Source organism: Lygodium microphyllum, chromosome 12 (genome assembly GCF_053477565.2).
Source record: "Lygodium microphyllum isolate KBCC chromosome 12, Lygodium_microphyllum_v1.1.10, whole genome shotgun sequence".
In the NCBI taxonomy this organism is placed as follows: domain Eukaryota; kingdom Viridiplantae; phylum Streptophyta; class Polypodiopsida; order Schizaeales; family Lygodiaceae; genus Lygodium; species Lygodium microphyllum.
The window spans coordinates 99,317,103-99,603,590 of NC_141146.1; the positions used below are offsets into that span (position 1 = coordinate 99,317,103).

The 286,488-nt window shown below is 41.0% G+C and overlaps 2 protein-coding genes, 1 long non-coding RNA gene and 2 pseudogenes across 7 annotated transcripts; 3 read left to right on the forward strand and 2 right to left on the reverse strand.

Annotated features, from left to right (window-relative positions):
* Nucleotides 1-98,254: 98,254 nt before the first annotated feature.
* On the reverse strand, nt 98,255-213,783 carry LOC148028087 (U-box domain-containing protein 35-like). Of its 5 annotated transcripts, XM_087689776.1 has the most exons (10): nt 213,368-213,781; nt 183,732-183,856; nt 183,362-183,483; nt 183,063-183,172; nt 166,705-167,070; nt 166,433-166,563; nt 166,244-166,339; nt 146,461-146,889; nt 145,539-146,312; nt 98,258-99,039 (listed from the first exon to the last, which is right to left on the reverse strand). In XM_087689776.1, the coding sequence occupies exons 1-10, from the start codon at nt 213,519-213,521 to the stop codon at nt 98,863-98,865; spliced, it is 2,484 nt and encodes an 827-aa protein (XP_087545902.1). In that variant the 5' UTR covers nt 213,522-213,781; the 3' UTR covers nt 98,258-98,862. The 5 variants fall into 5 exon arrangements, with proteins under 5 accessions (XP_087545899.1, XP_087545901.1, XP_087545902.1 ...); XM_087689773.1 differs by having other exon boundaries at nt 98,255-99,039; nt 166,433-167,070; nt 213,368-213,783; XM_087689774.1 differs by having other exon boundaries at nt 166,433-167,070; nt 183,732-183,853.
* On the reverse strand, nt 99,070-103,466 carry LOC148028088 (uncharacterized). Its single transcript, XR_015692681.1, has 3 exons — nt 100,241-103,466; nt 100,006-100,100; nt 99,070-99,850 (listed from the first exon to the last, which is right to left on the reverse strand). It is a non-coding gene; the product is annotated as an uncharacterized LOC148028088 (long non-coding RNA).
* LOC148028089 (uncharacterized) lies at nt 141,549-142,040 on the forward strand (annotated as a pseudogene).
* Nucleotides 155,631-156,560, forward strand: LOC148028090 (uncharacterized; annotated as a pseudogene).
* On the forward strand, nt 156,702-157,265 carry LOC148028091 (uncharacterized). Its single transcript, XM_087689025.1, has one exon. The coding sequence runs from the start codon at nt 156,702-156,704 to the stop codon at nt 157,263-157,265; it is 564 nt and encodes a 187-aa protein (XP_087545151.1).
* Nucleotides 213,784-286,488: the final 72,705 nt, after the last annotated feature.

Below are 286,488 nucleotides of genomic sequence, written 5' to 3' on the forward strand. Positions count from 1 at the left end.
ACTGAGCATTTTTCCTTTTTGCCTACCCTTGTTCTGGTGTACGGTTTTTGAGTTATTAATTTTTGAAGTATTTTACGCAAATTAGTCGGTTTTCCATGTGAACGCACTTTTCTTGCTTTGGAACCATTATCTGACGTCATAGCCCTGATAACCACTTTTCCCTTGACATTTTTCCTTTTTACTCCGATTCATTCGGATGCACGGTTTGTCCAATATTAATTTTTTGGTTTTTTTACGACTTTCTTGGGTGTCTTTTTGACATTTTTCCATGTGAACCTGCCCTGTTTGCATCGAAATTCCAGTTTGATTTGACAGCCGTGTCCTCCATGCCTTCCTCCACCTTTTTCATTTTTCCTCCACCCTCTTTCGCCTTCTGGATTTATTATTATTAATTTTTAAATGTGTTTTCGGGCGTATTTTTGGTGTTTTTGCATGTGAACCCCTCCTACTTCCATCAGAACCGCGGTTTAACATGACAATCCTGTGCCACCCCTTCCTGCAGACATTTTTCCTTCTTACTCCATGTCATTCCGGTGACCGGTTCATCCAATATTAATTTCCGATCCCATTTTCGCATTTGTTTTTTGGGTTTTTCCCATGTGAATGCGTCTTATCTTAGTCGAAACTATGTTTTGACGTGATAGGATTGTTGGGCACGTCTTTGTGCACATTTTTCCTTTTTCCTACACTGAATCCGATGCACGGAACTTCCAATATTAATTTTTAATGGCATTTGTTATTCGTTTTTTTTGTGTTTTTTGCACGTGACCGCCCTTTACCCCCCCGGAACCCCCGTTGCATATTTTCCCTGTCTTCCCCCTGCCGTCCTGTCCACTTTTTGTTTTTACGCCCTTTCGTTTTGACGTCCGGATTGGGAGATATTAATTTTTCTTTATTTTTATGTGTTTTCGCGCGCCCCGTCTTGCGCGTGAACACGCCCGTTTTCGATTTTAAGCGTCTTAACGTGCCCCAGTTGCATCCGCGTGCCTCGTCCCAGCATCCGGACGCCCAATCCCGTCACTGTAAATTTTTTTACCCCCGCCCCGCGCACGCACGCGGGACGGGGGGGTACGCCTCCTTTTTGGGTCCACTAACCCTAATTCCCTTTTCCTTGGTGTTCCTCTTGGGGCTCCAATAAATCTTGCTCTAACTTCAGCTTATAACCCTGAAGGAAATGGAAAAAGTGAAAGAGTTCATCCACCTATTGTGAAGGCATTTGCAAAAGCATGTGAAGAGAAAGTAAAAGAGTGGCCATGATTGCTCCCTTATGCTTTGTGGGCTGACAAAACAACTCATAGTGACGTTAGAGGATATATTCTTGCTGAATTGATGTATGGTCAAAAACCTATCATGCTCGATAGAAGAGATGACACTCACATGGAGTGTGCTACTTTGGGAAGAGGAGTTGAATCGAGAGGAGTAGTTGGCCTTGTGTATTAGAAAGTTCAAAAGATAGTCAAAAGACAGAGAGGTAGCAGTTGCAAGATTAAGAGCAGCAAGGATACAAAACAATAAATGGTTTGACAAAAAACATAGATTGAGACCAAGAACCATATAAGATGGGAATTGGGTATTAATTTATGATAGTAGTTTAGAAGTGCCATGTGTAAAGTTTCCAAAAGATGGTTTGGACCCTATGTGGTAAGATAAATATTTGATAATGCTACTTATGCATTAAATGAGCTGGATGGGATAGCCATAAAACTTCTGTTAGCACATAAAAGAATCAAATTATTCAAGAGGCAGGATTCTACTACCTATGAGTTGCTGGAATTGGAAGAAAATAGTGGCCATGATACAAGAGCTAGCCAGGAAGATATGGAAGATGAAGAAGCAAAGGATATGGTTGTAGAGGATGAGAACTTAGAATCTAGTGACAACTAGGATTTTGGCACATACCAGAGGATGTACAAATTCAAAGGGGCTAGATGTCGTGACACTAGGCGGGCATAGCGTGAAAAACTCTGGAGTGCATCATCATCTGACTTTCTTATTGATCAAGAGAGTTAATGTGATCTGACTCATTAGTGCTAGTGTCCTAGCATAGATGGTCCAAAAATACTAGCTTTTTGGATCATTTTAGCCTATTTTTTACATTATTTATTGTAAAAATCCCAAAAAGTTAGGAAAGCTTCTAGATTAGGATGGCATGCAAAAAGTAAGTTGCTTTTTCAGTCAGTTTTGGGATTTTTCATGAAAAAGAAAGAGGGGAAAAATCGTGCATGTCGCGATCACAATTGACAGGCTGAAAAAAACACTTTGAACTAGAAGAAGAAAAAGGGGAGTGAACTGGGAGATTCTAGAGTAGGTGTCGTGAGGTTTTACCCCCTTTTTGAAGCCAATGAAGCCATTATATTTGGATTCCGAGCAATAGAGTGGAAGCTGTTGTTTTGTGCACGTTTTTGGTCTACAATGCAGCTCCAAGAGATCTAATGCTTGGAGATTGCTTCTAAGTAGTGCTAGACAAGGGGTTCCACGTTTTGTCAATACATATTGATTTGATTCATTGTGCTTTTTCTTTATCGTGTTTACCTCTTGTCTATTCTTTTTCTTCTCTTCCATCTCCTATCTGTACTTCCTTCTATCTCTAATCCCCGATGGATATGACCTTTCAACAAAAACCCCTCTAACTGTGGAAGCATACCACTCCGATGGTGAGAGGTCTCCTAGCAAGGATCATATTAAGTAGAAGGTGGTTAAGGTGCTAGGGGGGCTCTAGCTAGTAAATCCTTTACTCGCTAAGGAACTACTTGGTACCCTATATGGCTCAAGTTCTACTTGGGACACCTAGTAAACCTATAAATAATAAAATAGTTGAGATATGCATGCACATATAGACTTGCACAGATAGAGATTGAGAAGGCAAAGTAATAGGGATCAAGATTATATAATTACAAAGGGCTTTTCAAGGTAAAGATAAACATTCAAAGGATTTACAAAGGAAGAAAAATGATTTTGTCATGGATGTAAGTCTTTACATGGTAAGCCTAGTACCAATCACTCAGGTTGTATGCTCCTAGACATGCTAAGCCCAATGCCAACTGTTTAGAAAGATGTATGCGTCTATACATGTAAACAATGGAAGACACATCAAAAACTATGAATACAATTGATGTGAAGCAAGCAAAGATGTATGTGACTTGCCTCAAGTACTTTTCCCAACAAACTCATGCACACTACATTACTAGTGAGTTCCAAGTCAAGAACTATGCTGAAGTCAATATGTTCAAGCCAACAACCCTTGAAGATGCAATTTCCTTGGCTCATGACACTAAAGACAAGATTCGCGGAAGAGACAAGCGTCCACAACAATTTCAAGGTAATGGTAACTATGGTTCCAAGCAATTCAATTCAAATTTTAGAATATTCAATCAAAGTCCTTTTCTTCCATCTTCTTTCCGTAAGTCTTGGACACGACCACCTGCTTTGCCATCAAATACCAATCCAAACCCTAAGCCATCCTTACAGCCAAATCCTAATATTCCTAAACTTCTTGCCATTACCAAGAATGTATCTAAAGCCAAACCCATAGTTTGTTACAAATGCCATCAACCTGGACATCTAGCAGTCAATTGTCAATCGAAAAAGCCACCTGTCCATATCAATTATCTTGGAGCAATGGAATAAGAAGAACGTGAGGAAATGCCTGATTTTACGGAAGATGATGACAACATTGGTACTACTTCGGATACTTTTCCAGGTATGCCAACTCCACATTCTTTGTTGACAATGAAATGTTTAGTGCATGGCAAAGAAAAGATTATTTTACATGATGATGGTAGCACACATGATTTTATTTCCACAAAGTTAGTGAAAGAATTGAATTTACAAACTGTTTCTACACATTATCACATTAAAGCAGCATTCCTAGGCACGAGATATAATGGAACACAAGAAGTGCATAACTTAGAAATTAAAATTGGTGAATACACTAAATGTACGAATTTCCTAGTTGTACCTTTGTAGTCTAGTGATATTATCTTAGGAATGCCTTGGCGTCATCAGTATAATCCTGACATAGATTAGTCCATGCATTCAATTAAAATTTATTTTCAAGGAAAACAAATCACATTGCATGGTATGCATGCTTCTAATAATTTTCCACTGCTTACTTATACTCAAGCTAAACGTGCATTACGTAAAAGTAGCAAATCTTATTTAATATGGGTGAATGAACTTCAAGCTAAAGAAAAGCATATGTATCTTAGGCATACACAATTTCTTGCTCAATTTAAATATTGTTTTGATGATGATTTACCACCTGGACTACCAGCTTCACGACCTGAAGATCACAAAATAGATTTAATTCATGGTACACAACCACCATGTAAAGCACATGTAGGCATAACCAAATTGAACAGAAAGAAATACAAAATCAAATAGAGAAATTTCTTAACCGAGGATTAATTAGACCTAGTAGTTCTCCATTTGGTGCACCTGTTTTATTAGTAAAGAAGAATAATAATACTTATCGCATATGCATTGATTATCGTGCCCTGAATAAAATTATTGTTAAGAATAGACATCCAATTCCTAGGGTAGATTATCTTATGGATAAATTACAAGGTTCTGTCATATTCAGTAAGATAGATCTTAAATCTGGTTATCATCAAGTAAGATTGGATAAATCTGATATATTCAAAATTGCATTTAGAACACAATTTGGACATTATGAATTTCTAGTGATGCCTTTTGGTCTAACTAATGCACCATCTACATTTAGTCGAATGATGAATCGAATATTTTTGAAATATCAGCATTGTGTTATAGTATTCTTTGATGATATATTGGTATTCAGTAAAAATGAGAATGAGCATTATAAACATCTGTCTTTAGTTTTCAAGTTGTTAAAATATAATCAATTGTATGCTAATCCAGAAAAGAGTGAATTCTTTCAAACAGAAATTGAATATCTAGGTCATATTGTTTCATCAGAAGGTATTAAGGTTGACCCTAAAAAGATAGAAGCAATTTTAAATTGGCCCATACCCAAAAATTTGCATGAGTTACGATCTTTTCTAGGTCTTGCTAGTTTTTACAAAAAGTTTGTGCAAAATTTCTCATTACTTGCATTACCTTTGACTAAACTTTTAAAGAATGGTATTGTGTATAAGTGGACTGATAATCAACAAAAATCTTTTGATTTATTGAAACATGCATTAACCCATGCTCCCGTATTACAACTACCTAATTTCAATAGACCATTCTTTTTAGTAGTTATTGATGCTAGTGGATCTAGAATAGGAGCTCTCCTTATACAAGATAATCATCCCATAGCCTACTGTAGTTGTAAACTGAAACCATTTGAACTTAAATAATCTACCTACAATAAAGAATTGCTAGTTGTAGTATAAGCCTTACGTCAATGGAAACATTATTTAGTGGGTTCCGAATTTATGATTAAAACTAACCAACAAAGCATTAGACATCTCCTTAGTCAACCCCAAATATTTGACCGACATATTAAATGGGCACCTTTCATTCAAAGTTTTCATCCCCTTATACAATATCAACCAGGAAAAGAGAATGTTGTAGCCGACACTTTAAGTAGAAGACAGATAGTTCATAATATTTCTGTGATATCATTTGATTCTCTTATCCCTATGAAACATACTTATCATCAGGATATTACTTTTCAATTTGATTGGAATAAATTAGTTGCAAATAATTGGATTCCTATTGATTCACTGTCTTACAATAATGGATTCATGTTTTATGAAAAGAGATTATGTGTTACAGTTCCATTTAGATCTTTTGTTTTGAATGAGATTCAGTGTCCTCCATATCAAGGTCATAGAGGTATTATATCTACTTTGCATACATTGACTAAAGATTTTTATTGGCCACATATGGACACTGATGTATCTAACTTTGTATCTGAATGTTTAGTTTGTCAACGAGTTAAAAGGCATCATGGTAAACAGTATGGTTTACTAATGCCATTATCTATTCCATCACGACCATGGGAACAAATTTCAATGGACTTTATTACTGGTTTACCTAACACTAAAGCTAACCATGATATGATTTGGACTGTTGTCGACAGGTTTAGCAAACAAGCATATTTCATTCCATGCAAGAAAACTTTAACTGCATCTCAAGCAGCTCAATTGTTTTTGAAAACTGTGTTTACTAATCATGGTTTACCAAAAGTTATTATTTCTCATCGTGATTCTAGATTTTGTAATAATTTTTGGATTACTTTGTTTGCTAACTTAGGAACAAAGATTGATTTTTCATTTGCATTTCATCCTGAAAGTAATGGTTAAACAGAAGCTACTGACAGTACTATTTTAGATCTTTTGCGTGCTTACACTATTTCAAAACCACACACATGGGATACACATCTACATTTACTTCAGTTTGCATATAATAATACACCACATACAGCTACAAAGAAAGCACCATTTGAAGTTATTTATGGATATAGATTGCCTACACCTGTTGCATCACTATCAAATAAAATTCAAAGTGCTGATGATATTACTAACATGCACGCTACTATTTTTTATGAAGTTAAAGATATGATTGCCAAAGCCCAGCAATCATATACAAAGCAAGCAAATAAGAAAAGACAAGCCATGAATTTTAAAGTTGATGACTATGTTTGGTTACGAATAGAAAAACGTAGATTACAAAGTGTAGATAAACACCCAGTTGTGAAATTAGCACCTAGATTCTATGGACCATTCAAGATCATACACAAAATCAATGGCAATGCATTTAAACTAGAACCACATTGGAAAATTCACAACACCTTCCATATTAGTTTACTACGACCCTTTAGAGGCCAATTACCTGTATACCCTATCTATGAAAACCCACCTTTGTTAGATGAAGAGACTGAAATCCTTAAGCTTGAAACTATTATAGATACTGACTTTATAACCACTAGAACTAGCCGTAGATATTCTAGATATTTGGTCAAGTTTAAAAACCATCCTATTGAAGAGGCCCAATGGATGCACGCTAGAGAGTTAAATGCTTTCCCCACTCTGTTAGCTCCACATTGAGCTAATAGCAATTGAGGACAATTGCTATCTCACCCCGAGGGTATGATGCCAGGAGGCATATTACATGGTGGATTTCGTGCCACGGTGGATTTCGTGAGGTTTTACGGTGGATTCCGTAAACTTTTATTACCGGGGCTCATACACAAAGTGGATTATTTGTGCGAGAAGTCGATGGGGACGCCTATCCTTTTCGGGTGTTTTGTTAATTTAGTGTGTACATGGGTGATTCCATAGCAGGTGATTCCGCAAAATACATATTTAAATTAATAAGCGTTTATGATTTTAGAGTGCACACTCGTGATAAATTAAGGTTAGGATTGATTTCTAACCAATTAATTTATTTATGTAGCTGAAGACTGCTAGGTATTCACTTTTGTCGGTTTAATTGTATTATTTTACTAAGGATTGTGAATGCTTCAATTGATGTGTAGAGATAGTAGCAGTGGCGGTGGAAAGCATTGAAGGATAGCATGTATTCAAACTTATTGTCAATATTTTGATAGGCACATACCTTAGGCATGGCTCCTGTATTTTGTCGCGCCTATTTATCAAGGTGTTTGATATTTATTTATTATTTTTATATGCGCATGGGCACACGATTTAGATATTTGTATTTGGGCATTGTATTTGGATACACCTGACTTCTTGGGAGCTCATTAGCTTTATTCTCTATATGGCACAAAAGCAAACTCAAAAGCTAAAGTGTGCTATTTTGTAATTTGGGCTACTATTTGAGCTTGAAGATGATTAATACATAAAAATACATGCTTTGTGGAGTGCTCACACAAGGCGTGGGGGAAGATTGCACCAAATTGGTCTCTTATTCATGTCATGCAAGTCTTCTACATTGATTTGTGTGCAAAAAGTAGAGTTCTTTTGTTCTTGGGGACCTTCTGACGCTCACTACGCGTGCTTACGGCATCCGATCTGTGCACCAGTGTTAATCATAAAAAAAAGTAAATATTTTTGGGTTTGGATGTGTCGATGAGTAGGCTAAAGAACCATGAACATTGTCTTGTTATTTTTTCTTGTATTAGGAAGGATAGGATCAAAATAGTGTGAGCACATAGTAGGGTTTTTGTTGCTATATAACAGGATGAAACAGGGGAAAGAACAGAAAAAAATGAAATCTTGGGTTAAATGCTGGTAAGAGGAGCAAGATTAAGGTGAATGTAGACCTAGTGGGCAAGGTAATAAGAGGCCAGGAATGGTAAGGGAGACCTCATTTTGCATTTGAGAGATTGAGGAGAGCTTGAGAGAGAGAGAGAGAGAGAGAGAAAGACCTACTGAGCAGAAGAGATTGGGGCACTCAATTTTGGAGCTATTCATGTGATCCAGGTATGCCAAACCCTCCCTTGTATATCATTGTTGCTATTTGGAAAGCCTTGTAGGAGGTTGTGAGAGGTGCTTGAAGAAATAGATAAAAATCATCATGTTACTCCCCATCGCTTCAAACCAGTGTGTCCAGGTCCACCGACTCCCAAAGTCCGTTCAACTAGGAGAGTCAGACCATTCAACTTTGAAAATCGGACCATTCTCCTTGGTCTAATCAAACCAACTGTGCAATCAGACACCCAATTGCTAGACACCCCGCTTGTCCGATCGGACATGCACCCAATCGAACCGGTGCCAATCAGACATAGCAATCGGCATAACAATTCAAACCAGTATAAATCTGACCAAGATGTTAGATCGGACCAATTTTGGGAGTTGGGACCACCACAGTCGGGGACCGTGCGACTCTAAAAGTTGCAGACATTCTGATTCTTGGAATCGGACCAACAAACCAAAGCAAAAAACACTGAGCCATGACCACATCCACAACTCACGGACAATTAGCTTAGATCCCAAATCACCCCTAAAAGCCCACCCTGGCATGCCAAATCCAGAAACTAGTAAAAACTACAATTGAAAAACTTAGAGGCAACCTCTAACAGCCCAGCTCACATAATCGACTAGACTTGTAGCCCAAAGTTGGCCTCTAGACTATAACCCATCCTTGATAGAGCATAGAGGGAGCAACATAGACCTTGGACTTAGGATACTAGGTCGTAGACAAGCCAAGGGGGTAGCCATACCTATATGATTGTTTTGTTTTGTTTGCGTACCCCATAGTGATTTCATTGACACAAGTGCACCAAACAAACGGAAAGCCTGATTTTTCATCGTGCACAACAAAGCCCCCATCACTGAGTGTACATAAGTTGAGGATTGTTTTCAATAACAAGGAATACACTCATACATAATAACTTGAAGGAACCCACCAGTAGGAGAAGACCGCCAAAACATAGTTGGGTGCCCTAGAGCCCCATTGATAGGACCTTTGAAGATGGTGATAGGACCGACAGGACAGCAAGATTGAGGACAAGGCACTACTAGAGCTACTCGGACTGATCAATAACCTTCTGGAGTGAGAAGCAGAGATGATGTCAGGAGCAAACACAAACTTGCTAGACTTGGGCGACTTATGGTAAAGGGTAGTTATCCCTCTTCGTAGCGGCATTAACTTTCTTGTAATTAATGCACACTCGGATTTTTCCGTTCTTCTTCATCACGATCACAATCGGTGATACCCAGTCTGTGTGCTTAATCTCATATATGAATCCTGCCTTCATGAGCTTATCAATCTCCTCTTTTACTGCATGGGCGTGTTTGGGATTCATGGGGTAAGGTCATTGCTTTGTTGGCATTGCATCAGGGACCATTGGGATATTATGAGTCACAACCCTAGGGTCGACCCCTTTAAGTTCTTCCAATGTCCAGGCAAATACATCAATATACTCTTGCAAGACTGCAATAAGTTTGGCCTCCTCATCCTCGATCAAATCGTCTACAATGAATACACATCTTGGCTTTTTGCCCTCCCCAGCCAAGTTGACTTCCTTGACTTTGGCGGGTCCTTTGATCGGTTCACTAGTTTGGCCCTACCTCTTTGCACCTAGCAGAATCACTACTCTGTCACCCTTTTTAAATTTTGTAAACTGTTTGGGTAGATTCTGCGGTTTCTTTTGCCTCTCCGCTTCTGAGTCCTTCGCTCGCATCTTGGCCTCCTCCTTTAATCTCCTACACCTTAGGTGGATTGGCAAGTCCCCTTTTGTACGTTTGACCTTAGAGGATTAGGGTATCTCGAGATCACTCTCAGTGCTTACTTCCGACTCCGAGTTAAACTCGCATCCCTCGCTCGAGGAAGGAGTTTCCCCAGGGGGTCATAGTTCAGTAGGTGCATCCATCTTGAGCACTGGGATTACCCATGGTCGTGCTATTCCGGCTTGCTCGTAATCCACTGCTCCTATGTGTTCTAGCCAGGATCTATCGCACTCCATCCACATGACTCTTTTTTCACTCCAATTCATCTTTTCCTTCCTGTGTCTCGAGTCTACCTTGATTTGTTCTATTGTTCTCCCTTCTGTGTCATACTCTATTGTATCTATCTCTTTCTCACTTTCATCTCCTGTAGAGCGGCAGTCCTCATATTCCTCGTCGTCAGAATCTTGCTCTTCAAACCATTCATCATCGCCTAAGCTTTCCTCTTTAGTAACTAAAGCCCAATTGTATAACAAATTCAGATCGTGGACTTTGGTCCATTTCCATTCTGGCTTAGTCAACAGATCACGTAGAGGCTTTAGGTTGGCAGCCAAGTTGCCCTTCAGTGTGTCTGTCAGATACTCTACGATTTCCTGAAGCTCTAGCTTATTGCTGGGGATATGGAACGAGACAGGTTTCCTTGGGTTGAGTGAGCTTCCTGCCATCATGCAGAGTGGCACAATTGGCTCCTCTATTGGCATGGTTGCAGCTTTAGCAGCCTGCCAATATAGTTCTTCCTCATCTGAGAATGGTAGGTCAATGGTTGCCAAGACGCGCATCCAATCCCACTCATCCTCAGGGTAGGGAATATATTTAGTGAGTGATCCATAGGGTTTGGTCGTTTGAGCATTGCCTTTTAGCATGGCTAAGATGGCATTTAGGTCAACGGGGATCATTTTCCAAGTGTCCATCTCTACCCTTACTGCTTCATTTCTACTCCCTAGGAAGATCAAACCATTCCCCCAATCTTCAGTGACTCGAGCGTTTCTCATCCAAGGTCGGCCTAGCAATATATTGTAGTCCACTCCATGACAATGAAGTTCATGGAAAACTGCACACCTGCAATCTTTACTGGCCAGTTCTTTAAGACTCCGAATGGCCTTACCTTCATTCCATTTGCTAACGTGACATTGAACCTGGCAGTCTCTACACGAGGGTTTCCCTATGCCTCTAAAACTGCATGGCTTAGTACGGAACCAAAATAAAGGGGAGCTACAAGCTCTACCCCGAGACCTACGGATCGCTTATTGATCAAGTGTTTCAAGCCGAGTGGCCATGGCTCCCTCTCACATAACCGACGCGCCATGCCTACCTTACGAGTGTAGTGAGCTTACCTTGATGCTCGATCGAGTACCCTCCTCTCTCTTGCATACCGGTAGCTCCACGATCCTTGTGGCAAGCTCAAGCAACCTCAATCTCTCTCCCATGAGCTCCATCCTCCATAGCCACGCGCGAGACAAGGGAAGAGAAGAGAAGAGAAGAAGATGGAGAGAGGAGATGGAGAGAGGAGATGGAGAGCTTCTTCTCCACGATCCCTCACTCTCACACACTCACTCCCTTACCCTCTCACACTCCCTCACTCCCTTTCTCAAGCACAAGCAAGAAGGCAAGAAACAAGAGAAGAAGAAGAAGAAGCTTTAGCCACACACAAGAATGAGCTTCTCATTCACTTTTGAACTTTATATATATGCCCTCCCTTATTTGGGCGGTCATCCCCTTTTTTTACTTGGCCAGCCATTGGCCTAAGCCCATTTCTCATTTCCCACCATTCTAATTTATCCTATTCCCAACTAATGCATACAATTTGCACAGGAGCGAGCCTGGCACTCTTTTACAAGGATTTGGGAGTGCTTCCACATTTAATGGTGCACTTTTTACTCTTTTGCTTTCTCGGGACGACACTGAGACTTTCTGGGGGTCATGCCCGAACATTTAAATTTTTCAGGGTCTGGTTACCGGTTAAGGTGCATTTTCCTTCTTTTATCCTGTGCCTTTTTTGCTATTTCCTTTTTTCCATTTTTTCGCTCCTCTGTGTAGCGGTAAACACGGTAAACATTCATGATGTTGCTAAGTTTGTAAAGCATTGCAATGAGTGCCAAAGTACTAAAGTTCTTGCATGAAAGGATAAGATGGAGTTGACCCCTATCATTGCATGACAACCCTTTGAAAAGTGGGGAATCAACTTTTTTGGACCCATTAGTCTCGCAGCACAATATTCGTAGGCTAGATACATTAGCATAGAAACTAACTATCTTAGAAATGGACAGAGACACGAGCCACCAGGAAGAACGATGCTAGGGCCACAACAAAGTTCTTATGGGATTAGGTTATCTCATGATTTGGTTGCCCTATCAAATTAGTAAGCAAGCAAGGCACTCACTTCATCAATGAGGTGATTTCCCACTTGCTCTCAACCTTCTTAATCATCCACAGGAAATCCTCACCCTACTACCCTCAAGATAATGGCCAAGAAGAATCCACAAACAAGATCTTAGCCAATGTCCTTACGAAGGTAGTTTCTACGTCGTGAAGAGATTGGGACAACAAACTTATGGTAGCATTATGGGCCTATCAAACAGCCTATAAATGGCTATGGGACATACGCCCTTTAGGCTAACCTATGACTAAGGCCATCTTGCCATTATACTTCTTTGTGCCTAGCTTGCGAATAGTAGTACAAGAGAGATGGGAAGGGGAGGAAGCTTGGACCGACCATCTCATGAAATTGGAACGACTCACTGAGACTTAGCTCCTAGCCACCCATGCCCTAATTTGTGAGAAAGCACAACGGAAGAAGCGGTTTGACAAGCACGTCAAACAACACAACTTTGAGTAGAGAGACCTTGTTTTACTCTACTCGGTAAAGGGCCACGAGCAAAAAATGAAATTCCAAGGATTAGGACATTTTCGAGTGCGCACCATTAGTAGGATGGGCAACATAGAACGTGAAACCCTTGAAGGTGAGGGCATAGGCTTCTTTAATGGCTGTCGCATGACGAAGTACTACCCTTGCACACATCCACTGCATGAGCCCCCTATGCTAGAATCCCATGTCAATGTCCGTATAGCCACCACCACCAAATTAGAGGACGAGGACGAGGAGGTAGTAGCACTAGCATACTTGCACATCACGGCCACCGCCCAATGCACACACACGTTTGATGCCTTGATTGACGAGGGAGCTGACTTCAATGTCTTGACTCATGCTCATTGGACCCTCATTGATCAACCACAGTTCCAACCCACTAACGCTAAACTCAGCCCACATTCTGGGCAAGTCATATGCACTCCTAGGGAGGTGCAAGATTGCAGTCTCTATTGAGTTTGAGAGCCTACCAATCATCTTCTATGTATTGCCAAATATGAAGGATGTAGGTCAAGAATCATTTTTAGGATGCATTTTCAAGAAGAAAGCACACTGCAGTGTAGATTATGATCTGCATCGTATTCACCTTGCCATTGGCAACGTTCGAATCATGACAGCTTTCAACAAGGGCAGCAAGGCTCCACCAAATCCTACTATGCTGTTGATAGAGCTACCTAGGAGGGGGGTCGTGAGTCATCACAATCCACCCAGACTACAAAGCCACCACCAACTAAGGCCATCCCCAAACCCTCAGAGCCCACGCTTACATGGGTGCCAAGGCACCAAAAGTGACCTACTCGTAACAAGCAAACACATCACCGCAAGGCTAATAACTATCATTTGAAACCTAAGAGACCGATCCAACACTATCGATGTAGGCGCACAATCAAGCCGTGATGGATCCCCAAAGATCTGTTGCGAGCCCAAGGATACTACAAAGACAACACATGGATATGTGTGCCCAAGAAGGGAAATCCTAAGAGCATAACCCAACCATGACCATCACTTGCAACCCCATCTCCAGGAAGCCCCATTCTTACATTAAGGCAGTGAGCACCCAGGAAACCTGAGCTACAAAGTTTATAGAACCCACAAGGGTTGCAGTCAAAAAACCCCAACCAATCTTTCGACCAATGCAGCAGCCTGATACCCCGGAATCATCTAAGTCTAGATATCTTGGCACCCCATTGGCTATGCAAGAGGAAGGTAGTGCACCATCTATGCAACTAGAGCCACCCTCAGTACCCCAAAGCAGCACTGGACACACGGATCAGACTATGGAGTTACCCTTAGGTACACCATTGTCTAGTCTGCTACCTCTCAAACCATCACTGTCTAGCTCAATTCAACCCTAACCATCAGCAAGTCTTAGGCCTTCCTACGAGCGATGCTCATTTCTATCGCTCGATAAGGACCTTGTTGAGAATACGGGAGATGACTTGGTGACTTGCATTAAGCTCTTGGATAATACCTTTACCACATTCACTAGGAGCTACGAAAGACTTGGTTGATGAACCCCTTGCCTCTGATGTTCGTTCCTTATCCTGCACTTGGGAATAATACGATTTCATGACTACGAAATTTCCCAAGGTTGCAAAGGAGTTGATAGATAATGGTGAAATCTCAAAAGATCATGCGCTCATTAGATGGCTAATAACATCATACTGCGAGCTCCAAAGGCCTATGTCACCCATTGAGCTTGAGGAACTCACTCGCCTCACTAACTCTAACCCATCATTCTTACAAAAATGGTGTAATCTATGCCTCTGATGGGAGAAACGGGGTTGCCAAGTAATGACTAATGCTAAGTAGCGAAGTATGATTTAAGGCCATCACTCAAAACAAACACCTAGATGACCAGGTCTTGGCCCACCCTTACATTGATTGCATCCTTATGGAAGAGGAGCTACATGTGGCTAGCCACATTAACTCAGATGATTTTCTAACTAATGTCCTAACTTACATTACCCAAGTATGTGTTATCCCTTGTAATCTTGATTGCCATGCCCACTTGCAATACAATCCTAGTTTCTACGATTGGTTTATGCCAAAGTAGATAGCGCCATACTATGCTCAAATGCCCTTGCCTCTCCCATGTCCAATCCTAGGAAGTATTCTCATCATTTCCCCAGAGTGGAGGGGGTAAGGTGATTTAAGAAAACATAGGCAAGAAGGAAACAAAAAGACGTAATCAAAGTTAAAAGCAGGAAAGGATTAAAAAAGGGTTGGAAAGAAAATGTTAAAAGCAAGAAAGAATTAAAAAAGGGTTGGAAAGAAAATGTCAAAAAAAAATTGGAATGTATAGGTTGCTGTTAGAAAATTTCATGTCTCTAATTCAGCTTGTTTATCTCTTCATGGAAGAAAAATCAATTTACTTCCTTTACCAAAAAGACATATGAGGAATACTAATGTTGGACTATGGTAAGTGACAGGTATCCACAATGGCAGACCAAGATAAAGGTGGCAAGCTTCCTTTCACGGAAGAAGAGCAAACTAGGTATGGCATGAGTTTCGAGACAAGGGGCGTTACTCAATTCACCTTCAAGCACACATGAACTTAAACGAAGATATCCTGGAAGAGCCGGCTATAAAGCAACTGGTGGACAAGTGTCCCTCTAGAAGTACTTGGAGAAAGTAGGGCAAGCAGTAGACTACGGCATGTGCATAGTGAGGAGCTTTGATGATGCAAGAAGCTGCAGCACAGTAACAGTGAAGATAGGAGAAGAAGAACGTCAAGTGGAGGTACCCCTAAGTGGTACAATGGTGGAGAAGGCCCTAGGTTTGGCCCCCAAGAAAGAAAAATGCCATCAAAGAGACGTGTATGCAATGTTGGGTGTGAATATGAATGATGTGCACAGGGTGGATGGGATAAGTTTGGCAAACATCCCAAATCCAGAAGTAAGGATGCAAGCAAAGATGGCCCACGCTCTCTTCTTAGGACAGAGGTACAACGCATTGATGAACAGGATTGGTGTGCCACTATTGGAGAGCATAGCCACAGGTCCCCTGAGAGGAAGTAGATTGGAATGGGTTAATCTTGAAAAAAATCAAGAATTCGACCGCCATCCTAGCCACAAGCGCAGCACCAGCAGTTTTAGGAGGGGAGTCCCCAGCCTCAACGACTAGGTTAGCACCCAAGAAGCCTATCTCCAAGGCCTCCACAATCAAATTCAATGGGGTCTTGATAGAAATCATTTAGGAAGGAATGAGGGAGGCAAAAGGAGTTGAGGAAGAAGTGGGAGAGACACCCCATCAGTCACCTTGCCCTGACGTAGAGCAATCAAGCAAGCAAACCATAAGTGACTTGGGAGAGTAGGAGGTCCAAATGACCAAGAAGGAGACCAAGGCACAAGAGAAGAATAAGGCCACAAAAACCCAGCAACAGAGGAGGGAGAAGATGAAGAAAGAAGAATGGGTAGAACTAAAAAGAGTGCAAAAATAATCCAAAAGGGAGGAAGAAGAATAAAGGAGGAAAGAGGAGGAAGAAATGAAGAAGGTGAGAGAGGAATCACAGAAAGTTGAGGAGGAGAGAAAATGGAGAGCAGAAGAAGAGGCTGATGAGCTAAGGAGAAAGGAGGATTAAGACATGGTGGAGGCCATGCACAGGTCTGTCGAGGAGACCCATGGTGCTGGAGATATGAACCCCCTGAACCCATGATAGGAAGGCAAGCCCAATGATGGTGCGGGAGCGGCCCCTATTGTTGCAGGAAGGGGCAAGGCCCCACTACATCCCCTCCCTTATACTTTCACGTCTCAAACCACCACCACTACCACCACCACAACATAGGAGCCAACGCCTTGGATACAACTCAGCTCATGTCCATGATGTAGTTCCTGGTCATGAAAGTACAAGAGATAATTCCAGAGGCAAGAGCCAAAAGGTCGATTGTAGTAGACGCCAATTTAAGCCAAGACCCAAAGAGGCAAAGGTTGGAAGTGTCCACCACCACAGCACCACCTATAGTGCCCCCAACTATGGATTACGACACATACGTAGCTGAACTTCTAGCCTAGCTGGATAAGGCTAAGGAAGAGAAGATGGCAGCAACGGCATAACTAGAGGCCAAAAGAGAAGTTTCTGAGCACTAAGGCTAGAGGTGACACAGCAAGCCACGGAACATTAGAAAGAAATCCGAAACCTGAAGGAGCAACTCAATGCCAAAGAAAAGGAGGCACAAGAGAATGAAGATCGCCTAAGGCAGAGGAGGCTGGAAGATGAGGCACAAGATCTAATGGTCAAGTAGCGAAGGAAGGCTTGAGAGAGAGATGGAATCCGTGGTGCAGGAAAAGGAAGAGGCAATCGAGGAAGCTACCAGGAGCTTGCAAGACAACGTGGAAAATGCTCAGCAGAGAAGTGGAGGCACTGATGGCCACGGCCATGACTGAAAGAAGGTTGCACCAAGTAGAACTGCAAAGCCAAGCGTAAGTCAACGAAGAATTGTTAGAAAGGCTCGTTGAAACCCACATGCAGTTCACCATGGCCAATCAAGGAAGAAGAATAGCTGAAGAGTAGAGCTAGACTGCCAGGACAAAGAGAGGACCCAAATGCTGGAAGTGTGGAATGAGCAGCAGCAGGTGGTAATGATGATGTCTCAGGAGATCGAAAAAGGCAAGAAAGATTTGGAAGAGAAATCACAACAATGGGAGAGGCACAATTTTGAAAGAGTGTGAGGATTGACAGAGCGCCTGGCAATGGTGGAGTGAGAGAGGGTGCTCACAGAATCTAGAGAAAAAGTTGCAGAAGTGTGCTCAAACACTCAAAGGCAAGCTTTTCTTAGCACGATGCTTCATGTCACCCAAGTTGAAGGTGAGGATTCGATAAAGAGAATGAAAAGGAAGCTGGAGTTGATTACCAAAGCCTTGAGGTATGGCTTGCAAGAGTGCACACTCCCAACCAGCACATGCATAAACAAGGAGGAGCAACATAGCTACTTACAAAAATTTGGTCTCTCCACTGATGATCTTAGGGAACTTGGATTCGAAGAATAAGAGCAGCCCCATCCACCCCCAGTCCCCATGATGGAACAAGACACTAAGGAAGGGACGGGCTTTTGAAGGTGGAACAAGCTCCATCAATGGAGTTGTTGAAGTTTAAGTAGAGCCCAATCTTAGTCACATCCTCTCTCTTCGAGCAATCATGTTAATTACATCAGTAACATCTGTCCATGCACTCTTGACTCCTGATTTGGAGGTATCATCTTCTAGGCGATTAGCAAGCTTTTCTTGCAGAATGGGATCTGCAGCCTGAAGGAATAATTCAATCTTCTGACCTTCCATACTTTGTTGGTCTTCAGCATCAAGTTGTCCAAATTTACTTTCAAATTCATGGTATAGAGCTGTTGCCACTAAACCTTTGTTGGGTTTTTCAACCCATTCAATGAAACTTTTCTTCTTCATAAGGCTAGAGTCTTCTAAGAAGAATTCTTCACGTAGGGCTATTTTGAATGCAGCCCAATCTGCATCTTGTTGGAAAAGACCATGGATTCTTTCTTGAAAACCATGCTTCGCTAGTCTGGCAAAATAACGACTCCATGCATGTTGCGGTACACAAAAGAAGAGCATTTTCTCAACATACAAATGAACGAAAACATAGACATTTTGACCATTAAATTGTTTTAATTCACACCCAACTTCTTCTAGGGCCTTGATAGCTGTGGAATCAATCTTTTCTTCTTCTTGCCTTTGTTGTTGTTGTTGTAACATTTGGATTTGTTGTTGTTGAGTCTGCTGCAGCATGTGCACCAATTGTTGTAGAGTATCTCCTCAAGAATCCCCCATCTTGGAGTTCTCTTACACCAACTTTCATTTTGGGTTCACCAATGTCGCAGCGCGTAGGGTTGAAGGTCACCACAGGGGTTTGGCAAGAGAAGAATGTATGGGGGTTCAAGAGCTTAGACTCCAAAGATGGTAGAGATAAGAGAAGGGCTGAAGGTTTCAAGCCAAGTTCTTAACGATAAGTGACAACAAGGTGAAGCTAGATTTAAGGAGAGGAGTAGTTGGAAGAGAAGGGGTTTGAAGAGATTGAAGATGTAGAAGAATACTTCAAAAAAGAATTAGAAAATATAGAAGAATACTAACATAGATGAAGCCTGTCAGTTTCTTTCAGCATTATGAGAAAATATAACTCTAATAGACAAAAACATATACAAAATAATACCTTCCCCTATGCTGCTCAGATTGCCAATCTGACCCTTCCAATGGCTTCAAAAGGGGGGTTAAATACTAGGACACCTGACCAAAATCCTACCAGATGCTGGGAGAGCCAATGGGGCTCCCCTCTTGAAGGAGTTTTGTAGCCTATTCGCTAAGTAAGGCTGTCTGAATGGTTGCAAGTACGGGAGTCTCTTCACTTGCATGAAATGTAGGGTATCATGGCCAAACCTACCGCAATTTTCACAAGGTTGAGACCTCGGGTCCTGGCTAGCAGGTGGTTTTCGCCACAATACACGCATTCAACATGAGGGCGTGTTGGTCATCTCGTCATTGGCTAGCTCCATCTTCATCTTCACTAGCTCCTGGCTTGGGTCAGCACCCTTTCCTTTATCCTGAGTACTTGGGCATGATCTTTCACTTGATGTTGAAGCTCTCTCAAAGTTTCTAGCATTAGTCTCCTCTCAGGTCAAGCTCCTAGAGCTTCTCTGTTTGAGTTGGTCATCCACTCTAATTAACTCATCGAAGTCCCTAGCTAGCACGTCTCCTATAAGCTTGACTTGCCTGCTGCTTTGTATCCATTTGATGAGACTGTGGAGACAGCTCTTTCGGTGGGTCACTCGCCAGTTGTGATTCTCTTGAAGAGACTCCACACGTAGGTGATGTAGTGTCTAATGTCCTCCTTATCTTTTTGCTTGGCATTGATTAGCCACAGTAAAAGGTTATCAGAGTACCCAGGCTCAAAGAATATCTTAATGAAGAGACTCTTGAGGTTGCTGAAGTTAGTTCAGTCTCAATAGCATCTAGACTCGTATACCAGATCCTACCCTTATCGCCTAAGCATAGGCCCAATGCTTGCAAGCACTAAGTAACATTAGTGAGACTGTTGGCCTCGCAGACTTGCTTGAGCTACTCTACGGAGCTGTATGGGTCATCATTTCGAGCGTACTTATCTAATTGCTTAGCCGCCACGACATGGATTCTCATTTGGCTCTTAGAGCCCTGGTTAACTCCTAATCCTACAAGCAACAAGTTTGCCAATGCAACAACGCTCTACTCTACTAGGATGAGTTGTCTAGCAGTTGCTTCGTAAGAAGCTGTCTCAACGTGAGATTGCCTTCTAGCGCTCCTTCCCTCTCTACGTCAGTTCCTGTCCTATTTCTGCTTTCTAGGGCTAGCACTCGCTGAATCTCGCACATTTCTATATTCTAACGTAAGCTCTTGGCTTCTTGCTCTTGATTGTAGGCTGCTATGCTCTGCAAGGCCTTTCATGCTAGCTCCCTCTCCTCTTAAAGGTCAGTTATGATTTCCTTAGATGGCCTACCATGGTGGTCCACCGTCCAGTCTGCAAATCGTATTTGGTGACTAGCTGCTCAATTTCCATTGAAAAATCACCTAGATTAAGCTCTTCACTACATCTCTAATTAGTGCTTAACTCTACCATATCTACAATCTCCTTCTCCACCAAGTTATCAATGAGATTGATCAAGTTGGTTAGATCCACTCCTCCAATGGTGTCGGTCCTTGCTGTATATCTAACTCTTGTGTTGCGCGCTCGCTTGGTCCTATACTTGGGGTTCTTGATCACTCGACTACCTTTCAGGGTCTTCTCCTATTGGTGGGTTTGTTTTGATTGTTAAGTCTGAGTGAGTTCCTTATTATTTACAAACAATCCTCAACTTACACCCACTCGATGTGTGTACATGCTCTCTTTCGTGCACCGTTGGAAATCAGGCTTTCAACTTTTCTTAAGTGCACTTCAAGTGCTGGAAAACAATATGGGTGCGAATACAAAGTGATAATTGTAGTTCTCCCACTCTTGTCTACATACTCGGCCTAATGGGGCTCTAGGCTTGATTCCTAGCCATTCTTGTTAGTGATTAGGGTGTGTGTTGCGTCATTCAGCTCATTCAAGGTCAAACTAGGGTCTATTGGTTAGTCTATGCCTCTAAGCATGTCGAATATGCCGATATGAGTGTCAACACTATTCTTGGCCATTCGATAGTGATTTCTATGGTTAGATTTGCTTGTAAGGCTTTTATGAATTCTCCTATTGCGGGTTGTACTCTCCGTCATCCCAGACACATGCTAAATTTGTGAACTTTGATATGTCAAAATCTGGTATGATTCTACTATAGAGTTTGATTCTCTAGTCTGATTTGAGGAATGGGATGTCCAATTTGACAGGTGTTAGATTTTAGATTTCTGATTTAATATGTCCCGATTTGGAGTGTCGGATTCTGAATGATCCAATTTTTGTGTCCGACTATGGGGTGTCCGATCTACTCTGTCCGATTCTAAATTAGCCTGCTTTTCTTGTTCAATTATGGGATGTGCGTCTTTTGAAATCGGACAATGATCAGATAGGATAGGTTGGTCCGATTTGAGTGTGTTTGATTGTCAAAATCGGACCGGGTGGTCCAAGCATCCAATTTCCAAAATGGACAAGGTCATAGGTTCGAGCGTCCGATCATCAGGATCAAACGCATGGTAGTGGTCCAATTGTTGGCCATCCAATTCTTGGGATCAAACACGGGTGTAGGGTGTCCGAGCATCCAATTCTCAAAATCACACACTAGTAAGGTGGTCTAATTCTATCGTCCTAGGGCCAAAATGACAAAAAATCGGATTGACAACATGATTATGAGCAAGCTAGCAGTCAAGGACTTTTGGAATGCAACTATGAATACAAGGCAAGGGTTGTATATACCTAGAATGCACTAATAATGTGGTGGGAGTCGATCAATCCGTAGGAAACCCTAGCTATCCAATCTCTCTCTCTCTCTCTCTCTCTCTCTCTCTCTCTCTCTCTCTCTCTCTCTCTCTCTCTCTCTCTCTCTCTCTCTCTCTCTCTCTCTCTCTCTCTCTCTCTCTCTCTCTCTCTCTCTCTCTCTCTCTCTCTCTCTCTCTCTCTCTCTCTCTCTCTCTCTCTCTCTCGCTCTCTCTCTCTCTCTCTCTCTCTCATTGTGCCACAAGTGAAAATGAGGTCTCCCTTTGCTTCCTTGGGTCTTAAACCCTTTCCGGACTCAACCTTAATCTTCCCAATCACTCATTGTGTGACTTTATCACCTCTAAGCACTCTTTTTTCCATTTCTTCTTTGTTTGTGCCTTGTTTGGGCTTGTTTCACAACAACAACCCTAAAGCTTTCCGCTTTGATTTCTGGATTCTATGCTACTCTAAATGCAACAAAAATCAAAATAAAAATACTAAAATGGTTTCTCCTATTGGGGATGAAGCCCTTACTTTGTCATTCGATTTGAGGTGCACAAGTGCTCAAGCTTGAATCTGTTAATCCTGGCAAATGAAACAAAAATGTAGAGGCAACCACCAAGACCCATGGACCACTTATTGTTTCAAGAATTTCAAGCAAACACCTATGGCTATCTCTCACCTAGCTGATGCACCTTCGATCCTAGCAGGGTATAGTGAGCTTACTTTGATGCCCGAATGAGTTGCCTCCTCCCTCAAGCATACTAGTAGCTCCACGATTCGAGATGCAAGCTCAAGCATCCTCAAGCCTCCACCTCCAAGCTCCATCCTCCATAGCCACCTTCGAGACAAGAGAAGAGAAGAGAATAGAAGAAGAGAGAAGATGATGAAAAGCTTCACCTCCAAGATCCCTCACACTCACACACTCACTCCCTCTCTCAAGTACACAGAAGCAAGCAAGAAAAATAAGAGAAGAAGAGAAGAAGATAAGTCCACTTTGCCACACACGAAAGAATGAGCTTCTCTATTCACTTTTTGGCTTTTATACATGCCCTAAATCCCTTGGGCACCCACCCCCTTTTTTATATGACCAGTCAATGTGGTAAGGTCCTCTTTTCCCATTCTCTTCTATTTGTCCTATCTATTTACCTATGCACATCTACCTTTTACAATCTGCACAGGAGGGAGCCTGGTGCTCTTTTACAAAAGTTTTAGGGGTGCCTTGCATTTAAAAATGTGCATTTTCCTTTGACTTGATTTTTGAGACCTCCCTTGTGCCTTTGGTTGTTCTCCATCCTACTTCTTCTGTTGCATTTGCATTCTTGACTTATTTTTTCTCTGTCTCGAAATGGGGTTAACAATCATGAGCTAACTTCCAATTTGAGTTTTCGAGGCTATCATAGTGTACCGTACATGCTAGAATGAGATTTCACCCTCTTCTTTTTGTTCAAGTGATAATATTGTCTCAATGGTCTGGAGGCACAATGCATTATAGGATGTGGGAACCAAATGGCGTTCCTCATCTTCCTCTTCACAAATGAGTCTTAAAACATAATTTATGTGGTCACTATATTTCTCATTGAGGTGTTTCTACTCTTTTTATAATAGTGGGTATTCTAAGAATTCTTCAAATTCCTTAGGTAGGATTCTAACATCAACCCAAGTATAAATGCAAGCAATGAATATGATATCATCACTCAATTCCCTAAGGTAGGTAGTCATTGTTCAATTTTCATTTTGGGAAATTTCCATCACGATGTCCTTTAATTTTCTTAGCCTCAAGTTAGGTTTCAATTGAGCTAGAAGCTTTGGTTAGGTTGATCTTAACTTAAGAACTGTTGAGTCACTTGGGCTCACTCGTTTAGCACTAGTATCACTCTTTTTCAAGGCATTAGGAGTGTTCTCCTTAGCAGATTTGATAGGCTTAGTCATAGCTAGAAAGTGTGACTATTGTGTTTCCATATCTTGATAGAAAGTAGTAATTATCAAGCTAGTGGTTTTTATATTGATAGTAGTTAAAGGAAACTATTGTTTCAAATCATTGGTTTGTTTAGAAGGACTCTTGGGCTTAAGGGGTTCATGTGTATCTCTAATCTCTTGTGTGGATATCTTTAAAGATTGTGGTTCTTTCCCTTTAGAGTCTCTTTTAAGGGTTCCTTCAAGAGATATGGACTCATGGCCTAGATGTTTAGGCTTACTGCTCTTTTCTTCTCTATCATTGTGAGGAAAGGTGGTGGATAATTCATTATGTGTTGCATCCATAGATGAAAGGGTGGGTTGTACTAGAGCAAAATCAAGAGATAGATTGTGTTTTGTGTCACTTTGCTATAGATTAAACCACTTTAAAAATTCATATTTGTATTAAAGTGACACATAGCTACCAAGAATTTTTGAGTCTTGGGTAAGACAAAAGACATATACACTAATATCAAATATGATGCTTCCTACTCCTAACCTACTAGCCACATGTAGCTCTTTCTCTACAAGGAGTTCATTAAGCGATGGAGGTTGTTAGACAACAGCAAAAATCTTGACTCCATGGACATCAGTTGATAGTACTTTGAGGGATGTAGCAGGTGCATATATGGAATTATGCATTGAGGTCCAAAGAGCTTTCCTTTGCTCAGTAATTGGGTTGCCAATTTTAGCTACCAAACTATGGTATGAATACCATTTCTACTCAAATGTACTTCGTCATTTCCCTTTCTATTCCATTTCTTCTAGTTTTTATTTGTTCACCTCATGAAGGGTAGTGTAGAATGAGGAAATTAAGTGTAGCTCTCTAGCTATGGCTTTTGGCATGCCTTTCATGAATTTCTCAACAATGGCCATCTAACTAGAGTAGAGGTATTGTTGTTCATCCCACACTAATGGCCTTTCTAAGAACTTTGTGTGCTCTTCTGTCAGTTTTCCAATGTCAATGTAAATGTATACATATGTGAGTGGTATCAGCTTATTATCTAGCTATATTAAACACTTCATTTCTAACTCATTAGTTTATTGTGCTATCTCCCCAATCATCTCCTCTCCATCTCCTCCAAGAGATTTTATCTTGTGCCTAGATTTTAAGTGCTCTAGGGGTTTTGGATGTGACAATGATATTTTCTGAAGTATAACTTTTAAGAGTGGATTGACAATAGCTTATTTCTTATAGTCAATGTATGAAATTTCTATGTCTTTATGCATTATTAAACTCTTCATCTATCATCGCCTCTTTTTTCAACTCGACATTCTTCTCAATAAGGGCCCAAATGTAGAGCATGTTCAAACTATGTACTTTGATCCACCTTAATTGTTGAGCTTCTAAAAGCTCTTCATGCAATTTTAGGTTTGCATTAGGTTTTTCATGCAATTTGCTTCTCAAAAATTCTAGGACCTTAATCAGCTCTATCTTATTTACACAAGTACTTGGTAGGTTATGTTAGGAGCTTTCTCAGCACTTCTTGTCATTATACATATCACGATTGTTGGCAGCTATTTGTTTATGAAGTTCATTGTTTTTCTTTGCTCTTAAATATGGCTAACTATACTAGCTACTTGCCTATAATCATCCTCCTCATCTCAAAAAGTCAATTCAATCATAATATGCATCCAATCTCACTCATCATTAGAATAAGGGATGTATTTCATGGGCGATGCAACCTTGGTATATCCCTTTAGCAATGCATAGATGGCATCCAAGTTGATTAGTGAGGTCTTTGGGGTATTTATCTCAATCCTAGCAACTTCTTTGCAATTCCCAAAAACAATTAATCTGTTGCCCCAATCATCAATTGCACTTGCACTTCTCATCCAAGGTTGTTTGATGAGCCTATGCAGTACTAGTTAATTGGTTGGGGGTAAAAGCCAAAACCAAGCTACGATGCTTAGCTAATCAATTGACCAAGTAGAATGTCATAAATAGTTCACTGGAACATGATGTGTGTGATTTTAGTAGGTCAATCCTTCAATACACCTAATGGTTTAATGTTTATTCCATTGGCCAACATGACATCAAATCATACAATTTTCATAGATGGATTGCCCAAACCTACAAAACTAAATGGATAAGAATACTAATCCTCTCCCTTGTATCCAAAATCCCCTTTCTAGTGGAATCTCCCAATGTAATGATAGGAAGGAGTGCATGCAAATCTATTCCCTCCCAAAAGGCATTTACTTGCAATTTTCCAAATGTGGAGTTTATGGTTAGACTAGGTATGTGTGTATCAAGTGTGTGATCTTGCGAGAGTGGTATCTGGAGCCCCAAGAGGAACAACAAGGAAAAGGGTTTCTAATGCAATAAAATCTATCTTGTAACATCAACAAGCTTTTGTTTCATTCTTTTGATGACCAAAACCAGGAAAATAGCAAATCTTCATGCAGCATCATAGTAGATATCTCCCACGGATTTGATAGACTCAACCATAATCTTCAACATCTTCATAGAATCCATCATAACAAACAAGAACACAAAATAATACACCATTTTTTAATGGAAATCAATCACATAGTATTCATATTCATTGTCTTCATAGTTTTCTCTCTCAATCTCTCATAGTAGATACATTGTTTTTTATAGAATTGGCTATCTCTGGCTCTCTCTCTCTATATATATATATATATATCAATAGTACATCATCTCCTAACTACAATACTCAAGAATGGCACTTAATAATCTTTCTTAGGTCGTGGATGCACCTCCCAAGAGGTATGGGAGGTATGAAAGGGCACCAGAGCCACTACAATGTCTCTTCATAGCTCACTATATCACACTAGTCTTCTCTTCACTCTTCAGCAGCACAGCTGCTTCTTCCATTTGTTTTAGCTCTTTTGAACTTAGATTCATCCTTTCCAAAAGTTAGAAAATTTTCCCAAAGTCACACATACATTCTACAAAATACTTATAGAAAATCTACAAAACAAAACACAACAGAAACAGAGCAGAGACAGAGCCTCTACAGAAGGTCTATAAAGGGTTACAGAAGGTCATCAGAGAACAATAAATCCTCATAACTCATAGTAAAACCATTCCAAACTATCAAAAACTATTCAATAAGCTTTCAAAAGATCTCAACCTTTATCAATCATCAATCCATGCTTCATACAGAAGAAAATCAAAACAAAACAGAAGCTAAACAGAATATATCAAAACCAATCAGAACTTCAACAGAACCTACCAGAATATCACAAAGCTTCATATTTCCACCAAGAATCATCATCAGCTTCCAAAACATAATCAATATCATTCAAAACACTCTCAAACACTTTCAAAAACAACCAATCATCATTCAGGCCTCAAAAACAACAAAAATCAATCAAAAATTCAGTCTTTTTCCACTCCCAACATATCCCACACTTATAAAAGAAGCGTCCTCACGACCTAAGGAAAAGAAGAATATAAGTTCAGTAAAGAGCTCAATTTGATATTCTTTAGTATCTTCAATAATCACCCAAGCACGACCCCAACTTATCACATGTGTCCAAGAAAGAATACTGCAAAAGGAAAACATCGCTATTCATTAACACATCTTATAAATAATAGAAAGTCATAACAAATTCTTAAAGGATATAAGAGGTTCCTCATCTTTGCATCATAGGCTTTTCATCCACCATCACCATTAGTGTCAATAGTCAAAAAGAGAGTTCTCGAACAAATTATTCAACCAGCACAAACTCATCACATACAAATTAATACATCACAAACACAAAACAACCATCTGAATGGCACCTCCAAAAAATATATCATTAAGAAGCATAGAAGATACATTCAAGGGTATCATTGAAGGTGATTCCTCTTGAAAGCTTGATGATTACAGAAGTGATCCATGGATAAAGACTTATCTATAAAAGATTTTGGAGGATTCTGAAAGAATTGAATGCAATACATTTGTTCTAGCAAAATAAGGGGCATGAAAATATAGGACATCCAACTGTTGAGAATCAATGTTCACATTGACATTCATACAAAGCTTTGGAATGGCCTTTTGATCATTATGGGAATGCCTATGCATATATGCTAGGTACCAAGCAAAATAGGCTATCAATCTCACTGAGGGATCTAGAGATTGTGAATATTGTTGGAAAAAATGGAGATAATTTTGGTACACTTGACTAGCAGTTGTCCAGTCCCTTGGAATTAATGGCCAATTAATCTCTGGTCTCATGAGAGAATCAATTGAGCTTTTGACCATAATAAATCCATCCTGGACTGCAATATGTCCACTTTGACTTGAAACAACGGACATCATGTGGCCTGTCTCCTGCCTCTCGAGAACTGCCAAGTCCTACTGAGATATAGAAGGAATCATGGGGACACTGTGACTTGGAGGGGAGACTTGGAGGGATTGACCGTGACTGCGCCAGTTGATCCTTAAACTGTTTAATCTAGAAAGTATGGGATTCCACTATATTATGAGAAGTTTACAAAGCTGACAGTTTTGTATCCAAAAGAGTCTTAAACTCTTGAGCTTCTTTGGACATTTTCTCTTTCTCTTCCAAAACTCTAGTGACCTCTAGCTGAGCTTCTGCTAACTGAGTTTTCAGAGAATATATTTATTCTCTCTGGGTCTCAATCATTTGTGTTTGCTGCTCCATCTGCTTAAACAGATTGGAAAGAGTGTCTTTAGAGTAGAGGCTAACTTTGTGGTTTCCTTATGCATCTGGTCTTTGGATTGCATCAATTCTTCATAGAAAGAAGCATATAACTGTTGAACACAAGCTGTCATCACTGAGAGTTCAATAGAAATCTGTATGTCGTGACAAAGAAAAGGAATGGCATCCCTTGTCACTAAGATGTTCAGTGAAGGAACTGATATATCCAAAGAACCCTCTTGATGTGCCCTGAATAAGTTGTTGCATGTGAGCTAGGCAAGGAGGTCACTTTCAGAGGTAGAAGGAACTGACACCACTGAAGGAATGGCAGGTGGAATTGTCTGTACTACACGCTTCAAGCGCTTCCGCTGAATGACCAACAGAGGAGGGGAGTCAATATCCTCTATGTCAATGGTGTCTGAATCTTCTAAAGGTGGAGGGGGAGGGACTAGATCAGATGGAGGAGCAGGTAAATCACCCTTCTTAAGGCCTGAATATGTCAGAAAAGCATATAAATATGGACCATAAGTTACATTGGTACTCCAGTCATTTTAAAACCATCCAGTTCATAAGAAGGTAAGTACTCCAGTCATTTTAAAACCATCCTGGAGGCTGTGAAGAGCTCCTTGGACAAATAGTGAGATGGTGTCTTGGCAAGCATGAACCTGTCCTGGAGAAATTGGTATACCATCTTCCATAGAGGATCAGTGATCATTGACAAAGACACTCCTAAAGTGTTAATCACCTTCTTGACATCAAGAACCTCTTTAGTCTGCTTCTATAACAGCTTAAGGATCTCTTCATTTGAGAATAGCTGTCTGGATGTGACAAAGGGTTCTCCTTTATAAGGAAGAGACAAAGCCTTCCCTAACCTTCTAGGTGTCAGGACCATGGAAATACCATGAACCAAGCCCAATTTCTTACTATATGATGCGAGAAACTCATCAGAAAGGTTTGGATCACCTGGAATCAGAGGGAGTGGAGTAGCCAGAAAATATGCAAGACCAGCTTTTGCAATAGGCTCAAAAGTCAATAGGGAAGAATAATCCCCACTTATCAATGGGGCATATTGAACAGGGGGAGGAGCATGAGGTGCCATTCAGATGGAATATACACACACACCACACATATAGATAATCACAGTGAATGCCTACAAAACAACAGAATGTCTATAAAAAAGAAATCAATAAGAATAAACACATAGAGACGTGACTAACTGACTAACCACCCCAAACAATCCACATCCTAGAAAAAACTCGCATGACCTCTATGCATATGCGACCGAAAGCTTCATACTATATGCAACAAACATGCACCTAAGACCCCGTACCAAGCAGAAAAGAAAACTACATACTGTACTCGTAATCGTATCACACAATCAAACCATAATACCTTAATAACCCTCTGAGGACATAACTAGAACTTCTATAAGTAATAACAACTTGAAAGACTGCACGTGCCCATCCCACGAAGCCTATTTATTGAAAAGGGAAAAAAGTGCAGTGAGGGGAATGATCTTAGTGAAGGGTTTGTTTTAATAAATTATTAACAATGGTTGAAATTTTATTAGGTTATAGACCTTAATAAGAAAACGGTAGTTCATTTTTAAATTGCTAGTTATAATTTATTAATGTAGAACGATGCTTTTAATGAATCCCAAACTTCGATATCTAGACTCAGGTCTCTAAATGTATATTCATTAATTAAAAATTTGATGTGTTCGAAGTGCTTTTCTTTTTCAGTGTATGTATTTTTGTGACGGCTAGTTCATTTTTATTTAAAATTAAGGTGCCTCTAAAGCACACGTAGCGCGTGCAAAGTGAATGGTGGATTGATTTTAATTTATTAGAAAAAGGTATGTTGGCGCGAGCACGGGTGCCATGGTGGTCTTTAGGATTCATTTTAAGAATTAATTGTGAATTTTGGGTTAGCGAAAAAAAAATAAGAAGGGTAAAAAAAAAGTACTTGGAAGTGGGTATGTGTGTATGCAATGATATGGAATGTGCACGTCTCAATCCCAAGATGCAAGTCGGTATTCCAAAAATGAAAAAAACCACGAACTGAAAATTATATGGCACGTCAAGGCAAGGTTAATAGAAATATATTTGTTTGGTATGTGCGCTTTTTTAAAAAATTGCTTGTGTTGTTAGGTTTTTTTTTCTTTCTTTTTAACAAAATTATTTTAAAGTCTGATGTTTATTTGGTTGCTTTTTTTTAAATTCGATTAAAATGGGATAAATGAGACACATAAATATATTATAAATTTTTATGTTAAGGTTTCAATAGTCCGCCATGAGTGAAAACTAGACCATCAAGTTTCAACAATGTTTCTAGATTTATCTAGTATTTTTTATTTTATTTCTGAAATTAAAATGATTTTTCCATGAATTTAGGTATTGAATTTAGCTGCATGGAAATGGCACAAACAAGTCCGAACGTGCGCCCTTGCACGTGAATGCCTACAACAACCACCCACACCACAATCACGCACAACAACGTGTGATCGACTGCGACAAAGACCCGCAAGCCGCACCACAAACTCAACCGCTGCGCACGAAGATGGGCTTAACAAGGAGTGGGGGAAAGGGGGGCCGAACAGGGGGTTGGAAAAGTGGCATAGTTAGGGGGTTGGGAAAGGGGCTTCGGTAAGGGGGTGGGAAAGGGGGTCTAACAGGGGGCCAAAGGTAGAGGAGGGAGCAAGGTTAGTGGGTGGGGGCCAAATTAGGGGGTGGGGTAAATTTGGGGGAAATGGTCAAATTTAGGGTAGGGTGCCAAAGGTGGTGGTGGGGGGGTTAAATTTGGGGGACGAGGGGTTAAATGTGGCCAGGCGGGATAAATTTGGGGAAGGGGGATTAAATGTGGCCGGCAGGGTCCAGTAGGCGGGCGGGCAGGCGGGGTGGTGGGGGGAATGGGCAACGGGCGGGGTGGGAAAGTAGGGCACCCGCAGGGTTTGGGGTGGAGAGAATGGACAGCGGGTGGGGCACAATGAAGGAGGAGGATGGGGGAGGCGTGAAGACGAGGAGAGGAAAAAGGCGAGATGGAGGCGAGAAGGAGGGAGGTGGACAGGAGAGGAGGGGGAGGCCGCAAAGGAGGCGTGAAGGAGGAGGGAGAAGAGGAGGAAGGCGGAGAGGAGAGGAGGGGGTAGCCGCCGCAGAGGAGGCGTCGGCGAAGGAGAGGGGAGAGGGGAGAGGAGAGGCGGCATGAAGGAGGAGGGAGGCGGAAAGGAGAGGAGGGGGGTGAGTCCACAGGCGGGCAAGCGAGGGCAAGGAGAAACATGCGAGGGTGAGGCCGAGGTCGTGGGCGAGAGGGATGGAGGTCGAGGGGCGAGGCGATGGAGGTCAAGGCAAGAGGGAGGCCGCGGGGAGCGAGAGAGGTCGCGACGGGCGATGGAGGTCGCGAGGGAGATGGAGGAAACAAAAGCAAAGACGGTCGAGGTTCTCTCTCTCTCTCTCTCTCCTTGCGTTTTTTATTTATTCTTTTTTTTCCTTTTTTATGTGTGTTTTTTTATGTTGGTTATTGTTTTTTTGTCTCTTTTTTGTGTTTTTTTAAATTTTCTTTTTTGCTTTGGTTTTGTAATTTTGGTATTTTTTAATTTATTTTTTTGTGTGTTTGTTTTTTTTTGTTGGGTTTTTTTGAATAATTTTATTTTTTCTTTGGTTTTGTAATTTTTTTTTAGTTGTTTTTTTTTGTTTGAATATATATATATATAGTGAATATTATAGGCCTTGATGACATGCACGTGTCATTAATAAAAATTAATCACATTGCCTCATTGAACTAAAACTCATTGTTGTTGAGAAAAGTACATTGGCCCAATTCTCAAGTGATCAATTATAAGCATGTTGATCTAGGCTATGGTTGAGCTCCTATTAATTCCTAAGCTTATATGTGCATGACGTACATGGATGTGAATGTTGTACATGGTCCTACCAACCCACAAGCCTTCCAAATTGGTAAGTTGTGACTTCATACTGCTATCATCACCACCAGCAACCAAGCACTTTACAATTGAGATTTTTTTTATATTCTATTGAAGTGTCCAATTGTATTTTTAAGTCATATGAATAATAATTTGGAAGGCATGCATTGTTTACATGATTGTAGTTCGAACTATAAGATATGGGAAGAGTTTTATATCCCTCATCACTCAACTTCTGCAAACTCATATGCTCAACCATATTAGGATCAAATGGAGTGGGGGCCAAATTAGGGGGTGGGGTAAATTTGGGGGAAAGTGTCAAATTTAGGGTGGGGTGCCAAAGGTGCTTTGGGGGGGGGAATAAATTTGGGGGAAGAGGGGTTAAATGTGGCCAGGCGAGATAAATTTGGGGAAGGGGGGTTAAATGTGGTGTGGGGAGAAATTTGGGGAAAGGGGGTTAAATGTGGCCAGGTGGGGTCCAGTGGGTGGGCGGGTGGGGTGGAAGGGGGGGGGGGGGGAATGGGCAATGAGCAGGGTGGGAAAGTAGGGCACCCGCAGGGTGGGGGGAATGGACAGTGGGTGGGGCACAATGGAGGAGGAGGATGGGGGAGGTGTGAAGACGAGGAGAGGAAAAAGGTGAGGTGGAGCCGAGAAGGAGGAGGGAGGCGGCATGAAGGAGGAGGGAGGTGGAGAGGAGAGGAGGGGGATGCTGCAGAGGAGGCGTGAAGGAGGAGGGAGGCGGCGTGAAGGAGGAGGGAGAAGAGGAGGAAGGCGGAGAGGAGAGGAGGGGGCAGCCACAGAGGAGGCATCAGCGAAGGAGAGGGGAGGCGATGTGAAGGAGGGAGGCGGAGAGGAGAGGAGGGGGGTGACTCCGCAGGCAGGCGGGCGAGGGTGAGGAGAAACAGGAGAGGGCGAGGAGGAAGGCCAAGGTCGCGAGCGAGAGGGATGGAGTTCGAGGGGCGAGGTGATGGAGGTCAAGGCAAAAGGGAGGCCGAGGGGAGCAAGGGAGATCGTGATGGGCAATGGAGGTCGCAAGGGAGATGGAGGAAACAAAAGCGAAGATGGTTGGGGTTTTTTTTCTTTGTTGTTTTCTCTCTTTCTCTCTCTCTCTCTCTCTCTCTCTCTCTCTCTCTCTCTCTCTCTGTTTTTTTGTTGTTTTTTTTCCTTTTTTGTGTGTGTGTGTTTTTTTTGTTGGTTATTGTTTTTTTGTCTCTTTTTTGTGTTTTTTTTTTGTGTTTTTGTTATTATTGTTGTGTTTTTTTTGTTGTTATTTTCTTTTTTGCTTTGGTTTTGTAATTTTGGTTTTTTTAGTTGGCTTTTTTGTTTGAATATATATGTATATATATATCTATATATATATAGAATATTATAGGCCTTGATGACATGCATGTGTGATTAATAAAAATTAATCACATAGCCTCATTGAACTAAAACTCATTGTTGTTGAGAAAAGTACATTGGTCCAATTTTCAAGTGATCAATTATAAGCATGTTGATCTAGGCTATGGTTGAGCTCCTATTAATTCTTAAGCTTGTATGTTCATGATGTACATGGATGTGAATGTTGTACATGGTCCTACCAACCCATAAGCCTTCCAAATTGGTATGTTGTGACTTCATACTGCTAGCACCACCACTAGCAAGCACTTTACAATTGAGATTTGTTTTATATTATATTGAAGCTTCCAATCATATTTTAAAGTCGTGTGAATAATAATCTGGAAGGCATGCATTGTTTACATGATTGTAGTTCAAACTATAAGATATGGGAAGAGTTTTATATCCCTCATCACTCAACTTCTGCAAACTCATACACTCAACCATATTGGGATCAAATGGAGTATTTGCACTTATGTGTGCTTTCCACCCCTTTGAATTATGGTTAAAGAAGTAAGGGCATTCAAAATTGTCTTTAATAGGATCATGTCGAGGAGGATAGAATTGCTTAAACTTCCCACAAAATGCAGTTACCCCAAATGCCCCCAACAGGTTCATTTTGTTAGAAATTAATAGAAAAATATGGGGTCACCAAAATGAAGGGCAGTAAAAAGGAACAATATCCGTAGGAAGTGGATTCACAGGGTTGGCACATCAACAGGCACTGTTGAGGGAACTAGGAGGGGTTTGCAGGTGAAAAATGCAAAAATCGACCCCGAAAAAGCATACGGGAATGGAACGAAGTGAGTGAAGAAGGAAAAATATGCACAAAAGTGTGCCCAAAAATCCTATCACATCATAACATAATTCCCAGCAAAAGAAACCTCGTTCGCATGGAAAAAACCCAAAAAGCATATCCGAAACGGGATTCAAAAATTAATAGCGAATGATCGGTGCACAGAAAGGGACGGTAGGAAAAAGAAAAAATATCAGGACATATAGAACCTTCAGGTCTGTCACATCAAATTTCAGTTCAGATGGGGTTAGAAGGTGTTCACATGGAAAAAGCAATAAAATGGAGCTCGATAACACCAATAAAAATTAATAACCCAAAATCGAGAGGTCAAACAAGGGTAGAGGAAAAAGAAGAATTGTGTTGAAAGGGTGGCAGACAAGGCTATCTAGTCAAACTTAAATTTGGAAGAGAATAGGGCAAGTTCACATGGAAAAATGTAAAAAACATACGCGAAAAAGACATGAAACGATGAAAAATTTATTTACAAACAAACCGTATGTCAGAATAACAAGCAGGTAAAAAGAAAAATGTCCAAGGAAGGCATAAGAGAGGACTAGTATATTAGATCACTGTTCCGAAGTGATAAGAGTGCGTTCGCATGGAAATACATCCAATTGTGTAGGAAAAGCTTCAAAAATTACTAATGCAAAAATGGCAAACCGAAATAGGGGGATGTAAAAAGGAAAAGTGTGTTATTCGAAGGGAAGAACAAGGCTATAAGGTTGGACCAGAAGTTTAGTAAATGTAGGGGATGTGCTCATAGAAAAGGAAGAAAAAATAGTGCAATAAAAGCAATCACAAGGGAAACGGCCTCAACGACAGGGGGTACGAGGGTGGGTGAGTGAGGAAGGGACTCCATCAGGGAAAAACTAGTATGGGGTAGACTCGCATGATTGGGTAATGACATATGCAGGGTGTATGCACATCATGTGCTCAGGGACGTGTCCCCACACTTACGACCTTACCGGTTAGAGTAGGTTGATCGACATGGCCACGGACTAGTCAACCGACTAGACGCTGGCGTCCCCACACTTAAGGCATAACATACACTTGCAATCAGAAAATTAGGGTTAGGAATACTTGGCCCATTTCGTAGATGGTTGAATGGAACCGTCGTTGTTGATGCAAAAAGATTGAAGCCATTCTCAAGCGGCAAGAGGGACCAGGGCGCACCACAGAGCACATCCAACATGGCAACGACCATGCAACAGCACCTAGGGAGGTAGTTTTATCGATACAGTCCGTAGATTCAAGTGTCGATGACAAAGAATAGAACTCTCAGCTCACGGGCACTCAAAAGGATAATAGAATAGTCACTCGCCCCATGATGCACATCACTCAATGAATAAGCATGAAATCCCATAGCTCATGGCCAGTTTAGAATTGAAGAAGGGGAAAGTAGTTGGGAGGGTGTGCACAATTGATGGTGCATGCGCGTGTTCCACCCATCTGGCATAGGTGCAAGGAGGAAGGCCAGGGAGTCTTATAGTGCAATGCACAAAATAGGGTTACATGTCATATGCTGATGGTAGAGACCCATCCGTGTGTGCATAGGGAAACGAAAATGTACCTGACTCCAGTGGTCGTAACGTCCCTCAATCTCACCTCTTGGAATTGATTGAGGAGAAACACTAGTCACACTCAGCCCACCCTCTGTCTCACACTCTGTTGAAAGATACAAGAGGGCAACCAGTTCTTGACACCCATTGATGTAATCCTCACATTCACTTGTGCAAAGATTGTATGCCTTGTGCACATTTGATGGTGTAACAGTGCATCCCGCCCTGTGTTGGCATACATTGCAAGAAGGAAGGCCAAGGAGCCTTATTGTGTAGTGCACAGGAATAGATCGTGCATTGTGCATTGAGAGGCCCAACCCGTGTGTGCAACACTCCATTCACACATCTTGCCTCACAGTTGATTTAAAGGAAAATACTAGTCACTCACCCTCTGTCTCGCACTCTTTTAATAGATAAAGAGGACATCCCATACTCACATCCCCATCCTGTTAGGATGAAATCTTGCATCACTCAAGGGGTTGGTGATGAAGATCGCTTTGTCTATTGTTGTCATCAGGATGTTGAAGACGAGATGTACCCAGGGAGACAGCCAACAAGTCTGGTACTTCAATGATTTGTATGAAAGGTCCTCTATTAAGAAGGGTAGATGGACTGATATTGCAGAGACAGTGCACCAAGGGAGGTAGCTTCAATTTGCTTCTAGAAAGGTTCTGCTGATGAATCAACTATCCTAAACTGCGGGGTGTTACCACCTTTTCCATAGTCAGCTTCCCACCCAAGGGTGTTTCCACCTTTTCTTGGAATGAGGCCTACTATGACAGGAAATTTCTTCCCTTTCTCCCATAACAACTTGTTTTTTTTGTTTTATTTTTTTTCTTTTTATTTTTTTCGTTAATAAAAATAATGGTAGAAATACCATGTGTCAAGACCAACCTCGCCACCGTTGCTGGATCAGACGAGAAGAGAACAATGTAGGGTTGAGAGGTATCTGTGAGGGGCTAGCAAAACAAGACCGCCTGATGAGGAAGATTATAAGGGCTATCAGGATCATGACGTCGCTGCGCATAGGGTTGAAGGTCACCACAGGGGTTTGACAAGAGAAGAATGTATGGGGGTTCAAGAACTTAGACTTCGGAGATGGTAGAGATAAGAGAAGGGTTGAAGGCTTCAAGCCAAGTTCTTGAAGATAAGAGACAATAGAGTGTAGGTAGATTCAAGGAGAGGAGTAGATGAAAGAGAAGGGGTTCGAAGAGATTGAAGATGTAGAAGATCACTACCAAAAAGAATTAGAAAATATAGAAGAATACTAACAGAGATGTAACCTGTCAGTTTCTTTCAGTATCATAAGAAAATATAACTCTAATAGACAAAAACGTGTACAAAATAATACCTTCCTCTATGCTGCTCAGATCACCAATCTGATTCCTCCAATGGCTCTAAAAAGGGGGTTAAATACTAGGACACTTGGCCAAAATCCTGCCAGATCACTCCTTCATCTCCCACTTTTCGAGTGCTATTCACTGCCTGAAAACAACGATCGCACATCGCATGATTTTGCTAATCTCTTTTTTTACATAAAATTCTCTCAAATTGGCTAAAAGCTACATGCTCTCTCTTACATGTCCTCCTAATCTAGAAGTTATTTATAGTTTTATAGATTTTTACAAGAGAGAATATCTAGAATATCAAAAATTGACTAAAAACTTATCCAAAAAAATCTAATATTTTAAACCATGGACACTAATACTAATGCCTAAAGTGGCATTGGCTCTCTAAATCTAAAAGGAAGCCACACTCTAGATTTTTTTACATAATGTGCACGTAGCGGCACGACATCCACCCCCTCCTAACCTACACATCCTCTGGCATGTGCCAAAATCTTATGGATTTGCAATGTCAAAAGAAGTATCTTCTGCCATGTCAATGCCTTCATCTTTTGCCTCTTCTTCTTCCTCTATGTCTTCATGCTCTTGAATTATATTCAAGTCTTCTAGCTCATATATTGAACTTTCTCTTCGTTTGAAGAGCTTGATTCTTTTTCCAGCTATGGGTATCTTCATGCTTGTTCCATCCAATTCGGCCAATGAATATGTGGCATTGTCATGAATGACTTTACCACATATGGGCCAAACCAACGCTTTACCATCTTCCTAGAAGCACTGTATTGATTGTCTAGGTTGTTGTCATAGACAAGCACCCAGTCATTTTCTTGAATTACTCTTGGCCAAAGTCGATGTCGCTTATCAAATCTTCTTTTTTTCTTTAGTCTTACTATCTTTAGCTTCTCAATAGCTGCTTGAACATCTTTAGGCCTTCTTTCTAGCTGTCATATGCACAAAGTCAGCAACTCTTCTCTACTTATGCCTTTTCTCCCAAGGTAGAAGACTCCATGTGAGAATAGATGCTTCAATTGGCATAATTGGTTGTTGTCCATGCATAAGTTTAGCTGGCATATAGCCAGTCACTGAACTGTGAGTAGTCCGGTCAGCCATAATGCAAAAGGTAGCATTTTAGGCCATTCTTTGATCTTTCCTCTACAAGACTTTGCTAGAACTTTGAGAATAGGTTGATGACCTCTCTCACTCTTTCCATTGCCTTCAGGGTTGTAGGATGATGTTAAAGCCAACTTAATAACCAATTGAGTAAAGAAGTTGCATGCCTCATTAGCATCCAACTCTCCTCTATCTACAATTACTCTACCCACACAACCATATTATCCACACAACCATATCTACAAAACACTTCTTCAAGCAAAAAATGACAAACAGCTTGAGTGGATTAGGTTGTTAAGCCTTTGCCTTCAACTTGATTAGTTAGATCCTCTCTTGCAAGCACTAAATACCGCATATTCCATATTCCTATAGGCATGGTTACAATATCAATAACCCATCTATAATGTATAGACAAAGGATAAGTTGGTTGTAACCCATCTCGATGCTTGACCATAGAATACATTTGACACACATAACAGGTTTCAACAAAATGTGCTATGTCCCGATACATGTTTTGCCGCCAATATTTTTCTTTGACTTTACTAAATGTTCCCCATATACCTCTATGGCCATCCCACAGGCTTTCATGAAATTCCTTCATTACCTGTTGTTGCAAACTTTTGTTACCTAAAACTCGGATGGGCGCTCCTTTCTTCTTCTTTGCGTGCTTCCATAGATGTCCTTCTTTAAGAAAAAAGCCATAAGCTTTCCTCTTGATATGCTTGAACTCCTCATCAGTCCAAGTCTCCTTCTTCTCCATTGTGCTCAAATATTGGCCAATCTTTAGCCAATCTTCTTCATAATATTCTTCAAGGAAATGAACTAGAAATTGAGCAATGCAATGAGCATGCTGACTTCTAGTTGACCATTCTATTGTTTTTAGCTTTGGACTAGCATATGCAGTAATTGAAAAGATATTTTCAGCAGCCATGGAATGAAATTCAGTAAGTATAGATTCTTCAGCTTCATCGTCTTCCATCAGCTCTTCTTCATTGTCATATCTTGCACGTGACAGAAACTAGATTTTCATTTCCTGCAATATGCTTTAATTCGGGGTTGAGAGACTTAATATATGCAATCCATGTTAGCATAGCAATGTCGGGTGTACAGTAGTTGGCAATCATGCCCAAGAGTGGAAGACAATCAGTTTCTATCACTACGGAAGCACCTATAAAGTATTCATGATCACACTTTAATGCTGTTACAACTCCCCACAATTCCCTTTTTACTTGTGCATACCTTCTTTGACATTCATTTAGAACTTTTGCTCCAAAACGAATTGCATACATGTTACCTTCAAGATCCTCTTGGCCAACAGCCCATCCTATCCCAATGGGACTTGTATCCAGAGTAAGGATGATGGGTTGACCATTTGAATAGTCAGCCCTTTTGAGAGTGGGGGCTGAAATTGATAGCTTCTTTAATTTACGCATTGTGAGAGTATGCTCTTTATTCCAAGAGAATATTTGGCCTTTTAGACTTAATAATTGATAAAGATTTTTGGCTACATGAGAAAAATGTGGTATACATATGAGATAGAATATACATGCGCCAAGAAATCTTCTCACCTCTAAAATATTTGTGCATTTTTCTTGCTTTCTGTTGATGGCATCTATCTTGATTGGAGAAGGTTTGCGTCCATAGGGGCCACATAAATGACCGACCACTAGAACTTCTTGTACTCCGAAAATCGACTTAGGTCCAGAAAGGGTAAGATGTTCCTCTTCTAGCCTTGTCAAAATATTCTCACAATCATGAATATGGTTAACTACAAATGTCATGCAACCATCTTTGTCAAGCTCCTCATTCTTTTAATTGACTTCACATCCCTTGATAGGTACATCATCAAGAAATGGAAGAGTAAGTTGTGGAATAAAGTCCCTTAAGACTTTGTGCATGGCATTCATCATATGGGCTATGGAGTTTGTTGCACCTTGTGGTAGAATGCACATACAGACTAATCCAAGAGGTGTCTTCATCGTGGTAATGTCTCCGCTTTCTAATGAAAGCTCAAATTGGTCATATCATGAATATAGGTTGCCCATAGAATAAATTGCTCTACTTGCAAAAGCTTCAACAAAATCATCAACAATTGGACTCGAACCAATATTTCGGATTGTGACACGATTGACAGGCTGTAGATCTTGAATGAATCGTAAAGATCCATTTTTCTTAGGCACAATAAACCATCAGTTTGAGTAAGGTGTTGAAGAGAGTTCTGAAATCTTCATTTTGATATTCTCATTTAGAAGTTCCAATCATTTGGGCAGATGCGCCCTTGGAATGGGAATGGGCTTGAGGTTCTAAGGCACATGTGGGACCATAAAAATGACCATAGGAGCCACAATATTTGGATCCACATAGTCTATTTCACTTGGTTGAAATGCGAAAGCTTTTCCTTATTTCATTAGCATTTACATAAAAGAGTATTTTTTAGCCTGCGAAAGGAAAGAATTTTCACCTATTTTGAGCTCTTTTATACTTTCAGATATAACTTGTGACCAATGTTGGAAGGATCACGAAGAATTGGCTAATTTGCTGCCCTATCAGCAAGCCCTTTCAGAAGGCAGCGGGACTGTTTGACTTTCTTATCCACTGTCTTGTATTTTGTCTCCACTTGTGTTTCAGCCTTGTTGAGTAAACCATTGTCTTCATGTTCAACAAATTCTTGAATTGTTCAATAAAAATCCAATGTACATACTTCTATGGACTGATTTTTAGCTTGATTTTTTGCATGAGCAACTGCATATATTTCAGCCAATGTGTCAGTAGTAATCAATCCAAAAAAAATGCTCCAAATATCTTCATTTTCAGCCATCATGTCATACAAATTTGCTAGAGACATAGTTTCTGTAGCATAAGGAGGTTCAATCTTTTAACATGACACACTACTATAGCCTCCCTTTATAGTATTGCAGCCCGAAAACCCTTGAATTCTCAAGCATTAGGAGGCACAAGATAATCACGTAGTCGATCTCTCTTTTGATGATGGTTAATACACATAGTAAGAAATTGGACAGCTCGTTCATTATCCTTGCTTCGGATTCAAGCATAGGAATAACCATCATCAAGAGCTTTTGTTTCCAAGCGGGCTTCAGAAATGTAAGGTTGCCCAAGAATGATAGGGTAACTACAAGAGTCTTGAACAAAAAAGTGAAAATTTTCTTTTATGTCTCCAATATTACCTGCACATTAGGACATGCAGCATATAACTCTCCAAAAGAGTTGTTTGCAGCTCTCATTCGCCAACCTAGATCAACATCTATGGGCCATCCGCCACTTTCATAGAGACTCCTTGCCATGACGTTTATCTCCTAGCCATGGTCTAAGAGTGAAATACATGGTGTTTCGTTTTCTCCAATTTTGACAACTGTTTCCGTTGTTGCTCTTGCCCAATGGGTACAATAGTAGTGACTGCTTGAAATCTACCAAGACTCTTCTTCCTCATCCATGTGATGTAAACGGCCTTCTTTTTGAGAGGTGGGCTGCCCAACTGGTTTGGACCAGTCGACCATTACATTTTCAACTTTCACTTCTTTAATTTTTGCATTCATGTTTTCTTTATCTTCAGCTTCAATTGCTACAATTAATTCTTTAACTGCTTCAAGTTGAATTCCTTGTGAAGTCAGCTTCTCTTCATCCTACACAAAAACTCAAAAAAAGCATGCACTATTTCTTCAGCTTCATCACCAATATATTGTATTTTCCTTTTGATTACATTAATAATTACATCATGGAATTCACGTTTGGCAATTCCAAGAATTTCGCCTAAGGTGAATTCAATTTTGCTTCCTAGAATTTGTTCTTCTAGGACTCATTTGAGATCAATTGAAGATTCTATGTCAGACTGCAATTTGTAGCCTGGCTACTTTCCTTTCTTCTTTCCTTCGGTCTTCTTTGTTTGTGGCACATCTTCCATCTCTTGATCTGGGGTTATATTTTCAGCAAGCTTTGGTTGTTTAGGCATTCTTCTAGTTACCCGTTTCGGAGGGCCGGAAGAGAAAGGCCCTGGTTCATCTTCTATTCTTCTCTTTTATTCAATCAAAACTTCTTTATGATTGACGTTAGCCAAATGTGCAAAGGAAGAAAAAGAATCTATCGATTCTTTCCAACTAGTTATTCCTCGAATATACTGACTTGCGTTAGCCAAATCTTCTTTGGCTGCTTTACCACGTCCATTTGATCTAGTGCTTGCATCCATACTTTAGATTGCACATTATCTTTACATGCTTTCAAACTTGATTTAATTGGCTCAATTTGCAGCCCATAGGTTGCTGCATAGGCATTCTTTACAGCTAAATCTTCCAATCTTTTCTTCATCAATTTGCAGCCCATAGGTAGCTTCATCAATTGCTGCATAGGCATTCTTTACATCTAAATCTTCTAATCTTTTCTTCATTCCACCATTGCCAAAATTTGGCCCCAGTGGAAGACCAGTTTCAGCCGCATGAAATTTTCCCTCTTTCCAAAAGACGAGCTTCTGTGCTTCAACCTCACGGAAGGCAGAACACTCCCTCTTGTCATATTGTTGGCTGTCACACCAAATGCAACACCTCTTAAAGCCTTCTCTCATGGGTCTTTGAGTTGATGCTCGTCCTCACTCTTCGACTTTGACATCCAGCTTCTCTACTTTGGAACTAATTTCTGTAAGATTTAGATGAAGGTCACGCATGCTTTTAATGAGTTCATCCATTACATCATTTTTAGAAGGAATAGGAATGGGATCTGCAGCCTTAAGGAATAATTCAGTCTTCTGACCTTCCATACTTTATTGTTCTTCACTATCAAGTTGTCCAAATTTACTTTCAAACTCATGCTATAGAGCTGTTGCAGCTAAACCTTTGTTGGGTTTTTCAACCCATTCAATGAAACTTTTCTTCGTCATTAGGCCATAGCCTTCTAAGAAGAATTCTTCGCGTAGGGCTTTTTTGAATGCAGCCCAATCCGCATCTTCTTGAAAAAAACCATGGATTCTTTCTTGAAGACCATGCTTGGCTAGTCTGGCAAAATAATGGCTCCATGCATGTTGTGGTACACCAAAGAAGAGCATTTTTTCAACATATAAGTGAATAAAAACATAGACATTTTGACAATTAAATTGTTTTAATTCACGCTCAACTTCCTCTAGGGCCTTGATAGCTGTGGAATCAATCTTCTCTTCATCTTGCCTTTGTTGTTGTTGTTGTAACATTTGAATTTATTGTTGCTGAGTCTGTTGTAGTATGCGTACCAATTGTTGTAGAGTATCTCTTGAAGAATCCCCCATCTTGGAGTTCTCTTATACCGACCTTCACGTCGGGTTCACCAATGTCGCTACGCATAGGGTTGAAGGTCACCACAGGGCTTTGGCAAGAGAAGAATGTATGGGGGTTCAAGAGCTTAGACTTCAGAGATGGTAGAGATAAGAGAAGGGTTGAAGGTTTCAAGCCAAGTTCTTGAAGATAAGAGACAGCAGGGTGTAGGTAGATTCAAGGAGAGGATTAGACGAAAGAGAAGGGGTTCGAAGAGATTGAAGATGTAGAAGAATACTCCCAAAAAGAATTAGAAAATATAGAAGAATACTAACAGAGATGAAGCCTATCAATTTCCTTCAGTATTATAAGAAAATATAACTCTAATAGACAAAAACGTATACAAAATAATACCTTCCTCTATGCTGCTCAGATCAGCAATCTGATGCGTCCAATGGCTCCAAAAGGGGGGTTAAATACCAGAACACCTGGTCAGAATCCTGCCAAATCACTCCTTCTTCATCTCCCACTTTCGGAGTGCTATTCACTGCCTGAAGACACCGATCGCGCATCGCACGATTTCGCTAATCTCTTTTTTTACATAAAATCCTCTCAAATTGACTAAAAGCTACATGGTTTTTTTTACATGTCCTCATAATCTAAAAGTTATCTATAGTTTTATGGATTTTTATAAGAGGTAATATCTAGAATATAAAAAATTGACTAAAAACTTGTCCAAAAAAATCTAATATTTTGAACCATGGACACTAATACTAATGCTTAAAGTGGCATTGGCTCTCTAAATCTAAAAGGAAGCCACACTCTAGATTTTTTTACACAGTGTGCGTATAGCGGCACAACAATGAAGAGAAGGATAGTGTGACGCCCAAATTGGAAAGGGTGAGTCGACTGTGATTGTCAAGTTCCCCAAGGAGGGGATTACTCCTTCCGGCAATAGCCATTAATCAGGAAGGGACCATTAGAGGCATCAACGGTCTGCACCTGAACAAAGCCATTAGGGTTGATAGCAAGTACCTTGTATGGGCCCATCCACTGTTGTTGAAGCTTGGCAAGAAACTTGCAAAATCTCGAATCATACGCCAGAACCAAAACACCTTTTTTGAACTCCTTGTGTTTGATAAAGTTGTCATGGTAAGCCTTACGTCGACTTCAGTGGCTTCCATGTACTGTAGGGCCATCCTACGAGTCTCGTCTAAACTTTCCAAGTGTAGGAGGCGGCCTTGCAGTGACTCATTATCTCCCATGAGTTCTTTTGCTGGCATTCACAAAGAGGGCAATTCCAATTCAACTGTAAAAACAACTTCTATACCATATACTAGTTGGAAAAGAGTTTGTCCTGTAGTAGCATTATGGGAGGTTCTGTATATCTAGAGGGACTTTATAAGTCGATCATCCCAATCACGACGATGTGTGGCAATCGTTCTTGTCAAGATCGAGCAGAGGATGCGGTTGGTGACTTTAACTTGGCCATTTGCTCTAGGGTAATAGGGAGTGGACTTGCGATGGCAGATCTTATACAGTTCCGTCAACTCTTCCATGATCTTGTTAAGGAAATGAGTACCTCTGTCACTTACCAACTTGAGGGAAGTGCTAAAACGGGTGATAATATTCTTGTACATGAACAGGACTACATTGTTACCATCATTCCGCTTCAGAGATTTAGCTTCACACCACTTTGTGACATAATCTGTATATACCAAGATGTATCTGTTCTACTTCCATTTGGTAGGTGGATCAATTGGACCCATGAAATCAATCCCCCACTTCTCGAACAGCTTTAGGGGAAGAATAGGTTGCAGTGGCATGGGTGGGTTTTCCCATTCACTGACAAGCATTGCATCTTTTGCAGTAGTCATATACATCCTTGTGGAGGATCGGCCACCAATATCCTGCGAGAGCAGAGCCTTTCTAGATGTTGCTTCTCCTGCAAAGTGTCCACCACATAGTTCGTCGTGGCATGCTTTCAATATTATGCCAATTTTGTCTCCTCCAACACATCTTCACAATACTTCATCTTTGCCTCTCTTATAGAGTGCACCGCCTAGCAAGGTGTAGAGGGCCGATTCTAATAAAAGCTTCTTCTTATCACGGCTTGAGATGCCAAGAGGATAGTGTTGAGTTCCCAGGAGGTTGGCTATGTCTGCATACCATGGAGTAACTATTTTGACTAGAAACAAGGAAGCATCATGAAGGTCTCAATCTTCATCATGTTCCTCTTCTGCTATTTGAGGGATCGGTGATAGATGATCGGCTAGGACATGGGAATGACCAAGCTTAGTGACCACTTCAAAATCGAACTCTTGAAAAAAGAGCAACCATCTCATCAGTCGTCCTTTGACATCTTCTTTGTTCATCAGGAAGGACAGGGCTTCATGATCCATGTAGAACTTGAAATGCATTGACAATAGATAGTGTCGAAACTTCTCTAATATAAACACCATTACTAAACACTTAAGCTTTGTCATTGTGTAGTTCTGCTCGCGATCGGTCACTTTTCGAATTGTTTAATAGATTGGTTTATCTAATTTAGAGGGGCCCTTTTGACATAGGACAGCACCTAGCCCTTCAACTAATGCATATGTATGCACATGGAACTCCTTCATCTAATCAGGAGGCTTCAAGATAGGTGCTTGGATGAGGCACTGTTTTAGGGTATTAAAGGCTTCTTTGTAGTTGTCAGGCCAAAGGAAATCCGCATCTTTCCTTAGGAGCTTATGTAGAGGGGCTACCTTGGTTGCAAATTGTGCAATAAATCTTCTGTAGTAACCCACATGACCAAGAAATCCTCTTAGTTGCTTGAGGTTTGTTGGTGCTGTCAAGGCGAAAATCTTCTCAATCTTCACTGGGTCTGTTGCAATCCCTTGCGCAAAGACAATATGGCCCAAAAGAACTCCTGATGAGACACCAAAGTTTTCGGGATTGAGAGAAATTCCATACTCTCGACATCTATCAAAACACTGCTCTAGGTGTCCCCAATGCTCACAGATTAAGCTATAGACACAGAAGTTATCGAGATACACCTCAATGAAATCATACATATGATTTTAAAAAGTAGCCATCATTACTCGTTGGAAGGTTGCACAAGCATTACAAAGCCCAAACGGCATCACTCTGTAGGCATAGGTCCCTTATTCTGTGGTGAAGGTTGTTTTGGATTGGTCCTCTTCTACAATTTGGACTTGGTTATATCTGATGAATCCATCCAAGAGGGAATAGAGCTCATGGCCTGCCACTGTGTCCAACAATTGGTTTGTGAAAGGGATAGGAAAATGATCCTTCTTTCTCTTCGAGTTGAGCTCTCAAAAGTCCACAAATATTCAAAGTTTCCCATTCTTCTTGGGTACAACCACAATGGGTGAAACCCATTCACTATTAGCCACAAGATAAATGAACTCGGCTTTAAGAAGCTTAAATAATTGAGCCTTCACCAAAGTAGAATAATTAGGATTCATATGCCTTTGTATTTGCCTTACAGGTTTGGCATCAGGTTCTAGGTCAATGTGATGTTGGCATACTGTGGGAGCAATCCCCTTTAGATCTTTATATGACCAAGCAAACACATCTAAGTTCTCCTTCAATAGATCTCGCAAGACCATTAGTTCTTCTTATGGAAGATTGAGATCCACTTTCAGGTGACGTACAGTACTATCAGTATCTAGGAATGTCACTTGTCTTTCACCTTCCACTTTGCTTATGAATGTCCCACGTATTGCTTCTGGGTAGAGGTCTGGCTCCTTCAAGGGAGTAGTGTCATCGTCTGATGTTCTACTAGAACCAGTGTCCTCCTTCTAAATAGATGACTCATTTGTCTATTGAGATTGCTGGAAGGGTATCAAAGCTTTGTTTATTTCTGTGTGAGTGGTGATTTCATCTGGACTTAGGGATTTATCTTCTAAGGATGCATCTAGGAATGTCACATAGCACGGACCTTCTATAAGCCGTGGCTCTGATGGCTCTGGCTTTTATTAACAAGGGGTATCAGATCTTTGTTTGTTTCTGTGTGAGTGGTGATTTCTTTTGGACTTAGGGATTCATCTTCAGAGGATGCATCTAGGAATGTCACATAGCATGGACCTTTTATAAGATGTGGCTCTGATGGCTTTGGCTTCTGTTAACAAGGGGCATCATCATCATCTTTTCTCCATACTGAATGATCAGGGTGACAAGAGCCACTGGTGAACTTAATTTTTATGTCTTTGATCCATTGGTTATGCAAATTCTGCATACTTTGTGGTCCATTGGTCAACCCAAATGGAACCATGGTCATTCCATCCAACACCCTGAGATCTTCGGCCTTTGAGGTCTTTGTAGGGACATCAATAAGGTCGTCCACTACCAGAGAAACTTCTTCATCTGCACTTTCATAACCTACTTCATTTTCTTCCTCATCACTTTCATCCTCTTCCTCTAGAGGCTCTGTCTCTGCTTTTGTAGAGGCTTTGTAGGAGAACAACAGAATTTCCGCCTCTACATTTACTTTTGCTTCTACTTCTGTCTCTAGCTCTATCTCTACTTCTGGCTCTGCGATTGCCATGTAACAGGGAGAATAGTACATCCATTCTTCTATCTCGCTGTCAGAGGTGATTTCAGAAGTCAATTCTAGTAGAGGCAAGAGGTATTCTCCCATGGACAATGACTTTTCTTCTTTCAGTAGTTGGCTTACAGTGGCCACCATTAGAGACTGTGCCTTTGTTTTCTTGGGAAAGATCTGTTTAACAGCCTCTTTGTCTCCTGATGTACCATCTTTTACTTCATTGGAGGAGTTGGTAGATGTGGATCCATTACCTTTTTGTGATCCATACAATCTCAAACCACTTTATTGGGTCCTCTGCCTAGGTTTAGGGTTCCTTTGAACCAGTCCATCCTGGCTCTTGCTTCAAAAAGCCAAGGGCTTCCCAACAACAGAGGGTATGAGGTCCCATAAGAATTTGGTTTGACCACCAAATATGTCATTCAATAGTCTCTTCTTGCAAGGGTTGTTTTTACGTATGGGAGGATGCCCAAAAGTTTAATTCTACTTTGGTTTGCCAATCTGATAAGCCGCTATGTAGGTTGAATTCCTTGCAAACCTAGATCCTTCATTGTCACATCGGTCATTATGTTTACTAATGAGCCTCCATCAATCAATGCATCTGAAATAAAGCATCCTTCTATCCATACACTAATCTTTGGGGTTTCAGGATCTAGGAAGGCATTAGCCACATCTACTTCCTTTACAAGCTCTGGGCCTTATTAATCGTGGTCGCTATTGAAGAAGCAATTCTTAATCCACGTCTTCGAGTCAAGATGCTTTGAAAATTCTTTTGGCAACTCTGTCCAAATGTTAAGTTTGGTTTAAAGGTGTCTAGGTCTTTGACCAAGTCATACTCTTTGATAGGATCCACATGCATTTCCAATTGACTAGGAAATGGGGCCACGCCTAGTTTGATCTTCCCTTTTTCTTCTGGCAATGGTAGAATCGGCACTTCCTCTATTTTTGGATGTGCTTTTGTACCGTATATCTCCTGGACCTCTGGTTGTGTTTCTGGGAGACTGTCTCTGTGACTCTCTGTGGCACTGCAGTCCTCTGTATTGCACTGTTTTGTCATGTACTGCTCTGTCCCTCTGATGGCATGTCAAACTTCACAGTCTTGGTAATGGAGTTGTTCTCTTTCTAGATAATTGGTTCCTTCTTCTTAGCGTGCATGATAGTGGCAACTTCCAACTCTACCAAATTGGAGGCAAGCTCTTGTGTCTTCTATTAGTTATCAGTGGCATTGGCCTTGACAGGGGCTGAACTTGGACAGTCCTTTGCAGTGTGGCCTTCTCCTTTACATCGGCTGCATAAGGGCTTGTAATCCCCAGATCTTCTAGGCTTTGGACAATTTGGTGAGATATGACCCTTTTCTCCACATCTATAGCATTCCACCTTGGATCTCTGACCACTGCTAGACTGTCGTCCTCTGTAACTTTGAGAGGGAAACCTCCTTGGATCAAAATTAAGACCAAACTCCCTAGGCTTTGGTCCAATGTCATGCATTGTCATTTTAGATTCTAGTAAGTTGAATCTTGTGTTTTCATCTTTATGTCTTCATTCGTGCATCTCTTTCTTTAGAGAGCAAATATCCTTTGTATGGTTCTTCCTCAAATAGTATGAATAGAAGGCTCTAGGAATGGTTGGTTTTCGGGTACATTCAGTGGCTAAATGTCCCGCTTGATGGCACTTTCCGCACCATATATTTGAATGCATCACATCTCTCCTAGCTCCCGCAGGAGTAGATATATTGGTGGTATTCACCTTCAGCGTCTGTAATTGCTCTATAATCACATCCATAAGCTCTTTTTTGATACTTGCGACTGAGTTGGATAAGTAGTCCTTCAGATTTTCACCTCATGAAGTACTTGTAGTAGGGTTTTGGGAAGCTTTTGTAATTACTACATATATAGGTTAGGTTGATCCAGAGGGTCCTCTATTCTCATTCTATTTCAAAGCTCCTGTTGAGACTTGGGGTTGTTGATTCCAGTTGGTAGGGTTCCACTGTTGTTGAGTCACCATTGGAGGAACTGTTTGAGGCCACTGTTGTTATGGTTGAACCATCATTTGAGGCACTATCGTCTGCGGTGACCACTGTGGATGTAACGTGTCCACTAGAATCATCCCGGACACGTCTTAGCAGTCCATCGGGAAGGATGTCTAGAAAGCTCCGCCCGGCACTCCCATGGAATGTTACGGGACTTGCGATCTAGGTCTTCCCGCGTCTGCCACGTAGCGGAAGTATCCTGGCCGTTCCCACTTAGGATCGACCTGAATTTGGGTTTTCCTGTTTGGTCATTAGCTAGCAACAACTAGCGTCAGACCCGAGCGAACTACTCTACGCAGAAACGCCAGGTCCGAAGCGGATTCACGCTGCACTTGGTTCAAGGAGAATGGAAAACGAGAGGGAAGCAAGGCTCGACCTCTCTGCCATAAGGCATAGTCCCATTCCGTTCCCCTAAAACAGCGTGAATCGGGTAATAGTTAATTCTAAGTCATCGTCCTCTTTATTCGCTTTGATGCTGATGATCATCCCGCTGTTTGAGAAAAGTTCCCGGCTAACCGGGACCACCCATCCTTAGGACGGACCCATGGTCCATCCTCCGCACTTTCCTCGATTTGTTTTAGTTATGTAATTACCTACCACATTAGTTTGACATATAACGAACAGCTTCTTTGATTAACCCTGTTAAGCACTGGTTCCTTCACGTAATCTTATCACAGGACATAAAGAAAACAATGTCAAACAACTTCTTTGTTATCATTTTATCCTTTTATCTTTGAAATACAAGGAGTTCCGCCCGTAGGCATATTCATAATCCGCCCGAAGGCTATCCAGTAATCCACCAGGGATCACTAATCCAAGTTTCCGCCCGTAGACTAGTATGCGGGCCTCGAGATCCAATCCCGAGTCACGTTAGCCTCTTGTGTAGGGCCCGGAAGGCGAGGGATTTACGGCCAGAGCCCCCTCTGGCACCCAAGCGTCCTCCTGCTCCAAGTAGAACTCAACGGAGAGACCTCTCACGGCGGGTTCGGTCCACGTTCCCGGCGCGGTTAACAACCCCCTTGGTTAGGGTCAGGCAGGCAGTCGGGGGTAACTGAAGCTGCCTCTCCCTTCAAGCTTCAACCTGAAGCTTTAGATATCTTTTCATCCTTTAGTTCCTTGAGCAAACAATGCAAACAGTGCTTTCTAAACTATTATAAGCACAATCAATTCCAGTGGTCGTTTTATTTGGCCAACTGTTAAAAAGTAAATCATTCTCTCCGAATGCATCCAGCATTCGACCTGGGATCAAATTGCGACTTGGCAAGATTCCCAAGGGTTTGTTTGTTCACCCTTTTATCCTTGGGTTAGGGCCATACCCTGTTAACCCAACTTAATCAATACCTCAGGTTTTATTAATAGTAAATCCTGGCGACCATGTCGCTTCAATTTATTGATTGGTCATTTGCTTTCAGACAAATACCTAACTCTCCTTTTTCTTGGTAATTATTCCCCAAGAAAGGTGAAGTAACAGGATGATTCTCATCCTCCTGTAAGTTAAATTCTTTCAATAACTTGCCAACCTCATTTCGAGAATTGACAAAACTCTCTTGTGGACAAATCTCAAGTCTATACGATGTTGCAACTTTTTGCACATGTGTTGCATCTATTCCACGGGATCATTTCACCCATTGAATGGCGTTTTCTGGTCACGGAATTACCTCCAGCCGAGTAGCAGGGTTTAGGGTGTCTTCTTACCCAACCCACTCCTAATTACACTAGGCCGACCACGGTCCTAGGAATTTCCAACATTAATCCGAGTTTCATCATTTGACGAGTGAGCCTTAGGGTAGAAACCTTAGATCGTTTTATGCATGAGCATCCAATTGATTCGACATTTCGTGAAGGTGTGTAAGATCTTTGAGTTTGCGGGTTTTGACTTGGCAACCAGTGTAAAACTAGGTCAAATTCTTATTGCACTAAACCCTAGTTAGCACTTGGGATACTTGTCATATCGACTGAACCATGCCCATATGAATCTCTTGTGGTTTAGGTGACTTAGACAACTCAATATACTTGTCTTGCGACAGGGATGAACCTTTTCTAAAGGTAATAAACTAGATCAATAGTTACAACTACCCCAATACGCGTAAACATGCGATTTATTGCTTCTACACATCACATGGTTCACAATAACCCTATCTTTCCTTGGCAAAGTAAAAATGCCTGATAATCTGGACACTAACTTTCCTAGGTCCTACTAGGACTTACATCAAATAACCATGCCACTTGCAAGTCCATAGATCATTTTCGTGCCCTTCTATTCCTTTTCGAATAACATCTTATGGGTGTTAACTTTTCCTCATGAATCATTACAAGGAAAAAAATGGGACATGCCATTAATCTTTCCTTGCCTAGTAAAAAGGTGTACCTCAATAATTTCAACCTTGTAATGAGGCAACAGTTGTCCTAGGCTCGTCACTTTTGAATACACAAAAGGAAACTTGCTGATAAGGTCCTACAAATGCATAGACACCTTATACTCTTTTCATTCATTCCTTTGAACGTACCAATGATCAATTTTCATATCATAAGCTATTTCTAATAAATGTTCAAATAGCCAATTGATTTTCCAATTGCATTTAACTTGACTAGTTGCATTTGACATGCATGAGTGCTTCCTAATCCATGAAGTTATCGTGATTAATTCAATACTTCTGTGTGGAATCCAAATAGATAAAACCTGGACTTGTGGACTCCGAGAAATATCCACGTAAATACTAGGAGAAGATCCTTCCGCAGGCGCGTCTTGTGACTTTTTAGGGGCCCTTATGACATAATTACGGACTTCCAGGTTGCCTTTTCCCTTACGCAATCGGTGAATTTGCTCGCCCTGGTACGCAGCCTCAAGATCTTGCTCTTTTCTCCCTGGTACGCGGGAGATCCCTTTCGAAATGTGGATCCTTGGGAATACCAGCTTGCGGAATTTGGCCTTATAGAAGGCCTTTATACTTGATTCCCTCAAAATTCTGGGGTAAAGATTCTTGAAAAAGGACCTTAAAGCAGTCCTCTTCAATGGGCTTATGGGGGAAAATCGAGTGGGAAGGGGCTTAGAGAAAACCCTCTTCTTATTTTTATGACGAACCGGGCCTAGGGCCTTAGTAGCTTCCTTTGCTTCAAAGGCCGGAATGGGCTTATTGAGGATCAAAAGGGAGGGCTTTAAAACCCGCCTAGGGAATGGCTTGTGTGAGATCCAAGGGAAGGGGACTTAGAAATCCCGGGTTAAAATGGCTATGAAGGGACTCCACGGGAAGGGGGCTTTGAGAAGCCCCCTTAGAAGCTTCCTAGAGAAGCTTCTAAGAAGCTTCTAGCAGCACGTGCATGTCGGGGGAGGGGATCGTAATCCAGCGGCGGACTGAAGTGGCCGGGCGGCTTCACGGCGGCTATGGCGGACTGGGCAGACTACACAGCGGCTTTCCTCTGCACGGCGACCCCTTCTCCACGGCCACCTTCCACACGACAGCCTTCTGCCGCCTTCCCTTCCTTCACACGACCACCTCCCTCACACGACAGCACATCCGGCACCCCTCTCCCTTCACGTCCGGCACCTCCCTTCACGTCTGGCCGTCCTCCAGCACGTCCGTCTTCTGCCGCCATCTCTTCCCTTTCTTCCCCCCCCCCAAGAGGGGGTTCTTATAGTCCAAGGGGGGGAGAGGGGACCTCCCCATGTGGCCCGTTGCATGGCTCTCTCCCCCCACCTCCTCATGCTGCCCTTACTAGCCCATCCCTTTCCCCCAGCCACACATCGGCTGGGGAAGATAATAAAAAAATTTGCAATTACCTTATCCTCTTGACCTCTTCCCAAGAGGCTGTTTTCCCGCGGCTATGCGGGTTTGAATCCCCGGCCTTATTTTGCTAAGGTGGAGTGTCTCCATTTCTCGCGCGTGGTTATAGATTAGCTGCTGGCACTAGTGATAATCTTTGTACGAGATTTACACGACGTGCAGGAAGTTAATATTTACGGTACGCAGTACGCGGAAATATTACAGTGGATTAGGTGCACTCTACTGTGGTAGTGTTTGCATTTGGGAATAGGGGTAGGAAACTGTTCCTGGAACTCCATTTGGTGGGTATACCATTCCTGGCATGCGAGGAGGTAAGACTCCTCTTCCTGGAGTCATTGACAACCTTGCCTCAACTTCGTCATACAATCTTGCACCTTCCACTGCAGCTTGCAGATTGGCTGGTCTTCTCAATTCCACAAACTTGCGAACTTCTAATTGTAGGCCTTTGAGGAACACTCCTTTCTGAATACCTTCGTCCAAGTGATGGTTGGTCCATCTCTTCAGGATGGATTCCATTCGTGAGACATAAGCTTCTACTCTTTCTCCAAAGGATTGACTTAGGTTCATGAACTCCTCTCGCATCCGCTCTTCAAAACCTTCACGCTTGAATTTAGTGAGGAAGGCCAACTTCAAGTCGTTCCATGTGCCAAAATTTTTTGTTGCCTATCTCTCATATCATTGAAACACTGTGCCTTTGAAGGTGGCGGGAAAGTTTGCTAATCAATGCTTAGGGCTTCTGGCATTGTTAGCCACACATGCTACCATAAACTCTACTACATGAAGATCAGGGTCTTCATTATACTCTTCGTTAAAAATTGGCAATGGGACTACATTTGCTGGCTTGTCATCAATATTTCCAGGACGAATCTAACTAGGAAGGGAACCTTGAGTCCCCATGGAGACTTCTGTAAAGAGTGCTTTTAGGGCGTCAAAGGAAGTTTCTGTTGCAAGGTCGTTCTCAACCTTGATTCTTGCCTTCTCTCTTCTCATGTAACTTTGGACTCATTCTAATGCTTGCCTCTTGATTGCATCATTCATTAGGGGCTTGGCTCCAACCAGTTGGTTTGTACTCAATAGAATAGAATCAGAGAGGGGCTTCCTGGAGGATTCTCTGGCCAACATCTTGTCTACTTCCTTCTTTTCAACATCTCTGAACTCAGCTTTCAAACCACTACAGAGGAGGAGATATTCTGTTCTAAAGTATCAAAACTCATTCTTCTTAGGATCGTTTTTGTGCCATCATTATAATAATGCCATCTTCTGAGGGTTTCAACAATGTATGTTGTGAAAAACACTCTGTCTACCAACTTCCAATGGGTTGCTAATTGAACAAACAGAAGATTGTCAGAACGCTAAGCATCCCACATATCTTGCTATTGAGCATCTACAAATAGGTCCCAACTTTTTCCCTTCTTATTTTCGTAAACCTCCACTAACCATGACTCCTGAAGCTTCTTCACAATATCCCACTTGATGATGTCAGGAAACTTCTCAATGAATGTCAAATCTTCCATGGATGGTCATTCTCTCTATTTCTACTCTTCAGTTTGTTCCCAAACAATTTTCCACCAAGATGCATGTCTTTGTTGCTTCAACAGGAAGAGGAAATAGTCCACCACATAGAGCTTGCATCATGATGGTAATATGTTTCCGTCATTGTGGGATGAACTTCTTGTAGAAAATGGATTTGGCAATAAGAATCTCCAAATCTTCAGTGGAATAAGGAACTTTGCAAACATCTATTGAATTCTTCTCTTCTTGATAATGCCATTTCTTTCATTTTCAGTCTCTTCTGATGCTTGTTGATGGCAAGTATTCCCCGGTTGCACACCAAAAACATGGAGCCCCAAGAGGAACACCAAGGAAAAGGGGTTTCTACTACAAGAAAATCTATCTTGTAACATCAATAAGCTTTTGTTTCATTATTTTGATGACCAAAACAAGGAAAACAACAAATCTTCACACAGCATCATAGTAGATATCTCCCACAGATTTGATAGAATCAACCATAATCTTCAACATCTTCATAGAATCCATCATAACAAACAAGAACACAAAAGAATACACCATTTTTCAACGGAAATAAATCACATAGTATTCATCTTCATTGTCTTCATAGTTTTCTCTCTCAATCTCTCATACATTGTTTTTTATAGAATTGGCTATCTATGGCTCTCTCTCTCTCTCTCTCTATCAATAGTACATCATCTCCTAACTACAATACTCAAGAATGGCACTTAATAATCCTTCTTAGGTCGTGGATGTACCTCTCAAGAGGTATGGGAGATATGAAAGGGCACCAGAGCCACTACAGTGTCTCTTCATAGCTCACTACTGTCACTGTCACTCTAGTCTTCTCTTCAATCTTCAGTATAGCTGCTTCTTCCATTTGTTTTAGATCTTTTGAACTTAGATTCATCCTTTCCAAAAGTTAGAAAACTTTCCCAAAGTCACACATACATTCTACAGAACACTTACATAAAATCTACAAAACAGAACAGAACAGAAATAGAGCAGAGACAGAGCCTCTACAGAAGGTCTATAGAGGGTTACAGAAGGTCATCAGAGAACAATAGATCCTCATAACTCATACTAAAACCATTCTAAACTATCAAAAACTATTCAATAAGCTTTCAAAATATCTCAATCTTCATCAATCAACAATCCATGCTTCATACAGAAGAGAATTAAAACAAAGCAGAAGCTAAACAGAAGGTATCAGAACCAATCAGAACTTCAATAAAACCTACAAAACATCACAAAGTTTATATTTTCACTAAAAATCATCATGAGTTTCCAAAAAATAATCAATATCATCCAAAACACTCTCAAACACTTCCAAAAACAACTAATCATCATTCAAAATCCATAAAAAATCAACCATTCAGGCCTAAAAAACAACAAAAATCAATCAAAAATTCAGTCTTTTCCACTCTCAACATATCCCCACACTTAGAAAGGAAGCGTCCTCGAGACCTAAGGAAAAGAAGACTTATCACATATGTCCAAGAAATAATACTACTAAAGGAAAACATCGTTATTCATTAACACATCTTATAAATAATAGAAATTCATAACAAATTCGTAAAGGATATAAGAGTTTCCTCATCTTTGCATCATAGGCTTGCCATCCACCATCACCATCAGTGTCAATAGTCAAAAAGAGAGTTCTTGAACAAATTATTCAACCAACACGTCCTCATCACATGCAAATTAATACATCACAAATACAAAACAACCATCTGAATGGCACCTCCAAAAAATATATCATTAAGAAGCATAGAAGATACATTCAGGGGTATCAGTGAAGGTGATCCCTCTTGAAAGCTTGATGATTATAGAAGTGATCCATGGATAAAGACTCATCTACAAAAGATTTTTGGAGGATTCTAAATTAATTGAAGGCAGTACATCAATTCTAGCAAAACAAGGTATCTACTAGGTAAAAAATGGCATGAAAATATAGGACATCCAACTGTTGAGAATCAATGTTCACATTGACATTCATACAAAGCTTTAGAATGGCCTTCTGATCATTATGGGAATACCTATGCATATATGCTAGGTACCAAGAAAAATGGTTTGTCAATCTCAGTGAAAAATCTAGAGATTGTGAATATTGTTGAGAAAAATGGAGATGATTTTGGTACGCTTGACTAGCAATTGTCCAGACCCTTGGAATTAATGGCCAATTAATATGTGGTCCCGTGAGAGAATTAGTTGAGCTCCATCCTCTTCTTCTTGGAATCTGCTAATCAAACCCTTCATACCCACTAACCAAATGAGGCGGTTGAGAAATAGAACTGGTAGGAGATAGAAGAGGAATGAGTAAAAGAGGATGAAGAGATGTATAGGCATAATCATAAAATGAGGATTAAGCTAAAGAAGGATTAGCTAAAAATTTAGGTGAATCAATTAGGAAAGGTGTTAATTGATAAGCAGGAAAAATAGAAGGTATATGGATAGATGGGAAAGGATAAGGCAGAGAAGGGGAAAAGACTCGATCTTCAATGAAAGAACAATAGGTAAAGATTGGAATTTGAGGAAAACTGTGAGGTTGGAAAAGGAGAGGTAAGATGGCTGCTCAGTTGGATTGATAAAGGAAAAAATAAGCATCATAGCGATGGCCATTTGTTGATAATACAATAAGCTAGGAACAGAGGGACCTAAAATAGATCATCAATGGTAGGCATCAAAGAAGGATGAATCAAATGGATGGTTCTTGAAAAGATAAGCTAAAAGATCCACCCTCAGTTGGTTAGTGTTATGCACATATGTAGAGGATGTATTTTGTCATTGGTTCAGGACTACAAAATCAATCATTGAATGCCATAAAGTATCAGGGTAAACAACCACTTTAGAATAATAGCACTAGAACATGTCATCTATCCTCAACTCCAAATGGTTGACATACAAAGCAACTTGTAAGACCACATCCCCTACATACTAAGCCAGATCTACATCATCTGAAATTAACAAATCACCTCGTAGATACATATAAGATAGCAGCATGGTATCCGTCGTCAAAGAATCTTCAAAGACCATATGGACGACTTCTGTCAACAAATTAGAAGACCAAACTCCACTCCAACCATCCTCTAGAAGAGGAAGATCCATCATTGAGAGCTTAATATAGAAGGCCAACTGCTATAGCTGATAGTGGACAAAAAATGAATGGTCGAAAGAAACATACTCCTGAAATTTCTCAAATGTAGACCATAATAAATCCACCCTAGACTGCAATCTTTCCACTTTGTCTTGAAACAATGACATAATATGGCCTGTCTCTGGAGAACTGCCAAGTCCTACTGAGATATAGAAGGAATCATGGGGACACTGGGACTTGGATAGATGGACACTGACTGCACCAATTGGTGCTTCAACTTTTTAATCTGGGAAGCTTGGGATTCCATTGTATTATGAGAAGTTTGTAAAGCTGACAATTTCGTTTCCAGAAGAGTCTTAAACTCTTGAGCTTCTTTGGACATTTTCTCTTTCTCTTTCAAAACTCTAGTGACCTCTACCTAAGCTTCTACTAACTGAGTTTTCAAAGAAGATATTTCTTCTCTCTGGGTCTCAATCATTTGTGTTTGCTGCTCCATCTGCTTAAACATATCAGAAAGAGTGTCTTTAGAGCAAAGGCTAACTCTATGGTTTCCTTATGCATCTGGTCTTTGGATTGAATCAATTCTTCATAAAAAGAAGCATAAATTGTTAAACACAAGCTGTCATTGAGAGTTCAATAGAACTCTGTATGTCGTGACAAAGAAAAGGAATGGCATCCCCTGTAATTAAGCTGTTCAGTGAAGGAACTGATATATCCAAAGAACCCTCTTGATGTGCCCTGAATAAGTTGTTGCATGTGAGGTAGGCAAGGAGGTCACTTCCAAAGGTAGCAGGAGCTGACACTGAAGGAATGACTGGTGGAATTGTCTGTGCTACACGCTTCAAGCGCTTCCACTAAATGACCAACAAAGGAGGGGAGTCAATATCCTCTATGCCAATGGGTTCTGAATTTTCTAAAGGTGGAGGGGAGGGACTAGATCAAATGCAGCAGGAGGTAAAACATCCTTCTTAAGGCCTAAATATGTCAGGAAAGCATATAAATATCAACCATAGGTTACATTGGTAACATTCTCTCTAGTCACCTTGACAAAATGCTGGTCCATCTTCATAAGAAGGTAAGTACTCCAATCAATGGCAACCCCTTTTAAAACCATCCTAGAGGCTGTGAAGAGCTCCTTAGACAAATAGTGAGATGGTGTCTTGGCAGGCATGAACCTGTCCTAGATAAATTGGCATACCATCTTCCAAAGAGGATTAGTGATCATTGAGAAAGACACTCCTAAAGTGTTAATCACCTTCTTGACATCAAGGACCTCTTTAGTCTGCTTCTGTAACAGCTTAAAAATCTCTTCATTTGAGAATAACTGTCTGGATCTGACAAAGTATTCTCCTTTATAAGAAAGAGACAAAGCCTTTCCTAACCTTCTAGGTGTCAGGACCATGGAAGTACCACGAACAAAGCCTGATTTCTTACTATATGACGCAAGAAACTCATCACAAATGGTTGGATCCTCTGGAATCAGAGGGAGTGGAGTAGCCACAAAAGATTCAAGACTAGCTTTCACAATAGGCTCAAAAGTCAATAGGGAATAATAATCCCTACTGATCAATGAGACATACTGAACAGGAGGAGAAGCATGAGACATCATTCAAATGGAATATACACACACACCACACATACAGATAATCACAGTGAATGCTTGCAAAACAATAGAATATCTATAAAAAAAATCGATAAGAATAAACACACATAGATGTGACTAACTGACTAACCACCCTAAACAATCCACATCCTAGGAAAAATTCGGCATGACCCCTACACATATACAACCAAAAGCTTCATGTTATGCAACAAACATGCACCCGAGACCCCGTATCAAGCAGAAAACAAAACTACATACCGCACTCGTAATCCTATCACACTATCAAACCATAATACCTTAATAACCCTCTCAGGACATAAGTAGAACTTTTATAAGCAATAACAACTTGAAAGACTGCACGTGCCCATCCCAAGAAGCGTATTTATTGAAAAGTGAAAAAAGTGCAGGGAATGATTTTAGTGAAGGGTTCTTTTTAATAAATTATTAACAATGGTTGAAATTTTATTAGGTTGTAAACCTTAATAAGAAAACGGCGGTTCATTTTTAAATTGTTAGTTACAGTTTATTAATGTAGAACGGTACTTTTAACGAATCCCGAACTTCGATGCCCAGACTTAGGTATCTATATGCATATTCATTGATTAAAAATTTTGTGTGTCTAAAGTGCTCTTTTTTTTCAGTGCATGTATTTTTGTGACAACTTGTTGATTTTTATTTAAAATTAAGGTGTCTCTGGCACACGTAGCACATGCAAAGTGAATGGTGGGTTGATTTTAATTTATTAAAAAAATGTATGTTTGCCATAAGTGCGTGTACCATGGTGGTGTTTAGGATTCATTTTAAGAATTAATCGTGAATTTTGGATTAGCAAAAAATAAAAAATAGGAAGGAAAAAAAAAGTACTTGAAAGTGGATATGTGTGCATGCAATGATATGAAATGTGCACATCTCAATCCCAAGATGCAAGTCACCAATCCAAAAAGAAAAAAAACTATGAATTGAAAATTATAAGACACGTCAAGGCAAGGTTAGTGAAAATATCTTTGTTTTGTGTGCATGATTTTTTTTTAAATTGATTGTGTTGCTAGGTTGTTTTTTTTTCTTTATTTTTTAAAAAATTATTTTAAAGGTGATATACGATGCTTTTTTGGTTGTTTGTTTTTTTAAATATGATTAAAATGGAATAAATGAGACACATGAATATATTATAAATTTTTATGGTAAGGTCTCAGTAGTCCACCATGAGTGAAAACTAGACCATCAAGTTTCAACAATGTTTCTAGATTTATCTAGTATTTTTCAACTTATTTTCGAAATTAAAAATGATTTAGCATTTTTTCCTTAAAATAAAAGTTAGACCATTTGGCAAGGCATTTTCTGTATGTGAAACATTCTAGAAATATTCAGATGAGTTGGTGGAATTTTTTGAATTTTTTTTGAAATTATATTTGATTTTTATTGATTTTTATATAGATTTTATTCAATTTTCAATGGACCTTGAATGATTTTTAATATTTGTATTTTTTTTGCAATTTATTTTTTGCATTTCAACTAGGAAAATAAACCAAAAAAAATTCAATTTGGTAAAAGATTTTTTTACCTATTTTTGTTTTTTATTGAATTTTTCATCATTTTTTAAGGAATTTTTAGGTTTTTACGTGTTTTTTGGGTTTTTAAATTAAAAATAGGTACACGGGCTGTATGTGAATAGTTGCATGGAAATGGCTGAGCACCCACGACTACACGGACAAGTCCGAACGTGTGTCCTTGCACATGGACGCCCACAACAACAATCGACACCACGACCATGCACAATAGTGTGTGATCGACCGCGACAAAGACCTGCAAGCCACACCACAAACTCAACTGCCGTGCGCGAAGAGGGGCTTAACAAGGGGTGGGGGAAAGGAGGGCCGAACAAGGGGTTGGAAAAGTGGCGTAGTTAGGGGGGTGGGAAAGGGGCTTAGGTAGGGGGTGGGAAAGGGGCTTAGGTAAGGGGGTGGGAAAGCGGGTCTAACAGGGGGCCAAAGGTAGAGGAGGGGGCAAGGTTAGTAGGTGGGGGCCAAATTAGGCGGAGGCTAGGGAGCCTTATGGTGCAGTGTACAGGAACAAATCATGCATTGTGCAATGAGAGGCCCAACCCGTGCGTGCAACACTCCATTCACACATCTCGCATCGCAGTTGATTTAAAGGGAAAGACTGGTCACTCATCCCACCCTCTATCTCACACTCTTTTAATAGATACAGAGGATAGCCCATACTCACGTTCCCATCCTGTTAGGATGAAATCTTGCATCACTCAGGGGGTTGGTAATGAAGATCTCTTTGTCTGTTGTTGTCATTAGGATGTTGAAGATGAGGCATACCTAGAGAGACAGCCAACAAGTTTGGTACTTCAATTATTTGTATGAAAGATCGTCTCTTAAGGAGAGCAGACGGATTGATATTGAAGAGACATCGCACCAAGGGAGGCCGCTTCAAATTGCTTCTGGAAAGGTTGTGTTGATGAATCAGCTATCCTAAACTGTTGAGTGTTACCACCTTTTCCACTGTCAGCTTCCTGCCCAAGGGTGTTTCCACATTTTCTGGGAACGAGGCCTCCTATGATAGGAAATTTCTTCCTTTTCTCCCATAACAGTTTGTTTGTTTTGTTTTTTTTGTTTCTTTGTTTTTTTTTCATTTTTATTTTTTTTCATTGATAAAGAGAATGGTAGAAATACCATGTATCAAGACCAACCTTGCCACCATTGTTGGATCAGACAAGAAGAGAACAAGGTAGGGTTGAGAGGTATCTGTGAAGGGGCTAGGAAAATGAGAATACCTCATGAGAAAAATTTTATAAGAGCTATGAGGAGCAAGAAGAGAACGACAGTGCGATGCCCAAAATGGAAAGGGTGAGTCGATTGTGATTGTCAAGATTTCCCCAGGGAGGGAAGTACTTCTTTAGGCAATAGCCATTAATCAGGAAGGGACCATTAGAGGCATCAACAGTCTACACCTGAACAAAGCCATTAGGGTTGACAGCAAGTACCTTGTACGGGCCCGTCCACCATTATTAAAGCTTGCCAAGAAACTTGCCAAATCTCGAATCATAGGCTAGAACGAGATCACATTCTTTGAACTCCTTGTGCTTGATGAAGCTATCATGGTAAGCCTTATGTCGGCTAGAGTAGTTTCCATGCACTATAGGGCCATCCTACGAGTCTCGTCTAAACATTCCAAGTGCAGGAGGCAGCCTTGCAGTGACTCATCATCTCCCAAGCATTCTTTAACTGCCACTCACAATGAGGGAAATTCTAGTTCAATCGGAAAAACAACTTCTATACCATACACCAATTGGAAAGGAGTTTGTCTTGTAGTAGCCTTATGGGAGATTTTGTATGCCCAAAGAGCCTCTATAAGTCAATCATCCCAAACACGATGATGTGCGGCAAATATTCTTGTCAAGATCTAGCAGAGGATGCGGTTGGTGACTTCAACTTGGCCATTTGCTCTAGGGTAATAGGGAGTGGACTTGCAATGGTGGATCTTATACAGTTCCGTCAACTCTTCCATGATCTTGTTAAGGAAATGAGTACCTCTGTCACTTACCAACTCGAGGGGACTACTAAAATGGGTGATAATATTCTCGTATATGAACAGGGCTATGCTATTACCATCATCCTACTTCAGAGCTTTAGCTTCACACCACTTTGTGACATAATCCATATATACCAAGATATATCTCTTCTACTTTCATTTGGAAGGCAGATCAATACGACCCATGAAATCAATCCCCCACTTCACGAATGACTTTAGGGGAAGAATAGGTTGCAGTGGCATGGCACTTGTTTTGGTGGGTATCCCCATTCACTGACAAGCATCGCATCGCTTGCAGTAGTCATATGCATCCTTGTGGAGAATCGGCAACCAATATCCTGCGAGAGCAGAGCCTTTTTGGCTATTGCTTCTCCTACAAAGTGTCCACCACATGGTTTGTCATGGCATGCTTTCAATACTATGCCAATTTCGTCTCATGCAACACATCTTCCCAATACTTCATCTTTGTCTCACTTATACAGTACACTGCCTAGCAAGGTGTAGGGGGCTGATTCTAATAGAAGCTTCTTCTTCTCACGGCTTGAGATGCCAGGACATGGCTATGTCTGCATACCATGGAGTAAATGCTTCAACTAGAAAGAAGGAACCATCAGAAACGTTTGGATCATCCTGTTCCTCTTCTGCAGTTTGAGGAATCAGTGATAGATGATCAGCTAGGACATGGGAATGGCCAGGCTTAGTGACCACTTCAAAATAAAACTCTTGAAACAAGGGCAACCATCTCATCAGTCATCCTTTGACATTTTCTTTGCTCATCAGGAAGGACAGTACTTCATGATCCATGTAGAACTTGAAATGCATTGACAGTAGATAGTGTCGAAACTTCTCTAGTGCAAACACCATTGCTAAGAACTCAAGCTCTATCACTGTGTAGTTTCGCTTGCGATCGGTTACTTTTTGACTTGAGTAATAGATTGGTTGATCTAATTTAGAGGGGGCCTTTTGACATAGGATATCACCTAGCCCTTCAACTGATGCATCTGTGTGCACATGGAACTCCTTCGTCCAGTCAGGAGGCTGCAAGATAGGTGCTTGGATGAGACATTGTTTTAGGGTATTAAAGGCTTCTTCATAGTCATCAGGCCAAAGGAAATCCGCATCTTTCCTTAGGAGCTTGTGCAAAGGGTCTGCCTTGGTTGCAAAACGTGTAATAAATCTTCTATAGTAGCCCACATGGCCAAGAAATCCTCTCAGTTGCTTGAGGTTTGTTGGTGCTATCAAGGCAGTAATATTCTCAATCTTCACCGGGTCTATTGCAATCCCTTGCACAGAGACAACATGGCCTGAAAGAACTCCTGATGAGACACCAAAGACACATTTGTCAGGGTTGAGAGAAATCCCATACTCTCGACATCTGTCAAAACACTACTCTAAGTGTCCCGAATGCTCACAGATTAAGCTATAGACATAGAAGTCATCGAGATACACCTCGATAAAATCATGCAGATGATTCTGGATAACAGTCATCATTGCTTGTTGGAAGATGGCAGGAGCATTACAGAGTCCAAAGGCATCACTCTATACGCATAGGTCCCCTCATTCTGTGGTGAAGGTTGTTTTGGATTGGTCCTCTTCTACAATTTGGACTTGGTTATATCTATTGAATCCATCCAAGAGGGAATAGAGCTCATGGCCTACCACTGTGTCCAATATTTGGTCTGTGAAAGGGATAGGAAAATGATCCTTCTTTGTCTTTGAGTTGAGCTTTCGAAAGTCCACACATATTCGAAGTTTCCCATTCTTCTTGGGTACAACCCCAATGGGTGAAACCCATTCACTATTAGCAACGGGATAAATGAACTTAGCTTCAAGAAGCTTCAATAATTGAGCATTCACCAGAGCATAATAATTAGGATTCATACGCCTTTGTCTTTGCCTTACAGGTTTGGCATTAGGCTCTAGGTCAATGTGATGTTGGCATATTGTGGGACCAATCCCCTTTAGATCTTTATATGACCAAGAAAACACATCTAAGTTCTCCTTCAATAGATCTCGCAAGACCACTAGTTCTTCTTCTAGAATCTTGAGACCCACTTTCGGGTGACCTTTAGTACCATCAGCATCCAGGAATGTCACTTGTCTTTCACCTTTCACTTTGCTGATAAATGTCCCATGTATTGCTTCTCGGTAGAGGTCTGACTCCTTCAATAGAGGTCCTCCTTCTGAACAGATGACTCATTTGCCTGTTGAGATTGTTGGAAGGGTATCAGAGCTTTGTTTATTTCAGTTTGAGTGGTGATTTTGTCTGGACTTAGGGATTCATCTTCAGAGGATGCGTCTAGGAATGTCACATAGCACAGACCTTCTATGAGCTATGGCTCTGATGACTCTGGCTTCTATTGACAAGGGGTATCAAAGATTTGTTTGTTTCTCTGTGAGTGACGATTTCTTCTGGACTTAGGGATTCATCTTCAAAGGATGCATTTAGGAATGTCACATAGCACGGAGCTTCTATAAGTCGTGGCTCTGATGGATCAAGCTTCTCTTGACAAGGGGCATCATCATCATCTTTTCTCCAGACTGAATGGTCAGGGCGACAAGAGCCACTGGTGAACTTAATTTTTATGTCTTTGATCCATTCCTTATGCAGATTCTACATACTTTGTGGTCCATCAATCATCCCAAATGGAACCATAGTCATTCCATCCAACACCCCAAGATCTTTGACCTCAGAGGTCTTTGTAGGGACATCAATAAGATCGTCCGCTACTACCAGAGAAACTTCTTCATCTGCACTTTCATAACCTGCTTCGTTTTCTTTCTCATCACTGCTTTTGTAGAGGCTCTGTCTCTGCTTTTGTAGAGGCTCTATAGGAGAAGAACAGATCTTTTGCCTCCTCTGCGTCTGCTTCTGCTTCTACTTTTGTCTCTGGCTCTGTCTCTGCTTCTGACTCTACGACTACCATATGACAGGGAGAACAGTACATCCATGCTTCTATCTTGCTATCAGAGGTGATTTCAGAAGTCAATTGTAGTTGAGGCAGGAGGTATTCTCCCACGGACAAAGACTTTGCTTCTTCGGTAGTTGGCTTACAATGCCCACTCTTAGGAACTGTGCCTTTGTTTTCTTGGGAAAGATCTATATAAGAGCCTCTTCATCTCCTAATGTACCATATTTTACTTCATTGGAGGAGTCAGTTATGACTTCAATAGATGTGGATCCATTACCTTTTTCTGATCCATACAATTTCAACACCACTTTATTGGGTTCTCTGCCTAGGGTTAGGGTTCCTTTGAACCAGTGTGTCCTGGCTCTTGCTTCAAAAATCCAAGGTCTTCCCAACAGCAGAGGGTATGAGGTCCCATACGAATTTGGTTTGACCACCAAATATGTCACTCAATAGTCTCTTCCTGCAAGGGTTGTTTTTACGTATGGGAGGATGCCCAACGGTTTAATTCTGCTTTGGTCTGCCAATCTGATAAGCCACTGTGTAGGTTGAATTCCTTGCAAACCTAGATCCTTCATTGTCACACCCATCATTATGTTTACTGATGAGCCTCCATCAATCAATGCATCTGAAATAAAGCACCCTTCTATCCAGACACTTATCTCTTGGGTTCTAGGATCTAGGAAGGCATTAGCCACATCTACTTCCTTTACAGGCTCTGGGGCCTTATTAGTCGTGGTCCCTATTGAAGGAGAAATCCTTAATCCACGTCTTTGAGTCAATATGCTTTCGAATTTCTTTCGGCAGCTCTATCAGAATGTTAAGTTTGGTTTAAAGATGTCTAGGTCTTTGACCACGTCATACTCTTTGATAGGATCCACATGCTTTTCCAATCGATTGGGAAATGGAGCCACACCCACTTCTATCTTCCCTTTTTCTTCTGGCAATGGTAGTATTAGCACTTCCTCTATTTCTGGAGATGCTTCTGTATCGTCTACTCTTGGACCTCTGGTTCTGTTTCTGGGACTGTCTTTGTGACTCTCTGTGGCATTGCAGTGCTCTATACTGCACTGTTCTGTCATGTACTACTCTGTCCCTCTGTTGGCATGTTAAACTTCGCAGTCTTGGTAGGGGATTTTTTCCCTTTCTAGATAACTGGTTCCTTCTTCTCTGGCACGTGTGATAGGGACAACTTCCAACTCTACCAAATTGGAAAAAGACTCTTGTGCCTTCAACTAGTTATCAGTGGCATTGGCCTTGACAAGGGCTGGACTTGGACAATCCTTTGTAGTGTGGCGTTCTCCTTTGCATCGACTGCATAAGGGCTTGTAATCCATAGATCTTCTAGGGTTTGGATAATTTGGTGAGATATGACCCTTTTTTCCACATTTGTAACATTCCACCTCGAATCTCTGACCACCGCCAGACTGTCCTCCTCTGTAACTTTGAGAGGGAAACCTCCTTGGACCAAAATTAGGACCAAACTCCCTAGTCTTTAGTCCAATGTCCTGAGTTGTCATTTTAGATTCTAGTAAGTTGAATATTGTGTTTTCATCTTTATGTCTTCATTCATGCATCTCTTTTAGAGAGCATATATCCTCTGTATGGTTCTTCCTTAAACAGTATAAACAGAAGGCTCTAGGAATGATTGGTTTTCAAGTACATTCAGTGGCTAAATGTCTTGCTTGATGACACTTTCCACACCATGTATTTGAATGCATCACATCTCTCCTAGCTCATACTAGAGTAGATATATTGGCAGTATTCACCTTCAGCATCTATAATTGCTGTGTAATCACATCCATAAGCTCTTTTTTGATACTTGCAACTAAGTTGGATAAGTAGTCCTTCAGATTTTCACCTCTTGAAGTACTTGTACTAGGGTTTTGGGAAGCTTCTGTAATTACTGTATATACAGGTTGGGTTGATCTAGAGGGTCCTCTATTCTAGTTCTAATTCAGAGCTCCTGTTGAGACTTCGGGTTGTTGATTCCAGTTGGTAGGGTTCCACTGTTTTTGAGTCGCCATTGGAGGAACTGTTTGAGGCCACTATTGTTGTGGCTAAGCCATCATTTGAGGCACTGTCGTCTGCCGTGACCACTATGGATTAGGTGCACTGTACTACGACATTCTTTGCATCTAGGAATAGGGATAGGGAATTGTCCTCGGGACTCCATTTGGTGGATATACCATTCCTGGCATGCGAGGAGGTAAGACTCCTCTTCCTGTAGTCATTGACAACCTTGCCTCAACTTTGTCATACAATCTTGTACCTTCCACTGCAGCTTGCAGATTGACTAGTCTTCTCAATTCCACGAACTTGCGAACTTTTGGTTGTAGGCCTCTGAGGAACACTCCTTTCTAGATACCTTCATCCAAATGACGGTTAGTCCATCTCTTCATGATGGATTCCATTCGCAAGACATAAGCTTCTACTCTTTCTCCAAAGGATTGACTTAGGTTCAACAACTCCTCTTGCATCCACTCTTCAAAACCTTCACGCCTAAATTTAGTGAGGAAGGCCAGCTTTAGGTCATCCCATGTGCCAAAATTTCCTGCTGCCTGTCTCTCATATCATTGAAACACTGCGCCTTTGAAGGTGGCGGGAAAGATTGCTAACAATGGGACTACATTTGCTGGCCTATCATCAATATTTCTAGGACAAATCTAACTAGAAAGGGGACCTTGAGTTTCCATGGGGACTTCTATAAAGAGTGCTTTTAAGGCGTCAAAGGAGGTTTTTGTTGCAAGCTCGTTCTTAGCCTTGATTCTTGCCTTCTCTCTTCTCATGTACCTCTGGACTCGTTCTAATGCTTTCCTCTTGATTGCATCATTCATCAGGGGCTTGGCTCCAACCAATTGGTCTGTACTCAACAGAATAGAATCAGAGAGGGGCTTCCTGGAGAATTCTCTGGCCAACATCTCGTCTACTTCCTTCTTTTCAACATCTCTGAACTCGGCTTTCAAACCACTACAGAGGGGGAGATATTCTATTTTGAAAGTATCAAAACTCATTCTTCTTAGGATCGTTGTTGTGCCATCATTATAATAATGCCATCTTCTGAGGGTTTCAATAGTGTATGTTGTGAAAAACACTCTGTCTACCAACTTCAAGTGGGTTGCTAATTGAACAAACAGAAGATTGTCAGAACACTAAGCATCCCACATATCTTGCTATTATTGAGCATCTACAAACAGGTCCCAACTTTTTTCCTTCTTATTTTCGTAAACCTCCACTAGCCATGACTCCTGAAGCTTCTTCACAATCTCCCACTTGATGATCTCTAGAAACTTCTCAAAGAATTCCAAATCTTCCATGGATGGTCATTCTCTCTGTTTCTACTCTTCAGTTTGTTCCCAAACAATTTTCCACCAAGATGCACGTCTTTGTTGCTTCAACAAGAAGAGAAAATAGTCCACCACATAGAGCTTGCATCATGATGGCAATATGTTTCCGTCATTGCGGGATGAACTTCTTGTAGAAAGTGGCTTTGGCAATAAGAATCTCCAACTCTTCAGTGGAAGAAGGAACTTTGGAAACATCCATTGAATTCTTCTCTTCTTGACAATGCCATTTCTTTCATTTCAGCCTCTTCTGATGCTTGTTGATGGCAAGTATTCCTTGACTACGCACCAAAAACATGGAGCCCCAAGAGGAACACCAAGGAAAAGGGGTTTCTACTACAATAAAATCTATCTTGTAACATCAACAAGATTTTGTTTTATTCTTTTGATGACCAAAGCAAGGAAAACAACAAATATTCACGCAACATCATAGTAGATATCTCCCACGAATTTGATAGAATCAACCATAATCTTCAACATCTTCATAGAATCCATCATAACAAACAAGAACACAAAATAATACACCATTTTTGAATGGAAATAAATCACATAGTATTCATCTTCATTGTCTTCATAGTTTTCTCTCTCAAGCTCTCATAGTAGATACATTGTTTTTTATAGAATTGGCTATCTATGGCTCTCTCTCTCTCTATATATATCAATAGTACATCATCTTCTAACTAAAATACTCAATAATGGCACTTAATAATCCTTCTTAGGTCATGGATGCACCTCCCAAGAGGTATGGGAGGTATGAAAGGGCACCAAAGCCACTATAGTGTCTCTTCATAGCTCACTACTGTCACTATCACTCGAGTATTCTCTTCAGTCTTAAGCAGCTGCTTCTTCCATTTGTTTTAGCTCTTTTGAACTTACATTCATCCTTTCCAAAATTTAGAAAATTTTTCCAAAGTCACACATATATTCTACATAACACTTACAGAAAATCTACAAATAGAACAAAACAAAAACAGAGCAAAGACAGAGCCTCTACAAAAGGTCTACAGAGGGTTACAAAAGGTCATCAAAGAACAACAAAACATTATAACTCATACTAAAACCATTCCAAACTATAAAAAACTATTCAATAAGCTTTCAAAATATCTCAAGTTTCATCAATTATCAATTCGTGCTTCATACAGAAGAAAATCAGAACAAAACAAAAGCTAAATAGAAGGTATCAGAACCAATCAGAACTTCATAGAACCTACTAGAACATCACAAAGCTTCATATTTTCACTAAGAATCATCATGAGCTTCCAAAACATAATCAATATCATCCAAAATACTACTCTCAAATACTTCCAAAAACAACCAATCATCATTCAAAATCCATCGAAAATCAACCATTCAGGCCTCAAAAATAACAAAAATCTATCAAAAATTCAGTCTTTTTCCAATCTCAACAATATCTCTCCTTTAATCCACTTTTTCAATATGTTCTAAAGTGAAGGGATCTATTTCAATAACTATCCTAATAGTAGGGAGATCAATGTTGAGGTTAAGGTCACCAACAAGTTAGCATGTGATTTCTCCTGCTTGTATCCATCAATATTCTATTTTCAATTATTGTGCTATGGCTAGCATCTAACTATAACACCACTTGCCTCTCTAGAGGAGATACATTAGGGATATGATTTTTGTCTAGCCCCATATAAGTAAGAGAAGGAAGCGGACTCACTGTCCATAGGTTTTGTAGTTCCTCTTCCACTATGGGTTGTGCAATTCCTCTTCCACTATGGGTTCAGCATCATCGAGATGCACTTGAGCCTCCTTCACCTGGCTTCTTATCTTATCAATTATATCCAACTATTTCTTGGGATCAAGGTATTCTCCAACTTGGCACTTCCCTTTTCGTTGATTTTCGAAGCAAACGTTTCTACTTCCATGTCAAGTAGCTATTTTTTCTTTTGTTAATATTGTGATACTATTGATTTGGAGCATTAGTTTTGCTTTGACTCTTTTCTTGTTGTCTTCTCATTATTTTTACATATAAATGAGATGTCTAAGTTACAAGCATTAAAATACGATCATGTTTTGTTTGGACCCTAGTTATGACATTTAAGAGAATCAATGTGGCATCCTCATTAGGTGTTTCAATGCTAAAGAGTGCAACTGGCACTAATGGTATGATTTTCAAGCTAGTGGAGAGGGTTTCTACCTACAGGGAATTAGTATACGTATATGTGATAACATATTTTGAACATCTCAAATAAGATTTGTCTTTATCTGCTTGTCTTTTTTCTAAACATCTAGATTATATATATTCCAGGTGATATCATGTCCAACAAGCTAGAGGTTCCTATAATGGGTTTCCTCTTATGTCACCTCTCAACCTCAACCTCTACCCAAATCCATGATTGGAACTAGTTGAAAATTCATCAAGATCAAGTATCCCTCTTCATGGTAAGTGATGTAAGGATTCATATCGAGTTCTTCTTTGAGTGCTCTTCCATGAAGTGTATAGGGGCATCACTCAGTGGGGATGGGTGACAATTGACTCGCATGTTCTGGGTATTCATATTGGATTGATAACTATGCTAGGAGCTATAGGTCATTGTTTATTACGCACCAACAAAGTGAGAAGAGCTCCTCTTCCATAGTGAGGAGAGCTATGGGATAGTATGTTTGTGGGTAAGGTTGAGGATATGGCAACCTTCTTGATAATTATTGATGTACAACCTCATGGTCCACTCTTCCATAGTTTCTATAGGTTCTTGATTGTGAATCTATATATTCTACTAAAGGATAGTTGTAGTCATAGTGGACACACTAAATGTGCAATCTTATGGGTCATCACAATGTCTAAATTTTGCAAGATCCAACTTAAGCCCACAGCCCTGTCATTGCTTATGTGATAACTATTTTTTTTCTTGTCCCAAATATCTATGAGAGGTTGATCACTACCAATTGTAGCTCTCTCACTCTATCGATGGTAAGATTGCCCACAAGTTGAATATCTTTTGCATTTCTCTCCAATAGATCGTCCACATGGATCACTTCTTCAAAAACCTTGGCTAGCATGTCCCTTTGTAGGCTTAAATTTCTTGCTAACACTTTATAGAAATCCTCCTTATTGATCCCATTAATGAATACAATGGAGACCACTTTTTGAGTGGGTTGTTGAGATATTGGAATCCTCTTGTAGAGACTCCAAATGTGGAAAATGTAATCATGGATCTCCTTTGCCTTTTCGACTCACATTAATCAATTTGACAATCAAATTATTTGCGTACCCGACTTGAGAGAATCTCTTGATAAAGAGGTCCCTAAGTGTGTCAAAATCACTATGTTCAACATCATTAAGAAGTCTAATGAACCAAGTACATTTCTTTTCTCCCAGGTACAACCTAAAATCTTGAGCCCATTGGCCAATATGTAGGGGGCTATTAGCTTCACAGACCTACTCAAACTACTCTAGGAAGTTGTAAGGGTCATCTTCTACCTTGGACTTTTCGTTTGTTTTATGACTTAAGATTTTGGTTTGGCTCCTAGTGTTAGGTGTTATCCCTAATTTGGCTAGGATTGAGGTAGCTAATGCCACAAAACTTTTCTTTTTGACTAAATTTTCAAGCAATCACTTTGTAAAAATTTCAATCAAAGTGAGATCTGCTTTGAACACTCTTTCTATGTCTACATTGGCTTCTAGTCTAGGACACCTAGTGAATGCCAAGATGCATTGGACCTAGTTAATCTTGGCCTCTTTCTTATGTGTAGTATCGATCGTTTGTTCTAGTATCAACCTAGCAACCTATTATAGTAGGTATTTTCCTAGCCTACTTTGTTCTTCTAATTCGGTTCTAATCTCATGTGCTGGTCTACCCACATACACAACTTGTGCTTTTTTCTCGTTGTCGTGACGCTGCACAATGTATCGGAGCATTTGGGGTTGAAAGTCTACCGCGAGGGTAAGAGACAGCAGGGTGAAGGGAAATTCAAGAAGAGGAGTAGACGAAAGAGAAGGGCCTCAAAGAAATAGAAGCTGTAGAAGAATACTCATAGAAAGAAGTAGAAGATGTAGAAGAATATTCACATAGATGAAGCCTGTCAGTTTATTTCTGCATTATGAGGAGATGAAACTCTTTAGACAAAAACGTGCATAAAATAATGCATTCCTCTATGCTACTCAGATCACCAATCGGATGCCTCCATTGGTTCCAAAAGGGGGGTAAAATGCTAGCACACCTGGCCAGAATTCTGCCAGATCACTCTTTCTTCATCTCCCACTTTTAGAGTGTTGTTCACTACCTGAAAACAACGATCATGCATCGTGCGATTTCATCAATCCCTCTTTTTACATAAAATCTTCTCAAAATTGGTTGAAAGCTACCTACTTTCTTTTACATGTCATCCTAGACTAGAAGTTATCTACAATTCTTGGATTTTTACAAGAGATAATATCTAAAATATCAAAAATTGGCTATACTTGTCCAAAAATCTAATATTTTTGGACCATCCACACTACGGACACTGACACTAATGGTATTGGCTCTCTAGATTAATAAGAAAACTACACTCTAGATTTTTTTATACTGTGTGTGCGTAGCAACATCACATCCACCCCCTCCTAACCTTCATATCCTTTGGCATGTGCCAATTCTTATGGATTTGCAATGTTAGAAGAAGTATCCTCTACCATGTCAATGTCTTCATCTTCTAACTCTTCTTCTTCCATATTCTCATGTTTATGCTAAGTATATAGCTCCTTCAACTCATATGCTCAAGACTCCCTATGTTTAAAGAGCTTGATACGTTTTCCTGTCACTAGAATATTTAGAGCTGTCCCATCCATCTCATTTGATGCATAGGCAGCATTATCAAAAACAAACCTTACCACATCTGGACCAAACCACCGCTTTGTCGTCTTCCAACTGGCACTATGCTGATTTTCCAAGCTGCTGTCATAAACCAACACCTAGTCCCCTTCTTGAATAGCTCTTGATCAAAGTCTATGTCACTTGTCAAACCTCTTCTTGTTCTTGATCCTTGCAATCTTCAAATTTTTCATGGCTATCTCAATGTCTTCAAGCCTTCTTTATAACTATCTAATGCATAGGACCAACGACTCTTCTCTATTCAAACCCTATTCCCATGGTAGAACACTCCAAGTAGCAATTGTCTCCTCAATAGGCATGATTGGTTGTTTTCTATACATTAATTCAACAAGAATATACCCTATACCTGCACTATGAGTGGTCCTATCAGCCCACCCACAAAGCAAAGGGTAACATTCTTGGCCATTCTTTCATCCTGCCCTTGCATGACTTTGCTAATGCCTTAATGATAGGCTGATGACCTCTTTCACTTTTGTCATTTTCTTCAGGATTGTAGGCTGAAGTTAAAGCCAGCTTGATACCCAATCATGAAAAGAAGTCACGAGCCTCATCCACATCCAATTATCCTCTATCAACAACCACTTTACCAACACAACCATACCTGCAAAATACTTCTTCCAATAAGAACCTACAAACTGCTTGAGTAATCTTTGTACTAAGAGCTCGACCTTCCACTTGATTTTTCAAGTCTTCTTGTGCAAGCAGAAGATATCTCATATTCAATAAACTTGTAGGCATGGTAACCAAATCAACTACCCATTTGTAATGCATGGACAATCGATAGGTCAGTTGCAACCCATCTCTATGCTTTACCATGGAATACATTTGAGAGACACTGCATGATTCCACATAATGCTCCATATCTTTATACATGTATTGCCACCAATACTTCTCTTTCATCTTGGAAAATGTGCCTCAATCTCCTCTATGTCCAGTCCATAAGCTTTCATGAAACTCCTGCATCACCTGTTGTTGAGAAGTCGTGTCTCCCAAAACATGTACTAGACCTCCTCTCTTTTTCTTTACATGCTTCCATAAATATCCATCTTTTAAAAAAAACCCATAAGATTTTCTTTTAATCATTTAGAATTCAACTTCACATCATTCAGCCTTCTTTGTGATGAGGCTGAGATATTGGCCTATTTTTAGCCAATCATCCTCATACAACTCTTCCAAAAATTGTGTTCTCAGTGAAGTATAACATTGATTATGCTTTCTCTCTATCGCCCATCTCTTATTCATGGTTGTAAGTTCTTTTCTTACTACTAAAACAATTGTACTTGCAGTAAAATCATATTCATTCCATGTTGTTACAAAGTCGTTTTCAACACCTATCACATCATCCTCTTCATCTTCCATCAGCTCCTCTTCAATTTCAAACCTTACTCGTGAAAGCATGTCAGTCATCTCACGGAGTTTCCTCTATCCGCAATATACTAAAAATCAGGGTTAAGTGACTTTATATATGCAATCCAGCGTAACATGGCAATATTAGGAGTTGAGAAATTTGCTATTATGCCCAATAGAGGTAGACAATCAATCTTTACCACTACATGAGCTCCCATAAAATACTCCCTATCACACTTAGAGGTTGTCGCTACACCCCAAAGCTCTCTTGTGACTTGAGAATACCACTGTTGTTGTTCATTGAGGACCTTTTCTTCAAACCAAATGGCATACCTATTCCCATAAGCATCATCATGACCCATTGCCCACCAATGCCAATTGTGCTTGTATCCACGGTGAGAATAATAGACTGCCCATTCTCATAATTTTCTCTCTTTAGTGTTGGGCCGAAATCAATAAGCTCTTTAACTTCTAAATTGCCCTCGTATATTGTTTTCTCCACCAAAACCTTTTTCCTTTTCTCAAGAGCTGATATAAACTTTCAGCCACATGAGCAAAATGCAGAATCCATATCAAGTAAAAGACACATGCACCCAAAAATATTCTCACCTCAGATACATTAGAACATGTCTCTCGCATCCTCCTTATGGCATCAATCTTTACTTGTGAGGGATTTCTCCCTTATGGTCCACACATGTGCCCAACAATTAATACTTCCTCCACTCCAAAATTTGACTTTTCTCCTGACAGAGTCAAATGCACTTCTTCAAGATGGCTCAAAATCCTACCATTATCAGCAATATGATCAGCCACAAACATTCTACATCCTTGCTCATTCAACTCTTCATTCTTCTCATGGATATCACACCCTTTTATTAGCACATCATCAAGAAAGGGTAAGTTCAACTGAGGAATATACTCCCTCAAAACTTTATGCATAGCATTCATCGTATGTGCCACTAAATTGGTTGCTCCCTCTAGAAGCATACACCTCCTAACCAATCCAAGTGGTGTCTTCATATGGTAGTGATATCCCAGCTTTCCAATGCAAGCCGAAACTAATCATATCCTCAATATAAATCACCCATAGAGTAAATTTCCTTGCTTGCAAATGCTAATACAAATTCATCAACTATCAAGCCGGATCTAACATTCCTTATGGTGACCTTATTAACTGGTTGTAAATCCTATATAAACCTCAAAGAACCATTCTTCTTTGGAGCAGTGAACCACCAATTGGAATGTGGAGCTGAAGAGGGCTCCAAAATTTGTATCCTAATCTTCTTGTTCAAAAGCTCCAACAGCTTAGGCAAATATGTCCGAGGTACTGGAATAGGCTTTAAATTTCATGGCACATGAGGTACTGTAAAGATCACCATAGGTGCAACTATGGTCGGATCAACACATCTAAGTTCACGTGGCTGAAACACAAAGGCTTTCCCATACTTTGCCAACATATGCAAGAAACAAGCTCTTTCTGCAGGATGCAAAAGAAAGCTTGTATCTCTAAGTTTTAGCTTTTGTAAAGTTTCACCTGTAAATTTATGTCCTACTTCATGTGGATCCCGTAAACTAGGCTGTTGAGTCACTTTTTGAGTCAACCCATCACTTTTAGGTGGTAAAGGCAAAGCCACAGACTTAACCTCCTTTGCAATATTTTTGTACTTTATATCCACCCTTGCTTCAATCCTATTTTGTAGCCCATAACTTTCATGATCAGCAAACTCTTGAATGACTTCATACATCTCTAAAGTGTCAATATAAATAACTTCTTTCTTTACCCTATTTTCAGCATTAATTGTTGCAAAAATTTTAGCCACTGTATCAACATCAACCCCTGAAAACAGCCCTAAAATATCTTCATTTGCACTCATCAAACCATATGTCTTCAACTCTTTTTCAGCCCATCCTACATATTCCAGTCCTGCATATGGCTGATTTTTTTTTTTAACTGCCAAGACTACATGCTGACCATTCCTTCAATCTAGACACAAACACAGTTTCCCCCTTTTTTGGTGGCATAATTATCTTCCTAGAGGAACTGCCACAGCCTCCACTTACAGCAATGCTGTCTAGAAACCCTTAAACTCTCGTGCATTAGGTGGCATGGAATTATCCCGTAGCCTATCCTGTTGCACAGATGATTCACACAAACGGTGAGAAATAGTACCGCCTTTGTATTATCTTTACTTCGAACCTGAGCATATGAAGAACCATCATCCAAGGCTTTCGTTTCTAGCCTTGATTCTAAAATATAGGGCTACCCCAAAATCACAAGATAAATGCATGAATTATGCACAAAAAAATGATATTCATCTCTAACATCTCTAATAGTCACGGGTACATTCGAACAAGCCACATAAAGATCCCCTGATGAATTGTTTGTTGCCCACATGCGCCATCCTGGATCTACATCAATCGGCCATTCTCCATTCTCATACAAACTGCGTGCCATAACATTGATTTCGAAACCATGATCCAAGAGAGATATGCAAGTCATCTCTCTTTCTCCCACTTTAACAATTATCCCTGTTGTAGAACGAGCCCAATGCATTCATGAATAATGAATGCTTGGAATAAAATGAGCATCTTCTTCTTCATGTGCTTGTTGATGGACATCCCCATTATACATAGCCTTCTCTCTATGCTTAATGCTACCCATAAGACCAATTTTAGCGACAAGCTTGTTGTCTATACTCCCCTTATTTTCAACATCAGCCTGCTTCAAATCAGCATTACAAGAATCATCATATTCCCTCTGAAGTTGATTCTCTATTTCTTTATCAATTTGCATCGATGCTTGCAAAACTTCACCATCAAACTGTCTTTTTCATTTCAGCATATCAATGATTGCACCATGAAATTCACGCTTCGCGATTCCAAGAACTTCGCCAAGTGTGGATTCCACTCTGCTGCCCAAGTATGCGATCTTCCAATACCTTTTTAATATTTGTGGAAATCTCAAGATTTAATTGTAACCTATAACCGCGTTGCTTGTCCCTTTTCTTCCCTTCTTGTTTCTTCTCTTGAGATGCATCTTCCATAACATGCTCAGGTATGGATTTTTTAGCCTCTTTTTGCTGCTCTATTTTACTTCATGTTATGCATTTAGATGGGCCTGAACAGGAAGGACCAACAGTGTCCTCATCTCTTCTTCTCTTTACTTCCACAAGAGCTTCTTGATTATGAACCTCGGCCAAATAAGCATAGGCTAAAAATGAATCCACCGGTACACTCCATCATGTTCTCCCTTGTATACTCTAACTTGCATCAGCCAATTCAGACTTCGTTGTTTTTCCCTTTTCCATGCAATCTAATGCTTGCATCCAAACACATGATTTTTCTTTAGCCATGCCTCCTTTATGAGCTTCATCAGTCCTTTCAATTCTCAACCCATATGTGGCTGCATCTATGGCAAAAAATGATGTCCTTGCATCCATATCTTCCAACCTCTTCTGCATGCCACCATCTCCAAAGTTTACCTCTATTCAAAGACCAATTTCTGTTGCATGTATTTTGCCATCTTTCCAAAAAAATAACCTTTTTGCTTCTGCTTCATGGTGAGTTGTACAATCTCACTTTTCATGCTAAAAACTGTCACACCAAATACATATTCTCTTGTATTGTTCTCTATATGGTCTTTGGGCTGTTGCCCAACCCTTCTCTTCTACCTTGACATCCAATTTTTCAACCTTTGCATAGATTTATGTCAAATTTAGCCTCAAATCACGCATGCCTTTGATTTATTCATCCACAACATCACCTTTAAGAGTCGGACCAATAGGTATAGCCAGTTGTTTCACCATAGCTACAGGTGTCTTGGCTGCAATTTCAGTCCCCCTTCTAAGCACTGGCAGGTGTGGTGCCTATACCCCATCTTAATTTCATCCCCTCTCTCTTTACCAACATATGCACTGCTTCAATTACATTAGCCCAATCTAATAGGATCTCCAGTCTTTAGAAACAAATCATTTTTTTTACTCTCCAATTATTACTGCTTGTCGGTATCCAACTGCGCATACCAACTTTCAAATTCACGAAGTAAAGCTGTAGCAACCAACCCTTTATTAGACTTTTCAATCCAATCTATAAATGTCTTTTTAGTTACCAATCCTACATCTTCCAAGAAAAACTCTTCTCTCAAAGCTTTCTTGAAAGCTGCCCAATCAGCATCTCTTCTATGAAATTCATCAATCTGATCATGCAATGCATGCATGGCCAAATGGAAGAAATACCAACTCCATGCATACTATGGTACCCCTTGAAACAACATCTTTTCTTCATACAATCGGATAAAGGCCAAAACATTCTGACCATTGAATTGCTTCAATTCTTGCCCCACTGCCTGCAATGCATTCATAGCTAAGGAATCAATTCTTTCTGCTTCTTGTCCAGTTTGCATCTGTTGTTGTAACAACAACTGTTGTTGTTGTTGTAACAACAACTGTTGTTGTTGTTGCAACAAAGAAATCATCTATTATAAAGCATCACCACCACTTGATCCGACAAAATCCCCCATCTTTACACACCTTTATTGTCGACTTTCATGTCGGGATCACCACTGTCAGAGTGTTTGGGGTCGAAAGTCTACTGCGGGAGTACGAGACAACAAGGTGAAGGAAGATTCAAGAAGAGGAGTAGATGGAAGAGAAGGGATTCGCAGAAATATAAGATGTAGAACAATACTCACAGAAAGAAATAGAAGATGTAGAAGAATACTCACAGAGATGAACCTTGTCAGTTTATTTTTGCATTATGAGAAGATGAAACTCTTGTATACAAAAACGTGCATAAAATAATACCTTCCTATATGCTGCTCAGATCGCCAATCTGATACCTCCATTGGCTCTGAAAGGAGGTAAAGTATCAATACACCTGGCTAGAATTCTACCAGATTACTCCTTCTTCATCTCCCACTTCGGAGTGCTATTCATTACTTGAAAACAACGATTGCGTGTTGCGCGATTTCACCAATCCCTCTTTTTATATAAAATCTTCTCAAATTTGGCTGAAAGATACCTACTTTCTTCTACATGTCATCCTAGTCTAGAAGTTATCTATAATTCTTGGATTTTTACAAGAGATAATATCTAAAATATCAAAAATTGGCTATACTTGTCCAAAAATCTAATACTCTAGATTAATAAGAAAGCCGCACTCTAGATTTTTTTATACTGTGTGTGCATAGCAGCACAATAGCGTCCACCATTGCGAAACTGAGGGCAAAGTTTTTTCGCCAAGGATTTGAACACATTGGTCAACATCATTAGAATTTTTTCTCATTGTGTGTATCTTTTTGTGTTTGCACTTGCGATTTTTTGACCAGACTCTGGGTAGATCAAACTAACTACAAATTTGACTTAATGCACAATATTTGCAACTGCATGTGTGTGGAAGTAGCTTTTGACTAAGGGGAGATTGATGATATAAAAGATTATCGTGTAATTATCAGTTTCTCTAATCATAAGGATGTCGTGAGATTCATCACAACCCATTAGTTAGGCATGGAAGTCATGGTGGGCCAACATGTGACTGCTCGACTACTGAAAGTGGAAAAGAGAAATGGGATAGTGAACCTAATGCTTCAACCACAAACTTGTGTGTTCTAAGAAAGCCTCAAGTACAATGCCAAAGAAGGCTAGCAAGAGAAGTATTGTGGGTCTAAAGGTTCAACAAACAACATTTTCTGTCATTGAACTAATCAAGGACGAATATGTGGTTTTTGTCAAGAATCGCGTGGTGGAGGGAATTGCTCAAGATGCTGCGCCGAACACACACAGAATGCACAAGGAGAAGCTCACTCAAGAGACAAGAAGAGAGATGGAGGCCAAAACGTTTTTTTGCTGATTTCTTCTTCTTCTTTTTTTACACACTTCACAATGTACACAAAGTATAGATAAGATACGAGATAAAAGGAAAGTGGCCTACTAAGTCAAACAATGCATAACCGACTACACTAGTCCACTGGCGCTATAACTATGCCAGCTGTAAATAGGTGTAACAACCTGAATATAATAAGTAATGAGTCAGTGGCCATGTGAGAGTCATAATGACCACCGACGTGCTAAGTGTAGACGTGTGGACCCATCTAACCAGGCGGTCCATCATCAATGTCCACATGTGTTGAGCTTGTCATCTCAACACTCCCCCTCAAGCTCAACTGCATCTCTGCAACTCCAAGTAAGCTTCGAAACTTTTGAAGCTTCTCTGTACCCAATGCCTTCGTGAAGATGTCAGCTATCTGATCTTGTGTGCTGACATACACCAAGTCAATCTCACCTGCTAGTACCTTCTCTCTCACAAAGTGGTAGTGTACCTCAATATGTTTTGTCCTGGCATGGAACACAGGGTTCCTAGCCAACTGTATACTGCTCATGTTGTCACAATAAATGACAACTGGACCTTCCACCTGCACATCCAAATCGGCCAATAACTTTTGCAGCCATACTACCTCACATGCTGCAACAGCAGCACCTCTATACTCAGCCTCTGTACTCGACAAAGCAATTGTAGATTGCTTTTTACTGCTCCAAGCAACTGCTGCACTACCAAGAGAGAACATGTATCCGCTGGTAGATCTTCTATCCGACATACTACCAGCCCAATCTGCATCTGTGTATCCAAACACATGTACGTCTGTACCTGCCTCATAGAAAAGTCCATAATGTAATGTGGACTTGACATATCTCAATATGCGTCTCACTGCATCCAAGTGTGGTTTTCTAGGTACTTGCATAAATTGACTCACAAGACCAACAGCGTAGCTCAAGTCTGGCCTTGTAATAGTCATGTAAATCAAACTCCCCACTATCCTCCTGAACATAGTAGGGTCTTCTATCTCATCCCCAACATCAGCACTCAGCTTTACATTCTGCTCCAACGGGACTAAAAGTGGTTTGCATGCTGTGATACCATACTTGGACAACATATCCAAGCCATACTGTCTTTGGGACAACCATATACCATCATCACATCTGATCACCTCAATGCCAAGGAAGTACCTTAGCTCACCTAGATCCTTCATCTCAAACTTCATCTTCAAACAACCCTTGACTTCAGCAATCCCACTATCACTATCACCTGTAATAATCAAGTCATCCACATAGATGACTACGATGACCAAACCTGCATCTCCTTTTCTCACATAAAGTGAGTGATCAGCATCAGAAACATAAAAACCAATATTGACAAGATACTCTCTAATCTTGTCAGACCATGCTCTAGGTGCTTGCTTGAGCCCATACAGTGCCTTCTTCAATCTGCACACATACATGGGATGCTCTAAATCTTCATAACCTGCTGGCTGATCCATATACACTTCTTCCTGCAAATCACCATGCAAGAAGGCATTCTTTACATCCATTTGCTGCAACCTCCAACCTTTGGCTGCTGCCAAAGCAATCACACATTTGACAGTTGCCATCCTAGCAACTGGACTGAAGGTTTCATCATAATCTATGCCATATGTCTGGGCATAGCCTTTTGCAACCAGCCTAGCTTTGTACCTGCTAATAGAACCATCTGCATTGTGCTTAATCTTATAAACCCACTTACATCCAATAGCTTTCTTTCCCTTCGGCAATGATACTAGATCCCAAGTCTTATTAGCCTCTAATGCAGCCATCTCCTCATCCATTGCTACATCCCAATGAGCATGACCAACAGCCTCCTCAAAACATGTAGCTCAACATCCTCAACTAGTTTCACCATATAAGCATAATGGTGAGCTGCATAACCTTCAAAACCAAATCTTTTAACAGGGTATCTCACCCTGCTAGACCTACGTACCACTGGATCACTCAATGGAGTCTTTGCATTAGCCCGTGCTCTCTGCACACTTGGAGTTCTCACTGAAGGAATGCCAAGCTCATCATCTAAGCTCTCTGAGCCACTGGAGTCTCCATCAAGAACTGCATCAATGCCTTCTGACACTTTATTCTTTCCTTTGTCTTTACCTGTAGTGCTACTAGATGCACCTGAAGATGTAGAGATACTCCTTAGTCTCCCAGACCAAGGACTACTAGATGATGTCTCTGGTCCACTAAGAGTCCGTGATTCTTGCTTTTCAGCTTGCACATGAGTGTCATGATCATCATCAACATCCAATGCATCACCACTAGATGCATACCAGCTGCTCATTTCATCAAAGATGACATCCCTGCTCACTCTGAACTTACATGTGACAGGGTTGTAACAGCGATACCCTTTCTGCTCTAAAGAGTATCCAATAAAGACACACTTTTCAGCCTTTGGATCCAGTTTCTTCCACAACTCATCTGGCACATGAACATACGCAATGCAGCCAAATACTTTCAAGTGTGAAACATCAGGCTTCTTACCTGTAAAACATTCTTCGGGGGTCATACCATGAACTGCAACTGTGGGAGTTCTGTTCATAATATAAACAGCAGTATGAACAGCCTCAGACCAAAAATTCTTAGGCATATTCTTTTCAGCCATCAAGGCGCGTGCAACTTCTGCAATATGCCTGTTTTTCCTTTCTGCAACCCCATTTTGTTGTGGGGTATACCTGCATGTGAATTGTCTCTTTATCCCATGAGACTTCAGAAAATCACTGAACTCATTTGAGAGGTACTCTCCCCCTCCATCTGACCTCAGGCACTTTACTTTCAAGCCTGTTTCTCTTTCAACTGCAGCCTTGAAAGTTCTAAAGTGCTCAAACGCTTCACTCTTTTCCTTCATAAAATATACCCACAGCTTTCTAGAACAATCATCAATGAATGTGACAAAGTATGAACTGCCTCCAAGAGATACATTTTGTGTAGGCCCCCAAATGTCTGTATGTACAACATCAAGAATATTTCTGCTTACATCTCTATCATGTGAAAAAGGTTGTCTTGCCTGCTTACCAAACTGACATGCTTCACATACCTTCTGAAATTTTGCAACTCTAAATGTAGGCAAACATGTAACCAACCCTTTGGACTGCATTAGTTTCAGCCTTTGTACATTTGCATGTCCAATGCGTTTGTGCCAAATTTCAATGTCTGCAACAACACCTTTTCCTTTGGCATACATAGCAGCATTCATAGTAGGAATTCCGGCATCTAGAGTGAACATACGTCCAACTCTACTTCCCTTTGCTACCAACCTGCACTTGTCATTGAAGTCTTCTACAAAGCAGCCCTTTGCATTAAATCTGACTTGCAGCCCTTGCTCTACCATTTGACCGACTGACACCAAATTCTTTGTAATAGATGGCACATGTAATACATCTGAAAGACTCTTTGTCTTACCATCATGCAAGGACAAGGGAACTTTTCCAATGTGTGAAATTGGGTGGCATGAGTCATCACCCGTCTGCACATAACCTGCATTCTGCAAATCCTGCATCTCTCCAAACCATTCTACATGGCTGGTCATATGATTGGATGCACCTAAATCGACATACCAAACATCTTCATATGTTCCCTTTCCTGTAACAGCATTCAGCATATGCTGCATAACAAACAAACGTTCATTTTTGTCTTCATTCTGTCGTGATGACGATGCATAGTTTCCTTGCTGCAACTTACCACTTCGAATATCATCTTTCTTGGCATAACATTGGGCTGCAATATGACCTGTTTTGCCACAGTAGTGGCACACAATACCAGAGTTGTTAGAACCTCTGTTCTGCCATCCACCTCTTCCTCTAAAGCTCCCCCTGCCTCTAAAGTTACCACGACCTCCTGAAACCTGCATATCGCCAAATTGCTGATTCAATCTGTTTTGCTGGTTGTCACTACCACGTCCTGTACCACGGCCTCTTGAAGAGAACCTGCCACGTCCCCTTCCTGAACTGGAGTAGAAAGCCTGGACCTGTTCACCACTTCTTTCAGATGTCTCACTCTGCATGTTGATTTCTTCAATGATCATTAGAGAGACCAACTCATCAAAATCTGGAAATGGCTTTCTGACATATACGGAAGTTACAAAAGACTTCCAAGCCTTTTCATTGTTAAGTCCACCCAAGGTAGACGACACCAAATCATCATCATCGGGCATTGCATCAATTGCTGCCAATGCATCTGCAATGCTCCTTACCTTCAATGCATACTCATTGATAGACATCTTCCCTTTCTTCAATGTATTCAACTCTTGCTTGAGTTGAATCTTTCGTGCCTTTGTATTTACAGAAAACATACTTTCAAGTATGGTCCAAGCTACATATGCATTCTCTGCATTTCTAATGTGTCCCAACATATTATTGTCAATTACTGCAGACAACCAATACATGACCTTCTTGTCTTTTGCATTCCATTCCTTTCGTGCCTTTATCTCTTCTGCAGTTGGAGGATCACTCACCTCCGGCTCCTTTTCTTCACCTAAAACGAACTCGTAGAGGCCTTTTCCAATAAGAAAGTTCGTGACACGGAACTTCCATGAAGGGTAGTTGTTCTTGTCAAGCTTCTCAATGATGGGGCTTCCACTGTTCTCTGCCATTATCACAAGAATAATACCAAACAGCAAGCAAAACTTCTGCAATCCTCGACCTGTAGTGCACAGCAATACACTAGACAGCCTTTTTCACTGTCTGCTCAACAATACATGCAATCTGCAACCTGTTTGCAGATAAACCTCGTGTTTACTCACTGGTAAACACCTTTAATCTTACAGATCTGAAATCTGTAACCTGCGCACCCACTGTCGGTCGATACAGCTGAAGTTGCAGCGTACCCTGAAACTGCTGTCCGCAACTTGCGGCTCTAAAACGGGCCTTCAAACGGCCTCAAATTGCAGTGAGATTTGGTGTGCCTCAAATGCCCAAAATAACTGCGGGTAAGCCCTAAAGGGCTTATCTGCAGAATATACAGTGCTCTTCGCGCACACCAAATCTCACTGCAATCTGAGATTTTTGCTCTGCCCTGCTTCCGGTGCCTCCACAGGCACTATCCAAGAGAAAGAGTGGAAGGATGGGAGAGCTTCTTACCCGTGGCTTGCTTGCTCGAACCTTGCTTCTTCCCCTTTGCTTCAACCTTCGAAATCAGCCTCTCTCAGTGGTGCGGCTCTGATACCATGTCAAGAATCGCGTGGTGGAGGGGATTGCTCAAGATGCTGCGCCGAACACACACAGAATGCACAAGGAGAAGCTCACTCAAGAGACAAGAAGAGAGATGGAGGCCAAAACGTTTTTTTGCTGATTTCTTCTTCTTCTTCTTTTACACACTTCACAATGTACACAAAGTATAGATAAGATACGAGATAAAAGGAAAGTGGCCTACTAAGTCAAACAATGCATAACCGACTACACTAGTCCACTGGCGCTATAACTATGCCAGCTGTAAATAGGTGTAACAACTTGAATATAATAAGTAATGAGTCAGTGGCCATGTGAGAGTCATAATGACCACCGACGTGCTAAGTGTAGACGTGTGGACCCATCTAACCAGGCGGTCCATCATCAATGTCCACATGTGTTGAGCTTGTCATCTCAATAGTTTTATCACTGTCAGAGCATGATAATGCAATTGCATTTGCTGCCTCATCTTTCAGAAGCATGAGGATCAGCAACATAGCAATGTAAGCACTAATGTCAATCAGAGACAATATAAAGAGTGTTTTTTCAAAGCTTGGCACCTCAAACAAAAGGAAAAGAATAGTGACGCTTTCATTGCTTTTTTGAAACTTTTTTGAGGTGATAGACAATTATAAAACACAACCAAGAGGTTGCATGTTGGGCATTAGTAAACACAACAGCAAGAACGAGATGAAGTTAAGGTGACGACGAAGCTACAAAAGACGAAGCCATAGGAGAAGAGAAGGAGTGACCTCAAAGCGGTCTCGTCTCCTGGCATCATCCCCTGACCCGATGGGGGAGCAAAGCCTTGCCCTTAACCATCCTCTTTACCATCCCGACGACCCTTCCCATGGCAACAAGCTCCTTCACTAGACCCTAACGGTATGTAGTGCACCTTCCGGTGTCACCAAATGGTGAAGTTTGAGCTTCTCCAAAAGCTTGATATTCAAGAGAGAATAAATTTGGAGATCTCATCTCAAACTAAACCTTTAGAAGATTCACTTTACATGGCTGAAATAGAGAAGCAAGATTTAATGGAGTCTGTCAAGAGGCTAAAGCAAGTGGAAGCAGCATCAAGTGCACGAGAAAAGGTTGTTCAAGATAAGTATATTGTGAGAAATTTCATCTCATGGAATTGATCTTGTTCAACGACATACTAAGATTTCACTGAAACTATATATGTTTTGATATTCTTGTACTCTTGATATATTCAATCCAAAGCATGAGAAGCCTTAGAAGAATCCAAAGCACATAATGCAAACCTGTGTGCCTCCATTGAACTTATTGATTCCTCTTGTGAAAAGATTTTCATGTCTTTCGAATTCTATGTGTTTACCTTGAGTTGAGCACTCTTCTTCATCCTTGCTCCCATCTCAAAGTGTCCTTGTGGCGAGTGACTTCCACGAACCCCCGTGCGTATTATTCCTTGCGACATCTGGTGAACCCGACGCGAAAGTGTCGCTTCTGATCATCAAGATGGGAGACTGTTCGAATAATCCACCCTCTTCATCGACTACTTCTTCCTTTTTGACTGATGAGATGAAAACTTTATTACAAACTCTTTCTTTAGCCATTATGATGCAGAATCAACAAATACAGATATCTATGCAACACCAGCAACAATTGCATTAGCAACAATTGGATCAACAACGAATGTTGCATTAAGAACAAGAGCATACACATGGTGCAACCAAGGCGATTGAGGCTGTGGTTAGTGAGCGCAAATTATTTTATGGCCAAAATGTTTCAGCCTATCTTAAAGCCTCTGAAAGCCAGATGTATTTTTTTTGGAGTTCCTACCAACTAGAGAAACTATTCCCTACGACTTGTCACACCTGCTTTTGCGGGTTAGAGTGACCGATTTGTTTGTGCGAAACTCAAACTAGAATGTTTTCAAGAAAGCGCTCAAATATGAATATTTTCTGGAGGATTATGGTATTGCTACGTGGAAGATATTCAAAGAGTGGGTCTATCAACCCAACAAAGGACTTGTTGCTTTAGTGTTGTTGCGGGAATTCAAAGAGCAATATAACCAGTTGGATGCATTAGAGCAAAGAGCTCTGAACTCGAAGAAAGTGGAGTTATTATTACAAATGGCTAATCCTGCACTTCAAGATGAGTCGGGAGAGCTTCTTGAAGACCATACACAACCTATGGGTCTTCAATGGTTCAAGACGAGGAAATGTTGGATAACACAAGAATTATTATTTGCTAAGTGTCGGAGTAGGGTGATGGTCGTAGAGCTACGGATGGGGAGTCTTCTACAATGCAAAACTCATCCTGGAACATCTACTTGGGCAACAAATGGGCGATGTAAGTTTACTTGATTTTAATCTAACCCCACATAGTGTTAACAATTTTATACTTAGTCTCATTTCTATGATTTTATGCAAGGTGAACACTTAGCAACTTATACAGATGGTTACCTTCTTCTGTTTAGAGTAGAGATTGTTGAAAATATAATCAACTACACTTCTCATTGAAATCTCTCAATACCACCTACGTATGACCCTCCAACTCCATACCCAAAACTCCAACTTAAAATGACATATCCCCATCCCAATGCCATTGACTTATATGGTCTGCACTTGACTGATGATACCGACTATTTGGGCACTTCAGATATAGAGAGGATGTAAAGATTATAACAATGCTAAAATTATTGTATTCAAATAAAAAAATTATCTCTTGTACATAATCCAGAGCTTTTATAATCAAATTGCCATCATTGAAAATGGAATTCAAATAGTTTTTGTATCACTTTTTGTCCTTCTTACAATTTTGCATTTGTATTTTCATTTGTACTATTGGATAGGTTGAGGCAAGAGGAAAACTTATGGGTCTTCAATTGTTCAAGACCACAAAATGTTGGATAACACAAGAATTATTATTTGCAGTGTCAGAGTAGGGTGATGGTCGTAGAGCTACAGATGGGGAGTTTGCTACAATGCAAAACTCATCAATGGAACATCTACTTGGGCAACAAATGGGTGATGTAAATTTACTTGATTTTAATCTAACCCCACATAGTGTTAACAATTTTATACTTCATCTCATTTCTATGATTTTATGCAGGGCAAACACTTATACAGATGGTGGCCTTCTTCTGTTTAGAGTACAGATTGTTGAAAATATAAGCAACTACATTTCTCATTGAAATCTCTCAATACCACCTATGTATGACCCTCCGGCTCCATGCCCTAAACTCCAACTCAGAATGCCATATCCCCATCCCAATGCCATTGACTTAGATGATCTGCACTCAACTAATGATACCAACTATTTGGGAACTTCAGATATAGAGAGGATGGAAAGATTCTAACTATGCTAAAATTATTGTATTCAAATCAAAAATTTCTCTCTTGTACATAATCCATAGCTTTTATAATCAAATTTCCATCATTGAAAATGGAATCTAAATAGTTTTTGTATCACTTTTTTTCCTTCTTACAATATTGCATTTGTATTTTCATTTGTACTATTGGATAGGTTGAGGGAAGGGGAAAACTTATGTAGTGTGAATGTCCTTACATAAAGTATTTCTCTCTTTTCTCTAGGGCACATGCACATAAGGTTCACCATGATTCACATTCTTTACAAACAATAAAAATGTATCTTAGACAATGTATCATGCTTTTGGAATACATATTCTTTTTACCTTCTAACCATTGCACTTAAACAAATAAGTAGCAATGATATTTAGGTCCTCATTCGTTAGGTCTATTCGTACGTGACATAAACAGACATTTTCCCTTATACTGAGCATCGTTAAGAGCTTATCCTCCAACCAAACCTCTATCATCAGTATCATCTTGTAAGTCTTGATCAATTACCACAATCTTTCCATTCACATAATGCCATCTCATGTAATATAAATTCAAAATAAGATTTTGTGATACAATCATTTGCAAACAATAGATTTTCATTCCACTTTGGACTTAATCCCACACACTTCCTTTATATCCCAGCTCTAACCTAGGAAGTCGATACATTTCTCTAATTTGCATATGAACATTGATATTATTTTTTAAAATTCCTCGTCATTTAAAAAATCCACAAAAACATGTAATGGCAGGAAGATTGTGATATTCACCTGTCTGCTAGCTATATTAGGATGTAGATATCTTTGAATATCTACATAAATCTTTTATGTATAAGATTCACATGTTTTCGCTTCTAGGATTGGCCACTCTACACTATCCAAAGTTGGGAGTGGAAGAAGACCGAGAGATCCAAATCCTATTACGCTTAATGGTGCATTGTAAAATTTGTCACTTAAGAAAAACCCATCCTCGACGAATGGCCTATTAGAGGTCGCTTTGTACAACTACTCGCTGATAGAGCCGTGAATGGCATCAAAGATTCCAAGTATGCTTTCCATAGGTTGCATGTCTTCAAGGTTTGATGAATATATATCTACAACCCTAAACAAGCTTCAATAAATTCCTAAAACATAAAAACTCACTTTCAAGTCTCTTGAATTTTTTTAAGCTTATAGTTTAGTCTATGGCATGGCAAGTCAATAGGCTAGTTCTGCAAATGCAATTCTGATTGCATATATGCATGTTGTATAAGCACCTCCTTAATTTTTTCCCCTAATCCTTTAACCTTGAAATCCTTGACTCGCCCCTTCTAAGTGTCTGTGAATTCATTTCGACGTTGTCTTCTCTTCCTTGTCTGCAACATAACCCAACTAACAATAGAGATAGTAGTAGGAATCCACATATTATTATCAAGATCAAAATTGTTGTAGATTGTGCTCTAATAGAAGAGGAGGGATGCTAAGGATGTGAGGCTTCCATTGGCATAGAAGATGAAGCAGATGAAGATATTGAGTGAAAAGAGAGAATAAAATAGAAAATATTGTGCAAAAATGAAGGGATGATATCCACTTTACTGAACTATTTGAGTTTTTTGGAAAAAATGGAGGGATACTACATTGGAGTTAAAACATTTGAACACCCTATTAGGAAATTTGAAAATTTTCATATAGTTTGGAAATTCCTAGTATGGAAAATATTTAGTCTTGTGGATACCTCCATTATCACTTGATTGCTTATAGTATTAGACTGTTGAAGAGGGAGATTGCTTGTACTAGTATAGAGAGTGTTGTAGATGTAAATTATTTGATTTTAGCAATGGCATCAAAACCACTTCTCAATGCTACTACAGAAGAATTCGTATGTAAGAAACCATATTCTGGAGAGAAAGAGAAGAGTACACAAAATTTAAGATAAAACTAGAAGTTTCAAATGGAAGGAAAAAATGCCCAAAAGTGGGCATATACTTGTCCAAAAGAGATAAAAATTTACAAGGACGCAAGTCAAAAAGGTGTCTTTGGGTAAAAAATCATCTTTAAAAATGATGTATACATCAACTTATACCGTTTTCTACTTCCTCCCATTTAAGAAGCGAGAATGAGAATGATTCTAATATATTTTAATATTTGAATGCCGTGACGGTATTAAAGAGTCATATATCAATGATTGGCTCTATTTTTTGAGAAAATAGAATTTTTATTTTTTAAGTTTTGAGGATTTTGAGAAAAAGTGACCTTATCCTATAGTTTGGTGATAAAATAATAGGTGAATTCTATTAAAAATACAAATATGAGATTTTCTTGATTGTAGAATATCTCTTACTATAAATTATTTTGGAGAGGTAGTATATCTTTAGTATATTAAAAATCTATCTTTAGTATATTTATAGTAGTAGATTTTCTTTAGTATGCTAAGGATTGTAGATTTTTAATATACTAAAGATATACTAAACAAGATAGTCCATATTTTTCTTAACGTTTACTAGGTCAATTGTACAGTTTTACGGTCTTATTTTTCTTACTTGGTCTTTCTTGGCTGATCCATATTTCTTTTGATATTCCTTTTTAATTCAATTATGCATTCCTTTTTGAAAAAATATAATATTTTTCACTTGTTGGAAATGCTAATGCATGGTGCACAACTAGCTTTCAATTTCCCACAAGCAATGTAATTCAATGCTACACAATTGTCATCATGACCATGCTACTCAAGCATACTTTTCATTTTAATTCAGGTGCAATGTGCAAACAAGTGTAAAAGTACAAAACAATCCTTATGCACTTGATATTGACTTCAATTGTTTAAACACCTAATCTAGTTGAGTGTTTGAATCCTTTTGCACTCTCTTGGATTCATGTGGTTTAGACCCACAGGTTGGGTGGTCACTCTCTAACTCTTAGCTTGCACATATGCAATTTCCATTGCTCCCACTCTCAAATTTTTTGGGAATCTTCCTTGTTATCCACACTTCATGAAAGTAGGGTTCTCTCGTCGTCATGTGCCTAAGTCACCTTGGGTTGCAAGAGTTTTGCATACTAAGATGACGTAACCACAAGTATGCGTAACATCACCCTTGAATCGCAAACATCAAGATCCATAAGAAGATGAATATGTTTGCAAGAGAGTGATCTCAAATGGTTATGTGGTAGAGGATTGGGAAGCAACAAGGTAGAGAGCATCCACATTTGCATAAGAGAACTCCCTCTTGGTCTTAGGCATAATCAGGACTTGTGATTCATTAATGGTTCATCTATAAGACAAACAAATCACGATTCCACATTCTCCACTCTTAGCATTAGTTTAAGTGAACAAAAAGGTTAAAACTAGGTAAGCTAGCCTATAAGTTCTTGCTGCTTGTGAAATATGCAATAATGTGTCACTCACTTTGAATTCTTCTTGAATTGGATATGGGGCACCCTCTAATAGGATCCGAAGACCACCAAGTAGCACTATACACTTCCTTGATTTCAAAAGCAATTGCAAACGAAACATTTGTTGGAGTTTCAAGTTAGGGGAGTTTCAAGCTAAGAATTTCAAAGATGTATACTAAGGATTATAAGATAAAGGTATTAATTCCAACTAGGTGGCTCAAGTGGTATCCAGGTACAAATGCAAGACATATCGCTCAATTGTACTTCATTATCAAGTCATGGACTGGCTTATGTCTCTTCACTTGGTCTCTTAGACCCGCACCACGCATATATCTATGGACAATTGTCAAGCAATTAGATCCTTTTAGGACGGCCAAAACCTTTTTCTATTCTTTTGTAGCATTTTCCTCCTCATACAGTATTGTATCCGTCTCCTATGTAATACTCTTGACTTTAGGACGTGTGTGTCTTTTTCCTTCTATACGAGGGCACATTTAGAATATTATGACTTTACATCTGTAAGAAGAACACGCTCTAGAATCTCAGAGAATCTATATCTTAGCCTTCATAATAATCATGTCCTTATCCATGAGTATCAATTTGCATGCATGGGTAGCACAAATGTATACATCCTGTAAAAACTCAATTAAGAAGTCCTCTAAAGCCTCCTAGATGCAATTGAGGGCACTCTTTGTCCACCAAAAATTATTGAGACTATACTTATCACATATTTCCCTAATAAGTCTTTGGGATGGCAACTTTGGAATTACATATTAAGAGCCTTCATTGCCTTTCTGATCTCTCTCAGACATCTCACACCATATGAAAATCTTCTCTTATGTTTAATTAGTGGCTTAGATGGCTTGCATGCTTGATGAATCTTTTGAGTAATACACCTATGATTAACTTTCTATTTCCTTGCCATGGCTCTTGTTCTAGCTATATCTAAACTCACCAACTAAAAAAGAAAAAAGTTTCAGTAGTATACTTAATAACACATCATGTTTACATAAATGTATGAAATGTGATAACAAACTTGGAAGAGTACAAAACAAGCCATCACATTTCATATACAATACATGACAAACAAAATGCAAGTCCTATGAAGAAATTCTACGAAACCCAAAATACATGTCAAGAAAGGAACACAAAGACATGCAAATTGCATTTCATATCACAAGTCGTACATATTGCCTACTTTTACATGCGAACTATGAATACAATGCTAGTGAATAATAAATTAGAGTAGATTTTCACGTTTCATGCATCCTGATGGCAATAACTCAATATTTTTGAAAATATTGATGGAAAAGAAAATGTGTAAAAGCATCAAAAAGTGGAGGGGTATTTTGTCCATACGTTGTGTTTACCAAGCTTTAGAGAATTGAGAAGACTTTGTGTGGATGGAGTTGTTCTTGTTGTTGAGAAGCCTGCTTGATTTAAATTTAGCCTCATACGAGAGAAAATGAGCTTTGACTGAAAAGGTTGGAATAAAATAGTAAAGTTTATGGTGATCCGAGGAAAATAACATTGAAATGATTTGTTAAAGTGGCGTTTAATTATGCTTGTGCTCATGCAACCTCCTTTTCATACCTCAAAAACAGTCCCACATGTAAATTGATATCTTGAAAATTTTTAAGAAAGAAGAAGTTTCCTTTTTTAGGTTAATAAATAACATTTTGGACACAAGTTCCAAAAGTGACATCTCTTTTTTTTTTTCCTATTCTTTTTAAAGTAAGATCTTACAATAGCTTTTCATTTTCAAGCCCAATCTTCTTGTATCTCCATCAAACTTCAAGACGGTCCTCCCATGCACCATTGCAACAAAAAGCACAACATGTAGTACCTAGTTCTCCACAACATAAACAAATCAACATGTGTAAGGAGCCATTTTTACTCTATTTCTTATTGGATTGCTTGCAAAACATGAGTTTTTTTCTATCTATACTTCAATTGACTTCATGTTTCATAAGAAATGTAAACAAAGTGGACTTTCTTTTTGTGTGTGTCAAATGAAACATGAGTTTAGTTGTGTGACTTTCTCATTTAGGTGCTATATTTCACATTTTATATGACTAACTACTACAAACTCCATCTCACCATTTTTTTTTAACTTTCCTTTCTCAATTGAGTTTCTTGTTTGTAGTTGCAAGTTACTGGAGGTTTTATGCGACCTTGTTGAAGCCTAATAAGGCCCAAGGCTTATGCTTAAAAGCCAACCTTGCTCGACATGACAACAAAATAGGCTTTGTTGAAGCCTGGCCGTAACCTCATGATATAGACCAATTGGTGTGACATGGTGTATCTATGGCTTCTATGCTAAGTATAACAGAGTGCATGTAAAGAAGTGAGGGAGATAGTGACGGGCCAAATGTAAGAAGCCTCTTCTCTTCCATTCAATTCTTTCTTGATAGCTTAGAGGAAATCAAATCAATTATGAATGGACAAATAGAGCACCAAAGGAGCCACATTCAAATCATCAAGTCATCAAGCTCTCTTTCAATGGCTAGTCTATAGTGAGAAAGGTGAGTTTTGGTGAGTAAACTACAAACTCTAAATCTTATTGTTTCTTTATATTCATAGCATAGACTAGAGAGGCAGAAACAATTCAATGCTAAAGTATGAGCTAGCTATGTGAGAGGTAACCTTAAATTGTATTAGCTCTTGAATGTAAGAGTCTGGTTTAAAGTCCCACCTATTGTGGATAAGCCCAAGTCATTGTAGTTTTCAAAGCTTGGGCCCACCCTTACCATGTTTGCATCCCAAAGGTCACAAAAAATTTCAAAACAATGCTTCAAAGTCATAGACACTCAACTATGAGATGCTCCCCTCAATATCCTCATAACCACAAGTGAATCCCTTAGTTGTGACCTAACACCCCAATTCACTATTATCTATTGTGAAGTATCCCTAAATGCAAACTTCAAGGCCCACAAACATCTTGGACTGAAGCTCGATTTTCATGTGCAATGGCATCCAATTAGTACTATTCGATACTAGTACACTACTAACCAAACAATAAATCATGAATACACATCTAATGCTACATTCAATGCAAAAAAAGTATATATATACTTTTAAGGTTGTTATTTATTGTTGGGACTTAAAAACAGTATATTTCAAATATTTAGTCTTTGCAGATAAAGAGCTTCAAAGTCGTAGACACTCAACTAAGGATTGAAGTATGAGATGCTCCCCTCTATGTCCTCATAACCACAAGTGAATCCCTTAGTTGTGATCTAGCACCCCAATTCACTATTATCTACTAAGAAGTATCCCTAAATACAAACTTCAAGGCCTACAAACATCTAGGGCTGAAGCACAATTTTCATGTCCAATGGCATCCAATTAGTACTATCTGAAACTAGTACACTACTAATAAGACTAAATCTTGGATATACATCCGATGCTGCATTCAATGCTAAAGTTGCTACTTATTGTTGGGACTTAAAAACAATATATTTCGAATTTTTAGAGTCTTCGCAAATAAAGAGCTTCTAAGCTTGAGGATGACGGGGTGGAGCTTGAGTAGAGAGAGGATGGAGAGCTTGAGGATAAAGAGGGTGGAGAGAATGAGGGAGTTAGGGACAAAGATTTTGGTTTGATGATTGATTCCCTTTTCGTTATCTATTGCTTTGTAGGTGTGGCATGGTGTTGGAGCCAAATGTACCCACACATGAAGTAGTAACTCAAGTGCAGCTTAGGATGCACTCTATATGTGATTCCCTATGCTTAGTGATAAAACTTCACGTGTTACATCACGAGGGTGTAGTCCTAAGATGTGCCTACATGTACCTTTCTATTTCATGAATACAAGGATTCCTTATTGATATATCCTATATCCCTTTCTGCTACACCATTTCTATGCCTTTTAATAGGTTTCCACTTAAAATCCCATGAAGGTCCATGATGTGTGTGTTTCTTCTACTCTCTTTTTTTTTTGGCATCACACATATTTCGCAATGGTAAGTCTGCTGACCTCTGTTCCCTTTGATTAGAACCTGACTATAAACTGACGAATACAGAACAGAAACACCTCGAATCCATTGTCTTGGGGAATCCCAACCATAGCGCTCTTAAGAACTCCCAATCCACATTACCATAACCTTCTCAAAGTGGAGTATAATGAGGTTCTCCCCTCCGGATCGGGCCGAGATTGTAATGATCCCATTGTGATATAAACATTGTTAAATCATGTTGTTCAACCTGCAAAGTTTGCTGAAATGTTCGAAATAGTTATCTAGTGGGAGAATCATTGAACATCAGCTTTGAGAATACTTTTAGTTCAGGTACATCATGTATTTATGTATGGTTAAACAGGATATGTCATCCTTATAACGAGAGAATTTGACAGCAGTGTACAGTTTGGTTGTCAGGTACCCTACATCATGTTTTGCTCTAGTCAATGCTGTGCTCACATGGTGTCACTTTGAATAGATGGCAGTCTAGGTACAGATCATATTTCAACTACACTCTTTGATACATGTTTGACATACTTACGGCAATTCCTGCTGCAGCAAAACATAGAGGAACAATATAAATTACTAGCTGCCAGCCAGTTCCGTTAATCATGCATAAAATTTCGTGTATGAGTGTAGAGATACAGCTGATATTGACAACACGAGAGAACCTCACTGCTGATTACAAGACTCCAAACCTCTTGACCTTACAAATGAGAATACAGTAAAAGAATCTCTCAAGTCTCAAGACCAAGAATCTCACCTGATGGTATGACTCTTGCAGTATAAGAACTTGAGCACTATACATGTTTTCTTTGGCAACATGTGGTTGCCAGTTAAGCCAGAAACACCATGATACAAGGAAGAAAATTGTGTACAACACAATGGCCAGAACAGAAAGTTTATGTACAAGCTCACTTCTGCCTCCACTCGAGTATTGATGACCGCAGCGAATGATTGGGAGTCAGATGCTTGTGGCTTAGTTTCAAGTTTGTCATGGGGGACGTATCATTACTTTCAAGCCACTGTTTAATGGCTGCATATTCATATGTAAATCCATCAGCTGCAATATGGGGATCATCCATTACCTCCTGCTCACAAAACAAAAGTTTAAGCCAAGAGCTGACCCATTTGTTTCATTGCAGGTTCAAGAGCAAGTATCATACTTTCCCAATATATTGCAATGTACAAGATCAAGTGTCACACCATGTATATTGAAATGGAAAACAGAAAGTGTCATGCAATTGAAATATATTGGAAATCTAGACTACAAAGAGGCTGTGGCAGCAGGCATCTGTCCATTTCTTAATTATTTGAAATGTACAATATGGAAAGACAGCGGCTAGCATTTATTTTTGAGAGTCATGCAATCAAATTAAATTGGGTACAAAATCAAGTGCCCCAAATTCTAAAATCAAATTGGGCAGGAACAAAAGTGTGTCAAACACTCAAATCATATTAAAATAGGCTCAGTAGATGGAGATCACATTACGCAAAGGTAGCAGCTTTTTCATCTGTATCTTGAATCCATCTCAAAATATTATACTCTATTACAGCTAGGTGATGCGCTCAGAAAGTCCAGTATGGCCTACTATGGTTGAGAAATGGTTAAGCCATAATCACTGATGAAGGATAATGCACTCTGTTGGTGTGCAAGAAGGTGCTTGGAGGGCAGCGATCACCTTGTTATGGAATGATGTTTGCGTGAGTTGGGCCAATCTTGGATCTTGCATATCATAGGCAAAGGTTGGATATCCACTCACTGTTTGAACCACAATAGTTGAGGGCTAAAACCAGAAGGGTAATTAGAACTGTTCTTTAGCAGCTTAACCTATGTTCTGAGCTGATGCATGCTGTGGGTCAATCTGCTTGTGTATCAGCATGCATACACCATGGCACTTCCTGTAATACACCATGCAGTTTACCTTATGCCAAGTTAAGTTACTTTGAATTGCAGGTCAATGTTCTTGCATTGGTTGTCCAGTAGCAAACCTCTCCAACTCAACTTAACTAAGTAAAAACCAGCTCAAAAGCTTTTAGCACTGAAGAGTAAATACCTTAAGAGTTATAGCCCAACAGCCATGATGGTGGTAGAATGGATTCTTCAGGAAAGAAATATCAGCTGCAGTGTCTTTCGATGTAGAATGGACAACTGTGTCAGAGTGCAGTGAATGTGAAACCGTATGACCAGACTGAAAGAAAATGAACACAAGAAAAGAGGGAGAGAAAAGAGATAGTAGAATGCAGAAATCTGCAGAGTAGATGGATGCTGAAATGAAGGCAGATGTGTACATGGGCTGTCGAATGTATCTCCGTGAGCCAATCTCTCTCTCCACCTAAAATGACAAGTGAAGAACGAACCAGGGCAGGCTGCCTACATAGTTGCATTTGTACTACGTATGGATTAGTTCATTCCATACAGTTCGTACCATACCGTACTGTACATATCCATACCAACTCATACCAAAAAACAAGCTATTTTTGGCCTATAAAGACTAGACCACAATATATCTTCCAACTCCTAAGCCTTATGTTTATTATCATAATTTCAAGCCTCTCTCACTCTCTCTCCCTCTCCCAACTTCCAAGATGAATATGCAATTCCAAGCGCATCCCTCTCTCTCTCTCTCTCTCTCTCTCTCTCAAAAGAATGAAGAGCCTCTTTGTCCATCCACCCTACACTTTGCTTTGTTATATGATGTATTACATATACACTCCCATCTGTCTTCTAGTAGCACATTACGGATGTTGTGCATGAGGTTTTACCATGTTACCCTCGTGTATTCATCCTATTAACTCAAGTGACATTGCTATTTTAGCTCTAAACATGTGTTCTATTATCTACAATCCAAAATAACCAAGGTTTTGTTTTTTTTCTCATACGAATATCGTACCGTACATTATAAAATCATAAGGTACCAGTTAGTACCGTATTTTATCGTATCGTACCTTTCATACCTAGCAACCTTGGTTTCCTATAAATAGGCATAAAAAACAACAACAAAATAATCAAGTCAGCCAGTAAAACTAGCTGATTTCTAACATAATAGCAATCGCTGAATAAAATAATGGCTAAAATGCTTTGCAAACTGTGGCTGCAACATGGCAACCTGCACAGCTTGCCAAGGCCGCTCGACTGCTTGGTAAAGCTGGAAATGAAATGTAGACTGCATGGAACTGTCCAACCTGATAAATAGGAAATGTATAACTATGCCCGAGAGTGCTAATTGTAGTACAATAACCTGCCAATGCCTATCCAAGGGATCAATAAATCTCTAACACCACCTCTCACATCTTGGAAGGGGCATAAGGCTCAAGGATTTGGAGTTTTGTTGAAGAACGGTCTAAGAAAGAGCCTTCGTAAACAAATCCGCCAAGTTGTCCTCCATATTGCAATAGACCACATCAATGGTCTTATCCAAGATTTTCTTCCAAATGAAATGATATTGTATCTCGATGTGCTTTGACCTAGCACAGAATACAAGATTCCGTGCCAAAGTAATGCAACTCTCATTGTCGCAGTGCACTGTATATTGGCAAATGGCAACCAGCTCTAGAGGAGAGAAAAGAGAGACAATGAGAGTGTGCTGAAGCAAAAGAGTAGTGTGAAATTAAAACATTGGATACTGCCCATAGAATTGGCAAATTCTAACATCCCCCTACACTGCCAATGTGGTAAAGTACAAGAATAATCAATCACCAAAGAGTAGCAAGTTTAAGGACTTGCAAAAAGCCTCAAACTTCTCACGAGGAAGTGCCTTGGTGAAAATGTATGTAACATTTTTCTATGTAGGAATATACATCAAGCTGATCTCTCCTGCATAGCATCTCTCTCTGACATCATAGTTGTCAGGTACGAAAGGTACGGTATGATAAAATACAGTACTGAATGGTACCTTAAGATTTTATAAGGTATGGTACGATATTAGTACGAAAAAAAACTTGATTATTTTGGACTAAAGGTAATAGAATAGATATTTCAAGTCTAAATAGCAATGCTATTAGAGTATATAAGATGAATACTTGAGGGTAAAATGCCAAAACCTAATGATGCATGCACAACATGTGCTACTGCTACCGACAACTTACAACTACATAGATGACAGAGGAATCATACATGAATGATCATACAAATAAGAAAAGTGCGGGCTTGAGAGAGAGAAGGTTGAGAGAAATTGTTTGAATCTCAAATGACCTAATCTCATGGAAGAATCATATTAATATAAGGAGCATTTAGCTCATCCCAAAGTGCAGTTCGAATGGGAAAAGATGCATTAAGTTGGTACCTTATGGTACTACTACATAAGGTATGTTACCTTAAGTATGGTATAGTATGAAACCTTTCATATGTGGTACTAGTGCAACTATAGTTGTGTGTGTGTGTGAGAGAGAGAGAGAGAGAGAGAGAGGCTTAGGGGAAATAAGAAAGAAAGAAGGAAAAAAAAAGAAATGAGAAAGAAAAAATAAAAGTTGCAGGCTTGAACGAGAGTGGCAAAAAAAGCCAATTTTTTATACTAAATCGTACGGATATGTACCGTACGGATCAATTCGTACTACGTACAAAGACAACCCTGTCTGACATAATGATAATACACCTCAATATGTTTCGTGCCAGTATGAAACATAGGATTTCGTGCCACTACAATAGCACTCTATCGTGAGAAAGAATGGGTGTAGGACACTCCGATGGTAAATGTAGATCAGACAACAATCTACGCAACCATACACATTCTGCTGTTGCTGTAAAGGCTACTCAGCCTCACAAGATGAGATAGCCACTGTAGGCTATTTCTTGCTTAGCCATGAAATGCATGAACGGCCCAGAAAGAAACAGTGTCTACTAGTAGACTGCCTAGTGTTTGCATCACCAACCCAATCTAAATCACCGGAAGCCTATAGTTGCAAGTCTCTCCCCCTGGGAAATAATAATGCATGTGACTGTGTACCTTGCAAGTATCTAAAGATCCACTTAACAACTTGCCAATGATTAGTCCGTGGGCTATGCATATACCTTCTCACCTAAGATACTGCATACTGAATGTCATGGCATGTGTTGCAAAGATAAATAAGACAACTAACAATCTGGTTGTAAATTGCAACATGAGACATCTCGTCACCATCATGCATAGACATCTTTAAGCCTAGCTCCATAGGAGTGCACATAGGTTTGCAATCTTGCATATTAAGCCTATGTAACAACTTATCCACATACTATGACAATGATTTAATTTACCAGGCTGATTTTGGATGAACTGAATCCCCAAATAATAATGTAGACAGCCCATATCTGACATAGCAAATGCATGTTTTAATTTCAACCTTGAAATATACAATTTTTGCTTCTAAAGGTCCAGTAAGCAGCATATCATCTACATTAAGAATGATAATCAACAAGTCCCCCCCTTCATTCTTAAAGTATAGAGTGGGAGTAGTTGGATTGTTTTTTAACCTTTGGCTGACCAAATATGCATCAATTTTAGAGTACCATGTATGAGGAGCCTGGTTGAGACCATGAAGAGCTTTGTTTAGCTTGCATACCATGTTCTCTTTCCCCTTGACCACAAACCCTAGAGGTTGTGACACAAACATTCTCGTGCAAATTCCCATTCAAGAATGTTGTCTTAATATCCGACTGATGTACCTTCCAACCATAATTTGAAACCATAGCAATTACACATCTCACCATACTCATACGAGATGTAGGAGCAAAAGTCTCTTCATAATCTATGCTCTTCTTCTGTGCATAGCCTTTTACTACCAACCGTGCTTTGTTATTAATGCTACCATTAGCCTTCTGTTTGAGTTTAAAAACCCATTTTGTGCCCATGGCCTTCTTGCCAAGTGGTAAATCCACAAGATCCCATGTAGAGTTAGTGGCAATAGAGTCTAACTCATCCTGCATTGCCTACATCCAATGTACATCTTACTGAGCTTCATCCAAGGAAGTAGGCTCATCATCATCCAATAGTGAGCTCATAAATATATCCTCATCACAATCATCTACTTCCATAAAATCAACCAAATGGGCTCCCCTTGTATCATGTGTTGCATGTCTAGCAACTCTTCTAGTGCATTGAGTTAAAGGAGCATCCATTTTACTCTCCTAGAGAGTTTGTAACAGCCATCTCGAGACTATTTTTGTTGCATTTACAGCAGCCCTTTCATGCCATGCTACATCTTTCATTGCATGTGGCAAACCATCACCAATACCCTATTGTTCAAGCACATATGGTGCAACAACAGCTTGCTGTATTATGTCTATCTGGCCATTTACAACAGGCATGGACTCCAAAGAAAGTGGCAAGAGACCCTCAAAGACATCACCAATGTTATGGGTGGCTAGCATTTGAAACCGATCATGTGAAAATGCAGAATTTTCAACAAATATAGCATCCCTACTGACAAAAACTTTCCTTGTGCGTAGGTCATACAAGTGATAGCCCTTGCTTTCTGAACGGTAGCCAATAAATATGCCAAGCTTCAAATGGGGTGATCGTCTTTAGTGCCTTAGTGGGCGCACAATTCAACACATGGTTTCCTTTTGAGCACACAACAAGTCATCTCCATAAGAGTACAATTCTTCCTTTCAGTAATAACATTTCGTTGAGTCATTCTAACAGTGGCTCAATGCATAATGCCATGATCAAGCAAATATATCTCCCCCTCTATCCGTGCGAAGTGTCTCCACTTTCAAGCCAGTTTCAACCTCAAGCTTTACAACGAGATGTTTAAAATGAATAAACAAATTAGGTTGCTTTCAGCCCATACACCCATGGATACCAAGAGTAGTCATCAATAAATGTAACAAGATAAAGATGACCTCCAAGTGCGCGTGTCTTCATGGGACCACAAACATCAGAGTAAATAAGCTGCAATTTCCAAACAGCACGCATTGTACCATCCTTTTTAAAGGAAAATATGTGCATCTTGCCAAAAATACATTCCTCGTATGCATGAGGAGATGAAATCTCCACTATCCACTGGACATAATACATCTACCATATGACACCTATGAAGGGCCATCAAACTTCCAAAACTCATATGTTCATAGTGGGCATGCCATAGCTCTGCATTCCGCATAGCAGGCAATAGCATAGCAACTGCCAGAGCATCATGAGATTGTGCATCATAGATATCCAACAAAAGCAAACCCTTATACAGGGTCCCAGATAGCCTGAGTGCATAATCCATTTCCCTACCTCTGACAATGCATTTGTCATCCTCAAAGATGATCGAAAAGCCATTTGTTAAAAGCAAAGATCATAGTTGTCAGGTACGAAAGGTACGATACGGTACACTACGATAAAATACGGTACTAAATGGTACCTTAAGATTTTATAAGGTACGGTACGATATTAGTATGAAAAAAAATAACTTGATTATTTTGGACTAAAGATAATAAAATAGATATTTCAAGTCTAAATAGCAATGCTATTAGAGTATATAAGATGAGTACTTGAGGGCAACATGCCAAAACCTAATGCTGCGTGCGCAACATGCGCCTAAAGGTGGAGAAGTGGAACCAAGAAGGTCGAGGAAATAATTCCTACACATATTCACAATAGTCTGTGGATCAAGGACCATTTGACTTGCTGCATCCTGGAGTCTAGTCATATTCTCTCGAGCAGGAGAGGCATGGAGAGCTCGAAAGAACTTATGAGTCTGACAAGCACTATCTTGCAAAGTCTCCGTCAAATGTTGCAATTTGGCCTGCTGATAAGATTTCAATTGAAACTCTTTAACAAGGTCAGCCATACGCATTGCCAGTGACAGCAGGAATTCATCATCTAGAGTGTCCACTAGCAGTGAACGAACCAAAGCCAGTAGGTCCTCCGCTGCTTGTCGACGCCCCTGACAAAGAGATGCATGATGGATCCCATACTGCCGAGTAACCCGCTGCACATTAGAAAGCAATCGTTCAAACGAAGCAGTGCCTTGAGAGGAGAAGTCCAATAAGAATCTATCAATCAATTGCTACATATAGCCCAGAAAGATTGCATGCTTCAAATAAGACGAGTTGAAATGCAAAGGGAGTCTCTCTAGAAATTGCTTAAAAGGTGCAATGGGTTGTGCTAGTAGCTCAAGCTGTAGAGGGAAATGGTCTGACAAGGCATATTGCTGCAACACTTTCATTTCGAGTATCTCAGGAAGGAAATCATCATTCTGCATGATGTATATGCGGTCCAACCGCAACCATGTTGTTGCATACTGGGCAGAATGAAAAGTAAACCTTGTAGAAGAAGGGTGTAGCCAAGACCAGAGATCTTGCTTAAGAACAGCAAGAGTCAACTCATGCCACATACAACTTTCCGGCGCGTCCGTTACCGAATGCTCCAATGTGGACTGCGAAGAATCAACACACATATTGAAATCCCCCATCAAAAAACCCCATCTGCCAAGTGACAAGGAAGTCTGCAGAGTATGCCAAAGCTCCTGGTGAGATAAAGGATCATTCGGAGCATAGAGACCAAGTAACCATAAGATCTCTCCTTCAAATAAAATTTCAATCACCACAAAGCGGCCATGTACATCATTTTTAATAAAAACAGACTGATATTTTTCATGTACAATCATGAGCATACCAGAATAATGCATGGCATGTGTCCCTGCATAGAACAAACGAAAGCCATGGCAATCCACAACTTTTCTTGCTTCACCGTGACTCTTGTGCTCAATAGCACACAAGACATCCCACTGATTCTCATGCAATACAGTCCACATGACATGTTGCTTGTGGCGAGAACAAATTCTTCGCACATTCCACGTGGCTATTTTCATGTGTATTCAAAAGAAAATCAGGTACGAGGCACAGCTTGCCTTGATTTGACCTTTTCTGCGAGAATGTCCAAGACTCCCTCATCCAAGAAATCAGCTAACATGGCAAAAGAGTTCTGACGACCAGATTTGGAGCTAGACGGCATATCCGCTGTCTTGGGGATGGAACGGGGATAACGACAATCCCACTAATGACGTTACCTCATGTATCAAAAGCCAGCTTAGCAGGTGAACTCTTTGGACCATCCGAATACACTCTCCTAGTGGGCCGTTGACGGGGGGCAGAGAAAACCATAGCAGGAGCAGAGTGCTCTAAAGAAAACATTTCTTTCCTGCAAATATAAGTACGCATGGAATCTTGCGAGGCAGTAGGTGCAGTATCCACCATGCCAGCAACAGGCCTGTTGCCTTTTTCTGCGCGTACATCGACCCAGTCATTGCCAGGGGAATCCAAACCCGAAACCTGTTGTTTACCTTTATCCAAAACTTTAGGTGGCTGGGTGGCATCTTGCGATGGAGCATCACACACCATATCTTCCATGGGCAGCGCAACACGCTCAGCATCTGAAGTGTGGTGCTTCTCTAGGCATTCGGCCATAAAATGCCCCAATTTTCCACACCAAAAGCAATGTCCTGCAAAGTTGCCCCATTTCAAACGAAAGTGTAGAGGATGCATGCCAGAGCAGTTAAGACGTAACCAAGCAAGCCTTTTCCTAGCAGTGTCCCATAACATACACAAACGGTTACGATTCACGGCCCTTAGGCTTGGGGGGACCAAAACAGTGCCCACAGCGACCATGGCGTCCTTTAACAGTAGCCAATAGACAGCCGGACAGTTTTCCACTTCAACCCACACAAGGCACTCTCGTTGCAACAGGCGCTGAAAATCTGCCATTGGGCGCCATGGCACAACAAAGGCAGTGTAGACAGGAGAGCAGCACGCTGCATCTCCGATTTCAATAGCACCTCAAAAAAGCCTCGGGGCCGAACAAAAATCTCTTCAACACATTCCCCTTGTAGCAGATTGTGTAGCCACTGGCGAATACGGGAAAGCTGTGGGATCCTACCAGTGAAGAAGAGTATCACAGCGCGTTCATAAAACACTGAAAAGGAGCGCAAGACATGTTTCGGGTCCACAGTGGCTTCCAGAACATCTTCAGTTGTTGCAGAGTCAGAAAAGACTTCTTGATTGTGTTGAACATAATCGCCAAGCAGAGTGTTGGCAAACTCCAGCAAATGCTCCCAGTCAACATCCTGAGAGTCCACAGAATCAGAAGCAACCTGAGCATAGGAACGATCCTATTGATCCATTGTCTCTTCCGAAGTATGCTTGGTGCATTTGCCCGCAAGCTGGAAGTCGAGACCAGGGGGCATCTCATCTGTGCATGGAACCATATCCTCTGGTTCCTCGGTATCAGAATCCGGACCAAGAGCTGCCACCGTTTGGTCTATAAAAGCTAGATCCAGGCCAGCCATATTGTATCACTGCGGATGCCGGTCAGAGGCCGAGTGAAGAGCTCACGGGAGGCAGAAACTCATAGGCCTCTCTCTCTCTCTCTCAGGCAAGGCGGGCCCTGTACGGGACTGACGAAGGGGCTGAGGAAGCGCGCACGCAGAAACAGACGGCTGCTGTGCAAAGAGGGCACGTCCACAGGCAGAGAGGGCCTCGTTAAAAGCTAGATCCAGGCCAGCCATATTGTATCACTACGGATGCCGGTCAGAGGCCGAGTGAAGAGCTCAGGGGAGGCAGAAACTCATAGGCCTCTCTCTCTCTCTCTCAGGCAAGGCGGGCCCTGTACGGGACTGACGAAGGGGCTGAGGAAGCGCGCACGCAGAAACAGACGGCTGCTGTGCAGAGAGGGCACGTCCACAGGCAGAGAGGGCCTCATTTCCTTGCGGGCTCACGCTCTCGCGCTCGCTGTGTGGCAACCCGGATTAGGACCAGTCATCACACCCTCGCTCTCAAGCATAGAACTGAGGACGCAAAATAGGATAGGGCGATGCAGATCACCAGGCTGACGTCAGCAGAGGGAAAAGAGGCTAACGGACAGGCAAGACGCGACAGCACAACCAAGGCACAAACCCTGTGCTGGTGACCCATCCGTCGCAGAGCAGGGCGACATAGGCAACACGGTCGCATGGCAAACAAGACAGCACGTCGTTGGCTAGGGTTGGGCGCGATGACACGATCAGAGCAAAACGTTGGTCGAAGGCAGTAGACGAGGGTTGGGCGCAATGACACAAGCAGGGCAAAACGTTGGTCGAAGGCAACAGACGCGTCCGCTAGACGGGGAAACAAATCCGCCATCGCCCACGCACCAGACGCCTCGCCATCGCGATCCTCTCTATCTCTGTAAACTCTCTCTCCCTCCCTCCCTCCCTCCCTCCCTCTCTCTTTTTTTTTTCGTAAAAGGTAATTGTATTAATTACGAAAAGTTTTCATGATTACAAGATACACGATGGCTCTACCCCATCGTGTGTACAAACTGACTGTTTACAAGAACCAGAGGGCCAAATAGTTACAAAATCATGGCAAAGACGCGGAGGAAATTGCCATGTGCCAGGGGCGTAAGTCCTCCCGAGAGAGGATGTCAGAGTGCCGGAGAAGATCTGTTTGCCAATACAAGAAACCTTGAAGCCTAGCAATATGCCGCTGAACATTATAAGCTGAATCAAAAAGGAAAGCATTCCGAATGGTCCAGTTGTGCCAACAGCCCCAATATCGAAGAAAGTGAAACAATATCTTCATATGTGGCTGAGTCGGTATGGGATATTTGGGCTACGCAAAAACCCAATCAAATGGGCGAAGCGAGAAACCAACCACCGCTCGCCAGACAGCTGACAAGAATGACCAGATTTTCTGAGCAAGGGGGCAAGAAATAAAACGATGACGGGCGGATTCCACAATGGTGGTGCAAAAGAAACAGTTGCCATTGGAGATTCGGCGCTTTGAAAGAGCTGAAGCAAGCGGAAGACCACCAATTATCACCCTCCAAAGAAAGACCTTATATTTGAATGGTGTCTTATTTAACCAGCCCTCCATCACAGTTACCTTCCACCATGACCAGGATTTATGCAATCCCCATAGAATATTAGCTTTAGTAACCAGCCATTGATGATCTTTAATCAGAAGATGATACACCTGGTTAGCTGAAGCCTTTTCTAAATGCAGCCGGCCTGCAAAGTCCCAATCCTGCCAGGGACGATCCGTAGCAAGGGCAAGAAAGGGTTGTCTGCTCTGAAGCACCCTCAAAAGTTGTTCCCATAAAAGCCTGTATCCACGAGGGATCCTGAAAATCCTCCAAGCTGTACGAAACGACATGAACATATTGCGACTGGCAAGAGTGGCATCCGCGACCGAAGTTAAGCCCAAACGTGCCATACGGTTGAATTGTGGTCGAAGCTCATGTTTACCGTCCCACGAAATTAACCGCGAGACTCCAACAGTTCCAATTGAAACGAATTAGTGGCTAAACGATCCTCCGCTGGATGCCACTGAGACTTCCGGAGGACCATTTTCCAGGAACACACCAAATGGGCAAGCAGAGATGAGGAAGAACTGGAGAACCGAGAATCTGCATTAAGAACATGCCACCACGAACTGCGGATGTGGGTATTACCATGCAGAAGCCCGTGATCCTCAAGAAAGTAACGGACTATGACGACCCAAGGATGACAATCCGAGCACATGGCGCGAAAAAGAGACCAGCGGAGTGCCAGCATATGAGTGTGGGCATCCAAAACAGCCCCTCCACCCATGCGTTTTGGGGTGCATGCATGAGACCAAGAAATCCAGGAAATACCCGCATGCAAGGAATCCTTCTTCCATAACATGAAACGAATAGACTTCGTAAGATCATTCAGTGTCGTAGTAGTCCAGGGTAGCAATGGCAAGAAATATGTAAGCATTGGCAACATTATTGTTTGGGCTACTTTGAGGCGAACATGGAAGGGCCAGGCTTGAAACTTCCAATACAGAAACTTAGCCGCTAGTTTCTGTGAAATCCACTGTAATAGCTGCTTTGGGGAAACATCAACCCCCAAAGGATACCCAAGATGCCTGGCAATGGAGCCACGGGGGACAACCATGCCCTGCCAGTCCAGTGATTGCAAATCCGACTCCGTGCAGCTAAGAATGGCCGATTTGAAGGCATTTATGCGCAGACCAGAAGCCTGACCAAAAAGAGCCCAAACATCTAATGCTTTGTGAAGATTATCTTTGTCCGCACGCAGAATCATAAAACTGTCATCAGCCAAGAATTGACCAATGAAGTGCTGTCCAGAGGGAAGCAACAATCCAGCCAACTGAGTAGAAGCTGCCATATGAGATAGCATCGAAAGAACCGGATGAGTCGCAAGGGCAAAGAAGAGAGGACTCAAAGGGCACCCCTGTCTGATCGAGCAGGTAAGGACAATTGGCTTGGTAACTCCTCCATTCAACATGACCCGCGAAGATGCTGCAACACTAATAGTATAGATCAGACGAGATATCCGGGCACCAAAGTCCATAGCAGACATAAGTTTTGCAATGAAAGACCAGTCCAGATAATCAAAAGCCTTTTCCAGGTCCAATTGAACCAGTACGACCTCCTGATTTGAATGCCTTGCATAATCAATTGCCAGTTACGCATTTAAGACATTGTGCAAAATGTTTCTGCCCTTAATAAAACCATATTGGAGAGGATGCACAATGGCAAGAAGATACTTATGAAGGCGATTCGCCATAACTTTTGAAAAGATTTTATACATAGAACCCATCAAAGAAATTGGGCGCCACTGTTTCAACATGGATGGCGAAGGAACTTTTGGAAGCAGTTTAATAAGACCGTATTTCCAAGAGGAAGGCATAATCCCTGTTTCCCATACCCGCTGAAACAAAGCCGTCAAAGGTTTCGCGAGCTGGGTGGCAAAAAACTCAAAGAACTCATTGGTAAGCCCATCCCAGCCAGGACTTTTATCCTTAGGCAAGTGTAACAGAGCATCCATGACCTCCGACTCACAAATATCTGCCTCCAAAGTAGATTGCATGTCCTGAGGAACCTGATTGCGGACCAGATCATAAAAAACTGAACGGGCATGAGTAATTTGGCCTGAAGGCGGAGAAGTAGAACCAAGAAGGTCGAGGAAATAATTTCTACACATATTCACAATCATCTGCGGATCAAGAACCATTTGACCTTCTTCATCCTGGAGCCTCGTCATATTCTCTCGAGCAGGAGAGGCATGGAGAGCTCGAAAAAACTTATGGGTCTGACAAGCACTGTCTTGCAGAGTGTCCATCAGATGTTGCAATTTGACCTGCTGATAGGATTTCAACTGAAACTCTTTAATAAGATCAGCCAGATGCATTGCCAGTGATAGCAGAAATGCGTCATCGGGAGTGTCCACCAGCAAAGAACGAACCAAAGCCAGCAGTTCCTCGGCTGCTTGTCGGCGCCGCCCACAAAGAGAGGCATGATGGATCCCATACTGGCGAGCAACCCGCTGCACATTGGAGAGCAATCGTTGAAAGGAAGCAGTGCCCTGGGATGAGAAATCCAATAAGAACCGATCAATCAATTGCTGCATATAGCCCTGGAAGATTGCATGCTTCAAATAAAACGAGTTGAAACGCAACAGGAGTCTATCCAGAAATTGCTTGAAAGGAGCAATTGGTTGTGCAAGGAGCTCAAGCTGCAGAGGGAAATGATCCGACAATGCATATTGTTGTAACACTTTCATTTCGAGCATCTCAGGAAGGAAATCATCATCGTGCATGATTTATATGCGGTCTAACCGCGACCATGTTGTGGCATACTGGGCAGAATGGAAGGTAAACCCTGTATAAGAAGGATACAGCCAAGACCAGAGATCTTGCTTAAGAACGGCAAAATCCAACTGCTGCCACGTACGTCTTTCCGGCGCATCCATAATCGAATGTTCTGATGTGGACTGTAAAGAATCAACACACATATTAAAATCCCCCATCAAAAAACCCCGTCTGCCAAGGGACAAGGAACTCTGCAAGGTATGCCAAAGCTCCCGACGAGATAGAGGATCATTCGGAGCATCTCTTCTTCGAATAAAATTTCAATCACCACAAAGCGGCCATGTACATCATTCTTGATAAGAACCGGCTGATATTTTCATGTACAATCATAAGCACACCAGAATATTGCCTGGCATGTGTCCCTGCATAGAACAAACGAAAACCATGACAATCCACAACTTTACCTGCTTCACTATGACTCTTGTGTTCAACAGCACACAAGACATCCCACTGATTCTCATGCAATATTGTCCACATGGCATGTTGCTTGTGGCGAGAACAAATTCCTCGCACATTCCACGTAGCTATCTTCATGTGGATTCAAAAGAGGATCAGGTACAAGGCACAGCTTGCCTCGATGAGACCTTTTCAGCGAGAATGTCTAGTACACCCTCATCCAAGAAATCAGCTAACACGGCAAATGAGTTCTAACGACCAGATTTGGAAGTGGATGGCATATCCGCTGACTTGGGGATGGAGCGGGGATAACGACGATCCCATGGGGTAATGACATTACCTCGAGTATCAAAAGCCAGCTTAGCGGGTGGACCCTTAGGACCATCTGAAGACACTCTCCTTAGCTGTCAGTTGACAAGGAGCAAAGGAAACCATAGCAGGAGCAGAGTGCTCTGAAGACATCATTTCTTTTCTGCGGATATACGTACGCATGGAATCTGGTGAGGCAACAGGCACAGTATCCATCATGCCAACAGCATGCTTGTTGCCTTTTTTTGCGCGTACATCTACCCAGTCATTGCCACCAGAATCCAAACCCGAGACCTGTTGTTTACCTTTATTCAAAACTTTAGGTGGCTAGGTGGCATCTTGCGATGGCACATCACACATCATATCTTCCATGGGCTCGCAACATGCTCGGCATCTGAAGTGCGGTGCTTCTCTGGGCATTCAGCCATAAAATGCCCCAATTTTCCACATGAAAAGCAATGTCCTGCAAAGTTGCCCCATTTCAAACGAAAATGTGTAGGATGCATGCCAGAGCAGTTAATGCGTAACCAAGCAGGCCTTTTTCGCGCAGTGTCCCATAACATACACAGGCGGTTGCGATTCATGGCCCTTAGGCTTGGGGGGACCAGAACAGTGCCCACAGCAGCCATGGCGTCTTTTAGCAGTGGCCAATAAACAGCCGGACAGTTCTCCACACACAGGGCATTCACGTTGCAGCAGACGCTGAAAATCTGCCATGGGGCTCCATGGCACCACATGGACCAGACGGCGATCAACGAACAATGGCAGTTTAGACAGGAGAGCAGCACGGTGTGTCTATGATTTCAACAGCACCTCAAAAAAACCTCGGAGGCCAACAAAAATCTCTTCAACACATTCCTCTTGTAGCAGACTGTGCAGCCACTGGCGAATACGGGAAAGCAGCGGGATCCTACCAATGAAAAAAAGTATCACAGCACGTTCATAGAACACTGAAAAGGAACGCAAGACATGTTTCGGATCCACAGTGACTTCCAGGACATCTTCCGTTGCAGAGTCCGAAAAGACTTCCTGATTATGTTGAACATAATCGCCCAGCAAAGTGTTAGCAAACTCCAACAGGTGCTTTCAATAAACCTCCTGGGAGTCCACAGAATCAGAAGCAACCTGAGTATAGGAACGATCCTGATGATCCATTATCCCTGCCGAAGTATGCTTGGTGCGTTTGCCCGCTTGCTGGAGGTCAGGAGCAAGGGGCATCTCCTCTGTGCACGGAACCATGTCCTCTGGTCCCTCGGTGTCAGAATCCGGGCCAAGAGCTGCCACCCTTTGGTCTATGAAAGCCAGATCCAGGCCAGCCATATTGTATCAGTACGTATGTCGGACAGAGGCCGAGTGAAAAAGTCGCGGGGGCCAGAGACACGCAGGCTTCTCTCCCTCCCTCCCTCCCTCCCTCCCTCCCTCTCTCTCTCTCTCTCTCTCTCTCTCTCTCTCTCTCTCTCTCTCTCTCTCTCTCTCTCTCTCTCTCTCTCTCTCTCTGCAAAATCCGCAGCCCTGCAAAACCAAGGCACCGCAGGGCTACAGCCACAGGGCCGCAACTGGGTGCCGGTACAGAAGCGGACAGAATCGAGCAAGTGAGTCCCAGATCAGCAGGGCGGGCGAAAACCGTGGGAGTAGGCGCAGGAGGTAGGCGCCTGCGTCAACAGGTCGGGCACGCGCAGGTGGACCCTTGACCAAGGGTGCATGAGAGAGCAGCGGGCGGCCGCAGCGCTGCTCAGGCAGCGAGAATCTGGATGAGATGCTCTATTCGTCTGACACCTGTCACGATTAGGGTTACAGCAGGAGGTCGGCCCTTCTGCAAAAACGAGCGAACGCGAGCAGGGGGGCCAGCGGACAGCAGGACGATCGCGTCAGCGTAGGCTTAAGGGTCTCTTGTACTGGCAGATAGATCTTCTCCGGCACTCTGACATGCTCTCTCGGGAGGACTTACGTCCCTGGCATATGGTAATTTCCTCTACGTCTTTGCCATGACTTTGTAACTCTTAGGTCATCTGGTTCTTGTAAAGAGATAGTGTCCTCTTTACACACGATGGGGTAGACCCATCGTGTATCTTCTAATCATGAAAACTTGTACCTTCTTCGTAATTAATACAATTACCTTATACGAAAGAGAGAGAGAGAGAGAGAGAGAGAGAGAGAGAGGGAGGGAGGGAGGGAGGGAGAGAGAACAATGTTGCGATGGCGAGAGGAGAGCCCGTCCGACCTGCCGCCGCCAATCTGACCTGCGGGACGTGATCGCGACCGTTGCCTGTCGCTGCTGTCGCCTGTCAGACTTGCGGGACCTGTTGCCTGTCACGCCTATCTACTACTGCCCCATCACGATAGGCGGAATCAAAAAGAAAAGCATTCCGAATGGTCCAGTTATGCCAACAGCCCCAATATCGCAGAAAGTGAAACATCATCTTCATATGTGGCTGTGTCGGTATGGGGTATTTGGGTTGCACAAAAACCCAATCAAACGGGCGGTGACGGGCGGATTCCACGCTGGTGGTGCAAAAGAAACAGTTGCCGTTGGAGATTCGGCGCTTGGAAAGGGCTAAAGCAAGCGGAAGACCACCAATCATCACCCTCCAAAGAAAGACCTTATATTTGAAGGGTGTCTTGTTCAACCAGCCGTCCATCATCATTGCCCTCCACCATGACCGGGATTTACACAATCCCCATAGAGTATTAGCTTTAGTAACCAGCCATTGATTATCTTTAATCAGAAGATGATACACCTGGTTAGCTGAAGCCTTTTCTAAATTCAGCCGGCCTGACAAGTCCCAAACCTGCCAGGGACGATCCAAAGCAAGGGCAGGAAAGGGGTGTCTGCTCTGGAGCACCATCGAAAGCTGTTCCCATAAATGCATGTATCCACGAGGGATCCTGAAAAGCCTCCTGGCTGTACGAAAGGATATCAAGACATCGCGACTGGCAAGGGTGACATCCGCGACTGAAGTTAATCCCAAACATGCCATGCGGTTGAATTTTGGTCGAAGCTCATGTTTACCTTCCCACAAAAGCAACCGCGAGACTGCCAATAATTCCAATTGAAAAGAATTAGTAGCCAGGCGATTCTCTGCTGGATGCCACTAAGCCTTCCAGAGGACCAATCTCCTGGAACATACCAAATGGGCAAGCAGAGATTAAGGACTGAAGAACCGAGAATCGGCATTAAGAACATGCCACCAAGAACTCCGGATTTGGGTATTACCATGCAGAAGCTCGTGATCCTCTAGAAAATAACGGGCTATAACGACCCACGGATGATGATCCGAGCACATGGCCCGGAAAAGAGACCAACGGAGTGCCACCATATGAGTTTGGGCATCTAAAATAGCCCCTCCACCCATGCATTTGGGGGTGCACGCATGCGACCAAGAAATCCAGGAAATGCCTGCATGCAAGGAATCCTTCTTCCATAACATGAAACGAATAGACTCAGTAAGAGCATTCAATGTAGTAGCAGTCCAGGGCAGCAATGGCAAGAAATATGTGAGCATTGGCAACATAATTGCCTGGGCTACTTTGAGGCAAACATGGAAGGGCCAGGCCTGAGACTTCCAATACAGAAACTTAGCCGACAATTTCTGTGAAATCCACTGTAGGAGCTGCTTTGGGGGAACATCAACACCCAAAGGGTACCCAATATGCCTGACAATGGAGCCATGGGGAATAACCATACCCTGCCAGTCCAATGGCTGCAAATCCGACTCCATGCAGCTGAGAATGGCTGATTTCAAAGCATTGATGCGAAGACCAGAAGCCTAACCAAAGAGAGCCCAAACATCTAATGCTTTGCGAAGGTTATCCTTGTCCGCACGCAGAATCATAAAGCTGTCATCAGCCAAGGATTGACTAATGAAGTGTTGTCCAGAAGGAAGCGACAATCCAGCCAATTGAGTAGAAGCTGCCATATGAGATAACATCGAAAGAACTAGATGAATCGCAAGGGCAAAGAAGAGAGGACTCAAAGGGCACCCCTGTCTGACAGAGCGGGCAAGGACAAATGGCTCGGTAACACCTCCATTCAGCATGACTTGAGAAGACGCCGCAGCACTAATGGTGTAAATTAGACGAGACATCCGAGCACCAAAGCCCATAATAGACATAAGTTCTGCAATGAAAGACCAGTCCAAATAATCAAAAGCCTTTTCCAGGTCCAATTGAATCAGTACAACCTCCTGATTAGAATGTTTTGCATAATCAATCGCCAGTTGCGCATTTAATACATTGTGCAGAATGTTTCGGCCCTTAATGAAACCATATTGGAGAGGATGCACAATGGCAGGAAGATGCTTATGGAGCCCATTCGCCATTACTTTGGAAAAGATTTTATACATAGAACCCATCAAAGAAATTAGGCGCCAATGTTTCAACATAGACGGCAAAGGAACTTTTGGAAGCGGTTTAATAAGTCGTTCTTTCCAGGAGAAAGGCATGATCCCCGTTTCCCACACATGCTGAAACAGAGCCATCAATGGTTTCACTAGTTGGGTAGCAAAAACCTCAAAGAACTCATTGGTAAGACCATCCCAGCCAGGACTTTTATCCTTGGGCAAGTGTAACAGAACATCCATAACCTCCGCCTCACAAATATCTGTCTCCATAGTAGCTTGTATGTCCTGCGGAACCTAACTGCGGACCAGATCATAAAAAACTGAATGGGCATAAGTAATTTGGCCTGAAGGGGGAGAAGTGGAACCAAGAAGGTCGATGGAATAATTCCTACACATATTTACAATAGTCTGCGGATCAAGGACCATTTGACCTTCTGCATCCTAGAGTCCAGTCATATTCTCTCGTGCAGGTGAGGTATGGAGAGCTCGAAAGAACTTATGAGTCTGACAAGCACTATCTTGCAAAGTCTCTGTCAGATGTTGCAATTTGGCCAGCTGATAAGATTTCGACTGAAACTCTTTAATAAGATCAGCCACACGCATTGCCAGTGACAGCAGAAATTCATCATCTAGAGTGTCCACCAACAGTGAACGAACCAAAGCCAACAGGTCCTCCGCTGCTTGTCAACGTCGGCGACAAAGAGATGCATGATGGATCCCATACCGCCGAGCAACCCGCTGCACATTAGAGAGCAATCGTTCAAACAAAGAAGTGCCCTGAGAGAAGAAGTCCAATAAGAATCTATCAATCGATTGCTACATATAGACCTGAAAGATTGCATGCTTCAAATAAGACGAGTTGAAACGCAAAGGAAGTCTCTCCAGAAATTGCTTATAAGGTGCAATGGGTTGTGCAAGCAGCTCAAGCTGTAGAGGGAAATGGTCCGACAAGGCATATTGCTGCAACACTTTCATTTCGAGCATCTCAGGAAGGAAATCATCATTCTGCATGATGTATATGCGGTCCAACCGCGACCATGTTGTTGCATACTGGGCAGAATCATAAGTAAACCCTGTAGAAGAAGGGTGTAGCCAAGACCAGGGATCTTGCTTAAGAATGGCAAGAGCCAACTCATGCCACATACAACTTTCCGGTGCATCCATTACCGAATGCTCCCATGTGCACTGCGAAGAATCGACACACATATTGAGATCCCACATCAAAAAACCCTATCTGCCAAGTGACAAGGAAGTTTGCAAGGTATGTCAAAGCTCCCAGCAAGATAAAGGATCATTCGAAGCATAGAGCCCAAGTAACCATAAGATCTCTCCTTTGAATAAAATTTCAATCACTACAAAGCGGCCATGTACATCATTTTTAATAAGAGCAGGCTGATATTTTTCATGTACAATCATGAGCACACCAGAATAATGCATGGCATGTGTCCCTGCATAGAACAAACGAAAGCCATGGCAATCCACAACTTTTCTTGCTTCTCCATGACTCTTGTGCTCAACAGCACACAAAACATCCCACTGATTCTCATGCAAGACAGTCCACATGGCATGTTGCTTGTGGCGAGAACAAATTCCTCGCACATTCCACGTGGATATTTTCATGTATATTCAAAAAGAAAATCAGGTACAAGGCACGGCTTGCCTCGATTTGACCTTTTCTGCGAGAATGTCCAGGACTCCCTCATCCAAAAAATCAGCTAACACGGCAAAAGAGTTCAGACGACCAGATTTGGAGGTAGACGGCATATCCGCTATCTTGGGGATGAAACGGGGATAACGATGATCCCATGGGGTAATGACGTTACCTCTAGTATCAAAAGCCATCTTAGTAGGTGGACCCTTTGGACCATCCGAATACTCTCCTTGTGGGCTATTGACAGGGAGCAGCAGAAACCATTGCAGGAGGAGAGTGTTGTGAAGACAACATCTTTTTCTTGCGCATATAAGTACGCATGGAATCTTGTGAGGCAGTCGGCACAGTATCCACTATGCCAGCAATAGGCTTGTTGCATTTTTTCCCGCGTACATCGACCCAGTCATTGGCACGGGAATCCAAACCCGAAAACTGTTTTTTACCTTTATTCAACACTTTAGGTGGCTGGGTGGCATCTTGCGACGGAGCATCACACACCATATCTTCCATGGGCATCGCAACATGCTCAAGTTCTGAAGTGTGGTGCTTCTCTGGGCATTCGGCCATAAAATGCCCCAATTTACCACACGAAAAGCAATGTCCTGCAAAGTTGCCCCATTTTAAACGAAAGTGTAAAGAATGCATGCCGGAGCAATTAAGACGTAACCACGCAGGCCTTTTCCTGGCAGTGTCCCATAACATACACGAACGATTACGATTGACGGCCCTCAGGCTTGGGGGGACCAAAACACTACCCACAGCGGCCATGGCGTCCTTTAACAGTGGGCAATAGACAGCCGGACAGTTTTCCACTTCAACTCAAACAGGGCATTCACGTTGCAGCAGACGCTGAAAATCCGCCATTGGGCACCATGGCACAACATGGACCAAACGGCGATCTAAGAACAGAGGCAGTTTAGACAGGAGAGCAACCTGGTGCGTCTCAGATTTCAACAGCACCTCAAAAAAGCCACGGGGCCCAACAAAAATCTCTTCAACACATTCCCCTTGTAACATACTGTGCAGCCACTGGCGAATACGGGAAAGCTGTGGGATCCTACCAGTGAAGAAGAGAATCACCACGCGTTCATAGAACACTCAAAAGGAGCGCAAGACATTTTTTGGGTCCACAGTGGCATCCAGAATATCTTCAATTGCAGAATCAGAAAAGACTTACTGATTATGTTGAACATAATCGCCAAGCAGAGTGTTGGCAAACTCCAGCAAATGCTCCCAGTCAACCTCCTGAGAGGCCATAGAATCAAAAGGAACCTGAGCATAGGAACGATCCTGATGATCAATTGTCTCTTCCGAAGTATGCTTGGTGCGTTTGCCTACAGGCTAGAAGTCAGGACCAGGGGGCATGTCTTCTGTGCACAGAACCATTTCCTCTGGTTCCTCGGTATCAGAATCCGGACCAAGAGCTGCCACTGTTTGGTCTATAAAAGCCAGATCCAGACCAGCCATATTGTATCACTGCGTGTGCCGGTCAGAGGCCGAGTGAAGAGCTGCAGTCTCTCTCTCTCTCTCTCTCTCTCTCTCTCTCTCTCTCTCTCTCTCTCTCTCTCTCTTTCTTTGTACAGATCAATGGGTACTCTGGCCGAGATGCTCTCTCTCTGACAACTAACGGGCTTAGGGTTTCACAACAGCTGGACGCCTCGGCAGAAAAGGACATGCACAGGCAGGCGAAGCCGCGAACAGCAACATAGACGAAGGCAGCGGGGCGACTGGTGACATGGCAGCGCGATTGGGCAGAGGACAGGACGGGACAGACAGTGGCGCAGACGAGTGGTGAGTGACGGCTACGCCGTCTGTGCTCCGATGAAAGCAGCCGACGGATGGCGAAAGAGGGGCGGCGGCAAGTCGCGACCAGGATGCGCCATAGCTCTCAACCTCGCCATCTCTTCTCTCTCTCTCTCTCTCTCTCTCTCTCTCTCTCTCTCTCTCTCTCTCCCTCTCTCTCTCTCTCCTCCCTCCCTCCCTCCCTCTCTCTCTCTCTCTCTCTCTCTCTCTCTCCCTCTCTCTCTCTCTCCTCCCTCCCTCCCTCCCTCCCTCCCTCCCTCTCTCTCTCTCTCTCTCTCTCTCTCTCTCTCTCTCTCTTTTGAGAAAACTTGTTGAAGCCCTTGAACAGTAAAAATATCCTGCACCATCACGCACGAGTGGTGATTGAAGTTGTGTGAATAATCTCTAACCATGGACCAGTCACATCGTGGATGACAACCCTTGCTGATGTCATTAAAGCTACTTGCCACAATAATAAGCCTCTAATGTGACCAATATGAGCATGAATTTCAGAGATAGAGCTAAAGATAAAAGCATTTCTAGTACGTTAGATGTGCCAAAATCCAGCCCAACACAAGAAATGAAACAAATCAGAATGTTACAGCTTCAATGTGTCATTCTGGGGTAATCTTCCCAAGACCTAAGAGAGTTAGGAATTCTTTGGGATGTCACTGAAATCCAAACCCAGAAAATGAATTTCCAACTGTCTAGCAACCAGGCATGAAACAAAAAGATGAGATGCAATTTCCAGGTGTAGTGCAAAATAGAAAATGGCCACCATGAATCTTGCATCATTATTCCATATCTCCAATAGGGAGGCCTCCTATAAGAACTCTCCAAACAAAGGCCTTGCCCTCATATGGGATCTTTTGACTTCCATAACTGTAGCAATCTGCGCCCTTTTGTGTGCCCATCTCAATATGACCACAACTTATTAGCCTTTTCACTAACCCATATATTGTCCTTTGTCATCTTATGGTGCATTGCATTTTCTAAAACTTGTAGAAAATCATTAGGGTGGGTGAAACTCCACCTTGGTGCGGATCAGAATCCTCAAAATCAGGAAGCGGAATATGCTACCTGCCCAATTTTTTACTCCAACCTAGATCACACCAGCTAATGATTTCTGGGTATGTAGAAGTATTGTTGCATATGACAAAAAGAATAAAGTCTTCAGCCGTGAGGGATAGTTGAATCCCCCAAACTCCTCAAACCTAATCGCGCCGTTACATTCAGCTTTGGACAATGTTTTATTTGTCCAATGCAGTAATCTCCTCAACCAATGCTTTCCCAATATCCACCCAATGTGCTGCTCCAAACAGATGCTCTGTAAGAGAGCTAATCAAAGAGCCACCATGTGTTTCTTGACATCCAGAAGAGCATCTGCACCCATATACTTTACAGCAGTGACATGGTACCAACACACACACACACACTCTCTCTTTTCTTTTCTTTTTTCGTAAAAGGTAATTATATTAATTACGAAAAAAATACAAGATTACTTGATTACAAGATACATGACGACAATCTAAGCCATCATGAGAAGAGGTTCTAAGTACTACAAGTAACAAGGTCAAGGCAACGGCGCGGAGGAAATTGCCATATGCCAGGGACGTAAGTCCTCCCTAGAGAGCAAATCAGAATGCTGGAGAAGATCTAGCTGCCAATACAAGAGGCCCTTAAGCCTCGCAATATGTCGCTGAACATTACAGGCGGAGTCAAAAAGAAAAGCATTCCGAATGGTCCAGTTATGCCAACAGCCCCAATATCGAAGAAAGTGATACATGAGCTTCATATGGGGTTGTGCTGGAGTGGGGTATTTGGGCTGCCCAAAAACCCAATCAAAGGGACGCAGGGGGAAACCAACCACTCCTTGCCAAACAGCCGATAAAAATAACCAGACTTTCTTAGCAATGGGGCAAGAAATAAATCGGTGGCGGGCGGATTCCACAGTTGTGGTGCAAAAGAAACAGTTGCCATTGGAGATTCGTCGCTTGGAAAGAGCTGAAGCAAGCGGAAGACCACCAATCATCACTCTCCAAAGAAAGACTTTATATTTGAAGGGTGTCTTGTTCAACCAGCCCTCCATCACAGTTGCCCTCCACCATGACCGGGATTTACGCAATCCCCATAAAGCATTCGCTTTAGTAACTAGCCATTGATGATCTTTGATCAAAAGATGGTACACTTGGTTAGCAAAAGCTTTGCTTAAATGGAGCCGGCCTTGTAGGTCCCAATCCTGCCAGGGATGATCCAAAGCAAGGGCAGGAAAGGGTTGTCTGCACTGGAGCTCCCTCAAAAGCTGTTCCCATAAAGGCCTATATCCACAAGGGATCCTGAAAAGCCTCCTAGCTGTACGAAATGATATAAGCACATTGCGACTGGCAAGGGTGGCATCCGCAACTGAAGACAAGCCCAAACGTGCCATCCGGTTGAATTGTGGTCTAAGCTCATGTTTACCTTCCCATGAAAGTAAACGCGAGACTGCCTGATCCGAGCACATGGCGCGGAAAAGAGACCAACGGAGTGCCTGCATGTGAGTTTGGGCATCTAAAAGAGCTCCGCCACCCATGCGTTTGGGGATGCACGCATGTGACCAAGAGATCCAAGAAATACCTGTGTGCAATGAATCCTTCTTCCATAGCATGAAACGAATAGACTGAGTAAGAGCATTCAGAGTCGTAGTAGTCCAAGGCAACAATGGCAAGAAATATGTGAGCATTGGCAACATAATTGTCTGGGCTACTTTGAGGCGAACATGGAAGGGCCAGGCCTGAGACTTCCAATACATAAACTTGGCCACCATTTTCTGAGAAATCCACTGCAGAAGCTGCTTTGGGGGAACCTCAACACCCAAAGGGGACCCAAGATGCCTGACAATGGAGCCACGAGGAACAACCAGACCTTGCCAGTCCAAGGACTGCAAATCCAACTCCGTGCAGCTAAGAATGGCTGATTTGAGCGCATTGATACGAATGCCGGACGCCTAACCAAAGACACCCCAAACATCCAATGCTTTTCAAAGGTTATCCTTGTCCGCACGCAAAATCATAAAGCTATCATCCGCTAGGGATTGGCTAATGAAGTGCTGTCCTGTAGGAAGCGACAGTCCGGCCAACTGAGAAGAGGCTGCCATATGAGATAACATGGAAAGAACTGGATGTGTCGCAAGGGCAAAGAGTAGAGGACTCAAAGGGCACCCCTGTCTGACAGAGCGGGCAAGGACAAATGGCTCAGTAACACCTCCGTTCAGCATGACTCGCGAAGATGCCACAGTGCTAATGGTGTAGATTAGACGAGACATCCGAGCACCAAAGCCCATAGCAGACATAAGTTCAGCAACGAAAGACTAGTCCAGATAGTCAAAAGCCTTTTCCAGGTCCAGTTGAATCAGTACTACCTCCTGATGAGAATGCTTTGCATAATCAATTGCCAGTTGAGCATTCAATACATTGTGCAGAATATTGCGGCCCTTAATGAAACCATACTGGAGAGGGTGCACAATGGCAGGGAGATGCTTATGGAGCCGATTCGCCATTACTTTGGAAAAGATTTTGTACATTAAACCCATCAAAGAAATTGGGCGCCACTATGACAACTTAGATGGCGAAGGAACTTTTGGAAGCAGCTTAATAAGTCCCCCTTTCCATGAGGAAGGCATGATCCCCGTTTCCCACACCTGCTGAAACAAAGCCTGCAATGGTTTCGCCAGTTGGGTAGCAAAAGCCTCAAAGAACTCATTAGTGAGACCATCCCAGCCCGGACCTTTATCCTTGGGCAAGTGTAACAAGACATCCATAACCTCTGCCTCACAAATATCTGACTCCATAGTAGCTTGCATGTCCTGCGGAAGCTGATTGCGGACCAGGTCATAAAAAACCGAACGGGCCTGAGTAATTTGGGCTGAAGGTGGAGAAGTAGAACTGAGAAGGTCGCGGAAATAATTCCTGCACATATGCACAATAGTCTGCGGATCCAGGATAAGGTGGCCTTCTGCATCCTCGAGTCTAGTCATATTCTCTCGAGCAGGAGAGGCCTGGAGAGCTCGAAAGAACTTATGGGTCTGACACGCACTATCTTGCAAAGTCTCCGTCAGATGTTGCAGTTTGGCCTGCTGATATGATCTCAACTGGAACTCTTTAATAAGATCAGCCACCCGCATGGCCAGTGCAAGCAGAAATGCATCATCCGGAGTGTCCACCAGCAGCGAACGGACCAAAACCAGCAGGTTCTTGGCGGCCTGTTGACGCCGCCGACAAAGAGATGCATGATAGATCCCATACTGCCGAGCAACCCGCTACACATTAGAGAGAAATCGTTCAAATGACGCAGTGCCCTGAGAGGAGAAGTCCAAGAGGAATCTGTCAATCAATTGCTGCATATAGCCCTGAAAGATGGCATGCTTCAAGTAAGACGAGTTGAAACGCAAAGGGAGTCTCCCCAGAAATTGCTTGAAAGGTATAATGGGTTGGGCAAGCAGCTCAAGCTGCAGAGGGAAATGGTCCGACAAGGCATATTGCTGCAACACTTTTATTTCGAGCATCTCGGGAAGAAAATCATCGTTCTACATGATATATATACGGTCCAACCGCGACCATGTTGTTGCATACTGGGCAGAATGGAAAGTAAACCCTGTAGAAGACGGATGTAGCCAGGACCAGAGATCTTGCTTAAGAACAGCAAGAGCCAACTCATGCCACATACGACTTTCCAGCGCATCCATTACCAAATGCTTCGATGTGGACTGGGAAGAATCAACACACATATTGAAATCCCCCATGAAGAAGCCCCGTCTGCCAAGTGACAAGGAGGTCTGCAAAGTCTGCCAAAGCTCCCGACGAGATGACGAATCATTCGGAGCATAGAGGCCAAGTAACCATAAGATTTCCCCTTCGAATAAAATTTCTATCACCAAAAAGCGGCCATGAACATCATTTTTAACAAGAACAGGCTGATATTTGGCATGTACAATCATGAGCACACCCGAATAATGCATGGCCTGTGTCCCTGCATAGAACAAACGAAAGCCATGGCAATCCACAACTTTGCCGGCTTCACCGTGACTCTTGTGCTCAACAACATACAATACAGTCCACATGGTATGTTGCTTGTGTCGAGAACAAATGCCTCGCACATTCCAGGTGGCTATTTTCATGTGTATTCAAAACAAAATCAGGTACGAGGCACAGCTTGCCGCGATTTGACTTTGTCGGCGAGAATATCCAGGACTCCCTCGTCCAAGAAATCTGCCAATTCCGCAAAAGAGTTCTGAGGACCAAATTTGGAAGTAGATGGCATATCTGCTGGCTTGGGGTTGGAACGAGGATAACGACGGTCCCACGGGGTAATGACGTTGCCTCTGGTATCAAAAGCCAGCTTAGCAGGTGGACCCTTTGGACGATCCGAATACATTTTCCTGGCGGGCTGAGGACGGGGGGCAAAGGCAGCCATAGCAGGAGTAGAGCGCTCGGAAGACAACATTTCCTTCCTGCGCATATATGTACGCATGGAATCTTGTGAAGTAGTAGGCACAGTATTCTCCATGCCCGCAACAACCGTGTTGCCTTTTTTTGCACGTACTTCAACCCAATCAGTGGCACGGGAATCCAGATCCGAAACCTGTTGTTTACCTTTGGCCAGAACTTGAGGCGGATGGAGAGTATCCAGCGACGGAGCATCACACACCATATCATCCATGGGCAGCGCAACATGGCCAACATCTGAAGTGTGTTGCTGCTCCGGGCATTCGGCCATAAAATGCCCCAACTGTCCACAGGAGAAGCAATGTCCCGCAAAATTGCCCCATTTTAAATGAAAGTGTAACGGATGCATGCCAGAGCAATTGACGCGTAACCAAGCAGGCCTTTTCCTTGCAGTATCCCATAACATACACAATCGATTGCGATTCACAGCCCTGAGACTGGGAGGGACCAGAACAGTTCCGACAGCGGCCATAGCATCCTTCAATAGTGGCCAATAAACGGCCGGACAATTTTCCACTTCTACCCACACACGGCATTCACGTTGCAGCAGGCGCTGAAAATCTGCCATTGGGCGCCAGGGAACCACATGAACCAACCGGCGATCAAAAAACAAAGGCAGTTTAGACAGGAGAGCAGCACGGTGCGTCTCAGATTTCAACAGGACCTCAAAAAAACCCCGGGGCCCAACAAAAATCTCTTCAACACATTCCCCTTGTAGCAGACTGTGCAGCCACTGGCGAATACGGGAAAGCTACGGGATTCGGCCAGTGAAGAAGAGTATCACAGCGCGATCATAAAACACCGAAAAGGAGCGTAGGACAGTTTTTGGGTCAACGGTGGCTTCCAAAACATCGTCAGGTGCACAGTCAGAAAAAACTTCCTGATTATGTTGAACATAATCGCCAAGCAGAGTGTTGGCAAATTCCAGCAAATGCTCCCAGTCAACATCCTGAGAGTCCACAGAATCTGAAGCAACCTGAGCATAGGAACGATCCGGCTGAACACCTATCTCTTCCGAAGTATGCTTGGTACGTTTACCCGTAGGCTGGATGTCAGGACCAGGGGGCATCTCTTCAGTGCACGGAACCATATCCTCAGGTTCCTTAGCATCGGAATCCGGGCCAAGTGCTGCCACCGTTTGGTCTATGAAATCCAGATCCAAACCAGCCATCGTGGATCACGATCGAAGGGCGACGGAGGACTGATGCACAGTGGATAGCGGGAACCTCAACCTTATCTTCCGCAGTCGTGACCTGTCCCAAGAGGGCGCGCGGCAGGGCACAACCCTAACAGTGCAGGGGCAGGAGGGTGGAACGCAGGGCGGGCAGGCGATGACAGAGGGGGACAGTCTGAGTCACAAGGCAGGGGCCAGGCGGCAGCCGAAACCCTAACGCGCAGGGCAAAAGGACGAAGTGCAGACGAAATGCAGGCGCAGAGCTTCAGAAACCGGCGACAGTGCAGGCGGCGTGGCAAACGATGGGGCAGGCGCTAGGGCAAGCAAGGTCCACAGGGCCCAGGTCCAACGGCGATGGCAGGAGCCCTAACACACAGGGCGGACAAGCGACGAGCAAGAGCGGAGCCCGCAGATCTGACGGGCGACAGCAGGGCAAGGCACGCACCTGGCGGGCCTCTTAGATGCAGGCGACGGGCCTGCAGGAGAAGGCGACGGGACTGCAGATGACGGCGAGAGGAGGAGGCAACGGGGCTACAGGCAATGGCTCCAGGGCGCAGGCGACGCCTCTCTGTCGCGCTCTCTCTCTCTCACAAGCACGCGCAGATGCAAACAGGCGAGGACGAGCACCTGCGGTCGCAAACGAGCAGAGGCGACGGCGACTGACGCGGCTCTGACAAATGACGGGGGCGACCGGTACGGGCGTGTCAGGCGACGGGGGAGACTGTTGCGTGCGTGTCAAACGAAGGCGGCGACGGACCAGATAGGCGCTGAGAGGACGGGCCGACAGCAAGGGTTCCGTCCCGCTCCTCCATCTCTCTCTCTCTCTCTCTCTCTCTCTCTCTCTCTCTCTCTCTCTCTCTCTCTCTCTCTCTCTCTCTCTCTCTCTCTCTCTCTCTCTCTCTCTCTCTCTCTCTCTCTCTCTCTCTCTCTCTCTCTCTCTCTCTCTCTCTCTCTCTCTCTCTCTCTCTCTCTCTCTCTCTCTCTCTCTCTCTCTCTCTCTCTCTCTCTCACATACATCCTCAAACCAGCTCCAAATCGAGACAAGTAGATATGGCACAAACTCCCTCCCCCCGAAAGACAAGATTTACCAGCTCTGTTAACTCAAGTCAAAGACAAAACACTATCCATGACACGAAGAAAACCTTGGAATTATTAACTACTGAAGGTTATAAGTGAAACTTTCAATTTAGTGAATGGCCAAAAGAGTCCTTAGTACATTTACATGAAATTTTGGCCAAAAGTTCAAATAGGATATTAAATTATAAAGTTTGGGTACCCGATTAAACTAATGTTTCAATAGGCCATACAAAAGTTTGGAAAAGTAAAAATTTCCATTTTCAACTATTTCTTCCTACTATATGTTGCATGCAAACTAGGAAAGCCATTCTATGCTACATGTAGGCTGAGAGTGAGTGCTTATTTTTGGGTACAAAATGTCGCAAGTTCTAATTATACAATAGCAATCTTTGGTATTTGAAATGTAAGAATGCTAGAAAAGGTCTTGACTTTGTAGAGTTCAAGAACAGCATCATGACCTCCAAAATCAGCAATGTGATCATCTAAGCAAGCATCATGAGCAACTAGACAGATTTGTGGCACTTGGAACAGCTATCAACAAGCCCCCTCCACAATAACCGTTACCTCGCTAGTACTAGCAAGCCATGCAAGATACGAGGATTCTTCCACCGAATTCCACTCTAAAGGACCCTAGAAGATTTGCTCGGCCCTCAAACTTCGTTTGCGTCATTATTTAAAGTTTGCAAGCAAAAAGACAGAGTGTGGACAGCAAACACTAATCGAGAAGAGAAACTCAAGAAACACAGAAGAAGAAGATGCTAAAGCATTGAATCATGCTTAGTGAACAAAGCTGATACAGTGGAGTAAAAGCCTTGAAGATGACTACACTGTCCTGTCTGATCAAGTGGCAACACCTGTAGGAACCTTGCACTATAGAGGGAGCAAAATGCAGTCCTCTAGGTAGTACAGTACAAAAGATAATGCTGAAGATGAAGGACGGTTGTCGAGGGAACAAAACGCAATGCTCTAATGTTTTCTGAGAGGAGAAAGATGATCACGAGAATTGCAAAAACGCAAGTATATGAGGTAATAAGTGTCAAAAGATGACATACCAACGAGACAGCAAGGTTTCCAGGGAGGAACACGAAGTGAACTCGGCAAACATGGAGAAGAGAAGAGAAGAGAGAAGAAACTCTCATGAATGGAATGATGAAGACGTGAATCATGGAGTGAATGTGATACAAGGGAACAAGGGTTCCGTAGCACAAGGAAGATGATGAAGACAGCCACAAACCACAAACCTCAATGTCCTCCTGAAGGGGTGTGAGGGTAGTGGAGAGGCTGGAGAGAAGAGGTGATGGACTGAATGAATCAGCCGTAAGGAATGAATGAGAGAGTGGCCGATAAAAAGGCACAGTCAGTCTAGGATGGCGCCCCTTTTTGGGACTACAAACCCTAAATGCAAACCCTAAACGCAAAATGCAGAAACACAAAAACACAAACTGCACGTAAAGGATGAAGGGTTTCTCAACACCCCCTCTCATGCCCAAAAAGGAGAACAAGAGAAGAGTAAGGTGGAGATGCAATGCTACATGCTGAAAAATGCTCATGCAGTAGATGCCACTTGGACAGTGTCCCTCGTGGGGAAATTGTTCACTTGCCCAAGCGCCCTAGTATAAAGATGATGAAAACATGCAATGAATAGGAGGAATGTTAGACTTTCTATGGTGCCAAGAACCATAAGGATATGCCCATACTCGATCTCGGGAGGTTGCTGTCATGAGGACGTGAAAATTTGATGCTTTGCTTATGTTTAATTGACATTTGATTAAAGGATTAATCAAATGTGCAATTAAAAGATGCACATGTGTTGCATACGTGAGGTGCAAGCTACTTTTTCACAGTTGAAGGCCAAAGGACCCTGTGAAGAAGATGGGTGTCAAAGGTAAAAGTTGTAACAAGTTACATTTGTTAGATTCTAAGTGAATTTTGGTGTTAGTTTGCCCCTAGGACCATTAATTGGCCATTAAGTGTCAGTGGTGACACTAGGGACTAGGCATTAATTAATGGATTAATACTTGTCCAAGGGTCAATTAATGCATGGGACTACTTTGGGTTGCAAATGGCCTAGCCAATTAATTTTTGGATGGGCAAGGTCAATTTTCTAGGCATGGATTAAGGGTTGAACTGAAAATTAATTAAATAGCTGGAAATCGCTGAAAATGGATTAAGAAAGCTGCCACTTGGCAAAACTTTCCAATGCAAGTGGAGGAAAGGCTAAATAGGGCTGAAGGGAGAGAAAATCTCGTTTTTTCATTTTGGAGCTGTTGGGAAGAGGTGTTGGACTATTGCTGCCAACTTTTCGGGCCATTTCCCAGCCATTGGAGACCATTTTGGTGATGGAGATTGCATATTCTTGGCCTCGGGAAGCTGGCAATTGCTGCTGATGCACTTTCTCCTGAAGATCACAGTCTCTAATGCTCCTATTGTTGTTGGTGCATCCGTTTAGGGCTGGTACAGAAAGGCAACTGCTGTTTTTGATCAGTTCTTCGCAACAAATGTCAGAATTTTCTCTCTCTACAGCATTCACTCATCTCCTTCAACCTATGCTCAGCCATCCTCAGCAATTTTCAGCCATTTGGAGGAGATTTCCGCCTATTTGGTGGGCTGATCTATAATTTCTGCAGTAAACCCTAATTTACAGCAGAAATTAGGGTTTAGCAACCACCTTGGGATCTGTGCCAGAGATTGAAGGCTCAAGGAACTGAAATCAGCAGCCGATAATTAAAGATTATCAAGGGATTTTAGAAGCCAGCCCATCCGGAATTGATTTGGGGCAGTATTTGGCCAGCCAAGGGTCAAATTGGAGAAGAAGTTCTGGGTGAATCAAGGGGCAAATTACCCAACAGGCTTGCTAGTCATTTATGACACCAAGAGCAATTGGTTACCAGGAGGAGATTGAAGAATCTCAAGTTGTACTCCTTCCAATTGAATGAAGCTAAAGAAATACCGCAAGGGACGCCAGTTTTGGGGCCAACAGGGAGTCTACTATCCAAGAATATTATAGTAAAGTGTGTATTTCATTTTATGTGCATTTATTTATTGCTGTAATTAGCTCTTAAATCAGGTTATCACCACCCATTCCAAGAAGGAAGGCTGGTTTAAATTGCTCCATGCTGACCAAGGGACGAAGAAGATCCACCCTGTAATCTGAGAATACCACCTGAAAGGAGACCTTTGAAGATAGTCAAGACTTTAAATGAGCTGTAGAACCCGAAACTCAACCTCAAGAGAGAAGCCACTAGCTCCGTGCATCCATGCTGAAAGGAATACGAAGGCCTCATAACCAAGTCACAGTTGGAACCTTCAAGGTCTCGATCTAGGTGATACCTAAAGATCTTGGGTATCAATAGAAGAGATGACTGGTCGAAGACAGTCACCCCAAGAAAGTAGAGGATGGGTGAAGAACTTCATGTGGAGTAGGTTTCCCCTCTGAGGTGGGAGGTGGAGGGGCCCCCACTAAAGTCGAAGAAGAAGTAGATGCCCCCTCTGAGGGCAAAGAAATAGCATCTCTCTCTGAATCCCCATCTGAAGTAGATAGGAAATCCAAAAACTCATGGATCATGGACTCCGAAATGTCTGATGGTGAAGGAAGTGCCGCCGGTCGTGCCGAAGAAGGTATCTGGGGTGCCGAAGAGCTCCTAGAGATAGCCTCTTGAACCTGAGTAGTCGAGGGTGGGGAAGAGTGGGGCTGAGAATGAGCAAGAGGTGGGCAACAACCGCTGTCTCTCAATGAAGCGGACTGGGTAGCCGAAGAAGAGGAAGGAGTCAAACATCCACTCTCTCTCGAAGGAGTGGATTAACGAGGAGACGGTATTAAACAATCACTCTCTCGATGGAGCGGACTGCAGATCTACGGACCATGGTAGCCACTGTACCCAAAACTAGGTGGGAGAATACTACCGTTGGCATTGCGACGATCTCTAGTTGTCATAGCGCCAATCGATCCTCCATGTGCTCAAAAGGACTTAGTGTGTATCGGATGCGTCTTATTGCCTTGAGCATAGTACTCTTATAGCCAATACAAAACGATCTTTGTGGCCCAGAAAGGAGAGGTGGCAGAAGGAGTGTCTGGTAGGAAGACGTATATATTCCGGGGGGTGGGGAGCAAAGGTCAAACTCGGCAAGCATCGGTGGTATATCCGATGATGCCACAGTAGGAGCACCCAGTAGTTTGATCATCTATTGGTAAAGAAGCCATGGATACTAGTGTGCCTTGCTGAAGAAGGAAGAGGTTAGCCACCATGAACCACAATGTCCGCCTCAAGGGGTGTGAGGGCAGTGTGAAGCACGAACCACAATGTCCGCCTAAAGGGATGGGAGGGCAGTGGAAGGGCTGGAAGTGAGCTGCAAGTGGGAGGAGAATACCTAGCAATAAGAGATTGCAACCAGTAAAAAAACGCACGTGAGGAGAGAGAAATACTAAAAACGTAGGTTGCAGGAGAGAGAAAGACAAAATGCAGGAAAAAAATAGCAGCAGCAGTCAATATGCTGAAATCAGCTCCGAATAGTGTGTGATAGGCTAGAGACAGGCGCCAAACTGTTGTAGACAGCAATGGCCAGCTTGGATCGCAATGTCCTCCGCGTTCGGGGTGTGGGCAACAAACTGAAATACCTGAAATTTGCAAAAACGAGATTGTTTTCTGAATGGAGAGTGATCAGCAATAGTCACTTTGCTGTAAACAGCTGCAAACTGCGGGTGAAAGGCTAGAACCAGGCGCCAGACTATAGATGACAGCAAGGGACAGCTAAGACTGCAATGTCCTTCACGAAAGGGGTGTGGGCAACAAGCTGAAAACACCTAAAACCTACAAAAACGAGATTTTGATGTAGCGAAAGAAGAAGAGAGATGAATGCCAAACCCGTTACCAGTCTTTGTCTTCACTAGAGTGGAGGATCTTTGCCGCTGCTTGAGCAAATCCAACTTTGATACCATGTCAAAAGATGACGTACCAGTGAGATAGTAGGGTTTGCAGGGAGAAACACGGAGTAAACTCAGCAAACATAGAGAAGAGAAGAGAAGAGAGAAAAAACTCTCATGAATGGAATGATAAAGACCTAAATCATGGAGTGAATGTGATACAAGGGAACAAGGGTGTCATAGCACAAGGCAAATGATGAAGACAGCCACGAACCACGAACCTCAATGTCCTCCTGAAGGGGTACAGGGCAGTGGAGAGGCTGGAGAGAAGAGGTGACTGAATGAATCAACCATAAGGAATGAATGAAAGAGTGGCCTATAAATAGGCACAGTCAGTCTAGGAGGGCGCCCCTTTTTGGGGCTGAAAACCCTAAATGCAAAACGCAGAAACACAAAAACACAAAAACGGAAACTGCAGGTAAAGGGTGAAAGGTTTTTCAACAATAAGTACCTGTCAAAGTTGTCACCAATACCGGGAGGTATCAAACTGCGAAACATAGCATGACAAGTTGATGCCAAGTGTAAGAAGAGAGTCTGCATCCCAAAACACAACTTGGAAGTTGTAGAAGATAGAGCACCCAGTGCAAGGAGAGATGTAGAAGGTGAAAGCCAACCACGTGTAACTATTAAAATATGCAACAATGTAGAGAGATAATATGGTTTGTGGGGAGAAACACAAAGTGTGTACGGTAAATACTGAGAGAGAAGAGAAACTCAAAAACACAAGAGAACAAGATGATAAAACATTGAATCATGCTATGTGAAGAAAAGCGGAAGCCTCCCATAGCATAGTCGAAGCTCAGAAGATGAGTGCACTATCCTATCTGAATCAGATGAGAGCACCTGTAGGGAATTTGCACAATGAAGGGAGCAAAACACAATCCTCCATGCAATGGGCTATCGAAGTAACTTGAAGATGAAGGACAACCGTTGAGGGAGCAAAGGGCAATCCTTTGATACCATCAGGGAGGAAAAAGATAATCACCGGCTGTGAAGGAAGTAAAGCGCAATTCTCAAATGCTAGGAGATGAGGCCAAGGCTGCAAATACAAATACCAGAGGCTTGTGTGAGCTGATACTTGATGAGATGGAGATCGTCAACTGAAGCGGCAGCCACCTGGAGGGTAAACGAACTTTTGAAGGCTTGTCAACCCAAAAACGCACGTACCTAGGGCTGCAAAAGCTGACACCAAATGTGGGGTGATGCCAAGCAAGAAGATACTAATGCCTGGCTTGGAAAGGTGACGGCAGATGTGGAGGAGGTCTCCAAGCAGCAAAACGTAAATCTTACAAAGCTTGAAGGGAGTGGATGATGGCCACCAAAACGCAGCCTGAGAGATGATGGAGGCTAGACCTTGATAGCAAAAGGGTGAAGATGGAGTAGACGCCCACAAACCACGAACCTCAATATCTGTTGGAAGGGGTGTGAAGGCAATGGAAGTGGTGGAGAGAGAAGAAAAGAATGTCTAAGTGACGAAAGAAGAGAGGTGAAGAATGACTGAAGTGGTTGTGGTGAAAAATGAATGACGTGACGTGATGAATGAATCAAGTAACAGTCTATGTATAGGCATAAGTTGTCTAGGGTGGCACACCACTGAGTGGGGCCTACTGTAAAAAAGACTAGAATGTGGATACTAGCCCTTTTTGGGGTTGTCAGTGCAAAATCCTAACTCAAGTGAAGAAATTGAAGAAGTAATTTCTCAACACCCCCTCTCAGGCCCAAAAAGGAAGGAAGAAAAAGGAGTGAAGAGGCATACAAAAAAGGTGTAGAGGATCTTGGAGATCCAAGATTTCGACTTGAAAGGTAGCCTAAAGTAAGGAACAGTAGACAGGATGAACTAGACAACCTGACTCCATCACCAGAGAGAAGCCACTAGCTCGGTAACTCCGTGTTGGAAGAAATTCGAAGGCCTCGTCACCAAGTCGTAGCTAAACTACCAAGGCATTGATCTAAGCGGTCTCTGAATCATCGGTATCAATAGGAAAAATGACTACTCGAAGACAATCATCCCCAAAGAGTAAATGGTGGGTGAATAACTTCATTATGAGTAGATGCCCCCTTTAAGTATGGAGATGGAGGGGTCCACCTGTGAAGCCGAAGAAATGGGAGGCCCCTTCGAGGGCAAAGAGAGTACATCCCCCTCTGAATCCCTCTCTACAAGAGAAGGGAATCTAAAAACTCATGGATCGCAGACTTGGAATCATCTGATGATGAAGAAAGTACTGCAGAACGAGCTGAAGAAGGTATCTAGGGTGTCAAAGGTATTAAATAACTCCTAGAGATGGCCTCTCAAACCTGAATAGTCGAGGGTGGGAAAAGGTTAGGCTCATGCTAAGCCAAGGGTGGGTATTAGTCAGTGTCTCTCAATGGACTGGACTGTGGAGCCAAAGCAATGAAAGGAGTCCTACAGCCACCAACTCTCGAAGGAGCAAACTGCTAAGGGGAAGGTATCCAACAATCACAGTCTCTCAATGGAGCGAATTGTAGAACCATGGGTTGTCGAGGTGGCATTCCTAAAACCCTAGAAGAAGTAGAAGCAACCTATGTAGCACATTGCGGCAGTCAGGAGGAGACCATTGTCGTGCCGCTATGCACACATCGTGTGAATAACTCTAGAGTGTGGCTTCCTTATAGATCTAGAGAGCCAATGCCACTTTAGGCATTAGTGTTAGTGTCCATGGTTCAAAAATATTAGATTTTTGGACAAGTTTTAGTCAATTTTTGATATTTTAGATATTATCTCTTGTAAAAATCCATAAAACTGTAGACAACTTCTAGATTAGGATAACATATAAAAGAAAGCATGTAGCTTTCAACTATTTCGACAAGATTTTATGTAAAAAGAAATATAAGCGAAATCATGCAACGTGCAATCGCTGTTTTCAGGCAGTGAACAGTATTCTGAAGTGGAAGATGAAAAGGGAGTGATCTGGCAGAATTCTGGCCAGGTGTGCTGGTATTTTACCTCCCTTTTGGAGCCAATGGAAGCATCAAATTGGTAATCTAAGCAGTACAGAGGAATGTATTATTTTATACACGTTTTTGTCTACAAGAGTTTTATCTTCTCATAATGCAGAGATAAATTAACAGGCTTCATCTCCGCTAGTATTCTTCTACATTTACTATTTCTTTCTGTAAGTATTCTTATACATCTTCTATTTCTTCGAACCACTTCTCTTCCGTCTACTCCTCTCCTTGAATCTTCCTTCATCCTGTTGTCTCTTACCCCCGTGGTAGACTTACCAAATGCACCGTCACCAAGTTAGGGGAAGTTTATGCTATCATTAGAGGTGAATTCCGGAGGATATTTGGGCTGATTTGGGGCTGATATCTTTAGCCATATTTAGAAAATTAGCTACAGCAATGTTCTTTGAATTCATTTCTTACTCTACAGAAGACATCTTGTCAAAATATGCAAGTATTATGCGTCCCTATGGCAGGGCAATGTTTGTAGATCATTCATAGATGCTTTGAGTTTAATTAAGAGAAGCTTTTTCTCTTATTTCTTGGCTATGGTAACTTATCCTTATCATGAACTCAATTTAAAGCTCTCTTGAAGCAAGTCTATTTGCCTTACAAGCCTTGTAAATGACTCATAATCTTTTGTCCCTAACAGTCTACATTGAATGTAATCATGCAAAGGTGATTCATGCTATGGCATCATGTATGAATGATGAGATGCAGAGTTATTTATGATACATGACAGCATATTGTACTTGATTTTATAATTTGTGATTGCTCTTACAGTCAAGAAAACAAGCTTGATTTAAGTTAGAACTTATGAGATAATACTCTTGTGATCTTTGCTAAGAACATGCAGTTGGAAGCTCTATTGACATCTTCAAGAACTTGGCTTAAAACCTTCAAACCTTCCCTTATCTCTACCATCTCCGAAGTCTAAGCTTTTGAAACCCCATACATTCTTCTCTCTCAAACCCTTGTGATTGACCATGAAGTACCTCTTGAACCTTTAAACATTCACTATAATCTACTTTCTCTTGAAGACACATCTCTATCTATCTTGTCCAGTTTTCTTGCCAAACCCTTGTGGTGACCTTCAACCCTACGCGTTGTGACACCGTGGTATGTGACAATTCTCCTTTTACTCGATAGGACTTGGTGCACATTGGATGTGTCTTATTGCCTTGAGTATATAAATCCAAAAGCCCCTATAGAATAAACTTTATGGCCCAAAAGCTAGAGGTGGCACAAAGAGTGTCTGAGAGTAGACGCATATACTCCGGCGGTCACGGATAAAGGTATGTGTCCACAAGTATCGGTGGGGAGTCCAATGATGCTGAAATAGGAGCACACGATGGTCTGTCCATCTACCTATGGAGAAGTCACAGCACCAAAGGATAAACTTGTAAAAGGGAGGGTGGGAGGGAGAGGAAGAGAAGGGTATCTATGACTCCCGGTGATACAATGAAAATGAAGGGGGAAATTAGTAGATGATGCCAAACCCGCAAGCTATCTTTGCCTTCTTCGATGAATAGGGTCTTTAGCTCTCTAAGCTCCTGCACTTTGATACCATGTCAAAATATGCAATCATACAGAGAGACAATAGGGTTTGCAAAAAGAAATGCAGTGTGTGTACGGAAAACACTGAGAGAGAAAAGAAACTCAGAAACATAGGGAACCAAAATGATAAAGCACTAAATCATGCTACGTGAAGAAAAGCTGATACAGCGGAGCCGAATCTTAGAAGATGACTGCACTATTCTATCTGAATCAGGCAACATCACCTATAGGGAATCTGCACAGTGAAGGGAGAGAAACACGGTCCTCCACGTAGTGGGCTATCGAAGTAACCTAAAGATGAAGGACAACTGTCGAAAGAGAGAAGGATTGTCCTTTGATGCCCTCCGTGAGGAAAAAGATAATCACGAACTATTGAGGGAATAAAGTGCAGTCCTCAAACTCGAGGAGATGAAGCCAAGGCTGCAAACGCAAATGCCGGAGGCATGTGTGAGCTAGCGCTTGATGAGATGGAGGGGACAAGGTAAAGGGCACCACGTGGAGGGTAAACGCAACCCTGTGAAGGCCTATTAACCCATAAACACAAGTACGTAAGACTATAGAAACTAACGCTAGATGTGTGGTGATGCCAAGCAAGAAGATACTAATTTCTAGCTAGGGAAGGTGACGCTAGATATGAAAGAGGTTTCCAAGCAGCCAAATGCAAATCTGATAAAGCCTGAAGGGAGTGGATAATAGCCACCAAAATACAACCCAAGAGATGGTGGAGGCTGGCACCTAATAGCAAAAGGGTGAAGATGGACTAGGCACCCATGAACCATAAACCACAATGTCCGCCGGAAGGGGTGTGAGGATAGTGAGAAGAGGCGTGAAGAATGACTGCAGTGGTTGTAGTGAAAAATGAATGAAGTGACATGAAGAATGAATCAAGTAACAACCTGTTTATAGGCATAAGCTGTCTAGGGTGACGCACCATTGAGTGGACACCCACCAAAAAAATGACCCAAATGTGAACACCAACCCTTTTTGGAGTTGTCAGTGCAAAACCCTAACTGAAGTGAAGAAATTAAAGACCTGGTTTCTCAATAACAGACGCTCAAGCAATGTAACGGACACTCAAGCAAGGATAGCCCTTGGTTCGTATACAAGCTGGTATGGCCCCTGGTTCTATGAAGTTTCTAGAAGATGCTAGAAGATTGTAGAAGATTCAAGAAAGTACTAGACAATTCTAAGAATATTCGAGATAATTCTTGGAAAGCTCTTGAAGTGGCTTGCATCAATGCTTACATCAACATTGCTTATGTTGATGCTTACGTCATCATCTAGAAGCTTCCCCTTAACCTCCTCAATTCTAGTTGAATGGAAGACATCTTTTCACACAAACTATGGGCATTTTGAATATGTTGTCATGTCATTTGGCCTTATGAATGCTCTAGTACATTTGCAACACATGATGAATGATATCCTTTGAGAATACTTGGACGACTTTATTGTGATCTACTTGGATAACCTCTTGATCTTTTCCAATAACCAAGAGGAGCATGAGAATCAAATCAAAATAATCTTAAATAAATTGCATGAAGTAGGCTTGTATGCAAAGCTCGAAAAGTATTTTTCCCATCAAACTAAAGCTAAGTTTTTACAGTACATCATTGCTGAGAACTTTGAAGGAAATTTCCATGGACTCTAAGAAGGTACAAACTATTCTAGAATGAGAGACTCCTCCATTTATGTGAGATGTTCAATGTTTTTTGAGATTTGTAAATTTTTATCGAATCTTTATTAAGAATTACTCTAGTATTGATGCCCCTCTAACCAACCTAACTTGAAAGGACAAGTTTGTATGGGATCAAAAGGCTAAACAAGCTTTTCAAAGATCAAAACGAGCCTTCACCTCAACACCCATTTTTATCCATGGAGGTCCTTGAAGCCCTTTATTATGGAGACTGATGTCTCAGATTTTGCACTTGGATCTGTTCTATCCCAGATGGATGATGACAATCAAGTTCATCCAATAGCTTTTCACTCCAAAAAATTCCCTACTACAAAAATCAACTATGAAATTTATTTGATAAAGAACTTCTAGCTATTATGGACTCCTTGGAGACCTGGCAACACCCACTTGAAAGCTCCTCTCATACGGTCACTATCTATACGGATCACAAGAATCTCGAATATTGTATGACTCCTCGTGTCTTGAATTGTCACCAAGTAAGATGGAGTGGTTTCCTATCTAGATTTGACTTCGTCATTACCTATAGGTGGCCAACAAGGGAAGCCAAATGCTTTATCTGAAAGATCCTAGCTGGCACCAAAAGAACGCGATGACACCCATGACCAATAGAATTCAATAATCTTGAAACCTGAGCAGCTAAAGTTAAGGGTAGTATTCAGCAAAGCCCCAAAAGACTTTGGATTCTTATCAAAGGTAAAGAAGAAAACTACAAAAGACTCATTCGCAAAGGACATAAGGAGGCAATTACATGAAGGCCAAGAACAAACTCAAAGGCATTTCTAGGACATTGATAGGCTGCTCTATTATAAAGGACTTCTCTATATTCCTCCCAGTCCTTTGCAAGTGGATATACTCAAAAAGAGACATAATCTCCCCTCAATAGGGCATTTTGGGGTTAACAAGACAATCAAGATAGTTTCAAGGGATTTTTGGTGGCCGCAAATGTGGAAACTAGTCAAGGATTTTATGCGTTCTTGCAACACGTGCAATTGAGCTAAAGTCCCTCGTCATCAACCTCATGGCCTTCTTCAACCATTGCCTATTCCAAATAAGCCATGGTCATCTTTATCCATGGACTTCATTGTCGAACTATCTTCTTCCAAAGGGTATGATTCCATCTTGGTAGTGGTTGATCAATTCACAAAAATGGCACACTTTATCCCAACAACCAAGACTATCAATGGGGAAGGGACAGCAAGACTCTTCCTAGAACAGGTATATTGGCACCACGGGTTACTTGATGATATTGTATGTGATCACAATCTCCCAATTTATATCTAGGTTTTGGAGAAGCCTCTTTCAACTTCTAGGAGTACAAGTGAATTTTTCTTCAATCAATTACCCACGAAGTGATAAACAAACAAAAAGAGTGAATCAAGACTTGGAGCAATACCTTAGATGCACAATCAACTATCATCAAGACAATTGGGTGGATCTATTACCCCTTTCTGAATTTGCATATAATAATTCCTCCCATGCCTCCACTTAATTCATACCATTCTTTGCTAATCATTGTCAACACCCAAGCATAGACAATCATGTAAGATCATAGGAGAAGAATCCAACTACTTCGGACTTAGCTCAACACCTCTTTGATATTCGTAAAGAGTTGCAAGCACAAATCAAACAAGCTCAAGAGAAATGTAAGAGAGATGCAAATAAGGTGCGCATGCAACACCCATCATACAAAATTGGAGATCAAGTTTGGTTTCTTTCACGTGATCTACATTCTTCTCGCCCCTCCTAGAAACTCGATTATCAACGACTTGGGCCCTTCAAGATTCTTGGCCGAGTAAATCTAGTCACCTATCGTCTCCAAATTCCCCCATCCATGAAAATCCATCCGATATTCCATGTTTCAGTCTTGGAGCCATATCATACATCCAATATCCTTGGAAGAATACCGAAGCCATCGCCTCTAATCATAATTGAAAATCATCAAGAATATGAAGTAGACAAAATCCCGGATTCGAGAATTTCAAGAGGTAAAGTACAATATCTTGTCTATTGGAAGGCCTACGATGCAAGTGGACGAACATGGAAACCAACTTCACATCTTCGAAGAGCTCATGTTAAGGTTCACGAATTTCATCTTCAACACCCAACCAAGCCAAGGTCTATTCAAAAGCACATCACCGCCCCTCGTGGGACTTGGTGCTAGAAGGGGAGGTAATGTAACGAACGCTCAAGCAAGGACGGCCCTTGGTTGCATGAAGTTTCTAGAAGATTCCAAAACATTCTAGAAAATTCTATAAGATTCAAGAAAGTACTAGATGATTCTAAAAAGCTTCTAGATAATTCTTTGGAAAGTTCTAGAAGAGGCTTGCATCAATAACTTACATCAACATTGCTAATGTCATCACCGATGTCAATGATGCTTATGTCATCAATGATATCATCATCTACAAGCTTTCCCTTATTCAAGAGGACATACCTCACAGGAGTCTCACAACCGGAATGCCGTATAGATAGGCATAGACTATCTATAGTGTTGCTTATAGAAGTCTCTCAGGTGGCACCCCGACTCTCTCGAAAGGCACCCAAAAATTCGTTTTGGGACTGTAATGGAAACCAAACTAGGAATGGAGGAAAAAATGTACTGAATGATTTGGTTTCTCAACAACAAGAAAGTCATCGGGACCAAGTGGATTTTTAGGACTGAGCTAAAAGTTAATAGGACTTTACACAAGTACAAGGCTCGCCTTGTAGTGTAAGGGTTTCGACAAAAGCATGGTATTGACTTCGAAAAGACCTTTGTTCCTACTGCACGGTTGACATCTTTCCATCTATTGGTTCCATTAGCCACTCATCATGGTTGGCCAATCAATTAGATGGATGTTAAATGTGCCTTTTGAGTGGTTATCCGAAGAAGGAAATCTACATGGGGCAACCACTTGGGTATTCTTCTGCTCACCAGAAAGATGGGATCTTTCGTTTGCAGCAATCTCTTTATGGACTAAAGCATGCATTGCAGTCTTGGTTCCAGAGGATAAATGAGTTCCCTAGGACTCACATATACCATATTACCCCTTATGACCTAGATGGAGGTTGCTCATTCCAGAGGATATATGAGGTCAATTGTCTTACTTTTTGGGAATGGAGGTTGCTGGCACTTGGGTATTCTTCTACTGACCGGAAAGATGAGATCTTTTGTTTGCAGCAATCTCTTTATGGACTAAAGCATACTAGTTCCAGAGGATAAATGAGTTTCCTAGGACTCACATATACCATATTATCCCTTATGACCTAGATGGAGGTTGCTCATTCCACAGGATAGATGAGGTCAATTGTCTTACTTTTTGGGGATGGAGGTTGCTCATTCCAAAGGTCGTATTTTTGTGTTGTATTTTTAGGGATGGAGATTGCTCATTCAAAGTACGCTCATCAATTGGTGGAACAACATTGCACCAATGAGACGTGGCCCTTGGCCACGGCTCTTGATCCCACTCTCCACTTATCTCAGGATTCTCTCGGTCAACCTTCAATGAGTATACCTATAGGTCTAAAGTAGGGAAGCTTCTTTTTGTTAACGCATTTCTCCACAAATGGTGCCCCACAAAGTACCTCAAAAAACACCAATAATAGCTAGTCCATTAACCATTCATAGTTGGTGTCTTGACTCTACATGATGATACCCTCGTTATAGAAAGAAGAAAGAAAGAAAGATAATATTAGCATCTACAAAAGGCCAATGTGGCCTATGAGACGAAATCAAAGTGCATCTGTACCTAATGTCATCTCATCATGAAAGTGGAAAAAACACATCCCAATATAAGGCTAATATTCAAATATCTAAATATCTAAAGATCCCCAAGTCTAAAATCTAGCAGTACGAGATATCTAGATACAATAGATCATAATCACAAGTAACAGGCGGGACAGACCGTTGGGACATTGGGACACTATCCCCATAACGGACCCGTGATGGGACATGTCACTTACAAAAGTGACGTCACTTTAACATCTGTCACAAAGTGATGGAACGGGGACAAAAAATGTGATGGGATGCTTGTTTGTGACGGATCCAGGATGGCATTTGTGACGGACACAACATCTTCTTCCCCCTTCTCACTTTTGTCATCATCTTCATAATCCTTATCCTCTTCCTCATCATCTTGCTCTTCTTCAACAGCCCCTTCCATGGTCCTTTTCAAGGGCAATGACTTGTCTATTGAGACTGTTTTAAAACTATTTGACGGGAAAACCACTCAGACTAATCTCATGACGAAGATGGGGACGGTGATGGGAATGGCTGATGGGGACGATAACGGTTCCTTTTGAGGCTGGCAAGGCCTTGTCTATTGAGATTATTTCAAAACCATTTGAGTGTTGTAGCCTTGTCTACTGAGACTGTTTCAAGCCCCTCGAACAGCCAGGGCCTTGTCTATTGAGATTGTTTCAAGGCCCTTTGAGAGCTGATGTTCTTTTGGGTGGCTTTCGAGTACCATAGCCTAGTCTAGTAGTTCTTGAAAATAATTATTTGCATATTGCAAGAAGCTGGTTCCAAGCTTGGCTACAGTTGTTGAAGTTGCGCCGTTGTATCTTACTTTGATGATACACATTCTGAATTTCAAAGTTAAGGCAAAAAATTTGTTAATCTTTAAATATATATTGAGTTTTTAAATGCCATCCCGGTCCCCCGTCCTGCATCCCCTATTTTTTACCATCCCCGTCCCCCATCACTTGTGACTATGCAATAGATCCTCTCTAAACCTCAAGGTCAAGTTTCAACACATGATCTTGGCTATGATGTGGTCCAGGGCCACTATTAATGTGTTGAGAGGGGAGTCTCGTGCATATGGGGACCTCAGCCGTGGACCAAGTGGACGAGGCCATCGTGCTTGGCAAAGCGCAATGGCCTTGTCTAGTGTGACTCTATAGCATGGGTTAGTTGCAGTCTGGTGGGATGACCGTGCATCTATTGAATTATTGTTTGTAGAATCTAGTCTGTGGAGGGCACGGGTGGGGCGGGGGCCCAAAGATTTAGTTCAATTGCCACTTTTTATTCACAAGCACCAACTGTGACTAGATGCCATCAGAGTAGATCAGACAGGATTGGACTAACTGGACAGGACAGATCAAACTAAAGGTCCCATCCATCAGACATGGACAACCTTGGGCACACCACAGAACCCCATCAAAGTCATTGACCAGTAAGTTGGAATGCCTTGCATGTTGTCACATGGCAATGCATTTCAATGGGATATTACAGGAATGATTAAAGAGCAATAAATTGCACTTATGAATGATGGAGAATTGCATCCTACTTAAACAACCATCCAAAAAAAAAACTAATATCCACAGTACAGGTTTTGCCATCCACCTTGGCAACTTTAAATATGCATTTTTACTTCATGGAAAAACTTCAGTGTGAAGGGAAACTGTTGACCTACAAACCTAAAAAGCTACATGCAAACTTGAAGACTTAAACTGTGTAATTTAGCCAGGTAAGGAGACCATGTTGATTTCACTGAAGAATGTTTGGAATGTTCATACCAGCATTACGTGAATGCAGCTTCTCATCGGTCATTCAGGCAGTGCAAAATTATGTACAACAAAAATTTTTTGAAATTTAATCCAGCTTACAAAATAGTATTATCAACTTCCACATAAACCATGTGGATAGCTGTTCCATTTAGATGTTATAGCTAGCAAGTACCTTATAAATGGGGCACAGGAAAAAGCTAGGAACAGCTCGTCCATAGTCGGAAAGCACTTGCTTGCTCCACATTTTTCTAGCAGTATGCTCATCATGGAAATCCCTGAGCTTCTCCAGTTTTGGAAGTACAAATGTTTCAAGGTCTGGACGATCTTTCCGCCTTAGCTCTGCACATTGAAGGCCTAGATGAGCAAGATCTAAAGCTTCATTAATAGGCCATTCTCCAGCAGTTGGATCGAGTATCTCAGTGAATGCATTCTCTTCAATAGCAATGCTGACCATTGCTGTCAGTCCAATTGGACCTCTCCCTGTCAACAGTTGCAATATAACTAGTCCTAATGCATAAACATCAGACCTTGGGCAAAACACTCCTGTCCGTTGATATTCAGGGTCAATATAAGCCATTGTACCCACAGGAACTGTCTCCCTGTACTCAGTAACACTGTATGAGACTGTGCCAAGAGCCAATCGAGCCAAACCCACATCTCCAATTTTACTTACAAAATTCTGGTCTAACAGAACGTTTGCAGGTTTTAGATCTCGATGAACAATTGGATCAGGCCTTGAAGTGTGGAGAAAAAGCAGCGCAGTTGCAACTTCAGCTGCAATTCGGAATCGTACCTGCCAAGGCAATGGCAAGCTCTTGCCTCTACAAAGTAAACGATCTTCTAAACTCCCATTCGCCAAGTACTCATACACTAAGCAGCCTTGCTCAGGGCAAGCTCCTACAAGAAGAACCATGTGAGGGTGATGCAGGCGACCAAGAAGTTCAACCTGCAAAAACAGAAAAGCACAGAAACACGACCATTCTCACTGAAAAATATAATATAATGACATAAATAGCGACCCACCAGGTCATGGTATTCAGTTTTAAAACCCAAACAGTTGTATATGAAGACGGTGCTGTTAGATTTTTCCTTACCTCTCTTTGGAACTCATCTAGACCTTGAACTCCACCTTGCCTAAGAACTTTGATGGCGACTGTTGTATGATGTAATTTGCCTCTATAAACCGTACCATAACCACCTTCCCCTATTTGATTGTCTTCAGAAAAGCCATTCGTGGCAGCCTTCAGCTCCTCAAAATCATACTCTCTATATCTTGTCTGAGCTTGCAGGACAGATGCCATCGCTTTTTGTCTATTTAATGCTTCCCGATAAGCTCGCTCTTCAGCTTTTATACGACGCTCAGCTTCCTCTTCTGCTGCCAATCTTGCAGACTTTAAGGCCACCAAAGCCTGATCAAACTTTCTTGCTTCTTCTACTGCTTCCAGTTTTGCTAGCTGTGCTACTATGATAGCCTGTTCTCGCTTTCTAGTCTCCTCCTTTACAAAGGCATCCAGTTCTCTTACCTGGGATAAAAACAATGCACATACTGGAAAATGAATTATTTCCTTCCAAGCAAAAGTTTCCTTGAGACTTTTTACCACTATGCCAATATAACAATTCAACATTGTCGCAACAAGCTTTACTTTTGAAGCTTCAACCAACTCAGCATGCTTAAAAACAGAAACTGATGTAAAACAGCATATTCTTTCAAGGGAGATACATTTCAAGCGTTACTCAAAAGACAATAGGAAAATATGATGGAACATTAGTCTTACAGCCTAACATTGCCTGCCTCAAAACATGTGGAATACAGAGCAAAGTCATTTGAGTACAATCAGTGGCCCCTATATGTGATTGGTAACAATAGTTTTCTTTTTTCACTTCTAAACATAAGGCTGGTTAGTTAAGAATGAGTTTCCAATAATGGGAAAGGGAGGTAGGGTGGATACCAACAATCTCCCCATTATCCCCCATCCTATCCAACAAAGAGAGTGAATCAACTGTGAGAACACTTTCTACAATCTTTTGGCAATGGCTTAGGAAAATATTTTATACAGGAACCCATAACTAGAATGGGTCTCCATAGTTTCAAAGTACATGGGGAAGGAACCTTGGGCAGAAAACCAAATAATTGCAATCTTCCAATCCTCAGGACTCGATCCGGATCTCCACAAATGCTGGCAAAGGCGAGTCAAGAGGTCTTTAAGCTACTCCACATTGACAGAAAATAGCTCAATGGGGACATCATCCCAATCTGGGCTTTTTCTGGATGGTAAATGGGATACCACTTCCTCCACTTCTTCTTTAGTAATATCCGCTTTCATCAAGTCCACCCATTCAAGCTTAACCTGATTGTGAACCAGGTCACAAATGTATCGACCGTAAAATGAACATCATCGAAAAGAGAGAATAAGAGACCAAGGGATAGAGTTAGTTGAATAACAGTATGTGGAAGACTTCTTGTGGACTTGATTGTGGAGCCTTGAGTAACACAAAAATTGGCACTCGAACTCATAGAAGGTCAAGCAATCGGGGAATGAGATAATTAGCTGAATGAAATGGAAATATTTTGCGTGCAGCTTATTCAAAAAGAACATAAGTTGATCCTCATATAACTTTGGGGAGCCAATAGAGGCAACTCAATAAGCAATCACCGATATTTGAACAACTTCACTTTTAGATCATCCCCTTCCTTAATGGAAAACTCCTAAAGCCCAAAATCGAGATTGATATGCCGAGTGTGAACTCGCATTGCATAGTGTTCAATGAGATGACTCCAACATTCGGATGTGAGGGAAAAATGTTGTAACTGAGAATGGGACTCCAGAAGTAATCCTTGTATTAACTCAATATTGGTTGTGGCATTGGGAGCTCTCCATTGATGGATAAGCTCAGCATGAGCTAATTGAGGGTTTAGCAAAGGCTCTAGACCAAGGACAAGGTCCCAAAAACCCTAAGGTTTAAGCACTTCTTGCATTAAGTTTAACCAAGTGGTGAAATTCGACCCGTTAAAATGAGTCTTATCCATGAAGGCATTCTTGGCCATTGCAATAGTAGTAGTACTGTAGAATGGGAAAGAGAGGTAAGGTGGATACCAACAATCTCCCCATTATCACCCATCCTATCCAACAAAGAGAGTGAATCAACTGTGAGAGCACTTTCTACAATCTTTTGACAATGGCTTTGGAAAATATTTTATACAAGGAACCCATAACCGAAATGGGTCTCCATTGTTTCAAAGTACATGCGGAAGGAACCTTGGGCAGAACACCAATAATTGCAATCTTCCAATCCCCAGGACTCGATCCGGATCTCCACACATGCTGGCAAAGGCGTGTCAATAGGTCTTTAAGCTGCTCCACATTGACAAAAAATAGCTCAATGGGGACGCCATCCCAATCCAGACTTTTTCTGGATGGTAAATGGGATACCACTTCCTCCACTTCTTCCTTAGTAATATCCGCTATCATCAAGTCCATCCATTCAAGCTTAACTCGATTGTGAACCAGGTCACAAATGTATCGACCGTAAAATGAACAGCATCGAAAAGAACTTCCTATGGACCCAACAAAGATCTGTAGTATTCAAGGCACATCCAAATAATAAATGTCGGCTCCACAATCATCTTACCCTCCTCGTTCATCAATCACACAATATTCTCAATGGCATATTTCTAATGTAGACGAGTAAAGAAGTGATAACAGTTGTTATCATGCAAAGCATCCAAACGAGCAAGTAATTTAAATTTACCATATTTCTCCTCTTGAAGAGCTTGGACTCTACATTTCAGCCATTCAAAGCATGCAATCAAATCATCCGAGGTATCCCAACGTGTTGCATAGTGACTGAATGCTCCAATAAAGGGCACGAATATTGCAATTTAGCACAAAAAGTAGATGCATACTACATACCATATTGTCGGGACATTGCACATGCATTATCCCTTAAAAAAAAGCCATGCATCGATGCCCGTGGACAAAACCTATGTGGAAAATGCAGCTATCTCTCTCTTTTTTTTTTCGTAAAAGGTAATTGTATTAATTACGAAAAAAGTACAAGTTTACTTGATTACAAGATACATGATGACACTAAGCCTTCATGTGAAAAGGCTCCAGTACTAAACTACAAAAGAGTTACAAAAGTCATGACAAAGCCGTGAAGGAAATTGCCATATGCCAGGGAAGTAAGTCCTCCCGAGGGAGTAGGCCCGAGTGCAAAATGAGATCTATCTGCCAATGCAAGAGACCTTTAAGCCTCACAATATGTGCCGGGACATTAGAGGCGGAATCAAAAAGAAAGGCATTCCGAGTGGTCCAATTGTGCCAGCATCCCCAGTATCTAAGAAAATGAAACATGATCTTCATATGCGGCTGTGCCGGTGCGGGGTATTTTGGTCGTACAAAAACCCAATCCAAAGGGCTTAGCGAGAAGCCAACCACTGCGCGCCAAACCGCTGACAAGAGCGACTAGATATTCTTAGCGAGAGGACACGAAATAAATCGATGACGAACCGATTCAACAGTAGTGGTGCAAAAGAAGCAGTGGCCGTTAGAGATTCGACGCTTGGAAAGGGTTGAAGCAAGCGGAAGGCCACAAATCATCACCCTCCAAAGAAAGACCTTGCATTTGAAAGGTGTCTTGTTCAACCAGCCCCCCATCATAGTTGTCTTCCACCATGACTAAGATTTCTGCAATCCCCATACAGTATTAGCTTTAGTAGCCAACCATTGATGATCTTTAATCAGAAGATGATAGACCTGGTTAGCTGAGGCCTTTCCCAAATTCAACCGACCCGCAAGGTCCCAGACCTGCCAAGGACAATCCAAAGCAAGGGCAGGAAAGGGTTGCCTACTCTGAAGCACCGACAAAAGCTGTTCCCATAAATCACGGTATCCACGGGGGATTCCGAAAAGCCTCCTGGCTATTCGAAAGGATATGAAGACGTTGCGACTGGCAAGGGTGGCATCTGCAAACTGAAGTCAAGCCCAAATGTGCCATCTGGTTAAATTTTGGTCTGAGCTCATGTTTGCCTTCCCAAGAAAGTAGTCACGAAACTGCCAACAATTCCAGTTGAAAAGAGTTAGCATGTAAGCGGTTCTCCGCTGGATGCCAACGCGCCTTCAGGAGAACCAACTTCCAGGAGCAGACCAAATGAACAAGCAGGAATGAGGAAGGAGTAGAAAACCGCAAGTCTGCATTAAAAACATGCCACTAGGAGCTCCGAATTTGTGTATTACCATGCCGAAGCCCATGGTCCTCAAGAAAATAACGAGCTATAAGGACCCACGGGTGCTGATCCACGCACATGGCACGAAAAAGAGACCAACGAAGTGCCAGCAAATGAGTTTCAGCATCCAAAATAGCCCCACCACCCATGCGTTTGGGAGTACATGTATGCGACTAAGAAATCCATGAAATGCCTGGCTGCAAGGAATCCTTCTTCCATTACATGAAACGAATGTGCCGAGTGAGCTCATTCAAAGTAGTAGTAGTCCAAGGCAGCAATGGCAAGAAATATGTGAGCATCGGCAACATAATGGTCTGAGCCACCTTGAGACGAACATGGAAGGGCCAAGCCTGTGACCTCCAATATAGAAACTTAGCTGCCAGTTTCTGTGAAATCCAGTCGAGAAGTTGTTTTGGCCGAACATCAACACCCAAAGGGTACCCAAGATGCCTGACAATGGAACTACAGGGAACAACCTGACCCTGCCAGTCCAACGACTGTAAATCGGACTCCGTGCAACTGAGAATGGCCGATTTGAAAGCATTGATATGAAGACTAGAAGCATGACCAAAGAGCGTCCAAACATCTAATGCTTTGTGAAGATTGTCCTTGTCGGCACGCAGAATCATAAAACTATCATCAGCCAAAGATTGAGCAATGAAGTGTTGTCCAAAAGGAAGGGACAATCCAACCAACTGAGTAGAAGCTGCCATGGAAGATAACATGGAAAGAACCGGATGAGTCGCAAGGGCAAAGAAGAGAGGACTCAAAGGGCAACCTTGTCTCACAGAGCGTGCAAGGACAAATGGCTCGGTGACACCACCATTTAGCATAACTCGCGAAGAAGCCGCAGTACTAATGGTGTGGATCAAGTGGGACATCCGAGTACCAAAGCCCATAGTAGACATAAGTTGGCGGACATGGAAGGGCCATGCTTGCGACTTCCAATACATAAACTTAGCTGCCAGTTTCTGTGAAATCCACTCCAGTAGTTGCTTTGGCCGAACATCAACACCCAACGGGTACCCAAGATGCCTGACAATGGAGCCACGGGGAACAACCTGACCTTGCCAGCCCAATGACTGTAAATCAAACTCCGTGCAGCTGAGAATGGTTGATTTGAAGGCATTGATGCGAACACCCGAAGCATGACCAAAGAGCGTCCAAACATCTAGTGCCTTGCGAATGTTGTCCTTGTCTGCACGCAAAATCATAAAGCTATCATCAGCCAAAGATTGACTAATGAAGTGCTGTCCCAAAGGAAGAGACAATCCGGCCAACTGAGCAGAAGCTGCCATTGAAGATAACATTGAAAGAATCGGGTGGGTTGCCAAGGCAAAGAAGAGAGGACTCAAAGGGCAACCCTGTCTCACCGAGCATGCAAGGACAAATGGCTCTATAACCCCACCATTGAGCATAATGCGTGAAGAAGCCGCAGTACTAATGGTGTAGATCAATCGGGACATCCGAGTACCAAAACCCATAGCAGACATAAGTTCTGCAATGAAAGACCAGTCTAAAGAGTCAAAAGCCTTTTCCAGATCCAATTGAATCAATACCACTTCTTGACTAGAGTGCCTTGCATAGTCAATGGCCATTTGCACATTTAAGATATTATATAGAATATTGCGGCCCTTAATGAAACCATATTGAAGAGGATGCACAATAGCTGGAAGGTGCTTGTGGAGCCGATTCGCCGACACTTTGGAAAAGATTTTATACATCGAGCCCATCAAAGAAATTGATCTCCACTGTTGCAACATTGACGGCAAAGGAACCTTTGGAAGCAGTTTGATAAGGCCTTCTTTCCATAAGGAAGGCATGACCCCTGTTTCCCAAACCTGCTGAAACATAGCCACCAATGGCTTCACCAGTTGGGTAGCCAAGCTCTCAAAGAATTCATTGGTGAGACCATCCTAGCCAGGGCTCTTATCCTTAGGCAGGTGTAACAAAACATCCATAACCTCCTCCTGACAAATATCTGCCTCCAAAGTAGCTTGCATATCAAGTGGAACCTGATGGCGGACCAGATCATAGAAGACTGAACGTGCATGCGTAACCTGGTCAGAAGGCGACGGAGAAGAACCAAGAAGATCCAGAAAATAATTCCTGCACATATTAACAATGGTGTGCGGATCAATGACCATGCGACCTTCTAAATCCTGGAGTCTAGTCATATTTTCTCGAGCAGGAGAAGCATGCAAGGCGCGAAAGAACTTATGAGTCTGACAAGCACTATCTTGCAAATTGTCAATCAAATTGTGCAATTTGGCCTACTCATAGGATTTCAACTGAAATTCTTTAATAAGATTAGCCAGACAGCAGAAATTCATCATCTGGGGTGTCCACCAGTAGCGAATGAACCAAAGCCAATAAGTCCTCCGCTGCATATCAACGCCGCCGACAAAGAGAGGCATGATGGATCCCATACTGGCAAGCAACCCGTTGCACATTAGAGAGCAATCGTTCAAAAGAAACTATGCCCTCAGAGGCAAAGTCCAATAAAAATCTCTCAATCAATTGCTACATATAGCCCTGAAAGATTGAATGCTTCAAATAAGACGAGTTGAAACGTAAAGGGAGTCTATCCAACAACTGCATAAAAGGTGCAATGGGTTGTGCCAGTATCTCAAGCTGGAGAGGGAAATGGTCCGACAAGGCATATTGCTGCAACACTTTCATTTCCAACATCTCAAGATGAAAATCATCATCATGCATGATGTACATTCGGTCTAACCGCGACCATGTGGATGCATACTGTGCAGAATGGAAAGTAAACCTTGGAGATGAAGGTTGTAACCAAGATCATAGATCTTGTTTAAGTGCCGCAAGAGCAAAGGCATTCCACGCCCGACTTTCCGACGCATCCATCACCGAATGCCCTGAAGTGGACTGTGAAGAGTCAACACACATATTGAAATCCCCCATCAAGAAACCCCTTCTGCCAAGTGACATGGAGCTCTGCAAAGTCTTCCAAAGATCCCGGTGAGATAAAGGGTCATTCGGAGCATAGAGGCCCAGCAACCATAAGATCTCTCCTTCAAATAAAATTTCAATTACCACAAAGCGGCCCTGTACATCATTTTTAATAAGAACAGGCTGATATTTCTCATGGACAATCATAAGCACACCAGAATAATGCACAGCATGTGTCCCTGCATAAAACAAGCGAAACCTATGGCAATCCATAACTTTTCATGCTTCACTGTGACTCTTGTGCTCCATTGCACACAAGACATCCCACTGATTCTCATGCAAAACAGTCCACATGGCATGTTGCTTATAGCGAGAACAAATGCCTCGCACATTCCATGTGGCTATCTTCATATATCTATAAAAAGAAAATCAAGAACGAGGCACCGCTTGCCTCAATTTAACTTTGTCTGCTAGAATGTCAAGGACACCGTCATCCAGAAAATCAGCTAACACTGCAAAAGAATTCTGCCGGCCAGCTTTAGAGGTAGATGGGATATCCACTGTCTTGGGGATGGAACGGGGATAACGACGATCCCAGGGTGTAATCACATTGCCTCTAGAATCAAATGCTAACTTAGCAGGCGGGCCCTTGCGACCGTCTGTATATACTTTCCTTGTAGACTGATTACGGGGAGCAGAAGGAACCATAGTACGTGCAGCATGCTGTGAAGAGAACATTTCTTTCCTGCGCATATACATGCGCATGGAATCCTGTGGCACAGTAGGCCCAGAATCCAGCAGGCCAGCATCCAACTTTTTACCTTTTTTGGAACGTGCCTCTATCCAGTCATTGCTACAGGAATCCAAACCCAAAACCTGTTGTTTACCTTTATCCAAGACACTGGATGGCTGGGTTTCCTCCTGTGACGGAGCATCAAGCACCATGTCATCCATGGGCAGCACAACATGCACATTATCTGAAGACGGTTGCCTCTCTGGGCATTCGGCCATAAAGTGCCCCAATTTACCACGCGAAAAGCAGTGTCCTGCAAAGTTGTCCCATTTCAAGCGAAAATGCAAAGGGTGCATGCTAGAGCAATTGAGGCGCAGCCACGCAGGGCTCTTCCTAGCAGTGTCCCATAACATACACAAACGGTTTCTATTCATTGCCCTTAGGCTTGGGGGAACCAACACCGTTGCCACAACGGCCATGGCATCCTTTAACAATGGCCAATAGACAGCCGGGCCTCAACCCACAATGGGCATTCACATTGAAGCAGGCGCTGAAAGTCTGCCATAGGGCGCCATGGCACAACATGGACCAAACGGCGATCAAAGAACAATGGTAGTTTGGACACGAGCTCAGCCCGATGCTTCTCAAATTTCAGCAGCACCTCATAGAAGCCTCGAGGCCCAACAAAAATCTCCTCAACACACTCCCCTTGTAGTAAATGGTGCAGCCACTGGAGAATATGGGAAAGCATTGGGAGCCTGCCAGTGAAGAAGAGTATAACTGCACGATCATAAAACATGGAAAAAGAGCGCAGGACAGTTTTCGGATCCACCGTTGCCTCCAGAACCTCTTCAGTTCCCGCGTCAGAAAAAGCTTCATGATTATGCTGGACATAGTCGCCAAGCAACGTATTGGTAAACTCCAGCAAATGCTCCCAGTCAATCTCTTGCAAATCCACAGAACCAGAGGCCACCTGAGCATAAGAACGATCCTGATGACCGATTGTCTCTTCGGGCGTATGCTTGGAGCGCTTGCCCGCAGACTGAAAGTCAAGAGCAGAAGGCATCTCCTCTGTGCAAGGAACCATATCCTCCGGTTCCTCTGTATCAGAATCTGGACCAAGGGCGGCCACCGTTTGGTCAATAAAAGCCATATCCAGGCCAGCCATACTTCTCTCTGAGCTGAGGCGGGACTACGACAAAGGTGAAGGGGCTAGTCTGGAACTGGGCGCCTCTCTCTCTCTCTCTCTCTCTCTCTCTCTCTCTCTCTCTCTCTCTCTCTCTCTCTCTCTCTCTCTCTCTCTCTCTCTCTCTCTCTCTCTCTCTCTCTCTCTCTCTCTCTCTCTCTCTCTCTCTCTCTCTCAGGCCTCTTTATTTGTCATCGGCACCATGACTCGTGAGAAGCACGAGGCCTTCAATTTGCATGCGATCCATGTGGAGAGGGACACAAAGAAGTCCAACTCCCACCATTGGACATGGAAGTATTGCGGGAAGCGCTATACAAGTGGTGTAACTCGCCTTCTTCAACATCTTTCCAAGACGAAGGGGCAAGTTGCTCTGTGCAAGGAGATCCCTCTAAACATTGTGGAGGAGATTCTTGCCAAGATGAGAGGGGGATCCACAAGAGGAGGAGGAAGTGGCTTATAGGCACCAACTCCTATGCCTACTAACGAGGAAGCATCCAATGTGGGCATATCTTCAACCCATACGAGACAAGCCTCTACCATTGGTGGTGGGGGCTCCACATCCGCATCCCGCTCCGGTAAAAGACAAAGAGTGGAGGCTCATGCGGTGCTGGAGAGACAATCATCTCTCTCTCAAGTACTCGGTCATGTGCGTGGATTGGTTGTCTTTCTTAGAGAAAGGTAACAACTTGCGGACATTGAAATTGCACGCACGGTGATTGAGTGCAATATTGCATTCAATGTCCTAAAGCAAGAGCAATGGAAGAAGATGGTAAAAGCCATTGCCAATGTGGATCCATGTGAAGGATGGACCGGTGTCACATACAACGACATGAGGACGAGAAAGATTGATGAAGAGAAGAAAAGGATTGATAGATCCCTTGATCCTATTCGGGCCGCATGGATAAAATATGGTTGCTCCATTCTCACCAACGGATGGAGTCATCGTAAGAAACGGGGCATCATCAACATACTCGTCTCATGTCCACTCGGCACTTACTTTTTGCTGGCCGTAGATACCGGCAAGAGGGGGAGAAAAACGACGGCCGCATTCATCTATCGCCACATTCGACAAGCTATCATTGAGGTATACATTGCAATTTGCGTTTTAAATTTGTTTCACTTTCTTTCATAATGATAAATCATAATATCATCATTCATGATTCATAATTGAAATTTGATTTATACATAACTTGTAATTTGTAAATTGTGGTTGTAGGTGGGCCCCTCAAATGTAGTGCAAGTTGTCACCGACAATGCATCAAATTATCGGCGCATGGGCCGTTTGCTTGAGGCCGAGTTCCCTACCATTGTGTGGACTCCATGTGCAAGTCATTGTTTGGACTTGCTCATGGAGGACATTGGGAAGCTCAAGTGGGTGAAGAGGGTGGTCCGCGAAGCTACATCAATTGTCGCATTCTTCACGGTAAAGGTAAAGGTGCTTGCAATGTATCGTGACCATAGCACACTTGAGTTAAAGAAACCTTCTTTAACTCGCTTTGCTTACATGTGGTTATTGTTGGAGTGCATTTATGAGGTGCGGTCAGCCTTGCGCCAGACAGTGGTGTCCACTCTATGGAATGAGTGGAATGAGCATGAGACAGAGGAGACCAAAGCCATGCAGCGCTTGTGCCTTAATGAGCAGTTTTGGCAAAAAGTCTGTGCCATTGTCATTGTCGTGACTCCCCTTTATAGGATGTTACGTATGAGTGATTGTGAGGGGTCCACCATGGGACTTCTCGTTCACTTCTTTAGAGCGGCATTGGCGGAGGCACGTGCTTGTACAGTGATCACAAAGACACAGCGTACACACGTTTTAGAGATAGCAAAGAGAATATAGGCGTGGATGCATAAGCCCATCCATGGTTTTACCGCATTGGTACATCCAACCTACAAGTTAGCGGCAGTCATAGATGATAGAGAGTTCCGTTCAGACCAGCTTGCTTATTTGACTCGTGTGGTCCCTATTGATGACCACAATGCAGTGCTAGAGGAGCTAGGATGCTATGCAGATCAAAGAGGGCATGTGGCTTTTGCTTCTCCCACTTGTTGGAGGAGAGAGTCACTTGTGAAGCCTTTATTTTGGTGGCAAAACTTTGGATACGCATTGGAGACCTTTCAGCCCTTGGCCATGAGGATCCTTGCCCAGGATTGCTCTTCGGGTGCATGTGAGAGAAACTGGAGTGCCTGTTCTCTCATTCACACAAAGATTTGCAATCGGCTTAGCACATGACAGTTAGAGCAGCTAGTCTATTGCCGCACTAACTTATGCATGATGAGGACTAGGATGAGCATGGGTAGTCCGAAGCAGGTAAAGTTTAAACACTTAACCATAACATTTAAAATTTATTGTTTTAACTTTTAAACTTTGAACTTTGAAGTTTAAACTTTATACTTTACAATTAGACTTTAGCATTTAGTATTTACAATGAATCATGATCAATCTTACGTGCATCACTACATTGATGATTGTGTAGGTGAATGTTGATACATTCAAGTTGACGGGCGACACTCTTCCGAGTGTACATAAGGAGGTGGACGAGGAGGAGATGGATTTTGCAGAGCTCTATAGAGAACTTATAGCAGCAGATACTCGTGACACTCGCAGTCAACGTGCTCATGGGTGAGAAGTTCGAGTAGGTGGTAGCAGGGGCATGGTCATTCGACGCCCTCCGTCATCGAGGGGTGATTCGAGTGGCTTGCAGACATATGTAAAGCGGGGCTCTAGTAGCTCACATCCTGTGCCTCATGATGACATCCCCCCTTGCCTACACGGCCGCCATCTAGGGAGCCATCATTTGATGATGATGGTAACCTCATCAGTGAGGATGAGTATGAGTCTGTCTCATCATCGGATGCCGAGGAGTCATCTTCAGACTCTCTTGATGAGCACTCAGATGGTTCTGATGATGATGATGATGATGATAATAATGATAGTGATGCCTCATGATTCATCATAGATTCATCATTCATATGAAATGTCACATAGGTCTCTCTTTTTTTTTGTATCAAATATACTAGACTATAGTTGTATCGCATGTTTTGCGTAGCCCATGCGACCGCGATGGTCACCCTCATGTATTCATCTTATTCTATAATGAAATGGCTATTTCCACTTTAAACATGTATTATATGATGTATCATTTAATGATTTATGGTTTTTGTTATTTTAAAAATCATCTTTTTTTTTCGTACTAATATCGTACCGTACCTTATAAAATCACAAGGTACCAATTAGTACAGTATTTTATCGTACAGTACCGTATCGTACCTTTCGTACTTGACAACTATAACCACATGATAACCTTGACAGCATCCCAATGTCATCTACCAAGTGTAGCCATATAGTCTACCACAACTTCCACTGCAAATGCTATATGAGGACAAGTGGCTATAATGACATACATCAAACTACCCACAATGGATGCATAAAGGATCTTGGCTATCTCGGCCTTCTACTTATCAAACTGCAGATAATCAGCCGGACTAAGATTCCATGAGAATGTATAGGACAGCCAATAGACTTACTATCATGCATATAAAACAACTCAAGGACTTTCTAGATATACTCCTTCTGTGATAAATAAAGGAGCCCCTTAGAGCGATTGCGTGTGATGCGCATTCCAAGAATATGCAAGGCCCATCCTATGTTCTTTATCTCAAAGCTCTTCTTAAGCTGAGTTTTCAAGGCATCCAACTCATCATCAGCTCTCCTAGCAATAAGTATACTGTCCACATAGAGCACCAAAATCATAAGACTGCCATCACAAGCCTTCTTCGTGTATAAACACAGATCCATAATAATATGGCTATATCCCTGTGAATGCATAAAAGCATCAAACTTGTGGTGCCATTTCCTAGGTGCCTGCTTAAAGCCATAAGGGCTCTTTCTCAATGTAATACTTCCACGTAATTAAAAATTAGTTGGTTAGTTCGAAAGTTAGTTAGTCAATTAATAAGTTAGTAAGGTTACTAACTAAAGACTAACTAACTAACATTAATAACTAACAAATTTTTATTTAATTAAAAATATATTTTTTTTAAATCAAGAGTCGTAATCCGATATTTTTTCCAGATTGACAAAAACTATATCCACCCTTCACGGAAGTTACAATGTGAACGAGAGTTATGAACCATATTAATCAGTAATGTTAATATGTATAGTATGAATAGTCCAAAAATATTAGATTTTGGACAAAACTAGTATATTTTAGATATTTTAGATATTACTCATTATAAATATCCTAAAAAGCTATGGAGATTTCTAAAACAAGATATCATGTTTTTTTAAAAAAACAAGTGGTTTTTTCAGCTTGTTTTGGAGATTCAATTTAAAAAAAGAATTATTGGCAAAATCGCGCGTGTCGCAATTGCAGTTTACAGACAGTAAACAGCACTTCGAACAACGAGAAAAAGGAGTGATCTGAAAGGTTTCTAACCAAGCATCTTGGGGTTTTATCCCCCCCCTTCCCCTTCAAAGCCAACGGAACTATCAAAATTGTGATTTGAGCATCAAATTGCTGATTTTTCCAAGATCCCCTCCATAAAAAGCTCTTCTTCTTAGCCACAACCCTTCTTCTCTTGTTTAGCTATAAATATGAGGCATGGGAAGCGATTAAAAAAGCACAAAGAGACTCAGAGAGGCTGTGAGAGAGAGGTGGAGAGAGGGAGGTAGAAGGATACCTCTCCAAGAGATTGAGAGAAAGAGAGAGACACACACAAAGAGAGGAGTACCCCGAGAGGCTACAAGGGAGAGAGTTAGCTCAATTCCCCCTATCTCGATCTTCGACTAAGCCATCTTCTCTTACGCTCTCCTATCTCAAATCCATTCCTCCTCCTTTATCTCTCGAATCCACTTGCGGATGATAACCCCCAAGCGAAAAATCTCTCCAAACGCTGAAACTCCCACCACAACCACAAAGTTTCAAGAATACGCATTAAACTGCAATTAAGCCAGATAGATTTTATGCATCTGCATCCGTTTTCTTGGTTGAAATAATAGAAAATCCTATTACATCTCACAAAACATAGATTGAACTTGTAATAGAATGCGTAAGATTCCTAGGAAGTTAAAAAAATTTCAAACCCTAAAGAGTTGAAAGATTCTTCTCAAGGCCCATCTTGCTTGAAGTTGAAAGAAATTCAAAGTCCTTAAGTAACTATATGAATTACGCGGCAAACCCTAGTTCAAATGAATATGTAGGGTTTCGTTGTAGGGAAGCCAATGTCCCAAATTACAATCAACGTTGCAAGGAAACTCCTTCATTCAAAAGAATGAGAAAATTAAATTAGGTTATCTCTGGAAATCTCGGACAATAATGGGGATAAAGCCGAGGATAAAACCGAGACTAGATGCTATCGCATCAAATCTGAATTTTCTTCAACAGAGAGAACAAAGAATTTGTCTAGTACATATTGTGCACTTCTGCTTGTGTTTGTACTTAGAAGCACCTGTTTGAAAAAGGAGTCATCTAACAAAGAAATAAAGGCGTGTTGAGCATCCCCAGCTAGCGGTCAACCCTATCCAAGGGGTTCTTTTTTTATAACCACGTTGAGAATGTGAACTAAACCCGTCGTGAGAGGTCTCTCCATAGAAACGCCTGTTCGTAAGAGGATGCTTGGGTGCTAGGGGGGCTCCGGCTGTAAATATCTTGCCTCCGGATCCTACTCAAATGGTCAACGTGACTCGAGAAGGAATCTCAAGGCCCTGCTACTAATGGAAGGGCGGAAACCTGGAGGAAAATAATAAGCATCCTTACGGATTGCGGAAATCGTCCCATGGACTAGATTTGTATTTTAGTTGAAATTTTAATATAAAGTTTACTTTCAAGGAATTTGTCTGATCTGTTTTCGTGTTAGTGAATAAAATTACATAAAGGAACATGTGACTAACGGGTTAATTAAGGAAGCTACTTGTATGTGTTACCACTAATGTGCCCTTAGATAAGTAGGAAACTAAAGCTATCAAGGGAAGCGGGTGGGCGGAACCCCCGATGGATCCGTCCTACAATAAGGTGGTCCCAGAAAACTGGGAGGCTTCTCAACATTCAAATCGCAATAATGTATTGACCTTAGATAATGTAGGGTAGAACCCTGGCCCATATCGTTTTAGGAGACCGGAATGGGAGTTTACCCTACGGATAGGGAGGTCGAGCGATGCATCCCTCTCATTTCCCATTCTCTTTGAACCAAGTGCGATATGAGTCCACCACCTCGGTTTAGATGCTCTGTGCAAAGTAGATCCCACGCTAGAAGGCTGTAGAATGACTTGACAGTTAGAAACCCAAGAAGACTCAGGCCGATCCTAACAGGATTGGCCGATACGTTTCATTGTGGAGTAGACTCGAGAGTCGCTAACCGACAAACCTTGTGGCATTCCGTGGGAGTGTCAAGCAACATCTTTTAGATCAGTGGACTACTAAAATGTATCGCGACCTAGGCACGTTACACTCAACTTGCACACCAAGTGTTCCCTGCCTTTTTCTTCAAAGCCCTTAGGTTACTATATATAGATCTCATCATGCAAGTTCCCATCTAAAAAAGTTGTCTTTACATCCATCCAATAGAGATCTAGATCTAGCTGAGCATGTTAGCACCAAGTGTAGGGTTGTCATTTTGACCACAAAAGAAAACACTTCATCAAAGTCAACACCACATTCCTGCTTGAAACCCTTAGCTACCAATCTAGCCTTATAAGCAAGCTTGGGGCATCCAGGGATACTTTTCAGCTTGTACATATTATAAGCTCAAGCTCAACTGCATAAGCCAAATGCTTTGTAGTACATCCAACTGCCACTGTGGCTCAATACATAAAGCCAAGTAGCTTCCACTAAAGCAAGAGTCGAATGCCAAATGAGCAAGCAAAGCTCAAAAGATCATGTGAATGACATTGGAGTCTCCAAGATGTATAAAGTATAAGTCAAGAGCATAAAACCCAATAGATTCTTCAAGCTTGTAACTGCATAAGCCACTGAAGTAACCAAGACATGTAACCACAATCAATATCAATGCAATAGAGCTCAAATCTTAGCTCAAAAGCATGTCATAGCGCATTGGGAAGTATACATAATAATAGAAGTAGCAGTACATCCACTGAGTATCCCATAAACATCAATGAGCATTCGGCATAAGCTTTTCAATGATAAATGCTTGTTGCCCTGTTATTACAGCATTGAAATGCAATGAAATCTTAGCTATTTCAAGCTCAAATCAATCCCAAAAGCATAACCATACTATCCATGCACCAAAATAGCATCTCCGAAGTATCAAACATGCATTATGGAATTTATTGTTTGCTTTCCAAACCAGAACAGTTCTGTTATCTATGAAACAGAGAAGAAAAAACCACACAGAATCAACTCTATGAGTATCTACATTTACAACTCTCATCGTACTCTTCGTTTCTAGCTATAGAATGCCTAAATCTGATATCAAATTTAAAAGCTATGGTCAAAATACAAGTTTTGTCAAGCTGCCACAACTATCCACCACTTCTATAGCATGCTCTCTATTCACTCAAAATGGATAAAATGGCTGCTCCTTAGCTCAATAAGCACTCAACAAGGCTCAGCTAAGTCTTGGGAAGCTCCTCAACAAGCGCGAAGCAAGCTCGAACAAGCCGGAAAAAGAAAAGACTCAATGCATACCTTGAAAGAAAGAAACAACGACTACTATGAAACCTTGAGTTGAAGCTTCAAATCCAGGCTGAAGCAAATAATGAAGAAGCTCCTCGAATGGTTGGCTCTGATACTAGTTGAAGGGAGTAAGCTCGGAGTGGAAGCACGTAAGTAAAAGCAAGAGCTATAGTGGAAAGAGTAAGAGCGAGAGAGAGAGAGAGAAAGAGATATAAGATGTGGTAACTCCAACAGTCACAATGTGTGACTAGTCTTCCCTTTATTCAAATGTCATTAAAAAAATGAAGAATGAAGTGACAATGATGGGCGCTCGCCACCTGCAATATACAGGTATGCAGATACTGCCGTTATAGTAATATATGGGCGGCTAAGCACAAGCGCCTTTACCCCCAACAACCATATGCAACACATTGCCTAGATCTTCTAATGAAAGATATGGGTAAGTTGGAGTGGGTGGCGAGAAATGACGCTTGCACAATCGTTGGCTTTGTCAACTCCAAGATTCGAAATCTTGCAATTTATTACTCATACTTGAACTTGAAGTTGAAGAAGTCTTCGAAGACTTGGTTTCCGATCATGTGACTTCACCTCAAGCGTCCCTATGACATTCGCAATAAGCTCCAGAAAAGGGTCCTATGGGATGAATTCAAGGAGTGTCTTAAAGGAGAGTCCATATCAAGCCAAGTGGAAGCAAAGGTCATTCAGCACGTTTGCTTAAAGGAGAAATTTTGGATGGACATAAGAAGCATTGTCATTGCCATCACTCCCATCTACAAGATACTTCCTATGACCGACATGGAGGGGGTTACTATTGGCCTCCTCTATTATCTTATAGTACATACAATAGAGAAAATACAATCATCGACCATCTTGGATGGAGAGGCCTCTTCTTCATGGTTTTTTTTTTTTATGATTCATGTTTCTTTTTAGTTTTAGAATTTATAATTCACATTGTCTCACTCTCCTTTTGTTCACCTCTAAATCTCTATCCTCATAGACATCTTGGATATCATCCCTAAAAGAGATTATATTTTCTTTTGGATGAAGAAGAGATGGGAGTGAACGAAGTGACCCATTCATGGGTTCGCGGCTCTGTTGCATTCTACCTTCAAAAAACCCTCTCCCTTCATGGATAACAATGTCCTTGCCGACTATGGTACCTTTCTTTCAAAGACTTTGGCAAAAGAACACCATGGTGCCTTCCGTCAAGAGCTCATAAATTATAATGACCAAAGGAGCACCACTTTCATATCCACCATTTGTTGAAAGTGCAAACCATTCGTAATGCCTCTTTTTTTGTGGGAGTCATTTAGCTACCAACTGTCACACCTTCAAAGAGTGACCTTATGTATTCTTGCACAAGTTTGAAAATCTCTTTTTTTTTTCATTTGATTCTAGTTACAACTTACAAGTTTAAAGTTTAAACTTATTTTCTCTTCACATAGTTTAGAATTGTCCATTGGGTGCATATGAGAAGAATTGGTCTGCCTATTTTCTTGAGTACCCCAAAATTCGTAATAAACTTAGCATGCGATAATTGGTGTGACTAATTTATTATTGCTCCAATTTACGTATACTACGTGATATGCACGAAATATCTATGACAAGACAAGTATACTATACTTTTATACTTTTTAGTTCATAACTTTATTCATAAACTATATAATATATTTAGAGGTGTTTGATTTATTTAGTCTAAGTTTTTCATTCTTTAAATATATAGGTGAATTTGGATGTGCTCGAGCTCTCCACTAGCACACTTAAAAGTGTGACTCACGATAGGAACTTAGAGAAGGAGCAAATATTTAGGGAGCATCTCTCGCACTCGTGCACACCGAACCCATGCTGTTGATCACACTCCTGCCGCTATTGCTAGAGCTTCCACTTCGGCTTCCACATCGATTGTCCATGATGCTCGTGGGACACTCAGATGCTACATGAGGTGCGTGAGTGGCTCAAGAAGCACTCCTAGTTCAGCCCATGAGGATATACCTATCACTACCTCTCACATAGATCTTAGAGAACCCGAATATGATGAGGGCAATGTCATTAGTGAGGGTGATTTTGTTAAGGAGAGTGATGGCTCCTCAAGTGGTGACGAGGATGCTTCTACCTCTAATGCCGAGAGCCATTTGAGCACTTAAAGAGTCTAGGGATTTATCATTTGATCATACATCTTGATTTGGATTGAGCCATGGCTTTTATCTCAATCCATTTTTGTATATCTTATTGTATGAGATTGCCAATTTGGCTCATAATAAATTTGTTGGTTTCATTATTCATGAATGATGAGTCATCATTCATACTATACTCTTGGGTCTTGAGTCTTGTTTCAACTCTTTTTTGCACTTACTTTTGACTTGAATCTCTAACTGCATGACAAGGATAGGGCTGAATGGTGGGCAGCCTGATTATTTATCGACGTAGAAGGATCCTCCCAAATAGGGTGTTGTGTGTGGGACAAAAACTCTCTAGAAACACTCCCCATTCAATGAAACTTTGATAATTTACAGTTTTGGGGCTGTTTTAATTTTTTAACAGCTAATCAGTGGGTAGTGAATTTTTAACTCAACAAGCGTGCCTACTCACTAGAAGGCATCCATATTCACCAAATGTATTTAATGATGTTCAATAAAAAGTTCAACCAATCTTTGTACATTCTCTACTCATGTAGCACCAAAAAAGCCAGAAATCATAATCACAGGGCCATAATTAACATGAAATAAACAACCCCTCTGCCTAGTATATGGTTCTTTTCAGTTGCTTTTTCATGAATCCTGCAGACACAAACTGATAAGGTAAAAGGAAACTATAAGAGTGCAATAAGCAACAAAGCAATTAGCGAAAATGATAGTGCTGGACTACACATGCCAGACAACACTGTTTAACTTCTGAAAATATATACTTTGATATATTCAACAATGATTTCCGATAGCAGCATGGCGCTGCTAGTTCTCAGTCAACCTTGACTGAAATTGCAATGCATTTACACTCATTCGCCTTGATTCATGTCAACAACATACAACCATACTGGATTTCAGCAACCAACCAATTTATCTTCACAAAATACATCAGCTATTTATTGGAGGTCCATAAAAGAACAAAACTGGTATAACTAGCATAAAGCCAAAACTGCATCACTGAAAATATAATGAGTATATTTAATAAAGCATAAGCAAACTACCTTACGTGACGCATTAGCAGCCATTTCCTCTGCCACCACGGCACGCTGCTGCGCCAATTCAAGCTCAAGCTTCCACTTACTTGGATCATTTTCAGGCTGGCATTCAAAGCAGACAGTTATCAACAGTCATACCAGAATGAACTAGCAATGTATCAAAAACTGATCAGCTCTAAAAAGAATTTGCCTCACATGATAGTTTTCTTCTTCCAGCACACCCTCATTCATCTGTTTGCCTTTATCATTGTCCTTCAAACGGATCCTAATTGGAACAGCCTCCATGGACTTTCTCTTACTTTCAGAAGAGTTCTGAGTTCCCTCATCTACAAAAACAGAACTGCTGTTTAACTTCATGGGATCTGCTAGGCACAGACTTGATTCAATCTGCCTTATTCTCCTCTCTCCGCTCCTTAAATCATGGTTTTTAGCACCAACTGCATCGCTTGAAGAAAGAATGAGGTCACCTTCTTCAGATCTGTGTGATCCACACCCTCCTATGGCAACTTCAGGTCTAATAGCATCAGAATCATCTTCTTGAGATCTCAAAAGCTGTACTTCTTGCAGACTAGAATCAGGAGACCAAAAGGGTGAGATCAACACTTGGCTCCCTTTCGGCCCACGCAATCCACTATGGTTTTGTAGATTGCTTAGGTCAGAAGAACCACGCTTGAAGTTGATGGTAGATGTTGCCCTATCTCGTTGTATTGACAAAGATTGATGTGTGAATCCATTGAGATTACGTTGCTGCATGGCTCCATGATTTACACGACTGACATCTCTTACTCCAGAGTTTGCATCATCTAGACAAGATAAGGTTCTAGAAATGGCATCTGCATGTACAAAAGAGAAACTTATACTTCTTCAGTGTATTACACACAAGGTTCTCCTCATTAGTAGATTATGCTTCTCATAATAGCACTCTAAAAGGATCTCATGAAAACTCTAGCATTAAAATCCTATATGCACATCGTTTAAATAATATCTTTGGAAACATACAACAGCAAAGTGCAGCCAGTTCTCTTTTCACCAAGAGGATACAGATTTGGTAAAAGGAAGAGCACTGGGAAATTATTTGCATTCCAAAACACTGTTCATAAAGAAAAAATAATGACTTGATCATGTGTAATGTAAGCTCTTCCTTCTTTCCCCAACAATAATGCTTCCAAAATTTGTCAAATAAATAAAGTTCATGGAAGGACTGATTGCTGGATCCACATGGACACAAGCATCATTAAAAAATAAAACTAACTCTCCTAATGGTTCTAAGCCTAAGTTTTCCATACTTTGATAAATAGATTTTTAAACTTAACAATGATACATAAATGGATACCAAGTGTGTGCCTGTGCACGATTAAAGATATATCTACATCTTTATGCACACATAGGTCTATCAACAAAGAAACTAAATCATAACTCAAGTTGCTAAATCTCTATGCATCTAGCCCAAGTATAGATGCGAAGTGCGATGCAAGGGGCATCCCAATTCATGTTTTGCCAACAAAGGGAGGAATCAATGCTATCCCAAAAATGTGAAGCTCCTAAGGCATAACTAGCTTTGCAATGATACCTTTTCGCACATTGTACAATTCACAACAAGAGGCCAGTAGAATGTTAGTAAAGGATAGATAGTTTGAACGTTTTATGAAAATAAAAATATAATAATATAAATTGTTTGCCTAATAGAGAACCTATAGTTGGTATCCAAGAAATTGTATTATAGCTTCAAGTAGATTAAAAAACTAAATTATAACATGCAGAGCACGCTATTTACTACATGTGAAGCATGTTGTTTGTTATACTTCTTATGAGCAAAGGGAACGTTGCTTCCATTTACTCAAAAAAAATGTGAAAGCATAGCCTCACGAGCTTCACAATGATGCTAACCATGTAAAGTCAAGACCCTTGCGAGCTTCACAATGATGCCAACTGTGCAAAGTGCGGCAAAGCCAGCCAAGCCACCTAGTCTCTCTAATTCTATATGTGTGTGTATTGAAAACAGACGAGGGGAGAGAGGTGAAGCACCCAAGAGCGTGCACACACACAAAAGAAATGGAGACTTGATAACACGAAGAGAGAGGGCTGAAATCTTCTTCTTCTTCACACAAAAGAACTAAGTCTATAACATGACAAAAAACTAATATGAAAGTACCACAATGTATGTACACGCAATCACTAGCTGTAGAATCATTAGTGTATCCTCATATCAGTCACTTAACACGCCAATGAATAATATCGTGCCATGTCACCAAGGAACGTAGTGGATACCAGCTCATGTAGAGCTCAATATCTCAACACTCCCCCTCAAGCTCAACATGAGCTCATGAACTCCAAGCATAGTCCTAGAGTATTGAAGCTTCTCAGCTCCTAAGGCCTTAGAGGAAATGTCAACAGCAGCTTGATCCTCTATGCTGACATAAACCAAGTCAATATCACCTACTAGAACCCACTCCCGAATTAAATGGTAATGGACCTCTATGTGTTTAATCCATGCATGATACACTAGGTTCCTAGCTAATTGAATGCTACTAAGGCTATCACAGTAGATGATAACCTTCTTATCTGCGTATATCCCCAAATCACCAAGTAGCTTGCGTAGCCAAGCTACCTCATATGTTGTGATTGTAGCACCTCTATACTCTGCCTCTATTTTAGACAAGTCAACTGTCGGTTGTTTCTTGCTGCTCCAATATCTATGTAACCATGCAAGTCTAATGGTACACCTGCACCATAGAACAAGGCATAGTCCAATGTGGACTTGACATAGCGCAATGTGCGACACACTGCATGCAAACGTGACTTCCATGGAAGCTGCATGAACTGACTCTCCAAACCAACCATGTAGTTTAGGTCTGGCCTAGTGATTGTCAAATAGATAAGACTACCCACAATCTTCTGATACATAGTGGCATCCTCAATCAAGTCACCCCCATGTACACTAAGCTTAGCATTAACATCCAAAGGTATAGAAATAGACTTGTAATTAGCCATATCATACTTCTTTAACATATCCAATGCATATTGTCTCTGTGACAACCATATACTCTCTGGAGTCTTGATTATCTCAATGCCGAGAAAATAGCGCAGCTCTCCCAAATCCTTTATCTCAAATTCAGTCTTGAGGAGACTCTTCATATAATCAATCTTTGTCTCAATATAATCCACTATGATCAAATCATCCACATATGTTGTAATGACCACAATACCTGCATCACTCTCACAAACATAGAGTGAGTGATCAACTTGTGCTCTACAAAATCCAATGTTGATAAGGTATTTTGCAATCATGTCATGCCATACCCTAGCTGCTTGCTTCAGTCCATACAAGGCCTTACGAAGCTTGCATACATAATCTAGATGATTCTCATTCACATAACCAAGTGTCTACTCCACATAAACTTCCTCTTGCAACTCTCCCTACAAAAAGGCATGATTCAACTTTTTGATACAGCCACTGCTATGACAGCCCTTATAGTGGTCATTTTAGCCCACTCAAGCAAAGGTCTCCTCATAATCAATACCATAAGTCTGCACATACTCTTTCGCAACCAATCGTGCCTTATAGTGCTTACTAGATCCATCTGACTTATCCTTGATCTTGTAAATCCATTTGCAACCAATAGCTTTTTCCCTCAAGTAAGGGCACCAACTCCCATAAGTCATTATATATAAATGCAATCATTTCTTTATCCATAGCACGATCCCAATACTCATTACCCACTGCATCCTCAAAACAAGTGGGTTCCGTAAACTTAGTCATGTATGCATAGTAATGAGCTACATAGCTATCATATGTCAATCGCTACATTGGATTTCCCACTCTACTTAACCTGCGTGGACCTGAATCATTACCATGTGCTTTAGCATCCTCTTGTGTCTTTTGCACACCAAGTATTTTAGTAGATGGAATCCAAAACTCCTCACCCAAGCTCTGCTCAAAGCCATGCGAATCACCAACATCAAAGAAACCTGATGATACATCTATCACAATAGTTGAGTCCCCAACTTTCTCTTTACCTTTTCTTGACATCTATGCTGTACTTGGTGGAGTAACGTGTAACCTCAATCTACCACTCCAAGGTCTATCAACAGAACCATGAAAAGAAGATTATTGTGGTCCACCAATGTCTATGACTGCTGACTTGTTTTGTGCACAGTCACACTCTCATGTTCATCAACCCTAACTGCATTCTGTGCATTACTATACTAGCTACTCATTTCATCGAAAACAATATCCCTGCTAACTTTCAGCTCATGTAACGACGTTATAACATTTATATCCCTTCTACTCAAGAGAATATCCAACAAATACACATTTTTCTGCTTTACGATCCACTTTATTGCGTAACTCGTAAAGTGAGTGAACATCTTACTTTTCTTGTGCATAAAGTAAACCCACACTTCGTGAGTATGATCATCAATGAAAGAAACATAATACCTAGAACCACTCAAAGTTGTAGTCTTTATAGAACTCCATATATCATAATGTATCTATTCAAGTGGCTTCTCATATACATGCTTTTTATGTGGAAACACGTGTCTTGCTTACTTTTCGAGTTGACATGCTTCACATACTTTGTGCATTCAATTAACTCTAAACTTAGACAAGCCATCCACAATCTGTTTGGACTACATGTCTTTCAGCTGCTACACATTCACATTACCAATTCTCTTATGCCAAATTTCAATATCAACCATAACACCTGAATCTTGTGTAAACATGGCAGCATCCATTTTAGGCAAACTTACATCAAGAGTAAACAATCTACCAACACATTTCTCTTTTGCAATAAACCTATAATCATTTTTTAAATCTTCTACATAACAACCATCAAATGTGAACCAAACTTGCAATCCCAGTTCTACCATCTAACCAGCAGAAACCAAGATTTTTGTAATATTTCGTGTATGTAGCACATCAGCCAAGTACTTAGTTTTACCATCCTGCATACTCAAACGAATATTTCCAACATAAGTAACGGAGTGAGCTATATCATCCCCTATCTCCATGAGAAGTCATGCGGTTGGAGGCACTTGAATCTACAAACCATGAGCTTCCCTATAGGATAAATATTCTTATCAAGCTTTTCGCTGACAATCTAATTGAAGTTGTCAGACATTTTGACAAAACAAAATACCTTTCAAAAACCTACAACCTGCAAGCAAGCTAATATGCAACCTTTTTCACTAACTAAACAACAATAATTGCAATCTTCAATCTATATGCAAATCCAACCAACAAACACCTTAAACCTTGCACATTTGAAATTTATAATCTGTGCACTTGAAGCCTTACAGATTTGAAATTTGTAATCTGTAAATGGCAGTCCAGACACAGTCAAAACTCTGGTATATCCAAAAATTATTGTCATGACCACGTACACGTCAAGAACAGAGGTCGAAGTGACCTCAAATGCCAAAAATTTGCAATATACACACCGTTCTTCCTACTCACCAAGTTTCACTGCAATTAAAGACTGCAGCCTTGCCAACCTTAAGACCCTCTTGTGGCTATAGCCCAAGGTAAATTGAGCAAGGTGGAAGAGCTTCTTACCCATTGCTTGCTTGCTTTCGTGTTTTATTGCCTTCACCTCAATCTTCAATCGAGCTCCGTGCAGCCGTGGGACGGCTCTGATACCATAAAAAAAGACAAAAGAGGAGAGAGATGAAGCACCCAAGAGCACGCATGCACAAAAAGGAATGGAGACTTGAGAACACAGAGGAATAGGGATGAAATCTTATTCTTCTTATTTCTTATTCTTCACACAAAAGAACTAAGTCTACAACATGATAAAAGAATAATATGAAAGTATCACAACGTATGTACATGCGGTCACTAAGTGTGAACCCACTAGAAAAGAAAAGGTGGCACAATGAATGTGCCATAACCAAGGATGGACTACATGGGTGTAGTCCAACTATAGAATCACTGGTGTATCCTCACATCGGTCACTTAACACGCCAGTGAATAATATTGTCCCACATCACCAAGACACATAGTGGATGCCAGCTCATGTAGAGCTCGACATCTCAACATGTGTGCCTGTGAGAAAGAGAGAATAATATTTTATCCTATAAATAATAACTTTCATCTTATTTGTTAGTATTTGTATTCAAAATTGCCATTGAGGATTTGATGTAATAAAATGTGATGAGCTTTAGATTCACACCTTTGCAAAGTTATTACTCAAAGTGGGTATTTAAGAAGCATTTTACTCAATGAGACAGAGACTCTTAGAGTTTCTTCTGCAAGGTAATAAGCTAAATCTTTCATTTCATAGTACTAAATTTTTTGTAGGCTTATGGTTTGAACGTTCTTGGATCTCGCGTTGCCTCTCCTTTAGTAATAACATGGTTTGCATATGTTTTGGATTGGAATACCCATAAAATTTCTATCATGAAATTTTTCAATGCATGGAGGGGTGAGTAGCACCCTATTCTTGGAGATCCAAGTGATAGTTGGGCATCTAAGAAAGTTTCAGTAAAGTCTGCAAAGCCACAAGGGAAGCATCCGCCTTCTCCTTGTTGGGTTCGTGATATACTTTGTAGGATGGCCCGAGGCAATCTTGGAGGAACCAAGCACATTCCACCAAGCTTGTTTGTACTAACCATGGTTTAATGACTCACGTCATGTAGAATAGGGAGCCAACATTAGTAAATTGGTGAAAGGCCATGGAGCAAGAGTTGGAGTCTATCGAATGGAATGGCACTTGGTATCTTGTGCCTCAGCCCACTCATCGCAAGGTGACTGGAGTTAAGTGGGTCTTTAAGACCAAGTACCTTAGTGATGGCACACTTAACAAGCACAAGGCACGATTGGTTGCCAAGGGTTTTGCGCAAAGGCTAGGTATTGATTTCCATAAAACTCTTCCACCCACAGCTTGTATGGCCACCATTCCGATGGTTTTAGCTCCTGCTAACCATAGGAGATGGCCAATTTACCAATCGGATGTCAAGTTTGCATTCTTGAATGGCGACTTAAAAGAAAGAGATCTGTATAGAGCAACCTCTTGAATTTTTTCCCTCAAATAGTAAGATATACAGGTTAAAGAAGGCCCTTTATGGCCTCAAACAAGCTTGTTATGCTTGGAATGAGAAAATAGACTCATTCGTTCGAGACGGGTTAGGGTATCGAAGATTTACATCTAATCCAAGTTTGTACATCCACATGTCTACTAGAGGGCATGTGGTGTTTATGCTCTATGTGGACAATCTCAACTTAACAAGTGACCATGCCCAAATGGTCAAGTAGACTAAGGAAGCCCTCCATGAGAAGTTTTAGATGGCAAATTTGGAGCTTCTTCACTTCTTCCTAGGTCATGCAAATCAATTATCTCTTGAGTTGAAGCTACGACAACTTTCTATTGTAGATTCCTCTATGATTAGTTTGAATTAAGTGCCTCCTTGACACCAATGACCTTTGAGATTTTATTATTGTCCCTATACCCTAACCTACCATGGATCCCCACGATGGTGTGACTTTGGACTCCGCAACTTTATGGGATCAGTTAAATGTTGGAGCCCACTCTTTTCTCTTTTTGAGTTGTGCGGATTCTGTGCTCATGCATGTAAGTTGTATCTACACCACCATATAGGTTTGGAAAAGATTAGCATCTTTCTACCAGATCCAAACATTTGTGCATCGATTATCTCTTGAGTTGAAGCTACAACAGCTTTCGGTTGTAGATTCCTCTATGATGAGGGATCACATCCATAGGATGGAGAAGCTTCAAGATGCACTTGCATCCCTTGGTATGAATATATCTTCAGAGGACCTAGTTGTGACACTTCTCTCAGATCTCTCGTCAGTGACATATGACATGTTTACCAATATGGTCTCACAAGTGGTAGTGCGAATTGCTTGATATTCACCCATTGTATATGATAGGGCAATTGACGGTTGCCTCTTGCTACTCCGAAAAATTGCACTTGTATCTAGAAGAAGACAATAACTGTAGTTTATCTCCGTTGATCAACATCTCCAGCCCAATGAACCATCTGCATTGGTTGGATAAAATAGGCCAAGGTCGGGGGTCCCCCTTAGGAATCGCAATATCCTTAATGCAGCATGCCAATGAACCTTCTTAGATTCACTCATAAAGCCTGCAAGCAAATCAACTAGGAAGTACAAATCAATCCAAGCATTCAAAAGCCATATCAACAATCCAACCAACTATCTGTAGTGGGAAGCATCTACCAACGAGGAATTTGCATGAGCCATAGCCTTCCAATTTGGATCCATGGCATTAGAAATACCATGATCTCCCTTTTAGCATGGAAGCGCTCGGTCCACATCTTTGGTGGCCGTTGGAGTCATGAAGATCTAAGTTATCCATGATCTCCCTTATAGCATGAGCTTCCAATGCAATACACTTTGGCCATCCCTTTCTCCAAATTGCTAGGATGTGTGTAAAGGTATGGTTTCTTGCATCGCAAAAGTAGTCAAGTTTTTATACACACTAATCATAGAGGGTAGTTCATCCCATCAAGCTTCTCAGATGAAGGTAGAGAGGGGAGAATAGGCACCTGCACAAGATACCATCAATGCCAATTGGGGACTAGAGACCTCGGAAGAATGTAGATAGAAAGAGTGATAGGATGGTGGTTGGTTTCAATCGTCTCAAACCACACAATTCCCCAAAGCATACACATTGTCCATTGATATCCTTCGAAGATGCCACTACTAGGATGAAAAGCAACCACAAAGAGGTGTCCTCGAAGTAAATCAAGGTTCATTGGGTTGTAATACAAAAGAAGACTGACATAAGCAAGGTAGATGGACATAAGCAAGGTAGATGAGAAGTATCTAATGCCGAAATGAACACACAATGCCATGCGAAAAAGGGGTTGGGTTGCTGAAGGCAAAAATACACAACGCATAGTTTTTCCCATATGTTTCCATACGGCATACGCATAGGAGTACAAAAGTATGATTGGAGTATGAACCATACATGGCCCTAATTTTATCTTTAAAAACATAAAAAATAAAAGATTATACACATTAGTCATTGTTCAAACTTCAAACTTCACATGTTTCATGAAAACACACAGTCTCAACATTCAAAAAGTAATAATGACTTGTGAGTTAAGACCCAATAACTACCAATACCAAGCCTCAAGAGTCAAGGCAAAAGTAGATAGACCATAGCAAGTACTACATCAAAAGGACCAAGAAAAGACTAAAGCCTTACTGCTGTTGAAGTCTGAACTGCAGAAGAGATTGATTGTCTACTACTGTAATTAAGGTTTGAACAGCAGTGAACACTGAACAGTGAAAAAAATTCCGAATTTTCAGACACAAGATGGGAAAAAGAGAGAGAGAAAAGGACAGGTCTGGGAGAGAAATTTGATTGTTTACTGCTGTAATTAAGTTCTGAACAGCAGTGAACACAAAATTGTGAAAAATTTTCAGAATTTTCAGACACGAGATGAGAAAAAGGGAGAAAGAGTGGAACGAGGAGCTCTGGAAAAGAAATTGTGATGTAATTGAGTTCTGAACAGCAATGAACAGTAGAAGGAAAACATGAGATAAAACTGAGAGAGAGAGAGAGAGAGCTTTCCAAAAATTCAGAGAGGTTTACTGCTGCTAAACCTTTACACTCCAAGTTCCAAGGTTGAAGGCTGGCAAAGTCCACCAGAGTATGTGCCACAAGCAGGGAGAGAGCTGAAATCTGCCACCTATCAAAAAGCATGCTGCAACAGCCAACATATTTTCCCAGAATGTGGTTGTCAACATAAAACATCACTTTTCCTTGCTTTTTCACTAATGTGGGGCAGGGCAAGTGTGATACCCCCCGAATTTCCCACTCCTATTTTTTCCATACCCCACGCCTAGTAAATCTGTCCCACTCCACCTTTTAGACAAACAAAGTCAAGTATGTTATAATTTCCATACCCCATGTCTGAAACAGCTTTCCCCACGTGGAAAATTTGCATAGCCACACATGGGAGTCCAACTATGATAGAGGATGATACAGCCTGTTGGAAGATACAGGAGTGATTAGAGTACCCACTGATGTAGTAATCTTTAATAACCACAGAATCCAGATGTCCAGCCAAGAAGAGATAGGGAGAACACTTGTCTCAGGCTGGCCAGCACATGGAGAAAGTCGCCCTGGTCAGAAAGAACCACCCCAGTATTAAACAGAGCAAAAAAAATGAGTTCTATCCACCTGTACTCAGGTCTTCTAGCTTGTATGGCAGCCGTCTTGTAGTGAGGAAACGGCCCTGGTGCAAAAATGCAGATAGTAATAGGTCAGCTCCCAATGATCCTGCAGATTACACTGGTTTGTGGCAGAGTAGACAGCCACCAGAGAGGGCAGGGACCCTATAGATCACCCCTGGTGAGAAAATGTAGATGGTAAAATGTACCAAAGTAAAACTAGTATTGCGAACATTGTCAAAAGGCTGGCCATTTTGAGGAGTGTCGATCAAAGGCAAGAGGCATGCAACCAAAACAGAAGACTTAGACCCCTGCCCCTCACTTGGGTGACCCTAAACAGGGGAAATAACCCGGCAACTGCATGGAATTGTCTAATCTCAAAATAGGAAATGCATAACTATGCTGGGGAGTACTAATCGTTCACCAATAAACTGCCAATGCATGTCCAGGTAACGAATGAATCTGTAGCAGCAGTGGCTACTTTGGGATGGGACACCTTGGGGAAAAGAAAAAGATATGGGCTTGGGCTAGTACTATCCCTTTCTAGTTCCAATTTTAAGCCTAAGAGGGGGTGTTGAGCTAAAAACGCATTAATTTCTTTAAAATAGCCCCAAAACATGCTTAGTTAACGAATTAAACCTATTTAGGTTGCCCGCCATTCAACCTCAATCTCATTTCTGCAGGCAACTAGCAAGTTCCTTCTCATTGCTGTCGACACCCTATACATGAAAGATATCTCACCCGAAGCTATCCACCATTGTTGTCTACCATTTGTCCCCTATTTTCCAACCTTTTGTTGTTCAGGACTGTTTACCAACATTCCAAACTGCTGTCCATCCAAGCAACTACTGCCAGAGACTATCAGAGCCTACGTTTGCTATCTACTAATCACTTGGAGCTGCCGTACAATCTTCTCTGCTCTGCCACATGCTGATGTCAGCAAAACTATTGCCTTTTGCACTCCCCGGTGCCACCCACTCAACTCCTAAAAATCTGTGTTTTGCTGATCAGCCCATCCATACAGCTGCCACATTGTCAGCCTAATTTGTGGTTGTAGATTTTGCTCACTCTATTGGCTGTCTGTCTCATTGATCCAACTGCCACAGGCTCTGTTCGCTGCTATCAGACACATCTGGAGGCTGTCTAATATGTTTCAGGATCCATCAAAATAGGACACGCTCTTCTACACATACTCTCTGCCCCAGTCCTTGAGAGGAGTTCAGAGGTCTATTTTCATCTTGCATAGTATGTTTGCTGCATTGAGCATTGTATTTATTCATTTGTTATTCAATCTCATTATCTTCTGTGATCATTGTCTCTATGTTGACCCTAACCCTAACTATGTTTCTTTATCAGTTTGTGCATTTGTCATACGATTGTGTTTGTATTCTGTAGACAAGCATTTCTTTACAAGCAGGCCATACATGCCTCTTGATAGCAATGAATACACAGAAGTAGATTCATGACAGCAATAGGCCTACTTCTAGCTCTTGTTTTCCTCAATTTATAACAGTCCACAAAGCAGCCTTGTTCAGCCTTGAAGTATATCTGCAGATTCAGCCCACACCCTCCCTTAATTCAAGATATCAAAAGATGCATAACAACAGTAGGATTCAGGACAGCAGTGCCCGCTGTAATTCAGCCCTAAGTACCCTATTCTCAGTCTTCAGAGATCAGCCCTGATCATGTCCAGTACAGCCCTAAAGTATGCTCAATCTTCAGCCCAAAAACAGGCCCCAAAACTCTACCATATTCAGCATAAAAGCATGCATGCCATATGCAAAGCAAAACAATGTTCAACAGCAAGAGAACTCCCCAAAATTTGCAGCAATTTACATTGAGTTCTTGCTTTGCACCACACAACTGCTACCCTGGACTTCATGCAGGCAGGTTCACACAATTTCTTCCAGTCTCTGTCCTCTTCCCACATGCATATATGATGGACATTGTAATCTACCACCTATCTGGTCACTTCAACTAAGTCATATTCGTATGTTAATGTCTCCCTTCAAAGCCACACAACAACGGGCAGGTCGAATAGGCATACAGCAGTGCCACACGGCAGTCAACAGCAGGCTGCACATTTATTGCAGCCAGCTGGACTAGTTTTGCTGCAGTCGACCAATTTTAGACTGGCCATCCTGCTGCATTATTTTATTATTTTCTTGCTATTTATAGAAGACCTGTCCCCAATCATTTTCATCTTTTGTCTGTACAGCGTGAGAAAGATCTTGGGCTGTATATACTTCTGCAGCCCATCGTACATACTGCCTTCTATATTCAACATTCATTCTTTGCAGTCTTCAGCATTCTATTGTCTCTCTCCTCTCCATGTTCACTTCTTTCTTTCAACCCGGTCATACACTTCCACATCGCTGCACTCTACTGCCTTCTATATTCAACATTCATTCTTTGCAGTCTTCAGCATTCTATTGTCTCTCTCCTCTCCATGTTCACTTCTTTCTTTCAACCCGGTCATACACTTCCACATCGCTGCACTCTAACAGACCTAGCACATAAAGCACCTTCGATGCGAAGGCATTTCTATGTCCATCTAGGATGATCTCAATCTCTCCTATGCCACAAACAAGTACTGAGTAAGTATCATCGATGTAGACATTTCCTTGCATCAAACACAAATGCAAAATCCCATCTTGGAGGGAGTCATGTAGAGGGAAGTGCCACTATCCATGATCCATTCCCAAGCCAAAGGAACCATCAATGTAGCATCCTTGGAGAGTGATGACTCCAAAACCTCTAGATGTAGAAATGCAAATGATGGAGTGATCGTTGCTCCTGATGAATCAGAATCCTTCTTGGATGGCTCTTTGTTGTCCTTGTCCTTGTCCAAGATATTCTCCTTCAAATGGCACGACTTGCCACACTTGTGGCAAGTAACATCCTTCTTGGATTTGCGATCCTTTTCCTTGCCCTTCCTCTTTGCGTTTTTGTTTGACATGCCAAAACCTGAGTTTCCTTGGGGGAAGTGTCAAAAGATGATGTACCAACAAGACAGTAGGGTTTACGGGGAGGAACACGGAGTGAACTCGGTAAACGCTAAGAAGAGAAGAGAAGAGAGAAGAAACTTTGATGAATGGAATGATTGTGATACAAGGGAATAAGGGTGTTGTAGCACAAGGAAGATGATGAAGGCAGCCACGGACCACGAACCATAATGTCCTCCTAAAGGGGTGTGAGGGCAGTGGAGAGGCTAAAGAGAAGAGGTGACCGGACTGAATGAATCAACCATAAGGAATGAAAATAGGTAGGAGTAGTCTGCCGCTGGCATTGCGATGACCTCCAAGAGGTCGTAGCACCAATCGATCCTCCATGTGCTCAAAAGGACTTAGTGTGCATTGAATGCATCTTAATGCCTTGAGCATAGTACTCTAATAGTCGATGCAGAACGATCTTTGTGGCCTAGAAAGGAGAGGTGGCACAAGGAGTATGTGGTGGAAGATGCATATACTCCGGAGGGGTGGGGAGCAAAGGTCGAAGTCGGCAAGCATCGGTGGTATATCCGGTGATGCCACAATAGGAGCACCCAGTAGTCTGGTTATCTATTAAAAGAAGCCATGGATACCATTGTGCCTTGCTGAAGAAGGAAGAGGTGGAAGAGGTCAGCCATGAACCACAAACTGCAACATCCACCTCAAGGGGTGTGAGGGCAGTGTGAAGCACGAACCGCAATGTCCGCCGCAAGGGGTGAGAGGGCAGTGGAAGGGCTAGAAGTGAGCTATCAGTGGAAGGTGGATACTACCAGTAGTAAGAGATTGCAACCAGTAGAAAAACGCAGGTGAGGAGAGAAAAAGACTAAAAACGTAGGAAAAACCAACAGTAGCAGTCAGCATGCTAAAATCAGCTCCGAACAGTGTGTGATAGGCTGGAAACAGGTACCAAACTATTGTAGACAGCAACGGCAAGCTTGGACCGCACTGTCCTCCGCGTGTCCGGGGTGTGGGCATTAAGCTAAAATACTTGAAATCTGCAAAAACGAGACTATTTTTTGAATGGAGAGTGATCAGCAACAGTCGCTCTACTATAAAGAGCTGCAAACTGCCGCCGCTAAAAGGCTGGAAACAGGTGCTAGACTGTAGGTGACTGCAAGGGACAGCTAAGACTGTGATGTCCTCCGTGAAAGGGATGTAGGCAGCAAGCTGAAAACACCTGAAACCTGCAAAAACGAGATTTTGATGCAACGAAAGAAGAAGAGAAGTGGATGCCAAACTTGCCACCGGTCTTTGCCATCACTGGGATGGAGGATCTTTGCCACTGTTTGAGCAGATCCAGCTCTGATACCATGTCAAAAGATGATGTACCAACAAGACAATAGGGTTTGCAAGGAGAAACACGGAGTGAACTCGGTAAACACTGAGAAGAGAAGAGAAGAGAAGAGAGAAGAAACTCTGATAAATGGAATGATTGTGATACAAGGGAACAAGGGTGTCGTAGCACAAGGAAGATGATGAAGACAGCCACGGACCACAAACCACAATGTCCTCTTGAAGGGGTGTGAGGGCAATGGAGAGGCTAGAGAGAAGAGGTGACAGACTGAATAAATCAACCGTAAGGAATGAATGAGAGAGTGGCCTATAAATAAGCACAGTTAGTCTAGGGTGGCGCCCCTTTTTGGGCCTGCAAACCCTAAACGCAAAACGTAGATATGCAAAAACACAAACTCCAAGTGAAGGGTGAAGAGTGAAGGGTGAAGGGTTTCTCAACAAGGAGAATACAACTTGAACCAATCACCCTAATCCAACACCAATGACCATGGGCAGCAATTCCTCCAATGTGATGGTGTCAGCCCTCCCAAAGGTGATCAAAGAGCAAAATCCACATGGCTGTTCTAGAAGATTCACAACCATGTCTCCAAAGTAGATCATCTTCCTCGCCTTAAAGAATCTCTTGCTACACTTCTGTTGTAGCTTATTGATGTGATCTTTTATTGATCCACATTTTGCTAGGTCAAGAGTTTATATCCACACCTCCAAGGACACCCATTTCATGGGTGTCACCCAATTGTATAGCCACTCCCAATGCAGCCATATTTGTCTAGCACTTGTCATATGCTTCACATGAGCAATGACTATCAATGTGCATGAGAGAAACATGAGAGAATGGATGTGAGCATTCAAATTATCCCAATGCATCTCGGCCTTCGCCAAGTCAGCTTTCTTAGACGTAGAAAGAGAATGGGGGTCCTTGACCATCAAACAGTCGATCTTCTTAGTCATCATCTCTACAAATGGCCTCTATCAAAACCTTTCATATGCTAAAGTTGTCACCATCTAGCTTCTAATCCTGGGGTAGTGCGAGTAGGACACAGACCTTATAGCCCATCAAAGCTTGGAAATCCATGTCCACTTCAATAGACATGACTTCTCAGCTTGTAGGGCACATTGATACTTAATCACGCATCCAAATGCTAGAAGAAATAACTCAACCATGCCTAGCATCACTACATCTGCATTAGGGGATGCCTATCGCCATGTGAGTGCCCAAAGATTCATCTTGATATCATATCCTTCCCTCCCATTAAGAAAGAGCTTCCACTACTTCAAGGCATGGATCATTGCTAGCAAGTCTTATCATAGACTCAATGATTACCTTTAGCTAAGTTTACTTGCAAGTTGATGCCTATTTGGCCCTTTTGCTTAACCAATACACCAATGACTAAGTTGCTAGCATTATTTGTTATGACATCAAAGAGCTCTTGCTAACAAACCAATTTAAGTGTGGATGGCTCAATGACATCCTTTTTTAGCGCAGCAAGAAACTTTGAGGGTTACTAGCTGCTCAGCTCTTGGAACCATCTCTATTCTATGATCATTGGGTCATTATAGTATGAGTTTGGATAGATGATCCCTTGGAAAACAGACCCTCAAACTATCCAAAGAAGACTTGCAAATTTCTCTAGGCACACACCCTTAGAACCAAGAATTATGTCTAAGTGGCGACATATGCAGTGGCAAAAACGATCCCTGCTAAACATCAAGGATGATGCCTAACATCTCCATGACCTTCAACTAGACCATTTCAAGTGATCTGGTCTGAATTTACACAGAAAACAATCCTCTAAACAATTTCCTGTTGAGTCATACCCCCTACTCTCTAGGACAAGCCACAGGTAGGAACATCAATTGAATAAAAGCAACCACCACCTTATAGGCATTTGGTATAGCAAGCTTAGCTTTAAGACCTATGGTATGTTTGGGCTGATCAACAGACAGATTTATAACATACTTATTAAATGTGGACTAATTATCAATGCCAACTAGGTCTATCACATATATGGCAGCAAATATGATTGACATGGATACAGCACATATGGACAATGTAGTGTTAATGGAGAGAGTGTGTGATCCAGACAACCCATGTCTGTATTGACCATAGACAGACACTCATACTACGGAATGGCAAAAGACCACTAGAGATGTTCAAGCCTATTATGGACAAGCATACGGACAGGTGTCAAAAGCAGGCTTGAGCATAAAAAGAGGTTATGGTTGGGTGGAGAATGCAACAACATGGAAACTCATTGATCAAGGTACCCTCTCATCAAATAAAGTAAATCTCCTCTGGTTTTGTTCTCACCATTTGTATTGCACTCCAGATGCATCAAGTCAATATCAGCACTGGGAATAGATGAAGGTAGGACATTACCTTTTCCTTCTCTGGCAGAAACAAGCTTGCCCTTGCACACAATAAGCACTGTACATGAGTCTGAAGCGCACCTTGTTACGTACAGTGGTACACTGGAACTCTTAAATTTCCTGCAAAAGCCATTAATGGGGATTAAGACCTAGCATCTCCATGTCTCCTTCGCAGCAAAATTTTCTTCTCCATCTAGAAAAGTCAATATAAATGTAGCATGTGTTCATTTTGAAATAGGACATCATTCAAAAAAAGATGCAATACATCATGCTGTAGCATCTCCTTCTGACTTAGACATGCACCCATACCGCATAATAGCATTTGATGTTGAGGTCCCTATGATTAATGTCTTGATTCCTAATTTGGAAACTTGATCTACAAGTGCTTCTGCAATCATGTCACTTTCCACAATGACAACATCTGGCTGCACCTGGAATTAAATACCACATGGGATGATCAGAGAACCAAGACCGCGACCAGGGTTACTGCTACACACTGCACAGGAAGCACATAGTTGAAGAGCAGCTATTTGAACATTCCACATATAAAATGGCTGTTGCCATGCATAATGTTATTAACATAAAAGCCTCAGGCCACAATCAAAAACACTTCGCATTTGACCAATAGTGCACAATACTTGAAGTTAATAAGTCAGTTTGCTTTACCGCAATAAACTACCTTCCATGTATTGCACAGCTGAAGGTGACCTAATAGATCTTGATCTGTTTTTGCCTGAACATCCCTGATGTACGCAGCCACTATATCTGAGCTCACTTCCTCTGTCGGGACAAAATTTCCCACTGCTTGAACAAAAGTACCAAAGACAATTGAGATTTAGGTAACATGTTCCAAGCATCTTAAAGCAACTGAGTAGTAAAGCTTCTTGGAAGAAAGCAAGCATGATAGAAACTTTTGATCCTTTTGAGTCTACAAGCATAAGATTGGCAGATTATTACAGGCGAGCATTGAGCACTCATATTTTACCCTAAGGACTAGTGCTGCTAAAGACCAGCTCCTTTAAATCTCCAATTTTCTATATCTGGTGCGTAGTATTCTCGTCCACAAACTAGTAAGCTACTGAAATAAAACATGCAATATCCAATAAATCCCTGATAGAAGTTGCTATCATATACTGCAGCCCGCCAAACCTTTCAGCCATTCCTAGTGGTGTTGATGACTGTTTATAGATCTCACGTGATTTGTAGAGCATCAAACACTAAAGTCCCACATGCTACTTTCGGACATTTGTCTGTCATATCTCAGGACTTGGACCTGAAGCTTTAGACACTATTTAGCTTCCGTCTGTCATATCTCAGGACTTGGACCTCCTGAAGCTTTAGATACTATTTAGCTTTTGTAAACTCATGGATCCTTATTTTCAAGCTTACATTTAGCAACAATTACGCACAGAGATTTCAGCTGTTGAACCACTATGTTTTTTCTCTCTCAAAGTCCAGACAAAATAAAGGATACTTTCTATATGAAAGAAAGGATTAAAAAAGGGAGATCAACTTATAAGAAAGTGATAGCAAACCATCACGCACAGTTTCAGGTTCTGCGAAAGTGCCAAAAATCATCTCAACACATTCAAGTGATCCTCACAAGAAATCTTTAGGTTCTGTTCCCCCTTTTCGAGTTGTTTATGTTAGCCTGCTCTATTTCATTCTCAGTCTGTCATCTCCTGGTTGTGAGCTCCTGTCAGAGTCTGGCAGGAGACAGAGGAGCTCTGTCAGTTTTGTGTTTGCTGATTTAGTTTGCATTCCCTTCTCGGGTGGCACTCAGCCCAAAATGGGCCTTTTTGTGTGCAGTCGGCCCATATTTGGGCAGGTCGGCCAGATTCAGCCAGGTTGGCCAGTTTTGCTGGTTTGGGGCTATTTATAGCAGCCCCCCCCAGTCATTCTTACACGCTCTTCTGCAGATTCAGCACACACTCCCTCCTCTCCCACTCCGGCATTGGTGCTGCCATTGCTTCCAGCCTGATCTGGTGCCCTCACTGACGCTCCGGGCTGCGTGCAGGGACTGATCAGTCCACTCTGGTGTATTCAGCATTTCATTCCAGTCAGTGCAGATTTTCTTCCTTCATTTTCTGCTTTCTCTCTCTCTCTTCCTCTGTGTTCGTGTTCTTCCGTTGCGCACTCTCACATGGTATCAGAGCCTGACTGAGAGCACTGAGGACCTAACCTTGTGGAGAGATACCTCACCCCTCTTCTGCTGCTGTCGCCTCTTCTCCAACTGCCCAGGCGGCCCCTCCAGGTGGCCATTCTTCTTGCGTTTGCTGCAGACGACTCCTCTAGAGGCTGCCACGTCATCAAACGACCCCTCCTGCTTGCGTTTACCATCAAGCGGCCTCTCCTTCAGCTGGGCGACACATCATCAAGCTGCGTTTTGCAGATCTGTTGGTCGTTTCCACTCCTGGCAGCTCATCTCCTGCTGGCGACCCTCTCCCAGGCTGCGTTTTGGTGCTGGTGGCTTCTGTTTTGGTGATCTTCATCAGATACCCTTGCGTTTTGCAGCTCCAGGTGTTTGTGGGCTATAACAGCCTGCGTTTTGGTGGTTGGTGACCAGACTGCTGGTCCTACTTCGGCTTCGGCACAGTTTTCTTTGGTGTTTGGTATTTTGCAGATTGGAAGATGTCTTACCAGTTTTCAGGCTTTGACGACTCAAAGGATGAGCTCCTTTCTCATCATTCCTTTGAGCAGAGGCGGGATTATCAGGAGTTTCGCCGTCAGGAGGAAACTCCTCGCACTCGTCCCTCTTCAGTCCATGCATCTCAGAGGGTTCCATCTACCATGAAGGTGACTTCCGTGAAGACAACTTCCGATGTGCGGATGCCTTCCTTGATTCCCTCTATTCAGGTGCCGATTCTCCCTTCCTTTCCGAAGGAAGATACGTTGGATGGTTCCAACTACTCCCTCTGGTCGTGCAAGGTGGAGTGCATCCTCGATACATTCGACCTATGGGAGCTTGTTTCTTCACCCATCGACCGTCCCCCGTGGACTCCTCAGATGGAGCCTCTATGGACCGTGCAGCCTTGTGGGATAGGCTCAACTCTCGAGCCCGTTCCTTTCTTTTTATGAGTTTACATGATTCGGTTCTTGTACATGTTCACAGGTTAAAGACCGCGGCGGAAGTGTGGCAAAAGCTTGCGTCTTTGTATCAGCACAAGATGTTTGCCCACAAGATTTCCTTGGAGAAGAAGTTGTGGATGCTCAGTCTTAATGATTCTTCTTCCATGAAGGAGCACATCACGAAGATGGAGGACATGCGAGGCGAGCTAGCCTCTCTTGGTCGTGTGATATCGTCCGAGGATATGGCGATGATATCGTCCGAGGATATCGTCCGAGGATATGGCCCCAACCACAACAGAGTCTGCATTTGTGCATGTCTTTGTTGAGGAGGATACAGCCCTAGCTTCTACCACTCAGGAGCAGCCTTGGCTCGTGGATAGCGGCGCATCTTCACATATGACCTTCAGACAGGATTGGCTTCAGGATCTTCGTTCCAGAGGGCGCACTGTCACCATTGGTGACAATTGTACAGTTCTTGTTCAAGGCGTGGGCACTCTACCTATGTTTTTTGACAGGCGGTCTTCTTCCGCCAAAGTTCTCTATGTACCTAATTTGAGCTTTAACCTATTGTCTGTGCATGGTCTTACTCAGCTAGGTACCCGAGTCATTTTTACCCAGGATGCCATCACAGTGGAGGATACTTCTATAGGTGATGCTCGGTATGGTCATTTGGACCTTGACTCTATTCAGCGGGCTTCTCGGCGGAAGATAGTGGAGGGACTTCCCGATTTCCCTCCTCTTCACACTTTGTGCCTTAGCTGCTTGAGGGGCAAGCAGCATCGGCAGCCTCACCCTCAGGTTGCCTCTAGGAGGGCTACTTCTCCGCTTGAGTTGGTTCACACCGACCTTTGCAGACCTATGGGCACAGCCTCCCTTGGGAAGGCCAAGTATTTGATGCTGATTGTGGACGACGTCAGTCATTATGTGTGGTCTTATTTCTTGGAGTACAAGAACGAGGCGTACTCCCGTTTCTGCGAGTGGAAGGTGTTTGTGGAGACCCAAGCAACTTCCAAAGTTCGTGGCGTTCGAGCTGATCACGGTGGCGAGTTCACTTCTCACCTTTTCTCTCAGTTTTGCAGGGATCACGGCATTCGGGTGGAGTATTCCCATCCGAACACACCATCAGAGAATGGTGTGGTGGAGCGTGCGAATCGGACCATGGTGGAGATGGCCCGATCTATACTGGAGCATAGGAGTCTTCCTCATTTCCTTTGGGGTGAGGCGGTGGCTACAACGGTGCATATTCGCAACCGCTCTCCCACTTCGGCTTTACAGGACATGACTCCTTATGAAGCTTTCTTTGGAAAGAAGCCTTCCGTGTCCCACTTTCGCATCTTTGGGTGCGATGCTTTTGTCCATGTGGACAAAAAGAAGAGGAAGACGAAGCTCGACTCTAAGTCGAGACAGCTTATCTTCGTGGGCTATAGCACGACCACGAAGGGATATCGGCTCTACGACCCGACGACACGGAAGATTGAGGTGAGCAGGGATGTGATCTTTGATGAGGCTTCGGCCTCCGAGGATCCGATTGATGGTTCTCTTACAAGTGCTTCTTCGACAACGACGGACCACCCCCCACCTTCTCTACCTTCTCTTCCTTCTAGGATACCCCTTAGCACCCCTCCTTCGTCATTGCTTCCTCCCCCTCTCATTCCTCCTTCTACTACGGCTTCCCCTCCCCCTTTGGCGGATGTGCCTCCTTCTTCTACGAGTTCTTCCACCCCTTTCGCCTCCCCTCAGGAGTCTTCTCGGGATCCACAGCCAACAGATGGGGAGCCTTCTTCAGATGAGGAGGATCTACCCTCACTTGGTGAGGGGGAATCCCTCTCAGACGCAGGTGCTTTGCAGGTTCCGGAGCCTACTCGGTCTCCCTCGCAGCAGCAGGAGTCTCTTAGGATTCCTTTATGGTATCGCCGGCTCATGCAGGATTCAGGTGTTACTCACTTTCATGTTTCTTCTACAGGTCCACGCAGATCAACCCGCTTACAGGCTCAACGGGATAGTTCACTATGTGTAAACTATGCTCATATGTCTCAGATTCTTCAAGATTCCGAGCCTTCCACTGTGGAGGAGGCTCTTGCACAGGATATTTGGAGACAAGCTATGCAGACAGAGCTCGATTCCATCGAGCGGAACCATACTTGGGAGCTTGTACCACGTCCCAAGAAACAGAAGGTGATAGGTGTGAAATGGGTCTTTAAGACCAAGTATCTTGCAGATGGCTCCTTGGACAAGCATAAGGCTAGGCTTGTTGCCAAGGGTTTTGCACAACGAGCAGGATTGGACTACTTCGAGACTTTTGCTCCTACAGCTCGAATGTCTACCATTCGAGTTATTTTGGCTCTTGCAGCTCACTACCGTTGGCCTGTTTATCAGATGGACGTCAAGTCAGCCTTTCTAAATGGCGTCCTTGAGGAGGAGATCTATGTTTCACAGCCTCCTGGTTTTCTTGTGCAGGGGAAGGAGGATCATGTCTACAGGCTGCGGAAGGCTCTTTATGACCTGAAGCAGGCTCCTCGTGCTTGGTACCAAAGGATTGACCGCTTCTTTCTACAGAGTGGTTTTCAACGCTCCGATCATGATCCCAACCTCTACTTTCGGGTTGTGGGTTCTCTTTGTGTTTTACTTATTCTGTATGTAGATGATCTTATCATTACAGGGAGCGACACTCAGCAGGTGAAGCATACTCGGTCCATTCTTCGGCAGGAGTTCGACATGACGGATCTAGGGATCCTTCACTTCTTTCTAGGACTGGAGATCTATCAGATGGCACAGGGTATCTTTATCTCGCAGCACAGGTGCATCTCCTTTCGGAGTTTGGTATGGCCGAGAGTCGGCCTATTTCTTGCCCCATGGACCCTGAGTCCAAGCTTTTGGCAGATGGAGTCCCCCTAACAGATGCCACTCGTTATAGGTGCCTTGTAGGCTCTTTCATCTGGCTGATTCACACTCGGTCGGATGTCTCTTTTGTGGTGGCTTTGTTGTCTTCTTTTATGCAGACTCCTACACAGGCTCACTGGAGGGCAACCTTGCGTGTTCTTCGGTATTTACAGGGGACTCAATCCTACGGGATCATATATGGAGATGGGATCACCCTTTCTGGCTGGAGTGATTCTAATTGGGCAGGTGATGTGGATTCGAAACGATCCACCAGAGGTTATGCTTTCACCCTTGGATCCGGTGCTGTCTCTTGGAGGAGCAAGAAGCAGCCTACTGTGGCACTTTCTTCTACAGAGGCTGAGTATCGGGCTCTATGTTCGACCGCTATGGAGGAAGTTTGGCTCCGTCGCTTGCTGACAGATATTGGCTTTTCCCAGACAGGACCTACGGAGCTGCGCGTGGACAACCAAAGTGCCCTTGCTCTGGCGAAGAACCCGGTGTTTCATGCTCGCATGAACCACATTGAGGTTCAGTATCACTATGTTCAAGAGCAGATCGTGGATTCGGAGCTGGCGGTGGCCTATTGTCCCGCGGCAGACAATGCGGATGATCTCTTCACGAAGCCTTTGCCTCAGGCTTCGTTGCTTCATCACATGCAGTTGTTAGGTCTTCAGACCCTCCCAGGATCTGAGAGGGGGTGTTAGCCTGCTCTATTTCATTCTCAGTCTGTCATCTCCTGGTTGTGAGCTCCTGTCAGAGTCTGGCAAGAGACAGAGGAGCTCTGTCAGTTTTGTGTTTGCTGATTTAGTTTGCATTCCCTTCTCGGGTGGCACTCAGCCCAAAATGGGCCTTTTTGTGTGCAGTCGGCCCATATTTGGGCAGGTCGGCCAGATTCAGCCAAGTCGGCCAGTTTTGCTGGTTTGGGGCTATTTATAGCAGCCCCCCCCAGTCATTCTTACACGCTCTTCTGCAGATTCAGCACACACTCCCTCCTCTCCCACTCCGGCATTGGTGCTGCCATTGCTTCCAGCCTGATCTGGTGCCCTCACTGATGCTCCGGACTGCATGCAGGGACTGATCAGTCCACTCTGGTGTATTCAGCATTTCATTCCAGTCAGTGCAGATTTTCTTCCTTCATTTTCTGCTTTCTCTCTCTCTCCTCCTCTATGTTCGTGTTCTTCTTCCGTTACGCACTCTCACAGTTTATGCAACTGTATTTTCCATCAAAGATTTGGATCAAAGACAGCTATGAGTGGAGGTTTTCCATATCCTACAGTATCTGGTCTGGGTTGTGCATGGGATAGTTACTGCTAGGGTCTACTTCAAGAATGGTACTTCAGTACTCCTGGTTGTGCTCCTCTTGTTTAGCGACCTCAAGGTGGAGCATTGACAAGTGGATTCTCTAGCTATGTCTTGTGTGAACAAATCCAAGAGCAGTTTGGGATGAGAGTGGGGCAGCCACATTGCAAAATATGGGAGCCTAGACTGTTTGCAATTATTGTGATATCTGGTGCTAGGCCATGTAAGGTGTTAAATGTCTCTACACTATTATTCCCTTCAGTATACTTCAGCTAATAATTAACCAAAATTTGAGTGAACCCAAATAGAGCAAGAGTGAGATTGAGAGGAGTGCACGACAATAATTCCCTTCACTATACTTCAGCCAATATTTAACCAAAATTTTAGTGAAGCCAAATAGAGCAAGAGAGAGATTGAGACGAGTGCATGACAAGAGAATGGGCACAATCTCCCCCCATGTATGAGCGATCACCTCCCTTGTGCATTTGTATTTCTAAGCTTTTTGTGCTCAAAAAACATGAAAAGCATCCTTTTGAGCTTTTTGCTTTCCTTGTATAAACATGCTTTTGTCTAAAACTTTTCTAGAGCCTATCTAATAAATCTAGTCTTACAAAAATACTTGTCTTTCCCTCAAGCCATAATATAAGGATTGCAGCAATAGCAAAAACTTCCCTGCATAAGCGCATAAATAAATCTGCACAATAGTAGCACCCAAAATAATAATAACAATCCCTTGAAGAGAATAACCACCTAAGATCCCAGAGCCAAACAAGCTCACCCTTGTGAACTTGGGACCAGCAACACACTAAGCCATACTCACATCACAAGGGCTAGCGTCCCATAGCACCAACCAACACCGTCCCAATGTGCAAACATTGTGGCCATGACCATTGGGCCTAGCGTCCAAGAGTGGTGATCACACTCAATGTCACACAAATGAGCCAATTAGTCCTTTTTATAGTACTTAGCCACCCTAGTCTAACGGTGTGTTTACACTTAGTCACTTGGTGACCCAAGGCTATGGGCACCCATCATGGATGTCCAAGGATGTAACACTTTCCCTTTCACAAATGACTATTGTCCTCGACAATGTCCCCAGGAACAAATCAAGTAAAGCATTCTTCAATGGGCATACCAACTCCTATGTTGCCTTCATCTCCAAGGGTGTTTCCACTTGGCTGAATACTCGGTATAGACAATCCAATGGGATTATTTTGTCTTGTAGGTCAAGAATCAATTCGGGTTCAAGTGAAATGTATCACGTGTATCTTCTAGTCACACAACTTCCTCAATCAAGGCAATCAATTTACCTTGTCCCAAGCACTCTTTCAAATGATGGAGCACACAATGAACTCAGATATCCAAAGGTAAAAGATACACTAGTTATCTTCTTGGTAATTTGATACAATCCTTTAACCTTGATGATAGGTCATAGCATTTATTAATGTTCACCGAATCGAAGCCTTTCAGTACATCAAGTACACGCACATGCCTTCTTGGATCTCTAAAGGAATACAACCCTAGTTAGCATAGAATGCAAAATGGACCATTAGTCCAATGGCCAATAAACTTAGGATCACAATCACTGACTACTTCAGCAAGCAAACCATATAACATATAAAGATGGTCGATAAAGAGACCAGCCAAATCATGGATTTTAATGGACATCTTTCTTGAAATAAATCAAACCATTTTAGTCACTCTATCTACCTAAACCCGATTGTGTCATGGCCTCAATTTGTCTAAGGCAATCCCACTACAAATACCACAGAGATACATCTCCACTTTTTTATCAAGAACTTTCCTGCACATAAGTCTCGGCAAAGTCTACATACATGGCCATATAAAGTTCTAGCTAACCAAGGCCATGTTTGGTATATGGATTCCATTTCTTGAGCATATCTCTGAGTTATCTCTTTGCAATGTTCTCTTCTCTCTTTTCTCGTGTTGTGCAATCTATAATCTATCACAGCAGTCTTCTACACTTCCATCGCTGCACCCACTTCTAACATGGTATCAAACATTCGTGTTAGGTCTTCAAGTGCTTTTCTTTCTTGTTGCAGATCCAAACTGCTGATTCTAGCCTTCTCTAACTGCTGCTGCCTAGGCAATCTGATTTTGGTGTGAAATGGCCTATTTCCAACTTTTGCTGCCTGTGTTTTGATATCAACTACCTATGTTTTGACTGTTCCTGGCCTTTGCTGCCTGCATTTTGATTTTCTGCATAATTTTATTATTGATTGCCTGCATTTAATGCCTGACAAGTCTGTATTTTGACTTACAGCTGCTATGTTTTCTGCATTTAATGCTCTTTCTAGCTGGACAATAGTGTTTTCAGGCTTCTAGGAGTGATACTTGGCCGTTTTCTTCCTGCTGATTCTCTGTTGCTGTGTTTGATCAGGTTTTCTCAATTACATTTTCTCTATTCTCAATAGTCATTCTATGATTAGTTGTCTTTACACTGCATGTGAACTCGTACCAAGTGCAGTTTGTGCTATCCTTTTGGCTGTACTCTCTCTCCTACACTCACTTCACTACTTTGCACCATGGTACATCATTAGGGAGAATACCACCCTTTAATACTATGCCTTCCACATCCCCATAAGTGACCTCTTCTTTTCACCCTAGGATGGTTGTGATGGGCATTCCCCTCACCAACCCCCACCTCTCAGTTCCCCCATTCATCGAACTTTCAGATGTAGTGACTTCCTCCTCTCCTAATGGTGCATCATCACACACTCCATGGGTTACCCCCACGCAAGGATTTCCATCCTCTACCCCACATGTCCATGTCCCTCCTCCATGGGCTCCTCATGCAGTTACCACACCCATGCCCAATCAATCCATGCCTACATTCGAATCGACTATGCACACTTTCCGCATGCATGGTGGGACTTTGGGATTATTTCCCAAGAGTACTCCACTCCTGCACCCTATCCACCCTACCCCATTACCCATCTGGCAACAACTCCCTAGGAAAAATAGATTTTGCACACACTGCCAGAGATCAAGCCGTATAGATGAAAAGTGTCATATCAAGGCCCAAGGTCCTCCTCCTAAGAAACCCCAACAAACTGCTGCAACTACTTCCACTCATACTAGGTAGTCTAACTAAAGACTAACTAAATTAAAAACTAACTAATGTTAATAATTAACGATTTTTACTTAAATTCAAAAAAAAAAAATTTACAACCCTTCATGGAAGTTACAACATGAACAAGAGTTATGAGCTATATTAATCACTAGTGTTAATGTGTATAGTATGGATAGTCCAAAAATATTAGATTTTTGGACAAAACTAGCATATTTTAGATATTACTTATTGTAAATATCATAAAAAGATATGAAAATCTCTAGAACAGGATGTCATTTTTAAAAAAAAGTAATTTTCTAGCTAGTTTTGGAGATTTAATACAAAAAAAAGGAATTTGTGAAATCATGCATGCCGCAATCGCAGTTTGCAATAGTAAACAGCACTTTAAACATGGAGAGAAAAAAGAAGTGATTTGAAAGATTTCTAACCAAGTGTCTTAGAGTTTTACCCCCTTTTTGGAGCCAATGGAACCATCAAATCTATGATTTGAGCATCAGATCACTGATTTTTCCAAGATCCCCTCCACCAAGAGCTCTTTTTCTCAGCCACAACCCCTCTTCTCTAATTCATTATAAATATAAAACATGGGGAAGGCACAAGGACAAGGAGACCCCAAGAGGAGAGGGAGAGAGAGAGAGAGGAGACCCTGAGAGGCTGCAAGGAAGAGAGAGTTAGCTCAATTCCCCCTATCCCGATCTTCGTCATCTTCTCTTACGCTCTTCCATCTTAAAATTCATTCCTTCCTTATCTCTCGAATCTACTTGAGGACAATGGTCCCCAAGCGAAGAATGTCGCATACGGATGGCAATCCTACAACCAGCAACGAAGCTTTGGGCAAAGGTATCACTGTCAATCCAACTATGGTACGTGTGCGGATGGCAATCCTACAACCAGCAACAAAGCTTTGGGCGAAGGCATCACTGTCAATCCAACTATGGTACCAATCGTAAGTAATGTATGAGATACGTTAGACTCCGTACTTTGCAGTGTTAGAATAGATCATTGAAAATGATAAATCGCATCCCAAATATTCAAAGATGAAGTTGTGAAGTGCTTGTATCAAGGGAAGTTAATTGCACCTAGTTGCTATGCAACGAATCCATGCATAGCATAAGCAACATATGGGGCTCTAAAGTATTAAACATCGATGAGTCTTCAATTAATCTTTACCTAGGACAATACTGTTTAAGGTTCGCAGATGCACATAGACATAGACGGTACATACATAGGAGAGATTATGTAAACTTTACATCAATGACACACGACTCCTTGTCTTAGGAAAAAGGAAGATAAAGCCAAGATAAAATGTTGCATAGTAGGGAAAGGCTAAAAGATAAATGTCACTTAGAGAAGAGGCATAAATGCTCTTGCTAGATTGATTAATTTGCCTTAAAATGATAGGCCTTAAGTCATGTACAGTATTTGAACCCTTAGCTGAAAGAAGGTTAAGTAAATTTTACTCTTTGGTCCCAAGGAGAAAAGCAAATGTGTAATGGAAATGTTATCGCGTCTATTCTTGCAATGCTTGGAAAAGAATACCATTGTTTTGTTGGTTAATCGAACAACACACTAAATGCCTTTACAATCAACTGATTGTTGGATTGTGGTTTGGATAATTATTCCAAGTGCTTGTGTTTAATGGTAAATGCATGGCAGGGGTCTATAATGACAAGTTGCCATGGGAATAAAGGAATGTTTTTCTTGGAATATGATATTAGGACCGATTGCCTTGATTATGCTTGATTCTTAATTGGATTAATCAAGGAATGATATTTTGCACGGGATCATCTCCAAGATCGCATTGCGGATTACTTCGAGAGGGTACTACTCGATTCACCGGCCGAAGATTAAGTGGTGAAAAGACCAACCACGAAGGTTTTGTCTCACTCCTAGGTCGCTGGGGGTCAATGGAACTCTTGACACCTCTTGCCTAGACCGGAACAGGGTTGTAGACTATCGTGAGCCCAACATCTAGGGTGTTGGAAGATCCTATTTTAGATATTAGATGGAAATTATGGTGTCATGTGATTTGGACCAGGTACTTTTGTTGGACAGAAGGGATACATAATTTCTCCTGTATCGACAGGAGACAAAGATTAACTTGAAGATAAGTTAAGGAACTTGTTTGTCAAAAGGACTACTTACTCTATTTTCGTGTCTGTGCTATAAATTACGCAAACGAACCCTGTTCCCTAAAGGCTTAATTAAGAAAGTTGATCGTAAGTGTCACCCATAAATGTGATAGAACCTAACTAGATAACTAAAGAACGTCTATTGAGGGAAGTGGGTAGACGAAACCCTCGATGGGGCTGTCCTACGGTAAGGTGGTCCCAAAGAACTGGGAGGCTTCTCACAAGGTTTTGCCGACGTTTCGACCTTTAGGTATTATTAGGTTAGAACCCGATTTGTGTTGTTTTAGAAGACCGGAATGGAACTATGCTCTACAAGCAAAGGGTTTGAGCAGCGCATCCCTCTCATTTCCTATTCTCTTTGAACCAAGTGCGGTATAAATCTGCTTCGAATTGGGTATCTTTGCGTAAAGTAGGATATCCAAAACCCAACACCAAAATGTTGTCAAGAGACCTTGGCCCCTAGGAACCCAGATTTCAAATCGATCCTAGTGGGTTCAGCCGTGAACGTTCCGTTGCAAGGTGGACTCGAAAAACCCTAGGCAACAAACCCCGGAACATTCCATGGGAGTATCGGGCAGCGATGATTAGATTCCTTTCTCGATGGACCACTAAAACGTGCTGGGCACGTTACAACACTATGCACCGCATTGTGCAGAGCACCCCTGAGCAAATCCCAAGCTGTCTCGATCGGCGGTTGTTACACCCCACTACCACTCCATCACCCTTTCCCTCATGATCAACACCCCCGAGTAGTTGGGTAAGCTTGTGTAATTTGAGATGTGTTGGATCTTACCATCCCTTTTCATTCACCCGTACTACTCTCCATCCAACCTTCATCTCATTTTTGCAGCTTGCAACTGACAGAGCTTTGCTGTTCACACCCGGTGCACGAAGGATATCTCAGTCAAAGCTATCCACCATTGTTGTCCATTAATTGACTCCTGTTGTCCAACCTTCTACTGCAGATTGCTGTTGTTTTCAGCCCTGGACTGACCACTGCTGATCACACGACTACTACCATCCATCATCCCTATTGTCAGCAGCCACCACATGTGCAGCAAATTGCTGCATTCGCGGTCTACAACTGCTGCCCAGCCTCCCACATCATCATCCAGCTATGTTTTGCTGTCCCATGTCAACTACCAACCACCACATCACAATCAGCTGCTGCATTGTAGTTTTCTCTCTCTTCTCTGCCTATCTAACAGTGATGCAACTCCGCTCTGCAGCATTTGCTGCTGCCACATACCTTCTAATGCCGGGAGACATATTCCACAATGGATTCCGTGAGGTTTTGCACTGGATTTTGTAAAACTATAATTATTTACCGGGGCTCGTACACAAGGTGGATTCCTTGTGCGAGAAGTTGACAGGGACGTCTGTCCTTTTCGGGCGTCAAGTTAATTTAATGTGCACATGGGTGATTCCATAGCAGGTGATTCTGCAAAATACATATTTAAATTAATGGACATTTATGAGTTTAGAGTGCACTCATATTAAATTAAGGTTAGGACAGAGTTCCAACCTATTTATTTATTTTGTAGCTGAAGACTACTAGCCATTCACTTTTGTCAATTTAATTTTATTATTTTCTGACAATTGTGAATGCTTCAATTGATGTGTAGAGCAAGCGATGGTAGCATTGGGAAGCATTGGGCGATAACGTCTATTCAAATTACTTAAAAGAAATTATCATTTTTTATGGGCGCGCATTTTATCATTAAAGGCATGGTGCTAATATTTATTTAGGCACGCTTATTTATTGAAGCACTTGACAAACATTTATTATTTTGTATGCGCATGGGCGCACGGTTCAAATATTTCATTATTAGACATTGTATTTGGGCACAGCTCGACTTTTAGACCGCCCAACCGCTTTATTCTTTATTTGAACAAAAGCAAACACAAAAGCTAAAGCATGCTTATTGTAAAATTGAGCTATTTTTGAGCTTGGAGATTAATAAATTTATAAATACATGCCTTGTGAAATGCTCACACAAGACAGGGGGGAGATTGTATCCAATTTTTCTTTTTACCTCATATCGTGCAAATCTCCTTTCTTGCTTTTTGAGCTTAAGTAGAGTTATTTGTTCTTAGGGGCCTTCCGACACTCGCTACGTATGCATCCAACATCCGATTTACACACCAATTGTATCAGAGCGAAGCTGAGATCAAGGGCTTCCAATCACTCACCATCTCACGCGAAGGCGAAGCTCCTGGAACGAACGGGCTCTACAACAACGAACTGTCAATACCAGCGTGTTCCTGGCGATGAAGAACCCCCTGCTGTGCTGTTGGATCGCGAAGGGCCACTCTCTGTCAACAGAGGACCATCCGGGAAGTTTCTTTGAAAGACATTTTCTTCTCAGAGATAACAGAGAGTAAAAACTTCATTAAGAATAGCTTAGAGCTTTATAAAAGCTTAAGCTCTCCAATTCTAACGTCGACGGCGGCAAGATATACTGATCGTCGCCGAATTAGCCGTCAACGTCCTCCTGTCCTCATTGATTTCAAAATTTTCTTTAAGCTTTTATAAAGCTCAAAGTTAAAGCTTACTAAAGCTTAACATTCCAATTTTTTAACCTTTTCCATAGTGAAAGTTCATACACAACCAATCTCGAACTCATTTCCAACCTTCCTACAAGCCCCTGTTCATACCTGCACTCTGACAGAGTCAATTTCTAGCAAAAAGATTACTATACACAATTTACACGGACGAAGTATTCGTTGAAAGAACTTTATCAATTTCCGTACACGTAAAAAGAACAAAGATCGTAAAAAACCATGTAAAAAAAAAAGAAGCAAGGCTTGTAAACCCAACCTTGAGCTACGCTCATCCTGCTAACAAGATTTCAAATGTGTGAGATTGTTTGAAATTTTACAGGATGTCCGATCAAAATATGGAAGATTTTATCGCCAAAGGTGATTTACTGGAACCAACCGTGGAGCAAAAATTGGACCTAATTATGATGCAACTTCAAGAGGAACGAAGAGTACGTCAAACTTTGCAAGCTCAACTGAATAATCTTCAACGATCTACTGTCGATCAAGATGCACCGCAACCCGAAGATGTTATACGAAGTACGATCAATAAGACACTAGAAGCACAATCTATCAGAAAAGAAACCAAGATAAATAAAAGAAATTTCAAATTTCATAATTTTAATGGGCTACGTGACGGAAAATTTGTTCTCGCTTTTATCAGTCAGTTTGATGATTATTTCCATGAAGAACAGTATGCCGAGAAAAACAAACTCAAGTGTGTTACTAACAATTTCGTGGACAGAGTATCGTTATGGTGGACTGTTTTCCGTAAAAGTATTCATTGTTCTACTACTTGGGAGACTTTTCAAAAGAAATTTTTACAAAATTTTCTTCCATCTCAATTCCATGAAAAAGCAATCAAACAGTGGGATCTTCTACAACAAAGAGATCGTGAGCCTATTTCGCAATACACTGAGCATTTCTCGAACGCCTTATTGCAACTTCGAACGCTTAAAAATGTACCTGAGGCAATCCACAAGCGCAAGTTTATATCCCGTTTGCTTGGTCACTTCTATGCGGAGGTGAACATATTCAAGCCAACGACTCTAAAGGATGCAATTTCTTTAGCCCATGATGCTAAAGACAAAATTCGAGGACGAGATAAGCGATCACAACAATTTTCAACTAATGGTAACTTCGGTACAAAGCAATTCAATTCTAACTTTCAAAGATTCAATCAAAATCGCTTTGTTCCATCTTCTTTCCGTAAACCTTGAACACGGCCCCTTACTTTACCATCAAACACAAATCCAAATCCTAAGTCATCTTTCTAATCAAATCCCAACATACCTAAACTCCCAGTCATTACTAATAATGTTTCCAAAGCCAAGCCTATAGTCTACTACAAGTGCCACCAACTTGGACATCTAGCGGTGAATTGTCAATCCAAAAAGCCAACTGTTCACATTAACTACTTGGGAGCGATTGAAGATGAAGACCATGAAGAAATGCTAGACTTCATGGAAGATGATGACGATATCGATACTACTTCAGATACTTTACCATGTATGTCAAATCTTCATTCTTTATTAACGATAAAATGTTTTGTGCATGGTTAAAAAAAAATATTTTGCATGATGATGGAAGCACACACGATTTTATTTCTGCAAAATTGGTCAAAGAATTGAATTTACGTACTGTTCCAACTCATTATCGCATAAAGATTGCATTCTTAGGTACTAGATACAATGGTACACAAGAAGTTCATAATTTAGAAATTAAAATTGACCATTATGTTGAGCGCAAAAATTTCTTGGTTGTGCCTTTGCAATCTAGTGATATTATTTTAGGAATGCCTTGGCGTCATAAATATAATCCCAATATAGATTATTCCACACATTCAATGAAGATTTATTCTAATGGAAAACAAATCACATTACATGGTACGCACACTTTTAATAATTTTCCATTGCTTAGTCACATAGGCTAAACGTACATTAAGAAAAAGTAGCAAATCATACTTAGTATGGGTAAATGAAATTGAAGCTAAGGAAAATCAAATGCATCCTAGACATGCACAATTTTTTTCACAATTTAAAGATTATTTTACTGCTGATTTACCATCTGGTTTACCACCTACACGTCCTGAAGATCATAAAATAGACTTAATTCCTGATTCTCAACCACTATATAAAGCACCTTATAGACACAATCAAATTGAACAGAAAGAAATCCAAGCCCAAGTTGAACAATTGTTAACTCAAGGACTCATTAGACCAAGTAGTTCTCCTTTTGGTGCACCTATCTTGTTAGTTAAGAATAAAAATAATACCTATAAGATGTGCATTCACTATCGTGCCCTAAATAAGATCACTATCAAGAATAGATATCCGATCCCTAGGGTAGACGACCTCATGGATAAACTACAAGAAGCCACAATATTTAGCAAGATAGATCTCAAATCTGAATGTCATTAAGTATGATTGGATACACCTGATATTTTCAAATGGGAAAATATTTCAATGGATTTTATAACTAGTTTGCCTAACACCCAAGCTAATCATAACATGATTTGGACTATTGTAGATCGATTTAGCAAACAAGTATATTGTTGAAACTGGAAGGACACAGCTGAGAGAGTTTGAGATCGAGCAAGAGTGAGCGTATAAGTGTGACGGCTAGAGAGTGTGAGCAGAGTGAAAGTCTGAGACAATAAGAGTGTACCAACAAATGTGTTGATACACAAAGAATAAAATGTATTTATACTTAGGGCACATAAAGGGTACGTTCATATGTACAGTGTACGTGTACTATATACACGGAGGTCACCGGGCCTTTATATTCCAACAACCTCCCACTTAAACATCCGATATGAACCTCTAGCTAACCAACTCTCACTAGTCGAATGCAATGCTCGTGCTAAGCTCTGCTTAGACTTTTAGTAAGGACATCTGCATGGTTATCTTGTGTTTTAATCTTGGTCAATGTGATTTGACCATCGTTCAGAATCTGTCTGATGAAGTGATATCGCACATCTATATGCTTTGTGTGTGAATGATACATGGCATTCTTAGCCAAAACTACAGTACCCATAGACATGCCAAGATCATATGCAAGTCTGCTCAACCATATAGCTTCCTTAGAAGCTTCAGTGGTACTCAATGCAACAATGTTTTGCAACCTGAAACACCAAGAAACAACCCTACCAGCAACTGTAAAGACATACTCGCTGGTAAACCTACGAGTGTCCAAGTCACCTGCCATGTTTGCATCACAATAACCCTACAAACTAAGTACACCCTGCCCATAGCAAATAATTTTTCTTTGTGTACCCTAAGGTATTGAAGAACACACTTGACAATCTCCCGATGTGCCTTGCAAGATTTGACATAAACCTACTAACAACTCCCACTGCATGAGCAATGTCTGGACGAGTAGCAACCATAGCATACATAAGAGAGCCACAAGCTGATGCATAAGGAACTCCCTTTATAGCATTTGCTTCCACGTCATATTTCGAGCTGTTGACTTTGCTAAGCTTGAGATAAGGAGGTAAGGGTACCCCAAAAGGCTTAGCTTCAGCCATGTTAAATCTGTCCAATATCTTTCCAATGTACTTTTCTTGAGATAAAAACAGCAATTTCTGCGTTCTATCTCTACGAATCCTCATGCCCAAAATATGCTCTGCATTTCCCAAATCTTTCATGAAGAAAGCTGATTTCAGCTGATTTTTTAGAGCATCCAAGCCAGTCTTTCTTTTCCCAGCTAGTAACATATCATCCACATACAAAACAAGTATTATGGGACTGCCATCTGTATCATTTTTCATGTACAAGCAATGATCTGCATGACTGCGTGTAAACTCATGAGATAGCATAAAAGTATCAAACTTTTTGTACCGCTGCCGTGGTGCTTGCTTCAGCCCATACAGGCTGCGTTTTAGCTTACACACCATCTGCTCTTTTCTAGGAACTACAAAGCCCTCGGGTTGTTTCATGTAGATTTCCTTATCAATGTCACCATGCAAGAAAGCTGTTTTTACATCCATTTGATACAGCTCTAAATCTAAAACAGCAGTAAGAGCAAAAAGCACACGTAAAGTGATCATCTTTACAACAAGTGAGAAGACCTCTTAGAAGTCAATCCCTTCCTTTTGTGCATAACCTGTGGCAACTAGCCTTGCCTTGTACTTGGGTTTTCCATTAACTGTCTTAACTTTGTACACCCATTTGTTTGGAAGTGGCTTCCTTCCCTTTGGTAATGACACAAGGTCCCAAGTATCATTTGCATATAGAGATTTAATCTCTTCCTGCATAGCTTGCTCCCACTTACTGCTGAACTCACATGACTTGGCCTCTTTGTATGTAAGAGGCTCACCCTCATCTGTAAGTGTCATATAATGCAAGGAGAGGTCAATCTATGTGGTTGCCTTCTTACGCGTGTAGACCTGCGTACCCAACGATCAACATTGTCAGGAATTGGGTCTACATCAGGAGGTATATTATTTTCAGCATTCATTTGCTGCTGTAAACCATTTTCAGTATGCTATTCATGCTGTACAGCACCTTCATTTTCATTTCCAGCACCTGCATTTTCATAATCAGCAAGCCTATCCTGCTGTTCATGACCTCCTTGTGCTTCTATTTGCTGTCCATCATCATCTAGCTCAAAAGTAACCGGCTGATCATCAGTTTCAGCCTGTGGTACAGCACCTTAAGGCTCATTTTCTGAAGTTATGGATGGCTGCAAACTCTGAAATTTCACCTTTTTCAGATCTTCATTAGAGGCTAAAGAGCCTTTCAACAATTTTGCCTCATTAAACACAACATTACGGCTGCGAATAATTTTCTTGGACTGAGGTAACCACACTCTATAGCCAAATTCACCCTCATCACCATAGCCCATGAAAATGCCTTTGGTGGATTTTGGGTCAAGTTTGTTCCTCGGCTCATCCCTAACATGTACAAAAGCATCACAGTCAAATATACGTAAATGGTCATATGAGGCCGATTTGCTAGACCAAACCTCCTCAAGGATACCATTATTTAAGGGCCTATTTGGAGAGCAGTTGCAAATATGAACCGCGGTTTTGAGTGCCTCTCCCCAAAATACATGAGGAAGATTGGCAGTGGACAGCATGCACCACACTCTTTCACATAAAGTCCTATTATATCTTTCAGCCACCCCATTTGAAGGACTGTAAGGGGCTGTAAGCTCCCTCTTAATACCATGTAAGTCACAAAATGACTTGAATTCAGTCGATGTGAACTCATCCCTATTATCAGTTCTCAAGCGTTTCAGCTTTCTATCTATTTGAGTGGTCACAAATGCATGAAAAGTTTTAAAAACAGCAAACACTTCACTCTTCTTTTTCAGCAAGTACACCCAAATCTTCTTGGAACAATCATCAATAAAGGAGACAAAATATGCAGCACCACCCAATGATTTCACGGGCATACTACATACATCAGAATGCACTAAGTCCAAGACATTGGACTTACGAGAGACACCAAAGTAAAATGAATTTTTTATTTGCTTTCCAAACTGACACTCATTACAAAAATCAAGTTTAGAGCCTTTTCCATCAACCCTCTTCAGAGAGGTAAGAACATCAAGTCCTTTTTGGCTCATATGGCCTAATCTCTTATGCCATAACTCCAAGTGGCTGCAAATTTCAGCAACTGCAAGAAACTTGCCATTCAAGGCTTAACAATGCAAACAATACAATGTGCCCTTCTTGGTTCCTTTTGCAATCAGCATGGAACCCTTTTTTACTTTCCACAAACCACCACCAAACAGTGTGGTGTAGCCATGCAAGTCAAGCTGACCAACAGATAGTAAACTCTTTTTAATGCTAGGCACATATCTGATATCTTTCAACACAAGCTCTTGACCATTGTCTAAAGACAAGTGTACGGTGCCAATCCCATCAATGTTGCAAGCATGGTTATTTCCAAGGTACACCTTTCCATAACTGCCTACATTGAACATAGCAAAACACTCCAAGCAAAGAGTTACATGGAAAGAGGCACCAGAGTCTATAATCCAAGTCTAAGTGACACCATCATCAACTGACGAGTGCATCAATCACATCAGCCTTGGTAATCTGCATATCCTACATGTGATATACAAGGGCATCATAATCAACTGCACATAATACATCAACCTCTATATCTGAAAGCTCCTCTATGACCACACTGGAGGCCACATTGGCCTTTTCTTTGCCTTTGGATGTCTCCAATGCATCTGTCTTTTCTTCCTTTTTCTTTTTATCTGCTGCATTCTTCTTTCTCTCTTGTTCCTTCTTATAGTACCTGCAATCAGATTACTTGTGGCCCTTCCAACCACAATGATAGCAAGTAATGTCACTCTTATCCTTTCCTTTGCTCTTGCTCATGTTTCCCTACCCTGCATATGCATTTTTCTTTTCAGCCCTGCCTCTTACATCATAAGCTGAGTTGCTGCCTTCTCTACTAGACATACGTCTAATTTCTTCATTTAAGATAGAACCCCTCACCCCATCATATGAGAGATCGGGTTTATTGCTAAGTGAAACTACCAAGGTCTCCCAAGAGTCAGGCAGTGTCATAATCAAAAACATTACTCTCAACTTATCATCAAAATCCAAATTTGCATCTTTAAGTTGATTTAGAATCCCTGTAAATGCACTCAAGTGCTCAACTACAGGCTTTGACTCATCCAGACGCATATTCACCAACTTGTGCATTAAATGCATCTCATTAACAGGTGTGGTGATCTCATAAGTAGTCTTCAACTTCTCCCATATTGCATAACCTGTGTCTAAACCCTTAATGTCTGTCAGAATGTCATCAATGACACCCATCTTTATGTAAGCCACAGCCTTTTTATTCACTCTGGCCCAATCTGCATCAGAAGTTAGTGCGGATTTATCTTCCTGCAAAGCATCCTCACAATCCTTTAGGAACAAAATGCCCTACATACGGTCTTTCCAAAGGTCAAAGCCATGACCATCAAACCGTTTCATCTCCATCAAACTCTTGATGTCTGAACTGGAAGAAGTCGCAGCCATTTTATCACAAACATAAGAGTAAATGCACTAATCTACAGAAGCACAAGCTGAACCAGCAAAGTACCCTGCTGTTTTTTCTCAACCAGAAATAAATCTCTGCTGTTTATACATTAACCAGCCACTACACGGGCAAAAGATGCAGAAATTTACCAAAATTCTGTGCAAATTCCCAAAATTTCAAGTCCAAAATTGCATGAATGTCAGTCAATCTGACCCAGCTGAGTAAAGCTTTGCCTATACATGAAAAGCCCCAAATTTTTGGGATCCAATGTCAAGAAATTTTATCCAAAAATGCAAAATTTCGACAAATTTGGCAAAATCCCCAATTTAATTAAGGTCACCGCTCGCGATGTCTGCAATTTCTGACTCAAAAGTCACTGATAGGCATGAATTATATCAACTCTGGGAAAGGCCCCAAATTTCTGGTTGGAATCCTCACAGATCTGTGATCTGTGCTTCTGGCGTGTGAACTCCTGTCAGTGATAAGTGGTAATGAGGGGACTAGTGAAAAATTTTGATTTGTTTTTGAAAAAACAAAGGAACTAACGGGGGGGGTCCGTTGACCCCCGTCGCGTCACGTCACGTCACCCTCAGACGTCGCCCGCATGTCCAGTCGCAAACTGTCACGCGACCCCGTCACGTCTGACGCTTACCCACCGGCCGCCTACCTGTCACCCGTCGCGCGACCTCTGCGCCTATCTTTTCGCTGGTTCCGTCCGCCAGCAAGTCGTTGCACTGCACAGCTGTCGCCTGCACTTCATCACGCAAGTCTGCCGGTTCCCTGCTACAGTCGCCTGCTGCTGACTACTGCTACACGCCTACTGCCGCAAGCCCAGCAACCGTCACCTCAATCTTGGAAAGCGTGTAGAGTCTTGGCTCTGATACCAGTTGTTGAAACTGGAAGGACACAGCTAAGAGAGTTTAAGATCGAGCAAGAGTAAGCGTATAAGTGTGACAGCTGGAGAGAGAGTGACCAGAGTGAAAGTTCGAGACGATAAGAGTGTACCAACAAATGTGTTGGTACATAAAGAATAAAATGTATTTATACTTAGGGCACGTAAAGGATGCGTTCACATGTACAGTGTGCGTGTACTATATACATAGAGGTCACCGGACCTTTATATCCCAACACATTTTTCCTTCCATGCAAGAAAACATTAACTATATCTCAAGCTACTCAATTGTTTTTTAGAACTGTTTTCACTAACCATGGTTTGCCAAAAGTTATTAGTTCTACTCATGATTCTAGATTTTGCAATAATTTTTGAACTACATTGTTTGCTAACTTGGATACTAAAATTGATTTCTCATCTGTATTTCATCTTGAAACAAATAGACAAACATTTACTTCAATTTGCATACAATAATACACCACACATAGCTACACAAAAAGCACCTTTTGAAATCATTTATGGACATAGATTACCTACACATGTTACATCATTATTAAACAAAGTTAAAGTTGCTGATGATATTGCCAATATGCATGCTACTATTTTTACTGAAGTCAAAGACATGATTGCGAAAGCCCAACAATCATACACTAAACAAGCTAACAAAAAAAGAAAAGCTATGAGTTTCAAAGTTGATTATGTTTGGTTACGCATTGAAAAGAGAAAATTACAAAGTGTTGAGAACACCCTGTTGTTAAGTTAGCCCCTAGATTTTATGGACCTTTCAAGATCATTCACAAAATCAATAATAATGCATTTAAACTATAACCACCCAACACTGAAAAATCCACAATACTTTTTCTATCAGTTTGTTACAACCTTTTAGAGGCCAATTACATGTTCACCCTGTCTATGAAAACCCTCCTTTGTTAAAAGAAAAAACTGAAATCCTTGAACCTGAAACTATTCTAGACACTGACTTTATGACCACTAAAACTGAACGTAGATACTCTAGATATTTGGTTAAGTTTAAAAGTCATCCTGTTGAAGAGGCCCAATGGATGCACGCCTGTGACCTAAGTACTTACCCCTCATTGCTTACTCCACATTGAGCTAATAGCAATTGAGAACAATTGCTATCCCACCCCAAGCATATGATGCCAAGAAGCATATTCCACGGTGGATTCCGTGAGGTTTTGCGATGAATTCCATAAAATTATATTTATTTGCCGAGGCTCGTATACAAGGTGGATTCCTTGTGCGAGAAGTTGACAAGGACACCTGTCCTTTTCAGGCGTCAAGTTAATTTTATATGCGCGTGGGTGATTCCATGGTGAGTAATTCCGCAAAATACATATTTAAATTAATGGACGCTTATAAGTTTAGAGTACACTCGTATTAAATCAAGGTTAGGACAAAGTTCCAACCTATTTGTTTATTTTGTAGCTAAAGACTACTAGGTATTCACTTTTGTCAATTTAATATAATTATTTTCTAACAATTGTGAATGCTTCAGTTGATGTGTAGAGTAGGTGGCGGTGGCGTTAGGAAGCACTGGGCAATAGCGTGTATTCAAATTACTTAGAAAAAATTATCATTTTTTATGGACACGCGTCTTATTATTAAAGACGTGGCACTAATATTTATTTAAGCGCGCTTATTTATTGAAACACTTAACAAATATTTATTATTTTGTATGCACATGGACGCACGGTTCAAATATTTCATTATTGGACATTGTATTTGAACACAGCCCGACTTTTGGGCCGTCCAACTGCTTTATTCTTTATTTGGACAAAAACAAACACAAAAGCTAAAACATGCTTATTGTAAAATTGGGCTATTTTTGAGCTTAGAGATGAATAAATTTATAAATACATACCTCGTGAAACGCTCACACAAGGCATAGGAAAAGATTGTACCCAATTTGTCTTTTTGCCTCGTATCGTACAAATCTTCTTTCTTGCTTTTTGAGCTTAAGTAGAGTTATTTGTTCTTGGGAATCTTCCGATGCTCGCTACATACGCATCCAACATCCAATTTGCGCACCACCTTCACTAGCTATGTTGCTGCATTTCGAGATCTACCAAAGTACGATACACCCTCTAGCTCTTACTCTCTGCCCAATCCTTCAAACGTGAGTTTGAGGGTCGGTATGCTTCACTGCATAGTGTGTTTGCTACATAGAGCATTGTATTCTATTCAATATTCATTTGTTATCATTCATTGTGTTCATTGTCTCTAAGTTACCCTAACCCTAATTGTGTTCTTTATCAATCTGTGTGCTTGTCATACGTTTGTCTTTGTGTTTTCTATGGTAGGGCATTTCTTTACCATATTCTCCTAATTGTGCTATTACCTGCTACCCAAATCAGCTAAATAGCTATGTTTTCTCCTTCAAAGGCTGCATTTGCTACTATGCACATCTATGGGACTACTATAGTTGTGCTTTCTTCTCCAACTAGGGTGGCATCCTTCGTGATCCAAGCTTTGGTGGTGCAAGTTATCTCCGTCCACTTTCTCTACTCAACCAGCTCCTAGAGAGAGTGTGGTTTGGGTTTTTCTTCACAACATATATGATTTTATTTAGTTCATTGAGTTATTCCTTCACTCTACACTTTTGTTATTTGAGCCTTCTTGAGTTTCTCTCTAAGTTCAATTGTTTTGGTTGAGTTCAAACATGCTTTGTGTTCTCTCTACAAACCGTAAGGTTTTCTCCTCACATAGTGATAGAGCTATTGTGAGACTTAAGGATTGCATGAACAAACTGTCAGAAGTGGTGCAGCAATGGAAGCGTAAAGAATATGCTGAAATAAATGCTGAAACACAAGACAAAAGAATAAATGAATGAATGAACACAGTAGACAGATGAGAACTCAGATGTATGCTCGGGAAATGGAATCCATATCGAACACGAGACAGCAGCATACAACGGTGAGTCACTGGCTGCGTGGGCTCCTCAGCACCGGCTACTCTCTCCCAGAAGGATCTCCACTGATGGCTGAAGCACCAAAGACTGTGGAGGAGGAGCCCTATAAATAGCCACAAAAGTGGGGAGCATAAAATGCAGGTCGGCCAGCATTTAATGCTGGTCGGCCAGCAACAAATGCTAAAAATACATCATAAATGGCCACAAAAATGTGCCATAAAATACTGCATAAAATGCTACATAAAATGCCCAGCCTCTGCACACAGACTCACACCATGAGCTGACTAATATCTGCTAACACCCTCTCTCAGATCATGTGTGATCGGATACAATGAAATAGTACAATGATGGAGAATCATAAACTACACAACAAAGAAACACCAGAAGGACCATGGATGTCCAAGCGGTGAGTGGCCAGCCCACCACCAAGATGCCTCGGAGAGTATCTGATGTCGATGTCGATTATACCAACAACACCTGAAAATAGAGAAGACTCATAGCAGCTCTCTGTGTAATGTCACCTATGTCACGCAGGACATACAAAGCCAATCTGCCAAACATGTCTCTGAACATGTGACCATGGAGTTCCCGCCTTTGGCCAAACCACCAAAGTGTCCCCTCATGTGAGCTCCAGACGAAAGCCTCTCGCTCTCTGTAAAGAAGAACAGCTCATCATGAACCCAGAAATCAACACCAGTCTCTAGGATTTCACTGCCAGATACCGTCGATGCGTCAGGGACGTCCCTCTCTGGAACCTGTGCACCTGTATCAAAATATAGATGAGGCACTGCAGCCCCACCAACACCCGCTCACACTCCCTCTCTGGCACCGAGGAGTCGTGAGGGATGACCGCATCACCACCACTAGAAAGCAGCCGAGGAAGGGGCCACCAAGCCCTTCCCGCGATCCGAAGAAGAGGATCCCTTCCGCGCCTTGGACTTCTCCTTGGTCGGAGGATCGGAGTCGGAGTCTGATGAAGGAGAGGACTCATCGGTAGAGTCACCATCCCGCTTCGTCTTCTGCTCCTTCTTCCTGGAAGCCGCTAACTTCTTGCAGTCCTTCCGCAAATGTCCCTTCTTGCCACAGTGGTAACACTGGGCCTTCGACTTCTTCTTCCCGTCACCCCTCTCTGAAGCTACATAAGCCTCACCTCCATAATGTGCCGGAAGCCGCCCCTGTAATCTCAAGGATGCCTCATGCTCAAGAAGCATCGAGGTCATATGTGTAAAACTGACAGGAGTCGATGATGTCTGCGCCCGCAAAGCATTGGCCACTCCATCAAACTCCGGGGGGAGCTTGTAGGAAGTGCACGGAGGAGCCATATGGAGAGGATAAGAAGAGAAGTAGAAGAAAAGAAGGTCGTTTGGAGAGTGAACACAGCCAAAACGCAACCAAAAACACCAAAAATAGTGAGTTCACATGCAATATAACCCAAAGGCTGATCAAGAGAAGACAAAATCTACTGCAAAAAGTCAAAAAAAATCAGTCAAAAACTGCCAAAAACAGCAAAAATGGCCTGAATAATCAGAAAAACAGGCAAAAATAATGCTGTAAACAGCAAAACACAGGCTACAAACTGAAGAAACAGGGGCTAAAGACTGTTGCCAGCAGTTTGATGAAGGAAACACGAGCAGCAAAGAGTGGAACAGCAGTAAACGCAAATCTGTCCAGAAAAACGCAAAACGCAAATGCTGAAACACTGTCGCCTGCAGCAAATCAGCAGTCGCCAGCAGGAAGGACAGTTGGCTGATCAGCAAGAAGGGTGTAAATCCTGAAATCAGCAAGAAAACACAGCACAAATAGGTTGCAGCCTGAAAACTGATACCATGTCAGAAGTGGTGCAGCAATGGAAGCGTAAAGAATATGCTGAAATAAATGTTGAAACACAAGACAGAAGAAAGAATGAATGAATGAACACAGTAGACAGATGAGAACTCAGATGTATGCTCAGGAAATGGAATCCATATCGAACACGAGACAGCAGCATACAACGGTGAGTCACTGGCTGCGTGGGCTCCTCAGCACCGGCTCCTCTCTCCCAGAAGGATCTCCACTGATGGCTGAAGCACCAAAGACTGTGGAGGAGGAGCCCTATAAATAGCCACAAAAGTGGGGAGCATAAAATGCAGGTCGGCCACCATTTAATGCTGGTCGGCCAGCAACAAATGCTAAAAATACATCATAAATGGCCACAAAAATGTGCCATAAAATACTGCATAAAATGCTACATAAAATGCCCAGCCTCTGCACACAGACTCACACCATGAGCTGACTAATATCTGCTAACACAAACTTCACTAACTTTTTATAGCTCAGGTATAGCAATGAGAAAACAAAGATGGACAAGCCACCTAGCTGATTTACAATGCCACCCGGCTATCAAATGAAGCAACCGCACCAACAAGATCGGGATAGCAACAAAATGCAAGGTTTAGAGCAGTCATAAAGAGCGATCAGGCCTGAAACAGCAGTCAAAAAAAGCAACCAGCACCAGACCCAAGATGCTTAGGCTCTAATACCATGTCAAGATGATAAGAAGCAACTGAAGCAAAAGATAAAGCTGTCATAGACACAAAGAACTAATGAAGAACAAGAACACATGAACTCAAAGATAATGAAACCATGAAAGGGAATCCATAAACCAAGGCACAAGAGTGAGTACAAATGCACAGGCTATGGGCAACCAGCAGAGTACTCCTAGTCTCCCTCTCTTCAACAAAATGCAATGTGCTCGTATCAAATGATTGTGAAGTGGAGGAGGGGCTGCCTTAAATTGGCAGGAATAATACAACGTAAAGAGCAGGTCGGTCAGCATTAAACATGGCCAAAAATACAAGTCAGCCAGCATTAAATATATGCCTACTCAAAAAAGAGATGCACTTGACCTATGAGCCCTTACACCCAAGATATGTACATCCCTAACTGAATGGGACATTAGAATAGGGAAATGTCACCTCCTAATGGGCTAGAACCCATAAGAAGTTCCAATTTGGTGGAAGTTGAACATTCCCTATCCTATTCCCAACAACATTCCAACTACGATAGGGAACGTCATGTTCCAACCTACCTATTGCCGCCCAAGTGCTGGTTTTAGCCCATTTTGTGTTCTTTTATGTACCTCAGCTTTTGTCTTTCCTCTTTAGACTTTTTGAGTAGTATGTATTTATTTTGCAGCATCGACTGGTCTTTATATATGATGCCCCATTGCATTTTGTTTTAAAGATTGCAATAAGGCATTTAGAGTGTCTTTGAAGTTTTAGTGTCTTGTCACCTCCCCATTCCCAGAATGGGGCTTCTTTGTTCCTATCATGTTTCCCATTCCTGTTTCCTGTTTCCCATTCTTGATAGCTATGCATTGAAGCTTCATTCTAAAAGCTTTCCTCTCAAAGCTTCTTCAACAAGCTCCCTTTCAGAGCAAGTTCTTCATGAAGCTTCCTTCCATAGTGGCTGCCTCTACACAGCAATTTCACTAAGAAGCTACCTTTCAAAGTAACTTCACCAAGAGGCTTCCCCTCATAGATGATAACTTCTCTAAGAAGTTTCTTTTCAAACTTGCTTTTGACTTGTGAAGCCAGATATTGCTTTTCCAAGAGATTGATGTCGACCCAGATAGTGCAATGACAAAGAAAGCAAACTATCTCTGTGCTGGCTCAAGATATAGATGAGATATTACAGCATTGCAGATCCAAGTAACTTTCAACCGAAAAGCCCTTCATATGTCATAAGAAATACTTATACATTGCAGTTAACTGCCCTTTTCGAAAGGCAGGCCTGAGAACTTTCTGACTCACTGTTTGACTGTATGACCCCAACAATATACCACTGGTTCTCAGTGATTTCACCATGCCACATACTTCAATAAATCTCAATTCAGCTTCATGTAGGCACCATTCAAACGTGCATCATGCATGAGCAGTTGAACTGTTATCTGATGTAATCCTGCATGATGTATTCTCGTGGCAGCAGAAGCAAGTGGATTTACCTGTAACACCCTTGGAGAGAAAACTTCTACAAGGGCAATGCTCTGCAACAAGAGCAAACCTTCACTATAGACATATCTCTGTGTCAGGACCTCCTTGTGCAAGTGGTTTGAACTTCCAAGAGTAAATCAGTTGGTAAAACTAATGCTTCTTTGGATCCATACATGATTTATAATGAACAAATAGCAATTCCCTCACTCCATCTCTCCCTGAAATTCTGCTGCAAGGATCAGTGGCTTAAAGTTTGGGCTTTGAGTGGAGATTTGGTCTTCATCAAGGGTTACTTGATCAGAACAAAGGTATGGGCTCCGTGAATCAAAAGAACCCTGCATCTTTGTTTTTCAAATTTACCGAATGCATCTACCACTAACAGACATAAGGATCTGCGAGCATGGGGACGGTTTCTGATTGAATGGTTCTTTTTTCTTAAAGGGTAAAACTGTGGCAGATTTAGTACTCAAAGTAGGATATGGAATCACAGGTTGGAGATGCAGAGAAACCTACTGGGGGTGGGGATGGAGCGCACGGGGGGACGCACGTGTACGAGCTTGATCCTGCCCCCCTGACGAACGAGCTTTTGGGCCAGGGTCCATTTAAGGGCAAAACGGCTGCTGGAGTGCTTGCTGGCTGCCACCATGACTCCATCGGGGGATCCCATTCGTGCGCGCACACCTGAAGGGCCAAATCCAAGAGAGCGGGAACCGCTCCCCTTGTTCAAGACTCAAGCTGCAGTATCAGGTATGGACAACAAAGCGCTGTCCCGAGACTTTAAAGAAGACAAAAAGAAGGAGAAGAAGAGAGAGAGAGAGCCTGTGCTGCCTCAAGACTTTAAAGACACAGAAGAAGAAGAAGAAGAAGAAGAAGAAGGGAGAGAGACGAAGGAGACAAGAATTCCATCATTGACTGAAAGTCAGCACGTTTTTCTACTTTGTGGGGCTATGTCTGGTCTTCAAAGTCAAAGCCAGAAAAACAGGGCACACTTCGTAAAAGCTACTTTATCAAGATTCAAGGCTATGCTGTGTTTAAGAAAAAACACACCGACAATTTCCTTAGCCCATAAACTGTAAAAATAATAATAAGAGGACGAAGAAGCATTGAATAACGTTTCTCGTTAAGGCGGATTAATTCACAAATTGAAGAAAGATGCGGCATGTGCCTCTCTTCATGCAGGTCTCTGCATAGGAGTTGGCTAGGGTAGTTGCACAAAAGTCGCATTGAGAAGGAGAGGATGTGCCAATGGAGGAGAGTATACACAATAACAAAGAGCTGAGTGATGGCAACTACTTGGCTATGACCACACTCAAAAGAAAACCAGCATGAAGTTGATTCAAGCAACTCTGAGGCAACATAGTCAATTGAGAAGATTAACACATCATAAGACATCAAGCTGCAAGTTGAGGCCATGGTTTTAGACTTGCTGGCGAAGCCTCGGCATAGAAACATGGAAGAAAAGTTTGAAGGAGTGGGCAAGAGAGTGGTGCTAGATATTGCTAAAGTCACTACTAATGTGTTTCACTTCAATTACAAGGTAAGGTTGGCTTTTTTCACTGAAAAACCACCAAAAGCAATCGTATTGGCTTCATGATTCAACAATATCCTCACAGGGGGGAAAGAATATGTGGACCCAGTCTACTACGATGGGGAAAGGATTATTTGAGATCATCTTTGATAAGAGTGATGCAACAAATAAGATATTGGGCCAAAGAGTCTACTTATAGGGACTCGACTTGGTGTACATCATGCATTGGCAACTGATCAAGATTGGCACAAGGACTCTCTTAGGAGAAAATGTTCGATATGGGTGGAGCTGCCCAAATTGCCAACATGCCTATGGAATCTCTTTCTTGGCATTGTCAACAAGATTAGGAAGCCTTTATATGTGCCTCCACTCACCAACCCACATAGAAACAAGGTGTGCTTATTATGGGATACAAATGAAGTCAAACGTGACTTCCTGGAGCTCAACATACCTGGCATGGGTCATCTCAAGCTCAAACTCATCTAGAGCAAGTTTATCGGTGCTCGCTTTCATTAAAGTCTCCAAGGTTGCTATTATAAAGACTATCCTAATGTGGCATGGGAGTGTCATACCAATAATCACAATGAGTTCAAAGGATCTTGGGCAAATGTGGTGAGGGGCAACAACCTAGTAAAAATAAGCAAGGAGGAGATGCGGCTGACAAAGAGTGGAAGATGGTCAAAAATGGGAAGAGGAGAGAGAATCAAGGAGTGCATCTTCTTGATAGCACATTGGATCATTGTCCACAAATTTGGAATTTCTAGTCAGAAATCGCAATTACAAAAGCAAGCAAAGATAGAGCCAATGCTTTTGTCAATATCCTCTATTAGGCATCACCATATAATGAGCCACAACTCCTACTACAAATGTTATGTCAGGTCTAGTGGCTAACATGACATACATCAAGCTGCCCATTGTGGATATGTATAGGATCTTGGCCATCTCAAGCCTTTCATCATCTGACTGGGAACAATATGTGTGACTCATCTTCACATGAGAAGGTTAAGGGATGCCAATTGGCTTACCACCTTGTATATGGAACCACTCAAGTACTTTGTGAATATACTCCTTCTGTGACAAGTAGAGGAACCTCTTAGAGAGATTGCGCATAATGTGCATACCAAGTATGTGAGAAGCATGCTCCATGTTTTTCATCTCGAAGCTCTTTTGGATCTAAGTCTTCAAAGCATCTAGCTCATCATGATCACTCCTAGCAATCAATGTGTTATCAACATATAGTACCAAAATGATAAGGCTACCATCACATGGCTTCTTCATGTAAAGACATGGATTTATATCATTGTGGGGTATATGACTGTGAATGCATGAGATACCATTCCCTAAGTACCTACTTAAGTCCATAGAGACTCTTCCTCAACTTGCACGCTAGGTGTTCCCTATTCTTTTTGACAAAGCCCTTGGGTTGCTACATATAGAATCCTCATGTAAGAAAGTCATTTTCATGTCCATCTGGTACAAGTCCAAGTCCATCTGTTCAACCAAAGGTTCTTATCTTGACAATAGGGGAGAATATCTCATCAAAATTAACTCCATTTTCCTATTTAAAGACCTTAGCAACCAAATGTGCCTTATATGCTAGGTTAGGGCGACTAGGGGTACTCTTCAATTTATGCACTCACTTGTATGGCAATGCATGTTTTCCATTAGGCAAGGAAACCAAATCCCATGTATGATTCTTCTACAATGAATCAAATTCAAATTGCATGACCCTCTCCCAAGAGTGACTCATCTTTGCGCATAGCCTCCTCATAAGTTAAGGGCTCACTAAAATCTATCACCATGACAAAATGCATAAAGGGCTCATAATGCTCAAGAGGACGGGAGTCTCTAGTGGAGCATCTCAGGACTAGCTAAGGGGCTTGTATATATTTCCCTCTCTATCCAACATCATGATTCAACACAAGAGGTGGATCTTTTGATGCCAGGAGGCATATTTCACGGTGGAGTCCGTGCCACGGTGGATTCCGTGAGGTTTTATGGTGGATTCCGTAAACTTTGATGACCGGGGCTCATACACAAAGTGGATTCTTTGTGTAAGAAGTTGATGGGGACGCCTGTCCTTTTTGGGCGTTTCATTAATTTAGTGTGTACATGGGTGATTCCGCAAAATGCATACCTTGAATTTTGTGCAAAAAGTAGAGTTCTATTGTTCTTGGGGACCTTCCGGCATTCACTACGCAAGCGTACAGTATCCAATCTGCGCACCATCTTTGGCCACTACATCATCAGTAGTTGTAGGTTGTCTTATTTCACCCTCATGAAAGACAATACCATGGTTGCGGATAACCTTTCAAGCTTGTGGATCCCAAAGGTAATAGCCCATCTCACCTACATCATCATATCCAAAAAAGATACATTTGATGAACTTTGGATCTAGCTTGTTGCATTGTCCTTGGGAATATGGTAGAATGAATTGCATCCAAACTCTCATATGAGCATATGAGGGAGGTTTTCCAAACCATATCTCCTTTGTAACTCTACCATCAAGAGCAATACACATGTCTATTAATCAAGTAAATGGTAGTAGTAACTACCTCAATCCAAAATGTACATGGTAAGTCTACTTGACTAAGAATACAATAAGTCTACTTGACTAAACATATTGTGGACTATTTCTTGAATAGTAATATTCATGCACTCTACAATACCATTCTAGGGTGGGGTATAAGGGGCAATTAACTCACGCTTTGAGTGATGTATACCTAAGATGGTGATACCAAAGAGATCAATAACATGATCAATAGTTCCATATACAAGTAAGGGATAAAGACTATTGACCTTTGCACCTTTAGCCAAAATGAGGTTGCCGCAAGTGTTTTTCCATGCAAAATCACCAAAAGAAACACGATGCCCAACATCATCCAATTGTCCTATAGAGATAAGGCTTTTAGTCAAAAGCTAAGACATGGCATAGATTATGCAAAAAAAGAAGAAGTACCAATATCAAAGTGCAAATCAGCATCACCAATATTGACAACCTCACAAACATGATTATCTCTCAATCTCATAGAATGTGTCATAAGAAGATAAGTATAGAACCAATCATGATGCGAGGTCACATGAAAGGAAGCCCCCAAATCAAGAAACCAATACTAAGACAAAGGTGACTAAGCACTATTCAACAGGACATCACGTGAAGCACCTAGAATGTACTTAGTGGAATGATACTCCAATGTATTTATCTTCTTAATCTTAACATTAGACTTTGTGATGCTACCATCGACTGAAGTATTAGCATTATCCTACACTTTTCCCTTGTTTTTAATTGGCCTATCTTGGCGCATTTTATGGCATTGTGGCCGAACATGACCTTGCTACCCACAATAATGACATGTAAGAGATGACTTGGGCTCATGATATTTATTGTGGCCCTATTCATAAGATCTAGACTTTGACCTGCCCTATTGTGCATCTCTGCCATGGTGGTCATTACTATATTTTGCATTATTATGGCCTCTAACAGCGAGTGCATGAGAGGTGTAAGCTACATCAATATTTGTTTTATTTACTTTCTCAATAAGCAAGGCACCCTTTAAATCTTTGAGCTCAAAACCATCTGTAGGAGCACTAATACTTATGGTAGTGCAAAAAGTATTCCATGACTTAGGGAGAGTAACAACCAATAACATAGCCCTAACATTCTCCTCAAAGGTAATCCCTTTGCAAAGTAAGATGGGTAGAAATGGAAGAAAACTTATTCAAGTGAGAAGACATATTAGTACCTACCTTCATACAAAGATCCATGAGTTTCTTAAGCTAATACAATGGCAAAGCCGGGCTTTGCTTATCATAAAGGTTACATATTTTCTCCCATAACTCCCAAGCACCACCCTTAGTCTCAATAACATTAAAGTAAACTTGCTTTGACAAAGATAAAATGATAGCGGACTTCCATTACTCACCGAGATCAACCCAAGCCTCTATGTCATACTCTTTGGGCTTTATCTTGTAGTCTTGAATGGTCGAATTTGCTTCTTTTAAACTAGAACCTGCCATGTTTGGGTCTTATATAGATGAAGTTATTGCTATCCAACTTGTCTATGTTGAAAATGGCACTCTCCCCAAAAGCACTTGAAGTAAGTGTTGAGATGTCGAGCTTTACATGAGTTGGCATTCGCTATGTGTCTTAGTGATGTGGCACTATATTATTTACTCGGGTATTAGGTGATCGATGCGAGAATAGGCCAATGATTCTACAGCTAGACTGCACCCACATAGTCCATCCTTGGTTATGGCACATTTATTGTGCCACCTCTTCTTTCCAAGCGGGTTCACACTTAGTAATCCCATGTACATATGTTGTGGTACTTTCATATTAGTCTTTTATCATGTTGTAGACTTAGTTCTTTTCCCTGGAAGAAGAAGAAAGAAGAAGAGGAAGAAGATTTCAGCCCTATCTCGCTATATGCTCAATTCTCCATTGTGTTGAGCTCAATTGAAGGCTAAGATGAAGGCATTAGAGCACAAAAGCAAGCAAGCAAGCAATGGGTAAGAAGCTCTTCCATCTTGCTCGATTTGCTTTGGGTTATAACCACAAGAGGCTCTTGAGGCTACCAAGGTTGCAGTCTTTGATTGCAGGGAAACTTGATGAGTAGGAAAAACAGTGTATATACTTCATATGTGCCCTTTAGGGCTTTCCCATTAAGATTTTTGGCATCTGAGGTCATTTTGGTTTCTATTCTAGACCTACAAGTGCTCCCAATAACAAATTTTGGGTATACTATAGTTCGATTGGTTGTGTTCGTCGTTTATAGGTGTACAAGTTATAGATTTAAAATTTGTAAGATTTCAAGTGTTTGTTAGGTTATAGACACAAAAGGCATTTGCATGTAGATTGCAAATGTTATTGTGTAATTAGTGAAAAAGTATGTATGTTTAGTTGTGGTGCACATTAGCTTGCTTGCAGATTGTAGGTTTTTTCAAGGTTTTTTATTTTGTCAAAATTTATGATAACTTCAATTAGATTGTCAAAATGAGAAGCTTGATAAGAACAATTATTATGCATGGAAGTTTAAAATGACAAATTTCTTGAAGGGCAAAGGTGTTTGGAATTACATTGAATGAGACATAGCAATAGCACCTGAAGTTCATGCACGAAATACTACTGTAGAATAGTTAAAGGTTAAGAAAGATTGGGAGCAAACACAAAGTAAAGTCATGTATTGGCTATTTGTCAATGTCATAAATAGCATGATGGGCTAGTTGCAGGAATCTGAAACCCCTGCTATTGCATGGAAGAATTTGGCAAGGCTGTTTGAAGTAAATACAAAGGCCAAAAAGCTACAGCTCAAGTCAGAGTTGAACCAAGTGAAAAGAGTGAGCTTATCCATTAATGATTATGCCTTGAAGATCAAGTGTATTGTGGAATCTCTTGGATCTATTAGTATGGTAGTTGATGATGATGATGTTGTGCTTGCATGCTTAGATGGACTTGGAGACGAATACAAGAGCTTTAGGTCATTTATGAATACAATGTTAAGATTGTGGGAGAGAAGGAAGGAGTCTCACTTGTAGCGTTCTTGCTTGCACAATGGGGGAAGACACACAAGGGTGGAGGCTGAAAACAGTTTTCCTCTTCTTAGTTGTGTAAGCCAAAAGAACTCACATACAAAGAAATAGAAGAACCCTATATATGGGTCTCAAACCAAACTCAACTAACTAAGGTGGCATACTAACTGAGCCACGAACTAGAGTAGATAAGGATAGCTATCATCTAGCTATTATTCATGGGCGGTGTACCAACCGCATCTGCAACTGACACGTCGATGACATAAATGCACAACGGTCACCCTGGCATATCACGAGTGGAGCTCGATATCTCAACATACAAGGTATGATATTCTTAATTTTGTAGACTTGATTTCTATGCTGATCCTTGAGGAGAAGGACCTTGGCTTGGATCCCTCTTCTTCTCAAAGCAAAAACAAGCCTGAACAGGTGTTTTACTCTACTAGTTAGCAGAGGTAGAGGTTATGGCCGAGGCCAAGGTGGTGGTCGTGGTCAAGGTTATGATGTATATCAAAATAGAGTAGGACAGTCCTGAGGAAGGGGGAATCAAAGAGGACAAGTTGCAATTTCTAATAGGCTATAGAATTTTGGTGATAATAGAAAAAATGCCATATTTATAAAGACAGCTTCAAAAAGAAGGCTAAAATTAGAAACGGAAAAAAGAAGTAAGATAATTATGCATCTAGTAGCAGAAACAATGATGACAGAAGTGAACAGTTATTTGTCATACAGCACTTTATGAATACTATGACTGCTAATGGTTCATCAAAGAATGATGTATGGTATGTAGATTCAGGTGCCTCTAACCACATGACTTCTCATGGAGATTTGTTTAGAGAGATGTGCAATCCAGAGTCTCTAGTCTATGTGGAGATAGGGGATAATACAACTCACCCCATTACTCATGTTGGAAATATTCATTTGAGTATGCAAGATGGCAAAACTAAGTAATTGGTTGATGTGCTACATGTACCAAATATTAGAAAAAAATTGGTTTCTATTGGTCAAATGGTAGAACAAGGATTGCAAGTTGTTCGATTCACATATGATGGTTGTTATGTAGAATATCTAAAAAGTGATTGCAGGTTGATTGTAAAAGTAAAACATATTTACTCTTGATGTGAAGTATCTGATATGGATTTTGCCATATTTGCACAAGGTTCATGTGTTATGGCTGATATTGAAATTTGGCATAAGAGAATTAGTCATGTGAATGTGTAGTGATAGCTAAAAGACATGCAATAAAAATAGATTGTGGATGGCTTGCCTAAGTTTAGAGTTGATGGGATGCATAAAGTATGTGAAGCATGCCAACTTGGAAAGTAAGCAAGGCACATGTTTCCATATGAAAATTATGTATGCAAGAAGCCACTTGAATTGGTACATTCTGATGTATGGGGCCTTACAAAGACTACAACTTTGAGTGGTTGTTACATGTATTATGTTTCTTTCATTAATGATCATACTCGCAAAGTATGGGTTCACTTCATGTATGAGAAAAGTGAGGTATTTACTTCACTTTAAAAGCTTTAAGGCTTTGGTTTGAGAAGGAGTAGGCTGCATATTAAATGCCTAAGGTTGAATAGAGAGGGAGAATATCTCTCTAATGAGTTTTCTAATATTTTGTAGAAAAATGGTATACAGACTATATATATGTAGATATGGTCCGTAGAAAAATGGAGTTATTGAGCGAAAAAAGACATTGTAGAGATGGATCATGTATTAATGTTAGAAAAAAATATGCCTCATTACTATTGGGCTGAAGTAGTTGTTACTGCTATATATATTATGAACAAGACATCCACTACTGTTATATATAGTATGATACCCAAAGAAAAGTTTACAGGCAAAAAGCCAAATCTGTCCCATTTGAAAGTATTTGGATATATTGCTTATGTGTATATTCCTGATGAGTTGCATAGTAAATTGGATTTCAAATTAAATAAATATAAATATATATATTTATTGGATATTCTCTTGAGTAGAAGGGATATAGATGTTATAACCTTGTTTCATGTGAGCTGAGAGTTAGCAAGAATTTTTTTTTTGATTAAATGAGTAGTTGGTATAGTAATGTGTAGAATGCAATCATGATTGATAAATATGAGAGTGTGGCTATGTAGAAAATAGGTCAATAGTCACAAATGTTGAGTGGACCACAAGAATCTTTAGATTAAGGCCACAGGTTACTCCACCAAGTACATCATAGATGTCAAGAAAAGATAAAGAGAAAGTTGGGGACTTGCCTATTGTGACAAATGCATCTTTAGGTTTTTCTCATGTTTGTGCTTATTCAAATGGCTATGAGTAGAGCTTGGATGAGAAGTTTAGGATTCCATCTAGTGTGCGGAAGGCACAAGAGGATACTAAAGCACATGGTAGTGATCTAGGTCCATGCAGATCAAGTAGAGGAAGAAAGTCAACGCAACGATTGACATATGATAGCTATGTAGCTCATCACTATGCATATATGGCTAAGGTTGTGCAGGATGTGGAACCCACTTGTTTTGAGGATGCAATGAGTAATGAGTATTGGGATCATGTTATGGATGAAAAAATAGATGCACTTATGGATAATGACACATGGGAGTTGGTGCTCTTACCTAAACATAAGAAAGCTATTAGCTACAAATGGGTTTAAGACCATAACTTGGATTTGGTAAATCTTACATTCCTCCAAATCATTCAGCATGGCTCATCATATATAACAACATTCATCATATGGTACATAACAAATAGACACTCATTTTTGTCTTCAATCTATCATGAAGATGATGCACATTCTCCTTGTTGCAATTTACCACTGCGAATATCATTCTTAGTACAATACTGAGCTACAATATGACTTATTTTGCTATAGTAATGGTAAGCAATACTAAAATTTCTAGAACTTCTGTTCTATCATCCATCTCTTCCTCTAGAGAGGTCAAGCATAAATCACATGGATCTATTGAGCACTATAAGGCATGGCCGGTTGCCAAAGGTCATGCATAGACTCATAGTATTGATTATGAGGAGACCTTTGCTCTAGTGGCTAGAATGGGCACTGTAAGGGCTATCATAGTAGTGGCTACATCAAAATGCTGGATCATGCATGAAATAGATGTTAAGAATGCCTTCTTGTAGGGGGAGTTACAAGAGGAAGTTCATGTGGAATAGCCACCTAGTTATGTGAATGACAATCATCCAAATTATGTATACATGCTTCATAAGGCCTTGTATGGTCTAAAGCAAGCACCTAGGGCATTGCATGACAGGATTGCAAAATACCTTCTTAGCATTGGATTTTGCAAAAGCATAGGCTAATCACTCACTCTATGTATGTGAGAGTGATGCATGTATTGTGGTCATTACTATATATGTGGATGATTTGATCATTGTGGGTGATAGTGAGACATAGATTGATCATGTGAAGGGTCTCCTCAAAGCTAAATTTGAGATAAAGTTTTTAGAAGAGCTGCACTATTTTCTCGGTATAGAGATAATCAAGACTTTAGAGGGTATATGGTTATCATAGAGACAATATGCATTGGATATGTTGAAGAAGTATAGTATGGCTGATTGCAAGCCTATCTCTATACCTTTGAATGTTAATGTTAAGCTTAGTGTACATGAGGGTGACTTGATTGAGGATGTCACTATGTATTGGAAGATTGTGGATAGCCTTATCTATTTGAGGAGCGATCACACTAGACCAAACCTAAACTATACAGTTGGTTTGGAGAGTCAGTTTATGCAACTTCCACATACGTCACATTTGGATGCGATGCGATGCACGTTGTACTATATCAAGTCCACATTGAACCATACCTTATTCTATGGTGCAGGTATACCATTAGATTTGCATCATTACACAGATGCAAATTGGGTTGGTAGTATTTTAGACAAGAGATCTACCAGTGGTTTTATGTTTTCATTTGGTAGTGACACTATTACTTAGAGCAATAAGAAATAGCCAATGATTGCCTTATCGAGTATAGAGGCAAAGTACAAAGGTTTTGCAATTACAACATATAAGATAGCTTGGTTACACAAGCTACTTGGTGATTTGGGGATGTAGGTGGATAAGAAGGTTATCATCTACCAAGATAACGTTAGCAACAAACAATTGGCTAGGAACCTAATGTATCATGCGCGGACTAAACACATAGAGGTCCATTACCATTTCATTTAGGAGCGGGTTCTAGTAGGTTATATTGACTTGGTTTATGTCAGCATACACAGAGGATCAAGCTACTGATATTTTTACCAATGCCTTGGGAGCTGAGAAGCTTCGATGCTTCAAGACTATGCTTGGAGTTCATGAGCTCATGCTAAGCTTGAGGGGGAGTGTTTAGATGTTGAGCTCTACATGAGTTGGCATCCACTATGTGCCTTGGTGATATGGCACTATATTATTCACTGGAGTGTTAGGTGACAGACATGAGGATACACAATGATTCTATAGCTAGACTACACCCATGTAGTCCATCCTTGGTTATGGCATATGTATTGTGCCACCTTTTCTTTCCTAGTGGGTTCACGCTTAGTGATTGCGTGTACATGTGTTATGGTACTTTTATATTAGTCTTTTATCATGTTGTAGACTTAATTATTTTATGTGGAAGAAGAAGAAAGAAACGAAGAAGATTTCAACCCTATCTCATTGTGTGCTCAAGTCTCCATTGAATTGGTGTGTGTGTGTGTGTGTGCTCTTGGGTGCTTCACCTGTCTTCCCTCTTGTTTGTTTTCAATAAGTACTATTATGACTATAGAGCAAAGATAGAATGGATTGATCTAATAACAATAAATTACCCCAAATTTGAGCTAAAAATGATTGTAACAGGGGGAGAATAACCCAACGTATTGTTATCCACAAAGTAAAAGCACTAAAATGTCTAATACAAGTGATTGCTCTCAATAAAATGAATCAAAATTGAGTTTCAACAATGTTATCCATAAAACTATAGTAAAAGAGTATACAACTATAGGCAAAAGTCCAAAATCCCAAGCTTCCACTACTAGGGAAATCTGGATAGCAATTAGGATGTACAATGCACCTAGTAGTGTCAAGAAAGAGCATAAACCACTAAGTACCAAACACTATTAAACATCCAAAGTTTAGTGGTTTATGCTCAATTGACAGTGGGAGTTTTTTGTTTTATGTACATGCTCAATTGGTTTATGTACTAGCAATGTATACATAAACCAACTAAGCATATACATAAAACAAGAGACTCCCATTGTCTCTAATGAACCAAGATCTGCAAGGAAATTCCAAGGTACTCCCACTAAAACAAATCTAGAATGTTAAAGTAAGCTTAATATATAATGATCATAGTATCTTGGGAGTCCAAATACATCAAGTATACATCTAAAGCATATACATACAATAGGTCTTTGAGCTTATAAATTAGAAACCAATGAATCAAGTAGCCATACAAGTAGATATGTAATTGAGCTTGAAACCAAAGCTTAAAAGAGCATAACCATGCATGTACATTAGTGGCAAGCGTCCATATAACCAATAATTATCCGCAGAGAGCCTATAGGCATCAAAATACATAAGCATTCACTGTGTATGCTTGAGGCTTCCCCACAAGGTATAAGAGTAAGAAACCTTCCAAATGTTGAGTTAAAGAAGATCTAATTGATCCAATAAGCTTTCTTGAGCATCAATACATGATCTGGGCATCAAAATCTCTTCATAAGCATCATTGGAGGATTAAACAATCAAATGTATATTGCCTCAAATAGTGATCAATAGGTTTGCACTAGATTTTGAATCAATGGTTAACATCAACTACTTCAAATGGTGCTCAAAACCAAGCCAAAATACCTAGGAACAAGGGCCAAAGGTTTTCCCAAGTGCTAAGAGCCAAGCAATGGCTAAAGGATAACGTGTGATGTTAGGGATATGTGCTGCCCAAATAGGTAGCAACAACATGAGCTGACTCGAGGGGTATGATGGCTACTATGGAGCTCAATGACCACTTGGCAATGCTTAGGAGGTCCTTTGTAAGCCTTGGAACAAGTCAAGATGGAGGGAAAGCTTTCTTTACCCCAAATGGATGAAGGTGGGGATGCCATGGAAGCTGTGAATGAAGCTCTCTTTCTAGGATGAAGTGAATGTGGACGAAGCTTCTCAAATGCCCGCTCTAATACTAATTGCAAGGTGAAAAGGTTGAGTGAGAATGAGAGCACAAGGAGAAGAAGGAAGTGAGAGCTATGGAGGGAGTAAGAAGAGAGAGCAAGATTTTATGTGGAAACTCCGATAGTCACAATGTGTGATGTTCCTTTGCCTATTCTATTGTCATAGTAAAGTATAAACAATAAAGTGGCAAGGATAGCAATACATGTTTGTGGGTAGTAAGTACAAGATAAATATAGGTAGCCTTTAATCCCCTATAATAATGTGAAGCAAAGTAATGCATAGTGGGATGGGAAATATCATGATTGGTTCAAGAAACATGGCAAGTTGGAAAATGGCAACAAATTTAAGGGCTCGGATAAAGGTAGTGCATCTCCTAAAAATGATAGGAGAGCATCTTAAGACAATAACTGTTAATGTTAAGGGCTTCAATGTCAAGGTCAAAACTGCTACTCCTCTAGAGCTAGGTATATGCTAATAGTTTTGTCATGTCTCATGGGCATAACTTACATTCTTGGAGTGGATCCACATTTCACTTTAGAGATTATACGGGCATGTTTGCAAGAGTCAAAGGTGGATGTTCGATGTGTGCAACTTTGATTAAAAGCTCTAGAAACTTGAAATTGAGATACAATGTGGAGGATGGAAAAACCCCGGAAGTGGAGATTGATTGGGATAGAGACACCATTGACATAATCAATATTTATGGCTATATGAGCCAAGGCTAAGAATATAATATACTTGCAACTTAATTGCAAAAGGTAATGTTTGGTAATCATCCATGGTCTATCCCAAATTTCGCTATCTGCACTCAATAGGAATAATTGGGGACTTTGGTCTAATTGGGCCAGCTCCTCATTGTGAGGCACTTGGCCTCGATCCACAAGGATTGATTTGAAGGTTTCTACAAGATTGAATAGTCTCTAATAGCATTCTAATGCTTAGTCCAGGCAATCACACTATGACCTTACAAGATAGAGAGTAGGTCAATCACCACACTTGGTTCATAGTGAGTGAGAGACGGGGGAGAGTTGAACTCTAACCCTCTATCCATAAGGTAAAATCTTACTGAGTTCCCTCTAAAATGACATGTGATCGGGTTCTAAGAGTGGTGGACCTAGGGAAAGTCATCGATAAGCTCTTTTCTAATTCTAATGGTTTTGAAGACAACCTCTCAGCTTACTGAGACTAGTCAGTCACCATAGATAGGATTTGTTGAGAATCCACTCTCTCACTTTTCTGAAGATGCATTTTAAATTATTTATTAACTAATATGTTCTTTGACATTCAAAAGCATATTTCTCAATTCTCTTGTTCATAGTGTTCGTTTCATGTCTTCATTAAGCATAACACAAAAGTAATGAAAACAATCCTTTCGAAATAGTGAAGATATTAATCTTTTCAAAAATCTACTCTCTCCTTTAGAGTAATAATTAGCCCATAATTTTGGGCTCTTGATGTTTACTGCATTGTATTTATTTTTCCACCATGTACCATCTCTTTGTCTCGGGGTCTCTCCAATGCACTTGCCCATGCACTGTGCTTATGGAGGATTATTTTCCGATCATAGGACCAATTTGAGTATTATTACTAGAGCCCCGCTAGTTCTGAACAACGGCCATAATGGAAGAACCTTCCTTGCAAGTTTTACCTCTCGTCTAGGTGGTGGTCTATACTCTGGTCTTGGGTGTAAGCCATGATGGCAAGATCTTGGGGTGAGCCGACCATGGTGTTGCCTCTTATGGCAAATCTACAGTGACCATAGTGTTGTATCCAATGGCAAGTCTACACTACCATAGTGCTATCTCTTATAGCGAATTTGCACTACATCATGACATCCTATCTACTTGACTTTTGGCATACATTATTTCAAGCACACCCAAAATCAATCATATTTCATCCATAACAAAAAATGTCTCTAGCCAGTTTAAAACATCTTTAGCAGTTCCACCACTTGCCTTCATCCAGACTAAGATACTTCTATTGGACAATAAATCCATATTAATCAATCCATAACTAACCACTTCTTCCTAAGAAAAATTGAAAGGATATTTTAAATATTTTAATATAATTACATTTCATAATTTAAGTTTCCATATCAATCAAACAAAAATTCTAGTATTTAGTCTTTTAATAAAAATTTCAACATCACTTAACTAGAATTACATGCTTTTTCAAAACATGGCTAAGTGCAACCATTTTTAAAAAAATATTTAGGGTGCTAGAATAATTCATATGTATTGACTTAATGTATCCTTTTGGCTTTTGAAATTTATTCCCTTGAATACAAGGGAGTAATCTATAAATTTTTAATATTAGTTTAGGTGTTTTAACAAGATTTAAGCAAATAATAGCAATTTAAGTTATACATTAAGATTTTAATAAATTATTTATAATTTATTTTTAATATTAAGCTCGTGTTTCATGCAAGAATTCTAATATCGTGGGTTTTCCTAAATTATTGGTATGTATATGTGAATGGCATTTAATCATAATTTTTTTTCCCTTAGGGGTGATTTTCATGCAGATTTGGGAGGGAAATTCTACATCAAAGGTTAGTGTGCGGTTTCTCTTTTTTTCTTACTATCTTTTAGGCCAATGCCCTAGTTGTTGATTGGGCCATGAAAAGTTCCTCATTTACCTTTTTTATTGAGAGTCAGATCTAGTTTATGGCTACCGATAGCATAGACATGGGCTCCAGCTCTATGCTCTACTACTTGCCATGCTCTCTGTCCAATCATTGGCCTACATCCACGGTTTCTCCCACCTCCATGTCCTTGCTTATTGAAGTTTTCTTCCTTAGGATTCCAAGGAGTGTTAGTGTAGGCATTTATTCCCCTGTGGGGCATTGAGCACAAAAGTGGCCTAGTTTGTTGCAATTATAGCAATATAGCTCATTATTCTAATTCCCATTGCTATTTTTATTGTAGTTCTGGGAAGTATCGGCAAGATTTATATGATCTTGACTAAAATCTCCCTACTAGCAGTATTCTCTAGCTCTTTTGGCATAAGTAAACATGTTGAACCTATTGTATTACCCTAAAATAGTAGCTACCAGTGGTATCCTCATCAATGCATTCTCCCATGGGCCTCATAGCTTCCAATTTCCTATTGAGAGGTGAGTTCAAATCTTGATAAGAATGAGCCACCTGCTAGCTCATGGACATGTGGGATGTATACTTTTGCAGTGTAACAAACTGAGAATAATTGCCTTCAAGATTCAACTCTCGCTACTTGAGGATGAAGAACTCATTATTTTTGAGAGTTTGATAAGCAAGAGACAAATATTGGTTTTGGATTACTACCTCGATTTGGCTTCATGTCACAGTGGACTCAAAGACAGCCTTATCCGTGCTTCTCCTATAAATTTGACCATAGCCGTGCTTCTCCTATAAAGTGGAGCCAAGTAATCATTGCTCGATTCACTAGACTAGTTCAAGCAGCGAAGAAATAATTCTTCATTTTCTCAATCTAGGTTTTGGCACTAACTTCTATCCTTATTCCTTTGTGGTTAAATTTAGGTCGCTTGACTTGTTTGAGTAAAAATTTCCTTTCTTTCTCACCTAATTGGTCAATGACAATTGAAATAGCCATTGACGGTGCTCCAACCAAAGGAAACTTGAAGGAACATTGATATATTTTACCTCAATATGCAAATAATTTGATTATTCTCAAGATCATTGCTTTCATAAGCAAGAGCTTCATTTAATCTCTCTATGAGATTCCAATTTCAAGGCTACTAACAATTTTAGTACTTGATAAGTAATTAACCTTGTGTTGTTTCACTTTATTCCATCCCTTGGTCCTATCTTTGTATAAAGAATCGCTCTTGTTGCGATAATGCACATCCTATATTCTTTTTGGGATCAAATCCAACGAAATAAACCTAATGAAAGTCAAATAGACCTTTAGTAGTGTACTTGATTTTGTTTGATAAATTCTTTCAATGATTTTTGACAATGCTTTATCATGATTGTAACAATTATTTGCTTTGATACCACATGTAATGTAAGCATTGCTGAATTGTGAAAGGTAACCTTTAGGTTATCCAAGGTCTACTATCCCAATTTATCGTCATATGCACTCACAGGAATAACTGACTTTGGTTACTTTTGGCAGCCCTTCTACCTCATTGGTGGCACAGTGCTTGCCCTTGACCCACAAGGATAAGCTTGAATGTTCTATAAGACTTAACAATCTCTAGTAGCATTCTAGCACTCAATCTAGGCAATCACATTATGATTCGACAAGGTTGAGAGAAGGTCAATTGCCACACTTGTTTCATAGTGAGTGAAGGACGAGGGGAGTTGAACTCTACCCCTTTGACTATAAGTAAAAATCTCATTTTGTTTCCCCTAAAATGATGTGTAACTAGGTTCTAAAACCAGCTCTAGGAAAAGTCATCGATTACCTCTTTTCTAATTCCAATGCTTTTGAAGGAAACATCTTGGCTTATTGATACTATCTAGCCATAGGTTAGATCCATTTAGAATCCACCCTCGTGCTTCCCTCAAGGTATATTTTTAATTATTTATTACCTAACACATTCTTTGACATTCAAAAGTAGCTTCATTAACTACCTTGTTCAATGTGTTTGCTTCATGCCTTCATTAAGCACAATACAAAAGTACTAAAAACAGTCCTTTCAAAATAATGACTACATTAATCTTTTCAATAATATGATTTATTCTTTAGACCAATAACTAGCCCATAATTTTTGGGCTTCTGATGTTCACCGCATCATACCTGATTTTCCACCTTGTACCCTCTCTTTGTTTGTGGATCTCTCCAATGTACTTTCCCATGCATTGTGCTCATCTAGGATTATTTCCCTATCCTAGGACTGGTCGAGTATTACTAATAGAGCTCCACTAGTTCTCAATAGCCATAAGAAAGGAATCTTCCTCGTATGTGTTCCTCTTATCTAAGTGATAGTTCACACTCTAAATGTTTATAAACCAGCAGAGTGTAAGCCATAATGGCAAGACCTTGGGGTGGCCATGGTACTATCTCTTGTAGCAAGTCTATACTAACCATAGTACTGCCTCCTGCAGTAAATCTATAATACCATGGCATTGCCTCTTATGGCAAATTTGCACTACATCTTCACATTCTATCTACTTGACTTTTGGTATACATTGTTTCAAGCACATCCAAAATCAACCACATTTCATCCATAACTAGAAATGGATTTAACTAAACTATAAGATCTTTAACACTTCTATCACTAGCCTTCATTTTGGCTAATACACTTTTGTTGGACAATAAACCCATGTTAATCAATCAATAACTAGCCAATTCCTCTTAAGCGAAATTCTATTTTTTAATGAGAAGGGATATCTTTCAACATTTTAATATGACCACACTTCCTAGTTTAAGTTGTTATATCAATCAAACATCAATTCGAATATTCAATCTTTTAATAAAAATTTTAATATCACTTAAGTAGAATTACATGCTTTTTCAATATGTGGCCAAGTGCAGCCATTCTATTTTTAATATTTAGAGTGCTAGAATCATTCCTATGTATTAACTTAATGTATCCTTTCGACTTTTGAAATTTATTCCCTTGACTACAAGAGGAGTAATCTATAATTTCGTTATGTCACTTTAGGTGTTTCAATGAGATTTAAGTAAATAAAAATGAAGGGATGTTAGATAGTCTACATGTGCCAACAACCCTAATAACATGGAAAGTGGAAGATAATCTTCATATGTGGAGTCAAACAATCTAGGGTTTCCAAAAACCCAATCCTTTTAAGCATGGAGCTCCCAATTACTTGAGACCAAAAATTAGATAAAAGAGACCAAAATTTTCTTACCAATAGATAAGAAAGAAATGGATGACTAGAGGTTTTTGTGCTTATTGTACAAAAGAAGCAACAACCATTTGAGTTAATGTCGAGTGAGTATAGAAGCAAGGCAAAGACCTCCAACTAGCACTCTCTAGATAAAGACTTTGTATTTAAATGGAATTTTATTGAGCCATCCCACCATCACAATAGATTTCCACCAAGCCTTGCCCTTATGGAGACCCCATGCATGATTTTCGATTAGAGCTAGCCAATCCTTATCTCTTACAATTAGGTATCCCTCCTCTCTCTCTGTTTCTGTCTCTGTTTCTGTCTCTCTCTCTCCAAGCCACCCTACCAGACACCTTCCATTCCAAGTTGTGGAGTCACACTAGATAGAGCCATTTCACTTCATCGAGCATGACGATCTTGTCTACAAGGACCACGTTTAAGGAGGCAACGAATCTGAGCCATTATCATGAGACATCAGAGATTCACCCTAAGTACTAGCCCATTGGTTTAGGGCTAGACTAAGAGTTCATCAATGATAGTCGCATGTCTTTTTAGACCACTAAAAGCTAGTATTATTGTGTGCAATATCTTATATAGACATATCTTTACCACTAAAAGCATTAAGTACTACTAATGTGTGAAATATCTTATATATACATATCCTTATTACTACAAGCACTATAGTTAGTATTACCAAGTGCAGTATTTTATATATAGCTTTCTTTGTCACAGTAAGGTGATCATTTGGTTTGTATAATGAAACTTGGTGTTTTGAGTAATACGTTACCGGGGGTTACGCCTACATAAAGTCATTAGAGTACAAAAATCTTATGTTCTATTTGCTATCACCTTTTGGTTGTGTACATGATTAGCAATTTTAGCAGTAGCTCTTTGAAATTTACAATAGTAAGAACAATGCTCACATTGGCTATAAATGGAACTAATTATTTATATTTTTAAGTTCTTAGGGTTTGTTTTTCTAACATCTTTGTAAGTGCGACCGGGATGACAATTGGGTCATGTGACGACACCTACAATACACATTAGAAGGCTAGGTTCTCACTTTCTTCTTTTGTATGGATGTCGGTTACAAGTGCACCCTTCACCCACTTAAGCCTAGAAAGACTACTCCTAGGGACTCCTCTTCAACAAAATTCAAATTTTTTTGTATACTTATGATAATTTATTCCAAAGCACAAGCTATACCATTTTGGCGCCTTAAGGATCCTATTTAATTGTAATTAATTCTTTAATTTTTTTAATTTTAGTGTACTTTTAATTTTTTTCATTGATTATCTTTAAATTAGTTATTTAAATTCTTATGATTGATTAATTCTTCATAATCCTATATGATTCATTTCTAGGTGGGAAATTTTATCTCTCACACACACACACACACACACACACACACACACACACACACACACACACACACACACACACACACACACACACACACACACACACACACACACACACACACACACACACACACACACACACACACACACACACACACACACACACACACACACATAGCGTTGTGTGCACATGCATGCGTGCATTTGTGAATTCATGTGAGTGTGTGCTTGAGAGAGTGTGTATGGATATTATTTTGAGAGAGAAAATGTAAGTTTGGGGGCATATATGCTCGTAGCATTGTGAACTATACACAATTTTTAGGTGGATTGTGGAAAGATTATCTCTATCTTATTATTTTAGGAGGATGTGGGACATGGATCTTTGAGTGTCAATAGGAAAGAGAAAATGGTTCCTAGTCTCCTTTCCTTCTTCTAGAAAATCATCATGGCAACAAGAGAATATGCATTAAAGCTATGATTATGGCCCCAATTTTCTAAGGTTAAAGGAATAGTACAATTACAAAATTGTTGGCTTCATTCCAAAAATCAATAATTCTATATGGATGCTTGTGTGGACTTCAAAAAGATACTACAAGAAAAGTACACTTGACCTTTTCTCTAGAAGAAACCTACTTGTGTGTGTTTTTAGGTTTTGGTGCCTTTTTGTGTTGGAAATAGTCATTGAAAGAAGCATCTTGTAATTAAGTAAGCTTAGATTTTTGAAATCCTAAACCTTTGCACTAAACTACTTTGTTTAGACTAATGATATCGTTTTTTGGGATCCATTTCACTTCAAAATTTTACTAATTATGTGGTAATTGGGGTTGACATGCATGATCTATGCTTTTTGAATGTGATACTCATTGTGTACTTCTTTAGCATAGATTGTATCACACATTGATTTTTGATCATGTAAAAATGTAAGTTTACATGTTATTTAAATATCCAAATATGATACCTTTTACATACCAAGGCAATTGTAAAGAATAGTATTGGTTAAGCCTTGCATGCACAAATAGACCAATTTGGCCATAATGTGAATGCAGGTTGCATAATGAAGACTGCTTAAAACAATAGGTTACATACTACCTTAAATGTAAATCAAAATCACACACACCCAAAAGTAAAAAGAATGGTAGATATGGAGTCCCCACCATAATCTCAAGACTTCTATTTGTGAAAGATAGAGTGGGTGAGTGTTCTTTTTTTTTTTGGGCAACATATACAAAAACCTTTAGCTCAAAATATTGGAGGGATTTTTAAGTTAAATTACATGTATTTGTCATTCTTAAGCTATAATTCTATAGAATTTGACTTTTTAGACCTTCTTCATTAAGTTTTGAAGGCAATCTTTTTAAATTTTACAATTCATTTCGCATTAAATATTGGCAAGTGGATGTCATTCAACTAATTTATTGGCTAAAAATTAAGTGTGATATGATATGTAGACATGAGAGAGGGAGGGAGAGAGGATGATGGAATCGAGGGGAGGGAGGAAGGGGATGTGTGTGTTTTCATGCATGTGAATGAAGAGTGTACATCACAAAATTGTACTACAAAGTGGGTGGCTATGTAGCCATGAAGATCACATGAAAACACACTATATGTATTATTGGGTGGTGAAAAGTCATCAATTGATGGGGAAGGAGGAGGTAGAGGATAAGTGATTTGCCAAGGATCAAAAGGCACAAAAGATTTGGAAAGCCCGCATGATACTATGGTCTATCCATGGCATATTATGTCTAGTTAGAGAGGGCAATCCTTGTACCTAATTCCTTTTTTATAACCAATAATTACCCTTACACATGCATACATGCATGTATACATGAGAGAGAGAGAGAGAGAGAGAGAGAGAGAGAGAGAGAGAGAGAGAGAGAGAGAGAGAGAGAGAGAGAGAGAGAGAGAGCCATACACACACACACACAAAAATGTGTGAGGAAAAAAGGAAATAGTAGAGAGAGGAAGATAAATATTGAAAAAGCATTGTTACATGTTTTTGAAAAGATAAAAAACCCCCTAAAGCTACACACCATAGAGAGGATTTGTTGTTTGTTGTCATGCATGGATGGTTATCTTATGTTTGTGTAGCTTAGTTTTTTTGGCTGTGTGCTAGACTAGGTTTGTGTTGCCTTGTTTTAGTTTATTTTTCATTATAGACGTGATGTTTTGTTGGGTGAGAGGGTATTTGCTTTGCTAGCAAACCTTGGAATTTTATTGGAGCTACCAAATGTTGTGGAGAATAAGTAATCTCTTTTTCCTTGGGCCACATGTGGACTTCGTTGATTGGGAAGCTTTGGTAATGATTCGGATGGAGAACCCAAGGCATGTCGAGTGGATGATGGGGGCCTCTGAAGTTAGTGGTTTGTAGCATCTTGTTGTATCTGAAAGGAGAAGGTGCTCTACCTAAGAGGAGTGTCTATCTCACTGTGCAATGCTCTATGCTTGTGCTAGTGGAACGGGAAGTTGGGTCTAACCACAGGAAAGCTTGGGTGATGTCCCACACTTGAGGACCCCGTTCGTCCACTTAGGGTGACAGGTCTAACCATAGGCGAGTGTTACCTCCCTAGGTATATCCTGCCCTTGAGGTGCCCTATGCATGAAGTGGGGAGTCAAAAAGGGCTAGGGGGTTTGGAACGGAGCTGGCCGATCGAGGCCACCAGATGTGCCTAACTTGAGGACCCTAGGTGTAGTGACTGTAAACTATGTGCCGCGACTTATGTTTGGATGTGTCGTGTGCTCCTTTCATTGTTATTTGTTTGCTGTCTTTGTGTTTGGCCTTTTCTTTTCTTTTCTTTGCTTTTTTTTTTTCACTGAGTTACATGATTTGGGCAGCAACTAATTGCTAGTTATCATCATCACAATGTGGTGGGGAAGGGGATTTAATGGAGTGACTCGAAAATTTCCAGCTCTGCATGTAACCCTTAAGGTTCAAGCGGACATGGAGAGAGGTGGTGGAGAGGAATGGGTGGTTACAGCAGGTGAATTGGCTGTCACTCATATCCTCGAGAATAGCTACGCAGAAGGAAGATAGAAGACTGGATCGCATCATTAGGCAGGTCATTGCACATCTATCTATTGCGTTAGGATAAAAAAAGAGTGGGGGGAGACCACGCTTTGCCGGGGTGGGATCCTGCTTAAGTAAGATTTTTAATAGCCTAAGGTAGTTGCATGTGGTAATGAAGGTGGGATTGGGATAGGAGGAGAAGTCAGCAATGAAGCAAGTCATAGTAGCATCTAGGGTGTCTGAGGTGAAAGTGAGGACTTGTGCTAAGGTAGTAGTACAGGGGTTATATATAATGGGAAAGTCATAGCGACCATGGGTGTTTGTAGCAAAATCTACTCCTACCCTACGAGGATATGCCATGAAGGTGGGGTTGTTTCCCTTAGAGGGGAGGGTATTACAAAGCCATCCAAGAGAACACATTGTAGTCGCAAATGCATCTCCGCCATAATGGCTAGTACTTGTACCCGAGGCACTTCAAAAACCTTATTTTGCCAATACTCCACATCCTCGGTGCCCTAGAGGGTGGGATTCTTCTCTCTTTCTTTTAGCCATTGTTGGCCTAGCTAGCTTCCAATGTCAATTACCTCTTCCACTACTTTAAAGGGAAGGATTCTGCGCAGGCCGTTGGGGAGGAGGAAGCTGAAGTTAAAGGGCTGTTTCTCTTTTTCTTGTCTCTCCCAGACTACGAGTTTTGCATGGAAGTTGGTCCTCATTTCTTTCTCATTTCCCTCAGGGCGGTTTTTCTTTTTGCGGATGTATCTGCTAACTGCTGCTCTTCTTCAAACTATGGTGAAGGGGGTTGTGGGATCGCTTCTTCTTTGAATTTGGCCATGTCAAATTGTAGTTTAGCTTCACCCCTTTAGCGATCTTCTTGCTGTACCTCCTCTACAAACCCCGGTGCATGAGTCTCCTTGGGGGTTAGGCCGACCAACAACATGTACTTGTGTTGTTCATTAAGGTTCATCCCAACTGCAATGGGTTGTGGTGGCATGTGTAGCCCTACTTGTAGAGCTCTGCATGCTATGCTCACCTTCTTCTTTACCACCTCAAGGGACTTCCCTTCCTCTATGGGAGTGGCATCCATTAGAGTATTCAGGAAAGCTCGTTGTTGAGTATTGAAGCCCACTTGGGCTGCCTCTACTCTGCTTTCTACTAGGACTTTCTCTTTTTCCACGAGAGCCAGGCGACGTGCCAAGGTCTTCACTCTTTATTCATTTTGGCATGCCCACTCTTCGGCTCTCTTTTTCATCTCCTCCGTACTTTCTCATTGTCTTTGTACCAGGGCCATGAGTCTCTGCTCCTCTCTCTTGCTCTTTTCTTTCAAGGCTTAACTTTTCGGTCATGATTTCCATCTCTTTGTGGTGCTGCTCCTCTTCTCACTTCGTTTCTTCTTCCCTTGTGGCAAGCTCTCCCATGTCTCATTTGATCCGATCTATTTTTGCTACCAAGTCCTCATGTTGCATGATTAAAAGTTTATATTCTCTCTGCATTTTCACTAGCTCTTAATTTTCATCTTCGAGCCGTTGCCGCCATTTTTCTCCTTGTCATCTTTGGCTTTTAGTTTCTATTTTAGATCAAAGATCTCCTTTTGTTGCATAGCTATTTGCCTCATATTTTCAAATTGGAAGGTTGCCATTGACTCCTTTTTTGCTTCCAACTCGGCCACCGCTATCTTTCTTTCCTCTTTTGCCTTCTCTAGTGGAGAGAGAAATTCAGCAACATATTCATCATGGTTTGTTGGTGGCGTCATAGTAGTAGGGATTGAAGTGGTTAAAGCTTCCAACTTTTGGCGCTTCAGATTCTGCCTAGACTTAGCACTTGTGGTTGGTCTTTTCTGCCCACAACGGCCATAGTCTCCACACTCTTTCCTTGGACCAGTTCCTTATTAATGACGTACTGCATCCAAGCCACAAAATTGTTTACATCAGTGCTAACCGGGATGCTTGGAGTGAAAGTGGTTGCCTCATTGGTGGCCACCAAGAGGGGCAGGATGGGAGCCTTGCCCTTGCCTTGAATGACCACAGGCGGTATGACTTTGGGCACATGAGTGCTTGAGCCAGGTCTCTCATCCCTGGGCGGACTTAAAGCCCCTAGGTCATCAAGTCAACTTTGTTGTTCTATGGACCGTGACGAATTGATTTGGCCATGTCTTCCTCCTTCTTTCTCCTCAACTCCACCTCCTTTTCCACAACTCTTCTTTCTCTCTCTCTCTTCCTCTGTTTTCCTTGATTCTTCTGCTAGCTTTTTAGCTTCTTCCTTCTCTTTCTTCTTCCTCTCTTCAGCCTCTTTTTTTGACTCCTTGGCTTTTTTGGCTTCCTCTTTCAACTCCTCTGCCTCTTGCTTTTTCTTCTTCTCCCTCTCTTCAACCTCTCTTAAGGATTTCCTTTTGGCTCTCTCTAGATCTTCTTTTTTCTTCTTCCTGCCCTCATCCCGTTTCTTCTTCTGAGCTGTCTTTATAGTGGGCTTCTCTGCTTTTTTCCTTCTGGATTGAGCCTCCTGATCCTCCTTCTCTGTCTCAGTTTCTATCCTGTCACTTGATGGCTCTTTCTCCTAGTGGATTGGTGACCTATCTCGATTCTCTTCTGCAGCTTCTTCTCCTTGCTGCTCTTCTTTTACAGCCTCCTAGATGATGGCAGTTTAGCACACTTCCATATCCGATGAAAGAGGCTTTCAAGGAAGGTTTCTTCCTCTCAATACTTTTAGAGGCAGGGGACTCTCCGCTTGCTTGTCTGCTGCCCACGGCTAGTGCTTTGGTTGCTTGGTCTATAGTCTTGCACATGTAGTCATTCCAGTCTACCTCATCCAAGGTGTGGGCTGCCACATTCTCCAGCACATACACATTGATTCGGTGCATGAGGGAGCTATAGCACTGGGGCTGGAGAAGAGTGAGTGCACAAATTTTATCTGCAGGCGAGCCTCAACATCGGGGATATCCTGTATACTAATGCCGTCGTTTGTCAAAACATCCTTCCTCTTTATCTTTAGCATATCATACACATCTCTCTTATGTTTCTTCTCCACCTTAGGTTCCAGCCCCACTGCCTTCTCCACCAAGGCGGCTTGGTTCAATGGCACCTACACTTGTTTAGCATTCTTCCCTCTTCCCATAGCCACCGTTCCGCATTCTTGATCGGGGTTGTACATTCTCAGAAATTCCACACACTTTGTGTGGTCAGGCTCTTGCACAAACTTCTCTAGGTACTTTGAGAGGTTACACTATTCCACCACTCTCATTGCAGCCTCCTCCTTGGCTACCACCTTCTCGAGGTTGTGGATAATGCATAATTTCAGCTGATTATAAGCACGGTTTTCTAAGCTGATGCTGTACTGCATCCTCTCCTCATTCGTGAAAGGGAGTCGGTGAGCACAATCTTGCTTCAACATCTTTCATTCTTGTTATGAACCATCATTCCCATTAGTGCTTCCAAAATAGTTATTTGTTGAAAAGAAAGACTTCATGTTTGTTGAATGAAAACATTTAAGCTCCAACATAAACTTTCCTTTCAAAAATTTCACCCTTTATTTCAAATTTTTGTGACATTTTTCCTCATTTGCAAGTTAACATGTTTCTTTCCTTTCTGTGTTGAAGTGTAGATAGAGGTTTTCACAGCACTGTGTTTTTTCTTATGTGTTTATGCATTTGCTTGATTTTGATTGGTTTTGATTTGACTCACCTTACCCCCTCCCCTTTCGGATTTGAGAAGAATCCTTCCTAGGATTGAAGGCTAGCGGGCCAAGGGCATTCAACATACAAGTCGAGTGTTTACTTTTGCATGAGCCAAGTATAGAAGTTTTGATTGTACTCCAATTGAGCTTCATGGTCCAGATCAAAGGGTTGGCTGTCTACATGTGTGATGTAAGTAAGAACATTTGTTAGGAAGTTATTGGAATCGATATGGCTAGCAATATGTAACTCTTCCTTAGTCAGGAGGCGATCAAGGTAAGGGTGTCCTTTGATGTGATCTTCCATGGGTCAGTGACAAATAGTTGTTAACACGCTATACAAAGTTGGAGCGACATAAGTTGGGTCATACTCCGATGCCTTGAATATGCATCGCTACTCAGCGTTGGCCATTATTTGGCATCCTTTGAGCTTAAATTGCAATCGAAGAGCATACCACTTCCGTAAGAATGGGGATTCGATTTTAGGAAGCTGTTTCAACTCCTAGATTTCTTGGTCAGTGATAGCAGAGGTAACTAGCTTATCATATGATGTAATGAGATGCTGTTTGATGGCTTGCTCTCTAGATATCTCAATGTTGAGCAACTCTACAGCTAAGTGGGATGCTTTAACGAATGTGAATTTGAATGTGTCCCATGAACAAGGCATCGTATGAACTTCGATCGCTAAGGGCTCTTGCAACAGGTCCAAGACCACCAAGCGATCATAGCTCAAAGCCAACGACATGAATGTGGCATCTAAGCGTCTAAGGCAAGCAATCGTGTCATCCCCTATGCCTTCAGCTAGATCTACGGACAGTGTTAAGAATGATTTCTGCTCATAGGAGGGTCTAAGGCCTGTGGTGGTTGGGGTTCGACAGAACTAGAGAGTTTGGTAGCAGATGGTTGCAGGTTCGGTTGTTCTTGAGATTGCGATTGGGTCCCTTGCACAATGGGCTAGGATTGGACTGCTAATGGGGCACTGCTTCTTGCCGATGCAGCTTCTTGAGTCTTGGTAGAGTTATGTGGTACTAGTTTGGGAGTAGCAGGTTGAGATTTGGGCTGATAGACTTCGTCGGTCTTCATGGGCATAATCAATTGTGAGTCTATGGGCTTGGTGTCTTGAGGCTTATGCGGCTTTAGGCCTTGACACTTGTATGATTGGATGCTGTTAAGTGTGAGGGTGGCATTTGATCAGTGTCTTTGGTTGTTTTAGCCTTAGGGATCCATATCCAGGCATTACCCTCATAATAGCCTTGCGCTTGTAATAGGGTCTTAAGAAACCATTGCAGCTTGAATGTACGTCACTATCTGTATCTTTGTCTTGGCATCCTAGGTTTTGAGGTTGAGTTTTTAGCCTTGCAAAGGCATGGCCAATTGCTCCTCCGTGGCAGGCTTTGATGTCTAGGTACCCATATGAATTGGGGTTCATGGGCATTGGCTTTGACCTTAGCGGGTTGTTGGAGTAGAGGCTTGGAGGGTTGTAACAAGTCACAACTCCCCTCCTTAGACTTGGCTGCAGGCGTTTCTACAGGCGACTTTGCAGATCTCATAGGAGTTGTGCAACCCTTGCTGAATGCTGCTACTATGCGGACATTGCCAATGGCTAGGTGGATACACTAGGACTCATAATCAACATTGCAGTGAGCTTGCTTTTTAAAGGTTCGACCTAGCAGCGACTCCATGCCTGCATCTTTAGTGGTTGGCAACACATAAAAGATCATTGGTATGCTCTCAACTTGATAGAAACTGCGGCCCTACACTTCCCTAGGAGTGCGTATGTTCGGCCCCCATATGGGCTTAATTTGGTGGTAGTGGGCTGTAATTGCAGTTTTCCAATGTGGGTCCAATGATCGTGGGTTAAGACATTGGAGTCTACTCCCTCATTGATCAAGGCATTGAAAGTGTATGTCTGCTTGGCAGTGACCGTGATGCGGAGGTAAGCAGGTTCTATGGCTTCCTCATCTTCATCGTCAATCTTCGTGATTGTGGCTACTCATACCTTGACAGGGGGTTCTAACATTGGTGGTTCATGTAGAGGATGCATGGGAGGGTAGTACTTCTTGATGTGACTGCCATTGAAGAAGCCTATGCCCTCACCTTCCAGAGTCTCGAGTTCGACATTACCAGTTCGGCTAATGGCAGCAACCTTGAAAGGCCATAGACCTTTGAAATTCGTTTTTTGTTTATGCCCCTTAACAAAGTACAAGAGCACTAAGTCTCCCTATTCAGAGTTGCAATGCTTGACATACTTTTCAAACCAACTTTTGCATCGTGCTTTCTCGCATATGAGTGCATGGGTAGCTAGAAGTTGATTTTTCGAGATGCATTCAAGTTCAACTGGATGTTTCGTCCATGTCTCCTTCCCTTCCCATCATTCATAAAGTATGATCCTTAGGGTAGGAATGAAGAACTCTACATGTAGAATTGCTTCAGTTTCATAGGTCAATCTAAAAGGTGTATGGTCTACATCTGTTTTATAGGTTGTGCTATAAGCCCACAAGGCTGCCATCAACTTGTTATCCCAGTCACTGCGTGAAGCAGAGACTACCTTGGTCAGAATGTTTACTAGATTCCGCCTTGCTATTTGCTTGAGGATAGTATGGTGAAGATTTTCGATGGATAATTAGAAAGGTGGATAGAAGATGTGCAATCACTTCATTAATGAAGTGTGTGCCGCCTTGACCACTAACTAGTTCAATGGGGCAACCGAATCGTGAGATTACATGCTCCCATAGGAACTTGGCACTAATTCTAGTGTCATTCTTTCTCGTAGCTCTTGCTTTTGTCCATTTTTTTAGATAGTTACTGGTGGCTACAATGATGTACTTAGCTTGCAAGTATTGTGTTGCAAGACTAATGGGTCCTATGAAGTCAATTCTCCATTTTTCGAAGGGTTGTCGTGCAATGATTGGGGTTAGCTCCATTTGATCCTTGCGAATCAAGACCTTTGTCCACTGACACTCGTTATAGTGCTTAATGAATCGTGTCGCATCACGAAAAAGCGTGGGCCACCACAATTGAGACGGCAGCACCTTGCGGGCTGTCGTATCTCTGCTAAAGTGTCCTCCAGTAATTCCGCTATGTGCATGAGAGCGCATCATTCATCTCATGCTCGCATACGCATCTACGCAACAATCCATCCTATCCTACCCTACCCTATATAGTTGGCATGCTATCAAGTGATAGGGTTGGATCTTGAGGATAAGTCACCTAAGTTGGGCTTTCTCCATCGGTCATTCAGGTAGTCCATGCTCAAGCACTTGGACTATGTCATCTGCCCAATATGGCATCAAGTCGGCTCAAAATAAACCTCTCTCACTGGATAGGCTAAACAAGTGCGCGTCTGGCAACTCATCGGCGATGCCTTGTCCAACAACCTCTCCCCTGGGGATGCATGACATGTGGTCGGCCATGTAGTGCTACTTTCCTTTTCGTACAACCACGGAGAAGTCGAATTCTAAAAGCAAAAGGAGCCATCGAGATATGCATCCTATAGCACAAGGTTTGTTTGCTAAATATAGCAAGGCTTGATGGTCTACAAGGAAAGTGAAAGGTGTGGCTAATAAATAATGCTAGAATTTCTTCATGGCAAATACCATGGCAAGACCTTCTCTTTCTATCGTCGAGTAGTTCATCTCGGTCTCAATGAGTCATTGGCTACCAAAGCACAGTGGATAGTCGAGATTGTGTTTGCTAGGTTGGCACAACACTACCCCCACGACGAATTTCAAAGCATCAATATGCATGTGTAAGGTAATTGTCCAATCTGGGGCTTGTAGAATCAGTGCTATGGTCAGAGCATTTTTCAATTCCTCATATGTGCATTGGCATTCTTCAGTCCATTTGAATATAATCAACAGTTTCTACAGATGTCTAGCAATCAATGCATAATTCAGTACAAACCGTTGAATTATATAATACCTCATATAACCTAAGAAGCAGTGAACTCTCTTATAGTTGGTTGGGGGTGGGTGGAAGATCAACAATGACCACGACTTTTGAAAAGTCTGTGGCAATGCCGTTCTTCGACACCACATGCCCTAGGATGCATCTGTGCTTTATCCAGAATTGGCACTTTAAGGGATTCAGAGAGAAATGATATAGGCGACACCGTTCAAAGACTGCTCAGAGTTTTTCTAAGTGTTCTCTCTAGGTCGAGTGAACACACAAGTCTTCTATGAAGACTTCTAACTCTTTCTTGAGCATGTCTTTAAATATAGTGCATATAAGGCGTTGAAAGGTGGCTGGAGCGTAGTCAAAGACCCCCACTTAGTGGCGAATTTAGATCATCAGGATGCACCTTCATTTGATTGTATCTAGAGAAGCCGTCTAGAAAACTATAGGCATTTTTTTCCACCACTCTCTCAAGCATGTGCTTGGTGTACGGTAATGGGTAGTTGTCCCTCTTAGTGGCAGTGTTCACCTTCTTGTAATTGACACACACTCTAATCTTTCTATTTTTCTTCATTACAATGACTATGGGTGATAGCCAATCTGCGTGCTCAATTTCATAGATGAATCCCAGTCTCTTCAGCTTGTCAATCTATTCCTTGACCACATGAGCGTGTTTTGGATTCATAGTGTACGGTCGCTACTTGTTGGCTGGCATTGCATTTGGCGTCATGGGTATGTTATGAGTCACTACATTCGGATCTAGCCCCTTAAGCTCTTCTAAGGACCAAGCGAATACGTCTATATACTCTCGCAAAAGAGCAATGAGACTTGTCTCCTTTTCCTCCATCAAGTAATCGGTAATAAAGACAAGTCGAGGTGTCTTCCCTTCCTGGGCTAGGTTCACCTCCTTGACTTTGGCAAGTCCCTTGATGGGTTCACTTGCTTGCCCTTGATGTTTGACACCCAGCATGATCACTACCCTATCACCCTTCTTGAACTTCGTAAATCTCTTAGAGAGGTCCTGTGGTTTTCGTTGTTCGTCTGCTCATGCGTCCTTAGGTTGTTTTGCCCTTTCTTCCTTTAACCGTCTGTGCCTCAGGTGGATGAGTAGTCCCCCTTGGTACGTCTAGACTTGGGAGGCCTAGGTATTTCTAGGTCACTCTCTGAACTCACTTCCGCCTTAGAATTGAACTCCATGTCTTTGCTAGAAGAGGTAGTCTCTCCCGGTGGTCGCGGCTCAAAGGGTGACTTTGTTCTAAGCACTGGCGTGGTACCTGGTTGGGTTAAGCCTACTTGTTCAAAGTCTATGGCTCCTATATGTTCCAACCCAGTGTGGTCACAATCCATGTGCATGATCCCTCACTTTATCTTGAAGGTGTTCTTTCTATGTGGCTTGGAGTCTGCTCGTATTTGTTCTATCTCTCCTCCTTTAGTGTCGTATTCTATGGTATCTAGCTCACCCTCACTCTCGTCAGTGGCAATATTCATATTGGTCATCAAAAGCATCTTTTTTTGACCGCTCCTAGGTCTTGGTATGTCTCATGTCTTTGATCGATGATTATAGCTCAATTGTACATGAGGTTTAGGTCATGCATCCTGGTTCATTGCCACCTTGGTTCATCTAAGAGATCTTAGAGTGGCTTGAAATTTGATGCTGGATTGCTAACTAGCTTGCCGGTCAAATACTCTAGAATCTCTTAGAGTTCCCTCTTGTTGTTTGGCACTTGGAAAGTGACAAGGTTGGGTCTTTTGCAAAGATTTCCTACCATCATGCAGGCCGGTACCGAGGGTGTACCTTGGGCTTGCCGATCATTTTAATGGCATGTTCGTACTCCTCATTGTTCGAGAATGACAGGTTGATGGTAGCAAAGACATACATCCAATCTCACTCGTCTTCAGGACATGGGATATACTCTGAGCATCACCCTTAAGCATTTCGGAAATGGCGCCGAGGCCAATTCGTGTAGTCTTTCGAGAGTCCATTTCTACCCTTACGGATTCCGTTCTATTGCTTAGGAAGATGAGACCATTTCCCCAATCTAGAGGACATCCGCGACTATGTGACCCATGTGAGAAGTCTCTTCAAGAGAATCCCAATGGGCGAATGACCAATTGAAATAGTAGTGTCGACGGTATTCATCAGTGGAATATGAAATGAGGAGCTTTATAAAGCCTTGGCAAGCAACTCGAGCTTGCAAGGAGACGCGCTAGCTAGGGTGTTCAAAGAAGCCATTCAAGTAGACGACCAGCTGAAGGAGAGGAGCTCCAAGAACTCAAACCAAGAAGAGACCAACTTTAGAAGTTCAAAGAGAGATTCAGCATCTAGCGAGCAATCATGCACAAGTACCCAAGATAAGGGAAAGGCTACGGACACCAACCAGGAATTGGCTGATATAAACATGGAAAAAGCCAAGATGCAGGAGATGCTAAGACGACCAATGTGCCCACATGTTCAATGCGTGTACTGTGGTGGAAACCACTTACCAGTCAAGTGTCAAGACCCCAGGTCACGACCTTGCGCTAATTAGGGTAGGTTTGGTCACGATGTTGCGCATTGTAGATTGCCTAGAAGACTTCCGTACTCACAACCATACATTCAACCTTACCTAGTGAATAGGCCGCAACAATTCTTAGAAAGGGGAGCCCCATTAGCCCTTCCCGCACCGAACAACATTAAGTTGATTGTTCCTAGAATGGACATAAATCCTATTGAAATACCTAGACCACCTAGTCCCTATGTGACCCATCCACTAATAAGTGACACTCCAATCCACTATGTAGAAGAGCCAACTAAGGAAGAGACTTATGTATACCCTTACATCTCACACGATAATGAGGGCAACGCAGTCCTTATGGGCTATCGACCAGTACCAGTGATGGTGTTAGGTAGGGAACGAGGTAGAGGCCTAGGAGGGCAGGCCCAAGAACTAATCATGTGTTGGACTTGCGGTCACCCAAGACACGTCTCATTACGCTGTCCTAAAAAGGAGCAACAAAATAGAGATAAGCCTGACCTAAGGTGCCTTGAGCGCGGAATCACTCATCTCTTTGTTCACTATCCAAAGTGAAAACCATCCTCGATTTTGGCTAACGTGCCATCCGTCCCATTGGGGCTATTCGGTGTCGAGAATCACGATGGGGATGCTACACCTATCTCATTGCATGTCATGATCCATGCACAAACGAAGCAGGCCAGCATATCAATGCCAGGTCCTAGAAATCTTGACGTAGCCTCGATAGGAAAGAAGAGCCATAGGCAAAGGAAGAAGAGACGCAAAGCTAAATTCATGCTCAAAACTGAGAGTGCCACAAGAGTACTTGCTAGAAAGAAAATCACTGACGCTGAGGTAGAGACATCGGTCCCAAAGATGGCTGAAAAGGGAAGTGCTAAGTTCGGGGAGTACCCCAATCCAAAGCGCCAACTAGAGGCTATCGAGAGGTGAAGGAGTGGGTAAAGGAGGCCCAAGAACACCTGAAAGATGATGAGCCCATCTTAGAGGACGAGATCGAGGATCTCTCTAGCATAAGCATGCCACTCTCATCCCCTCGACCAAAATTGGGAGATGCGACTATGCCACAAGCAGTACCGCTTAGGTAAAGCCTTAACGCTATGGATCACAAGAGCAAGCTGTTGCAAATCTACAAGAACATGATGCAGAGATGCAGATATCGAGTTTAGCATTGCACTCTTCTTGGTTTGAGTTCTTGGAGCTCCTCTCCTTCGGCTGGCCGTCTACTTGAATGGCTTCTTTGAACACCCTAGATAGCGCATCTCCTTGCAAGCTCGAGTTGCTTGCCAAGGCTTTATAAAGCTCCTCATTTCATATTCCACTGATGAATACCGTCGACACTGCTATTTCAATTGGTCATTTGCCCATCGGGATTCTCTTGAAGAGACTCCTCTTATGGGTCACATAGTCGCGGATGTCCTCTTTTTCTTTCTGCTTGACATTCATAAGTCATACTAGTAGGTTGTCAGAGTATCCAGGCTTGGAAAATCTCTTAATGAAGAGGTTTTTGAGGCCATTGAAGTTCACTCACTTTGCAATATCTAGAGAGCGGAATACTAGAGACCATAGGAGTCTAGATGCTGGCTTTGCTTTGCGGGTATGATGGTTTCTGCTGTTCTACTATGGTGCTCATATTGAGCGTGAGAATCATAGTTATTCACCAACTGTTGGAATTGCTTCTGGGAAAACTCCTAAGTCGAGTTTCTCGTTTTGCATGCGGTCTGAGCTCTCTTCTGACATGGTTGCATCCTCATGCTCCACCAAGCTTTTGATAAGGTTAAGTAGGTCAGGTAGATCCACGTATCTATCGCTATTCGCTTGGTTCTACACTAGGCTTCGATTGCCCATATATGTCTTGTGATCTTCTCCTATTGGTGGGTTCCTTTAAGTTCTTGTATCTGAGTGAGTTTCTTAATTATTGCATACAATCCTCAAATTTCCTCCACTCAACATGTGTGCATGTGTGTGTTCTTTTCCGTGCACTTGTGCTCAATAAGGCTTTCGACTGTTCTTGGATGTACTTCAAGTGCTGGAAATCAAGGTGAGTGTGAATAACAAGTGTATAAGCAGCTTATACACTCTCATTTTGTCTTAGGCATGATTGGCTTGTTCGATTAATTTCTGGCCATCTTGATAGGTTTTAGGGCTCCTTGCTGTATCATCTTACTCGTTTTAGGTTCGTTTCGAGGTCTATGACTCCACTAGCTGCCATTAAGGCACTGACTCTCTCAACAGCCTACTCAAGCTACTAAGTAGCTGCGTCTTGTGAATTCGCCTATTCCTTGTGCTAGAATTGAGTTCTGGGCATCGGGATGGCTCACCAAGGTTTGCACGGTTGAGAATTAGCTGGGTCTGGAGCAAATTTTCAAAAAAATTGCCAAAATCTGACTCGACCCAACTCGTTTGAATTGCAGGGGCCAAGTGGTGGAGTTGGACAGGCCGAGGGCCGAATCGAAACAATGGCCGAATTTGCGGCTTGAACGGTCGAAGGACATGGCGGAGGGCCGAGTCAGGTTAGTGGACTGAGTTGATTGTCGGGATGGGCTGAGTAAAAAAGGGTTGAGTGGAAATGACCGAGTGGTTTGGACTGAACGAAGTTGGTCGAGGGCCAAAACCAGAGCCGAATGGTATGTTTGAAAGGTACGAGGCATGAGGGCTGAATTTAAAGGTGTTGGTTGAGTTGTTCATTCAGATGGGCCGAATTGGCCAAATATAAGAGGGCTGAGGGCCGAGTTATGCGACGACATTTGGCCAATTCCTAACCTATGCTAAATGCAACAAGAATTGAAAGAAAATAACTGAAATGATTTTCCCTTCTTTTCCAATCATCAAACAACCAAAATAACCAAAATACTTAATTGTATCAAATATAAAAAACCCAATCTTCCTACCTATCTCAAGCTTCGTTTGAAGGATGAATCCCTTACTTCGATGCTCGATATGAGGCGCGCAAGTGCTCAAGCTTGAATTCGTTGGTCCCAACAATGGAACAAAAATGTAGAGGGAGCTCATGCCTAATGGCCAAGACCCACAGACCACTTATTGTTTCAAGCGAGCTCTAATGGCTATCTCTCACCTAGCCGACGCGTCTTCGAACCTACAAGTGTAATGAGCTTACCTTGCTGCCAAAATGAGTTGCCTCCTCCCTCGAATACACCGCTAGCTCCATGATCTTAGATGCTAGCTCAAGCATCCTCAAGCCTCCTCCATCGAGCTCCATCCACCATAGTCGTGCGTGCGTGAGAAATGAGAAGAGAAGAAGAGAAGAGGAGATGGTGAAGAGCTTCACCCTCTTAATCCCTCACTCCCATACTCTCTCCCTCACACTCTCACACTCCCTCTCTCAAGAGCCACACACAAGTAAGGTGAAGAGAAGAAGAGAGGAAGAGAGAACTCTTGTTAGCCACACACCAAAGAATGAGCTTCCATTCACTTTTTAAACTTTATATACAAAACCCTAAAATCCTATGGGCACCCATCCCTTTTTACACGGCTGCGGCCATTGTGGCAAGGTCCTTTTCCCCATTTCCCTCTTCTTGCCTCATGCCTTAAGCCTACACCCGTCTAATCTTTTACAAATGGCATAGGAGGGAGCATGGTGCTCTTTTACAAGAGTTTTTAGAGGCACCTTCCATTTAAAATTGCACTTTTTGCCTCAGCTTAAACTTTAGGAGCCGCCTCTGCGCCTCTACTCTTTTTCTGTCATTTTTTCGCTCTTTGCTTCATATTTCTGCCATCTTGAATTGAGGTTAACAAAGTTGATTGATAAGTAGATATGTTGTGTTGTATCATTGAGGTGTTGACTTGTATGCTAGAGTAGCAGCTCTCCCAAGAATAGGAAGCAAAAAAGAACCTCTTTCCCTTTCTCTTCAATAAAACAAATGCGACAATACATGACTAGATGAAAACAAAGGAGAAGAGAATAGTGATGGACAATAGAAAAGCTTGCTAATGATAATCTCCCTCGCCCTCCCCCCTCCCTCTCTCTCTCTCAATGTGGTAAGTGAAAAATAGGGAGAGTGTAGGTGAAAAAGTAGATGAAGAAAATTAAGCGCTTAGATTAGTGAACTAAGGGTAAAAGAGTGCTTAGTGCTTCATAATTTCCTAAAAGTGAACCAATTGTGCAACATCCAGAGTCAAGGATATGGACTACTATCTACCTCGAGTGATTGAAGAGAATGGTTTCCTCTTCTAGTGCTCTTTTATCTTACTTTGTTGTTTGCAGATTGTGATGGCATTGCTTCCTAGGTATATCCAGTTCTTGATGTGCATTGAGTAAGTCACGGGGGGAATGAACAAAAGGATTGGGGAATGAGGGATTTAGCCGATCAACCAAGGCCATAGGACATACCTAATTTGAGGATCCCTAAGTGCAATGTATGATTGTATATGCATTTTTCTTTTATTTTGATTTTGATTTTCTCGTATTTTTTGAATAATACAACAATGTCATACAATGAGGCTTTCAACCTTACAAGAGAGATGAGAGGGATCGTGAAGATTTGGAAGGCTGAGAAGAATTACTCATTGAGTAAGAGGTCTTCGATCCTAAAGCCTTGATTTAACAACCTATTATTGATGAAGAGTTTGAAGTTTAAAAGATGGTTGAGCTTGAGGTAGCATATGAGGTTTGAATTTGGCTCCTTGATATCAGATTTCTTCTTGTATTCCCTTGGAATTTATTTAGAATTTTGCACATCCATATCTTTAGCCTTTCTTATGTCCATGATCTTCCATAGCTTCTAGACTTATTGCTCCTTTGCTAGGCCTTAAGCATATCATTTACCACCTTTTTGTTTATATTCAGTTGATAAAAATTGAGAGCATAGTAGTCAAGTTCAAAAGAGGATTTAAAAATTTTGAGAATAGTTGTTTAATATCACTTACAAGTTCATGTTGTTAGAGTATGTACCTTGGAAAAGTTGGCGCGTTTAGTTGTAGTTGAGAAGTGCGACTATTGTGTTTCCACATCTTGATGGGAAGTAGTGATTATTGAGTCATTGAGTTGGTGGATTTAGTATTGGTAGCAGTTGAGGGCAATTGCTATTTTAGATCTTGGGTTTGCTTGGAATGATTCTTGGGGTTAAGGGATTCATGTGTATTTGTGGTCCCTTGTGGACATGCCCTTAAGGGTTGTGATTCTTCCCCTTGAGAATTCCTTTTAAGGAAATTTTTAGGAGACATAGACTCTTGTCCTAGATGTGTAGGCTTGTTGCTCTTTTCTCCTTAGCTTTGTGAGGGGAGGCTGTGGGCAATTCATTCTATCGTGTAATCTACTTTTGTTCTTGTGCCTTCAAGAGTTCTCTAAGAACTAGTTGCCTCTCTTCTCTAAGGTTTCTATTGAGCTCAAAGATTGGTTGCTTGCCTATGTCTTGAGCTATGGTAGGGTTGCCTTTGCTAAACGTCGTAATTATCTTAACACCAGGTAGAGTTAAGTATATTTGATGTGCTTCAAAGTCTACATCGCACTTAATGGCATGCTTGAAAGGTCTTCTAAGCAAGATTTCCTTTTCGATGCCCTCTCTATTGAGAAGCACATAGAATAGATTTGGTAAGCTTTTAGCCTCTAAGGTCATTAGGATCTTGCATTTGCCTACGAGAGATTATGGAGCCCCCCCATATGGGTTGACTGTGGTGTTGGTTGGCATGAGTTCAGGTTGTCCTATATGTAAGTCCAAGCATAATGGGTGAAGATATCATAATTAGCTCCTTCATCAATGAGAGAATCAATTGAACACTCTCTTTTTGCAAACTAATTTGACCCTAGGATAGGCAGGTGGGATACACTCATCATCTTCCAAGTCGATGGTGATAACCCTGGCCATACATGTGGAAATATTTGACATAGGTGGATTGCTACTAAGTACCTTATGTTTAAGACATTGCTCATGCATGCAGTTGTAGCTACACTCAATGCATTGGGGGTTATGGGTTTGTTGCTTTGGATAGTAGTAGTAGCATGCCTGATGGCAATTCCAACATGCTTTGAGCTTGCATGGCTACGAGGTGGGGGTTTTTGGAGTGAATCATGAGATGACCCCATAACATTTAAGGTTTATTTGAATTGTGTACATATGTTTTGCATTCTCTATTATAGTTGGATTGTTGTGGTGTGGAGTTGAAGAAGAATTTTGGCATTTCTAAGCATGAGTTCCCTTTCCAAGTGTTGATCCTTTGAATAATTAAGTGTTCCTTATTCTAGTTTGAAAGTGTTATTGGATTCCACTGTAGTGATATTAGAGCACTCAATCCTCTCACTCCTTGTTTGTGATGTCAACTAGTCAGTTTGTCCCTTGGTCATTCAACTTCATGAATTTTGGGCTAATTGTTGAGAGGTTTGATTCCATAGTGAGATGAGAAGAATTTATGATAGCTTGGAAAGTCATCTAGGACTTCCTTGTTGACACTAGGGTTTGTACTTTTGATAAGGGCAATAAATTTTTTAAAGGAGAAGATAGTTAAAGGATTTAGGTCCCCTTTTGATATTCAAGTGTACTTGGCTCTTTGAGTTGTTCCTATTTTCGTACACATTGTCTTGTTAGGGTTTTGAAACAAAACAATTGTTGACTATCCAAAGTAAAGATTGCATCTTTTGTTGATTTCAATCACATGCAAGTGCATAGTGTGCAAACTTGCTTTCTTTTTTGTTTAAACACTTGTGGATCTTGCAAGACTTAACTATAAGTCAACAGTGATATTGGGATTGTGGTAACTTTCAATTTTCTTGGCTCTTGAGCACTGGTATCCTTGGCTTGTTGGATTCCAGCTTTTGCTTCACTTGACTCTTTGTAATTTGGTTTTTAGGTCCTTGGATCCTTGTATTGCAAATTTTGGCTTAATTTTTTATCCTCCAAGTTCACCTACACAACAATGTTTGCACATGAAATGGTACAATCTAACCTGCATGCCCAAGTTGTATATATGTGTAAATGTGAGATGCAAAGGTGAATGTTAGACTGCAGATGCTAGGATGAGTGCATGAATTGACATGTACGAGTACAGCTACTAGTGCTTGAGTGTGTGAGCTAAGTTACATGTGCATGTGTGATAGTAGCACATTGGGGGATTGCCTACATGTGCATGCCTATATGACGAGTGTGTACTAGGTGTGCACTAGTCCTTGTATGCAAGTGGATGAAATGATGCACTAATGCATGAGGTATGTGCACATGTGCAATGAAAAAGTGTGCTATCCTAGTGCACGTATTTCTTGGTTGTTACGTACTAGTGTTGTGTGCTAACAAACTAAGTTAGTGCTGTAAGGGATTATAGTGGTGTACTGGAAGATGTTGCCCTAGGGTTTGAATCTTAAAGGACTACACTAGGAAAACAAGAATGGTGCTTAAGATTGTATGCTAGAGGTATCGGTGATGGTTGCACCTACTTATGTTACAGTAATGCAATGTGCATGGGTGCAATGGTAGAGCGCTCCTTGTGTGTGCGTGTGCTAAGATGTGCCTAGTGTGTTGGATATGGTCCTAGCATATGTGATATGCCTAGGTGTATGTATGGTAGGGATATGAGGTGCTTAAGTACAAGGTATACCTAGGTGGGACTCTATACTAATGCACTAGGTGCAAGTAATGCGCAAGCACACTTTGCATTAGCATGTGACTAGGTTCTATCAGTAAAGAGGTGCACTTGTGCCTTTAATGCATTTGTGTGTGAACAAGATACAGCTGGGTCACGTTGTAGAGGCGATCAATTGTCGAGACCCATGGACCACTTATTGTTTCAAGCATTTTAAGCTGAGTACTAACGGATACCTCTCACATAGCTGACGTGCCATCCATCTCTATGGGTGTAGTGAGCTTACCTCTATGCTCGATCGAGTTACTTTCTCTCCCAAGCACTCTGGTAGCTCCACGATCCAAGTGCAAGCTTCAAGCAAGCTCCATCCTCAAGCTCCACGCGATCCATTGTCACAAGCAAGAGAAGAGAAGAAAAGAGAAGAGAAGAAGAGAGGAGAAGATGGAGAGCTTCTCTGCCTTGGTTCCTCACCCTCACACACTCACTCCCTCACACTCTCACACTCCCTCTCTCAAGCAAGCAAGAACAAGAAAAAGAAGAAGAAGAGGAGAGCTACTTTTGGCCACACACAAGAATGAGCTTCTCATTCACTTTTCAACTTTATATACAAACCCTAAATCCCTTTTGGGCGGTCATCCCCTTATCCCCTTTTCTACATGGCTGGCCGTGGCCTACCTAGGCCCTTCTTCCCATTGTCCTTCTATCTTCCTAGCTTCCTTCCTACTGCCCATCTTCCTTTACAAATTGCACGGGTGAGAGCCCAGCAGCGCTCTTAATTAATCATGGTGCCCCTTGCACTCCTTTACAAAAGTATTGACTTGTGCTTTTTCTTGTGCGCCTTTCTCCATGATTTAGGAATTTTCTACACTTCTTGTGTTTCTAGATTCTTCTTGGCATGCCTTCATCTTTCATTTTGCTTTTGCCTTAGCCTTGTCTTCTACTTCAGATTTTCCAAATTTTCCACCTTGTTTGTTTGAGGGTTAACATTACCCCCCTCCTAGATGAGTGCCAGTCCCATGGCACTCATCGTCGTAGCTAGTAGGCTTTGGCATGCACCAAAGATGTGGGTGGAAGGGATGTCTGTGGTTGCCTTGGAGGAGTTTTGGTGGTGGGTAGACGAAGGTCATTGTGCAACGTTGTTGGCGGGGGTGGCTGGTGTTAGGGTTGGAGTTGGAGATAGGACTGTTCATTGTTGGGAATTGCACTGATGGCTAGCACAGGCGGTGGTTTATGGGGGTTCTGCACAGAGCGATTCTTTGGTGGGCTTGCATGATGGGAATGGGTCAGGTTTAGAGTTGAGTGTTGATGAAGAGCTAATGACACTTTCATTGGAGTCTTCAATACCTGCAATTGAAAACCTCTCATATGTGGTCTCTCCCTGGGAGTAGTGCTAGTCTTCTTATCATGCACAAGACGTAGTTTGATTAGTTTGGGAGACATGTCCAACTCTAAGCAAGCTGAGACTATTGTCCTGCACTTGAAGACCCAAACTGTGTATATATTGTGGTGCAGATATTATGTGAGTGCACGTGCATACGTAGATATTACGTAGTTAGAAGACTATTGGTTAGGTTCCTCATAGCAGTGTGTGCATGAAGCAAGGGTTCAATGGGGTGGAAAAAAATGTTGGTGTTGAGGAGAAGTACACTTAGAGGCTTCTTGAGACATTATTTGTGATTTTGGCATAGCATCTTAGCTTTTTGTATAGTTGGTGGCTACTTAGAGTGGTTGAAGAATACAATGTACTTTCCATAGTTTTCTATGCCTTGCTTACCATCGTTGATTACAATTGCATTGAGATGGAGTGCGAAAAAGATTTGTGCAAATGGTTCAGGGTGGCAGGTCTAACCATAGGCGAGACGAGAGCCCTAGGTATGTCCTACCCTTGATGTGCCCTGAACAATTGTGGGGGATGTGTAAAGGGCTAGGGGACTAGGGACGGAGCCAACGGACCAAGGTCACTGGGCATACCTAATTTGAGAACCCGTAGGTGCTATGTTGTGATCGTGAGTGTTTTTTAAAATTTTTTTTCTATTCTTTTCTCTTTTTTTTCTCTCTCTTTTTTTGTCTTTCTTTTTTTGAATATAATGAATACAACCAATGCAATATATTGAGGCTATCGGCCTTTCATTTGGATTGAGAAATGTCCACATCCAAAGACTGTGAAAAATGGATATGACAAAGATGATTATGTTACTAGCCTCGATGCTAGAGGAACAATTGTTGAGATGGAGAGATACACTTGAGATTTTGCAAACCTCTTTGTAACATGTGGAACACCAATACAATTGAGGTAGCAATTGGAGTTAGCTGGATATAGAGTTTGGCCTCTTTCACTTTTTCCATTTCCTTCAGTGTTATAGGTTGAAGTTAGAGCAAGGTTTATCCCCAACCGTTCAAAGAAATCATGAGCTTCATCTGCATCCAACTCACCCCTATCTGCTGTAATTTTTCCCACACAGCCATACCGACAAAAGATCTCATGTAAGAGAAAAGTACACACATAATTTGTTGTCTTAGTACGTAAAGCTTTCCCTTCCACTTGATTAGTCAAGTCTTCACGAGCAAGCACAAGATACCTCATTTGCCAAAGACCTATAGGCATTCTGACCAAATCCACCACCCACTTAAAATGAAGAGACAATGGATATGTGGGTTGCAATCCATCCCGATGTCTCACAGATGAATACATTTGACATGTCATACATGTTTCCACAAAGTGAGCAACACCCTTATACATACCGTGCCACCAATATCTTTCTTTGATCTTTGTAAAAGTACCCCAAACACCTTTATGACCAGCCCACAAGCTTTCATGAAATTCTTGCATTACTTTTACTTGTGAAGCTCAGTCACCCAAAACTTGCAATGGCATACCTTGTTTCTATTTAGCATGTTTCCATAAGTATCCATCTTTAAAAAAAAACCCATACGCTTTCCTCTTGATTTTCTTAAACTCCTCATCTGACTATTCATCTCTCTTTGTTAATGTACTGAGGTATTGACCAATTCTTAGCCACTCTCCTGTATATTTGTCTTCTAGAAACACTTCTACACAAGATACAAAACATCTAAAGTGTCTTCTCTTTGTTGTCCAAGCTTCTGTTAATGCTGTAGCAACACCTTGTATTGCTAAATTCACTCTTGCAACATCATTTTTAGCCATAAGAAAGTCATCTTCATCCTCCTCATCTATCATCCCATCTTCATTCTCATAATGTGCTTGAGATAACATGTCTGCCACTAGGTTATCTCTTCCTGCAATATGCTGAAATTCAGGGTTCAAAGATTTGATATATGCATTCCACTAGAGCATAGCAATGTTCGGAGTAGCACAACTAGTAATCATACCCAATACCGGCAAACAATCAATCTCAATGACTACATGAGCACCCATAAAATACTCCTTATTACATTTAAGGGCTGTCACAATTCCCCATAATTCTCTTTTAACATGTGGATATCTTCTCTGTCGTTTAGTCAATACTTTAGCACCAAAGCGAATTGCATATCTTTGCCCAATTGCCCATCCAATCCCGATTGGGCTTGTATCAACAGTAATAATGATAGGCTTTCCATGTGAATTGTCAGCCTTTCTCAATGTAGGAGTAGATTTTAAGAGTTTCTTCAATTTCTTCATTGCTTTCTGATGCTTCCTTTTCCAATGAAATTTTTGATCTTTCCTTAGAAGTTGATAAAGAGCATCGGCTACATGTGCAAAGTGAGGAATCCATATCAAATAGAACACACATGCACCCAAGATTCTACGCACCTCTGATACATTCGTGTATACATCTTGCATTCTATCAATCCCATCTATTTTTGCTAGTGATGGCCTTTGCCCATAAGGCCCACACATATGGCCAACAATCAAAACCTCTTCAACTCCAAAGATAGGCTTTTGTCTAGAAAGAGTTAAATGCACCTCTTCTAGACGTGTCAAAATCCTCTCACAATCCACAATATGGTCTGCAACAAACTGTCTGCATCCATGAGCATCCATCTCTTCATTATTTTTATCCACTGCACACCCTTTGATTGGAATATCATCCAAGAAGGGCATAGTCAATTGTGGTATAAAATCCATGAGTACCCTATTCATAGCATTTGTCATGTGTGCCACTGAGTTTGTTGCACCCTGTGGGAGAGTACACATCTGTACTAACCCCAAAGGAGTCTTCATGGTTGTGATATCCCTACTTTCAATTGCAAGCTAAAATTGATCATAACCCGAGTAAAGATCACCCAAAGAATAGATTGCTCTGCCTGCAAAAGCCTATGCAAATTCATCAACCACAGGACCTGCACCCACATTTCTTATGGTCACTTTATTGACTGGTTGCATGTTTTGAATAAATCTCAAAGCCCCATTCCTTTTGGGCACATTAAACCAATGATTTGAGTACGGGGCTGAAGAAGGCTCCAAGATCTTCATGTGAATCTTTCTATTTAGCAAATCCATCAGCTTTGGCAAGTAAGCTTTAGGCACTGGAATATGCCTCAAGTTCCATGGTACATGTGGCACAGTAAATATGACCATAGGAGAGACAACATTTGGATCCACACAACCTATTTCACTTGGCTGAAATGCAAATGCCTTCCCATGTCTAGCCAATATCCGCATAAAATAGTCTCTCTCAGCAGGCAAAAGAAACCCTTCTACACCAACTTTCAATTCCTGTAATGTTTCAGATGTAAACGGATGACCTATTTCTTTAGAATCCCATAAGCTTGGTTGCCTTGACACTTTTTCATACATACCCTCACTCTTTGGTGGAAGTGGTAAAGAAATTGGTTTCACCTTTTTATCAACTGTCTTATACTTTGTCTCCACAAGTGCTTCAGCCCATTGTAATCCTTCATGCTGAGCAAACAATGCTATAACATCATACATATCCAAAGAATATATTGACAACACTCTGTTTTCAACCTCATTTTTTGCATGTATAGTTGCTAAAATTTCAGCCATACTGTCATTAATATTCAGCCCATAAAAGATGCATGAAATGCCTTCATTTTCAGCTAACAACCCCAATGCTCTCAGTTCCTTAGTAGCCCGTTTCATAGATATGCATTCAGCCCTACACATAGCTTCCATAGGCTTAAACCAACATGAACTGTTTGCTGTAAATTGGGAATGACCACTAGTAAATACATGCTTCATTCCATCAAGAGGCGAGTACATCCTTTGTACATCACTACTATAGCCCCGCATTACATAACTGCTTAATAAAAATCCAGGTCTTTGAATTCCCTTGCATTTGGAATCAAAGGAGACTCTTGAAGTGTATCACGATTTCTAGGATGATTAACACAAACAGTAAGAAATTGGACTGCTTTCCTCCCATCTTTGCTTCTGACTCTTGCATAAGCAGAACCATCATCAAGCACCTTTGTTTCCATACGGACTCTTGTAATATAAGGCTGTCCCAAAATCACTGCATATGAGGAATTACCTTGCACAAAGAAGTGTTGCTCTTCTTGTACATCACCAATTGTCACTTTTACATTAGGGCATGCATCATAAAGCTCTCCCGAAGAATTATTTGCAGCCCTCATATGCCAACCATGATCAGTGTCCATAGGCCATGCACCATTTTCACGCAATTCCCACTCAATGACATTTATCTCAGACCCATGGTCAAGTAAAGCAACACAAGGAGTTTCACATTCCCCTATTTTCACTACCGTTTCAATGGTAGCTCTAGCCCAATGATTTCTTGTGTAGTGACTTCAAGGAATAAATCTTAGAGTCTCTTCTCCATATTGTTGCATTTGCCTTACTCCACCATGCATATTGCTACAAGACAATGCATTTTCAGCCACTTTCTTCTCTTTTTCACATGTTGTCCATTGATTAGTAGCATCCTGCATAGACAATCATGTACTTACTTCATGCTCATATTCAGCCTGAATACCCAACAAACCAGTTTCCTCTTCAAATTGCAGCAATGCACTAGTGGTATCACCAAGAAATTGATGCTTTCTTTTAATTATGTCAATGATCTCATCATGAAATTCTCGCTTGGCAATGCCAAGCACCTCTCCCAAGGTAAATTCCACTTGACTATTTAAGATCCGTTCTTCAAGAACCTTCTTAAGATGTGTGGCTCTCTCAATGTCAAATTGCAACTTATATCCTGGCTGCTTGCCCTTTTTTTAGCCCTCTTGTTTGTTATCCTATTTTTGCTCATGACTAACCTCTTCCATAACATGCTCGGGAGGTGGTTGATTTGTAGCTTTAGGCTGATCCACACTTCTTTTTGTCATTCTTTTAGATGTCCCTGCATTATCTTCATCTCTTTTTTATTTTTCTTCCATAAGTACATCTGTGTTTTGTACCTTGGCTAAATATGCATACACTGAATATGCATCTACAGTGATTCCCAACCAGTTATGCCACAAATGTCTTGTCCACATGAGACATTTCACTATTAGTGACCTTTCTCTTTTCAGCTGCATGTAAAGCATGTGTCCATATTTCAGCCTTTGGACCAACCATCACTTGGCCATGCATTCTATCCAATTGTAGACCAAAAGTAGAAGCATGTACTGCCGTATAAGCATTTCGGACAGCCAAGTCTTCCAACAACTTCTGCATACCTCCCTTTCCAAAATTCAAAGCAAGAGGCAATCCCATTTCTTGTGCATGGATCTTGCTATCTTTCCAAAAGATAAGCTGTCATGCCAAGGCCTCATGATAGGCAGCATAATTCTTTCTCTCGTGCTGCAAATTGTCACACCACATACATCTTTTTCCAAGCTTAGGGACTGCTGCCCGTGTCCCCTTTCCTCTTGTCCTTTTTCGTCCAATTTTGCAACCTTCAATTGAAGATCCCGCATGCCTTTGACCAATTCATCTAAGACATCTTCCCTAATAGAGGGAACAATAGCAGGTACAGCCATAGGGTTAGCCACAGAAGTAGGTAGCTTACTGGATACATCAACTGTCTTGCCCGTAACAGTGGGCAAGCTAGAGACATGCAATCTTTCTCTTCTTCTATGCTTCTTCACAAGTGCAATAACAACTTCCTTGACATGTCTCCACTCTGTTTTCAAACTTGTCTCTGTAGTCTGATCCTCCAGCAAATCATCAAGCTTCTCTTGAAGCTCAGGATCAGCTGCCTGTAGGAACAATTCAATTTTCTGACTTGCAAGAGCTTGCTGTTCTGCAAGATCCAACTACTCAAATTGACTTTCAAATTCTCTTAACAATTCCGTAGCCACAAGACCCTTATTGGGTAGTAAAACCCACTCTTGAAAAGTCTTGCGCGTAATCAAACTGGTGTCCTCAATGTAAAATTCTTCCCTGAGTGTCTTCTTGAAGGTTACCCAGTTTGCATCCTGCAAGTATAATTCAGTAATCTTGTTATTGTAAGTATCTTGCTCTTTTTCGGCATGTCTTGGGTGTTTAAAATCTTGCTTTCATAGCTTGCTGAAAGTCCCTCACTACATTTCATGACCCACTCCAAGAATGATTGTTTTGTTACAAGATTTACATTCATAATTCTCTACTCTAGTCCATTCATCAATGAAAACCTTGAACTGTGCATACAATTTATATCCATATTGAACTAGCTCCTGTCCATATCGATCAAACTTGATGACTTCACGTGCATCATGGTATTTGCTTAAGCAAGTCAAGTATGGTAGAAGTTCTTTGATCAAGATAGAGTCCCCACAATCAATATCAAATATTTTAGGATAAATACAGTTCTCATTAGAATTTGGATATCCTTTATAAGGGCTACCATCTATGAGAATAGTCTTGGTATGCTGACAAACATCTCCATATTGATCCCATGCATACTTCAGAGGCTTGAACATTGCTTCCACTCCCATTTTATCTAGCCTATATATGATTTGGAGTGGATGTCTATGATATTATTCTTGGCCCCGAACTAGAAGGAAAGGATACATTCTTTTTTCATGGATCTCCAAGTACTTAATAATTTCCATGACATTCTTATGTAAAGCTATTGACCAAACTTCCACTTGGAAGCTTGCAAATAAGGCTTCAAGAAACTCCATACTTCTGAAGCCATTGCTTTTCCATTTGAAAACTTTGGAACTTTTTTAGACTTAGCAAAGCATCTTGTAAAAGAAGACCATTGAGAACAAGTATTACACATAATTGTGTTACATTTCTTATCAAGGACATATCAGCCACACCATCATGCTCTATTGTTGTTGAATATGTTAACTATCCAACCATAGATTTCTTAGTTGGAGTTATAAATAAGAAAAAGAAGCACATTAGATTCATTTACTTCCTCATTATTCTACTTAGTGTTTGAGCTATAAGCTAGCATAGAACACTAAAGCAATTTAACTTCATATTGATAAATACATGCATATGTACTAGTTAATAAATGATATCTTAAGAAAAGAGACATTTGACCATGTGGACAAATCTAACCAAGAGTAATATCATGAGGTGAAGAAAACATATATGATGATTTCTTTGAGGTAAAATATATTCTAATAAAGTCATTTTTTCATACATATTTTTTATCGCTAATTATAAGCATACTTCAACTACTAACAATAAAGCATTCTAATTAGTTGCAAAAATTTTATTATCATTATAATATTAAACATACTCAAATTCTAAAAAGGCCTTCAAAATGGTATGTACAAAGAATACATTTATTATTACTTATTATTAAAAGAAAATTAAACATGATACATTTGAGCTTGTGACCAAAACTATTGTCATGTATAAATGACACATGACAATTTAAATGATATAAGGTATACTCTATTTGGATAAAGTTTTCATAGTTTCTTCTTAAGGACTAACCATTCTATTTTTAAACTAGTTATATCCCATAGATATTTAAACTTATGAATTATAACAAGCATTTTATTTTAATATTCTATATATACATCTAAACTAACATGACAAGATCATTACGCAACACATATGAGAGTTTAATTGAAATAATATCTAAAATAAACATAAGTAAATTTTGCATAGCTAGCTCAATGTGATAAGTGTTCTTACATACTAGATTACAATATCTACTTTAAACAATTGTCCTTACAAAGGATGATAAACTTTAATGGTCTCTTTTATACTATTTTAGCAAAAGATTTACTTATATAGAAGCCAAACATGCTTGGTACCTTTTGCAAAAAAGAAAAGAAAAACTAAAGACATAGTTTCTTTAAGAAATATCACCAAAGAAAGAAAATATCACAAATGATAATAGAAGTAACTTTTCAAGAAAAAACCAAAATTATATCAATGTGTCTTCCTTGATGAAAGGAGAAGGAACAAATTTTAAACACCTGAAGTGGCCTTTAATTTCTCTTTCATAATTAGGCTTGCTAAGTCTTGGCTTGATTCTTCTACACCCTTAGGAGGTACTTCAAGAACTTTACCTTCATAGGAGGAACCTCTAGAGCATTTGAATTTTATTTGGCACTCTCATGGACTCTCCACAATACTGCTTCAACCTCTCTTTGCTCTTGAGTGTATCCCAAACCATTACAATAGTCTTGTGAGGGGTCTACCTTGTAGAACATGTAAGATACCACGTGAGTTCAAAAGAAAGGCTATTATATTTAGTAAAATTTACAAGATTATATTTACAAAAGGGGTTTTTCAATTATAATTTGAAATTTTTTTATAAGTTTAGTAAAGTAAAAGGGGTCATTTTAAGGCCTTATAGTATGTAAAGAAAGGGTATTTCTTAATATGCTTTGAACGCACGTTATATAGATGATTTCTTATAGATGGAATCCTCGGGAATAGTCTTCATGTCATTTACCAATGCCACCTTAGATGCAAGTCCACTTGCATATACATCAAATACAACCTCATGAGTATCATTGAATGCTTTGATTGTAGTCCTCATAACTTTTCTTTTGTTTCTCAAAATGGCCTTTTGTAATCCTTTGGTCTTCTTCAAGGTCTTCATCATTGCACTCCTTGTTCAAGCATTCAAAGTCCAAAATGGAAGGCTTGTTGACATTATTCATATATTGCTCAAAATTGATGAAGTTTTTTTCCATGATCACTAATTTCAAAACCACAAAGCATTCTATAGATTCAAAAGAAAAGGTTCTATTCATTGGTAGGAAGTCAACGCTGCCAGCCAACTAGCATGTGATACTTGTAAGAAACACTTTCAAGAGAATTTTCTAAAATTGCCATTCACTTTTGATTAGGAAATGATAACAATATGAATTGTTTAGGTTAACATGTCATTTGTAGTAGAGTGGATACAACCTTTCCTCCAAACTTTACAGAGTCCCATTTCATTCCCTCAACTCCATGTGTTGCATCTAGAACAACAACCCCAATGGTAATTGGATTTCTATAAACATTATATATAAGATCAAAGGTTTCTAGATTGCATCTAACAATATATACATGCCAAGACAAACTAGTGAAGGATTGAAGAGGATTTTTCTTTTTTCCAATTAGGAAGTCCGCAATATCTTTTACTCCATTTAGTAGGAACCCTACATTAGCTCCATGTATTAGCTTCTTTGATACCCAATCATTGCAAATGCCTAAAACCTTTTTGTAGACTTCATCATTGATATCATAGTTATCAACAAGCTCTTCCCCATCAAATTTTATAATCATTCCATTTCTTTGGTCTTCATCGCAACACTTCTTTTTGTGGAACTGAAGCATTGAAAAGAGTAACTAATTCCTCTTTTAGGACACTATCTTGCTTCATTTGCTTAGCCCTTGTTTCCATGTCAATCATATCTTTCTTATTCTATTTGTTTCTAAGGAAAATGATATGACCTTCATTGATCTCTTCTTGTAGCGTAAGGATGTCTCCATCCTTTAGACCCATAAGGCAATGAAATGCAATAGTAGGAGAAGGTTACCTTCCCTTTTTTCTCAAACTCTCCTTTTGGGATATAAGCTCACCTCAAGAGTATCTCTTCATGATTTTGATCCAACTATCAAATATTTATATAGGAGCTAACAATCATATGGCAATCCCTAGATGCACAATTTTTTCCAATGTATGCCACAAATCTCTGTAAAAGAAAGATCAAAATAGTGAGCCTAGAATAAAAGAACGAGCATCACACTAATCTTCACACTATTTTGGATAACTTGGAAAGCTAATTAATGTCTTCTATGCCCTTTACCTCCTCAAAGAAGATCCAACCCATTTTTTTCAAAGAGTATTCTTTGTCCTCTTTAATACAGGTAAAGTCAAATGACAATGGATCAAGTTTGTATACTACATTTTTTCCCTTGATCTTAATAAGATTACGTAGTATTCCCTCTTTCCCAGCACATCCATTTGTTAGCTTCTCTATGACACCATCTTATTGAAAAAATGCAATTTCACACTTTAACGTAAATAAGTGAACATTGTCATCCATTTTTCTATCATTAATATATACATACCATGGATAGTCAAAATCACCACTAACTCCATTAGGTTTGGGTCTCCTTTTTGGGTGTACTATCTTTCTTTCCCATTGAATGATTATACAAAGAGGAAAAGTTGTCAAAGAAAAGTGAATTTACAAATAGTCAAAATTCAAAAAACCTAAACAAATGTACAAAATTTCTAGGTTGGAAATTGAAAACACATCACCATAAGATTTTAAAAAATACAAGATAAATATACTCCAAAGAAACTTTTCCATTTAATGAAATATTAAAATTTGAGATTAAGTGTGGTATAAGATCTAGCCATAAATAGATATAGTTATGTATCAAACCTCATGGATTACTTTGGCCCCTAAGTTAGCATTAATTATGTATTCCTTGCAAGAATCACATAGTAGAAACTTTGCCATGGACTTTGATCAGAATATCAAATTCCGTTAATAGTGAGACTTGGCCATGGGCTTAACCAAATAGCAAGTGATAATGAAATGTTGACTGTCAGTATGGTATGATATAGAGTGAAAAATCATTGTGGTTATGTAGAAAATATCATGGATGATTTTGTCCCTAAGCTAACATTGGATTTCTTCTCCATGTAAGTTACTTATGCATTGATCGTACTCTAGGTACTTTGCTAAGGTTTTTGGCCATATGGTCAAATCCTATCTAGTCAAAGAATGAGTTTTAGCCCAATATGAGATCCACCCATATATCAATGTGGTTATGTAGCAATCTTAGGATTCCATTTGGCCCAAAGTTAATGTTCCCATTATTGTACATGTAAGTTTTCCCTAAAAGGAGTCATATTGTAGAAAATTTACCATTGGTTTTAACCATGTGATCAAATCCTATTTAGTCATAAGAATTATCTATGAGATTAGAAACTTTGCCATGGTTTTTACCATATGGGTTTTAAAGGCGAGTTAAACAGAGGACATGGTTTATTGTGATATGAAATTCATATATTAAAAAATGTGGCTGTGTAGCAAATCCCATAGATATTAACATAAGGTAATGTGAAAAACACTTGAAAGGAGGAGATTTGAATTCATGGTGAAACTTACAAGATATCTATATTTTTATAAACTAGTTTAAACCATATGGCAAAATCTAGTTTCATAACCATATGAAGAAAGTGATTCATTTGTTGCAATATGTTGTGAAATTGGATTAAACTATATAGCCAAATATCGTTTTATAGTGGAATGAAAAAAGTGGTCTCATGGTTTGCAATATGTATGAGATTAGATTTGATCATATGGTTGAATGAAACAAGAATGGGGGTTGGGGATTTCTTGGATGCTAGCATTGACAACAAATGAAATATTTGACCATATGGTTGATTTTTATTTTGTAGTGGAATGGATAAAGTGGCTAATTTGTGGCAAAATGATATAATATTTGTATATGACCATATAGATAGAAAGTTATGAAAAATTGAAATGAAACAAATGGTTTATGAAAACAAAGTGGTTCACTTGTTGCAAGACAATATTCTACTAATAACTTGTAATATATTGAAATAAAACAAGTTTGTCTTAGAATATTTTTGTTATATATCCAAATCTAGCATACCCAAAACTTGTGTGATTGAACCCACCATAGATTTAGTCCTAATTCTTCAGGATTAATTCCCAAAAAAGTGGTCTGTTTATTGGAAGAGAAGATTCAACCACATGGCCAAATTATAGGAAGTAAGAAAATATAAATAGAAAATAGTCTTCCCTCTTGGAAGTAAGTAAGGGTTGATAATCCACGAAAGTATTTGACCAAATGGTAAAGCGTCATTTATGTAGTAGAATGAACAAAGTGGTTGATTTATTGCAAGATATTGTGATATTGCAAGAGTCTTTGTTTTGGCTAAGAGATAGCTTAAGGAGAATAATAACAGTATATTGGAAAAAATAATAGAAATTGCATCATATATTATAAGAAAATATTTGACCACATGGCCAAATCTCACGTTATGTTGGATAAAATAAGCAAAAGTACTTCTTATATTATGAGAAAATTTTTGACCATATGGCCTAATCTATAGATTGATGAAAGATCATGATATGTGTTGTTAGAAGATCAAATTTTATCCTATTGAAAAATCATATATTGTATTCCATGTAATATGCTTTATTTTAAAATCATAAAGAAAATAATAATAAATATTATGAAAATTCTTTTACTATGAAAATATAGTATAATAGAGAGTGTTATATAGTAAAGTATAATATGATGCATAAGAACTTGATAAAATGCTCCAATATTAGTGAATGATATAAGAAATATAAGGTCGGGTTTAGCCTTGAGGCCAAACCTTAAGGTATATAACATCACACAATAGAAAGATTGGTTAGTATTTTGAAAGCACTCATTCATGAAAGCATTGCACAAATCATTTATTTCATATTTACATCAAAGATAGTTTTTCCAACATTACACAAATCATATATTTCATATTTACAGAAAAGAGAGTATTTTTAGCATTATACAAAATCATGTTTTTCATATTCACAATAAAGAAGCTATCATTTGCAGGGTAGTGGTAAAAAAAAAATACAAGCACTCCAAGAGATCAATCAATAAATTGGGAAGAAGAAGAAGACATCAAATTTCCAATAGTAAGTGCCTAATCTCATTTACAAAAGTAAGATTGTATTTAATTTTCATAGTGATTCTTATTTAGATAATGCTTATGATGCTTGATCTTAATATCATTCTATACTAATCATATGAAAGATTAGTAGTGTGATTTGTGGTAATTGCATGGATTGAATTAATTAAGAGAGAGTATGCATTAGTAGAATTTAGAAAAGAAGTGGAAAATCACTAGTACCAAATTAGTGTAGTTTAACTCAAAAGCAGAAATAAAGTAGAGAAGAGTTTAAAACATGTTGTAATTAGTAGAAGTAAGCAATTTATGTTGTTCAGAGCATAATAGAAATCACATGTGAAGTACAGCAAACACGTTGGGGAGTGGCGATCATTCAGTACCTTGTAGAATTATTGAACATTTGGAGCAAGGTTTCTAATTTGAAGATGCAAGCAATTTTGGTCACAATACCTAGGTTTGAATCAGAATTTGCATTGCACAATCTATTTTAGTTGAGATAATGAAACAATAGAGAGTACTTATAGAGAAGAGTAGGGGGTAGAACTACCAAAAATTAGGGGTGTAAAACTTGCAGTACTAAGAGAGGAGCATAGATAAAAACCTAGAGGATTAGGGATGAAAAACCTACAACTGTGTAAACGGAATAGAGAAAACACTTAGCTTAGAGAGTTGTATAAAACAGAGAGGGAGGGGAAGAGAAAATCAAGGCGGTGCCCCCAAATTCCCATGGGGGCACATTGCCTTTGAATCCCTTGGTGCTACTCTTGCTCCTAGATTGCCATCTAGGGAGATACATCTAAGAACCCATAATTGGCATACTGCCTCTAGATTTACAACACTAGAGATATTGTCTACACACTCCCTATCCTATCTTGCTAGAGATTCTACTCTCAAACTGTCACTAAGGTGGCTTTGAAATCCCCAATGATATTACATATTACACATTAGGTACATTAATACATAATCTTATTGAATATGATGTGATATATTTTAATTATATTTAATAATTATTAATAAAATAAAATCATATTATATATTTTAATATTTTTAAATATATTTTGATACTATATTCTATGATATGTACATAGTATGATATATTAATATAACATGATTCATACTAACATAGTATAACATAAAGACACAATACAAGATGATACGTTTTATTATTATGAACAAGTAGGTACTATAAGATTTATAAATATTTAACCATGATAAAATTATTTTTTCTTTTTAAATAACTTTTAATTGATGGTAAAATTTCCACAATCTTTATAGCTTCATGTCATAGGGAATGAAATCACCTATTCTTTGGAGGTCCTTGTAGTTTCAACATTTAAGCACGAGCTTAGTCAATGTTTCTCATAAAATATCTTTATCCTTGTTGTCATGTGGAGTACATGAAATAAAGATTTTGATAATTTGGTTAAATATCTTCTAATGGAGATCACAAAGGCTATTTATCCTTGTTGTCATGTGAAATACACACAATAGAGGCTTTGACCATTTGGCTAAACCCTGTTCTATGGACATCACAAATAATTATTATCCCTGCTATAATCTAGGTTACATATAATACATGTTTTGACCATATGGCTAAATCATCTATTGTAACATCACAAAGACTTTTAATCATAACTCTTGTATAAAATACTTACAATAGAGGTTTTGACCATCCAACTAAATCTTTTTCTTTTCCTATAAATATCACAATGAATTTTTATCATTGTTGTATGTATTTTGCTTGAGGTTTTGACCATCTGGCTAAATATTTTTCTATGGAGGCCACACTAACATTTGATCATTTTTGTCATGTGGAATACATACAACAAATGTTTCAATAATTTGATCATGTCTTTTCCTATGGGGATCACAAAGAATTTTCATATTTGCTATGGTGTGGAATACATACTATAGATTTTCGACCAAGTGGCTAATTTTTTTTCTATATACATTATAAAGGATTTTTATCCTTCTTCTCATGTATCAAATAGATATAGTACAAGTTTTGATCATCTGATATATATTTCCCCAATGATAACACACAAAGAAGTTTTTGCTTACAAAAAGAGTAGCTAATACAATAAAGTAAAATCAAGGGCAACTAAAAATAATAGAAAAATCTTTTCTTCTTTATTTTAGGGCATAGTTCATAAGAAAGTTTATTTTTGGCCATATAGTCAAATCTATCCCCTTTTTGTAAGATGTTTCCATTAATACTTTGTATTGTGGGTGTTGGACTCATTCTATCTAATGCTTTAGTACTTTTTTCTTTTCAATGAAACTTGATACTTCATTGTATTTGGCAATTTCATTACTGTTCTCCTCTTTCTAAGAGGTGACAAAACACAAATTATAAAATCTCCATTTTCTCACTTGCATAGGTATCATGGATAACAAATTTTGTTCTGGAGAAATTGTGAATTTGTTAGTTGATCAAGAGATTGTTGCACTTGAGAGAGTGCATGTGATACATCCAAATGAGATATGCTGTGGAGAAATACCTCAAGATGGATATATTTCAGTGGCTATTGACAAATTTTTGAATGTAATGGCATATTTGCCATTCGCAACAATTGATGCAATGAAGGTTCATGAAGCTATAGATGGTTTTGCAAAATGAGGACAGAAAGATGTAGTGGTTGTGCCAAACTCAATAGCAATTCATGACAAAGGAGATGATTATAAATCAAATCATATCCTACTTTTTGAGGATATTGATGTACTTAGCATTTGTAAAAGTTGGAGAGAACATCGAATGATGATATGGACAAAAGGCAACATGATGTGTGTTGGGATAGGGGTTATGTTATTGGCTTTTCCATATGATGTGATAAACTTTGAATTTTTGGGAGAAGAGGATGTTGGTGTGGTGGTAGATAAACCCCTTGATCAAACCCTAGGAACATATATAGGTGACAACCTCCACTATGCAACTCAGAAAGATGGACTATTAAATAGGTCACCTTTGTTGATGGAACACCACTGCTACAACAACAAGCATACATGCAATTTATCTCTACAAATTCTTGTGCCAAAAACATGGAAGATACCAATTATGACGTTTTTTTTTTGCAAAAAATCAAATTTTGTTAAAAAATATCATATTGTATGGTCCATAGAAAGCCTCGAATTATTGCCTTTGAAGAGATAAAAACTTGAGAAATTCTATGGACTCCATTTCATAGGTTTCCACAATTGATTGCTACTAAGAAAAGTGTTAGTTTATTGATAGAGAAGCAATGCACCAATTGTGTAAATACTGTTGGAGATTGCAATTCGAAGATTGTACAAACTATGTTTATGACAAGTTTGAGTCGTCATGTAGGATTGCTCATGGGGGAACAAGGAAATATAGCTTCATCTTTAATGGACAAGTGGTATGTGGAAGGGCATGGTATGAGATTCATGGAATCCCAAAGACATCTTTTTACAGGTATAGAACATAGTTTGAGCATGGTGTGAGGAGGACAATGCATGGAAATAGGGGGTGATAAGAGCAGCTTGGGATCACACTGAGATGGGAAGAGTCATCCTTAGAGACTTTGTTAAGAAGAATGCAGAGCAAATGCCACATAAGAGTAGAACAATGCAAGATAGATCAAGAGAGACACAATTGGTCATCTCAGTTGTTCACAAGTAGGCATATATATGGGTAGAAGTAAATGCACCATTGGATGGTATTGGATGTAAGAAAATTTCCTTGTCTACCTTCAATCGTATTTGGAACATAGAGTTCAAGAAACTAACCTTAGCAAAGACAAGTGAGTTCTCCAAATGTAGTATTTACTCAAAGATCAAAGAGAAACTTGTAACAACAAAGTGTCTTCAAGAGCGAAATGTGCTTCTAAGAAAGCATCAATGTCACATGTTGGAATAACAAAGTTGTCAGAACATATACTATAGTTGGCACTTGGCCTCAACATTAAATCTAGAGAGAAACTTGTGTATCATACACGATAAGATGGACTTGCAAAAGATAGCTATCCCTAGGTTAAGGCTTCGATCAAAAGAGATTGAAAGATCTGCTCAACTACCAGTTTCTTCAACATGCATGATTACACATGGGTATGGAGAAGGTAGACATTGACATTTCTCACTTGATCTATGGCCTCACAATCCTAACTTCACAATTGCCTCATTGTCCTTGTGCTTCAAGAACTTGGAGCAACTAGACAGGTATGAAAATGGTGATCTACAGGTAGATGGAATGCCGAGGTCACCTTTGTGCTATTAAAAGCCCTCAACTCAAGAAAAGCATTAGACCACCGTCAAGGTGTTGTGCAAAATAAAGCATACATGCAAGATAATGCACCATAGGATGGCCATCATCATTTCAAACTATTGCCAGAGAACTTGCTAGTTCAACTTAATAATTGTGGATTAGAAAATAAAAGTGCTATCTCTTTGTATATCTATCATTGCTTTTTGCACAAGGAACATTCAAGATGATTGAGTTTGGGTTTCTCATGGTGGGTCATACACATGAAGACATTGATGAAATATTCAACAAATGTTCAGAGAAGCTAAGAACGATCATGATCTTCACTTTTTCTCATCTTATGTAGCATTTTCAATCATGCTAGATGACAAGTCATATACCTTTCTTATTGACACATGCGCCTGACTTTAAGAGATGCATTGAGGGATACTTGTGTGATTCCAAAGATACACTTGTTGGTCACTCAAAACCTCTTCAATTTTGGTTTTATATATGCAAGGAGATACACTTGCCATGCAACATAAGATGTACCCAAAGTCCTTGGACTGGTTACCAAGAGAAGGTGACATTGAATTATGGAAGAGAGACTTTGCAAGAAAGCCTACTCTTTCAAAGGGTGCTCCAATGTTGCTGCCCATGTTTTTGAGTAGATTAAAGATCATCAAGAAGTAGTAAGTGGAAAAGATTATTTGAAGTATTGGAAATGATCATCAAATGTACAAGGACCTAAAGTAGTGTTTACAAAGTTTATAACACCTATGGTTTATTATTGGAAACATATGATCTACGCTCTATAAAATCCAAATATCCAAGAAGATATATTTTTCATAGATTTTTGGCCAAGAACACAAAGCGATGTAATTAGCATAGATGTAGATGATGCAGAGGACTTTATTGGATTGGAAAAGTTGAATGACCACTATTGTGGTCCTCTCAAAAATTGACCCAAACATGCATTTGAACCAATGCTTGATATTAAGAAAGATGATTTTGTGCTTGTTATACCTTCAGATCTAGTTAATCCAATATGGCTTCTTGGTGTTGCACAAAGTGAGATGGATCCAAATAGAAAATCCAAAGACTTCAACAAGGTACATATACAATATTGGGCACTAGTTTCTAGTCGTCAAAATTCTTATTTTTACAAGAAAGCAATTGACAACATAAATAAACCTTATCACCTTGAATATTTGGGAACACGTAAATAGACCTTATCACCTTTTCCAAAAGTGGCCATATTTCTATGTTCATTTGCTTATTTTTTATAGTAGTCTTGAGCTTGCTTAATATTCAAGTGTGCTACTTTTAGCATATCAAAATGATCTTGAAGAAAGTCCTTGAAATGTTGGATTTTCTCATTGGATAATCCCATTGTAATTGGTGATCGAGGGTGAAATCCATATGTAAGTATGAATGGACTGAACCATATAGTCATATTCTTAGTAGTATTATAAGAAAAATCTAATATGGATAAATGATATTTCCATTATATATATTTTTCTTACATATACTAGTAGCATATCTTCTAGAACTTCATTTGCCTACTCGGTTTGCCCATCCATTTGAGGATAATCTACAGTACTAAGATTAAGCATTGTATCTAAGCTTGTGAATTCAACTCTCCAAGATGGCTATTAAACTTTTGACCATGATTACTTATGATATTGGCTAGCAATCCATAGAGCCGATAAATATTCTCCACAAATAGCTAGAGGAGTTTTAACAATTGTCTTTGTTGGAATAAACCTACGTATATGATGACTCTATCTACTACTACCCAAATGGCATCATGACCACGATTTCTAGTAGAAAGTCCAACAATAGAATCCATATAAATATTTTCCCACTTGCCATTAGGAATATCTAAAGGATGTGAATGCCCACTAACCTTTAGATGCTCAACTTTGTTCATTTAACACTTTTGGCATTGAATAACATATTTATCTATACCCTTATGCATTCTAGATTAATAAAAGTGTCTACGCACATGAACATAGGTCTTTTTTATCCCTGTCCTTGATGACTTGTATTAAGACTACCATGACACTCATAACGAATTTGGTGCCATGTGTTTAAGTCCGAGGATACACATATTCAACCTTTGTGAAGCAAGTACCTATCATCAATATTAAAGTTCTTCCATTGATTGAGCTCGTCACTTGTAAGAGAGGAGCATTATGTGAAATTCACATCTTGTGCATGAGTTGGTGAAGGATCCCTTATTTTAATCGAATTCCACATCTTTCATAAGATTGATCATGCTCATATTTGTCTCATAAATATTCTAATATCACTTTTCAAAATTGTAGATGAGAGAGTATCAATCTTAAGCATTCTACTTAGAGCATGAGCTACAACATTATATCAACCCCCTTGCAATATCTTAGTGTGAAGTCAAAGTCTTGAAGAAATTTAGGCCATTGAGCCCTTCTTCCTTTGAAATCCTTTTGGGTCATAAACTATTTGATACTCTCTTGATTAAATACTACCTCAAATGGAGCACCATACAAATGATGATGCCATTTTTTCAAAGCATAAAAATATGCATAGAGCTCAATTTCATAAGTAGAATAATTTTGCTAAGTCTTATCTAGATTTTTACTTTAAAAAGCCAAAAGTCAACCCTCTTGGAGAAGCATGGCTCTAATGGATGTGGCATTAGCATTAGTTCCCACACAAGTAGTTTGTGTGGATCCACTATAGCTAGGATTAGAGAAGTAGCATTAGCTACTTTAAGTTTATCAAAACTATGCTGTTGTTCCTCACTCCAAGGGTATGATGCTAGGATGCACATTCCACAGTGGATTCTGTGAGGTTTTTTGGTGGATTCCATAAAACTATATGTATTTGTCGAGGCTCATACACAAGGTGGATTCCTTCTGCGAGAAGTTGATTTATACTTGAAGACTGCTAGGTATTCACTATTGTTTGTTTATTTATAAAAAATTGTGAATGCTTCAGTTGATGTGTAGAGTAGGTAGCGGTGGCTTTGGGCAGCACTAGGCGTTAGCGTAAGTCCAAGCATAAATTTCATAATTATGATTAGTTATCTTAATTATAATATATAATATTATGTATTTATATGATATTGTATTATTAAAATCATTACTCTATTTGTAAGTTATAAGTTCAAACTTCTTTAGTAATAATTAGATCATTGTCCTTAATACTATTAATTAATTAATTTTTAATATGGATTATTTTGGAATATGAGATTTAAGATATGCTTTTATTGAAATAAGCTTTATTTATGGAATGCCTTGGTATTCTTTTAATGTGGTTAAGTTTAGAAGGCTTTTCTAGCTTTCTTTATAAAAGCAATAGGATTGCGCATAAAACAAGAGAATATGGTGAAAACTAAGTTTTTTCATTGCTCTCTCATTCGAAATCGGAATTGAGAGCTTCAAGAGTCATTTTGGGAGTTTTGGCACGCTCTGGACATGATGGTGATGTCTAAACGTCAAGATTCAGAGCACAGAATTTTCGGCAGCAACTGCAGCATATTACAGGATATCTCTTGACTCTTAAAACTCTATATTTCAACTGATATTTATATTTTCTTTGTAATTATATGTAAGATATGAATGCAAATATCAATGTAAAACTATAATATATAATTAAGGATGGCAAACCATGGCTTTTGCCATGGGGGAGGTTGGGCCTAATCGTGCGTTTTTCCTCTTATCTTTCTCAATCTATTGAGATATTCAAATCCTCTTATGTATTGTAATATTTTTTGTATTTAATGATTTAGATTTGATTTGCTATATTTGCCACGTGTTCTGCTTTGCAACATTGGTATCAGAGCTTGGCTACGCTCTGAGTTTTCAATTATGTGATATTAGTGTATAAAGACAAACACCATGGAACAATCGCAATCTACAAGATAAATCAGTACTACATATGAATATTGCAGCAATATTTATCGTGTTTTGGACAGCCTTATATCCATAGCTATATGGAAGAGGTACTTGCTATTGCATATGCTTCACCATAAAAATCCTATCGAATAACTACTTTTCAGGTAATGTAACTTTTTACTCATTCATATTTTGAGGATGATGTAAAAATAAAAGTTTTAGCCCTAAAAAAGATATACAATTGTTATAAGACACATATTTTACAAATTCTGAATATATAGCGTGTTATTTGAGTTCTAAAAGTGACCTTGAATGCAAATTTCACAACAGTATATAGAAAACTGTGTAGTAGCCAACTTTGAGCCCTATTTTTTATGACCTTACCTTCAGATTTGGTAATCCATAATAGGGACATGAATTGTAGACCTTTTTGTTGTCTACAACTCTCTAGTTATCATCATGACCTGATTCTATCTACAAAGAAAGTTATTTATCTTGAAAGTAGGTCTCGTAGTTAATCCATACTTGGTGCAATTTGTAAATTTCAACCTATACAGACGTCTAATTTCCTCGTAGGATAGCTTTTAATCCATTTGGAATTTGAGTATACTCCCAAAAGAAAAAGTTTTAGCTCGTACACATATCTAAAACTTATGTTAGACATGGTTTTGTCTAAATATGCATATATTAAAAGATAAATATGCCATAGAACTTGAATATTGCAAATTTTTAAACCAAGAGGCTAATATTTTATCCAACTTTAGCCTTATCTTTAATATGTTTCTTTTTAAATGTTATTCTTAGTCATAAGTAAATGTTTTGTAAAATTCCTTATAAGCTCCAACTTGCTAGTTATAGACTAACTTGATTCACAAGAAGATATAAGTTGTTTTTTATTCAAAGTAGGCCTTCAATATGATTCTCACTCTAATTTTTGATGATTATAGTATGCCTTTAATGTTGTTATCTTTTGATTTGTATGAGACCTAGCATTCATAATATTTTTGTCTTATCTTTTGACTCTCTTAATTTCATGAAAGAGATCTATAGTACTAACACTAGTTTAATCCTATTAGAATCAATTGTTTGCTAATAATTAGACTTTGATTGATTCATTGTTCCATACTAGATACTTGGTTAAGTTTATGACATACAACGGATGACCGCCCATACCCTTAGTGCTTACCCTACATTGCTAGCTCCACATTGAGTAGCTAATAGCAATTATGGACAATTGCTATCTCACCCCAGGGGTATGATGCTAGGAGACATATTCCATGGTGGATTTCGTGAGGTTTTTTGATGGATTCCGTAAAACTATATGTATTTACTGAGGCTCGTACACAAGGTGGATTCCTTGTGCGAGAAGTTGATTTCTAGCTGAAGACTACTAGGTATTCACTATTGTTTGTTTATTTATATACAATTATGAATGTTTCAGTTGATGTGTAGAGTAGGTAGTGGTGGCTTTGGGTAGCACTGGGCATTAGCATAAGTCCAAGCGTAAATTTCATAATTATGATTAGTTATATTAAGTATAATATATAACATTATGTATTATTAAAATTATTACTCTATTTGTAAGTTATAAGTTTAAACTTCTTTAGTAATAATTAGATCATTGTCCTTAGTACTATTTATTTATTTATTTTTAATATAGATTATTTTAGAATATTAGATTTAAGATATGCTTTTATTGAAATAAGCTTTCTTTATGGAATACCTTGCTATTTTCTTAATGTGGTTAAGTTTAGAAGGCTTTTCTAGCTTTCTTTATAAAAGCAACATGATCGCGCGTAAAACAGGAGAACATGGTGAAAACTAAGTTTTTTCGTTGCTTCCTCATCCGGAATCAGAATTGAGAGCTTCAAGAGTCATTTAGGGGGTTTTGGCACGCTCTGGATGCAATGTAATGTTTAAACGTCAAGATTCAGAGCACAGAATTTTCGGCAGCAACTACTGCATGTTACAGGATACCTCTTGACTCTTAAAACTATGTATTTCAATTGATATTTGTACTTTCTTTGTAATTATATGTAAGATATGAATGCAAATATCCATGTAAAACTATAATATATAATTAAAGATAGCAAACCATGACTTTTTCCATGGGGGAGGTTGGGCCCAATCGTGCGTTTTTCTCTTGTATTTCTTAATCTATTGAGTTATTCAAATCCTCTTATGTATTATAATGTTGTTTGTATTTAATGATTGAGATTTGATTTGCTAGATTTGCCATGTGTTTCGCCTCGCAGCAGAGAAAGTGTAACCAAGATCTTTTAATTGATTTGTCATAGGAATAACTATCTTAGCATAATCATTGATAAAAGTATAATAAAATCCTACCAAACTAAGGAATATTTGTAACTCTAGTTTTGTAGGATACGGCCATTGTAAGATAGTTTGGACCTTTTATGGTTCCATTCTAATACTTTCTTTAGATATGATATGGCAAAAGCTAGCAAATTTCTATGTTTAAAAAATCACATTTAGTTTTCTTATCATGAAGTTTGTGCTACCTAAGCAACTCAAAGGCTAAGTGAATATGTTTCCAATGTTCTTCTTTTGAACGATTGTAAATAAGAATATCATCAAGGAAAAAACAAAAAAATTTCCACGATTTGAATGTGAGATATTATCCATAAGTGTCATGAATGTGGTAGGAGTATTAGTTAGGCCAAATGACATAACAAAAAACTCATAATGGCCAAAACATGTTCAAAATTCAATTTTAGATACATTTTCCATGTGTATTTGCACTTGATGATACCATGACCTCAAGTTAATATTTACTACAAGATATAGGCCTTATACCGACGTTAAAAGCGATGAAAATATAAATAACAAAATTTGCCCCCCGTCGTCGCAAAAAGCGTTGTTATTGGTGATGCCATAGAACAGTCGGTATTAGCGTCGTTATCAGCGTCACTATTTGCATCGGTAATGCGACGCTGATATCGACGCTAATAACGATGCATGCAGGTAAATTTGTGACACTCATAGCTACGATAATAGGGATTTTTTTTTTGTGGCAAGGGAGCTTGCCAAAATAGTTTTTGCACTGTGTACAATGCTCGTGTAAACAAATACAAAGTGTACTTAAATCATAACACTGATACATGAAATAAATACATGATCGCATAATGAAAGCGACTAGTACAATCATGACAAGATATCACTGCTACATAGAAAATGTCTACATAGATCAGCAGGCGACCAAAAAAGAAGGGTGTATAAGATCCAAGGATCCAAGGGCGAAGTACATATCCTCGCCATCCGAAAGCTCATCCCACCACAAAGGAGCATCGAACAAACTTTGCAAAAAAAGAAACAACTACACATTAGTCCACCATACAACAATGCATTCTAATTAAACATGGTAACTACGGACAAGAAAGATGAGTGACTTATAGGGCCAGCGCGTCTATACAATCGGTCAATCAATGCAGTGAGACCATGCCTCTCTGCATATCGAGTCTCAAGGCTGGTCGGATTGCGATTTGTAATGGAGTGCTGCAAAGAAAATAAAATACTAACTGTTAGAAACATGATTGTCTGTACAAAGGATATTGCAAAAAAAAAAGCAAGCAAAACAAAAGAAAAACTTACAAAGTCCTCTAGATATGTCCTGTGGCCGCCACTTCCAAGATGATGGACCACTCCGGCCTCTAGTCGTGCCCTCGCCGCCTCATGCTACTGACTCCAATGTCCTGTAGCCTCCTCCCTCAGTCGGTGCCAGTCATCTGCGTCTAGCCACTTGGGCTTTGTAGCCCCACTCTCTTGAGGGCCTTGCGTGTGTCTGATCGCCTATGTGACATATATGCATGCATGCAGTCTATCATCTAGCCCGTAGAAAATCTATCTGTTGTGACTGGAATCGAAAACTCCTCATGCAAGGATGCTACTATGTAGTCCTTGCTCCCCTCCGGTATGTTTTTCCAATGATCTAAGACGTGCCGAAAAACTTGTTGGCACAACTCTCTCATGCGAGCCATCACCCTCCTCCCCTCATCATTCATGATGTTGGCTCCTGACCTATCATCGACAAGATAGGCATATCCCTCTGGGGTATGCCTAAGATGGGTCCTCTTCCACTTGCGTCCACGTTCCTGGGCATATCCAGGAGATCCCTGTACAACCGGTGTACCGGCCGGGGTAGTATCTATCGGTGTAGCACCCATAGGGATACCACCTGCAGATGGCTGAGCAAAAGCCGAAGTAACTGGAGTAGATGTCCCCACAGGTGTGACAAATCTTGGAGGTGATGCAACTCCAGTAGAACGATAAGATGGAGACACCATGTCCATGCCTCCACAGTAACCACCTGAGCCACGCTCCCTAGAACTGCCACGAGAGTGAGGAGTCACACCTGTATTGACCGCGGGCTCACTGCCTTCGTATCTCTACAGCGTCTCCCTGACCTTGAAGAACTCCCTCCCTCTGGCCCAAGTTTGGAGCGTCAACCTCGTCTGCTCGAAGCTGAAGCATCTGATTGCATCGAAGTAGATCTAATAGAGCGGCTTGATGATGTCCAAGACAGCTCTTGGTCCGCCATGTCTCTGAATCTTGCCATTTGATCTGGAGACATGAGCGTGAAGATATCCTGCAACTCCTCATCACTCATCCCTCGAATCATCCTGAAAAGGTCACCTGCACAGACAAAAAATGATGTTAGCATAATCAATTTAAATCATACAAAGCATGGTAATATAAATCCTAAAAAAATGATCCACTTAAAATGCATATCTTATGTACCCTTATAAGCAATTAGTCAATGAATTGAGTAAGTGGATGCTCCAAGTATGAAGTATCCTATGGTCCCATGTCAATCTCCTGACACAACTCCGCATACACTGGAAGGTCGATAGACATGTCACCACAAAAGGATGAGTTCACCTCATTCTCAAAGAATTCTTGGACTCTTGTATTTCCATCATTGTTAGCTGATGCTGGCTCCTTTACATGCTCCAAGCTTTTGTGGCCTTCACCCCTTGCAATATCAACCCCTCTATTTGCATATTGTCCTCATCTATGCTCGGAACATCGCTTTGACCATATAATCTCGCACTTTGGGGAGCTGAAGGTATAACATACCACCATTGAGGTTGTCGGGGGTTTGGATAGAAGATTACATATTCACAAACATGTACAAGAGAGATTAAACTATTGTGACATATACCATGTCGTAATACAATTAACAAACAAATGAGTTCATGCACCTGTTCACAATGGGCCAGCAACACAAAGGTATCACACAAATCCGTCCATTTTTTTTCAGAATCTATTTCGAGAAATCCAGATGGACCTCGTTGAACTGTTGCTCTAGCTCCTTCAAGTACCACTTTAAACCACTGCACATCGAATAGCATCATGGAGAAGCTATGGTAATCCACCGTAACAATACTTTGCAAGTTCCCAAAATACTCCATCTCATCTATAATCGTGTTTGGATCTGTTGCTCGTCGTCGGCTCTCCTACTCGAACCTTGCCATGATACCACAGTCCATTGTGGAGCGCATTTTGTCAATATGCTCCACGCGAAAATGTCGTCCGTGCGACCACGCTGCACTATATATTTTGTAATGTACATTGAAACACTCAAATTATTTATCGCATATAAAATATAGATATGACAAATCCTAAACACGTCATCACCTTTGGACTACATCCCCTCCAGAATTCCCACTCCTCCATTGAGAGCTCCGTCCCTTCGCGAGATGCTACGGTCAAAGCTCTATGCAACCATCGCATTGACATGAACTGCGGTATTGCCTCCATGCCCTTGGGATATCGAATTGGTTGATGGCGTGTACTACGTCGAAATTTAGATCGCGCTTCCTCTCAATCTCGCCTAGCGATCTGGTACCTGGCGAGCCACGTCTCCATAGAGGCATGGTGCAATATACAAAAGCGATTCACCTTCCTCTCCATTGCAGCATCCATTCTTTTTTCTACCCCATTTCCAACCACATCTCCGGTCAGTCTATCATCGTCCTTCAGCAACCATAGCATTTTGTTGCCTGGATCCACCGTTGGTAGCCATTGTGAAATATGCACTAGCACCTCAGACACCAACAACCAACCTTCAGCCATGCTACCTCCTGGCCGAGCTTGTTGTCGTGCAAAGCCTTTCAGGGTTTTCATGAAGCGCTCCAAGAAGAACATCCATCGCGTATGGACAGGTCCAACAATCTCCACTTGATCTACAAGATGCACAAGAAGGTGGATTTGTATTGTGAGCATGCTAGTAGGCAAATATTTCTCAAAGAGACAAACCATCTCCACTGCTCCCCGCCTCGTAGATTCAATAGAGGATGTTTTAATCTCCTTCTGTGAGATCCATTGCACCAAAGTCGACAACCTGTAAATGGCCCCACGTATTTTTGGAGTAAGGCATCCTGCGATCGCGATTGGTACAAACTGCCACAAATGAGAAAGCATTATGAACAATGGCTACACTCCAAATAGCAAAATTCGCATGCCAATTACAATCCATTCGTAGTACAAACCTGATACATCTTATGCCAGTCATGGGATTTTAGCCCTAATAATTGGTCGTCTTTAGAAAATGCAGACCTGAGAGAATGCATCATACCCATTGGAGTGCGGATAGACTTGAGTACTTGCTTCACAATGTGCTCTTCTTTAGTGCACAAAACCCAAGGAGCGCGAGGTAGCTGCACGCGACCATCAGCACTCAACTGCGGCCAAAGCATCTCCATCTTACCTACCTCCTTCAAATCCATTCGTACCTCTATAGTGTCTCTCTTTCCTGTGATGTGGTCCCATAGCAAGCTGCCCACATTCTTGAAAATATGCATGGGATCCAACAAGTGGTTGATCTGTAAGTGGGTCCAATATGGCAACTCATAGAAAATTGAGAACTGTCACATTCCATTTGGATGTGACTCCACATGGACCATTCCCAGCTTGTACCAGCTTGCGACATTCATACGTGTTGGAGGTCGTCCAAGAAAACCTTCCATGAGTTCATGACCCTCTGGCAAGAAAGCGGTGTGTCCTTGATATAACATCTTCTTCATGGTTCGTGACCTTCACGAGTTTAACTGTGGCCCGCACAATGGACATGCATGATAACCTGAGGTAACCAAACCTGTTCCAACACCTCTATCCAGTGAATACAAACTTGAACGAGATAAAATATAGATATTACCAATGAGAACGGAAGCCTATTTACCTGAGCACTCTTCGAATCCCGGAAAGTCATGCATCATCCACATGAGAATGGCTCGAATATTGGCGGACCATCGACCATCGCGCTTGCTCATATCTTGCATGGTGACCTCCTCCTCCCACAAAATCTTAAGCTCATAGACTAATGGACGAGGATACATGTCCATATTTTTGACTTTGTAGCGACCGGGGGCGAGTAAGCTAAGGATGAGATGTCCTTTCTTCATAGAAAGCCATGGAAGGATATTGTAGTTGACAAGGACTATAGGCCACACACTGTAAGAAGTTGAGCACAGATCGAATGGGTTCACGCCATCCATTGCAAGACTGAGCCGAAGATTCCTTGGCTCTCGGGCAAAGCCTAGGAAGGTAGAGTCAATGTGGCTCCATACGCGTGAATCCGCTGATATTCATTGAACTCCATCTGTGGACCTATTCTGTGCATGCCATGTTGTTAAGCTCGCCATGCCGGACGTACGAAACATGTGGTTTATGCGGGGGATAAGCGAAAAGTGTCTAATAAATTTTTGAGGGATAGTTTGCCCTTGCAACTCTTGTCGATACCTGTGAGTACCACACTTTGGACATGTCTCCATAGTCTCGTATTCTCCTCGAAACAGTATGCAATCGTTGATACATGCATGGATGCTGTTGTAGTCCATACCAAGCTTTCGTAAAACATGTCATGCATCATCACGAGACTGAGGTATGGTATTTGTAGGTGGTAATATATGATATTTTAGTAACCTGAAAAAAAATCATAAAACACCTTGAAAAAGCACAAATGTTTTTAATGATAGTGCCAAAAAGAAATCAACGAAGCGTACGTACAAGGTACCTGAACAACTCGGTCACACTCGCATCGCTCCACCTTTATTTTGCTTGCACACTTAGGAGTGCAAGCAGTGTCTTCAAAAAGAAATCAAAAGGAAGTTAGCACTAGCTCAACATCTATCTCACTCTTATGATTAACTCTTAGTCCATATTGTTCCTATTAAATTTTTCTTTTGCAATAAAAAGAGATACGTTGTAAGAAACTACTAGAAAAAGTATCCTAACAAGAGGAAGGGTAACAAATGTAAGCAAACAAGACATATCACTAGTAAATTTCCTAACTCCACTAAAGCACCAAAAGAATTGAAGGCCGACTATGTCTCTACAACACCTAATGATCACCTTTTTTAGTATATGTTGTATCGTCTTTCCATAAATATACTTATAGACTACTTTATAAAGGCATCCCACTAATTCATTGAGGGGGGAACCATTTCCATGCTAGATAATCCAATTCCACATTGGCATTGAGGGGGATGTTAGAAGTATAGCATGGGAACCTTGTGTAAGCAAGGGTGCATGATGGAAGGTGAGGTGTGAATGGACTAGAGGATAGGGGCAACCCTAACCCTAGCTCCAATAAGACTATATATATACATGGCCAAAGTTCACCCTCATGTAGATGAGAGAGTTTATTGGTGTGTACCCCATAAGAAACTTAGTAAGTAAGATTTTGTTCTTGTACTTTGAGCTTTCTTCTCCCTCTTGTGCAAACATTTCCATGTTGCCACTCTAATATTTTGACAAGAATTAGATCACAATATTCTAGAAATATTTTGTAATGGTTGCACAAAATAGTCTAGCAACCTCTAATAATCTTGTTTTAGATGTTAGGCCACATGTAGGCCTTGTATCAAGTATCTAGGCCTTCTAGCAATCATTGTAGGATGTGTATATGTTGAACGTAACCTTGTATGACCTATATCTAACCTAGATCATCCCAAAATTACCTTGTACCTAGGAATGTCTGAGAAACACCCAAGAAAGAAATGTCTTATTTCACCTATATCCTCTTGCAACCTATTATCCAAAGGTTATGTTACCCTATAAAAGCTCTAAACTGAAATACCCTATTTCTTCATTCTATCTTGTGTCTTCAATGCTACTCTCACTCTATTTGTGAGGGATAAAGTGGCAGTAAAGGGCTCTAGTATACATGCTCCGAATCACTAGGAGGTGGGTAAAGTTTACATGGGTCAGACTATCACACTCCTTCAAGTTCTTTGATAGTAAGTCTCCTTTGTCCCACTATCTCCCTTAGCATTTGCCTTTTTCCTTGGTGGGTATTCTCAACATGGCAAGAGCATTCTAGACTAAAAAAATTAGGGATGCTACACATTGCTTCAAATAAGAGCTTTATCTTTAATAATGTGCAACGATTGAATGGAAATAAAGGATTGGAATAGGGGCTTGTCCTTGCAATTTAGTGATTCACTGATTGCATAAGCTTACCCTTTACAATATATTTTGGGAATATTTAAGAAACTAATCATAAGATTAGGGTTATTGAATCCATGTACAATACTTTGAAATGAAAGCTTGATTGAAATGAAAATGAGGCTAAGAATTAGTCTAAGATATTCTAACAATTTTGGAAGAGGTATTTCTCTAGTTTAATATGAAATTGAAGCCTATGGAAGAAGTAATCTCCACTTGTTATAACCTACATCCACTTGTTGATTGGAGATTTCAAAATTAAATACAACATATTACCTCTTCAAATGATTATTGAAGCGTAATGAACCAATAAGAATCAAGCTTCAACCATATGCATTCAATATAGCTCCCAAAATGATCAAATAATGCCATAGCTCGAATGTAAAGTCATAAACCAATATTGATGCTTGAAGATCAAGACCACTTCAATGTAGAAGAGTATTTAAAATTGTGAAATGCTCATTGTTGAAGAATTGAGCCTTGAGATGAAGAATCCCCAAAATATTGGTCCATAATGGTCCCTTGATGTCTAATGCTCTCCCAAAGCTTGCAATCTTGCTTCAATCTTGAAGTATAATCATTGTAAAAGAGTCTTCAAGTTAAGATATTGATGATTCTTCAAGAATTTGTGAGCTTCAAGATAATGAATATGGCTACTTGCTATGTATTTAGGGTTTTGGTGGAGAATAGCTCAAAGGAAGCGAAAAAGAAGGTTAAGATCAGAGAAATAGTTGGCCCTTGGTTGTCTTATGCCTTGGAGAAATAGTTGGCCCTACCATTTAGCATGATCTACACTACAAATTGCACTAGTCATGCCACTCCTTTCTCATGCGAAAGCTGCATCATATGCATATTGTTGTTGGCCTTGGTGCAAGAAATGCTCTAAAGTAGGTTAGAGATGAAGGGAAGGTGTCTTTAAAGTAGGAGTAGAGATTGAAGAGTAGTCCACTATGAAAGCTTTGTAGAAAAGCTCAAAGAAAGAAGAGAGAGACACTTTCCAAAAAGTGATTGGAACTTTAGACTACTCTTAACTCTTGAGATCCCCTTCTTTTGAAAAAATGGCTTAAGATTTGATGACAACCTGGTCCTATGTAATCTTTTAATGAAGCCTATCTTCATCAATTGAAGGACCAATGGTCATTGCACAGCTTCTTG

Bases quoted from the DNA above. Each gene is read 5' to 3' on its own strand.
- LOC148028091 (XM_087689025.1), top strand. From the start codon at position 156,702: ATGGGCCGTTTGCTTGAGGCCGAGTTCCCTACCATTGTGTGGACTCCA.
- LOC148028087 (XM_087689773.1), bottom strand. From the start codon at position 213,521: ATGGGATCCCCCGATGGAGTCATGGTGGCAGCCAGCAAGCACTCCAGC. The intron at 183,173-183,361 runs GTATGGGTGCAT...TGGCTTTTGCAG, and splicing joins ACATCAAATGCTATTATGCG to GAAATTTAAGAGTTCCAGTG. The intron at 167,071-183,062 runs GTAATGTCCTAC...TTGTACATGCAG, and splicing joins TTCTGCCAGAGAAGGAAAAG to ATGCCATTTCTAGAACCTTA.